At 40.2% G+C, this 224037-nt stretch overlaps 8 protein-coding genes across 11 annotated transcripts; 3 read left to right on the plus strand and 5 right to left on the minus strand.

The window, feature by feature from the left end:
• Positions 1–29553: 29553 nt before the first annotated feature.
• EGF (epidermal growth factor) lies at positions 29554–87344 on the minus strand. Its single transcript, XM_036381966.1, is given in 26 exon segments — positions 29554–32287; positions 33731–33833; positions 36755–36857; positions 39638–39814; positions 42406–42556; positions 44692–44811; positions 46955–47012; positions 47014–47081; positions 48095–48211; positions 48845–48991; positions 49448–49597; positions 50328–50495; positions 54221–54444; positions 56154–56258; positions 57871–58019; positions 59902–60038; positions 60990–61115; positions 62257–62379; positions 64601–64723; positions 65734–65859; positions 69844–70046; positions 71607–71837; positions 72825–73006; positions 73942–74141; positions 77583–77714; positions 86729–87344. Coding segments are annotated over 26 exon segments (3774 nt in total). The 5' UTR covers positions 86856–87344; the 3' UTR covers positions 29554–32063.
• Positions 87345–101861: 14517 nt separating this feature from the next.
• LRIT3 (leucine rich repeat, Ig-like and transmembrane domains 3) lies at positions 101862–116788 on the minus strand. The gene is made up of 4 exons (XM_036382447.1): positions 116535–116788; positions 114794–115272; positions 107002–107307; positions 101862–105999 (listed from the first exon to the last, which is right to left on the minus strand). Exons 1-4 carry the CDS (start codon positions 116648–116650, stop codon positions 104936–104938), a joined length of 1965 nt encoding a protein of 654 aa, XP_036238340.1. The 5' UTR covers positions 116651–116788; the 3' UTR covers positions 101862–104935.
• On the minus strand, positions 116781–128109 carry RRH (retinal pigment epithelium-derived rhodopsin homolog). The gene is made up of 7 exons (XM_036382444.1): positions 127859–128109; positions 124294–124484; positions 122609–122708; positions 121791–121944; positions 121267–121435; positions 119088–119266; positions 116781–118196 (listed from the first exon to the last, which is right to left on the minus strand). Exons 1-7 carry the CDS (start codon positions 127962–127964, stop codon positions 118067–118069), a joined length of 1029 nt encoding a protein of 342 aa, XP_036238337.1. The 5' UTR covers positions 127965–128109; the 3' UTR covers positions 116781–118066.
• A 5423-nt stretch (positions 128110–133532) lies between these two features.
• GAR1 (GAR1 ribonucleoprotein) lies at positions 133533–138648 on the minus strand. 2 transcript variants are annotated; one of them, XM_036382446.2, is made up of 7 exons: positions 138476–138582; positions 137054–137262; positions 136816–136970; positions 135892–135951; positions 135347–135482; positions 134527–134640; positions 133533–134144 (listed from the first exon to the last, which is right to left on the minus strand). In XM_036382446.2, exons 2-7 carry the CDS (start codon positions 137247–137249, stop codon positions 134131–134133), a joined length of 675 nt encoding a protein of 224 aa, XP_036238339.1. In that variant the 5' UTR covers positions 137250–137262; positions 138476–138582; the 3' UTR covers positions 133533–134130. The 2 variants fall into 2 exon arrangements, with proteins under 2 accessions (XP_036238339.1, XP_036238338.1); XM_036382445.2 differs by lacking the exon at positions 133533–134144 and having other exon boundaries at positions 134612–135482; positions 138476–138648.
• Positions 138611–153073, plus strand: CFI (complement factor I). 3 transcript variants are annotated; one of them, XM_036382442.2, is made up of 13 exons: positions 138611–139114; positions 139387–139390; positions 140750–141064; positions 141645–141789; positions 143122–143300; positions 144307–144417; positions 145989–146105; positions 147248–147286; positions 147766–147869; positions 148449–148564; positions 149267–149544; positions 150669–150770; positions 152630–153073. In XM_036382442.2, the coding sequence occupies exons 1-13, from the start codon at positions 139055–139057 to the stop codon at positions 152845–152847; spliced, it is 1788 nt and encodes a 595-aa protein (XP_036238335.1). In that variant the 5' UTR covers positions 138611–139054; the 3' UTR covers positions 152848–153073. The 3 variants fall into 3 exon arrangements, with proteins under 3 accessions (XP_036238335.1, XP_036238336.1, XP_036238333.1); XM_036382443.2 differs by lacking the exon at positions 139387–139390 and adding an exon at positions 139451–139454; XM_036382440.2 differs by lacking the exon at positions 139387–139390 and having other exon boundaries at positions 140785–141064.
• Positions 153074–155278: 2205 nt separating this feature from the next.
• On the plus strand, positions 155279–161221 carry PLA2G12A (phospholipase A2 group XIIA). Its single transcript, XM_036382932.2, has 4 exons — positions 155279–155584; positions 157218–157294; positions 158577–158742; positions 159783–161221. Exons 1-4 carry the CDS (start codon positions 155365–155367, stop codon positions 159899–159901), a joined length of 582 nt encoding a protein of 193 aa, XP_036238825.1. The 5' UTR covers positions 155279–155364; the 3' UTR covers positions 159902–161221.
• A 3312-nt stretch (positions 161222–164533) lies between these two features.
• On the plus strand, positions 164534–174658 carry CASP6 (caspase 6). The gene is given in 9 exon segments (XM_036382270.1): positions 164534–164617; positions 166330–166371; positions 167121–167163; positions 168874–169023; positions 169460–169536; positions 169971–170146; positions 172234–172345; positions 172348–172386; positions 172994–174658. Coding segments are annotated over 9 exon segments (909 nt in total). The 5' UTR covers positions 164534–164586; the 3' UTR covers positions 173233–174658.
• Positions 174659–175048: 390 nt separating this feature from the next.
• On the minus strand, positions 175049–219747 carry MCUB (mitochondrial calcium uniporter dominant negative subunit beta). The gene is made up of 8 exons (XM_036382269.2): positions 219429–219747; positions 182557–182632; positions 182126–182296; positions 178955–179059; positions 178585–178745; positions 177687–177890; positions 176214–176330; positions 175049–175250 (listed from the first exon to the last, which is right to left on the minus strand). Exons 1-8 carry the CDS (start codon positions 219525–219527, stop codon positions 175173–175175), a joined length of 1011 nt encoding a protein of 336 aa, XP_036238162.1. The 5' UTR covers positions 219528–219747; the 3' UTR covers positions 175049–175172.
• Positions 219748–224037: the final 4290 nt, after the last annotated feature.

Raw genomic sequence — 224037 nt, forward strand, 5'->3', positions numbered from 1 at the left:
GAGAATACAGTTTTGTTCCTGAGTGTGCCTTCAAAAAGGACTTGTATAACTCCGTGTGCAGCATGCACTTGCCAGTCCTTCATGAATTTATTCTTCAGTGGGAAAGTTCTCAGCAGTCAAAACCCCACAGTGCTGGTCAGCTGCCTGCAGAGTGAAAAGTGTATATCAGACACCAGCAAGTTGGTAATTCTGCAGCTGACACTTTTTAATTTTGAAATTAAGCAATAATGCTTAAAGGAAATTGTTTTTTACTTGTACTGATAAGCTTAATCCTTCAGTATGGCAGACACTCTGGGTTTAAGATCTGTAATGTATTTTTGTGGACCCTTTTTTTTCTGTAAATTGCTACCTGTTGTAATTCTACTCACAGCTGCTTGTTCCTGAGTCATCCCCTTCTGAGTTGGAGTGAAGCACACAGATCACCTCTGGCTTTGTGTCCCTACTCTGAGCAAATCCTTCTCCTTGTACAGCTCCTCTCTAATACACTGGCAAGCCTAAAAGAGGAGAAAAGAGGGAAAGAGCATGAATTATTTTTCCAGAATGATGCCTGGTGAAACAGTGAAAGAGTCACTTTAAGTCACCACATGTCTGAGGAGACACTCACAGCCACTTTGTTGCTACCAGGACTGCCAAAAGCTCAGGATGTCTGGGCACTTGGGTCCTCTCTGCTGCAAGAGTTAGAAAATGTGAGTCTCAGGTGTGCCCCCAAACAAACCACAGAAATGGAAGTGCTAAGAATGACAACAAGGAAAGGCTTTGCACATGCAGCAGCCCACAGAGTTGTGACTGTGGTATTGTGATGTACTGAACCAGTTCATTTACCAAACTCTCCATGTAGGGTTGTTTCTATCCATTGCTTAATGACTGTCTGCTTGGTGAGATGCCTGCAAGTGCTTGGGGCTGGTCAGTTGTGAACCTGTTGTTAGCCACAATATGTTTGTTGATGAATTCTTTTCTTTCTATTTCTCCCCCTGATAACACTGGGCTTAAGTGCAACTCTCAACATTGATGGTCCTGTTTTGTACTGAACCCAGTCTTTACCCTCTAAATCTGTGTTAATTAGACAGGTAAAACTTCTACTTTTTACTTATTTTAAGATTGCCTGGATAAGACAGACACCATCTGGGTAAGGCAGTAGTAGTCATTCTACATGTCTCCAGAATTTAAGCTACTTATTTAACTTCCTCAAAGTTCTTGTCAGGTCTACAAGATATTTCTTTATTTCATCATTTGTTACTCTTTCTTTTTTTTTTGGCATGCTCCAATTAGATGCCTTTCTCTGGTTCCAAAAAGTAAGATAATATTATCCACCACCTTTCAAAATCCTTCACAAGAGCAGCAAACGTGAAACTTCCAGAAAAGAAACTTGCTTGCTATTTGGTTGAGCTGTTCCATAGCAATAGTCATAAATTGTGCAAGAGGAATACAAATAGTTCTTCTTGCATTCACAAAGACTATTTATGCTCTTGAGCAATATATACCTTACAGGGATTACAGCTCAGTAGAGGGTGGAATAGTTAGAATAAAAAATCAAGTTAAACTATAGACCTTTAACTTTAGAAAGTAGCATCCAGTAAAGAATGACTCATCAGTTCTTTCTTTATATCCACATTTACAGTTTGAGCTGAATACTGCTATAATTAAATGGGAAAGCTTCCAAAACAAACATAAAGAAAGATCCAGACAAACATACTTTTATATTTTAGCTGAAGCAAATCTCCTCATTGGTCATGTCAATGGTAGAATGGGAGCCAATGTTTTTCTTAAAAATAGATATTTCACCAGCAGGACTGTCATGAATTCTATGCTTTTGGGTAATTATTGCAGCAGGACCCTTGAACCTTAAAAACATTTTCAAAGACAAAATTACAAAATTAAAATCTTGATGTCATAATTAGAGGGCAGGGGATTTGTGTGACCTACTCTCTAGGCATGAACCATCTTTTAACAAAATTCTTGGCACTCATTACTTTACTCTTGTTTCACATGGATACAAATGCCCTCACTTAGCGTGACAGCTCTCCATTTGGAGAGGAGTTAGAAGATGTGCACAAAAAATGCCAGACCTCTCCTGATTGATGAGAGGCTGTGCTGGTGTTTCCAGTCTCTGCTCTGCAGTACAAAACTACCACAAAACTACCTCTGTCCATCTGCAGACCCTCTACTGCTCTGCCTTTCTCTGTTTCTTCCAGTCCTCCCAAAGATGGGATTTGAGGACCAAAGACACTGTGCCTATTGCAGCCTGCCTGTTCACATGCTTAGCCAAGAGGGCAGTGGGTGCTGTGATCCTGCATTTGGATTGCACCTGGCTGACCAGTGACTGCTGCTCTTCACAAGTTCCTTCTCTCCAGAGATGGTGTTTTAAGGGATGAGGGATTATTTACCTTCCTTCTACCAGCTGGACCTGGAAAAAAAAAAAAAGATTTTTTTTTACCTTAAAAATTTCTGGAATCTGCCATATCAGGAAAAATACTTCCCAGCTTTCATCACAAGCTCGGAGCCTAAGCTAGTAGGTTTTCAACTTTCTCAGCTTGAACTTTACAAGAAGCTGACTTTTCTTCTTGTGGTAACTCTTCTTCTCCTTCCTCTGGCACCAGGATTTAAAGGAAACTTTGAAAAAATTATCTTTGTTTGAAATTCAAGGAAAAACTGTCTCTACTCCTGCCTGGAACAAACTTTATTCCCATGAAGGAAGCCATCAAGTAGCTCCTGGGGTTTCCTTGCCAAAAGAGAGCGTGACTGGGTGATCAGCTAACCAGAGGGGTGACAGATCTGTAGACAAAGGACTCACTTCAAACACAAAGTATGTGGAAGAAGTTGGCCTCCAAGATTTTTTTTCCCTGAGTTGCTTTCCAACTGAGAAATACCATGCCCTTCCCAGCTTCAGCTTCCTTTTTGGCACACAGCATGGAGGTGAAAGCTCTGTGCCAGCCTTCCATCAGCTGTTGGCAGCACATGGATTGTGCTGACCTGGATGAGCAGGTCAACATGAGTGTGTGCCTTGGTGATTGGAGAGCTTTGCCTCCTGGTGCACTGCCTGCAAGCAGAGCCTGTGCCACCCAGTCCCTGGGCAGGGAGGGCAGGAGCAGCAGCATCTGGGCTCTTCACAGCTGTGAGGGTCACCATGGGCTGGAAAAATTGGTTTGATCAGCCATACTTCTTCTCCCTAGAAATACATTTTGCTACTGAACTCCAGGCTAAGAGCAGAGAGCACCGACCCTAAAAATCACAATGTGCCTGGGCTTTTGCTGTTGCAGCTCAGGAGGAGAGGGAGTGGGTGCCCCAGCTGAGCCCTGGAGGTAGTTACTGTGGAGGACCAGGAGCCCAGGGTTTGCAGACAGAGAGGGAACTGGAGTAGCTTGGGCAGGCCAGCCTGCAAGGGGAGACAAGCAAGCCCGCGCAGAAGCCTCTGGAGTAGGCATCAAATGGGCTTTTAGTTTGCCTGCCCTGATGTAATTCCTTACTCTGTCTCATCATACTCAGTCACAGATGGAGGAAAGAAGACTTCCTCAGGATCTGGAAAGGGATTGTCCCATGTTTGCATTTGTACAAACTTTCAAGTGTGTAAAGGGATTTCCATGTGAAAAGTCAGCCCTGATGGAAGAAAATATGGATACTCCAGGGAGTACAGCAGGGAAGAAGGAGTGTTTTCTCTCTTATGCTCCTTTTCTTCCTTCACACGTAAGCCTACCTGAGGTTTTCTGGATAGAATCTGAAGGAAAGGAAAAGAAATGAGTTTCCACCAGGACTGGGTTTTGATGAAGCTGTCCTGAGAGGGAGTGGGTGAGATGCAATTCTGAGCACGTGTCCACTGTGCAGCCATGGCTCTCTGTGACCCTTGAGCAAAGCTCACTGAAAGGCATATGCAAAAGCTGGGAGAGAAAATGACTGGCAGGGTACCTGACTGCTTAATGCTGCATAGCTTCCAGGGGAAAATACCTGTTTGACAACCCTCTCAGTCACTCTAATAAGGGGAAAAACCTCCTATTCCCAAAAACTCCTGCTTTCTAAACAAGAGAGCTGAGATCAGGCAGGAGCTAGGAAGTGACTGCAAAGGAGTGAACAACAAATATCTGTGACAAGACATGTATCATGGGAAGAAAGTGAATGTCTCTGGGGCTTTCTTTAATCATCCACATAGGAAGCCCTCAAGAGGAGCTCAGGGGACATTACAAGAGAGAAGGAATCTTTATTTTACCCTGCCATGGCAATTAAAAGTGAAAACGAGTGGATGGTGTACGCTGCAGTTCTGGACTCCTGCCTTGCACAGCCTGGTGACCACCTGAAGGCTCTCCCCAGGAAAGGTGGGAAGCCCCCTCTGAGCTGCAGTGCAGCCACAGCCCTGCTCTGTTACAGCAGCACTGTCAGTCATGCCAGTCTGACCTGTCTGAAATGCAAAAGAAAGCCCAAAAATAATTTGGATACTCCATGGGACACCAGCCTGAGTGTAGAGACCCTGCTAAAAGTAATGTGGGCCTGAAAAGTGACAGCTGCTCTGTTGTTGTTTTCCACAAGTGCATGGCTCCTGAGTTTGCTAATCAGGCTGCTTCACTACCTAGTAAAACATCAGTCCCTTGAATAGAAATTTACAGACTTAAAATTAAAGAAAAAGTCATGTTACTCCTCCTGTCTGCAGACTTCTCTTAACAGAGTTTTCAGATGTTCTGCTGGAAGAAAATGGCTAACTAAACTGATTCCCTCTCTAAATCCTCATGTAACAGTACAAGGTGACAAGTGCTGAACATGAAAAATTCAGAGAACAGAACCAGGTAAGGGCTGGCTCAGTGCCACTTGTCCCACAGTTTCCCTAAGCTCTTTTGATTTCCATTCTTTTACACACATTAACTAGCTGCTTCCTGCTGGATAGTTTAATTTGCTTCTAGGAAAACCAGAGAGAATTTGCAATGGAGAGGTTCACTCAGTAGCCTGGTGTATCTGGTTTTCCTGTGTAAATGGCCATAGTTCACATTCCTGCTCCCATAAAATATTTTGTATATAAAAGGGAATGCAGCAGCTGTGAAGAAAAGCTGCTCTGTTCACTTTCTCTTCAATTAGTGGACCTTGTCTGATTGATGAGCAGATGGTAAGAGATGCCTTCCCTTATCAATCCTGATATAAATCAAGGAGAGCAGGGTGTGGAAGCAGCCTTTCCCACACCTTTGGGAAAGCCCCACCCAGCAGCCAGGCTCTCACCTGCCCAATCACACCAAAGCCCTGTGCTGCCTTCCTTTGACAGATGGGCCACACAGCTGGGAGTACCAGCAATTCCTCCCTGCTGGTGCCCCTGAGGAGCTGGATCACTGGCAGAGCTCTGGCATGGAGAGCACCCCTGGTGCCACCCCTGGTGCCACCCCAGCCAGCGTCCTTGGCCCATCCAGGAGAAGGGCAGTAGGACATGGAAAAACGTGGCCTGCTTGCCCATAAGGGGACTGATAAAACCATCGTCCAGAGATAAGCATGGCTTTGTAATTTATTTGGCTGCATTCAGAGCACCAGAGGGACAAACAACTGCAAGCCAAACTAACGTGTGTCAGCTTAGAGCTGGCAGCATGGTGAAACACTCTCAGGTGTGTCAGACAGGTCCCTCCATGACTCCTACTAAATCTGTGCATTTCAGATGCACATTCTCACTCCCACCTGCTGTCCCTTTCCTCCTTGCTCCCTTCTCACTCCTCCTACCCCTTGGCCCAGGCAAGCAGAGCAGGGGATGATTGCACATCGATGGTAGATGGGTCAACCCAGCAGTTCTCTTCTTTCATCAGATGCATGAAACAACATTTCAGATATCACTCATGCTTTTGAGTTAATCTTCCAAACCTACAAACTAGCTAAGCCTGGGAGGTAGCCCCAGGGTTTTCTCTACATTAAATGTGGTGCTTATGTGATTTGGGGGAATGTTTGACAGAGTAGGAGGTGTTCACATAAATAATACAGGCCAGCCAGAAAGTCAGTGGGGAACTACTTGCCCAATGGCAAAGATGGCAGCATCCCCTTGAGAAGAGTCAGAAAATTAAATTGAGGCAAAAAGCTCATCTTGTTTCCATTCACTAGGACTAAGTACTCCAGTGTCACTTTCTTTCTTAAGAAAAATTTAAAGACTTCTTGGTATTTCATCAATCAATGTTACACACAGCTGTTAATAAGGCCTTGAGAAGGTTTGTCCTTGAAGGAGCCACCCAGAAAGTCAGCAGCCCAAAGGGACAGAGCAGCCCTTAGGAAACGGTGAAGGCAGAAGTGGTCTAATCCTCTGGGACTGTAATCCTGCACAGACAGTGGGAAGATGGATGCACTGAGGCTGGAACAAATGTGGGGATGGGCAGTGAGAGGAGCAAACAGAGGCTCTGACTGGGACTTGGCCTCCAAGTGAGCATGAGTTCATCTCACAGGAGGAAACCAACCAGCACAAATAGCTGTCCCGTGTTTCCAATCGCTTTCCATAGCAGAGGTGAGCAGTTATGCAATGATGTAAGGAATTTTCTCAGGATTAAGTAATTTTTTTCTGAATTGAGAGAGTGATCTTTGATCTTTCCCTCTGCAGAAAGGATCTGTACAAGCATGGTGAGCACGTGGCTAACAGGAATGGCTTGCATTGCTGTTAGCCAATACATCAGCCAGGAGACCAACCTCCTGAGAAGTTAAACACTTAATTTCTGCAGGTCTATGCTTTGCCACAAGAAGAAATGTCAGTATCAATATTTTTTGCTTCAACTCAAAAAGCCAGGAGACCTTTCAGTATTTTCTTTCCTTCTCATTTTCCTTCTTCTCCTTTCTGAGGAGTCTTTGTTTGTCTCACACTTCTTGCAATGTTGTTAAGGCCAGAACAAAGTAGAGCAAATCAATCATTTCTTCATCTTTAATGAGGTGATCAAGGAAAGAATGACCATACACAATCAAAGCAAAGTGGATGCTCAGAGCTTTCAACAAGACAGACTCTTGTTTGGGAATAGAAACCCCTCTTTTCCTTTCTTATGATGTAGTTACTTATTTTACAGGAATCTGACATAAAGTATATTGAAGCAAATATATCTTTCCTAACAGCCTGACTACCACAGGGATTTTCAGCAGCTGCACTAAAAAAACAAAGCACGATATTATTGATCCAAAAAAAATTTGCTTTAAATGGCAATGCTAAAAACTGTCAAAAGAATCCTTTTTCTATGACAATTCACTCAATTGCAGTTTATATTGTAAGAATCTTGCCAACAGAGAAAGATCAAAGAGCATTACTAGAATTAAATTCACAGCATTAACTGGAGTATCTAGGTGTAAAACACAGCAAATTAGATGGTTTGTTATCCTTTTATTTTTAATCCAGAAAGAAACAGTGAAAAAGAGGCAGAGATCTGCCTCCTAGGCCTATCCACTCCCTTGCCATTTCTCCTAGCAGGTGGGTATTGCTGTGGGAGTTTGGTGGGTCTTCTGGGGCAGTGGTAAGGGGGGCTTCAATTTTAATCCAGCCAGGCAGCACCCAGCAACACCACCCTGCAGGGCTGCACCAGCTCAGCCAGGCTCTGGGCATGTATTCCTCTATTCTTCCTCTGCCAGGGCCTTTGCTCTCAGTGCCAGGCTGCGGGGGTTTGGTCAGAAGGGACCTTCTGGCCCTAGGCACACTTGAGATGCTGAAGATGCCTCGTGCCTGCACTGAGGTAGCATTTGCAAGCCTCAGCTAAGATGTAGGGCTGGTTGGGCTTTGCTACAAGGTGGTCAGGTCTTCAGTTGCCCAAATGTAGGCTGTCTGGTTTTGTGTAAAACTTTGAGGGGAGGCCATTCTCACAGTTGCATCCTTTCAACACATTTTTTTTTTCCCCTTGTCAGCACACCAAGAAATAACACAGCCTGAGCTCTTCTCTTGATTCACTGTATAATTTTCCCCTTAGAGTATCAAACCACAGAAACAGCTTATAGGAAATCTTGGCAAAGCTATTCCCATTTGTCCAAAGGCAGTCACTACTCAGTGTGATAAAGAGCAAACAAGGATCAGTGGTTTGCTGCTCTCCCTAGGTTACAGATTAACTCTGAAATATTAACTATTTATGTATCAGATGAGATTAGATTTTTTTTTTTTTATAGTGATCCACTTCCTTTAATTCTTTACAAACTTGTTCTGGGGATAGGCAGAAATTTTCAGGGGCAGCAATAACTTGTAATATTCCAGTGTCTTTCAATCAAAATGACTGGACACAGCAGAACATCTTGTTCCATTTTGACACATAATTTCAAAACTTTGTGAAATATCCCTCACAGAGCTTTTTCTGAAGCATGCAAACCACAGAACATCTCCTTCTCTGGGTGAAACTAATTCTGGTTTTAGACACAAACATGCACAAATATGCAAGTTGCCATTTGGCTCTTCATGTCATGGCATGTACAAAGGCTTTTGTGGGGGGGGGCATTTTTCTCCACTCATAAGCTAAAATGAAATCATGTTTCTTGATCCTGATTCCTGATTCACTCCTGATTCTTCATAAATCAGAAAGCCCCACAGTTTCAGTGATGCTGATTTGCAAATCCACCATTTTGAGGAAGGTCAGTCAGAAAGTTTTGTTCTAGAACAGATGTGTGGCTTGACTTTTGGGGCTCATCTATAACATTTCAAAGCATCCACAGACTGAGTGAAGGATTTACAGCTCACACTGTCTCAAGGTGAGACAAAGGGTAGTGGGAAGAGGAGATGAGTACTGCAGTGTGTACTGCAGGCAAGGAGTCTGTGGTGTAGTGTAGCCTCCACCCCTGGAAGTATTGAAGAATGTATATAGTAAGATACAATAAGATGACAGAATAAATATTTTTATAAAGGTAGTTGTTCTTATCCTGGAGCAGAAAGAATCAAGCAAGCTACTGAATTTCTTTTCAGCCCTGTTTGGCTATGATTTTTATTGCAACCCTCAATGGGGTTTCCTCAATTATTTTTTCCAAGCAAAGTATTTGCTAAGAAACATAAAACTCACAATTACCAAGTTGTATGGTCAGTAGTAAAGCTGTAAGAGTTCACTTTCTAAACAGGAACAGATGGGCTTTATTCCAGAGGATTATGCATGACCAAGAAAGTGTAGTTAACTTGCAGAAAAAGGCCAAAAGAAGTCCTCAAGCAGCTACTAGGCAAAATGGCATTAAAAGCATAATCAATCTTTCTGCCATATACAGCAAATTATAGAAAAACTGTAACTCTCTAAAAATCAACTTGTATTTTTCCAGTGGTCATCCTTGGCCAGTGATGGTGGCAGAATTTACATGGATTCTCCATAGCAAGGATTGGGGCTTAGGGGTCAAAAATGAAGCCATAAGCTTCACTTATTCACTGAGGCCCTGCTTGCATAAATAACCAATTTTTATTTCATGGGGTTTTAATTTTCCATGTGTAGGAATCTAACTTAACTATCAAGCAAGACATGTCAGAGCCACAAATAGAGCTTTTGCTTTGTTATAAAAGGGTCAATCAATTCTATCAATTTTAGGTGCTGCATGAATGTAATTCTAAAACATTTTGAGGTTTTATATAATTACTTTTTCCAAGATCATATCACTGCTCTTACTTTTCATCAGTGTGAGCATATTTTATAGCAATTTTTGAAGCATCCTATGACTGGGAAGGTGAAGTGACGACAGGGGAATATTTTGGTAACAGACGTAACAGTATTGCACCAGATGAGTGGTCCAGGCACAAATAAAAATGGGAAACGTCTCCTGCACGGCAAATCTAATGCTCAAACCCACGGGTGTGTTTCCATAGGAGGTGCTGTAAGTGGATTCTGCTCAGGCTGCTGTTTCCCGCTGCTGTTTCCTGCTGCGGAGCGCTCGCCCGGGCGCGCAGGGAGCTGCCCACGCCGGGCCGCCTCTGCTCTGTGCGAAAGCCCCCTCTGCTGGGCCAGCCCGACATGGAAACAACGCAACATCGAACCAGCTGATCATCCCGCCTCCGCCCCAAAAATGGACAGGGCAGCAAAGCAGCTCTCCATCCGCCGTCCCTCCTGCAGGGAGCCCTTTCCCGGACTGATGCCATGGGAGTCACAGGAGTGGTTTTCTAAAACACAGCGTGCTTGGATGAACACACACCTTACCTGTCCCACGTGTGGGGTGCACACAAGGCCTTTGGTCCCAAATGTGGAGGACTCCTGAGCTTCAGGCTGTTTCCTGATATCCTGTTAAGGCAGTTCTTACCTGGTTGAGGGCAATGCCATTCCCCAGGAGATGTTTTGTGCTGCCAATCCTTTCATCTTTACGGAGAGGATCCTCTTAATACTGAGGAACGTCTAAACTGGAAGAGATGTCAGAAGGTCGAAGAGTGAAACAAAACCAAAGGGTCCCAGTGAGGTGAGCAGTCTACTCTGATATCTTGAAGTCACTCAGCATCAGAGAAGTCCTGGAGCAAAAGTAAAGATTGTTATTTTCCTTGACATGGTGTTAAAGAGTTATTTACTCTGAACAGAGAGAGCAACAAAGAAATGAATGTGTCGTACTCTGCTCTAATTTAGGTGACTGTTGTCTATGTCCCCTTCACTCAAGAGGCACTGGAGACAAAGGAACTCCAAGGCTGCTTTTGATATATTCTCATTACTATCTGATTCTTTAGACCAGCACCATCATCATGAGCTGTCCATTTTCAGCTGGATCTTGACTCCAACAAAAGCTTCCCAACTGCCCCTTCTCCTTACTATTGCCACACCCAATATCTGAGCTGCACCCAGGGATGACCCTGTCCGGGGTCAATAATGCATCAGTCAATATGGCTTTTGTCAATGAGCTGCTGCCTACTGCAGGAGTGCCTTTTAACATGCAGGAGGGTGAAGAGCTGTGGGTGTTTGCTGGACAAAAGTCAAAAGACCAAAAAAGGCCAAAACTAACTTCACAGGTGTTGCAAAAGCAGGGGAAAAAATAAGGGAGGAAGACACAACTTGGAGGGGAAGATATGAGGGACATGGCATGGATATTGACAAAAAACAAACAAACAAAAAAAAAACCTTTGGTGAAGGGAAAGCCATGAAAAAGCATGGCATACCATCAAGTGCAGGGACATAACCAAAGCTTGCCCAAATTGATCCCCGTTGAAGGCCAAAACAGAAAAGAAGGACTTAGGAACACTCTGGAATGGAGATAGCACCAAGGGAAATAAAATTGAAGGAAAAAAAATTGGGAAATTAAGTGACTACAAGAAAATGGACAGGGATTAACATCAGGTGCAGTGCAAAGGACCAAAAGAGGCCAAAAGTAACTTCACAGATGTTGCAAAAGCAGGGGGAAAATCAAGGAGGAAGACACAACTTGGAAGATGCTGTTACTTCCTGACTTCATAATAAACCAAGTTATGCTGTTTTGTCAGTGTGAATTCTCCTGCCAGGCACTTCTGCTTAAGCAGGTAACAATGGCACAAATCTGTGGGTTCAGCATCTAGCCTGGCTATAACAAAGTCATTTATACAACCTGTGTGGGGTTCCTCCTGGCATCTGGTGACAGGGGTTTCAGGTTTCAGAACTAACAAAATGGATTATCTTCACCATGCAGTGTTTTATAACACATGCTGAAAATGACATTTAACACAAGCTTGTAAGTGAGAGGCAGTGATGCAGCCACTCACTCTGCCTTGATGGAGACTAAACATGACAGCAACTCAAATAAACACAGGGACTATCATTAGTTTGCAATGAATCTCTCTCACACATGGCTTGCTGGAGCTGTGTGACAGCTTCTCACAAAGACAAAAGAGAAAGTACCCCCAGTGAGCAGAGGGAAGAACTGGAGGGGAAGGGTCCACAAACCACTGAGAGGTGAGAGTAAAAAGCAGCTGAAACACATGACTGAGGAGAAAGGAGCCCTGTAATTTTGTGATGACTCAAGTGAAAAGCATGTGAGCCAAGATACTCAAGGAAAGGCTCACAATTAAATTTTTGCAAATGGAGTAATTAGTAGAGCTTCAAATGTAACCAACATTTTCAGTGCAGATAAAAATGGCAGAGAGGCATTAAGAGGTGGTAGAAGAGAAACATAAGTGTGGAAGAGGTGGCATAGATTCATGGAAGAGTATCACAGGGTTGGAGAAGGAGCAGTCCATGAAGCTGTCCAAACTACTCACTGTGAATCAGCACACCTGGAAAGCAATGAAAATAAATAATGCTCATTTCTTTTGGAAAACACATTTTAAATCATTATTTAATCTGAGCCCCCAAATTTAGACTCATTTTCTGGAACATGTGTTCCATATGTGCAAACTGTGAGGTAATGACACCTTTCTGCCTCAAACATGCTTCTGTCATAGCACATCCTCTTCCTGGTTCCACCACCTGAAAAATGAGAATAGTAGTTCCTATCCTGCTCTATCAGACCTTCTCAAAGATAAATGCTCTGGTATTGTGAGGGCTCAGGTACAGTGGTGTCCTGAAGGAGAATAACACAGAGCAGACTTAGCCTTCTGCTCCAAACATGAATATCCTACCCCTCTGAGCCAAATAAGGGGCAGTGTTTGCTGATTTGCTGTTGTAGTCACAGTCTGGTCCTGGTGGCCAATCTTTGAACTCATGTGGAAATCAAACAGATCGGTAAAACCCACTTCAAAGTTTACTGTTAAAGTTCACCAAATTTTTGACAAAAACACCCCCACAAATCTTGGTCAGCAGTGTTAGCTAACACAATATTTCCAAAGTTTCCTCTTTCAATCTCTTGAAACAGGAGACAATAGAAATACCTGGCAGAAGAGGGTATGACCAAAGCTTTCACAATGCATCTCCTTGACATCCAGAGGTTTTGCTAAGGTCTGAAACAGTGCCGTTAACTTTACCCTTTTGTCTTCTCCTTCTCTCTATGCACTCCACAAATTTTGCTCTTTCAAGCCCTCCAAGCAATTTCTTGCTTGGACCAAGGTTGTGTCAAAGGGATCTCATCTCTAGTCATCATCTCAATTCAGCCATGTGGAAACAGCTCTTTTTCATTTCTGAGCTTCCACTTACTTGAAGTTTAAACCTCATAGTTACAGCTCTGTAACAGCTCTGTAATTTTTGATCAGTTTAAATTTTCTCTTTCATCCACAACTGGAGCTGGAAAAACTGATTCTCAACAAATAATACATCCCATGACCTATGACTCTCTTTCCGTCTGCAGAATATCTGAGAACAATTGTTATTTTCTCAAATGTATTTTGTTTTCTACAACTGCCAAAAGAATTTTTTTGTTCTGTAAAACTCTGGTTGCAAACACCCTTCTGCAAACATCTATGCAACTGTTTAATTTACCAATTAGTTCAATAAGTAAATTCATAATTATCTACTAAGTCAGAGTGCAAAGAAATACTTAATGTTCCAGGCTGAGGTTTGCTCAGCTGTTACTTGTCGTGTTTGGGACTGCTTCCAGCCCTTGGCTGAGAGAGCAAAAATAACTGTGTAGCTTATATGTATTTCTGTTTCACTGAACACTTGAATTTAGAGTTTGAATGCAACTCCTCTCAGATATTCCAGATAAAGTTTTGTAACAGAGAACAGACAAAACCAGACATAAAGTAGCTGCCAAAATTCACTCAAATGTTAATTCATAGCAAACATATTTTTGCAATACTGACTTTCAAGCACACTCCTATACACCCTCAGTGAGCAACAAGGAGTCTCACAGACAGTGCTAAGGTCAAAAGCTTTCTGATTAAATTACAGTGTTTATGGCCCCCTCCTTCAGAGAGAATAGGAAAGCTTGTTAATAGGTTCATAAATCCAGGTGTAAAGACTAACCCAGTCATCCAGGCCTATTTGTCATTACTGAATGTATATGTCTTTGGAAATTGGTGAATAACAACATTAGTGTTTACTGTTATGTGCTGAATGCAAATTGGAGTCATCTTTTCCCTTTATATTACAGGATATATAATAAATCCTGAAAAGCCATCAGCATTCTTCTACAGTGTGCTTCAAAAGAGCTTTTATTCTTCTGGGTCAGGTTGAACAGTTCCTGGATTCCTGATTATACTGAGTGGTGAGCAAAACTAACACAAGATGAAACCAGCTCTCTGTGTTAGCTTGCTGCAGAACTTGCCTTCACACTTATCTGAAGTGGCAGCCCCTCTGGGTATGCACTCCTTACTGCCCTTCATTTAAATGCTACAACTTCTTTTTTTAAATGCACTTCTTTTGAACAGAAGACTAAACAACTCTTATATCCTAATTTAATCCATGTGAAACCTCACATCTAAAAGGGTTGGACAATAAAATGAAGGAAGATGTTAACACTGAGTACAAATGCCCATAACCAGACTCCAGCACACAATTATCTTACAAATAAAAACTACATGACAAGCCTCCAATGTAGTTTAGAGCCTTGTTCCTGATTTTTCTGCAAGATACTCTGAAAACCAGACACACTGAACCCCTTGGCAATTTAAAGCTTGTTTTATCAGAGTTACAGTTAACTTCTGGTTATTCATGGACAGATTACCCAGGTTGCAGCTCAGTGGGCTCCTGCTTTCCCAAAAAAGTTTTTTGGCTACCACACAGAGCCCAGCACAAATCTTCAACTTTTCCTCCAGGAAAAAGAACCTCTTTCTAAATCAAACTCTCCAAATCCCTTTTTTCTTTTCCCAGTTACATATTTCTGTACAGAAATCAAATTCATTCTTTACTCTTTACCTTCATGTTTGCCATATTAAAACAATAGTTCTCATTTCTATTCCTTAAATGCATATTTTGTGAAACTTCTTCCCAATTTATAGTCTGGGGAGAATATAAAGCAAAGCAATGTAGATATTTTCTTTCCCAAAAAGGGAAAAAATGGCACAAATTCCCTAATATAATCAATGCTGTTGCTATGCGTTTTCTCTAATATATAGTCATTATTGTCAAATTCTCCCAACATGTCCCCAGAAAGGTTTGATATGAGCTTTAGAAGAAACACCAAACAGGTTTTTAACTACATACAAATTAGTTCACATCTTTGTTTGGTGGCACTGTCGGGCAGCAATACAGGTTGGACTTTTAATAACATCTTATTTTACAGCTCCAAAGGAAACGTCAGCTCCTTGGGCTGTCGACTTGCACTTGTGCATTTTGATAAGATCATTGCCAATACCAGGAGCTGGGAAAGTGAAAGTGAAAATAAAGGACAAAACAATGTGTAGTGCAAAGCCAGTGGGGAGCTCACCTGAGATGCCCCAGCTTTTATGATGCTCCATCCATCTGCTGCCTTGGCACAATGTTTCTCATGCTCAAGCTGTCTACCAGGAGCTAGAAAACAAATAGACATCATCTCAATAACAGCAGTTTACAAATTATTTTCCTTCTGATTCCCCACATGGAAAACCACCTGCTGGAAGAGAGCCTGTACCATTCCTTTGCCCAACAGTTCCCACAGGCTGTGATCCTGCCCCAGGCAGCTCCTTCGTACGCTTTGAGAAGTTGAAATGAGTCGGAGACCAGGTGGGCTCCATTTGGATTCAGGGAGCTGCTGCTGAACTCTGACTCTGCTCATGCTCTGGTACATGTGCCCCTGGCATGGTCCAGGATCATGTTGTCCTGGTGATTCGTGCAGGGACCTGGTGGAGGCTGTCACAGCTCCTTTCTCTCCTGCGCTTTGAGGTTTCCATCGCTTGGAAAAGAGGTGCCAGCAGAAGCAAGTGTCACTGGGTGATGGTGACACATTTGGCCAAGGCAAGCAGGTGACCTGGGAATTGATCCCAGTTTAGACACAAATCCTGGTATCTTGAGTTATTTTTTTCCACCGTGTCAATTTGTGGCAGCTCCCGCACAACCAGAAAATACTGAAAGCAATGAAAAGTGCACCAGGAGGTCTGCAGAAACAGCCAGACCTTTGAAAGTGTTTGGCATTTTTGCTTTAGGTGGAGGACACTGAGGACAAGGAGAGAGGGATAGAGGAGGGCTGATGCTGGCACTGTCCACGAGCGTGCTACTGAGCCCCAAGTGTCAGAATCCACCCAGCCTTGGTAAATGCAGCCACAGAGAAGAGCAGGTTGCACAGGTGGACCTAAGTGCCTTTCTGCACTCACAAAAATGACTCACTCTCCAAATGCCTCAGGTTTCCTGTTCAAAAATACAAATAATGTTTCTCTCCAGCCAGGATTCATTAAGATCAGTGAAACACTTAGGGGTTTGGATGGAAGTTTTTTCTCAATAAATATGGCCAATGATGTTACACACTGAGCTATTATTCCTCTAAGAAACACAACTAAAATAGATTTAGTATTGTAGAAGGCTGTCTGGATGATCTGTATACTTCCAGGAACTTCAGAATGGCTCAGAGAGCAAAGGCTATGAGATGGCTCTGCTCCATTAATGTAAGTCCTGCCCTTTAATTTTTGGTCTCACTTTTGTTGGTCAATTATATAATTTTTCCATGACAGCACTGGACAACCCAAGATTTTACTTTCTGGATTTTAAAAATAACAGTCCCATTTGCCAGAAGCCCCTTTATTATTGCATAGTATAGAAAACAGCAACCAGTAAATTTAAAAGGGTTCTTAGACACCTCATAGTAATAATTAGCATTTTACATCTCTTCTTATATTCAAAGCAACTTGCACAAGTTACCCAATTAATCCCATCTCCTTGGGATTCTCTTGCCCCACTGCACTGGCCAGCTCCATGCCTGCCTGCATGGCTCAGCAGCCCCTGCCAGGAGGAGGATGGATGGTACAGCCCTGGGTGTGCTTCCCAGCTGCCTCCAGCCCACCTGGCCACCCATGGTGTTCCACAGACCACCTTTCCTAGCAGGCTTCTCCAAGCATGGCCATTTGCCAGAAGCTGCCCCTCTCTGGGCTGCAAAGCAGCTCTGTAGCAAAACTCAACAGCAGTCTGCAGGACCCAGAGAAAGGGCACACCCTTGTCCAAGCATCAAATTCAGCAAATAGGGCAGGATGGGGTCATGGTGCCATAACCCCAGATTGTAGGTGAGGATGCCCCTGACAGCCAGCATTGAAGGTGTCTCCATGTGCTCAAAGCACTGGAGGAACTCCTGGCTCCCTCCAAGAGGCCCAGGACCTCGCTGTGGGATGAACCTGCAGTAAGACATGATTCGAAAGTCGGACCCTCTGAGACCACCCACAGTCTCCCCAAAGCTTTTGCCACTCTCCCCTACCACTAAACACAAAGTTTCTTTTCCTAATGCAAAACACTGTGATAAAGAGGTTAAGCCAAACAAAGCTCAAGTGTCCCTCCTGTCCTCTGTGGAGAGGGCACAAGTTTCTCCCTTCTTTCATCAAACAGACACCTTTGGACAGCTAAGTGGGTTAATGCACATGGCTGAACCACAGGACTGTCCACGTGGGAAAAGTGAAAGAAAAAGCCTTTAGCATAAACCTTGGCAAAGGAGGTTTTTTCCTGCCAGTGAAAACTTTGAATGTGTCCTACTGTCTTTCCTCAGTCCTCCATTTCACTGCCAAATCAGCATCAGTTTGAAGCACTGCTTCAAAATACTGGTAAAGTCACTGATCTCTGGTTGCATCTCTGCATTAAATACACACGAGAGCTACAGAATTTTTAAAATACAAATTATTTCAATAACTGAATTGATAGCCCATTAAGGCCTAAATTATCTTTGATATTAACAGGATCATGGCTTCATGATATGATGATATGTGTTAATCTGTGATAAAGGTGCATGTTTTAATGACAGAGATCAGCTAAAGTAGTGGCAGCTTATCTCTGCTCTCTAAAGATTCCTTAAATATGGGTCCCTAGATCCCTATTTTATGTGTTCTCACATAAAGAGCACTGTGCTATTTCACCTCCCTCTGCTTTAATCTTCTGACAGTCAGTGTAGTGTAGTACTGTGAGATTTTGGGGTGAAGGGGTTGTCAATGTTTGGACTTTTAAATTAAATCTAAATAAACTTTTAATGTATTTCAATCTAGGAATGTCTAAAAAGTTATTTAAATATCCTTGTTCATAAACAACTCAAGCTGCACTAAATTCAGACCCTCAGATTAAATCCTGGAATATTCCAGGGAGAGTTTCAGTTCTGAGTGGCTCTGTGACCTGTCCTGCAGAGCAGATCCCAAACTCAGAGGTACAGGCTCTGTGTGCCCCAGTACACCAGCTGGAAGCAGCACCCCAAATACCCTGCAGACAATATTTCAGAGGTGAGCCAAATCCTAATGTAGGTTTGATGACATGGTGCCTCAATCACAGAAAGACTGAACTGCGTCCCTTGGTCCACCTCCAGAAGAAATGACCTTAGGTGCATTACAACAACTGCTCTTGGACAGACAGACTGAAGATAAATGTGCACACTGTTGAAATATTTTAAATAATTTTTATTCTTTTACTTACTAAAAATTTCTTTCTAAGTTAGTGCTTATGCAAACAGTTTTAAATTCCCTTCTCTTTTAGTTTTTCTCCAAACCAGCAGGAAAGAACTTGATTTGAAACACAAGATTTCATTTTCTCTTGCTTATGGCAGACTTACATTGTTTTAGTCTCCTTCCAATTCACTCTTCAAATTTTCATTTCTTGAGAGTGATTTTTTCTGAAGGTACAAATATATCTGTTTGGAGAAACAAAATCATAGAATCATAGAATACACTGAGTTGGAATCAGTTGTTTGCCTTTCTCTCTCTTTTTCCCATTCTTTCTTCTCAATAGGCCAACCCAAACCCCTCAGCTTAGGGCTCTGAACCTGCCTGCAGCACCAGTGAAGAAGCTGCTGGCAGCACACAGAGCTGGACACCCACCTCTGCAAGGCTCAGCCCTCTCCAGCTCCTGGTGTTCCTCAGTCCAGTCTGGCCCTGTAGTGATGGATGGGGGCTGCCAGCAGCACAGCCCAGTCCCTCTCCTGGGGCTGAGCCCTCTTTCAGCAGGATGCTCAGCACTGCTGTGCCCAGCCCCTTGGAGAGCTGTTGCTGCCAGCCTGGAGTCTCCCAGCTGAACCAGGCTTGGTTTTTAACAGGGCCTCACGTGTAACCCTAGAAAGTGCTTGTCAGCCCTCTCCTTGCTCACAGCATTTCGTGCCTCACACTTTCCTTCAGGGTGTTTCCAACTCCTTGTCACTGGTGGGAGGTGCAGCTGCATCACTTCAGGGGGCTGTTTACCAAACACCACGGGGCACTCTAGAGGAAAATCATGAAAATTTGATTTTTATAGCTCAAGAGAAGGTCTGTCCAACTAAAGCCTGATGGTAAGAGAGGACAAGGACGTGCAAATGTACATTCAATGTGACATGGGGTTTACCTCCTGTACTCCTTTTAGTTGCCACGGATCTTTGCAAAGCAGAAAGGAGATGGATCAGGCCTGAAGGTACCATCCTGGTGTAACAGGTCCAATCTGGTTAACAGGAATTACCCACTTACAGCAGGTCTACACCAGCACAAGGATATTCAGCCTGCTTCTGCCTGTATTTCATATGATTTATAGATACACATTATATGCAGTTAATCGTGCTTACAAGAGCTTCATATTCATTACTCAGTGATATACAAAATATATGTCTTCATCTATTAAATCTTCCCTATCTGGAATTATTCCCCAGGGTACAATAGATAGTGAGTCAGCAGGCACAGATTTAATTATCAGTTTTTACTGTAAAATGATGATGTTTATTGATATCACTATCAGACAAATGAAGCAGATGCTAATCTGAGGTTAAGCTCCAGGAGGCGCCTAGCAGTCTGACCAAAGGGACTGATGTTCATCAGATAATAAAAGAGGAGACCTCCCTCCCTCCCTCCTCCCTCCAGAAGCCTGCACAGAGCTCACAGATATACAGTCTCCTGCAAATTCCTCCTAGCACAATTTCCAACCTCCTCTAACAAGCACTTGCCCCTCATTGCAAAGCTTTCAGCCAGCTCTAGCAGACAGTTTAGCCCAGCATCTTATTTTGCTTGCACAAGACCTTTGTGGCTGGATTTGGTTTATTTTTTCCCCAGTATATCCTAAAGGGTGATGCCAGAGAAGTTGGAAACAGAAGTGAAGTGGTGACAAATCTGCTGTGACATCACAGTTGTGAGCAGAGTCTGTCACTGATGCCCATCACACCAATGTCTGCCTTAAGTAAATCCATAGCAAGGTAAAACAGAGCTCCCAAGTTCAAATAGTACAATGTAATGGAAAAGAACCTTCTGTGGGGAAGGACAGGCTGACAAACAGCAGCTTTCCATGGGTCTCAGAATGCCATCACTTTCTAGCATTGAGTGCAATAATGTGACAGCCTATAAACTAATGAAAAATATGCTGGCAGCTGACACTCCCCAAAATATATTGATTTTTATTACTGGAACTTGCAAAGTGACTGGTGAGCTGGTGCAAATGATCATTTTATAGGTATTTCAGTGGTACACTTCTTTCCTAGCAAGAACATATCTGTCAACTTCAGCGAGAGATAACAAACCTCACATGATATCTTTTCTACACAGACATTCGTGCTGCATCCTACAGCAACCCCATAATTTTTATTTTTACCATTTTTGGATCAGCAAGGGAATTATTAGGCCATACCCTAATGGCCTAATTGCATTCAGATCTTTCTGTTTTGCTTTCAGATCCTACCCTGTTGCATTCAGATCTTTCTGTTCTGCTTTCAGCCCAGAAAAGGCATGGTCCAGCCTCATGCCCTGCCTGCCACAGCAGCTGGGTGATCTCCCTCTGGCCCTGGCTTTGGCTGACATGGACAAGTCTCTGGGCACAGGACTGCAGGCTTTGCAGGCTTTGCACCAGAGCTGATTATCTTGAGAGGTACAAACAAGAGACTCAGAAATAAAACACCTCATTGACCAACATCAAAGAGCAGTTAAGTGGTGAAGCTGGAACCAGAACAGAGAGTTGCTAGATCACATTGATTCATGCAGTCCCTTAGGTCATTTTTGCACTGTTAAAGTCAGAAAGAGTTTGACAGAATGTGAAGATCCTCTCCTTGAGGTCCTGCTCTTAACACCATCCCAGCTTGATCCCTGGTTGCAGGACCCTCAAAAAGTTGACAGTGGTATATGTTTAAGTGGATGTAAAAGGGTTGCTTTAAATTACTAGGAAGAGAGACTTAATACCCTAGAGACTAGCAGAGTTTATGAGATGGGGGAGCAATGATACTTTTTTTCAATTAAAAAGATAAAAAAAGGAGAGAGACCAACCTCTGGAATTTCAACATATGAGAAAAGATCATTTGCAAAAGAGTCACACTCAATCTCTGTGCCTAGCTGAAAGGAATTTGTGGTTTCATTTCAGGCCCTTTTGGACTGTTTTTCATGTCAAAATTACATGTTTGCTGTACTTTTTCATTCTTCCAAGACTTACTGCAACAAAGGAAACATTTGAATGAGATTTGAGACAACTTCTTTCTCACCTGTCAGAAAGGTAATCCCCAACCTTCAGATAAATGTGGGCATGTGCTTTCCAGTATTCTCACTCCATATGTCTTCACAAACACCAAATAGATCTAGAGTAAAAGGACAGGTTTTTCCCCCCGCAGATCAAAAGGTTAAAGTGATGGACCTCGCCCAGGATGATCCAGACTTTCTTCCAAATAATGCCTTCATTTTCACTCCCTATGGAAATACAGAGTCCCTGGCACAGAAATTAGGAGAAAGATTGAAGGCACCAACCCATCCCAGCACTACTGACCTCAGCCATATCAGCAATTACTGGAACAAAAGCATTATGCCCAATTTAGGAATTGATCCCTACAGGTGAACCACTGCAATATTTTGACCACTGTAACTCTGAAAGGAGGTAGATACTAAATTGTTGTTGTTTTGTCCTGACTCTCATCCCTAAAGAAAAATGGTGCTTAATGTTTTGTGTCAGCTCTCTTCCTCCAGCATTTTGCAGTAAGGACTATACACTAAACACTATAGCTCTAACATCTCCTGCTCACATGAAACCTTGTGGGTTTGAAATCTGCCTTCATGTGCTCATGTTCCCACTGGATTTGGGGAAATATCCATGAAAGCAGAGGGACGGGCTCTAGCAAAAAGCAAAAAGAAAAGGTGGACATAGAAAGCCATGCTTGCACCACGCCACACCTCCATCCCCAGTTAAAGGGAAGCTTAGTCTTCACTCCTGGAATTTTTGCTTGTAGAGCTGTTACAGTCACAAATCACATCTCTTGGCACTCTGGCCACTGTTTATACAGTAGGTCCAGCCCTTGCCTTACCCCAGAGGCCAAAATTTCCTGTGCTATAAAATATAACACAGGGTTAAAACTTAGTGACAAGCTCAGGCAGCCTGGATGCAACCAAAGCCTCCTTGTTTCCAGTGTGAGCTCTTGGCTCTGGCACTGGCATGGAAGGGCCATGCAGGGAAAGCAGCAGCTGGATTGACAGCTGCCCAGCTGGCTCCACCACTCACTGGCTGGGAGTGCATCCCTCAATACCTTTGCTTTTATTGCTACATGGCTGCACAGGCTGCCAGAACAAAAAATAGTGGGAGAAAAAAAAGGGGGAAAAAATGCTTTACATGGGATTTTTTCATTGGAGAAAGATGTGGATGTGCAACTAGTTCTTTCCAAGAAGGCAAACACTGAGCTGGACAAGACTTTATTTGAAACCCCATTAAAACACCAATACAACATTGAGCCTGCAATACAGGAAAGGCTGTATGACACACTGTGGTGTTTCTTTCTGACATGAATGGACAGAAATTATACATAATGCAAATCCCTAAATGCTGACAGACATTTGCAAGAATGTTTACATTTATTTTTCATAGGCCAAAGAAATCAATCTCTTAGGATATCCCATGAGAGACTGCATTTGGCCCTGAAATACTGTCCTGGGAGAGTGATTTCTGTCTTCCATCTGACACATTTTACAGAGGGTATCAGCCTAGGGATTTGCACCTCAGCCGTGTCATGAGCAAAGAACTGCAATTGTTTCAATATGCTACACTGGGACATTTAAACATTGATATTGTGAGGCTCTACAATTCCCATTAGATTTGGTGTAAAGCACACATTTATGAAACAAAATATTTCTGTACTCACCCATAAAACTCTATGTTATAACAGTATTGAACATCTGGTTTGAATCAGAAGTCAGGAAATTCACTGTTCTAGCTGGAACTCCATCCTTTCTTAAACTCATTGTGCTCAACTTCTGCAATTCAGATGTGAACAGGTTCTTTAAAAGTCTCACTGCCCCTACTGAAAGATAAGCACTGCAGGCATAAGGGTTTGGAATTAAATGACATTATCAGGGTCATTTCTGCTTTCTGGGTCTTTCTGAAGGAGCAGCTTGAACAGTGCTAGTAAAGCAGAACAAAAAGACCACACAGAACATCATTGCTAACAGTCTACACAGCGTGTTTTTGTTGTGGATCAGGCACATTTGAAGTCAACTTTCAAATCGAAACTCTATCTGAAAATGGTTTATTACTTTTAAAGATTCTGCTTAAATTAATTTAATGCTTCCTTTCTCTGAAATCTCATTAGGGAGTTTGCCAATAAAATACAATTGGGATTGAGAACAAAAATAATCTTTTTTTAATGAAAATATATTCTAAATCATTTTGTTCATGAGTGAATCAAAAATCCATAGATGGAAAGGAAATAAATGAGACCAATGCCCATAAATGAAGTGATGGAAATAATGTTGGACAAAGAGTTTTGACTGCACCATTTAATAATTTTCAATTGATCAGCTTTTCTAGTGAATAAATGAATTTTCATTTATGGGGTTTTTGTAAGTGTTCTGCAATATATCTGGTATTCTCTCATTCATTTCAGTCCTTGTTCTTGAGGTTTTCTCTTCTCCTACAACTAAGTCGTGATGTCAGCTACAAGTTTGGTTAAAAATTGGGCCCCAAAACCCTTCCTAAGAAAATAAATGGAGCATCTAAGTGTAGTTGAACCTTCAAAGGTTCCTTTCAGCTGTGATGCTACACATTCACATAACTCTTCTCTGAAGCTTAGCCAAACTCTTGTGATCTGCAAAGTTCTGCGAGAAAAAACTTTTCAAAAAAGCCTGAAGGGGCCAAAAAAAACCCTGCAAATCCCCCCTGAACATCTTGGAAGCTGCAGGACTGGAGCTGTGACTGGAAATCTTGCAGAGAATTAGCCAGCCTCTCCATTTTTTTGATTATAGATATTTATCAAGAGGGAGATGCTACCTCAAGCTCTCTATCACTTCTCAATCCAGCAGCCATAAAGGCAAATCGTACACTCACAATTATATTTACTTCTTAGAGTTTTAAAGAAATATGTATCATGCTGCTCAGAGCACTGGTGGTTGGATGCTGCTTTCACCTAACATCTGAAACACTGAGGCAATTCACTGCTGTGCCCCTTTCATCTGATAGGACAGAAAATAGTAAGGTACACATTTAAACTAACTCACAGTGTGGTAATGTAAAGATGGGAACATACAGAAGAGCCTCAAAACATTGTACTAGAAATGGTAGTTTCACAAATGGAGATAACAGGAAAGACCTGTAAAGAAAAGTTTACATTAATTTATGTCATGTTAGATATGATCTAGGTTTGCCTCAGGAAAGGCTGTTCTGATTAACCACTGCCTTTAACTACTGTTTCTTCATCCCCTCTGTCTCTTCAAGAGCATTTACAGAATAAAAAAGACTCCTATTAATTTTTATGATGAGGAGATTCAAAACCTGCCCGCCATTGTTATTTGTTTCCAGTCCTTGTGGGCATTTATTTGGCTTTTATGTTTTTGGAGAAGCAGACTGTGGACTCCTGTTATCTTTGCACAGCATGCAGGATAAATGCAAATACTTAGTGCTGTACCAAATATGACCCTTTGATTTTGCAGATGGGAAGCAGAGGAATACTACCCAAGTTACTAAGCTATCTAAATGTAAGGCTGAGTGACCTGTAACAGAACAATAGGTGGTGAAAAAAAAAGTAACAAAAACCAAACCAGAAGAAAAAATACACATTAAACTGGAAAAAGGTGAAATGTGAAATCTATCCCTTTTCTATAAACACATGTGGAAAGAATAACACCTAGCCGTTTTTATTCTTGGCTTCCCCCCGCCACCTCCTTTACATTCCAAGAGAAGATCTGCCAACTTTTGGCCATATCCCTTTCTGTGCTGTTGTTTGCCAGTATTAGTGCACTCTAGCACACATTCTTTCCTAAGACTTCAAACTGGAGCCATTTGTTAGGTCCAACTGTTTGAAGGACCCAGCCTTCCTTCCCTCCTGTGCCTGGAGCAGGCTGGGTGATTCCCAGGCATGCACATCCCCCCTTTCCCAAGGCTGACAAGCCTGGGTTTGGCTGGGACCTCGACTGAAAGGGCTCCTGGACCAGACTCCACAGAGTGTTGCTGGAGACCAGAAATGCCTTGTGTCACTGGAGATCAGAAAACCTCTCCCCAACACATCCAAGTGCTCCTAATGCTCCCTTTGTCCCAAAGGATACACTGAGGCAAGCATACCTGTGCTCTGCTTATTGAAGCTGCTCGTGCAGGCCTCCAGGAGTTCTGCTCTGTAAAGCATTTGGAAAATCTTAGATCTGGGTCTGCTTAGCATTACATAAATAAACAGAGGGTGGATTCACCTCTGCACTACAGTTAAGCACAGTTTTAAGATTTGAGTTGGACTCTAAGGCTCTAAACAAAGGGCTGAGTTTTTACCAAGAGAGATTAATTAACATAATTTAAAATAAAATATTGAGTAGTTAGGGTGTACAGTACTCTCTCTTTGCACATAATAATGTGAGAAAGGGGTAAGACTCAAATCCCATGTAAAATTGTGCCAACACAAGATTTCCAAAGCTGCACCCACTTCAAACAGGTTTTAGTGTGTCCATGGAGAAGAAGGAAATATAAATCTCAATCAGCTTGATTCCAAGCACACTGATTTGAATGTTAGCTTTGTTTATAAGAGTAGCCCTTCTGTTGGAATTTCTTTAAAGGATAAAAAACCCAAAACAGCTATCATACCAAGAGCTATTACAATATAGGCAATAATTCTTGTGTCCTGCTTTCTCTCCCTCCCTCCCCCATCCCTCCCCTCTCTTTCTTCCTCTCTTTCTCTCCCTCTCCTCTCACAATTTTTTTTCTTCTAGTGGAGAGGAAGCTTGCAAGGACCTGCTGAGTTGTTTGCCTGCTGTCATCCCTTGAGCAGTGGAGCGAGGAACAGATCCAAGAGCTCCTGAGTGCCCACAACCACTCTCTAAGGTAGCAGCATCCTCAGCCACACAGCCCTGGATTTGCATTTTGAGGGAACATTATATGGGATGCAGAAGAAGAGTAGTGAAACACTGGCTGGACAAAGACTTTACGTCTGATTTATTTTTACATTCAGCCACAAGGCAAGATGCAGTTCCAGCTGCCTCAGCATTTCGTAGTGTTCGGCTCTAGGGTCAAGGTTGCCTCTCCATTATGAAAGTGGGCCCAGGGTGTGTTTTGATGTACTTCCTACAATTCCTACAGATTATTAGGTATGAGAAAAGAGAAAAGAACTATTGTTATTACAACATATAACAAGAAGTAGGGGGTGTTTTGTTATATATCTCTGTCTGCTGAAGGTGGTGTTTAGCACATTTCTGTGTTTAGGCCAACAAAACTCTCTTGAGGTAAAAAACCATTGTATAGTGATTAAAGACATTGACAACTGCCAAAAAAATGGACAGTTAATACCATGTTTAGGTTCTCATTTAAGAGATTTTGCAGAGAAGAGTGTTACTTAAAACTAACTGCTGTTGACCATTCGAGAAATGAGGAAAGATACTATAATCTTATGCAATCCCAGTTTTGGTCTGTTCCCTTGACCTGGATTAACCTTTTTCCTTTTATCTGTATTTTAATTCCAAACACCTCACTTAAATGCAACTGTATACAGGTCTCAGCTAAAAGCTTTAATGAGCAACACTAGGGTCAGCGGAAATGTTTGAACTTTATTATTATTTCATACAAATGCTGTAGGGATCCCTGAATCTCCCACAGTTATTAGTTATTTTGGTCTCCAGTGAGATGTTCAGCATCTGGCTGCATTAGTTTATTGATTTCTTTTTTTAAATGGTTGTCTTTCAAGAGCCGTTTAAAATATATGTTTCTTTTTAACATACTTACACTGAACAAAGGCTGCATGGAACCGGGTCCAACTTTCTTTTGTAAAGAGGAAGTAAACAGCAAAATGGTCTCTATAATCTTAATGTAAATATTTCTATTTCTTTCTTTAGTGAAGAAATTATAAATTTATACATAGCACACTTCCACTACTTTTACTACATTATGGTTAACTGCTCTTAATAGACTCATGAAATATCAACTTGCATTCTTTCAATTTATTACATCACAATCAAATGTGTTATTTTGTGCAATCAATATTAACAAAGATCATGTCCATTTGAGTGTGCACTCTGTTTTGTAGACTGAATGTAACACATAAATCTTGTTGTCTTTAGTCAATAGAGATCCAGAGCAGCTAATTGTTTTATAAATTATTAAGGATTCTTTTCATTTTCTGCATCTTACTAATACCCAGGGAATTTATTACTGGACCAGCACTCCAGCTGTTCTGTGTCCAGTGTCTGCTCATATAAAAGTGAGTAATTCCCTTACATGGTGTCTTTTGACTTTCTTTTATAATCAATCCAAATTGGTTTGGATAAAGACCACATGGGTGAGGTCAATATTGCAACGTGGATTGAAAACTGGCTGTCAGACAGGATCCCAAAAACCACAGTGAGCATACAGTGAGGATCAGGCTGGTAGGGACAGATTAGGGACAACAAGGACAAGACTATCTGTGAACTGAAGCTCCAGCAATGTGTGTGGTATAAAACTGGGCACTTGGAAAGGTAACAGTGTATGCAGCAGTGAGTGCGAGCAGAAACAGTTCTAGGACTCAGATGTTCTTAAAACTACTCTTGGAGATGATATCCCAACTTCTTACCTGGAAAAAAGACAGCTGCCAGACTACAGGATCTTGATCTATGAAGTCTAGATATTCCTTTCAGTCTTTGGGCTAGCTTCAGCTTGAACCTAAAATAATGGAAGAGCCACAACCATCCTCTCCAAAGACAAAGTGGGCAAGGAGAAGATATTTTGGTTGTAGCACCTACAAGTGTTAACCTTGAGGAGGAAGAGTTGACAGTGGCCACAGACCCCACTATAAAAGGATCCACTACTTCTGCATCTTTATACATGATTATTGCAGCAGTTGCCTCAAAAGTCAGGTTCCAAAGTCTTGGAGTTGCAGGGTGTAAAGGATGCCTAGGTCTGGTTAGGAGGGATTAAGACTTTCCACGGGTCTGAACCTAGTCCACCTTGGTACTGAGGAGTGTCTGAAAGTTAATCCCATGATGAATGGTCTTCAAAAGTTAGCTGGTTCTGGTCCACATCAAAATTGGCATTAAACAGCAGTCTCAATAAAAGATCAGAGAAACATAAGCCAAATTAGGCTATCATCCTTGCAGATTGTGTTTGGGGTGCATTCCTGGCCTCTGGGGGAGGCTTCTAATGCCACTAACTTCTTTCCTTTTCACATGCACAGAGATAAAGATGGCCAGTTATCAGAGAGTGAAGCAATAACACCAAGCGTGTCCTGAAGACTAATGGAACACTGTAGGCATTACCCTGAAGTAACATGAGATAAAATTACTCTCAATATGACAAAAACACGATATGTATTGAGAAGGAATAGGCTTCCCCTAAGTAATCCCATTCTGAATAACTTTTCACTTTTTCCATAGTTTTGGGTTTTTTTTTTTGGTGGGGGGTGGTGGGGAGGTGACAGGGGGAGGTTTTCATTCTGGAAGAGATCAGCAAGATGAAAAAATTTTGCCTGAACAGATAAACCTCTGCAAAGCTGCAAGGAACTGAAAAAGGGATGTAAAAGTAGATGTGTCATGCAGTTGTATGGCTAGGAACCTCTGTGTCCCTTATGAATGAGCATGAATCATTCCTCACTTGCTTACAGTGAAAATATAGCTTTAGAGGATTGAAATGCTAATTTCAATAAGGTCAAAATTTACTGAACGAAACAAAGTCACTTTACTCTTTAAAATGACCTATGGTTTTCTCACTTTGTATTTGTCAAGCTTTTCACCCAATGTGTTTCTGAATTCCTCTTCTACAGCTTAATATAACACAGGGTAATTTAATTTTAAAAAGTCAGAGTACACCAGTAGGATTTAAGATCAATGCTAAGTTTGTTAGGTACACAGAAATTCTAATAATTTTAAAAAGCATTTTTGACAACAGAAGTTTAACCAAAAAAACTGAGCAACCTCCAGGATTCAACTATTTTACTTCAACCAATAAGCATGTAAATCCTGAACAGAACATCTTGGCAACAAATTAAAAAACATATTCTGAAGCCATGGATAATATTTCCAGATTAATAAGTAGCAACATTCCTAAGAGTAATTTAGATGTGAACAAAAAGTATTACATGGATTTTACTGGTTTATGGGAAGATATAAATAAAATATAAATGAAAACTTACCATATTCAAGGTGGAATAAAGGTGTGATCTGCAGCAGATAATCCTCATTAGCATAGATTCTCTGGCTGGAGAACAAGAAACCCATGATACCTGCACTTGCTGCACCAGCACATTATAGACTGTGGCTGTATGAAACCAGAGGAGCTTTCAGCTTACCTGATGGGAGTCAGCTGAAACCAGAATTGTGCACTCTCATCTCTTAAAACAAGAGGGACACCAAGGATTTTTGTCTGGTATTTTTTAAAATTTTATTTTATAAATCAATAACTTTATAAACATACAAATAAACCAAATATATTATATTTGTGTTGAAATATCATTTCAAGTTTTTACACTAAAGATTATTTTGAGTTTAGAGCTGAGTTTAGGAAACATTTAAAACTCCAAACACTCTAATTACAAAACCATATCAGCTTGGTTTCCCTATCTTATTCTATAAAGAATACTATCAAATTTAACCTTAGATCCTTGGAAGGAAAGCAAAATAAAAAAAAATACCCAGGATAGAATAGCAAACTAATTTTTAAGGAGTCTGAAACGTCTTTATTCAGGCAAGATTCAAAGTTACAAATCTTTATTTCTTTTGACTGGGGAAACTTCCAATGAAAAGTTGACTGTCACTCGACACAACACTTGCATTTTAAGCACACAATCATACTTCACCAGAGAAACTCAAAGTGCAAGGATCAAAGTCTTTTTACTAGGAAGCTCTCATGGGAACAAAATGCTTTTTTGGACTGGGGCCTTTAGACCTGGACTCTCTTCACATTAAAATACAAAAGATCAGTAACTGAAAGACCAGGGAATCCAAACTAGATGCTTTGAACAATGTTAGTGAAATTAAACAATACCAAACTTAAAATCAAATCTATCAAATCCTAATGATTCAACACAGTTGCTGCCTGCTCCTGAACACGGTTTAGTATGCCAACACCTCTCAACTATTTCTCTTTCTGTGGAAGTACCCTTGATACCATTCACACAAGAGAATGAGTCTTCACTGCTAGTAGTTCCTACTAAGCTTTGGAAATGAGTATTTTACAAGTTTGTTCTGAATCCAGAGTTGGTGTGGTTAGAAAACAGACTCAACAATTCAAAACCCTTTAGAAGTTAAATAAGTGACAACCCTCTACAAAACCAGGACTCAGTGTCATTACTGTTTCAACAACATAAAACAAAACTGACTTCACAAAGTTACTCCAGTGTGTAACTATTTTGGATAAGAGGTAAAAGCCTTTCATTACTCTTTTTCTTATTGGCCTACAGAGCTGGTAAAAAAAAAAATTACAACATTCCCTACCTTTCTGGCAGGATTCAAAAAGAACCCAGAAAAGCAGAATAGTAAACACAGAAATTAGTAATATTTGCCACTATTATCCATCTTATGAATTACAAGGAGCATTAGTGGTGGGCACCATAGCAGAGTTTAAAGGTTACAACAGCAGGCTTCAAAAATGGAGGACTGAGAGATCCCCCACAAATAATAAAATCATTATTAGTAATTCAGCTGATGTTCAGGCATCTTCCAAAACATTATGAAAACAGCCTTAGGAAGTCAGGACAAGTTGGTGAAAGTCACTTGATATCACAGAATGCTCTGAGTTGGAAGGGACCCACAGGGATCATCAAGTCCAACTCTGAAGTGAAAGGCCCATACAGGGATTGAACCCTCAGCCTTGGTGCTACCAGCACCAGGCTCTCACCTACCGACCTCATCTCTGCATACTACAGAGCTTTGCAAGAAGCAAATGACCTGATAGGCGTTAGAAATCCAGTTATGAGAAAAAATGGTTCTGTTTTCCAATTGTTCCCTCAGATTCCACAGGCAGCACAAATCAGTTGAGTGGAAGTCAGTCCAAACTGAGGTGACTTTTTTGTGTTTTTGTCCCACTCCTCCTGGTCTTTTGGAACAGCAACTGGACTTCTCACACTGAGTCCATATAATGGACCAGGTTTTGGTGCCAGGCATACCTTGTAAGACAAGGACAGCTCCAGCACATGCCTCTCCACAGGGCTGAAATCAGGCACAAACCCACTTCCTCAGCCCAGAAATAAACCTGTTATGCTCTGAAGGACCAGTGTAGGCTGGGAAAAAAATGGAGGAATCACCTTTCCCCTCAAATGCTGCCCATGATTAATAATATATGCCTGCAAACCATCCTCCAGTACACAAAATCTGAGAAATTCAAGATCCTATTTGGTGCTTGCTAGACACAAGAACATCTCAGGTGGAATCCAAGAAGTTGCACTGGTCTTTCAGCAGCCCTGGGGAGAGGCATATAGTGTCTATAAAAATCTTTTAATAGTAAGATCATTTTGAACTAATTTTTCTGCTATATCCTCCATTCCTGTTTCTCTGCAGCTGTCCTTGTGTTCCATTTTCTAGGCAGTTTCTAAACTCTGTGTGTGTAAAGATCACTATTTGCAACAAGCTCCCTTAGAAAATACTTATCACTGATAAATCACCCACTTGATTCTCTTCCTCCCAGTGACCTTTTAGCAGGCAGTTAGTTGGCAGTGAGTACTCTATAAGTGATACTTATAGAGTACTCACTGCTAACACGTTCCTCACAGTAATTCCTCCAAGCAGAGATGACAGGGAAGGAGTGGCAAATACTCTGTTTTCTTCTGAATAACGGTGGGTTCTTTATAAAGCAGGAAAAAAAAAAGAATGTTGTTTCAGTGTTTGTGAGTTCCCATCCTTTGCTGACTTCTTCCTTTTCCCATTCAAACACAGACTGCTTCTAGTCTGGCTGCATCAGCAAGCTGGCTGGGGCAAGGTTGCAAGGCTCCCTTTCTGGCAGGGGATTGGGATGGATGTTCCAGGGAGCCTGGGGAGGGCCCTTCGCCGCTGCCGTGGACTGGCGCGATTTCTCACCAACAGGACCCTCTTCTCGGTGGCCTTGCTCTTTCTCCTCTTCTGCCAAAGGCTCTGCTGCTTTGTCACATGTTACAGGCTGCTCTTCCTCTGGAGAAAACAGATATGTGTTACTGAAAGCCAAGTGAAAAGATTCACATTCATTTCCTGAAAGAAATGTAGTGGCAACCTTGAGAGAAGAAAGCTGTGAAACAATGCACAGAATCAGGTTCAATACCTGACAGAAGAACAAAAAACCAGGCAAAGTCAAGAACTTGTATCAGATTTTAAGAAATTACTTGTCTTAGGCTAGATTCATGGTTTTCTCTTTTAATACATAACAGAGAAAGGCATGCCAAGACTACCTGCCTGGCAAAATTAAAATCTCTGCTTTAAAGACAAAAGATCATAGAATTATTTACTGACATGGCATAAGAACTTCCTTTAGCATGCTAAAAAAATACCAGATTATTTACCCATCTTGTTGTCCAAGAGAGTGGAATCACTTCTGCTAAAATTTTAATGAAAAAATCAGACACCTGTCATGGGAAATTTCTGTTCCATACCTGCATCTGATAAAGCTGTAAATGAAAATAGAGTCTCCTAATGGGAAACATTAGTGTTCCTTTGCTACACAGTAAGGTTCTACACATGTTCTCAATATTAGTGCATCTAAGTAAATGTGAGGCACATTTTCTACTGATGAATAAAGTGACTACTCACTGTATGCCTAAGGACAGGACTGGATATTCTGAAAATATCGCAAGATGCCTGGATGTTTGTATCCTCAAACATTTGTATTTGCATATTTCTAAGTGGCTGAGACAAACTGACTTCTCTAGTAACTTCTGCAATTAGGAAGTATATATGGTAAATAAAAAAAAGTCTTAGGGTATTAGTCTTCTCCATCAGTTTTCACCATCTGAGCAATTAACAGATCCAGTTGCCACCTAGAAGGCAGTAGTTCCTAAAATTCAGAGTGGTTCAGCTGGTAATTTGAGGGCCATGGAGGGCCATTCTGTGCTTCTGTGCCACTTGCTGCCTCTAGACCAGTGATGAGAGGTGCATCTCCTCCATTCATCTCGTCTTTATTTAAGAACCAAACACTGCCCAAGCAGCCAAACACCTAGTTTAACACAAAAAGCAGAGCTGCAGTTGCTGCCACGGGGTGAAACCTGGACTCCTTACACCTTTCCAGTTTTCCTGCCTGAAGGAATAAGGGCTGTCAAAGTGTGCTGTTCAACAGACATCCACTCTCCAACAGTGTGATGGGCATAACTTCACCTGCAAATCTCTGAAGGTCTATATATTAATGCAAACATCTAATATCACTCTATCATAAGAATCCTCTGGCTTGTTCTGTGTGAAAGCACTGTTGTAGTGTAGTTTTGCATGATTAATCTGCAAAATGTAGGACTGAGTGGTCTGTTCACATCAATACAAACATAGGCTCTGCCAGAAATAAAATCTGGGTTTTTCTGTCTCCTCTACCAGTCACTGCTACTGCTGGTACAAGGTGAGGAGAGATCTAATAAGGAAGGACATCCTACTCACCAGATTCTGAAGGACAGGCAGGATGAGGATCTGCTGTCTCACACTCAATTAGATCAACTGCTTTAGTCTCCAGAGAACTGTTACCCTCCTTAAAAACCGCAAACTGCAAATACATACAATATGCACAAAATATGCAGAGCCCAAATTAATAAAAAACAAATTGGCTTTCTGAAACCCAAGAGGCAAACTAAAGGGGCCACACACACCAACCACAGAAGAGGGAAAAAGGTCATCCTGGCTTCTGGGATGACCCCTCCCCCTGCAGGTAATTAAACATTTGAGTTGATGACAGCCCCAGTCTTTCTTTGGAAAGCACACAGTCTCAGTCTAGCTAAGAACTGCTGTCTTGCTTGCAAATCAACATTTCCAATGGCAAGGACAAAAGTTCATGAAAATCAACTCTCTCCATAGTACTGAGGGCCATTTTAAAAGTATTAAAGATATCTGCAGGAATCTAGACATCAGGAAACTCTGTCAAACACAGGGAAGGAAGCAAGTCTCATTTCCTGGCTCTCAGCATCTCCTGCAGGATGTGGCTCCATCATGCCACAGTGACACTGGAAGTCAGAAGATGAGACCCTCTGGGGGAACATGCTGAAAGAACCAGGGGTAAAATTGAAAAAAATGGGGTAGAGGAAAACAACGTGAAGCGCTATGATAAAATTGTACAGAGGGAAAGATGAAAAACCCTTAAAGGGGGAGGTTTAAAGAGCAGAGACAGGGAAGAAAACATCTGTAAATAAGATGTACCAACCAAAGGACTGACAGATTCAGGGGTCCAGGTGAATAACTGGTGGATTTATGTGGATAGAATACACATGTAGCAGGTGCACCTATTTAGGCACCAGTTAATTTCTGTAAAATCAGTACTCTTACATCTGCTAACCCACATGTGACCAACCCCTGGCAGAGATACACACAGTTCTGCAAAATATATTTGACTGTGCAAAGCAAAACGGTTGGTGGATGAAAAGTCTCAGAATAGCATCAAAATCCAGGCACATGGAGAAGTTTACCAAGGCTTACATATCAGCAGGAGTAACCCAGCCTGGCTTATGGAACTCTAATATGAATGAATAAAAATATGCAGGCATACCCTCAGCTAATTGCACCCTCACCTGGCAGAAAAGATGTAAAGGGAAAAGTGAATGATGCTTTGTCAATTTGTAGGTATAGTTTCAGTATCATGATACCTAACTTTTGATGTGTGGGATAGCATAAAATCTTGTTATCCTCTGCATCAACCCTGACAGGCAAAAGCAAGCAAGTCTTTGCACTCTCTCTCAGCAGCCTCACAGATGAGCAGCAGCAGTGAGGACCACCAAATGAGTGGAATCCATGAGCTCCTTACAGTTACTGCATACACCAGACACAGTCCCAATATGAAGTCCTTTGTTAAGATCATTAACATTGTGTAGCTCAATAGTACCCAAAAACCCTAAAAGTTGAGCAGCTCTAAAAGTTTTCTGTCCCTGATGTAGTATAACCTTTTTTTTTTTTACATAAAGCTCTGCAATAACCTCCTTGAAGGTAATTGCACAAATGGACAAGTTCCTGCAGCTTTTTGGCAGCTCTAGATGTTCTTACCCGCATGCATGCATGCATGAAGCCCTTCTGAACTTAACAATCAATGGCTACATCGGCACAGAGAAAATCACAGGCATGAAAGCACAGCAATCGTTACTGAGTAAGCACCAGCAATTAGCAAAGGGTCAGTGATTTCCTCTTCCAGTGTGCAACAAGCCATTGCAATAAATTACTTTATTAATGTATTCCATGTCTCCTGGTGCATAGTGAAATGTAACACAAATGTATAATAGATGTAAGAGCTTGATTTGTTTTTGTTGATTCAGTCCATTGCTTAGCTGTTTAGTTACTTTATACTCAAGCAAAAGTGTCACTGGTGACCAGCATTAACTGCAGGGTCAGCAGAAGGTGGGGACAGAGCTGATGGGCTGCAGGCTTCATAGAGCACTGCTCCCTGGCCGTGAATTGTTCTCAGTCCTAAAAAATGTTTCTGCTTTTCTCAACTTCAGGTATTTTACAAGCTATGGATTTTACTTCTGCTGTGCACAAATTATGGCATTGCCATGACTCAGCTCATTTGCTGTCCAATACCTGAAGGAAATGTGCTGATAATAAAATGTGCATAAGAGTATGCAGTTGACCAGCTAAGGAACAATATGCCACAACCAGGGTCAAGTCGACTCAGTATTACCAACACGTGTTTGACAATGTGCTTCAGTGCCTACCCACTCACAAGTCCTGCCAGACACTCTTACTAAATCACTTGCAAGGCCATTCTAAGAGTCTCAGACTGAGCACAGAAGCAGCCACAGATGCCAATTATGTCACTTGACAACTTCAAGTTCCAACTGCGATCACCCAGCAGTGTAATGTTATTCTAATGCCAGTCAGAACCAGATCCTTAAAACAGATTTTATAGGGCTAAAAACAGCTTCAAAAACGACAAGAGCCACAGGCCCGTACAACCAGACCGTGTCGACATTCTTACCTACACCAGTGCAAAATTGGAACTTTATATATCCTACCAAGCTGCCTGATAAAATCCTGGTTATTTTTCTTTACAAGGCAGCAGCTTCTAATACAAAACATTTAATTTCATCAAGCCTCAAAATAGAGTTCAACATCTCATGTAGCACACACAATACTTGGCTTCCAAGAAGGCTTTTTTACAGAGGGCATACTTTCCTGTGAAAATAACTGTGTGATATGCCATGTCATCACATTGCCATTTCCTTAATTTAGAACACAGTTCCCCAACTGTTGTGTTCAAAGCTAACAATAACACTGGCTAATGGTTGCAATACATCCAGGCAGCTGTGAACTTTGAGGGATAACAATGAGGTAAGATGAACTAGGGTTCACAGCAAAGCGCTCGATGACTCTAGCAGTTATTTAATGTATTTAAGATGTGAATTATTTGATGGATAATCTCAAGTGGATCCCTAACACTCTTTGATCCCCCCTGATTCCCTCTCCACTCCACATTAATATGGTTACCAGAGAGTTGTTGCCAGTAGGTGTTACGCTCTCATTGTCAGCGCGGCTGCTGGCAGCTCTTATCGCTTCTGCACAGAGATTCTTCTTATACAAATTCTGACTTCTGCAACAGAACAAAAGCTGAAGCCAATTATTTTGCTTTTAGAGGAACAGATGTTTTTTTCACACATTATTCTATCAGCATTCACAGAAGTACATATATTTTGTTTTCTCTCACTGGTTTGTGTATTGTATCCCTTACCACACAGTGGTTAAAACAAACAGCTTGTCAGAAAAAGAAGTCAGTAAGAAGTGCACAAATGCTTGTTCCAATGTGCCATCTGTAAAGGGTCATTCATTGGAATGAACAATAGGCCTCATAATTTTAACTAGAACCTTCTATTTTCTTACATTACTCTATTTATAATACATTTATCTTACAAAGATTTGTTTCAGCCAATGCAATGAAAAGTGTTTGTGGGCGAAACTCAGAAATAAAAAGCTGACTGTACTTTTGTACACTGTTGGTAGCTACAATTATGAAAGTCACTTTTGTATTCATCTGCATCATTTATGCAAAGCAACAGTTTCAGAAGTTACTATGAAATAAACAAAGTGAAAGCCTCAAAAATTTGGAAATAAGCTCTTCCAGGAAAAATTCATGACCCACAGAAATGGCTTTAGGGGAAAAAGCTATGAGTACAATCTGTAGCCAGAAAAGGTATGAATAATCAGCTCTAAGAGGCTACTTCCATAAATTCAAAGACTATTATTTTTGTAGTTAAACAGTAATCACTTATAAGGCAGTATTAAAAGCCCATATAGGCCCAAAGAAAAAAAATTATTTTACTTCTCTTGAGATCCAAATCAGTATATCTTTATTCACTTTACAAACACATTTTTGCCCTTCTAAGCATCAGCTAAAAAAATTAATGTTATAGTCTTCAAATTCTGGAAGTCTGAGTATATAACATCCTTTTGCTTGATCTATTTTAACTAAAATTTAGTAGATATTTACCAACAAAAATAGCAATTTTCCTTTTACTTAGGAACTTTCCTTTTATATCTACATAGCTTTTATATACTAACTGAGAAAGTTCACATGGCACAATTATCATATATTGCTCCCTTCATGAAAATACAATGTAAATAAATTTTGCTTTGTGTGGCCTTTGCCAACTGAGGTGGAGAAATTGTAAGTGTTGAATCTATGCTTCAGATTTGGCTCTTTTTTTTCTTTTTTTTTTTCTTTTTTTTTTTTTTTTTTTTTTTTGTGGAAAAGCGTTATTTCTTTTCTTTCCAAGAAAGATAAGAAATTTGGCATATTATACAGTCAGACTGCATAAACCTAACATTAAGAATCACCCAGTGCTCTTCAGCAGACAACAGTGATTGAACAAACCAACACAATTCTGCAGCATACTTGGCCTTCAGTTCCCACATTTTCAAATTGGCAGGTGTAGACCTCCAGCTTCATTTCCTTCAATTAAAAGGAGATTGGCATCTCCTTTTTGCAGGGGAAGAAACAGGACTATCAAAGACTTAATCGGTACATTTTGAAATACAGCAGATTATCTGAAAAAGTGGTATAGCAATTTCAACCCAAATACTGGTTCCCAGACTCCACTTAAATAGGGATTTTAGATCTGCAGTTTAATTTTGATCTGGTTATACTAGTAATTGCTGCAGTTCAAACTCAGTCAAGTGTGTAATTGAAAACCTGTTGTTGTGGTAAATAGTTATATTGATCAAAAGCATTTGGCAAGAAAGAAACATAAATCTGGGAGAAATTACAAAAGAGAGAGGAAGGGAAGAAATTTAATACTTTCATACATTTAAACAAATCATATTCTATTTTTCATAAGACAATATATGAAATATATAAGAAATATAAGAATCTCACAATTTTTCTGTTCTTTTTATATCCACTGATTGAAATCTGAACCCCAGGTTATGAGAAAAAAACAGGCTGCACTTAGCTTTAATTCTGGACCCCTATTACTAATTAATAGAAAATAAGAAATTTTGCTTCTTTCCTACTCTTGTGGACTAAATATGCCAAGAAGCATTACATAAGAATGAAAAACACTAGCTTGCATAGTTAACTTCTTTTGTAGCTAAACTTTTTATGTCTAGGAGAATCTAATTTTAAAATTGACCTAAACCACAAACGAAAATCCTGCATTTAAATCAGCCTCTGAGAACAGCTGTCTGCCAAGGTCATGGCCAAAAGACTGTAGCTTAAATGCTTAATACTTTCCAGTCTAAGGGACACCGATGACATTTAATTTCACATCAGACTGGGTTCTTAAATAGTGACCGTTGGAATTCTTTTTGCCACAGGAAGAATCCCAAATCTGTGCAATTCATTACAGCCATGGAAAATGCCAGGGAGTACTTTTACAGCAGATGTGCTTAGACTCACTCCCCTGATTTTACTCTCTCTGCTGCCAGGAAAACTGTTTCCATGTTCACTGCTGGAAGCATCACTCTGTAAGTTTGCCTTGGGAAGGTTAGTAGGCAAAGAAATTTTCAGGTGGAATTCTACGCTCAACGGGAAACAAAAGCCAGCTCATTGAATAGCTGGCAGAGAAGAGCCAGCCCATACCATGAGAGTTTCAGACACCTAGAGCTGTGAAGGGAAAGGCAGGAAGAAGTAAACGACATGTTCCTGAGCTCTAGCAAGGTCTGTTCCCCTTCCCTCTAGACACATTTGCTCACTAACACCAAGGTGAGTTCTGCGGGCAAGGGACATGCCAGAACTCTCTGCATGATTCCCAGAGCCAGTGACTGAAAAAGAACAGACCAGGAGCTCCCCTCAGCTGAGGAGCAGCTCCCGTTCCGAGCCCCCGGCACCCGGTGAGGGCAGCAGCAGGAGGAGCAGGCCCGTGTGGGCAGCAGTACCTGCGGCGGAGGGCGGCCAGCGCGGCCAGCAGCAGCAGCAGCAGCAGCAGCGCCAGCCCGGCGGCCGCGCCCGCGGTGATGGCGATGCTCCGCACCTTCGCCCGCCCGGCGCGATGCTGCTCCCACCACTCCAGGTCGCTGAACTGGCAGCGCTCGCCCACGTAGCCCGTCACACAGCTGCCAAGGAAAGAGGGACACGAGGGACACTCTGAGCGGCGGCAGGGCACGGCCCCAGACCGTGCCATCCACCACCTTGCATCGATTCACCGCTGGTCACCACTACACAAACATCTGGCTCACTTTAGCATGGGGAAGACAAAATCATTTTAAGGGTATGTGGTTGAAACCTGTAGAAACCAGTATTAAAAGTCTTGTTATTTTTCTTGTTTTTCTCTTTTTTTTTTTTTTTCTGTACTGTTATTTTTTACTGGTCTTGAATTGCCTACAGAATTGTACAGAGAGGTTGTTATTACCAGATTCCTATGGGATAAAAAGTAGGAAAAAAAGTTTCTTAAATCCTGTAAATCCTGCTGTGTGATTAGTGTTTCCCTAGGATTTTCCATTAAACTTCTTTCAGCAGCAACCTTCCCTTTAAAGTAGGCAGGACAAGACCAACTTGTATTTTCAGAGAGACTTGATTAAGAGAATCAAATTTTAATCTCAATCTTTACTGTAAAATTAAAGATAAATGAAAGTGTTTAAAAAACCCATGCATAAGAAATATCTTCATTTAGAAATATCTTCAAAATTTGAATATAAACTTTGAATATAAGCTTTTTCTGTACACAGTTTGTTTATTTGATTGGTTTTACCATTGTAAAACCCAACACAGAAATATCCTATTGATGCATGAAACCCTCAAATCAAAATTACTAGAAAGTGAGAAATACATCCAAAAAATCATCTCAGCCTAGTTTTACTACACAAGGCAAGACATAAATAATAAATGGAAAAAAAGGAAAAGTCTATTCAGTTCATAACAATCCCTCAGCAATGTAGGCTCAACTCATCGCAATTCTAATTTGTCTAATTTTACTCAAGTCCAAGAGCTAGTCAGATGAGAAAAAGAAGCAGGATTTGACCTGCAGCAGCTTTTACCTAATGTCATGAAAACGTTATATCAGCATTCATTATTAAGTCAGGCACAAGCACTCTCACTCTGTTAAAATTTAGAATGTGTGTGCACTGGAAGGCAGAAAAAATGCTAATTTTTTAATGTTAAATTACAATGAATTTCAAACATGCTGGCAGATCTACTTTCTAGTGTATGATCATTTATTAATTAAAATACAAATCATATTTGGTATGAGGTTTTTGCTGGATAACACTTTTCCATTCCTTCTCCCCTGTAGTTAATAAATCGGAGTCTACATGAATGAATGCTGCCATCTAGTGAGGATTCAGCGGGGACAGAATCCAGCATCACCCACGCACATATCCCAACACCATGGCTAAGCAAGGTTGCTCTTAAATTTTTTTACTGCTTCCACTTCCAAAACTGAAAAATATGTACATTTCAATTCTCATTATGCACTAACACCTAACAAATAAAAGAAAAATAAATGTGATCCAATTTGAAAGTTCTGCAGGTTTAGACTCTTCTAAAGAAGAAACTTCCAAGGTGAAAATAGATACTTTACTATGCCTCTAAAAGTTACACTAAAAATTCAAACCCAGAGATAGGTAGTTCAGAAAGTACCAGAGATGACCCTGAGTCTGTCTCCAGTAATGTCTTTGCCCAAGGGCTTTGCTGAGCTCAAGAGATCCACAGCACAAAGCATTGACTTCATTCCCACATATGCACACAAGACACGTTCTTTCATATTCCTGCTGGTACAGAGGTCTGTAGGCAGGGGAGACCACTCATCCTTCAAAATAGGAAAGCCTGAGACACAGAGAGAGATTTGCCTACCCTGGAACAGCATCCAGCCCCTGTACAGGTCCTCACTTACCACCTGTGACCCCAGGGGAGGAGGCAGGCATTGGATTTGTCCCATTGCAAAGATTTTATGCTTGATTTTGAAGAAAGATTCTGAGTACAGCTTCAAATATAATCAGGTTACACACTTAAATGCCAGCACTAAAAGTTTTGAAGAAATGATTACCCCATGGAACTAGGTTGTCACATTGACTAAGCCAAGGCTGACTTCTGAGGAGATGAGATTCTCCTTGATTTATAAGTACCTGCTTTTGGGGAACCCAGAATTAGGCTTCACAAAAATATTGACAGGGTTAAAAATATCGACAGGGGAAGTGGGTTTCAAATTTGAGGTCTCATTGTAACTCTTCCTGTTTTTAAGAGGGCAATTATATCCTATCCATTTCTGCCTGTCTGTAATGGAAGATGCTGACACCAGAAGATTGCTCCCTGGCCCCAGTCAGAGAAGGCAAGACAGAGGTGTACTGTTCCATCCCAGTGAATGCTACACATGAACAGCAAGGCCAGCAGGGAGGTGCAGTCAGGAGGACTGTACAGGAGAGAGAGAAGGCATGTCTTTCAAGTCATTTAACAACTTACCACCCATTTCCAAAGTAAAGAATCAAGTGCTCAGGGAACAAATCCAATCCTACCATGAATTGCAATGGAGTGGCCATGCACTGAAAATTACACTGATGACTTACAGGAAAGAGGAGATTCAATTGCTAATGAGTGACATGAGGGATGAGCAGATCATTCATGGACAAACTCTTCACTGCCTGCAGTAAACTGAGGGTAGCATTCCAAGGGTGCCATTGTTCAGCAGAGAAAATACAAATTCTGTACTTACTTGCAAGCATAGTCTTGCAGGTCAGAAACATAATTGCACACTCCACCGTGGAGGCAGTATGACTCGTACGAAGGAGGACATCCTACAACATCACCTTGCACAGCCTTTGTAGTGTACTCACTGCTGACAGCAGCTGGGGGAACAGTAGATTCTGAAACAGAGAGTTTCAAAAGGACATCTCAAACTTTTGGCCTCATTGGTAACATAATCTTATGAAGAGTCCCAGAACTTCAAGGTACTAAACTAGGCAAAAATATCCAATTTCTATTAATTACTTGTTTTTTCCTATCTTTTTATGCTGTTATCAGACTTAGGCAAGCATAAATATAGATAAAATTATTAAGTATGTTATATTGATATGGAAATATTATTTATAAATATATAAATTATAGATTATATTTATAATTATTCTTGTTTCTATATTATATATAATTTATTTTTATAAATATATATATATTAATATATTAATAGTGTTATTAGTATGATACAGTAATATCTTAATATATTAATATAGTATACAAATATATAAATATTTTAGATTTACAGTGAAAGACCCACAGTGATTGACTGAGTTCTGTGTGTTTACTTGTATGAGCCCAGCCCTGAAGAAAAATGGGACCAACTGTCTAGGTACTTACTCTGAAATGATTTTTGCAACTTATGCAGCTTTGACATATGGTAAATCTCTACTATGTATAAATCACCAGAGTGAGAGGCAGAGGTGAAGGGTGACTGTATTTCATGCACTTGGATCTCAGAAGCTTTTACAAGAAACTTGTCATTCTTATGCAAATTGTTTCTACTCTGCTGCCATTCAGTTAATTGCACCTATGTGTGACAGCAGATCATATTTTTTACTGTTTCAGGCTAGTTCAGGTGCAGATAAGAGCATCACTGGGGGAGCAGGGAGCCCCATGGTTCTGCCAAAGTGGACTGCAGCCTGCTCTGAATCACACTTGCTGCCACCTACACACCTATCCAAACCAGCTGGTTTTAAAGGTAGCACTAATATCTCTGCACAGCATGACCACAGTGCAGACATGCCCTTACAGAAAAGGAGTGCTTTCATGCCTACTTGGCTGCTACAACAAACCTGTAGGTCAGAACAAAACAGCTGCATGGCAAAGAGTTTCTGGCAGCATGGATTGGCAGAGACACACCTGATCATTCTCATACGATTATGGGGTCAGTTCTATGACTCACACCAGTTTTATTGCAACATGACCTTCAATGACATTTGGGCTTTAAAATTTCATTTGCAGGAGAACTGCCATGGCAGAGAGCCTGAATAGAAAGGGATGAGTGATTATAGTGAACCCCAGGTGTGCATGCATTCAGCAAAGAAAATTTCATCTTGCTAAAAGAGCTTATTAGGCAAAGAGCTAAAACAGTGTGTTAACGTCTACAAAGACATGGGATCAGACTGACACATGAGGGACCTAGGAAACATTATTTCCAAGTCATGCATCATTTAAAATCATCATTTCCTGAGTGACACCTGAAACTACTGAAAGATTAAGTGACTGAAATGGGAGTGGAAATCCTGATAGGTGCTCTATTTAAGAAAACCGTAATTTCCTTGTTTTTCTGAAGAAACAGCTCTGTGTCAATGTCCCTCCATCATCAGAAAGCCACTCAATCTGGAGTAAAATTCACTCTGACCAAGTGGGTTGACACAGAGTAAAAGAATGAGTCACTCTCAATTTCAGAGAATGCTGCTACCTCACTGAGGCACCAAAATGAAGGTCAGATAGTCACTAGTGCTGAACTTTTAGCAGTTCCCTTCAGTAAATTGATAATCAGATTTTCTAAGGAATTTCAGAGCCCTTTTGAACAATTAGTGACTGGAACTGAAAGACAAGCTTATACTGCAGAATCAAATGGCACTTAAATCATGTGCATTTCCTCTGCTAGCCTTCTGAAAAGTAACAGAAGGCATGGGGAGTTTGAAAAATGGCACTGACTGAAATTACCCTCAAAAAAATGTTCCAAGGAGTATTTACTTCTGCTGTAGATTGTAAATGACATTTGATAGATTTGTTGGTACATTTAGACAGTAAAAAATTTACATTGAACCTCAATGTAGATATTTCCTTATTAAACTTGGATCTGTTCTCCTTAGCTCACCACAGAACAGCCTCCTAAAGGCAATGCTAAATGGATCCACAATCTGGTCAGGATGTTACTATACAGGGGTGCCTTAGTTTCCAGGTATAACAATTTATCTAAGGACACAGCTCTTAATTTAGGGCCACTTTGTTGTATTTGCTCTCTCCATTTACTCACTGCAACCGTCGCCAGTTCCGGAAGCATGATCAGCACACGAGCAAGTGAAGTTTCCTTCTGTATTTGTGCAGGTCATGTTCTCTCCACAGGTGTGGGACCCCGTCTTGCACTCATCAATATCTGTCACCCAAACAGTCTGCAGTTAGAAGAATGAAATGCCTCAGAGCATCGGCTAAAAGGGCAGCAGTAGCAGCACTGCTCTCCCCAGGCAGTGGAGGAAAACTCCAGAGACCTCTCCCTATGCAAATATGCCTCCATGGAAAGCCTAATGGAAAAGCAACCAGCCTACTTCCTATAGCAAGAGCATGCTGTGCTGCTGTAGACACTCTCCACAGGGAGAAGGAGGAAAAGGCTTCCCCAAGAAATGTAACAAGTACAGCAGAGTTGAAGAGGAGACTTATTTGTACCAGATGCATTCTCCTGGCATTGCTAGTCCTAGCTTGCAGCCTGCATCTATATGTTGGCATTCTTGCAGAAGGGTTTGGGAGTGGGGAGCTGCCAGCCCCTGTACCACCCACCTAGTTCAGCCTAACAAGAGTTTAGGCAGAAGAAAAGTGTCTAGAAACCTACAGGTCTATTCAGTTTGTGTAAACACTTCAATAAGTGAGGTTCTGAGTGACTGTGAAGAGGCTCTCTGACTACAAGAGTTTCCAGGCTCAGAGGCCATGTTAGGTTCATACACATCTCTCACCCCCATTCTGCTGCACACCCTCGTCCTGCCCCCACACCTTCTCTCCAAAGCCCATGGCAGCAGCTCCTGCCAGGCTGGCCACCTGCACCTTGCTAAGTGATGAAGCACCCCCCTCAAAGGTGAAACCTTTGGTTCACACAGCAGAGTTTGGGAGCTTTTGATTCATTTTATGACTGTCAGCAGAATAAATGTGCCAGGTCTACTTCAGGGAATCACAGATCTGCTTCCCGAATTTTTGTGAAATGATTGCTTAAACTGCTTGGAATTTTTTTACAGTAAAATTAACACGATCTAGCTCAAAACAGAAAATTCAGAGCACTTAAAAGAAAGGGGGGGAGGAGGGGAATACAACTGCTGCAGCATATTTCATAAAATGTGATTTCACCAACACCATATGAACTCATTGTGTGTTATCACTGAGCATACCATCACATTCCTGGACACTGTGCATGCATGCAGGCACTTACAACTGAAGCACAAAGTCACTTACCAGTTTCTGGCTTTCATAGTACATTTCAAGTCATCGAACACAAAATTAGTTTCAGTTATGTTTACATCTTAGTAATACTACATCTTTTATCAGCTGAGAATCTATTTTCTGGACTTAAAAGACTTCAGGAAAATAATAGACTGGTTTTCAGTGACAGTGGAAGGTACTACATCCTGAACAACTATTCCACAGTGCAGTGGTAAGTAAGACAGTAAAGCCCAGGGCTGCTTGAGGATTTGCCTTCTAGGTTGTGCTGGGTCAGCAAGAGGATCTTGTAACTTCTGTGTGCACTTCCATCTGCACTTCCAAACACCCTCAAAGACATGAGCTCTTCCTCTGACCCCTGCAGGCAAAAGGCCTTCTTGATGCTTCTGCCTCTGATACATTCCACATTCTACACATAATAATGATATTGTTTTTAATTTTTCAGTCATCCTAATCAGTGTTAAAGAACCAAGACCAGTAAAGATTATGTAAGAATTGGTTAAAACTTATTGGGCTTTGAGTTAGGCTATAAAGGAAAAAAGTAAAAGAAAAGGACAGAAGAGAAGGCAAGACTCTCATAAAGCTCTGAACAAACTGTGTGCTAGTCAAATACTGGAGAGAAAAAGCTTCCTGTTCATATTTACCACTAAAATGGATTAAGAATTTAAGAGACGTAGGGAATGAACTAAAGACCTGGCATTAGAGCTGGATGGGAAAATCAGTGGGTCTGATTATTAACAAGACTCTAAATGTACTCAAGTTGTCAGTGTCACACCTTGAACCTCATGCCTATTAAACAGACCTGGAATTATTTGATGAGTATTATGACACACTCAATACCTGCTTTCGTTTATATTCATGGCAACGATTTCCAATAAAGCTCTACTGCTTCACCTCCACTTCCCTCCTCCTCTCTCTCTTTCTATAGCCACCAAGAAGAGTGCAAACACTGAGAGGAGATATTCACTGACAAGTACAAGCTTTGCATATTGATCAATTGCTGATGTTACCACGCTTCAAACAGGGAGGAAGGCACCTACAGGGGCAGAAATGCCTCAGCCTTCCAGACAGGGCAGAGCCCTCACACGTGCCCCTACCATGGCAATGGACTCCATCTCCCGTGTAGCCGCCCAGGCACTGGCAGACGTAGCCGCCCCTCCGTGTTGATGCAGTGGGACACGCTCCGGTTGCAGCCGTCCGTGCGTGCCGCGCACTCGTCCACGTCTGTGGGACACAGCAAGGGACAGGACACTGGGTCAGGAACCAGCACATCAGTCAGTACATTGGGACATCTGCACCACAGAGCTCCCTCACACTCTGCTGTCACTTGGCAGTTGTGCACGTGAAGCAAATGGGAAGAGAAGGACTTTGTGGTCTTTTTTGGTATGAAGTTTGACGGGGGTGTTCTAAAATCCAAGAGAGTCAACAAAATGATATCACAAATATCATTTGCTTAAAGAAAAACTGTTCAGAGGAAATGATCTGATTCAAAACCAGCTTTATGTTATACAATCATATAATCTATTAAATTAGAAAAGATCTCTAAGAGCATTTAGCAACTTTGTTTTATAAAAGGATGCATAGGCTTAAAAAAAGAAAAAGTACTACAGTGGAAAAAATGTATGCTCATTGCAGCTTACAATTTTTTCCCTTTCCATAGCAACACAGATTCTTCTGAGTCTTCACACTTAGCCACCAAGTGGCATTTTTTTTTCTGTTTCTAACACCTTCCTCTCTTGACCTTTGTGAGAGCAAAACAGTTATTTCATTTATGTTGCAAATAAGTCCAGAAACTTAAAGATCACCCTGGGCAATGTTTTGCATGGCTATTAGAGTCTTTTTCTAGTGCTAGAAAGAAACTACTTTTTTATACAAATATTACATCAGGAATACTAATTTTGAAGAGATTTCTTATGTCTAAATTATACATTAACTGTAACGTCTATGGACTGAGCTTTTATAATTAGTCAATTTTTACAAATAAATACATTATACTTCTATTATCTGTGTTATTGCTTGTTAATATTAATAGGATTAACACTCATGGCTCAAGGGGAAAAAAGGCATGTGATAATTAGCCATTTCATCTCACATGCTTTCTGCTCATCATCCCTTTTATACTATTGACCTTTCTCTGATGCCTCACACAGCCGAGCTGCCAGTGTGAAAGGAGATAGATTTTCTTCCTCCCCCCCAGTCTACAATTTTTCAAAAGTTATAATAATGTTTTTAATTACCATAGCATGATTTCCCCTTCCTGGTAAATCCTTTCAAACACTGGCACATAGCACCATCTTCCAGCAAAACACACTCTGCATTGACATAACATTCTAGGGCAGTGCAGTCATCTTCATCTACAGCATAAGCAAAACAAAAGAAAAACCACTAGATGTATTTGGAAATATCAAAGGAGGTAGTGTATATCTATATTACAGAAAAAAAAAACTGAGAAAACCACAACATACAGTCAAAGTTTGAAACTTAGCTCTCCAGGATTAATAATGGCAAGCCAATGCAATCACTGCAGCTGTTCTCTTTGTCTAGATAGAGTTGACATGTCACTTAATATCAGGATTTCTGAATATTTTATTCAAAACATATTGCAAATGTTAATGATCTAGTGTCATCAAAGATTTGTAGAATTCAATGGGCTTAATTTTAACTTTTTTTAAAGGAATGCAATATACTTAAAAACCTAAGGGAGAAACTTTCTCAAGTGTTCCTAATTAAAAATGTTTGTTCTCTAGACTAGGATAATATTATCAATTTTTGTTGATATAGCCAAGGAATAAAGACACAAACAAAAAAAAGCAGTCCTACCTGGAATAATTGCACAGACCCAAGTTTTTGTTAGAAGCTTAAGAGCATGAATACCATCAGTCTCAACAATGAACCTTTTTTTCTTTAAGGTCTATTACTTCTTTCTGCTCTATAAACCTGTTCAGAGCCTCAGAGTAAGCATAAGGAAGATAACCATCAGACTATACCTGATACCATGATTTCAGCAGTAAAAAAAATTATTTTCTGCTTTTCCCCATTGTCTGCATCCTTAAAAATCCCAGTGCTCCGTGTGCTCTGGAGCACAGTCTCTGGTGGTGGCATTGGCATTACCTCCTTGTGCACAGAGACACTTCCTGAAAAAGACAAGAAAAAAATGACATAGAGTATTTAAATCTACTGAAATAGCCATCTGATTTTCAAATACTTCTGTATTTTCCAATAATCATGGTGGTTTCCTTCTAATATAAGCATCAGTATCCTCCCAGACTAACCTGTTTCTGACATCAAATTATTCCTAAAAGCACTCACTGGTGAGTTTTCTCAAATACAAAAGAGAAGAAATGTGATTCATTGCTCACAATAATTGTCAGCATTGCACACACTTTTTTCACTGCTAAAATGCCAAGGGAAGAATTACAGTGGTCAGACAACATATGTTGCCTTGCTGTCCCAAGGACAGCATTCCAGCATTTTCATTCTTCAGAGAAACCATCATTCCTTATTTTAGAGCAAGGTGAATTTTTCCAGTGCTCCCTGTCAGGATCGTCAAGTGTTTGAGGGGGGGCTTTTTGGGAGCTGGAGGACTGTACCTGCTGTTGAGTTGGAAGAATCCAGAGCACGACAGGATTTTCTGCCTTGAGTTTTCACAAATCCTGGATAGCACTTGCAGTGGACAATTCCAAAACTGTTTTCACAGATCTGATCACAGCCTCCATTCTCATAAAGGCAAGGATTTGCCCCTAATGAGGAAAAACAGGAAAATTAACAAGCTGCTTCTTCAGTAAACATCTCTGTTTAGATATGCAGAGTTGAAGCAGCTAGAATAAGGACAAAAACTAGGATTTAATTTTTTTTTTTATATAACAACAAATGCACATAGTAAAGCGTAGATATTATCACCTAGCCCCTGTCAGAAAAAAGAGATTCATGTACTCTGTATCTAATGCATGTACCACATTTTTAAATTTTATTTCCTTTATTGTTTCTCCTTTGATATTTAGAGTCCTAATATTTCAAGGACATAAGGAACCTGTGATTACCTTCTCTCAATCCTGACCTATTGAATTACTCGTTTCTGCTTACAGGGGGATTGTTCCCAACAGAAAATCAAATTATTTGATCAAAAACTAATAAATCTCACAAAATCTTTCCCCATGTCATTTTTTATTACTGGTGTGTGGGGGGGGGGGGGGGGGGTGCTAATAGACTAGGATAAATAGGAATTAGAAGACTGTGGTAGCCTCATGGCAATTGATCAGCATCTATTCTTGGTCATGAACATAAATCTGTCAGCATTCCTGGGAGACATGCCCAGATGATGCTTTCAATGAATGCCAGTCTGACTATGCAAGGCTTTTTAAAGAGCCTATTTCTGAGAAGATAATCCTCTAGCCAGGGACATCTATTTTACTGGTATCAGTGAACAAGAGGAGGCTGGAAGGGAATGACTGCTCGATTTTTGCAGTGTACCTGGTTTCGCCAAAGGATGAGCTACAACCACTGATGAGGGTCTCAGCATGCTGCCTCGCAGACGTACCCTGTTTTGGCCGGTCTTCTTGTCCACCCTCACCAGTGACGGCCTAGCCCAGTCAGAAAACCACAGGTGGTCCTCAAACACAGCTACAGCAAAAGGGTGCCCTACAAAGACATTAGGTTTGTCATTTCCACATCTGTAGAACACACACAAGAAACCCTGTAAAGGAAAGCATTGTCTGCATATAGATCAACGTCTAACACAGGGACTTAGCCATAGCCTGTGCTCCCTTTGATTTCCCATGGGGAGGGATAAGTGTTCATGCACTGTCACTGACATGTTTTCTGAAAAATCCCTTCACCAGAATTTCTTCTCCTGGGAAGCTGAGAAGCCTCAGAGAAAAAGAAAAACAATATTATCTCCTTTGCTCCTCCTGTGTTTTGCTGCTTTGGAGTGCGGTTGGAGATTGTTTATCCAAAAGGTGAATTGCTTTTACTTAATGACCGATCACCATCCAGCTGTGTTGGGACTCTGGAGAGAGTCACAGGTTTTTCATTAGTATCTTGTTAAGTCTTCTGTAAGTATCCTTTCTCTATTCTTTAGTATCGTTTTAGTATAGTATTCTTTAATATAAGTACGTAAAATAATAAATCAGCCTTCTGAGAACATGGAGTCAGATTCTCAATTTCTCTTTTGTCCTGGGGACTCAGAAGATACCACAATGAGCAATGGACCACAGGCACAGGTTACTTGCGCTCTTAGCAAGGGAGGCTGGGACACTTTCCTGGCTCAGTTCACACTTTATACTTCTTATGGCTTCCAACCAGACCTAGTTCACAAGATGCTTCTACCTCACACATCATCATTCCTTGAGGCAGCTTTGGGACCAGCCTTTCAGAACTAGAGTACCTCCCTCCTCTGCCACGACGTGGGCTGGCAGAGAGCTGCTGAGGTGCACAGCCCCTTCTGCAGCCTTCCCAGTGCAAGCAGGAAAGGAGCTCATGGCATATGTCATCCTGCACAAGCATCCTGTGCCAGGGCAGCCTGGGAGCTGCAGACACTGCAGCCACTGACTCCAAAGCCAGTGTGTGGCCTCTGCAAGTGCCAAAAGTACACACAAGTGCAATGCACAGGGGCATACAGCCAGCTAAATAAACCACAGGAGGCAATAGGTCATCCAGGTAACTTCCTCTCTTTTCACTGATGACAACAGGATCCTAGACATCAGCTTCAACCAGGCACCTAACAATTATAGGACTAACTGTAGTTGCAAGAAATTCCACCCCAAGTTCAGAGCACAGGAACTTTTCCTTGGTAGCACAATATGATCTGCACTAGGAAAACTCAGATCCCTAGTTTGACTTCCAGAGATAAGCTCAGCAATTCAGAATCCTAAGAGTAATTTCATATAAATAATGGCAGACATAAAGATCTTTGCAAAATGATTCTGACTCTTTTTAATCTCTCATGATAGAAAATTGTCATTAGTTCACCTGGGACTATGCATTTTTTCTATACACTCAGAAATCTCCTGCTTTCAAGGTAGTCTTTGGGCAAGCTTTTTGCAATGGAAGGTAAGAACACATGCTATTCTTCCATGGGTGTACACCTGGCTTCAGAGTGGACGCTTCCTGGCTGAAGCAGGTTTGCTTTGTTGTGGTCCTGAGAGCCTCAGTGGCACTGCACTCTCCCACTGCAGTCTGAGCCCCTCTGAAAGGTATGTTTTTTAAGCATATGATTTTTATGGTCTTTTTTGCTTCTTGATGTAGACCCCAACTAGGTAGTGTTTCATTTCAGTAATGAAACTGGGATCCCAACATGTATTAACTTAAAAAAAAATCAAAGGCAAGCAAACAAGAAAACAACACAATAGATAACCAATACAGATAACCATTAGAACCTTGGGAAAGAAGTATGTGTTGGTATATCTTAAATTCAACTCACAAATAAACTGAAAAAAAAACCCAGTCCTTTACAAAAAAAATTTCTAAGACACTGTGTAAATGTTCTTTAGTGTTATTTGAAGAGTGTATTATTGGCATCTAACTACCTCCACTGACCCATGCTTAGTCACTGATCTTGGTTTTTACCTTTTCTTCCCATTAAATTTGAACAACTAGAGCAAGATCTAGATACTGTCCCCAAACACCCAAACATTTCCTCACAGTTTTAGGATCTGTAGTTTGCACTATTCACAAACAGCACCCTGCTTTGTCCAGCATTTTATTAACCTCTTATTTTGCAAATACATTAAGGATTATAGTCAGAAGTGTAGCGTCAGTCAGTGGAGACAGCAGGAACAGTGCAAATGCGGCCCACTGCATAAACAAAAGTTATGGTTGTATTCTTCATTGCCTCGGGCAGGTTATTATGGGCTGTTGTACTTACAGCTGAAATGGGGTTAGGTGGAAGAGCAGAAATAATTTAACCTGTTTTGCATGCAGCTCGACTGAATGAGCTCTCAGTACAGGGGCACTAGAGGGAGCTGCTGTAATAAAAATTCATGTTACAGCAGAACATCTATGAAGAGGTGCCACCTTCCGTCCTCCAGTGTACAGCTGTTTTCTGAATTCCAGTCTTCACTAGCAGCATTAGCAAATGATCAGGACATGCTTCTCTAAATTCATACCCCTACAGGCCTTCATCTCTTTTCACTTCCTTGCATACAGATGTTCGTGTCCTTTTCTCTCACCTCGTAACAGCTGTATCGCTGCTCCTTTAACATAATCCATGTTTCTATAGTGCTCCTAGCTCTCCTTCTCTTTTTGCTCCCTGTAAGACACTGTCCCACTCCTTGTGGAGAAACAAAATGAAACTTGGATCAGATTTCAAGGTCCTCCTTTGCGGATCTGCCCCATTCCTGGAGGAGGCAGTTGCCGTGGGAGCAAAGGGAAGAGAGAAGAAGGCTGGAAATTACTAGGAAATTACTTCCTGAGCCTTTTGATGTCTTATAAACTGGAGAACACTTATTCCTCCAGGATCTCACTTTGGTCACCTCCAAAAGACTGGGAGGGTATCTGGCTTTGGTGATGAACACAAGTCTTCCCAGAGCACAGGCTAGAACAGAGGCTGCTCGACAAAGTAACCGTAAGGTTACCCACAGCAGTCATGGCATTGAGCTATGAGTCCTCACTCTGCCCATGTTTTGTATGCACACCTACAAAATGGTCCCCAGAGAGATCCCATGATCAAAAGAAATCGTCCTCTCTAGAAACTAACTTGCCAAGTACAAGATTCTTAAACACATGGTTTACTTTAGACGTGGTACAACATCAGTTCCTTGTTGCCAACACCTCTGTTCTTTTGCTTCAGAACAGCACAGTTATGTGTCAAGCAGCAGAAATCTTAGCCATAAAAACTACCACCCCATTGTAAAATCATTTTTCATTTGGTATCTATTGTGTGTTTAGAATCCTTCCAGTGCTCAATGCTGCAGATACAGGTTTGCTGCTCAAGGACCTTAACGACCAAGATTAATTCCCTTTCTTCTTTTGTCAATACAACTCACTGATGCAATAAACACAGCAAAACCTGAATTAAACTAAGCAGCCATGCATGGGAAAAGCAAACCACATTTTTTATTCTTTTATTCTTTTATTCTTTTCATTTTTCTATGAAGGCAGAAAGAAGGCATCGCACAAACCTCTCTGTGCAATGCAAAGTGACTGGTTAATAAAAGCAGAGAGTGTTAGAAAGAAATGCTTTTGCTAAAATTAATAAAAGTCAGCTGGGTAACAAAATGAAGAACTCAAATGCTGTCATTAACCTCAACATAGCATGGGATAAATAGCACAGCAGCTGGCCAGTAGTTTTCATGCACATATGCAGACACACACACACACACACACGGACAACCAGCAGTAGGTAATTATCAACCCCAAAGCCTCACCTACATCATTCTGTGCAAGAATTCGACGACCAGAACCATCCAGGTTTGCGCTCTCAACCACGGCCTGCTTAGCATCACACCAGTACACCTTGTCAGCCAAGTAGTCCAGAGCTATTCCACTGGGCCACAGCAGGCCAGTGCTGGCTATGACCCGGCGATCGAAGCCTTCTAACGAAGAGCTGCCAATCCGCGGGTTGACCCCCATGTCAGTCCAGAATAATCTCCTTCAGAAAACAAAATGAATACAGGGAGTCAGTAAGTAAATGTTTGTCCTCCTCTCCGTGGAGTTCTTTCAAAGCAGAAAGGTCAGATCAGAGCAATGCAGCCCTGACTCACAGGAGAAAAAGTGCACACATCAAGTAAACATATTAGCTGCTCATCTTTCCACGCTTGCCATGAGACCCCAGGTGATTGCACTGAGACTTATGCAGAATCCTCACTCTGTTCACTGGCATGAAACCTTAGGAAAACAACTCCTCACTATGTTAACCAGCCACAGCTCTTCATATCTGCTTTTTGATTTTCCATGTGACAGCTGATGGTGTTTTAGCAAACCCAGACAACAGAAAATTATGTATTAGCCAGACCCTTGTCTAAAGAGGGGTCCAACAATAAACAAATGAAACTAAAATTAGCCATTACCCATGAAAAACAAGCCAAAGTAGGAAGGTTGTTTAAAAAATATACACCAATATCAGGTTCAGAATCTTCTTCCTTTAATAAAATCATGATTCTCAGGGTCTCCCTCTAGATTCCTGTGTGTTACTCACTGGGTGTTTAGCAGTTTTCAATGAACAGACAATGCTAGAAGGCAACTCAATATGGGGATAGCTATAATTGCAAATAATATCTGAAGTTTGGGCTCATCTTCCCAGGTGCCAGTTGCTTCTGTCAGGTTTACTTAAATAACTCAGAGATTCACTTAGCTTTAGTTACACAAGCAGTTTTGCTCTAACTAATGCAAGGATCAGTATTTTCAAGAATTTTAATTGTGTTTCATATTCTCTTTAATATTTCAACTATGGACATTGCCATAATGTCTGTTCATCCTTTCACCATTAACTTTCTAAAAAGTTAGGTTTTGATGATGTTTCCTCCTCCCTTTCCCCTTGCATGCTTTGCCTCTACCAATAATTCTAGAAAACAATCTGGCAGAACCTACCTTTCTTCAAAGTTTTCCTGCAAAATGTTTCTATAGTATTTGACCTCTACTGAAAGGTTCTTTCAGGTCTTTTATGGGCAGAGGCAAGCTGGCAAAACACCCTCCCCAAACCTGCTTCTTTCTGATTCATCAGTTATAGCAGGATGTGAGCATCAAAACAAAATTTAAAGGACCAGATTTAAAATGTTCCTACTATAAGCATACTGACTAAAAATCCATGGGACTTCGCCATTGATTGAAACAGCCAGAATTTCATCAAGCATGTAAACACATGGGATCATTTCAACACTAGTTAAGAAGAGAGAAGGTGCATTTAAAACAACAAATCTCCTGAACAGTAAATTAGATTTAGTTTCCTCTGAAACTGAAACATGGACCAAAAAAAAGGTCCATGTTTCATTTTTGTAAGCACAGCTCATTAAAAGTGATTACCTTCTTTACTCTACTAGATATGGAGCCATCAGAGTTTGTAGTGAGGCACCTACAGCTGTCAGTGACCTCAGTTGCTCATGCTTATCTTTAGCTTAAACTGCATGTAGTATCGTTAATGCTCCAACTTTCTTCTAAAATCTATATGAGAAATGAACATGTCCCAGCTCATGAAAGAAACCCTGCAATAAAACATTACAGTTCACACAGCTCTGTGAGGCAATGACTAATCCAGCACGAGAGCAATGCATATTTTGACTGCCAAAAGGGCAAAGCTTGCACACTCATTTTTAAAAATCATCCACAAGCATTACATGATTTACTGTGTTTATCACTCCTTACTTAGCAAACGGGTGAATGGCAATCCCTCGGGGCTGGGAGAGATCCTCCCAGATGATCATTTTTCTTTGCATTCCATTCAGATTGCTCCTCTCAATGCAAACCTTCCTGCAACACAGAGAGCACTGTTAGGTCCTCCCTGCCATCTTTTTAATTGCCTTCTTGGGCTGAATGCACTAAGATTTTGCACTGCTTTAGTTTAGCTGTAATAAATCATTTCACAGCGACAGGAAGTAATCCTGCTGATGTGGGATGTCTAGCTGCTTTATCAACAAGTAATTCATGTTACAGCTTCATTATCTGGTCCAGGGCATGATGATAAAATACCTGCTGGTCTGCAGAAGACATGAAGTTCTCCTTCTTTGGGTGAATAATGAATTGCAAGTATGATCACTAATAGATAAATGCTAGCTTTAAAAGGAGTCATGGGGAAAACCAGCTCCTAACTGAATACCATTACCAAATGTATAGAGAATTTTTTAAAATAGAACTTTTACATAGCATTTTTCATCCAGAAATCAGTGGTCATTTTACATATTACATCTATTTTGCAGGAAATGATGAGGCTAAGGTTCTTAAGATTACTCATAAAATCTGTGGCCAAGTCAAGTATAGAATCTACATTGCCAATCTTTCAATTCACCTTTTTTCCAGAAAACTGATTTTATTGCTGCAATATTCATCTTGCCAAACAAATATCAGCCTCTACCTGCAAGCAAACCTACAGCCTTCCATGCCTTTTTGAACCTTCAAAGAAAGGCCCCACAGAGATGGAAGGAGAATACATCCTGCAAATGTGGAATACAAACGGGTAAATGCAGTGGGTGAGAAGGAAGTTCCAGGTTCAAATTCTCATATTCTCCCTGAATATGTTCTGTCTTGTGGAGAGAAGCACCATAATCTCCCATTCCACAAGAAACACTGGCATATTTCTACAGCAGCTCAATCATATGACAATATTGTTCCTAAAAGCGAGGAAGTGGACTAGCAGAATATTTAAAATGGAGAATGAGGGTGGTCTAAACACTCAAAATTACTTTTTATTGACTAACGAATTATGGATCATGTTGAAAGCTCATGACCACTCTTCAAGGCGTCTTCATTATCTGTTGTGATTTGAAACTGCCTTTTCATCAAAAGTCATTTTTGTTTCCCTCTGCATATAAGGTTAGGTATCAGCTGAAAGGTGGGCACATTGTCTGGCAGCAGTCATTCCTCTTTTATCAGAGATAATTGACAAAGACTCTCCAATAACATGATTCTAGCTGCCAACAATGCTGACTTCTGCCCAAGATGTACTGAATACCATAATAATCTTTTTTATCTTTTATTCTTTTTCATAATATGTATGTATATACAAAGATACACCTATACACACCCACTCACATGCAGATTATGTAAGTAAAGAACAGTGTAAGGAAACATATTCACGTGCACATATGTATGCATGCAGTGCATGCTTTAGATTCCTTGCAACTGAGTCCAAATCCTTGCTTCTTGGAAAGACAAAGATAAAAACACAATACAGACTGCAAGGGAACTTCCAGCATTTTAGTTTTACAGAACCTTCCAACTGTATATACTTGGGACTAAAACTACCCAATCAGAATGGGAAGCACTACTGAACTAGAGGGATATCTCAGCTATTTCTGCATCACCAATCATTTATTCCAAATATTTAATGGCATGCTTCAGCATAAATGCCCTGTGTAGCATGTACCCTCTGTCTGTCCAGTACAATTTACGGTTAATCCAGTCCACAGCAAGGCCTTCAGGTGTATCCATAGCTCCATGAATAACCTTTTCACGATCTGAGCCATCCAGATTAGCTCGTTCTATCCATTTCAAGGCAGTGTGGGCAAAGTAAATCTGTGAATAAATAAGAGACAAGGTGTCATTAGTTCTCATCTCACTTTCTACTCTACCTCCTCTGTCTAGTAACTCCATTTCTAAAACACCTTTTTCGTCTGGAAAATTCCCTAAACTGCTTATTCACAAAAGGCTGCACAGGTAACCTGTGATCCCTGATCAAATAAAAAGACACTTATCCTTCAACCAGGATGACTTCTGCAGGCAGATTGTGCTTAGCTGTAAATCCTGGTTGCCCTATATACAGCCCTCTGAATATCCTGCAGTTTTGTTTCAGCCAGCAGCTACTTCACATGAAGCACAGCTGAGGAAGCCAAAGTAGGAACAGGCAGAAAGAAGCATGTTGTCATTTCACTGGCTGCTCATGTTGAAAAGTGACAAGTGTGGAGAAGATAGCAGCACCCTATGTATATCAAGGAGCTGGGAAGGGGAAAAGGAGGTATAAAATTTACTTGTATTTTTTTCCACTTTTCTATCCTGCAGCTATCTTAATTTTTTGCTAGGTGTCTATTCTGTAAGGTTCCAACATTTCCAGAAGAGGTTTCTTAGTTTGAGGTCAAAAGTAAAGTTCTTTGCTGGTAGGGAAACCAGGTTTGCATTTTCCAAGGATGTGTAAATTTTATCTTGTATCCAAATACCAGAGGAGGCAAACATTGCATGGCACAACCATATCAAAAGTAGTGCTGAGGCTTTCTTTGGAAATGGTAACAGCAAAACAAATAACTTTGCTTTGATGCTGGCCATGAGGTCAAACAAAACAAGAGGGAGCCTCTAGCCTTAGCCCAGCTAATTCAACACCCTGGGAGCACAAAGCGGTGCTGCCTTGCCCCTCAGCTGACACAACCAGGCTCCTGCAGCCTGGCTGGCCCCTGCATGTCCCCCCACCTCTGTTCTGCCACCCAGCACCACAGGAGGGGATCCCTGGTGCACACCAGAGTCCCTGGCACAGCTGATCCACACTTGGCACAGCACAGGGCAACTGCTGCCTCTCCAGAAGGGCCCTATTTTGGGAGTAAGTGGAGATGTTCCAGGAGTGCCTGAAGTGCTCCTCCTGTAAATGCAGATCTGGTAACATTCACATTTGTTTAGCTGTGTCCATCTGGGCCTTGAGGTGCTTCCAACAACTTAACTGAGCTACTCATCAGCTTTCACTGTACCATCCAGTATTTCTTTGCAACGCTTTTACAGTAGAAATAAGGCTCTCCATGGGAAAATATAACTGTCTGCCACAGAAGATTTAGCAAAGCACAGCTGAACTCCTATTCTTCCCAACTCTGCAGGCAAGGAGTAGGGCATTAGGATGTAGCCACAGAAAAATAGGTCTTTATAGAGAGAAGATTCCTCTTTCCAACAGCACTGTCTAGTATGTGAGGAGTGCATTTTGGAAGAGCAATAGACTCTGTGAGCATTCAGTAGTTTTGCTCAATAATATCAGGACATGGGAAATAATTCTTATTAAGATTACTCCAACACTTACTAGGGATCATACAGATTTAGCTGGATAGAATAAAAGATACTTTTGCTTGTACCACTACACAGTGAAGAAACTCGGCAATATATTTCCAGAAAACAGCACTGCAGTCTTAATGGAGAAAACTCACACAAAAGTTCTTTAAAACTGAAATCATGCCTGAAGTGAATTTAGACATCGAAATTCTCTGCAAAGTATCATCTTCAATGTACAAAAAGGAAATAAAAAAAGGATGAAACTCTTCAACTAATGTTTGGGACCCTGTACCAGTTGTGCTCCTGACAGGCAACAGAACAAGGAGCAGCATAATGCGTAATCCAGATCACTGACAGAGGAAAGGTTAAGGCACATGAAAGCTCAATCCTTTTGTCCTTGCAACACTCCAGAATCCTCTCATTTTTAATGCCTTACCTTATTTTCCACCGGGTCAGAGTCCAGTGCTAAGACTACTCCCATCTGCCAGTCAAGTAAACTTGTGTAATCTGTTCCATCAAAACTGATCTGGCGGATATCTTGGCCATTTGCAAATAACAAAAATGGCTTAGGACCTGCCAATTAAAATTTGCCAGTGTGTTAATTGCACTAAGTTCAAAGTGATCTCTAACTTGCATTACTACCTAAGTAGTGTTGCAAGTAAGTAACAGTAAAAGACAAAATGGGGAACAGAAGCAAAAAGAAATTACAGCAATTTTCCTACACTCCACTTGCCTAAGAAATAAAAGAGAAATGTGAATATAAGTTTACAGCATCAGTCTCAACATTTCTGACTGAAGGAGTCACTAGTCCTGCTGCATTTCACACTGAGTGCCTTAGCCTCGAGGCAATCATCTCTCTACATTTCACAGTATCATCATAAATGCCAGAATAACTTGAATTTGCATATGGAGAAGTCTTTTGTAGTAAAAGCAAGAAAGATACCATTCTCAAAAACAAAAACAAAACATACAAATCAAAAGCTTTCTTTTCCTAGTCTCTTTTGCAATTGCTTATACCTTGCTGATCACCAGAGTCTGCCCTTTTAGAAAGGGCAGAAGGGTCTGGAATCCAAAAGTGCACATCAAACACTCAGCTTCCTGGGGCCAGAGGGGGAGAAATATCCTTATCTGGAAAGTCCTTTGCAGACTATTCCCTATCCTATTCACAAAGTAGAGAGACTTCAGCCCCAGGTCTGTAACACTGGGCAGGAACTATGCCCATATTTATGTGAAGGCACAAACCCATGTACTGCAGGACAGGCCTCCACAGTATGGGAGCCCAGAGTGAAATGGTGAAGATGGATCACAGATTGAACTTTCTGTGAAGGAGACAGAACCATGTACTGGTGCTTGTTCTGGTTTATTTCCAAAATAGTTTGTCTTTCCTAACAACTAATACTTCCCAAATTTCACAAAATAACCTAAAAACAGTGCAAAAAAGGGATCCCAGTTGATCCACCCTAAAGAACTCAAAAAGGATTTACTTTTATTGGCAGAAATATGCAGGCATACCAAGACACCCACCTATAGCAGTGCAGTGCTTTCTGTCTTGCTGAAGCTTATATCCCGGAAAACAAGCACACTCCCAGGAGGATGGGCTTAAGGAAGAGCATATCTGACTGCAGCCACCATTATCTGGAGATGTACAACCTTAAACAGAGCATTTGTAAAATTTTACTGTGCCGTTCTAAAAGAAAAATAAAATACAACAAAATCAGAGGTATAAGAGAATGGTTCACTCTGCTCAGGATTTCTACAGTGCAAATCATCTCAGTGACTGGTAGATTTACCAAAAGGCCTCCTGCTGAAAGCAGAAGACTAGAGAAGTGAAAACAAATTAGTAGCAACTTGTTCCAGAGTTTTGCTGAAAACTCAGAACACAGGATGTTGTGTTGTAACACAAAGTGGGAGGGTAGGATATGTAAAGAGAGAGGGAAACTCTTCTCCCATGCAAATCTCATCCCATCTACAAAAAAGTAATAAATTTTGTCGGACTTTGCACTTTATTCATAGAAACAGCAAATTAATGCAATTGTCTCCCCAGAAGTTAATTAGGCTAGGATGACAAATTGATACTTTCTAAGAAAACAAACCAAGATTTCATATAAAAAGAAACCATTCTTTTGTTATTTTTTTCTGTTATACTGTCAATACCTACATAAGCTAGCAAAACAGAAATAATGACTGAATCTATGTATAAAGTACAGTCCACGATATGAAAGGGATTAAAAGGGAAAGAGGATTTTTCACAGCATAAGGCTGTCAGTAATGGAGCTATCTTGACCCCTAAGACTGAAAAGATGCAGTTGAGAAGTTACAGTCCCTTGAATTTGGAAAATTGCTGAAGTGGGGAATGACGGATTGAGTGTAGCAGCTTCAAGTATTCTGACTGCACAAACTCCATTTGTGGCTAAGTTGGAGTGACTCTGAACATGGGGTGCATGACATCAATAAAATTATCACCCGAGCCTTAATGTTGTATGTATATGTCCTCTCAAGTATAAATTTTAGATGTCTCCCACAGCAAAAATCTGAGACATGCCTTGATCTGTGCTGACAACAAAAGAACTTGGCCAGCAAATATTGGATGTTGCTGCTACTAAAAATCTATTAAAAAATGAAGATGAATGCTGCTCATGTCAGCACTCAAATCACCTTACATTCTATTATCTTGTACAATCATTTAGAGCTGTTCAAAATGAGTGTAAAACGCCTTCATTCAATTCTGGCTCTTGGTGCCAAGAATAAACAGAGCCTGGCAGTGACTTCAGCTAAGAAAAATGTTCCTTACCTGTGCATGTTTTGCCATCCACTTTGAGCACAGATCCTTCTGGGCAATAGCAAACAGGGCCTTTAGATGTCTGAAGGCAGCCGTGACTACATCCAGTGTCATTAGTTGTACAGGTAATAAGCTCTACAGTAATTTAAGGGGAAAAAAAAATCCTAAATGATGATAAAAATTTTTACTAAGCCCCCAGTAAGAGATTTCAACACCTTCTTGAATAGCAAAAGAAGAAGAAGAAGAAGAAAAAGTAGGGAAATTAAATATATAAATAAATATAATTGTGATGTTTAGAGTACAACACTTCTGCAATCTTTCTGTGGTTTGTTATGCTGTGTTTCTGTTTTGCTTTTCCAAATTTTTTCCACATGTCCTCCTAATTACAGTCCAGGAGAAAGCCAAAATTGCTGAGTCCTGAAGCCATTGTACTTATCAGGCTTTAATTTTTCCAAAATACTCTGAGATCTGTTAGCAAAATAGAAGTTCATTTTGAAAAATCTCTTTCTTGTACTTCATCAAAAATAGATCAGGTTCTAAAAACTACAAAGAATCTATACTGAAAGAATAAGTATAAAAGACCAAGAGAATGAAGAAGAACTAATTTCCTACTAATCCAAGTATAAAAGAGCTAAGATCAATCAAAACAGGAGATGAACCTTCCAGAAACAAAACTATGTTCCTTAGTGTCAATTTTAGAAGTCATAAGGGCAAAATCACCTGAGGGCTTGGCAAGAGCTTTCCTTTACTTGCTATTAGAAATATTGCAGTGCCAACGTTTTTTTTTTTTAGTCTTTCTTTAATGCAATTTCACAAGATGTGCTCCTTCCACCTTCTGCACTGCAGTACTCCATCTCTTTGTCCCAAGTCTAGTGCCATATGACTGGAACCGATGCAAGATTTCCACAGCTGCTTCTATGAATCAGCAGCACACTCTGGCCTAAATGGTGCATAGCTCCTGCAAATATTGCTTCTGCAGGAGAACTGCATTCTGGATTGGAGTGTGCCAGCTACTTCAGCACAGAGAATAGGGTCCAGAAAATTCCTTCTGACCAGAGCTTCTGGCTTTAGATGAAGAGCTTCATAAAGGACTTGGAGGACAAAGCATCAAAATCTCTGGCCAGCACTTGGGCTTCTCATGTTGTGTGTGTCTCTCTCCCAGACTGCACAGTTGGTGAACATCTGCCTTGTGCTGCAGGTCACATTGTCCATCCTGCGTCCCTAGCCTGTGCTAGAAAAACTTTGTTTTCGATCTCATTTGAGCCACCCAAAATGCAGGCATACAGTTCAAGCTGGTCATCCAAAGCAGGATTGAGTTTCACAGCGTCTCAATGTTGTTTTGGATGCAAAATGATATCCCATCTCCCAGTAACCTCTGGCTGCAGCCCTCCCATAGTTCTTCTGCTGCAGTTGGCTGCCCTCTGCAGCTGTCACACACACCCTGGACCCCCACATTGGGTCACTGAATCTTGTTCCTGACTCCCTCTTAATAAAGAGGAAGAAGTGGCTCTTACAGAATCACAGAATATCCTGAGCTGGAAGGGATCCATGGAGATCATCGAGTCCAACTCCTGGCCCTGCCCAGAGCTCTTGGAGTCTAAAATAGACTGACTGCTAGACTCTGTTAGATTCTGTGGCTATATTTACTCTCCAGTAGTGATATTTAATATACCCTAGATCCTTATCCTGCCACGATCCACACAGAACTCATTGGTGTGCACTGGCACTCCTGCTTAGGCCTCATACCAATGTTTTATTTCAAATAAACAAAGTAGAGGGACCTTTTTCTATGCATAAGCTTCACTTCAAAAGTGACTGACAATATTCCAAGACCTCAAAACTTGGAAGCTTTTCACATTTTATGCTCTAGACTTACTTCAGAAAGGCTTAATTCATTTGTAGGCTGAGCATACACATTTAATTCCACTAATGTCATACATATTAGCAATGCTGTCAGCTCTGATCTGAAAATAAAATACATGATGCTGCGAGCTGCTCTTTCAGACTGGGCAAATCCTTAGAGAGTGGGCCAAATTCAGAGACGACATTTAAAAATACATAACTGCTGATCCACCTGGAATGTGTCACTGGGCCTAATCTGAGAAGAGGTCTCTCTGGAGACATGACTTGTTTCTTTTTTCCTCCTCTGAAGAAGTGCACACAGTTTCTCACGTGTAACTTCTGCTTCCTTGAACACGACACCTGAAATCAGTTTGCTCACTTTAAGCCGATCCTGCTTACATAACATGGGATTGGAAGCAGCAATGCAATACACAAAACTTTCAGCAGTTCCAGTGTGAAATGAGGACTCTCTCCAACAGGATACTCCAAGTGTTTGTGTATTACAGCTCCTTACCATGGCATGTTTTCCTGTCAGGCAGCAGAACAAAGCCTCTCGGGCAGGTGCAGTAATAGGAGCCAGGGATGTTCACACAGCCTAAAGTGCAGCCGTGATTCCAGAAGCCACATTCATTAATGTCTGCAAAAAAAAAAAAAAAAAAAGATAATTTGTTGTGTCAGAAAAACCTCATCAGCCAATTTTAGGAAATAGATTAATGAAACAAAGTAATAGTCTGAAAAAGTACATCCCTTTTTTTTCATTCGTTTCACAAAAATGTGTTTCTTCTAATGAACCATAAGAAAACAAGTTTGCAGACCTCGTTCAAATCAGTGTTAAAAACCTTCTAGCAAAATATACTCGTGCTCTGTGTGTCCAGCATAGGTGCCTAGAGGACTACCAAAAGATGCCTTTTCATACAGATTCCAGTGCCATTTAAATCCTGTGCACATCCAAAACATGTACATTAGACACAGTCTTAAAGCAAAACCTCTTTTTAAAAATTTGGGATCAACATTACCTAAGTAAAAGCCTCAAAACAGAAGTGTATTAAAAGCTGAAATTCAGAAATCAAACCTGAGAATTTCCTGAGAACTGGAAGGCTGATGCTCAAGCAAGTTTGTAAATCCTGTAAGCTAGGAATTCTGATGCCATTATGTCTTATAAAATCTAGTCATGTAGTGAAAGAGATGCTTTAAAAAGCATTTTGTTATGTATTATTAATAGAAATTTAAAATTTATAATAAAACAATCCAGATAATATTTAGAAGCATGTTAAGTATTTCTGTCTTTTTTGAAATTATACCTCAGACAGACTTCTTGTTGCTGGATTATTCCATGTTTCACCTTTGGTGGTACATCCAGTTTCATACTTCTTTTAAAATTAAATTAGCACACATCAGCATTTCTACTTGTCTGAAGCTCCTTTACCTACTCAGGCTAAGACCAAAGTTTCTCACAAGAATAGCATCTGTGACTCTTTCATAGGTCTTGTTTTAAACTATTTCAGACTTGGAAGGACACAAAACTGAAATGTCACACTGAAATTTTTAAAAGCTCATAGTAATTTTTCAAACTCAAGATACTAAGTAAAAGAATAGAAGAATTTTTTTATGTAATAGAATAAAGTGGATGAGAAATTCATGTATTACCTTCACAAAACTGTTTATTTCGACTTAAAATAAAGCCACTCGAACATTTACACCGATGAGTCCTTAAGTCTGGCCTGCAGATTCTTCTTCTGCACTTTTCTCTGTTCCAATCACAGATTCCTTTTTCTGAAAGAACAATTACAGGGTAAGTAGACTGGAGTTCTTATCATATTAACCCTCCAGTAGAAAGATGATAGGAGATGTATTTTCTTGTCAACATCTGCTTGCTCAACCAAGCTGAGGAACTTCTTAGTAATGCAAAATAACTTCATTTTTTTCCATTGGTAAAATCAGGTAAAAAACAGTCACTGTAAAAAAGAAAGTACTTGGAGCACTAGAAGTAGGTGTGTCCAAATGATCATTTTGAGCTCTATGTCAGCACAAGCAGATTTAGAGAGAACATGAACTAAGGGATGGTTTGGTTTGGGTCCATACCTAGAGTGACTATGAAAGGGAAAATTCAAGTTTCCTATACCCCCAGTCCTGCAAGTATTATATATTACTTTGTAAAACACTCAGAAATAAGAACAACAGAGAGGGAGCACACATGCAAAAAGGAGAGAAAAGAGAGATTTTTAAGACACAGCATACAAAGACTGTTGTTGTTATTGTTGTTATTGGAGTATCATTACCACATTACTACTCATATTATTTAACAAAAAAGATAATGGGAGATTTTAATGACCATGTGTTTCATTTGGGCAAAAGGTCCATTTGGCCCATTTCAGAGAATCTTTGTATTAGTGTGGCTCTATGAGAAATACAAGAATTATAAATGTTGAGTTCAAATTTCAGACTCAGAACCTTTCTTCAAAGGAAGAAGATATGCAGCACTCATTATTTTATTTTTGTCTCCAAAATGGTAATTTTTGTTTGAACTGATGCTGCTGAATGTGGGTGTGCAGCCACACAAAATGCTGTCTTTGCCCTGGGCTGTGTGAGTAAGACGTCACGGGCTCATACAGGCAAAGAAATGAGTATGTGACCAACTTTCTTCTGCTGCTTCCCATTCACAATCTAAACTCCAAAAGATGGAAAACTGCATAATATTTAAGCTCCAAGTTTATTCTTCTGCCAGCCACAACAGAGAAAACATTGGCCCCTTGGTGGAAAGACAGATCACGTCTATAAAATAATACATAATTTCCCAGACAGCTTGGCTACAGGCACAGACACCTTGCACATATTTGGTTAACTGGTTAAGTCTTCTCTAGCAAAGGTCATACCATTAAATTCAAAATTATGAATGGATGACTAGGTAGATATTATCTATGTTATTTAGCATGTTATCTTTCAAGAGGCTAGAATTTTGTGTGTTTTAGGTGAGCCTCTTGTTTTGTAGAATTAATTTTAAATTGGACACAGTCTTTTTCTACTGCAACTGAATTGGGAACATAAAGTAATAGAGAGTCTAATCTTCAAATAAAGAACTCATTAGAAAAAACAAAAGTGTAAGTGCATGCAACCACAAAGAAACAGAATCCATAAACAAGACCACGTTCAAGGCTGCATCATATGCTTATCATTGTTTCTGATTTTTCTCCCCATGGTTGTACCATTATTGATCTAAGTGGTCTAAAAAGACCTAAGACACCTTGGAGTTACATAATAAATAATAGAAGCTATAGTTTTGCCATTTGGACAATCTCTGGAAGATAATAATTCTTAACTAATATTAGAACTCTATGTAGCCATAACGATACAGAAAAACCCAATCACATTTCAAAGCTTAAAGAGAATGGGGACTAAATTATGAATCACAAAGTCTATAATGTAATATTTTCTGGAAGAACAGCATTACAAACCACTCTTACTAACTTATTTGTGTTTTGCAGGGTTTTTTCCCCTCCCATCACCTGTCTTACATGGAAATACATATACTCAGATATTAACCTGATGCCTGTATTTTCTGTATTTCTGTAACGAAATACAACACAATTTCTCAAAAAAAAATTACAAGAGTACTGAATATCATTAATCTGTTAGGAAAGATATATTTTATGAGCCATTATTAAAAGTGACACACCAAAGTTGTTCTGTGGGCTTACAGCAAACCCGCAGATGAATTAATGCTCTTCCCTCTACTAATTGGCCCTGACCAATCCCAGGAAGTCATTTGAAAGAGAAAGGGAAGAGGGAACCTGAGGAATTTAAGTAGCAAAGTAAATAATTCAAATGACAGTAAAAAAATCAAATCATATCAGTTGCACACTTCTCCTAAGTTCCCTTTTCATCTGAAGGAACTCACTAGTTATCTGCTTTAAAGAAGGCTTGATAATTCACAGCTGACACTACATTGCGATGTACATTTTCTTAGCTTGTACAGAGCATCCAATTAGTCTAGGTATGCTTTTATCTCCAGGTTTCTCTGTTGTAAGATCAGCTATAAATCTCATTTGAACTCCAGGCTCATTAGTCCTCCTTTCATCCCTGTTCTTGCATTGGATAAGCCAAGCAATGCACATACAAAGTCCAAAAGGTTCATCTGGATTCAGCTTCTTAGGCTTCTTTCTTTCTACTCCACCACTTCCCAGACATTTTACAAGAAGTTATTTGGAATTTTTTTTAAAAAGCCTACTGCTGACAACACTTCCTATAGTATAAAAATTTACGAAACATGCTGGAAATTTACATCCATTTGAAAACATTGGTAGGTCATATATTAATAAAACCAGAGAAAGCCCTTTTCCATGGAAAGAGAAATGCCAGAAAGCGGAATGCTCTGGTGGAAGAAGTGGAGTAAATCTGAGAGAAGAATAAAGGCTAAGTGCCCACAGTCACTGAAATTAAGGTGCACATTCTTGCCCTAGTTCCTCTATGCGAGAGCACCAAATGTGTCAGTAGGAAAAAGTGCTTCCATTTGCCAGAACAACCATTTTCCCCAAAGTAAGGACAGATCAAGTATTGTCTCTGAATAGACACTCCCTGTGCTTACAAGGGTAAGCTTGATTTCCAGGAGCACTATCTTCTGCATCTCAACACGTCTTGGCACGGCAAACAAAGCAAGTGAGGGGGAAAGTGCCTTTGAAGGTTTTGATTTTCCCACTCAGACCAGTCTTCAGAAGGCACAGACTGCATGGTACAGCTGTTGGCTGGCGTGAAGAAAGACAAAGCCTATTTTATAGTAGCTATTTAGGAATAGTTCAAAGATACATTTACAGTTTGATTTTCGTTCATATGAACTAAAACAAACACTATATTCTCCCCATGTTTTTTATACCTCTCTGAATCCATGACTGTCTTCCCTTGGGAGCTGTGCAACCATTGCTTGACACGCAAATGCCTCCACACTCTTTGCTTCATTACTCTTACCCAAGCAAAACTGGTGACAAAAGCTATTTCCACTAAAGCAAGAATGCTCTGCTCCCCAGAGACTAGGGGACATGACATTATTTCCCTGGACATCCCCCACTTCCTACTGCCTCAGCAGGAATCCCCAAGGAAGGTGAACTATTGATAGCCAATTACCTTCATTTTTGGATTCACAGTGAAAGGCAGCGAGATGACCAACTCACACTGTGGGCTGCAGTCAGTATCACTTAAAGAGGCAGGAGTCTCTTATCCTATAGTTGTTATGGCAGCTTCAAGACTGTCTAAGATCTGCTGAATTTTAATTGAATCATTTCACTGTGATGAGTGAGCAAAGCTGAGACATCCATTTGTAGAACATAGTGTGTGCTTAAAATCCTTCGCTGCCATAATAGTCAAAGTTGTTTAGATGTGCTTTAGACTAAAACTTCCAGAATGAAGCAGACATTTGGTGAGGATAATGTAGACAGAGGGTTAAAAATCTGTATGCTTTGTGCATTTAGCAGGAAAGCATAAAAATGTCTTTGTGTAAAGAAAGGCAAGAGAATGAGAAAGTCACATTTATCTGCATGTGTGTATACATGAATGAAACAAGCAGTTCATGCTTGGCATGCTTCTACCCTGATACTCAGCTGGAGCTGCACACACCAAGTGGAACTGTGGACCACTGAAGTGGAAAAAAAAAACCTTTTTCCTTCATTTCACTGAGGCCTGGAATTTTGCCAAAGACAGTTCTTACTGCAGAGAATCAGAATGTATGACATTATTATTCTCACGCATAGCAGCATTACATTTACTTACCCAAATCCTGAGAAGCAATCCTTGCACCTGGCTGCTTAAATGGATGTACTATTTTTATCTCCACTGGTGGGAAAAATGATGGTTTCAGGCTAATTGTGACTACAACATTTCCAGTATATTTGTTGGCTCTCCATATCATGCCAGACTTCAAGTCTGAGTAGTACAGGTGCTCAGCAAAGAGAGACATACCAAGCAATTGATGTCTACAAGAGAAGAGAGCAAAGTGGCACATTACATGATTCCTATATATTTACTCAGTCAAACATTTCCTGAGTGCCTAGTTCAGTCAGGTTCACTGAAAATTACCTTTTTTTAAATATTATATATGTATACACACACTGTAGTATCTTCTATATATGAGAATCAGAGAATCAGAAGAGGTGCAGAGACATTCCCAAAATAATTCAGCACTCATAATCCTGCTAATTTGCAAGAAATAGACACAAAATGGATAACCTGCATTTCTCACAGGTTTAATGATCTATTGGTCGGGACTGACTTAAATGGGAGAGAAATTCTAGGTGTGACCCTGCTTCTGGTGAATCCAGCAACCAAAATGGAAACTTGGTCTGTTCAAGGATGTAGGTCAGATAAGTTCCACTGTTTCCCAATATCCAGTGCCTGCTCTGACAATTCTGTCTGAGGATATCAGGGTGGAGATGGAGTGGTAGAAGTAAGGCACTCCTAAAACCCATCTTCTGCTGCTTCCCATATCTCAGGAATGTAGTTTCCATTCTCTGATCAGTTGTAGCAGCTAGCAGAAATCACAAAAGGGCCAAGTTTTAAATAAGAGAGAAATCAGAAAAACACTGGAAAAGGTATTTTTGTCTTCTGCTTTCCAGGAAAACATATTCCAGGTGGAAAAGAGAATCCAGATCCAGAATCCAGATCATCCAGGCTAAATTAATACTCCAGTGAACAACAACCAACACAAGGGAGAAAGGGGAAAAAAGTAAGGAAAAATCCAAACTGACTGCTGGCATTGCTGGGAGAAGCCAGCTTTGTGTTCATCACATGAAAATGATGGACCACATATTTAAACAAGCAGACCAGCAAAACTGACTTTTTCTCTACTGTCGGAACTCCCTTTTACACACATGGAGACCCAAGCATACTGAAAGACTCTGTGGTGACAGCCTTTTCCTGATCCCCTCACTGACCCCGTGGCCACCACTGGCACCTGAACCCCTGCACAGCATGAAGACCAGAAGGACATGGGTCTGAGAGCCCCCTCACTGCGCTCAGCACTGGCACTGGGGCAGGACAATTCTCTTGCACAGCACAGTTTTCACCACATCTGCTGATGCTTCTGGAGAGCCTGAGCACAGGGCCAAGCCTCCCCAGGCAGCAGCAAAGGAGGACAACAGGCTTAGATGAGGATGGAATTCAGTCTCCTGAGCACAGCTCAGACACCTGAGATCACCCACTGTGACCTTGGATAAATCATTTAATCTCTCCTTTCAGCTCCTCTCTCTGCAGAAAAAGGCCACTAATAAATACTCAGAGAGGATTTCTAAGGATTAATTAGTTATCATTTGCTGAAAGCTTGGAAGATGGAGAGTGCTGAGTGGCAATTATTATCCTTATAACAGCGACATTTTTCCATTTTCCTATCATTAATGTTACATTTGCAGTCACAGGCCGTTTGCATTACACTTTATACTCCTCATGTTGTGAACTGACCCAATAAAAGGGAGGATGAGGAAGCTTAATTGCATCCCTGAAATAAATGTTTTATTTCTGACAAGCTGAGGAAAACTCACCGGACAGAATTTCTGAGGAAACGAACAGCTCCACCTTCATAGTCACATGATCCAATTTGGGAAATCTCTTTTCCGTGGTCATGTTGGATCCAGTAGAGCCTTGTGTCAACCAAATCTAGTGAGATGGCCTTTATTTTTTCTGTAGTTTTCAAAATATTTATCATATCACTTCCACTGAGGGACGCTCGGTGTATGCTGGAAACTGTACCATCTGAAGACAAGAATAACAGCCTGCAGGCAAGAGAGGCATGTTCAAAAAACAAAACAAAACAAAACACCCCACAACAAACAAACCCTACATTTTCAAAATAAATCACATCACAGCTACACACTCTTTATTAAATTATTTACTTACTCCCATATACAGAGTTTCTCAGTGTGGTACTAGAGCTACGAGTACTGCTGGAGGTACTAGAAACTAGTATTACTAGAGGTAGTAGCAATTTCCCTCAAGTAGGTCAAGCAGGAATCAGCCCAGCTTAACCACAAGGCACTATTGTCTGTCTCTCTACTTTGTTCAGACATGCAGTCAATTTCCAGTCAAGGAAACTGGAATTACTTCTCAAATCTATAGGGTGCTCCTGCAAATTTGAGGAAAGGCAGGTCTGATGTCCAGGCCCTAAATCCCACAGAGATGGCAAGATTCCAAAGAGTATTAGCAATGCTACTATCATCAGAAAATTGGTTTATGTACAAGCAGCAGCAGTGGACTCAGAACCAATATTTGGAGATGCTAATAAAAAAGGGAAACAGCAGCAAACTGTCAGTTTTGACTTTTTTTTTTTTTTTCAGAAAATATATCAATTTTTGTTCTAAGTGTGCTGGGTCTGGAGCACAAGTGACTCTCAGCATTTGCAGGCATCATTCCCTTTGCTTCTCCAATACTGCTTTCCTACCCAGAAACTTTGCTGAAAGAGGGTAGATTGAGATTGGATATTAGGAAGAAATTCTTTACTGTGAGGGTGGTGAGGCACAGGAATAGGTTGCCCAGAGAAGTTGTAGATGCCCCCCACCCCTGGATCTGTTCAAGGCAGGTCAGATGGGACTTTGTGCGACCTGGTCTAGTAGAAGGTGTCCCTGTCCCTGCTGATTGGGTTGGAACTAGATGACCTTTAATGCCTCTTCTAACCCATTTCTATGATTCCATGAAACCACAATCGTAGTACTTTGCATATTTGGAGTCCATTTCAATGAAATTACTGACGCCTTTAAAATTACCTTTGCTCAGCATCAATGGTAATCCTTGTGGGACGACCAACAGCTCTCAGAAGAACTCGGCGTTTCTTCCCATTCATGTCGGTTGCTTCTATGGTTCCTTTTTGTCTGTTGGCCCAGAGAATGTCTTGATTTATCCAGTCAATAGCAAATCCTGAAATGCCTTTGTCTATGTAACACAGTCTCTGTAAACAAGAAAAAATGAGTTGACAAGAGGAATCCTAATGACTACTCTAAACTTGGCTTTTGTTACAGGGAATAGAAGACCCAGCTGAAACTTTCCCATTCATTCCTTTGCCTGCTTCATTTTCTTTCAGACCTGTAGCTATTTCTCTTTCTTTTTCTTTCATGACTTTCATTTAATCTTTGTGCTTACACGTACCCCCTCTGAACTGAGTGGCTCCCTGCAAAAGGAGAAACTGTTCTGCACAGGAAATTATCTGGATTAATATTTAGCTACAACTTTTCGATTTGGCACACTATGAAGCATCCAGGCCTGTACTGTTACAGATGGAAGTTTCCTAACACAGTGCTGCTGGACCTAGATGCCTTAAAATCAGTGAAAATGTATAAGTGAAAACTCCACAGAGGTAAATGATACTGGCAATCTCTCTCAAACAAAAGAAAACTCTCACAGCAATGAAGTTCAGCCTGTCTGCCCTTCCTAATCAGCCAGACGCAATGAACTACACTGTTTTTTTCTGAACGAAGAATAAAGTGCTAACAGCATTTATGCAACCATAGAAACCAATAAAAGGTTTGAGAAAAAATGAGTAGGAATTCAAGCACATTCTTCTCATAGCATTTGTGTCAGCTTGTGTTACAATAATCTTGAAGACAACGTTGTAATGCCAGAGAATAATCTATAACTGATAGAAGCATTAAAGTCTACAAAGCCTTAATTTGTTTGAATTCCCTCTCCTGCATTCACCTGATCCTGTATGTACTGAATGTGAATGCCAGTAAAACAGCCTGGGCTCAGGGTCAGAACCATTACATGAACAAAAGCAAAGTGCTAAGTGATGAACAGTAAAGGCAGAACTGTACCCAAGGAGCAGGGGGTTTCCACAGAGGGGTTTACACATTAACTGTGAGAATTCCAAAGAACTGATTACTTTACCTCTCGTTTTGTGCCATTTAGATTAATTCTTTGAAGTAGTCGCCTTTCAGAGTCTACCCAATACACTTTCTCTTCTATATAATGAAAATCCATAAGTGTTGATGGACCAGTATCAGAAACCAATCTTTCATGATTTGTCCCTTCAGTGTCAATTCTAAAGATGGCATTTCCATGGCTAAAAAGCAGGAATGGTGCTGGGTCTGGTGTGGAGAAAACAAAATGAGACCAATTAATTGATAATCATTGTAATTTTGCTGCATTAAATTCTCATCAGTTGCATACTAGTCAAAGAGAAAGTTCAAGATTTAGAAGTCTCATTTCTTAATAGCAACTTTCTAGGTGTATCACAGAAAACCAGTTATATATAAATGGAATGGTCCTTTCACATTTGATGCTGAAAATTATGGCAAAAATCTGAGTTAGGAAACTGAAATGACAGTGGTTGTTACCACATATCCCAAACCACTACAGCCCAGTCAGAGGTCAGAACAACTGCTGCATGCTTGCCAACTGAGGTTGAAAGAAGTTTGCCATGGATGTGTCTCCAAGCTGAAGATGACTTCAAATTATTGTGCTATAGCAAGAATTTATCACAGAGAGGTAGCCTGGAACCTTCCTTTAACTATCAAAAAAGGGAAATTGAAGATCCCAAGACAGGAAAAATGAAGATACCGGAGACTGAGGAGGGTTCTTGTGCTGTAGAAGGCTGAAGGAAAACAAAAGACCTGTACTTAAAACTCTGACAGCTCAAAAGCAACAACTTCTTCCAGACAAAATCTCTATTTGTAACGGGCAAAGGGTAAGAATATAACAGTAACTTTACATAAAATATGTTAAAATGAAAGGTGCTCCTATTGTGCCCCATACTCCAGAAAACTAATTAAGGCTGAAAGTGATGAGCAGCTAGGATGATCCCAGTTTAAGGTTGCCTTGATGCAACCTTAAAACAAGGTATGGAAGTACAACTAGTATGGCAAAATAATTTGGGTTGATCCAGTTTTATTAAGTCCTCTTTGTTATTTTTAGTGTGTCACTGTAGAGTACAATTAAGATTGTACAAGGAACCTTGACTACAATTAGGAACCCTATTGTTCAAGGAACCCTAACTACCTTTCCAAACCACAAGGGTTTTCATTTAGGCTGTCTGTCAAGTGCATATAGGAAAGCAGTTCTTCTGTAACCAACATAATTTAACTTTCATTTTGAAAATAAACATGGGTATGTTGTTTGCTTTTTGGTTTGTTTATATATAATAACTTATTTGTGGGCATCGAGTCTATTCTTTAATTTAATTTTAAACTAAAAAAACCGTACAGAACATAAATCCCACAGTGTTAGTAAGGTTGGAATTTTAGAACATGGTTGCCTGAAACAACAGATCCTGGCATACAAGTGATCCTCAAACCAACTGACTTTGAAATGTAATTTTTTATATAGATCCAACAGGATGACAGCTTTCAAGCCTGTGTAATCAATTGCTGAATTATTCTACAATGAAGAAGCAACTTTCCATTCATTGGGAATAGATGCCATCAAAGATGCACTACCACCAGTTTTCTTACACATATACCTTTGAAAATTAAACTGGTTTTATTGACAAGGTTCACTTCTTTTTTTAACTAAATATCTTTACTATAAGAATGAAAACCGAGACTTTAATCTCAACAAAAAGCTCTTCTACAAAATTGAGACAGATGCTTCACCTTCATAGTTGCAAGGTTAATTCTCCTTTCAAAGCAGAGGAATGAGTCAAATTTTGATTTCTCCAAGTGAAGAAAGTTCTGATGAGCACCCAAGATGTAATTTTGTCTTGTTCACATGGAAGATGGTCAGTACACTCTTTCTATGTTAGTAGAATATTTTGTATCTCAAATTTTAAAGCTATCACCTAATTATAACAGCTGCTTACAGGATTTTAATTACTCCCTTTTCCTGCTGCTACTTGAACTGCGCAACCCCATACAACAATGAACTTGCTTCATGTGAGTGCTAAATGAACATTGAAGAGCGGCCAGGCTGATTTATCTAAGGGATTTGACAGCTACTGCCTTCAGTCTTGCCAATTAGTTGACCAAGAAAACTTTGGTTTTCTCCTTTCCACTCTCTGAATTCCCTACCAGGTACCTGTGAATGAGGGCTCTAAATGGAACAAGAACTGAACAAAGCCAACTTTTGCTACAGAGGCACCAGTCAGATTTATAACTCAATTTTATCAGAGGTTTAATTACCAGGTAAACCATATCTGCACCAAAGATCTTCCTGCCTTTATAACATGAGGGTATTTCACCTCGTGTATCCCCCACAGAAGGGTTTATACCTGACTTAAGGGTTCCTTATCCATCACAGGAGCTCTATCTGTCACTTTCTGCAGTTACTATAAATGTTAGTAATAAAATGTTAAAAAGTTTAAGTATTCCAATATGAAGGAAAGATTATTCTTTGAAGGATACCTGTGAACAAATATCACTGGGAAACAACACGTTGGTTTTCACTTCAGTTCAGGAGTGGAGAGTTTGCAGAGGAACTATGGATGTTTAGGCAGGACCACAAAAAATCCAGTTTGGGTCTTTGTGAGTTACATGTTGCTGATAACTCTGATGATTCTAGGGCCTCTATTCTAAAATAATTGTGTTAATGACAGTTTGGGAGATCTACAGAATAATTTTGGTTATGTTCATGGTCCCAAAATCTACACACATAGGGACTCAAGTACAGCTCCCACTTCTTAGGTCAGAAACGTGCCTTGTCACATCCCATCTCTGCATTAGCAAGATAAATACTAGCCAAAAAATCCTAGCCAAAAAATAGAAAACTTGAGGTCCTGGATCAGAAGGGAGATATGGTGTATCCCAGGCAGGAACCAAAGCCAAGCATTCAGGAAGTCAAAGTGGAGAGGTAAGAGATGAACTTCAGAGCACTCCCACCTCAACCTCTAGATGCAATATAGGATTAAGCTAATCAATAAAATCCAACTCTTTTATTTTTTCCCTGGGTAGCATCAGTTGAGGACAAAATGAGGTTTAATCAAAGGCTGTAACTGCGAATATTTTACTCTTAGAAGAGCTAAAAACTTCTAAATTTAAATGCGTCTCCTGCATTTAAAAATCAATTTATACACTCATGTCAGAGGAAAGGAGAGAAATAACTCACAGTGGCACTTGTGTTTTAATGGATGAAAACCAATGGATGAAAGCAAAAATAAGGGCATCCTGCTTCTGATCTTACAGCACTGTCCCTAGAACCTAAACATACTGGGAACAAACCAAGGCCAGCAGACTGAAAGCAGCCAAGGTAGCAGAATCTTGTGCACTGCCATGTCTTCTTGGAAGTAAGGATGGGATAAGAGAGTTTACAGTTTTAAACTGGCAGAGAGGGCAAATAGGAAGTAATTTTTAAGTTTACTGGGTTTTTTTCATATGTTCATTCATCTTTCTACCACCATAGTTTACATTCTTCACCATCATTCTCCTGTGGCACCCATTTTTGGCCTTGCCTCTTACCCACATAGTAGCAGATTTTTTGTCAGCAAACCAGAGAACCCCAGTCACTGACCAGTGGGGACCAGCAGGCCTGGTTCACTTTGAAAAGGAATGCTAACTGAATCTCTAAAGCCCTTTTTCAGTCATCAGAAATGTCCTTACCATTCACATAGCAAGACTGCTTGTCAATATCCAAGGAGTAGCCAGGCAAACAGGAGCAGATGTACGACCCTGGAATATTGATACAGGTTTGGCCACAGGTTCCCAAACCACCTTCAAGGCACTCATCAATATCTGAAATAGGTATTTGAAAAAGATCAGGAAAATTCAGCTAGCAATAGCAGCAAATAACAAGGAGAATGAATACCTTTGACAAACTTATCTAATAATAAATTGTCACAAAATTTAATATCTCATCATTAAAAAATTAAATGAGGATGGCTATGTATTCCTTCATGCATTGGTTTCAGAGTTATGGGGGGTGGGGATAATTTGTCATTGTCACATTAACAGTGATTTTGCAGGGTGTTGGGTTTTTAGTTTGGGTTTTTTGATTGCCAAGGGAAATTACCCCTTTCCCTCATGTCTGGGCACTGGTCTCTAATTGCTCAAACACAGGGAACAGACTTGTCTTGATTTGTGTTATTATTTGCTATGCAAATGCAGCTTGCAGCTGCTTGCTTCTGTCTTTATCCCTTTTCCAACAGTAATAATTTTGCCAACAAATTAACAGATTTTGCAAAACAGCAAAGCAGAAAACAGATTGTCACAGCACCGAGGTCAACACTGAGCTCATTTTTGTTTGAGTCAAATCTCAAACAGACACACAAAGCACTAAAATTCCCACTGTATTCTGACAGAAACAAGCCCAAACCAAGGCACTGAGCAAATTAATTAGAAACTAGGCTTTTAACTGGTAAGTTAGGCTAGAAGGTTTAGGAATTGAAAGACATTTGAAGTATTTATGGTGTTTTGTCAGGGCTTGAGGAAGTGACTATTAATTAAGTCCCAAACAAAGGAATCTGCTTAAAAAAATAAGTCTACCACTGAGGACTGTAGTTTATACTAAGGGGGAAAGAAATTTGCAGTACCATGGATAATTGTCCCACAAAATTGAGATAAATTTTAGTTCCTGCTGAAAACAAAAACATCTGATATTAACTTCCCAAGGTACTTGACATCACACAGTACCATATGCTGGTATATTTCTTGTATATTTTCCTTCTTCAACTACTGTGTGATGGTTGCTCTAAGGAGTAGCTTTTTTCTTGCCCATGAGACTCAGCACATGCAGGAATGAAGGAATCAACACATTTTGTTTTAAAGAGATACATTTGAATAAGTCACTAAGGGATGTGGATTCACAACAAACTAGGTCTGTGTGTGTGTTATGTGAGAATTCCCTTAGTTTAAAGAACAACACCTTGACTACAAGGGACAGCAATTTAACCAACTCACTAAAGACTTTGAAAGAAACTTTCTCAGCAACTCAGGGAGACCTAAGCAAGCATGTGGTTCTGCAAACCAGTCTCCTTCACTGCTTTAAGAAACTATGCTTAGAAAGAAGAGTTCCAAGGGGTTTCAAAGTACCAAAGATGTTCAAAAAGAATGTCAATGCTTTTCAGCACCTAATGTGTCTGTACCAACTAGGGAAGGCTTCCATATTGTTTACAGAGTTTTCCCACAAGTTCATGCTCCAAATAGTAGCTGAAGTAACTTGACAATGTATGAAATGTATCAGAGCACATGCAATTGATTCTTGTTTGATTAGAAAGATAAAGCAGAAGCATTTTCAGCAATGTAATTCCATAAAGTACTCTAATTCCACCCCACAATTTTCTCCAAACAATCAGCTTTCAGGAGCATATTTTCCCACAAGTACTAGGATTGTACATTCCATTCTCCACAGCATTAAAAGAGAAACTCTTCCAAATCCCCTCTAGGAAGGTTTGATGGGCTTAGAAGTGTGTTAATGTGCTACAGACACCATGGGCTCCAGGTCACCTCTAAAACAAGATACTCCTGGCAAACACTGCCTGGATGCCACTGACACTAAAGGGCTCTTTGATGGCCCAAGGGGAAGGGCTGTGATGACCTCAGCTCCTTGTCCAGCTGCTGTCAGAGTTAGACATAAACACTGTTTGCCACTCCCTCCCTGATGCACTGGTTATTAAATCAAGTAATTGGCTGACTAAGCTGGACACTTGACCTGATCCAGCCACCAGCACCACAGCAGGTGTGAGAATGTGTTGATAATGTAGTTTAGGTCTGTCAATATACTTTTATGACAGTAATAGCTTGCTAAATGAGCCTGAAGTTATTTCTCTGTGGAAATCACAAGTATGGGTGAAAAACACAACTGTGTAGATACAGGATTACTAAAGAGAGAGGTTTTTTGACTAAGCAACGCAAAGCACTGATGAGCTATTATACAATCACAATAAAGAGCACATTAACTAAGAGTAAAAAAAATTAGGCCTGGCCTATAGATTGCATCTGAAAGACTGCTTTCTCTGAGAAGGATTTGTGTTCATACTGGACAGAAAGCTGACTTCTTAGCATGTTACTGGGCAAGAAAATTCAAATCACAACACAAATAAACACGGGAGAAATTAATGACTATGAGCACAACAAATGCTTTTCTATATGGCAATGGTCAGACTATATTGGCATGCTGTTTGTATTTCTCAGATAAAGGTTGTTAAAGGATCGTGAAAAATTAGAAAGTGTATACAACAAGGATAGAAAGCCTGATTTGAAGGTAAAGAAAAGTGCCTTTCTATGAGAAATTCAAGAGCTCAGAATGCTTAAATTATCAGAAAGAAGCTTGGAAGAAGGATTAAGCACCACAAATTAATACCTTCACAAAGAAAATGTAGTAGATTTTCTAAAAGACACTATAATCTTTTTCAGGAACAATTTAACAAGCAGTAATAGCTGAGAACTAAAGCCAGGGAATTCAAATTCAGATATTAAATTCACATTTTAACAGGAAGGGTGAATCACTAAGGGAACTAGTTACCAGGGAAATCCCTGAAGGCAGTGAATATTCAAAAGTCAAGGTCAGACTGGGAAGACATGCTTTTCCAAATACAGGTTACTGAGCAACAGACGAAGGTTAAAGGACAATGACCCTTTATTTCCAGGGGGGATTCTCCAGGTTTATATGAGTATACAAAACTGACTGTCCAAGAATGAGAACACTGGTTGGTCAGGCTGCAGGAATTTACACTCTTTTCTCAGTAAAAGGACTTTAAGAGAAGATTTCAGGGTTATCAGCCTGTCCATTTTCACCACCACCAAAATTCACGCAGTAAAAGCAAATCCCATACATACTGAATACTGAAAAGCAAGCCATGGCTCCAGCTGCAGACTGGCTCTCGAGGAAGGAGAGCTGCCCAATAACAGAGCAGGGGCCCAGGGGCAGGGGCAGCTCATCCACTGGACAGTGGCCTTCCAGTGGTGAGCAGGAAGAGCCAAGAGACACAGTGTTATTGTGAAACAGGCCACAACACTGTGAATGTCTGGCTTTTATGGCTTTAACAATGGAAGAGGATCCTATGCTTATCACCCTCTTTTCATCGTTTAAAGTACAAAAAAAAAAATCCAGGCATAAAACCCAAATCGAACCAACCAATCAAGCAATCAAACCACCAAGCCCAAAGTAAAATAAACCAAAAAAGGCTGGTTTTTAAGGTTTAGGAAAACTCAGTCAGAAAACCATCCATCAGGTGTAACTAGCAGTGCCTTCATCTGCACTCTTAGTGCCAAAGGAAAGCATGGATTTGCATCCTGTTGAAGCTGTTTTACGTGTCCTGGCAACCACATCCCCCAGTGGGAACTTTACCCTGTGAAAGAAATCGGCTTAGTGAACACAAAAGCTGTCTGCAGTGCCCTGACAGCCAGCCCTGAAAGGAAGAATGAGGTTCTGCTTAGTTCTCAAAGACTTCTTTATGCAAAAAATGCCTTAAGAATCAGCAAAAACGATGAATCATGTCATCACGATGTTGGCAGCTCTCAAAGACTTTGCATACAAATATACTACTTTATTGAGAGTCCTGAGAAAGGCTCTGCTTGCAGAAGGTTGAAGCATTAGTATGCCTGGCAAGGACACAGAGAAACCACAGTGAGCCAGAACTTGAATTTGATTATGGCCCCAAATTCATACATTATATACATAAAGTATACGTGCAGATGCATACACTCAAATAACCTCATGCAAATCTAGTTCCTGGTGAGTTGGACTCGTGATTAATTCAATCAGCTGCGTCCAACCACCACCATAATCTTTTCAACAAGGCTTAACATGAAATTTCATCTGGGTGACAAAGAAAGGAACCCATCATTTTTATCTATTGTGTTTAAAGCATCCAGCTCAAAGAACAGAAAACAGCTAGATATGGAAGAAGACACTCCAGCTATCAGCAGCTCAAAATGAAACAGATGATGCACAGTTCAGTATATTTTATCTCCAATTTTAAATGAGGCCTAAAATACAACCTGATCACTCACAAATTTTGAGAGAGTAGAGGTTGTGAAATGCTCATGTACGGTGGTTAGAAATACAACATGAACACATTGAGGGCATTACAACTCCTGGTGTCTTCCAGGCCAGAGATGATCATGTCACAGATATGACACCAAGTGAGAACATATGATTTATCAAGTATAAAATCAAATCAAATTTAGAATTTAAATACAATTTAGAAAAGAGTTGCAGACATCTTGTAGAGAAAGGACAAAAAGATCCCCAGGAACAACAGCAACTCTTTTTTTCCCCTTTCTGTACTCCAATCTCAAGTGTTTGCTCACTAGAATGGAAAAAAAATTCTACCCTTGAAATCAATTTTATGTGAAATAAAGTCTATGTGTAAATTAGTAGCTACAAAGCAGACCTCTACTTCCAGGATCATGCAACTTCCAACATATTATTGCTGGCTTGCCTTTCAAAGTTGGAGGCCATGAGGCATCATCAAATACTGTCCTCCAGCTCCCTTTACAATCAGATTTCAGATTAGGTACTAAAAAGTAGTCAGGGGTTTTTTTAGAACAGAATACAAAATTAGTAACTGCTATTTTACAATGAGTTTTTTAATATTATTTACTGGCTCAGGAGTCTGCCCCTTAGCCCTCTTTAGTATTGGGCATCATGTGAGGGGTGATGCCATTTCTGTCTTTTCTTGTAACATATTTGCCTCCTTCCTATTTTGATCCAAGTTTTCATAGCTGAGGATAGTATTTCTCCACATTCAGCTGCATCCAGCTGAATGTGAATCTTCTCATGAATTGGTCTGTGGTTCAGACCCATGTTCAAGAATTCCTGACTACTATTTGGTAAAAATATTTACAAGCTCCTTTTTCCACACCAGTATAATAAGAAGTAAGCTAGCTGGAAAACAGCTACTGAAAACAAGGAAAAAAATACAAATCCACTGCAGCTCTTCTGAAATACAGAGGAAAGTACAGGCATCTTATTAGGTTTATTCCTGTCATGACAGGGGTAGGGAGTGGTTGCCCATTTCATTGGCTCTTACTGCTCCTTATGAGATGCTTGCAAAGAAAGAAAGGAGAGTTTAAAAGGTTTTGGCATTTCATATTTCTCAGAATATACACAAGAAGTTTTAACAGTATGTCTTTAGAAATATGGAGTAAAGTGAAGACAGGATTTAGATAATTAAGGGGAATTTAAAGATGTAAATCAAAGACTAATAACTTTATGTTCCTCATCTCAGTGGTAGGAGAGAGGTGAACAGGAAGAAAGAAAAGAGTAAAGCTTGACACACAGAAGGAAGCATGTGACCAAAAGAGCTGACCTACATAGCTGCAGTTGTCACCTTCTAATTGCAGGCTGTAGCTCTGTAGGGATGAGCAGCATGTTAGCCCCGTAGAAGAGACAAGGGCTCAGCAGTTAATGTCAGAAATGTCTTAAACTCAGATGTGCTGAGTTTAAGAACCTATGATCAGTCAAAACTTCAATAATATGGGTCTTGTTTTGCCTTCTTCCAAGACTTTTTTACAATACTGTTTGGTATCTTAAAAATTATTATCTTTCTTCATTTTTCAAACTTACATAGTATTTAAAGTCAGCCCTGAAACCAAAGTACACTTCCAGTCTTGCAGTATCCAGAAGATAATATATTTACCTAGGGTAGCCCAAGACTAACAGACATTAATATCTACTCTAGAATTGATAATTCAAGAGGCTGCTCTAGGCACTTCTTCAGACAAACATGGAAAACTTTTTCAGTCTTGAGTAGGGAAAGCATCTATGCACCATGAGAGAATAAAAAATACTGTTGTTAATGTGGTGTTTCAGGAGGGCACAAGGCAACTGATTCCAGCAGGTGTAGGCCCATCCTCTGGTACACGGTGTTAACCTTACATTGTCAAATATGTTACAAATCAAAGCCCTCCTGGGACCAACTATGCATGTGGTTTTTTCTTTGTAGCAATAATAGCTCCTCTGTAGGCCAGACTATTTTTTTTCAGAGGTAGAAGGTTCTATGTTTCCACTGGGGTCTACAAAACAGGAGTTATTGAAGGCGACTGATCCTCATAGCATGTTAAAATAAGCTATTAATTCAAGATGGCATGTCAAAAATTGCAGAAGTGCTTCCAATTCTACCATAACTTGTCAATATATTGATGCATTCATTCATCAGACTAGTTTAGCTCTGACCTTGTGATCTCTTCTCCCATACCTTTTTTCCTATAAGCCTTGCTGTTTTGGGACTAACAGTGCCTCAGAAAGGTCCCTTCTCTCTTGTCATTACAAGTCAGGATTCAAATAATCTCTCTTAAAATAACTCCAAAATTATGTGAGACATTTGGCGTTAGATTTCATTATACTTCCACAGGATGAGGAGGTCTTTGATCTTTGAATATCTATAGAAATTAAAGGAACTAATTAAGGAGTGAGCTATTTAGCAATGTAAGAAGATGACCTGGGCCTTCGTCTTAAGCCGCAGTGTGGAAACCAGATCTAGAAAAGCCTACACACATTCCAGCATGTATCACTTGTAGCAGCTCACTAACAAAGAGCAGACACCTTCTCAATTCAGGGGAATCCTTATGGCTGGCAGGTTGCCACCACAGCCTCAGATGATGAAGAACATTTTGCAGTCGGTGTATCTATTACAGCTCGCCAAGAATGGTGGCCAAGCCACGATTCAGCTTGCTGTCATTGTTCACAGTGCAGTGGTATGGTCACATCTCCCACTCACCATTTTTATCCCCAGTATTACCTTCAAAGCCTGCCTCCAGCTTCCTGCCACTTGCTTCCACTGCACCCTCTGTCTCACATCATTACTGAACTAGAACATCTCGCGTCCGGTCTTCTGCCCAGAGCACCAGTTGTCCAGGACACAGAGGAAAGAGAAAGGGAAATCCCTTACACCAAAGCATCCTGAAGTCTTACATTTCATGTCAAAATTTCACCTTTGCTTAATCCCCTGTAATCCAGTGGCCTGTAAGTGAAAAATTACCATAATGCTTCTCATTTTTCACTTACTCTGTGTCACATGGAACTGCTCAGAGTATGTCACAGTAACACCAACTCTTATGCAGGAGATTTCTTCTGCTGATATTTCTTGAAGAATTTGCTGAGCTACCAGCCAATCTGTTTTAGTGCTTTATCTAGAGTTCTTCATTCATACAGCAGCTAATTTTCAACAGAAGAGACTTTATGCAGAGCTGGTTATGTCTTCATTAATGGAAGAGCATTATGCATCGATGTGCAAAATATGTCCACTGGGAAAAAAAAAAGCCTTTGCAGCCTTTTGCATATTAATATTTAGAGTCGTGTTTTTAACTCATTGAACAGTAGCCAAGCAATTCCCTTCATCTCAGTAGGATTCTCCCATTATACACAAGCTCTTAACTGGGAAACCTGGTAATGCAGAAGCCATAGCTAATGGACATCCTAAAGGGCTCTTGGAAGCTAAGTACATGCTAGCAAATGGTATGGATCTATAGGAAAGGCTGTGTAAACAGCAACAGCTGCTAAGGATATGGCACACCCACTGCATGTATCTCAGCCTGAACTTACAGAGACCCAGGCCGAGGCTGGTCCCATGGACCAAATGGCCACTAATAGCAAAAAGAGGGAAGATGATCCCTACAGGGACACCCTCTGGTTCAAGTTTGCCTAAAGGGAGTCCAGTCTGTGCACTTTGAGAGTGCTTTTCAACATGAAGCAAATGTAGTAAGAGGTGGCAATATGGAGCTTAATTTCAGAAGCGTACTTTTCCTTTGAACTGAAGCATCAGGGTAGGAGCACTCTAGGTGTGTTTGGCTCTTAGATAAACCTTCAGTCAGGTTTACAATTTGTACACAAAAAATGTCCAGCTCCCCCCCCCCTCAATTTGACAGCATTTAACATGCAGGCTTCTATTTTGTGCTTACGAGATGATATTTCTTGGCAGAAAGCACAGAGGAAGCACCTGTTACTGGATCACTAGAATCATGACAAGAACTGAGTCAAAGCCCCTGAAGCCCAAGGAATCTAAGGCAAAAGCATTAACTCCAAGTATCAGGAGCTGCTTGAATCCTTTCAGAGCATTTCCTCATCTCCTAACTGCAAAGCTCACAACTTCATTGGTTCTGGATTTCTTGAAAAAATTGGACCTCAGGGTAGCAGGGGAGGGAGAAGGGTTCTGTCATCCTTTGTCTTACACTTTGTAAAGAATTGGAACCTGCATTTTACGTGCTCCAAATCACTGGAGATGATTACAGGAATGTTGGAGTTGCACATTTCTCCCAGAGCTCTCTACCACAGTATTAAGCAACCTGCTATTCATGTATTGTATGAGATGCATTATTAGCATGAGCATACAGACCTATATGTAATAATAAGCATAGAAAAAATAGCTTTTTAAGTTATCTAGCCCACATCTAAATGCATACTAATACATAATCATTAAAACACTCTTCATATATGTATACAGAAATAAAAAATACACCTATACCCAAACTTTTCATATATTGAAGCATGAATACATGCATGCTCATGTACTGAAACTATGGAGACACTAAAGCTATGGTAGAGAACAGTTCATATCTCTTAATGATCATATGAAAACCTATTCTGCTTTCTGATAGTTAAACCAACAGACAAGTGCTGATTTCTGAAAGAAAAAAAAAAAAGAGTTCTATTCATTTTGAAATGCAACAGATATTGAGAAACTGATTTTTCAGTTCTGCCAGTACAATTCACAAGCAATCTGTAAAAAAACTTTTCAAAAATTATAAAGCAAAATTAAGAGAATATAAATGCAGTTTTCTTCATCTGGGAATGTTCAGCAACTTACCTACACAAGCAGAGTTTTCAGGCTTTAATCTGTATCCATTAGGACAGTTCCAGTGCTGCAGAGCTGAGAGGCTGACAAAACCAATTTTAAAAACCACTGGCAAAAAAGCAACAAGGAAGAGAAACATAATCTTGAGGGGTTTTTTGAGCTGTCACTAGAGAAAAACTAGCTTGTATTCAGTCATATCCAGGACAAGATGAGCATGTGTAATTCCAAAAGTTTTCTGCAATCTGTCACTTTAGACTCAGACATCTTATCACAATTTCAAGTTTTATCTTTGCCTTGCTTTTCTTGTCACTTTAGACCTTACTGTGTCTGACTACAACCTTGAAGAAATTCCTGGGAGATTTCTTCCCCACACACATCAGGGCTTTTTTCTCTCGCTCTTTCGTTTCTTTTTTTTTCTCTTTTGGAAGCCAAGTATGAAATGCCTGACACTCTTGCCACAAATTTAACACAGCTCAAAAGCCATGCTCGCAAGGATCACTTCAAATTTCCTTGCAACAAGGCTGCTGTTTAAATCTTTAAAGCAGAGAATTCAGAAAGCTCTTCAGCACAGGTCTCAGTGGAGTGCAGGGAGCGAAATCTCCAGGTACCGTCCTTCTCTGACACGCAGTTGTTTTTTACATCCAGACTTGGATGGACTCCTCTTTTCTTTTTAAAGCGCTGCTTGCCCCACCTCTTCTCTTTTTAGTACCACTTGAGTGAACCCTGTGTTTGCACATAGTAATGTGGTCAGTTCCTTACTACAGGGAACTGAGCCAGCATGCAGATATCCAGCCACCCATAATAAATACAGTCTCTTTAGAAAAGCAACGCCTCCTGCTTGAGAAGTACCTGCAGCTTGCCAGCTAAGTTTTTTCCACAGAGGTTGTAGGCAAATTTATTCAATTCCTGTTCATTCTCAATTAGTTGCATTCCTCTTAATATCATCCTGTGTTTTACCACCAGAAACAAATTTTGTCATCAGAACATTTAATGCAAAAATCAGGGGGAAAAAAATCCCTCTGGTTTCTCTGATATAGTTTTACTGGAAATCCAAATCAGCTTAAGGTCAAGATCCAGGGTATGTGTTTGTTAGTTTGGACTGAAACTCTCTCTATCAGGTCTGAATTTGGCCCTTATGCATTTCCAGAAGAATACCTGTTGTCAGAGACTGGGGTAATGTGTTCTGAGCCTGTATCACCCACAGATGTTGCAGACATTTATATGTACCCTGATGCTGCACAAGGCTGCTGTCAGGGCGCAATGCTCTTTTACACCTGTTCCACTGAGGTATAAAAATTAGACAAATTCCGGATGCTCATAATTCTTCAGTATTGAAAAAAAATCTCCTTTTTCCCAGTCCATCAGCCTAGACCAGCAAAGCTCTAAAACACAAGCATAAGTTTGTGCTTCTAAGATTTACTTTCAACAAAAGTGCTGAGATTTAAGCATGTGTTTAAATGGTTGACTGTGCCAGGCTTTGTTGAGCTAACTACTGTGAGGCAATCTGGTTCTGTCACTTTTTTTTTTTCCTTTGATTTTATAAAATTTTATTTCTGGAGTGCTGTGCTGGAATGAATACTAACACAACAGCTGGATACAGCAGCAGCATCAGAAGGTACCTACAACTGCATGAGTTCTGCCTCTCTCCTCTCCGCTCCTCTCCTCTCCTCAAATTTCTCTGAATCACTAAGAGTCCAGACTTGTACTGTCAGAAAACAGGATTAAAACCTTATTATGAATTGAGCACTCCATTAAAAGTAATGTTTCTTGGTGTTTCTGTCTGTGTGAAGGCACATTCTGGTCTCTCAATCTTCACTGCTACAGCCACGGCAATTAAATCCAGACTGACAAATGGAGCCACATTTCCATATACTCTGTTCAGAACCCAGTCTTTATCCCACATGCTATGCTATAAAATACAATAACAGTAATGTAAATTATGCAGGGCCAGACTCATGCCAAAGAGCATTTGCTTCTCCAAATAGTCCCTTGGAATACAAAAGGGCAAACAATGTGAAACCACAGTATAAAGCCATCCCATCTAGGATTACAGGATCCTGCTCAGGAACTGTGGTATGTTCCACATGAACCTCTTTTACTAATTCTGCATTCATCAGTTCCTCCTCACACAATTTTCTTCGCTGTTCAAGCTGTGAGCAAGCAACCCTGACAGTTTAAAAGGAATGTGTCACTTCTTTGTGAGCAGCCACCAGCAGAATGTTTGCCAGACCATGAGGGTGGCCATCCCAGCACATCCCTGACCTCTTCCAGGGCAGACTCAGACAAACTTATTGAAGGAGACAGAGTGAATAAGCTCTCCCTTTCCTTTTAAAACCCAGAAACAATTTCTGTCTCACTTTCTTTTCATCTCTCATTTACACACATTGTATTTTCTGAACACCTCCCTCAATCTTCCCCCACTGCTCCATTTCCATATTTGCCTTTACACAAAACACAGTCAAAGGTACATCCCAGAATTTCATTTTTTTCCCTCTAAATTAAATATAAGTATAGAACTTTCTGACATGCCAATACCCCGACAACCTTTTCTGAAGGAACAATTCACTTTAGCCAAGTAGAGACCAGTTAATAAATTTGTTAATTTTACCATCCTAGAAGTACAGGAATGGCTTAAAAACAGGAAGAAAAACTCTTTAATATTGGATTTTTTTAATTGTTTTTATTTTTTTACTCTTAAACCCCAAATTTAACTTGGACCAGAGCTAGCTACCAAACCCACAGTATGATATGATGTGATCTAGGCCAAAGAAGGTAACTACCCATTTGGAAGTGGATAGAATCAACCACCTCCCCCTACAACGAACCAGAAGGTGCTCAATAAAGTATTAAATTCATCAGGCTGTGCCACACCTATGCTTTTAAAACATATGGTTTTTCACCAAGTGGTTCAGCATACTGCTCACAATAATTCCTTCACACCTGAAGTCATGAAGCATTTCAGAGGTTGTTCAAATAAGTTTCTAAAAAACAAACAATTGTGCTCACCTTCAGGCATTAAGTACAGCAATATACTTTAGTCTGGCACTCATATGATAAATTAGACCAAATTAGCTCTACAGTCTAATTTGCAGGGGCCACTGCAGAATCAGTCCCAATGATCTTAAAATCATCCCAGTTCATCAAATGTGAAGAATTTAGTTGAATTTGACCTGCTGACTCAAAAAATTTATGAACTAACAGCAAATAAAAATTTTATCCCTTTCTCTTGGAGTTCTCACTACCTTTGTTGGCTTTGGAAGGCTTTTTTTACCAAAGTTGGGAAAGATCATCTAGCAATTCAAGTACTGGGGGGCTTCTTGGCAAAGAGCTGCTGTAGTTCAAGGACAGTATATTCTGATTGTTTCTAAACTGCTGAGGAAACAGCCCTCCCTCAGCTTCCCATTATCTACATTGTATTAATAAACACACTGTTTAAGTCATATATTGGCTTTTATTCTTGCTCACTACACATTGCACTAGCTTGTCAGCAATTGGACTTCTTTTTCTCTTAGCCTCTGAAAGGCTAATTCTGGCCTTAGGCATATTCTAATGTGGTTAAAGTTATATTTTTAGTCAACATAACCCAAATTACCACCAACACAGGTAAATTATTAAATGTGAATTCAGTGATGTAGCATAGGTAATGTGTTGCAGCTATCTCCAGAACAAATAGCACAGAGCAGTGAGGAACATTCAGATCCCACAAAACAGATTCCAGAACCTCTCCAACAGGCCCCAGAAAATATGCCAGCCCCTGGGACAAGATGCTCATGTATGTGTCATTCTGTCACAAAAGGTATTGCCACCAGAGAATCAGCTGATTGACACAAGCAACTTTTGTGATGCTACCGGGGATTTCTCGTAGTCCTCAGAAAAAACCACTCAACAATTGCCTAAGCCTGCCTTACACCTCCTTGCTGCAGCCTGACCTCAGGGTCAGGCTGGGGCTGGCTGACTGATCTCTGTATTTCCTCTGACATGACAGTGCTTGATTCAGTACTGTTCGTGCCATTTCAGCAGGTTCAGCCTGCATCATCTATAATTCTGACAAAAGGGACATTATGCAATGTCCCTTATTATGCCTGTCAGAGCAGAGAGAGGCCCAGCATGAGAGACTGGCATATTGCAGTGCTCTCTAAAAGCAAGAATGCCTGAAATCTCCTCCTGAGGTATGATGGCCATTCTGGCTTTGTCCTCAAGCATGTCACTCATCACTTCAACAGTTTGGAGATTATATTTGGCTGGCAGGATGTTTTAATTTAATTTACTAATAAAATTAATTAAATAGTGGGGCTTTAAATCATGAAAGTTTTTTGAAAACCAAGTGTTATTGTAAGTAATCTCTTTCCAGTTGTCTGTTGCACAGCAGCAATTATGACAAACATCTACTGGATTTTTTTGGGAGTTTGAGTACCATAATTTTTCTGCTGTGATTACATTTTTTTCCTACTAGAAACTGATTCTAAGCAAAAGAAAAAGTTTAAATAATCTGTGTTTAAAACATTCTGTTAACTATAGCCAATATTATCTTTTTTAAAGCATTTTTACATTTAACATTTTAACAGGCACCTTTCCCCAGCTGCTATACAGTAAATTCTTATTTCATCAGCTAGACCACACTGGAATCCACTGAAGGATCCAGAAAGAAAGTTAAATATACTTTCTCTCCTATCCTGACAGCCAGAACAAGAGTGAAACATTCTGGGGAAGCCACATAGCACATTACTGACTTATGACATTTATCAATGTTAGATGACTACTTCAGGCCTCCATGTTAACAGACATGAAGGAGTAGTTAAAATAGCATGTTGAAACAGTCAGTTGGCTCTCTGAGGTGGAAACAAAGCTGAAGATAAAGCAAGTCATTTTTTACCATGAATAACATCTTTGCAGCTTGCTATGTGAGAACATTTAACAAAGGCTGTTAGTAACAGGTATGGCATAAGTTCACTATCAGAGTTAAAAAATGTATCCTCTCTGTGTGTTTTGCTGTTTCCCTCCCAAGGATAGCTCTGTTTCCATCACAGCAAAATGATTTCCAGTACACATACTAGAAGAGCTGCTCTAACAGATCTCTCAGACCAAAGGCACTGGCTGAAATCTAATTTCACTGATTTTTAGAGTTCCTGAGCACTCACCATTTACACTAATACCAGTAAGAGATTAGGAATTTATCTGTCAGTCCATATGCTCTTATTTCAAGTCCATCTATCACAGATACTGTTACTTTTACTTTTTTTATCTTGTAAGTTCTGGCCTGGGGAGGTGAACAATTAAATTTAGTTTTTTATCAACTTTTTCTACCTCATTACAGACATTTTCAGATGGTTTATTCTTCTTATGACCATAGAGAATAAAGAGCAAGGAACATTTTGTAGTTTTGTTTCATAGTTGCCTTGCTGGCTATGTGGAACAGAATCACTGCACTTACCAATCCAGTTCACTTTGTCCAATTAACTCCATTTTACCTGGTGCATCTGTAGCACCAGTTTGGCACATCTACACAAACCCACACCTGCATAAACTTACATCTGTCTAGCACGCCTCAAAGACAGAACCAAACAGGATGGACAATAAATAGGAGTAGAAGCATAAACAGGCATTGTTATAGTCAGCTTTCCACAGAAAAATGAAATTGTCTTGGATTCAAGACAATTCCAGTCTTGAATTGGAATTCAAGAGAGAATTGAGACCTTGCCAGGGCCCAGTACTGAGCTCCTGCAAGCAGGTTTCAGGATACTCCCACGTGCTGTCACACTCAAACACTCTGCAGGAAGCAATGACATCCTGAGCATGTTGCAAGCCACATCCTCTTTGTGGAAGGTCATTATTTTCCTACAAATGCCCATGCTGCTGGTGTCAGAAGGATTCTCTGGTGAATTGGTGGGCAACCAAGAGCAGGTATAGTAAAACACACTTCTGGCTGCAGGGAATGTTCAGTTTTCCTACAATTCACAGAACAGGTTCAAGAGCTCTCTGGAAGCAACTTTTTCCTGATTAGTCGATCTTTGAGCATTGAGCATTTCCTGAAATATTTGCTCAGAGCCTGCTGAAAGTAAACTTGCACTTGGACGTACAAGTTTTTGATGTAATGGCATTTCTTGTGTGAGACGACTTTATGGGTTCAATATAGAAGAAAAGCAAAATAATAAAGAGGGTCAGACCCTACCCAGAGGGGCCAGAATGGATTTCTTATACCAAATTGGGAAGCAGTTGGCACAGAGTGATCAGCAAGGGCTCTGCCACAGCAGGAGGCAGCGTGACCTGACAGCACCTCAGGGAGCTGCAGGCAGGGCAGTGCCAGAGCCTCTCACAGACCAAATGCCTCTGTGAGCGTGATATCCCAGGACTTGGCATCCAAATCCTGCAGCTACCAAACACACCCTGCTCGAGGCCACAGCTGCCAGCTCTCCATCTAAACAGGGACAAGGAGAGAAGAGCAATGGGGAAAAAGGCTGGGGCATTAAGCACAAGCAATAACCCACATTATATTTAGCTTTTAGATAATGGTTCTGTACTTCAAAGCTTTGAACAGATTCCATGTCGCTGGTTGGAGTGTGAATATGGAAGCTCCAGGTCAGACTCCACTGAGAGTGGTGATTTTAGAAAGGGAGAAACCATTCCTTGCAGTTGTCATTTTCCCTCTGGAGTCCTGTAAAACACTACTGCACTACAGGAATCCCCTGAGACTGCCTGCAGGAGTCAGGAATTGTATTATTTCTACAGTAGTTTTGAAGAAATTGAAATGACCTAACAAAGGCTTGGTCTCAGGGAGTGACCAGGCAAATACTAAGAACTGTGCTAAGCATTAGGGATGGGAGAAAATCGCTTTGCAACAGAGCAGCATAAAATAATTGTGTAAGGAACAAACAAACAGCATGCAAAGTGCTCACTAACATTCACACACATTCTCACAGAATGTCTGCTTAGCTGCACACAACAAGCAATGTCTGTCCAACTGAAGGGCGAATGAACAGATTCCTGGAAGCTACAGCTGCCTCCTTTACAATTGCCAGTGTGTGCTGGCTGGCATAGCCTTTACCTTACCAGGCTAGGAAAAGCAGCAGTGAAATCAATCACAGTTAGGCTTTGCAAAATAAATGTCTATGGATGCATGGAGATGTGGATATGTGCTGTAACCATATGCAGAGCATATTAAAAGGTTCCTTCATTTCACCTACATCCCTGCCACAGGCTTGAATGGGTCAGGTAGTACTGAGTGATCCTGGCATACTGTGCAAATGGTCCAATACTTCCTTTTACATGAAGAAATTTTATTTAACATATTTAATAATATTTAATAATTAAATAATTATTTATTTAATTTAACAGCTGTTATAAAGTACACTGAGACTCTTGCCTGTAAGGTAGTACTCAAAATTGCAAAGTAGTTGTTCATTTATTCCTGCTAAGATCACATAGAGAGAACAAACTAGGCCATAAAATACAAGGTAAAGGAGAAAATTAATGTGGATTTGTATATGAGTTGTATCAGAAATACAGTGGTGTTGGAAAGCACTGAAAACTTCTGAATATCACTTGCTATTCTCAGAATGCAATATATGTTTATTTCTATATGGAAAAGCACAGTAAAATACATTTCCTTCAAAGGAGGTATATTAATGTTTGTAGTGCTCTTGCACCAAAAATCATTGCAGTGTATAATAGAAACTTATCTTTTTCAAAGTGCAAGCTAGATTTATTATAATAAAATTCCTATTAGTGCTATGAGAGCATTTTTGAGGGCCATTGCCCCACACACTATATAAAACAAATGCTCCACACTCTCAAGTCACTTCACAAACTACCAAACTAAAATTACTATAATAATGAACACAGTATCTAACCCATGATCACCATCTATAAGATGCAACCTGAACCTATTACAGCATCTTTATCAAATAATAGAGTATTTCAAGGCCATTCTGTATAATATTACAAGTGGGCATTAGGAAAATACTCTAAAAAGGAGCCCCCATGCAAATTCTCCTCAGCAAAGTGCACGGAGAAGGTTCCTGTACCTCTTGGGCAGTGCTTTGCAATTTAGCCATAGGTGCCCAGTTTTCCAAAATGAAATAAGACTCCAGTAAGGGGAGAGGGGCACAGGAAATCTATTCTGGGAGCCTGCGCTCTCAATGGTGAAGAGGCTTCTCCATTTGTGCATTTGCATTTGGCTGCCTTATTTAGAGCTGGGCTGGCAGGCAAGGCAGAACGTGTCAGAAGAAACCCCACCACACCAAAATATCTGGGGCAAACACCAAAATTCTGTTGCAATCTATGTATTGAGAGGGAGACTTATGGAAATGCCTACCTTATGTGTGCTGGCACAGAAGCCAAAGACACTCATCCCTGCTTACATTCCCAATGCTCACAGCCGCTCACAGCTGCAAAATGTACTGACTAAGGGCAGGGGCTCTCCTCCAATGTTGCTGGATCACAAGCTTACCTTCACATTCCAGGATGAAATACCCAGAGTGACAGCTCTTCACTTTCAGACATGAAGGAGAAACTGATCCTGAGCTCACTGATACCGAATTCCCACTGATTACATAAAAAACACTGGACCAGACCTACCTTATGGAAATGACAGGTTCTTGTCTTGACACAGCTTAAAGAAGTACATTTCTATTTTATCCCTCAGAAATCAAAAGTGTTTAAGTCCTTTAGTAAGAGAATATCACTATCATATGCTCTCCAAGGCCCACCTAAGTATTATTTTTTTTAAAACAGGTATGGTTTAAATCAGACCTGACATTAAGAAATAAGAAAAAAAATTGGAAAATATTTCTAATATATTAGAAAATAGTAGCAAGCATAACAGTAAAAAAAAGAGGACAGTCTGATTAAGGCCTTGGGATATAGTTTTCATGTCATGCCCTTTTACACCTGTCCCAAACAACCAGGTGCTACTGCAGGAGAATAGGATATGGACATTTCTTTTCCCAATCCTAAGTCTACAGGAGGTTCCACCAGCAAACACTCACTAGCAACTGGCATCAGTATTCCTTTTCCTCTACTGCCTAAAGCAGGCACCTCTTCACTTATATCAACAAAGAAATAACACCTTCAAAAATTATCAGTTAATAAAGATTATTCAAGGTATGGTGTTCTGTGGATCAAGCATGCAGCTTCTACTAATGCTTTTATAATAAGATGAAGAACAATCTATTAAGTGCACAAGCCTTCAAGAGAGGGAAGTCCTATAAGCAGTTAATGCTCAGTGGTTTGCCTGTACTGATATTTGGCTATTGAGAACTCTTGCTACTGCTGCACCCAAATGAATAAATGACAACATTTATCTTTCACATCCCTCTGGTTTTACCAGGACTCATCAGACTAAACATATTGTGGAGATTAATGTACAAAGAGGAAAATACTGCCATATCTTAGCTTCATGTGTTTAACACAGACAGATTTACCATGCAAACTTACCTCTGAAATTGCCAGGATTTCTCCTCACTAACCAACTGAACTTTTCATAGAAGTAACGTAGTGCCTATTCAGTATCTGAATAAGTAAATCTTTTTGATGCAGCAAAGTTCTTGGCAGTCAGTGCTCGGGCAATGTTGTTAGGGCTTGAAATAATGCTCTGGAGATTGGAGTGCTGGGCTCAAAGCAGTTTGCTGTGCTGGATTGCAGACTTACTGAGAAGCAGCATTTCCACAACTAGAATTCAGCCTACACTAAAGAAGGACTTGGTGTGCTAAATTGTGAGTGACAGTCACTTTTCCTTTCTGCAGCATCATTTCTTACACAGTGGACGTGCTAAATTCTGTGAGTAGCAACTTAATGGCAGCTGGAAGCCCTGTTTCTCATAAACTGCTGAACTTTCAGGATGGTGGAACTGCTATGAAACACCTCCACATAAACAAAAAAAGCACTCTTGCAGAAATGTGCTGGGCAGAGCAGAGGTTGCTGATGGCTAGTAAGGCCAATTCAAAAAATCATGGAGAATTTTCATTTGTTTGCAGTCAGCAGTGATTATTTATCCACACCAGGTTCATACAGTGACCATTCAGTTGCACCTCCATGAGCCCATTACCCTGCTCAAAATCTCAGTCATCTGTAGTCTCCTTAATAAACAATTAGTCAGCCTCAGAGGCTTTTTTGGTACAGCGTTTTTTGGGATAGGTTTAAAATACATTAATAAGGGACATTTTATCTATTACTTTTTTATCAATACTGCAAGAGGCTTTCCCTCTACCTGACACATTGCTGAAGTGACCAAGATGTGGAAGCATATTCTGAACCTCTCACACATCCCAAGCTCTCACCAGACACTTCTGCTATTTATGCCTGCTTATTCTTGGTGTCTGAGCACCGCCAGAAACAACGTGGGACAGTATTCATCTCACTGTAACTGGAGCACCGCCCCCCTAAATCTTGCACCACTGGCATTTGCTGAAATGGCTGTGGGCTCAGAAACATTGTCAAATGTCAGTTCCCAGGATGTTGTCAATAAATCATTTAGAGCATCTTTTCAGAACCTATTCCTATGTTTTCTCCCCAGCCCACACAAGGCTGGCATCATACAGTTCACAAAGAACGTGGCCTTTTTACTCCAAGCATTCATCAGAGGAAGAAATCTCATCATTTCAGCTATATTTTTAGGTGGTGACATTTGATTTCAACTTCCTCCAGGCCTGTCCCCCTGCCCTTTTGATGAATCACAAGCTATTTGTACTGTAATGGGCTTCCTATTGTTAAAAAGTTTTGTTAATTCATTCTGCCCAGAAATATAACTGGAAGGATCAGAAAGACATGCAAGGTGTGTTTTGAATGTAACATATCTAATAAAAGTACATCACTTACATAGCTTATTTCTCTCTTCAGTTTCAGTATTCTACACAGTGAGACTGACAATCATTCAGGCAGCACTATCCAAGTTCATTCCAACTACCTTTCTAGCTGCCAGCTGTTATCAAACACTGGTCTAGCTTTTCCCACTCAACATGTGGCCCATCAAATTTTTACAGTTCATTTAGATTCCATTGATGACAAAGGTGTCAATCTTGCACCTCCTTTCCTATGCAGACTCTTCTTCTTTCCTTCAGTCTAGGTTTTCCCTATCCACAGGTCTTGTTGCAAAGCAGCTACCTCAGCTTCTGAATTGATATCAAATATAGTGGAAAAAATCACATACAACAATAGAGTCTTTTATCCCCCAGGTCAGATTTCTCTAAATTCTACTGAAGATCTTTCCTTTATCCATTACTGGAACTGGTGAATTGTTATGATTCTTTCTCCTCTCAGTTCTTGCCCATAAGTCAAACAATTGAAGGATGAGATCCTTCCACTCAGGGAACTGCATACTGTTCAGCAGAATGTTTTTATTCTTTACTTAATCTTACTTGTGTGTTTTCTGTAGGAATCTCTCTTGCTTCTCATGCATTCCCCTCCACCACAGCCTTTTTGTTAGTTTAGAATCTGTGTTTGATCAGGTGCCAATTTAGTACTCAACTTCAAGGCAGACTTGCACATAGATAGTTACAATAAAAATTCTTGTTTCCTATTCCAGCCACAAAACTATCATTTATGTGTTCTGCTTATACTGAGCACCTTTCTAAATGTTAATCCACCAATTCTGGGCTTTTCCAGGATCTTATTTCAAAAAGAGCAATTGTTTAATATTATTCCTTTTTTTGGTACAACTTCTGGCTGATCACCCCTTAAAAGAATTTTCAGGACCATTCTTCTAGTTTCTTTATACAGGTCAATGAGCTTTTTTCTCTCACATCATTTGATTCAGATTTCATTTCTAAATCTCTGAATCTTCATTAGTGAGAAACCAAAAACTTAATCACCTTGTGACCAGCCAAACTCTTGTCTCTGCCAGCCCACATTCAAGCATTCTCTAGTGTTAAATTATTATCAACGACACAAGAAAATGTCACTTTACATCAATGAACAAGGGACTTTATTACTTACCTCTCCTCATGAACTCCTGTTACAGTTTGAAAGAAATATTTCATATAGCTACTGGATACAATGTCTATTCAATCATTTTTCCTGACCAGAACAAAGACCATTCTTTTTCTGCCTTGTGAAAAATGCTTCTTTCCTTGTTTTTGCTGCTGATTACTCTATCCAAAGGGAATGTCTGCTCCTCTGTCAAAGAGTAAAGAATGCTCAAGCAAGGAACAAATAAACAGCACTTTTGTGTATGAAAATATGCCTCCACCATTCTAGAGAGTTCCTTTCCTCATGTTGAGGAGTAATTTAGCACAATCTTCTACTGAAAAATGCTATGCTCAGATTTTAGGCTGAACCCTGAATGATTGACACAGAACTCCAGGAACTGAGTGCTTTGGAGATATTGATCCAGACACAACAGCAAACAGTACAATTGCAACGTGCTGTGCCTAAGTTCATGTGGAAGTTAAATCACAGAGGAAGAAAGGGACAAGATAAGAGTACAGTAAGCAGCCAGCTACAGAGAATGGCAAATTAAATTTAGGATAGTATTACATTCTCTAATCCTCAGCTATGAAGCATGATGCTCAGAACAAACAGGAGTGTCACGATTCCTGTTTTCAAATTCATGCTTCAGCAGGAGGAAATCCCTCCACCATGTCACTTCTGTGCCAGAGAACAAGAAACACCAAGCATATTCTTTTTTGGAGAATCAGTGAGAAACCAGAACAGGTCACTCAAGACCTGAGAGCATGCTCTGGAAAAACACCCACAGATAATGTCATTCCTGTGCAATCAGAAACAAGCAATGCACTGCAGGATTAGCTTAACATTGAAGAGGCTTCTATGCAAAGAGAAAAATAACATTAAAAGATAGTAACGTTATTCTGACTTTAGTTTGCCATGCCATTTAGCTGCCTGTTTACTGTATGCTTATATTGCCTTCTTTCTCTCTCTGTCATTTAACTTCCACATGATCTTAAACACAAGGGACTGGGCTATAAAACAAAAAAATATAATTGATCCAAGTTATTTTTGGAGTCTCAAGCAATTGGCCAAATACTAGCAGGAAAAAATTCAAGACACATGACTCAGTAGTCCATCCAATCAGTCCATGGCACTAGATTTCATCATCATTAATTAAATCAGGTTCTTACAAAAACCAGTACTTATGAGTATTGAATTTATTTTCCTTTTTCTTCAACAAAGGTGTGACTGTTTTAGAGACTGGAAAATACTACAAAGTAGACTAAACATAGTGTTTTGTTCCTCTTTTCCAAAACAATACTAAACTAGAAAGAATAAATGAGAGTCAAGCAAGAACCTGATCTAGAGATTTGTTAATGAATTTACTTTTTTGAGGATGCTAGAGGTTTTCTTCAATTGTATGTCTAAAGGAAGAAAAATACTAAAAAAAAGATAAAAACAACAAAGTATTCATTTACTTGACCAAACAAGTAACGTATTGAATTTAAACTAGAGTTGCACCAAATATACTAGTAATTGTCATTTTGGATTGTTCTTACTTTCCATCTAGTCCAGTAGCATTCTCAAGTGCCAGCAGCCTATACCAGAGGTCTTAGAAGAAACTGCTTGAACTTTTCAAAGATCATAACAAAAAACAAAACAAACCCCCCCCCCAAAAAAAAAAAAAAACAAAAAACAAAACAAAACAAAAAAAAAAAAAAAAAAAAAAACAAAACCCAAGAAACCACAAATTCCTTTGCCTCCTTTGCCTCCTCCTTAAAAAAGAAGATATTTCAGTAAAATATTTGATAGCTCATCACGCTTTAGAATAAAGTATTTTCTTGTCAGAGTCTCTTCTGCAAAATGTAAACATTCATACACTGTCAGTAAACTGGTATTCCATTATTATGAGAGGTTAGTTGTAGTTGTTTGCACAGTCAGCTCCTTTCATAGTACTCTTAAGCCAATCAAGGGTCTTTCAGAAATACCAGACATGAAGTTAGAACAAATATACTTAAAATATATACCTGGCAGGTGCTATTGATCTTGCTGCAGCAATTTTACATTCTTTTTTAAAACACTAGGTTAGGATGTTATTTCATAAAAAATAGAAAATGGAGAAAAGTGCAGTTACTTCTATATTGGAAAATATTATATCCTTCTGTTCATAGCTGCTTTCTGCCTTTTTGACTGAAATTATTCCCATCTTGAACACCTATGAAAAATACAGCTTTGTTAAAATAAAAAAAGTCTTCATACAGGCTGTTTCAGACTGATATTTCAGCTTGATTTTCCTCTGTTTAGCAAGGGAGTCTTTCAGATATATAAAAATGACACATTATTTGTGCCTCCATTCTGAAGAGAACTCTGACCTCTTGAAATTCAGAATAAAAAAATTCAGTTATTTGTAAATAAAAAAGAAAGCATCTGTTCTATGGAGAACTTCTCATTTTCAACAAGGAATGTGACAATGCTGACCTGGAGCTTTTGTGGCTTCCTATAACACCTAGAACAATGCAATGAATTCTGTGAGAGAAGGCATCCAGGTCAGCAGGCTTCCAATCTACACACAGTTAGACATTTTTTTTTAAAAGTTCATTTTGAAATTTCATCTGTTGTCATGAAGAAGATTCAAGTTTGGGTTTACCTCCCAGCCACAAATCTAACAAACTGGTTGTTTTTAAAACAAAGTCATAGATGAAGATGGATGATTGTAGTATATTATATCTTGGTTTCTGAGTCTCTCCAGAACTGCTGCTGATGCATGCCCATCTTTTTTGCAATAGACTCATAAGCTGCCTGCTCATCCCTTTTCAGATTAAAAGCAGTGCTCTCCAAAAACTTCTCACAACTTTCACTGGGGCACAGGCAGACTCCAAGACCAGCTTCAAGTGCATTCTTCAAATTCCCCCAGTGCCATTGTCCCACACTGCAATTTTATAGCTGCCCCCACCTTGTCACGATTGGGCATGTGTAGAGCTCCAATCATTGCAATAATCCAGCAGTATCTTCAGGCATCATTTTATAGCTACCTGTCTGCAGATGCCCCAGCACCCCTGCCACTCAAATGCAGAATTGCAAGTAAAGGACATTGTGGCACACGGTCACAGAATTCTCTAGGACACCACCGTTCCGTGGTTTCTCAGCCTTTCTGTACTTTCTCTGAAAATTCATTTCTTTTCAGACTTCCTTTTGTCCATACAGTTACACTCATCACATGTTGTCTAAAGCTATAAACAAAGATGAAAGGGTCAGGCATACACACTGCCTTGTACAAAAACAATTTTTTATTTTCACATGAAAATAACTTCTGGTTTACTTACTTCTTTGAAAAGGTATTGAGTTTGAAATGTCCTTTGTTTAGCCCCCTAGACATAGTCCAAGTGTGAATGCTTTTGCTATTACAGACATTCTCATGTTACACATTAAAGAGTTTTCTCTCTTAATTGCCTCCCTGAGAAAAGTATGAGACTCTGATGATGGTGCAAGGAATATAAAGCCTACTGTGAGCAATGGCAAGGACTAAAATAGATGCACAGACACCTTAAGTTTGGCTTAGTAAGTGCACATTGAAGCCAAGATTGTGGTTTAATATGATAAAGTACTAAAAAGTATTATGATAAGTACTATGCTCACTAAAACACTAAGTAAAAATGAGGTTTACTTAGAATTCAGCTCACATTACTCAGTTATTTCATTAGTCATCCAGTTTTGACACATCCGTTGTAGGTAATGTATAAAAAGATGTCCAACCTTTTTGGGAAAAGCAGGATGAACTCAGAAAACAAGTGCAAAATATATGAAAGGCGACACATAAACACAGGCTAAAATCTCTCTGCATTTTCCTACACAGATTATATTCCTCACTGTTCATACCAATGCTTGATCCAGTGCTGCATTTCAGAAGACATTATACAAATGATCATGGGTGACAAAATCTATCTCACAATGGTTCCATCATTAACAGCTGACAATATAAAAAATTACATCTGCTAGCAAAGTATTTCTTCAGCATTTTAATCAAACCTGTTCTGGGTGATATAGTGCAAATGTCTTTATTGTGTGATTTGCCCTTTGTGTCAAATTCCTGCCAAAATTCCCCAGCACATTTGGTGTTTTGACATGGGTTACAGAAGCATGTTTGGATTATGTAACTCTTTTGTCACAAGAACCATGGAAAAAATAAGGTATAACATGTTTTCTTGAAAGAACATGCTCTTGATAGTAAATTTCATCTTTGATAGCCCATGTGGCCAGAGATTAATTTCTAACTTTATGGCATGCTAATTCCACAAGGATCAGTCAAACCCAAAGGTTTAACATTCACAAGTGAGCTCTCTCCAATGAACTGTGCACCACCTCAGTTTGATATATTGATGTATCACCTGCAAGTCAGGTGATATCACTTTTGAACTCCAGAATTAGATTTAGAGCTTTGAAACCTGGAATCAAATGATCTCCAGGAAAAAAAGGAAAGTTAAAACAATTGTTCTCATTAACAAAAAAACATGGTATTTTTAATTGGAAACACCTTCAACAACTACCAACTATACTGTCTATCAGGAAAATAGAAGGCAAATATTGGAACACTTCAGGTCCTGCACAAACCTGCTTTGTCATTAACGCGTCAGATGAACCTTGGTTTTGACACACAGAGAATCTCTTTTCCCGAAAAAAACCCTAAATTAAAAAAAAAAAACCTGCCAAAGTAAAATAGCTTAGAAAGATAAAACCATTTTCATTGCAATCAAAATTATTCATGGAAAAAGAAGAAAGACTGATTTTTAACCACACATACCTGTAACACAGAAAGGAACACCTAGGATAATTCTGAGCAGGCAAGCTAATTTTGCACTTTTGAACATCCCACCTGCTGCTTTATTAGAGATCCCATAGTCTCAAATACTCATTCTACTAATCCTGGTCACTGGGCACCATGGTGTAGGTGCTATAGAGATTTTTTCAGTGTGTTCATTTCCTGCCATGATTTTGTGTCAGAGGCTTTTTGACACCTCTCACCAAGCTATGCCTTACAAGACAAGCTCATCAGCATTCCAGCAGGCAAAACTTCATCCTACATTAGTGACAATGAGAAATGCTACTGTTTTGAAGCTGACAAACATAGCTTTGGTTTGTAGCTTAGAGTAATATTTCTCCCTCTGGAAAATGTCAATTCCCAGTTTCCTAACAAAACAAACAGTTCCTCTAGGCATAGAATGGTCCAAGAAAACAACACAGCTGTAATTTTCAGGAAAAACTGTGGCTCACAATTCATACATACTTCTAAATATAATATCTGAACCTAGAACAACAAAAGTTCTCTTCTTTATTTTAGGCGTTAAAAAAAAGCAGCCTCAGAATAGACTATTAATTATTATCATTAACAGGCAATTCTCAATTCACTGTTACTATTAATTTCTGATTTTTAAACATGGGGAAGCACATTCACAATTAACTTTCACTATGCTCATTAAACTTCACATCCAACATGCCCCAAGGACAAAAACTCCTCTTACTGTATTTCAAAAGGTATTATATTACTGCAGTGTAGTACACAATACTGTGCAATATCTGTGTAATATATTTACATCTAAGAGTGTGTGTTGTATTACACAGTAACACAGAATTTTCTGTACAGAGGTTTCTGAAATTGAGGTATATAGACAGACATATCCAAGTAAATTCTAAGGCTGAGATTTTGCAATAAGATCACCTGATGTAAGTTTACATAATTATCTAGTGTCTCTCAGTTACTTCAGGACACTAAAGAAGCTTCTTTGCCCTTTGCAATAACATCTGCAAAATGACAATAAGATGTGCATTGTACCTCTCAAGAGCCCATAAACTGTGACTTCTGTCTTGACTGGACTGAGAATTCTTCAACCCACGATACAAGAAAACTTTTATATTCAAATAAAGTTTTGATCACAATAGAAGTAGTTAAAACTGTTTTCCTATTATGTTGAAGGACATCACTTCCAAGAAGATTGTGATTCATGTTTGATACATAGCACATCATGTGGTAAAATGAGAGAAGAGAAAACAGAATGTTTTAATAAACCAAAAAATATCTTTAACCATAGAGCCACTTCATGCTGTATTTTTCTTTGGAAGAACATCACTCCTTCACATCCAAAATCACAAACATAAAAAATAAGAAAATATACAGGCAACATTTTTCTTCTATTCCCCCTCCTACCCACCACCACCCAGTAAGACTCTATTATACCAGATAACATATTCTGACCACCATCTAGCATCAACTTGCTTCCCGACACAGCATCACCAGTTTGAGTTAATTTTACCTATTATTTATTTCATCTCCACCCTCACCCATGTTCAGCACAGATACTCAGACCTGGAGCCCTCACTTTTGAAGGTCATTTGAGAATCCATGCTTGACCTAGAGCAAAGGAGAAGTCTTTCTGACTCATCCGTGTACCTTCGTGCCCAGAGCTGGTCTCCTGCACCCAGTGTTCGAGGCTTCAGCGACAGTGTCTCAAATTGCACATAAGTCTCTTTTGCAAGTTCAGCTTCCTTTGCAGATTTTGGTTTCAAATGAAGTTTTAAAACTTTGTAGAGTAAGAAAAATATCAAAGGTAAAACAACCACACATGCTGCACTGCTGGCCACTATCAGAATGGAAAACTCAGAGCTGCTTTCATCATTTAACCCATCAGTGGAGAAAACAACACACTGCTCTTTTGTAGGTGGCACGCCTTTGGGTGAGACACATGCCATATATTGAGTACTAGGTTGCAAACCATCGATTGTGACTTTGTTTTTGTTAGAATCTGTGCTGAGAGGCAACATATCTTTCTCACCATACTTGGAGTATAACACAGTCACAGCAGAATTGCCTGTGGCATTGACAGTTTTCCAAGTTAAGGTCACTCTTTCATCAGATTCACTGATCACTCTTAGGTTCTTCACAGTAACATTTTGCTCAGCCATACCTGCTGTGCTCAATGAAGTATCCTCACCTTTCTTGCTTAACTCTCCAATCTGCTTTCTGTTTCCATTTGTCACTGCCTTTGAAACTTTCTTTCCATCTAGCATGAGCCTGGATTGCTTTCTTTCAGTAAATGTCATGCTGGTTGATCTTTCAGTGCTCACCAGAGCTGTGGTGGTCGATGTGATGGGAAAAGGTCTGGTTGTCCTCTCGGGTTCCTGCTTGGATTCCTCCTGAGTTGTATTCTGCCTCTCAGCCTCTGGCTTCCTCCCAAACTTCTGTGGTGACACAGTTGTAGTAACTACACCAACCACTGTGACAGTCACAGCAGCTTCTGACATTCCTGCCAAGTTCTTGGCTTTACATCTGTATTCTCCTGCGTCCTTGTATGAAATTCCTGTCAAGCTCATTATGGACCACCTGACACCCTCTCCAGGAGTTTCTTGAATTACTATGGGAAAATGCAAAGAGTAAAACATAATGAATTGGAAGTAAAGAGGAAGTAAACATTGTTAGAATACTTCTTACCTTTCTGCCAGAAGGAATTACATGTATGAAAATTTTAAAAATTAAACACAAGCAGTCAAAAAAACACAACAACAAACCAAAACCAAACCAAATTTCCAAAATAAACTATGGAATTCCCAGCCATACTCTATTATTAAATAAAAGTGCTCAGCTTGGGTCAAAATGGAAATAAATGTCTAGAGTAATTAGAATACAGTTTGCAATTTCACTAAGAAAAACAAAACCACATAAAGTGAAATCAAATGTCTTAAGCCTGCTATTGACTCTTAAATACAAGACCCACTGACTTCTTGTGACACTTATCATGCGACCCATTTAAAATTCTGTTGGAAATTTCCTTTGTCCTAAGATATTTCAGTTCTCTTACCTTCATCAGACCTATGATAACGGCTGACAACTTGGCATTAGCAAGTAGCATTTTTTACATTTAAGTTACTGCATAAGTATCTGTCATAGCAGCTAGAATGTCAGACAATGATGCCTTGCATCATTTGCACACAGAAAACATGAATTTGGAAAATTCTATGTTTATAATGCTGAGTTTTAAGTTGCTCAGTTATGACCTCACTGGCTTTTTTAACATGAACATTTTCAAACAGAAGTTCCAGCAAAAAATTCTCCTTTCTAGCTTCTGAGTTAGGGTCCAACTAACCCAAACTCCATTTCCCTTTATCCTTCCCCCACTTCATCCATTTCTCCCTTCCACACACATTGCTCTTGTAACAGACCAGATCCACAACCAAAACAGTCTGCTGGACATGGTAAGACGCAGAACTAGACAGAGAATTTCATAACAGCTGTTGCACAGATACGATTGCCAGTTTGACACAACACATGGTCTGTTGTTACTCATTACAATGATCTCAAAGCACAAGCAACCCAACAATTTTTGGTTCTCCCATTTCCTATAAAAGAGCAGTTATACCTGTGTAGTTGACTGGAATATTGTCTGACCTATTCCAAGTGAGCTGTGGTGTTGGGTACCCCGTGGCGTCACAGCGTAGCAGGACGTTGCTGCCCAGTGGGGAGGTGATTTTTGTTGCTGAGGTCATCACCGATGGTTTAAGACACTGCTCTAACTCAGCTCTCTGGAACAAGATTCCTGCCAGGCTCTCAGGTCCACTACATGAAACCAATGGATCAAGAAGTACAATGGAGGTGTCCACAATTTTGGAAAATTCAATTAGCTTTGAAATGCGACAGTCACAGAACCACGGATTGTCCTGAAAACCTGAGGCAAGAAGGGGAGTGGGGAAAGAAAAAAAAAGTTGTCAGTCAATATATGGATATTGTGACTACAGTATGACACATGACTATCACCAAATACAATCAAGAACAACCCTGGAACTATTATGAGCTAATCTTTTCTCTTTCGACTTGTTTTTTGTTCAGCTGATTGGTGGGAGAATATTCTCAGAGGTTAGGGAGAACAGTATGAGTGTTTTTGTTAAGCTAAAAAACTTCACAGAAGTCTACGGGAGCTTAGTGATGTGCTGGCATTACCTGTGCTTAACTTTGCTATTTATCTACTACATTTAAGACCACTTTGAAAAGATGTCTTAAGACTGATGATACATTTTCACCTGCCTGTGCCTCCTGGAAAGACAGCTTCTCTTTGCTTCGTGTCACTCTCCTCTCCTCTTAGTCCTTCTTTAGGCTCTTGCAGCTTGACCTTCCCTGACTCTTTTTTCAATGCTTGAGGAGAATACAATGATTTATGGGTTTAGAGCTTACACCAACATCTCTGCCCCTTGAGAAACAGGGATAAAGGCTAAGGAGAAAAAGTTTTAGGCCAACAAAATTTTTATCTGGCTCTGAACCACACCATTATTGTTAGAAGCTGGCTTCACTACAGCCTCTGAAATATATTCAAGAAGAATAACAGAAGAGTAGAAAATAGGAAGGACCACAAAACACCATAATGACTACAATATTTTTATGATGGCACACAAGAACCCTCTCTCTTCGGTCAGAGCCAATAACATTTGTTTCTTGCTTCCAGTATATTAATTAGAAGCTTTTCCCTCTTTGCGAATTTATGACGTTGGAAGAGAATAACCATTTCTGAGGAATGTCAGTCTAAATCCTCAGCTGGTATTGATTGCCTCACTATGTTGACTTTCATAGAGTAACAGTGACTTCACCAGGTAAAATACGACACAGCATATCACTAAGGAGTTCAAGTATTTTCCTGTTGGACTCATACTTTTGAATATGCCTTTCTCATCTTCTCCAAGTACTACTAATAAACAAATCTTATGGTCTGAAATAAGGGATGCAAGGACTCCTCACTACTGAGTTTACTGATCAGTACAATAAACAAGTCATATAAGTCAAACCAGTGTTAAAAGAAAAAAGAGCCCTGAACACCTGCAAACATTTTTCAGAGTGCAATTTTAAGAATCATCAAAACAGCTCTTGGAAAAATGATGGGTTGTTCTGGAAAAACCTGCAGATGAAAGAATACATGAATATTTAACTACTTCTTCCTTTTATGACCAGACCAAGATTAGGTTATTTTAAGCACAATGGTAGTGATTGGTTAAAACTATGGTAAACCCCAATTAATCCCTGCTCTTTAAAACAACACCTGACCTGAAGAGATTCCATGACTTTGACATCACAATCCAATTTCACCCCTTCCAGACAGAAGAGATTTTACATCTATTCACTACTTATTTTTTGTGGTGAGCAGAGAAGGAGAAGTCAAAGGAAAGTGAGGAAAGCAGCAGCCGCTTTTCCTCAAAAAAATCTCCAAAACATAAAAATTTTGCCTGTGAACTTCACACACATATTCATAAGGAGAAAAGATACTATCCAAGTGTTTTCTATATCTAGGTACATCAACTGCTTGTGCTCATAGAAATTCTGCTCAATCAGGCACATGCATGTAACTATTTGTGCTCATCTTTTCAATTAGGGAAGCTCTGTAGTCAGAGACAATACTCCGGTAATTTTCTTTTTCTTCTCACTTTCTTGCAATTTTCCTCACTATGTTAAGAAATTTACTGCAGGAAAGGAAGGGGTTTATTCCTTTTTTTAACCTACTTGAAGCACTCAAAGCCTTTGAAATAGAACCAAAGAATGGTTACATTAGAAAAGACCTTTAAGACCATTAAGTCCAACTGCTAACCCAGCACTGCCAAGTCCAGTACTAAACCATGACCCTGAGGGCCACATTTACATGTCTTTTAAGTACCTCCAGGAATGGTGACTCCACCAGTTCCCTGAGCTCCCTTTCAGTGAGGAACTTTTCCTAATATATATACCTACACAGCTTTCATATTCTCCCAGTGTCCTGAAGAAAAGCCCGAGTCATTATGATAGGTATCAGAAACTGACAAAATGAAAGGAATGATGAAGCAACAATGAACAGTCCTTAGATTGGATGGCTGTTAAGTCCAGCCTGGACACAGGTTTGACATCTGATTGTAGGGCAGAAGAAGAGTTATGTCAGTCAGCCACTTCATCTTCCCCATCCATCATGCTTCCTGATGAAACTGCCTAAAGAAGCAGGATTTACACAAATGTATATAATAGATACAGATATATTAGTTCCTTCCTTGCCCCCACAGCACAGCCCCTCAGTTTGTCTTGCCATCAATATCTGACAGTATTCACATTATTTCTAGCTATTGTAAATCATCAAGTTATGTGAATTCTCAAAATGAAAAGATGAAAGAACTATTGAGTTGGAAGCAAGATAAAACACTGAACTTCATTATACTTCAGTTAGTGTTGAAGAGAACAGAAATATGAATGTAAACCTAGTTTCCAAGCTACAAGGGGCATTTTGAACTTCATTCAACAGTTTGTGCTGACAAGATGTTAGAAGTGAAAGCAAACACGTGAAATAATAAAGAAAAGGTTAAAAAGGGGGGCAGAATTGGAAAATTGAAAATATTAGGGAGCTTTAATAAAAGAAATAATTTCTTAAGAAGCAAAAATTAAAATAATGATAAATCTCTGATGGTACATGTATCTGAGGAAAGAGAGTATCTTTTTAAACCCTGGATTCTTTTGTAGAAATATCAAGGCAGCTTGTTGATCTGAGAAAGAAATACTAGCCAAGGTAAAACAAACATTGATAAATATTTATGCACCGTGATATACCAATGCAGTACTATTTTAATATTAATTATTAATTATAAATTGCTCTAAAACCCTTTACTCTAGATTTACTATATTTTATATTTACTCTCACACATTCATATGTATGCTTGCACATACAATGGCAAACTTATGTATATGCGTGTCTGTGCATGCACATTTTTGTAGTCTCCTCAGTAAGCAGGGTTTCTCTGGGCTGTGTCAATATGGACTTTAGCTATGAGCAAAATTTCCTTTGTTAATCAGTAACCAGACGCAGACCAATACTTGTGTAACACACTGATTTTTAGTTGCTGCAAAATAGCAAGATGTAAACTATTCAAGTTTTGGACTGACAGAAATACTCACCACAGCTTGGGCCAGCCTACCCCAGGCTCTTTCCAACTGAACCTACGCATTTTGACCCATGGTTCAAAACAGTGAATTCCATATCCAACACTGTCACAGCATTTTCCCCACATGGAAATTGCTAAGGGAGTAGTTTCAGGAAAAGCAGTATCTACCCAGTGGCTCAGCTTAACAGGTGGGAGCCTGATGGACCTGCAGTATTCCAAATTTTTGGCACTTCTGCATGCAACAGAGGCAAGATCTCACACAACTGCCACTCTGTCAAATACTGGACTATTCTGTTCCTCTCAATGACTCACTAGAGTCCACCATACGGAAAAAGCTACTGCCATCATTCCTGCCAGAAATGTAAATCTCTGTACAGCAGCCAGTGCTGAAATTTAGTTGTGATTTGGATCAAAGTATCAGGCTATGGGGCTCCAGAGGTAACCAAGAGGGCCAGAGGAATTCACACACTGGTCCTCCAGTCATTTGCACTGTTTAATTTTCAGCTCACTCCACAGCTCTGTTCTGAGCTGTTCCAAAGGGCACTTTCCAAGACAAAGCCAGACATGGGTCCAGGGACAGTTGGCACTCTAGGGGTTGCTCACTGAAAGGCTTGTGGATGAGACCACAGCAAGGATGGCTCTCTCTATCCTGTTGCTCCTCCCAAAGCAAGTGCAGTTGGTTTTGCACCTCCAAACTATTCTGCATGTCTGTCAGGCCTTCAGGCATACAACATACCCCTGCTATTTCATATTCCAAAAGCACAGATGAATGATTTCCAATGCAATTCTCACATAACTTCAGGCAGGTTAGACTGAAGAAAAAAAAACCCCATTCCCAGAATCACATTTGAGAGTCACTGCAGAGCCCACAGAAAACCAAGGGCTAAGTCTTACAAAATGTGGGACAGACAGCCAGCTTTAAAGAGAGCTGCCCCTAAACTGTGTGGGTAAGAGCCAGAGGGAGCCACTTGGCCAAAGGGCCAAGAATCATTCCCAAGCCTCTTTCATTTAGCATAGGGCACACACAGAGGAACATCATACAGTGGGAAGCAGTTAAAAAACCCAAACCTCTCAGTACAGAGATGATGAACTGGAATAAAGAGATGTTAACATGCCAGTCCTCTGTCAAAAGTAGCCTTTGGCTGCTCCAAGAGTCCTTGAAGTAAACATGGGGAACCTGAACTTTCTCATACAAGCAACTGTCTTGATGCTCAGTCAAGACATTGAAGATAAAATTGCCTCCCGGTATTAAAAAATACATTTGCACAAACATATGAGTTTAGGGCCTTGCTGGTTTTGATCTTGTTAATTACATGCACATGACAATCTTGTTTTACCAGAACCAGGAGAGAAGACAGCTCAAGTCAGAATTGATTATACTCATTAGAATCCAACTGCTGTGTTCCTGACTAGACAAAAACAGCATTTATTTACTCTGGTAAATGGGATTCAGCTTCCAGCAGAGTTCTGGCTGCAGTGATCATTCCATGTAGGTACACAGGTCAGGCTGAATGCTCCCCCAGAGAGTGGCTGGAGCGCATAGGACACTCTTGAGCATCAAAGTATGCAACTGCTGAGCATCTCATTTTAAGAGAAATATTTTTTAAACATAAAGGTGTCCAAAATGAACCAGTAACTATGGTAGAAAATGAAAGGAAAATAAAAACACCACATACAGAAAAAAAAAAAAAAAAAAAAAAAAGCCAAATCAAACAAATGAAAAAACCCAACAAAACCAAACCAAACAAAAAAACCCCAACTCAAACAAAAACAACAAAAACCAACCAACCAACCAACCAAAAAAACCCACAAAAACTTCCACATTATATTAGAAGCTGGTGAAAGAAATTGTGTGGTTTGTTAGCATGGCAAACAGGGAAGGAAAACCTATGAAAGCTTGCTATAAGAGATGGTGATTAGATTTTTCTGTATGCCCATGCCCTGTAGGGACAAGAGGTAATCAGCTTAGTTTGCAGTAAGGGAGATTGAGGTTAGATATTAGGAGAAACTTTCTCACTACCCTGACAGACAGATAAGCACTGGAGGAGATGCCCATGGAAGGCTCTGGGGTGGTCTGGCCACAGCTTTAAAAACAGCACTGACTTTACCAGAATGGCTCAGTTCCTCTGGACCTGTATTCCTGTAGGCTTGGTCCTTCCTGACCACATATCTCTGTGATCCCTATCTGTAGCTCAGAGGAGGAGGAGGATATCTGTGGGATGCACTTCTTTCTCAGGCTCCAGCAAGCCCAGTGGAGAAAGGACGGCCATCAGAAAGGATGCACTAATACCAAATGGAGTCTAAATAAATTTGTCAGAATAACCCATGACATAAAGAGCACTGCACTTTCTAAGCTCCAGAGAAAGGGGATGTTTTCTTATTCACTATAAAGTTTCTTATGTAGCAAGCACTGTCTGTCTGCACTGGGATAAACTCATAGGAAAACTATTATGTCCATGAAAAAAAAAGAATTCAGCTAATTGATTCACAGCTTACCCAAGGTAAATTTACTCAATATAACACAAGGAAAGTACTGCCTGGCATTTTGTATTCTCAGGTGCAAATCGATAATGGCTGCAAAGAGCCTCCCTTAGCACCTAACAGGAAAAAAAAAAAAAAGGAGAAGCAAGGTTCTGTCTAAACCCAGTGTGTGTAACTCTCTGGAGGCCTGTGTTAAAACCCAGCTGTAGTTCATAATGAAAATGGTCCAAAGGTCACATCCAAAGCCTTCAAAGAACTCAATGCTGGCACCAGAGGGTTTGCCAGGACTACAGGAGGCTGGAAAAGTGCCTGCACCAAGGAAGCCTGCAGATGATTCCCAGAGTTAATGGGAGAGAAGAGTGTGTGTGATGGTTTAAGATTTTTTTGGTGGTTTTGTATTGGGGGTTATTTTATTTTCTCAGTTCCTTTAGTTTTGCCTGAAGTGGTGAGGGCTGTGTAAGATAAGGAAACCAATTAATCTCTGGGACTCCCACATGAGATCATGAAGATTAGATCTATCACAATCAGCTCCCACTTTACAGCCTCCTGTAGTCTTCATTGTGGGGACATGGAAAGGAGTACTGAGATGGACTTACTTTTACAGCTTTTAGTATTTTATTTTTTAAAGCCTGAATAAACCAAAACCCTTTATCATGCAAGCCTACAGTTACCATATTTATGAAGCCATGCAGCCTACTTGCATCTATTAAATTACTTATATAAAATATGATCTGAATGAGAGTTTCAAGCTGCAGCTTCTGCTGTGAAACAAAGCAGCTAAACAAATGGACACTGAATACTGGGAGATTTAGATCAAGAAATTGGAAATATTGGGCAGTACAATGCAGATCAGATCTTTACCAGTGCTTATAGAATTACTGCAGTAGATACAGCCAGCTGGTTTTCCTCCCTTCCACCTGCTGCACTACAAACACATCAAATATGCACTTCTATGTAAACAGTGATAGAGAAGAACAGTATTGATAGAATTGTTCCAGCTTGAGACTGAAGAAGAGAAAGGGGTTACCCTGGCAAGACCTGGAATTGGAGATGAAGTGTCAGATAAAGCACAATGCCACAAACAGAACTGATGCAACTGCATGCCAGAGAAGGGGATCAAATTATGAAAAAAAACATTCTGACCAAATTATTCTTAAATACTTACCTTAGATACTAAAAAATAAAGTACCATGAACAAATAGGGATCATACTCCTATTTTCTCTCATATTCAATATGTAAATTGCAAAAACTTGAGGATAATCAGTCAGCTTTAGAGTAATGCAAGGTCAGCAGAGGTCCCAGGGAGACCAGAGCTGCTCTCTTCTAAGCCACCAACACTATCTGCAGCATTGTGTCACAGGACAGGCTTTATAAGAGCATCAGCTCTAGCTGCATGCTTGGCTTGGGAGCCTCTGGAAAAAAGCAGTTGCAAATGGACAGGCTTACAGTTGCAAACACAAAGAAAGATGAGGGAAATGTCATCAGAAACACAATATAAGTCCTCTATTTATATACCTACTGAATGGCCTGTATTCCTGCAATCTGCATTCTCATAGCTTTTACTTCAGTTTTATAGCTTTGAAGTAACAACACACATGGAGGTCACCATCTTCATTTTATGTTTTTTTGTTACCAGTAGAAAATAAATAAATTACCACAGAGCAAACCACAAGAGCAACCTGGGTAAAACCCCCTTTCCTGAATCCTAGGCTGATCCCCCAACTGTTCTCACTTGGAAGTTAACGTTCAGGTATATTTTGGTAGGGAATGAGATGGGCTGCTCAACATACCCAAGATTACTCTCTGTGTCACCAGAATGTCTGTGTTCTTGGACACGATAGCTCCTGAGAAGGGGGGCCAAATGTCCATGAGGTCTGATGGCAAGGTGGTCAGCTTGTTGCTGGATAGGTCCAGGTAGGTGAGGTTTCTCAGGAAGCGGCCAGCATCAGCGGGAATGCTGGTCAGCTTGTTGTTGTGGAGATCAAGAGTCCGTAAATTGGGCATCTCGGCCAGGGATTCCCAAGGGAAAGTTGAGAGCAGATTACCATCCAGCCTCAGCTCATGCAGCTGTTTCAAGTTATAGAAGCTGCTGATATCAATGTTGGCTACACAGTTGTAAGTGACCCACAGGTACTTGAGATCTACCAGGTAGTAAAAGGCTTCAGTCGGAATCCTTCGTATGACAGTTTTCTCTATACGAAGCTTTACAGTATCCACAGGAACATTCACAGGGATCTCATACATGTCAGGGTCATTACAGAGCACAGACCTAGCAACAGGGAAGGAAAAATAAAGAAAAAAAAGGAGAGGGAGAGACATATTTGCATTAATTTAGCAGAAATTTGAATTTCAGATTCAAAGATACAGAAAGCTGTAGCTTTCTGCAACACTACTACCAGAACAAAGAACACAGAAATCAAGAACAGTCCTCTGCATTGAAAAGCTGAACAAACTCCACAAACATGGAGTCTCTAAAGACCAAAAGAATACAAACCAGAACTGATCCTTTCACATAAAACCTAGATTTGCTTTATTCTAAAGTAGATAAGCACCACCCTCTATCCACCCCTCACTCTACTGACAACTGAAAGACAAAAGCCATTGTACAAGGAATAATACATGCGTGCGTCTCAAGTGGGAAATGCATGCCCCTAATTAAAAATACTAAAATTCAAAATTAAGATTACTAATCTCTAATTTTTCTGTATGATGAGGAGGCAAAGCATTTTCCATACTTACCTTTTGGAATAAACTGAAAATTTAAAATATACCAAAGAAAATTCAGTAAAGAAGAGCTTTCTGGCCCTCTTGTTGATGTCTGTGTACAAATTACTTGCTTTATAGAGATGAAAACAACTTTCTGCTCACAATGATTTCAGTGAAATGGGATTTCTCAGCATTTTCAGTTATTTGATTTCAGGAAACAATTTCTTTGGGGTATATTGTTTGCACATACTAGCTTGAAGGATCCCTTGCCTTCAATAAGTCTATCCTTAATTTTCTCCCTCTTTTCTCTAGATTATTCCTCTATTTTACTTTTTCCTCAGGCAGCTTTATTCCAGATAGCCGGTGACAATAAATAGCAATGACAAAGAGCATCTCCTAAAATTGACATGACAATACCAGGTCACCACATTTCAAATTAACCTCCTTACTATCAAAAATTACATAATTTACTGCAGATTTAAAAAAAATAAGAAACTACTGTATTTATTTAACCAGAATTCCTCTTACACTAGTTAACTAGTTTGTAGAAATAGAAAGGACATTGGAATAGTAGGAATGTCATGGAGCAGAAAGAAATTGCCTCCTGCAGAAAATGAAGATTTAGAGTAGCTATTTGCTAAGTACAAAGCCATAATCACCATCTGCTCCTGTTCAGGAATGCTGTTAGCCATTGAGTGCTAATGTAAAATATGCTTCATTGCAACTATGCTAGAAATAATTTCCAATGTCTGAGAATGTTATCTCCAATTTCTTCAACCCTTTTCCTTATAAATGTCCCTATTTAACAAATAATAAAATATATACCTTGTTCCAGTGCCATCACTTCTGCCATGGTAAACACAAGTGCATTGTGAAGGGCAAAAGCCATGAACTTCTTCAAAAAAACTCATTAGGAGGTAGAAGCAAATAAACAGATACATGGCTTCCTCCCAGAAGAACTGACATGAAGAAATGTGAAGGCTTTACTCCTAGGCATTCATGTGCAGTGTGCTACAAATGTGAATGCAGCCATCCATTTAGTAACAGCAGATTACAACAGATTAGCCCAGATCTGTGGTTGCTTAACCTTCAAATGTATCCTGAATGCCATCAGTTAAACCAGCTCACTCTTTACTCTGTCAGAACACACTGCTTCAAATCACATCCAGCCATGTTCCAAGGTTGTTTTAATGTGTAGATTGTAAAGTTAGTGTGTAAAAAAATATCTCTTTTCCTCTCCTAAGAGGCAGTGCCTATATTATACTGTCTATGAAGTGTTCCAAGGTTCCTGAAGGAAATCTAGTACACCATGAGGATATTGCAGGGCATTTTCTTTAATACTGAAAATGGTAAATTAATAGGAGGCCTAGATTCCAGAGCTTTTAAAAAATCCCGTAAAAACAGGGTTTTGCCAAAAATACATATATGGTTTAAGTTTTCCACTGCAAAGCCAAACTGCATGTGCACACACACGTAATAGTTGAAGCTCAACCTATACAGTCATTTTTTTCACCCTGAACAAATCCATTACTCATACTGACAAAGGTATTTCTTGAAAATCAAACATCAGACCTACATAAACATAAGACTGACTTAAAAGTCATGAGAAATTACCATAAATATTTACTCAGTTTTATGCACCACCCAAGTGAGAAGTTCTAGGGTACATTTTGTCATACTTTCAGGATTTGCTGTGCAGTCAAAAGCACTAGAAACACGCTACTCACAAAACAAAAGCTGTCTTTACTACAAATTAATTTAATTAAACCAAATTTAATTTGGTTCTACCAGTCAAATTTTTAAAAATATTTTAAATATGCTGAAATTCCTTCAAAACCCTAAAACCTAATAAATGATTCTATGGGGTCAGTGTAGATATTTTGACAACATATTCACAGAAACAGAACTTTGCAAAGCATATCAACATGGACACTTGGTATGGACATATACCAAGTCATATAGCCATAGGGAGAATTCAGAATATTTGAAATCTGAAAAACTTTCAAGGGAACCTGGCAGAAAGTACCTCATGAAAGGAATTAATACATAAGAAAAATTTGGGGTTATTGAACCTAAGAACTTTGCAGTTCCGTCTTTCCTGGCCCCTCTGTCACCTTGTCTAGCTCTGTAAAAGTCACAGTGGCCACTTTGCTACCCTTTTTTTTGGGACAGACATACTGGACCAATAAACCTCACCCTCAAAAACTAAAGTCTTGGCAGGTTTTGTCTCCTTATCTTCTCTAAAAAGATTACTGTGACTAACACAAACCAGCTAGCTGGGAAAGATTATTATTCAAAAAGAAATTGTCCAAAAGATGAATTAACTTGAACCCAGATTTCACTTCTTTCCATGCAACTTATGCAGGCAAATGACTGGAGTTCTGCGATGTCAGTGCACTTTGAGACACACTCATGGGCAAAGCATTGTTTATGGTTATCTCTTGCCTTGTCTGACATCGCACCATTGCCAGGATCGCCCTCCGAAACCTGCCAAGGGCAAAAAAGGGGAAACAGAAAGATCATTAGCTGGACAACCAAAGAGAAGGGAAAAATTGGGTAAGATAGTCTCAACTATTACAATAGTTCTCAATTTTAGTAGAATGGACTTAATAAAAAACATGTATTTGAAATTCAAAAGGACCTGGGTCTTTTACACTTCCAGGTACAGGAGTGTAAAGCTAATTTCATTTCTTAAATAGGGATCACAGCAGCTTTTGTTTATCCCAGGAGAGTGTACAGCCATAACAAAGATGAACTCACAGAATGGGAAAAAAACACAGATGTTTTTCCATTGACTCAGCAGGTATGTTCACCTAGGCAGAGATCATAGGCTCTGCTTGAAAGTTGGTAGCAGAGATGGGAAGAATGCCTCTCTGCAAAACACAGGCCTCAGTCAGAGGCACTGGCTTGATTAGAGCATTTGTTATGCTTGCTCAGATCAGAATAGGCTTAACCTATTTACTTTCATGAAAAAGGTCAATCCATCCTAATCCATTGGAATATGATACATCCCAAATCAAACACAAAAATCTACACCAGTTACATGTCACTAAGACCATACACTTTGGCCACAGTCAATAAAACCAGTTTACTACTGATGCAACCTAAATTCTGTACTGAATCCCCTTGAGAAAACACAAATGGGATTTTCAAAAGCTATGTTAGTGCACTCTCAAAAATATGTATCAATTCAGGATGTTGTGATGATGATGATGATAACAATTTACTTTAGGCTTTCCTGTCCAAAAGGTCATCTTCAGAAAATTAACAGCGCCGTACCATTTCCTCTTCACTAATCAGTTTGCCATGTTTTACAGGTGATCCTTCTACACTCAGATGATAGGCTAAAATCATGAAATAGACAAATTTCAGACTTACTTTTTGTTTGCAATGACATAAATGCAGGGATTATAGAATGTGGAAGATTTTGCAAAGAGAGGAGCTATGATGGCCATTGCAGGAGAAATTTTCTTTGGGTCTCCAAAGGAAGACCACAAACACACAATAGAATATGGAGACCATGCCACCAAGAACATTATAATCATCACAACAGACATCTGTAAAACAAGAGGAACAGATACATAACCAATATTATCTCAAGATGAAGAGCACACAGCAAAACCTCATAACAAAAGCACATACACCTAGGTGAAAACAGAGATATCCTGAATTAAATAATATATAAACAAGCACACCTGACACATTCTAACAGTTAACGGTGAAATCTGACTTTGGGGATTTAATAGCACACCTCACTGCATGGTGTCACTTCATTACATACAATATTCCTTCAAAATCAGCACTACTCATTATGTTAAATCTGCCCATCAGGAGTTTAAATTACCAGAGAGGACTTCACACATGAATTACAACCTCCATAACAAGTCACTCTGGGATGCTATTACAAACAATAAATATGAGCAGAGATAAAAATTTAAGCCAAATATTTAATTCAGCTGTTAATAAAAATGTTTCATAAGGCTTAATTAAATAAAAGAAAGCAAATGTTCTAGGACATATAGTTGAGGAACCCAGAAGTCTCTGCTTGGTTTAATGAAGCATTATAGACATGTTCAAGAATAATACACAGGAGGTATCTGAGCTGTCGTGTCTTCTCTGCCTGCAGAAAGAACAACCTGGGCAGCTTGGGGCCCACGGCCCAGGACACCTGGACAGTGACAAACTTGGGGTAGTAGAGGGTAGGAGAGGTAATCAGCTGAGACAGACTTTTCTGGATTTTGTCAGGGACATGAATCAGCAGTGGAAACTGGAATGGAAATCTCAAATGAATCAAGAGGACAAAACAAACCACTAGAAAACCAACCAAATCTGCAGGGCTGCATACACACAGGATTCCCTAGTGCTGCTCACCTACATCACTAGTTAATCTTTCAGAGATGACCAAAATGAGAAACAAGAAATAAACAGCTACTTTGTATGAGCTGCTCTAGAGGACAATCAATACACAAGCAGTGACTCTCACAGAAGATCCCTATTTAAATGTAAACACAATACCAAAATGTAAGAAAGAACCCTTTCATTTAAAAGTTTGGTGCATACAAAACTTAGAGGAGGCTAATTTTCAAAAAGCACATACTAGTCCAGTTCTAGACAAGGATATTGCTTAACTCCAAAGTATTTTTTTCTCTTTTTTTTATTATAACTTAGTGTCTTCAACTGCAAAAAAGGAAAAATGCATTTTCTTCACAAACATGAGTCTAAATTTTTAACTGAATCCTCAGTTTCAATTATTCTGAAAGTTCTTCACAAAAGTAAAACACAAATGACTCCTTTTAGGTAAAAATACTATTCCTCAGAACGTAGCAATGAGAAAGTTTTCCAAGGAATGCTGTTTGCACTGATAAGTAATTCAAAAACATAGGTACATACTCTTCTGTCCAATCCTCTCTCACTTTTTCATCATGCCCAACCATAAATCACATCTTTACACAAAATCAAAGGAGCTGGTGAACTTCAAGATTTCTCAAGGACTTTTATACATTAAAAGAATGTCAACCTTCAAGGCAGGATATATCATTTCATGCCATAACTCACATTTGCTACTGCTTACATAAGAGATAAGCTCAACAGACTGAAAAGAACAAGGGACTGGAATTACACAGCTTGGGAGCTGGAAATGCACTCTCATTCCTAGGCCACGAGTTCAAGTGAGAGTTGACCAATCCATTTCAGACCAGACACATGTGTGAACCAAGCAGGAAGCCTAAGGACTCTGCAGACACAGAGTCAAAGTTCTCCTAAGGCACCTTGGAGGTACATTTCTAGGTAATGACAGAGGAGAGTGGCAAGGAAAATTCACAGTGTTCCCAGCCTTCAAAGCAGCTATTCATCTGGAGAGGGTATTAGACCAAAAATAAAGAATTTAGTGTGGTAAGTCAAACTACGAGTTTTCACCAAGGCTTAGTATCAGCTAATATTTAGTATAAAAGAAAAGGGGGAATGTAGGAAACTGAAATACTTAAAGGACTGCATCATCCCTTTGCAACTAGGTCTTTAACACAAAGAACATGCTTAAACAAAACATGCACTCATTTACCTTTGTCACATCTACTTGGTCAGACCAATCTATGTTAATGCTCTCCAGGCAGTTACTGCTGGCATATTGTTTCATTGTCCGGGAAACATTGTAATAACAGTAAAACATGACTGTTAAGGGCACAACAAAATTAACAGCAATTACACTCATTGTGTAGGAAATAAAGGACCTGATAAGACAGAAAAACAAAACAGAGTAACTTACAAATAGCCATCCAGGAAAAGTTACCAAAGAATTTGGTATTTTGATTTGATTTTGACATTTTGTAACAAGCTCTAAATAAAAAGGAAAATTTTCTTTAGCTATTTTTTTAATTAGAAAGTACAAGTATTGAAGTTTTGAAGCATAACTCCTACAGGGTGTTTTGCTAGACTTGCACTATGTTATTTTTATTGCTTTAAATTTTTGTTAAAAATTTTACTTCATACTTCAGAAAGAAGTTATGCTCCTACAGCAATGAATTAAACAATTTTAGACTCCAGTGAGCAAGCAAAGTTAAAAGAAAGCGTGAGGGGGAATCTTACGCATCATTTTTCCTCCAATTTACTGTGCACGTTGCTCCGGTGGGATCGGGAGCGTAGCTGGCCCAGCCTGCAGTAGGCATGGAAGACCAGAAGACTGCATTTATCCAAGCAGCAAGGATGAGAGTGGCATAGCTACGGGTGGTCATTCTTCTTCCTGCAGCCAAGCACAGACACAATTCTCATCTGCTGCTTCTTTCCAGTGTCAAACTAGAGTAACAGGTGGCTTCCAACAAGCACATAAAGAGTTTATATAGACCCTTTCCAGGCCCAAACACTGTTTCATTCTGCTGCCTGACATTTCAGTCCTTTCAGCCTTTAAAGCCACTTGAACACCATCACCCATTCCAACTCAGCATACAGGCAATACCTGATCCCAACCCCACGCCAAAAGCTTATTATGCAACACTGCATTCAAGTACATCCTTGGAAGATTGCAGGGGAGGAATTAACTGTTACAACACAGCTGCAACAGAGGAGAGAAAAACACCCAGGGGATGCTAATAGAGGGACACACCTGCTTGACAGAGGTCAAAACCTCACACAGCCAGAGGCTTTTTTTGTGCTTCACTGTATGGATGCGGCCCTCTAAAGACCGAATATGGCCATAAAAACACAATTTATAAAGAGAGTAACAGCCTAATGATTAATTTTTTACTTTAATGAGCAGTATGCCAACTAGATAACTTACTTAACCAGGTACTGTAGGTTCAAGTTCTGCCCAGCGCTGTAACTATGGAGTCATTAATGAGAAAACAATACAATCAAATCAGAATTTTATTCCTCCCAACAGTGCCTGAGTTTTGACCCTAAATCATTACCTATATCAGGCCTGCAAATGGTCAGGTAACGATCAACAGCAACAACAGTCAGCAAACCAATACTCGCCATCCCAAAAAAGATATTTAAGGCAGCATAGATCTGAAATTAAAACAAACAGGCAAGAAAACAATTTCTGAGAAATCTCTCAAAGATGCAAGCACAAAGCCGTGTACTGAATCAACACAATTCAGCCACAGTTCTCTTCTGTAAGCAAGGTCTTAAAGGTCTTATTTCAATGCAGAACATTTGAAATTTGAAGGTGGCTCATTAGAAAGTAAACATTTCAAAAGCACCTGCTTGTGTGCACATTAGAAATCCTAAAGACAGCAGTCTCAAAATCAAAGAAACACTGTCCTTCAATAAGTAAATTTTGAGATTCAAAATTTGGAGGGATTTATTTCATGTTATCAATTTATGTTAAGGAAACCTGAGGAACATTTGGTCCATCAGAAAGAGTTACAGCTTTAGCAAACATGAGGTTCTGATTTATCACTCTTTCACCTGTTGTGATGATTTCACAGATGTGGCCCACTGATTTACCCCCTCAGGCTCCATTTTTAAGTGTGTCAGATCTTTTGCACAGAACAACACATGCTGCAACCCCAGCATGCTCCAAATGCATCTGCCTGGTCATCCCATAGGAAGCCTGACCAGGAAGGATGACTGGGAGGGCTGTGTTACCACTGGCACTCCAGTAATACAGAGCCCTGAGCCAGAGCACATGGCACCAGCAGTTATAACAGATGGCATTCAGCCATCTCAGATCACAGGAATCATTTGGTTTAGGTTTAGGTAGACATGAGCTGTGCTTCAAGTGGTCTTAACTCTCAAATCAGTGAGATCTCATCAACCTGAACACACCACAAGCCAATCCAGATCCAAAGATGTTAAAAGTGAGGCTTCCTGCCAAACAATGACTGAATTTTGACTGTGAAGGTAGTGTCTACTGAGGCAAGTGATGTCAGATTGTGATGAGCATCTGTTAGATAAATGTCCAAAATATTTGCCTTATGACACATTTTCAGTATATGCCTTCACATTACTACTCATATTCATGGGCAATTAAGACCAACAGTCTATCAACTTTGTAAATTAAAATCACAATACACAGTGAGCAAAGGCCACCATCTCTCTGCTATGGAAGTATGTGTTTTTCAGTCAGTCTACTCTTAAAAATAGGCAGCTCTTAGAAGTAGGCTAAATCTTTAATGGAGACCAAAAACCTTAGAGGCCTTCACTTTGGATATCCTATTAGTCCCATCCAAAAAAGGACATGAATTTGCCAAGCAGAACTCACCAAGATCTGTCAAGCTCACCATCAAAACAGAAGTCACTATCAAAGTTTTTTAGCTCTCAGCAAAATCATCAAACATGCCTGTGTTACTACAACCATCTTCATTTCAGGACTTGATTTTGTAACCCTTCTTAAAGCTATTTTAAAATGCCTAGTCGGTAGACATAAGGTTACACTTAAATGTTTCAGATTGTAAATATAAGCTTAAAGTGAAATTCACACAAAATACCATCTCCAGAAATTGCTGACATCACAGAACATCAGCTTCAGGTCCAGAGTCACATTCTGCATCTCTGCCTTATCTCTTAAAATAACACGAGGCAGAGCCATTACTTATTTCTCAGTTTGCTTTCAAGTGCTGAAACTTTCTCTCTAACTGAATTGCAATACCTGGCATCCAGTATATCCAAATTTCCAGCTTCCATGCAGGTCTGAGGCTGCAGACATGGGATAACCAATGCCACTAACACCAATATCAGTAAAAGCCAAGTTGATAATAATTGCGTTGGTTGCTGTCCGAAGCTCTTTGTACTTAACAAAGATGCCTAACACAACAATGTTACTGAAAATGCTTATCACTCCTGTAAAAACAGAAAAAGGAAAACTTTACAAAAGGTACACACCAGCCAGCAATACACGTGCAGAAGAAAATGCAGCCTATTGTAATATGTAAGTCCCAAAAGAGATTTATTTTTAGTCAAGTACAAGTTTGCAAAGAGGACAGACACCTGAAAAAGAGAAAAAAGCTTTTCCAGTTAGGCAACCTTCACATGGATTCAGCCAATGAGACCTTTGATGCAATGACAACAAGCAGAGCAGAAATTCAAATGCATCTAGGATTACACTTCAAACACTCTGGCCACCAAGTACAGTGCTGACCTCCATGGTAAAGAAGAATCCAGGTTGGTGACTGGTAAATAAAAGAGTTTTAAAAAAAATTTATGCACCTGATCTAGAAGAAGGTCCCTGCCAACCCCTGAGATTCAGTAATTTTAAAATCAAATGAGGCAAAATCATAATTACCCCTCAGCTATCTCTCTTTTAACACCACCAAGGATGTTTGTTCTCAGGTGCAGGTCTGCTGTTGGAGGTCCAACATCTTTTGGCCCCACAGATGCCATCATCTATCATATTCATAACTCACACATTTCAGGAATGACACTGATCCTATGTGCTCCAAAAATTTAAATAAACGAGGAGCTGAGATCTGATCTGAAATGAACACTACAGTAAAAAAACCACATGCAGTGCTAGTTCTGTCAGCTCTCCTGTTGACAGATAGCATTTCATCTCTTAGGAGAAAGCAAAGGAGAATTACAAGTTTAATAATGCAGACTTCTTATGAAACAAGTTTTAACAGATATTACAGCTACCAATAATGAAATCAGACATACAACAGGACTGTAAACTCGTATCCTCAGGGTGAAGAAAAGATCCTTCTAGACACACTTAAATTTAATAATTCAGAGTCCAGCCTTAAAAGTAAGGGGGGGAGAGGGGAGGCAGTGAAAAACAGGGAAGAAAAAGTGGAACCTGTATTAATTAAAAATGTTATTATCACTAAAGTAAAATAATAATAGAGCAAAAAAAGAATTTTGTTTTGAAGAACAAAATATAAGACAAAAGACGGATTCCATCTTGAACAAAGTGAGAAAAAACATGTAGATACAAGAAATTATCTCTGTTTCTGAGGAACAGGTCAAGCAAATGAATGAAGTTTCTCCAGGTAGCAGTTAAGCAGTGCCCATTAAAAGAGCATTGAAGCTGGTCAAAGCGCTGAAGCACAAATCTTGTGAGGAGCAGCTGAGGGAGCTGGGGTTGTTCAGCCTGGAGAAAAGGAGGGTCAAGGCAACCTTATTGTTCTCTACAACCACCTGAAAGGAAGTGAAGCCAGGTGGTGGTCAGCCTCTTCTCCCAGGAAACAAGTGACAGGATGAGAAGAAATGGCCTTAAGTTGCACCAGAGAAGAGTACTTTTGGATATTAGGAAAAATTTCTTCACTGAAAGGATATCAAGTACTGGAACAGGTACCCATGAAAGTGGTTGAGTTGCCATCCCTTGGAATGTGTAGATATGGTGCTTAGGGACAGTTTAGGGTGGGACATGTCAATGTTGGGTACTAGCATCAAAGTAAAAAAAAACAGGTACATCTATAACATGGAATTTACCTGTCCAGCTAGCATTTTAAAATTATACCAGAGCATTCACCACTACAAGCAGAGAGACATCCATGAGGCAGCAGAGCTTGCTGCAGCCTGAGTATCCCTGCTGTCATTACAAAAATGAATACACTGACCAGTGTAATGGTTAACAATTAATTCCTTCCCAGAAAACAAGAGAGAAACACTTAAATCTTTTAAAAAGCAGCATAATGATGAACACTGCACCCAGACTTCATTCTAATTTTTACATTTCTGCTTATTAACAAGGCTTAAATCTTCCAGATGTGAAATTTGCTGTGGTAAGGCTGGTGCAAAGCAATCAATCATACTTTCAAAAATTTTATGGACTTCATTGCCAAAAACATTTCTCATTAAGAAATTAAAGATTTAATTTCTCATTAAGAAAGTAAAGATTTATCAGACTCCCCAACTATAATTAAAAATAAAAAATTGAAAAAACCTAAAACTGCAAAGTAATCCAACTTTTTTTTCCCATGACATTTAATTTCCATGCAAGATTAAGAAAGAAGAGCTGGCTTGATTCTGGCTAATTCCATTGATACCCTGTGATCACCAATGATAGCTTTGATCCCAAACCGTTTGACCAGCTGGCCAAAACTATCTGAACATATCATCTTGTTACATACTACATAATCAATTTTAATAAAAATATAAGAGGTATATCTAGGCTTCCAACACTTGGCAATTATTTATCTCTACAGCTTCTTAAGAAACCTACTGCTCTGTGTAGCTGTTCTATTAATTTCTCCAAAGACCTTAAATAAATTATTGTCTTTGCATCCAAAAATACCCACTTTTCCAGCACAGCAATTTGATACTCACCACTTCAGACATATATGCTAAATAAACTGCAACCATCAGCAATACTATTTCATATAAATGTGAAATACATTAATATTTTACAGTATTTTAAAATCTAACTACAACTTGGAAAAATTTGTGGTACAGTCAATTAATAAAGACTAAACTGTTTTGATTTTCAATAATAAAGGTATAGAAGGCCTGTTTTTAAACACAGTAGGTTTCGGTTTTGGTTAGCTGGATATTTCATTACTATGGCAGTCACTGCTTCAGAAAAGCACTACTGAAGAAGCTGTGGTTATATAATGAATAAGTTTTTAAGGGGAGAATAAGAATAATTTTATAATCATTCAAGTTTAGCCAAAGACCACTGCAGTCACAGGGATAAAACACGATGTAAAGCTTCACAGCGTGCTTTTCTAACACGTGTCATTGGTGAAAAATACAGCTGCAACTGGAATCTGCTCTTCTCTGATTAATGACCAGCTCCCTCCCTCTAAGTCACATTCCAACCCTTCCCCTTACATCCCCCTAACAGACACCCGCTCACATGCTCAGACTACACATATATTACTACAAACATGTGGCCCAGGACAAATCTCAAGATAGCTTCGAGCACATCACAGAAAAATGCAAGATGTGACAGCTATGCCCTATTTTTAGCTATTTTGCAAGCTGGCAGAAACTAATTCTCACTCTCTTCTATAATTACATATCAACAAAATGTATTTTTTGAGACACAATGCTGCCTTCAAATATAGAGCAGAAAACTTAGATTCTGCACACTTCAAATGTTTCTGCACATTTCAGTCAGGCAGCTGATTGCTAACTTGTCAGTAAATATGAAGAAAAGCCATCAGACAGCTGTCTAACACAAAAAGAAATACCATCACTATTACTGTACAAAATGAGCATTCAGATCTACAAGTTCTATTTTAAAAACTTATGCAACAATTTGCCAATGCCCATACCTGCTGTTATTAAGTAAGCTGCAACTATGTTGTGCTCAGTCTGTGTGAAGGCTGAATGAGCTTCATTGTCACTTTCTGAGGAATTGGATGAGTCATTCCAATGCATTGTCGCCTATCCTCTGAAATAATTCATCAAGAAGACGAACCACTACAAAACCTGTCAGGCAACTTCTTCCATTATTCAACAGACTCACTGAACAATTAAAAGAAGGGGGGTAGGGAGGAGTTCCCCCCACCACTGACAGCTTCCAAGCATGATTTAATTGGACTAAAGTGGAAAGAAGTTTATGCTCCCAATCTATGCAAGAGATTGTTAATTAAAACAAAGAGCAGCACAGAACTGAGTAAATTTTGAACAGTGTGCTTAAACGTCATTCTTGCTGCTAATGAGATTAACTGTCACATGCCCCCAAACTTTTTCCCCTCAAACCTCTTGTGCAATGCTTTGGAAACCTCAACAAAAGTTGACTCAGTTCAATCAACCATCAGCCTGGTTGGAACTAATTCCCATCATCACGCAAAGCACAAAAACCTGCAGTACAGCATGAAGAGACAAATGTCAGTTTCCTTAAAAACAGAATACATTTACTCTAAAGCCCATCCCTTCAAATCTTTAAAGACTTACTTCTTCAAGGTTTTTTGATTTAAACTCTGACAAAGACACAAGAAAAATACATTCCAGTATTTTCCTAAGTGAAGCATGACTTCCAAAAAACTCAAGCTGCTACATCTCTAATATAGCCTGGTCTATAGAAAACAGTTGTTGAATATGCCTCCCTCTCCTAAACACAATACATGTGAGCTTACTTTGGACAAATTTTTCAAAGCATCTAACTGGACATTCTTCAAAGATCTGAGCAGCAAAAGCTCTCTTTTCTTCCCTCCAATGATAAGGTACCAGCCACCAAAGCAAAGACTCTTTTGAAAACCCTGCATAAATAATAGCCACCATAAGTCCTTGCCCAAAGGACTCACACAGAGCATCAGAAAGCAACTGTTCCCCCTCAGTCATACAGTGTTTGCCTTCAGTCAGTATTCATACTGGGTGTCAAAGTGACAAAGATGAGCACCAGTGGTTCTTCAGTTGTATGTGATAGGTGAAGCAGGTCCCAGGCTAGGGCTGTGCCTTCTGAGCAGCAATAAGGGTGCAGTGACACAGGAATACAGTCGTGCCATGGAAGGTATACCTGAAGAGCTCTCTCTTCTTTAACCTGTGAAATACTCACAGAGCATTCCCTCCCACTCCTCAGTTCTCCAAAACAAACATCCTGCATCTTTCTTTTGAATAGAAAGGTAAGAAAATTTTTACATAAACTTGAGCAGTCACAGCATTTAGTCATCATTACCACACACAATCTCACGTCACAATCCTGCGAGCACATATTTCCTTTAATGCCCCACATCTACACTCACAGCTCTCAGGGTGTTTGTCTTATTACAGTATTTTTCCTGTCAGAAGAGGATTAGGCAGGAACAGGGTGGGAGGGCTCTGAAAGGAAAGATGATCTGTTTGGCAATGAAGCCACTTTCCTCATGCAACACTGTTGTACCCTGAAAGATTTGGCAGGGCAATAGTTTGATATCTTCGCTTTCCTCCTCTGACACTGGCAAGATTTTCAAAAGCACCTCAGATCTTGGAGCTTCCACAGAAGTCAGAGCTTGCAATGTTGAATGTCTCAAAAAAGCAAACCATTACTATTTTTACTCAGATAGGATTCCAGATGTACAGTAGCAATTAAAAAAAGAAATTTTATATTTGTTGATTTAAATACAACTTTCTAATACATGCAGTCCCTCCTATGTACCAATTGTTTCTGTCTCTTCTCAAATTTGACTAATTTTACAGCAACTAGAATTGACAGAGAAAAGTCAAAACTAAGGGCAGACATCATCAAAAGTATTCTTTTTCTGCAACACTGTAGTTCATAAAATAAAGCCAAAAAGATAAAACAGGAAATTAAATATTGAAGTAGAAAAATAATTTACAGCTTCTAAGCCAGATAAAATATGTCTTGTCACATTGCTTATTACTTCTAGTATAAGAAGACAAAATCCAAAACCTCAGGATGTTTTTATCTTTCAACAACATAGCATTACAGGTGTCAGAGGGGCACCTTATAAAGTGATGCTTTTCCTTCCTACCAGTCCCATATCAGTAGCAAAATTTAACTTCTATTAAAATCCATTCTTCAATTTGCAGGTCTCTCTATATATATGTGGGGCAATGCAATGAGAGGTTTAGCAAGCTGCTTTCAGTTATGTGTAAAATATGTATCAATGCATGAACGATGTGAGAAACGTACCTTTTGCATTAAAAATAAATAAATTGGAAACGAAAACCAACCCCAAACCTCTTCCTGTTTCCAGTAACCCTGCTATAAATCCATCCCAAACCCTCCCATGTTCACTATGCCCTCCACTATTGGAGGGCCCTCTAAGGCAAAACCTTTAACCTTTTCCAAAACTGATGCAAATTGTTCAAACCCCAAGGAAAACAAATGAATACTTCTTTCTTCTCATTCTCAAAGACTTTTACTAGACTTAAACTGTTGGTTAGAAAATTTTTGCTCCATAGAGATTTTCAGCTGACAGCCCTGAAAGATGCATGACCCCACTAAGATTTTTACTTGCCATACATCACACAATAGCTATTCTTTTTTTTAAAACAATGCTCTTCCTTGCCAAGACAATGCTTTATACAACTGCAAATTAATTTGCACCAGTCTATGTGCAACAGTCCAGCATTTCTTCAGGCAAACATCCACGTGTACAAGTCAGTGCCAGAGAAAATCCTTCCCGTTCTACAACTGCCAGTGGTGCAGACTTACATGAAAATATCCCAATTATTTTCTGCACTTCATCAAATTTCTGTAAATAATATAGCAAATCTCTGAACTACATTGAGCCATCCTATACCAGCATCTGCAGAAAACACAAGGAAAATAAACAACTCCACAAGGAATGAAGGGCCACTAAAGCCATTCTCATTAGGTAACAATTTAAGCCTTATAATACACCACCATGTATTACCCTCTGTTTAAGGAGGATTTGGATCCCAAAAAGAAAAAAAAAAAAAGACTCCAAAATTTTGGTGTGGCAGGGACAAAAGGCTCCAGGTCTTCTAAATACTTACAGTCAATCTGATCCTGGTGATGCACCTGGTGTCAGTTTCAAAATCAGCTCAAAGTCAGAGCCTACACCTGGGTCAAACACTGCCATGGGAGTGGAGGAGGACACAGGTAGGTGACACCACTACTGCTGTGTACTGAGCTGCTCTGAAGCCCACCTGAGCTTCAAAGGAATTTCCAGGACAGCAACCTGTCTTGTGCTGCTGGAGCAGGTGGCAGATGAGGAGCTATTTACATGGTTCAGCTATGTGCTTCAAGGGCTACCAGAAAGGGGAATATAAGTACAGGGAACAACAAACTGTCATCCAGAGCCTACAGTAACACCTTACCCCCACTCCCCTCACTTCAGATTGCACTCTGACTTTTCTTCCCCAGACACTGCAACTACTTGAAATTTGCCATTTCTGCCAGCACACCTCTTTTTGTCACAGTACCTGTGAGCCCCTCTCCTATTCTCTGCAGCAGCAGAGTATCTGTAATTATGCACATAAATAAATCCAGAACATTTCACTTACTAAGATCAGGAGCACTGTGACAGACTCACAGATAGAATCTGAATTAGAAGTTCAAGACTGAGAGAAAGGTGTCATTAAATTAGAGAACTTCTTAGTTCATTACAGCGTTACACTGCAGACAAGACATCTTCATTTTTTGATACTGAATTTTAATCTGTTACTCTTAGCACCTTACTTATATTAGGAGGGCAGGGTCACACCATGGCACAGAGAAGACAACACAGAACAGGGACTTAATGTGCCTTGCAAATCCCCCTTTCCCCAGAATGGAGAATGAAAAAAAGGCGTCATCATATGGCAAACACATCCAGACAGATTCTTCATATGTTATGTTCTTCCATCCTAAGAACATCCTACAACCTCCGTGGAGATCTAAGACTTCTCTGGAGATTTGCATAAAATCCAAACAGCATTGTTTGTATGCATAGGCCATGCCATAATGCTCCCTTCCCTATATCCAAAAGGGCAATCTTTCCTCCAGAGCTGCAATGGATATTGCTGTTTAGCCCCTCTGCACACAGAGGTCAGAGCCTTTGCTTTGCCCTTGCAGCGCCTGAGGCTGACTCACTGCTCCATCTGCTGAGAGACTCGGCACACTCCCTGCTCCTGGCTGCCGGGCCACACTGCTGCAGCCAAACACTGCCTGTCACACCCTGCACTCCACAGGCCATGGCAGGAGCCTTCTGACACCCTGGCAAAAAGCATGTCCCTAAAGAATAGCAAAGAGCAGCACTGATTTGGGTGTAACAGTGAGGACTGTGTTATCTTAGTCTTTCAAAGTCAGAACAGTAAGGAAAGAGTATCTGAGCCAGCTGCCACTATTGAAGCATCAGTGAGGAAACCCAGCACAGCAGAGGAACCAGCTACAAACATGACAGAAGTACTGACACTGCAGGTGCACTTGGTTTGTGTCGTTCAGCTGCAATGTGGAATGCCCAAAATGCAATTACTTGCAAAGAATTTAGATAAAAGGCAATTTTACAAAGCCTCAAATCAAAGCCCTGAGGCACTTAGGCCTAGCACTGCACAGCAACAGAAGCCTAATGATTCTCAGTTCTGGATTTAACTGACCTGGCTAAAGCCAGGCTTGTAGCAATACCAGGGGAAAAAAAAACCATGGAATCCCTCATTTCCTGGGGTTAAAAGTAGAGTCAGGTTCTTCTCACAAAAGCAGACCTAGCAGAAATAAAATGCTCTGTGCTTTGTTTTTTTAAGCTGAAAAACATTTTTATCTATTATCCTTTGCAGCATCTATTCACATTTAAATGAATTCTTTACTATCTGTTTTTCCACTCTTTCAAGTTTTGTTTGACATTTTTAGAAGTAATGATCACATTTGTTAAAACATGCAGCAACTGTCCAATCCTGGTACTGAAAGATTACCTGCTGCCTTTGTTAAGCAGGAAGCTAACTAAACTGCCTGTTACTGCATTCATCAACTAAAAAGCATAAGAGTGCAATCAACTCTGAAAGGAACTTTTTTCACGCTGAACAAGATGTTCAAAATACTTGCACATACATTATTCTACAGACCCCTTTTGAAAACTGCTTGGTAGGAGAGTCTGTGAAGAGACTCCTGGCTCCAGCTGAAAGAAATCCAGGAAGTTCTATTTTCACCTATTTTAATTCCAAAGTTCCAGGGCAGAGGCACCCTTGTCTCCTCCATCCTTAGGAAGACACAGTCCCTATCTTTCCAACAACCCTCATTATGCATCCATTTAAAGAGACCAGACCCATGCAGACTTTGTCCTGCCTTTCTAAGCAATACATAACTGAAAGCATTGTGTGCAGAGGAGCCCTATGATGAACTATTTAATCTCAGCTTTACACAAACCCAGAGCACCACAGAGGTGCAGTACCAGGACATCAAAACCTCAAGAGAAACAGGCTAATGGGGAGATGCAGGGCCAATAAAAAACCCTTAGCATTTTAGTATCAGTGTAATTAGATACCATTAGATGACTGAAGTATAGTATTAATCTTGTCTTGTTCACTAGACAGCATCTTCTAAGAGGACCACATCTTAAAGCCTTTGGTTTTCATTAATATTTATACAGAAAAATTCACAAAATATACTCTACTCTCTTCTCTCTTATGCATTATTATGCATTAAAAAATTATCAACACAAAAGTTTGAAATTTAATTTATAAAAAAAGGTTCACAAAGGTTGTTTAAACAGCGTGTCCATTTAGAGCAGCCCAGATTCAATATAAAAGGAGGATGAGAACCAAGGATCAGTCATGCACAAGTTCACACTGAAGTATGTGCATGCAGTGAACCTGTAGGGTCTTTTGAAAACCCATTTCAACTGATTGTTTACTCCCAACTCCAACATGGAGTTAAGCACTGACTGCACTGCTTGTCAGAAACAAACAGTTTAAGAATAACATCAAATCGTGGCTCAGTTAGAAAAGTTTACACATATTCTGAGCAATCTTCAGGTCTTCACCTGGGGCTACACTCTCCTCATGCGTCCATCAACAGTCATGAAGTGTAAAAATAATTGTCATTTGTAGCTTCAAGTTCTTTATAAAAAGATTTTCAAGGTCCTTTACATAAATTTTGCATGGTTCTTTGCTTCTGCAGATGACATGATAAGACAATGAGGAGATACTCATGGCTCCATTTTTAATGTCCTCTTCCTATTTTAAGAGAAAAGAAAAATACATCAAACAATTCTTATCTTAGTTGTGTTTAAAGCAAATTCTATACATAACGTTGAATTAATTGATAGAACAAAGTGCAAAAACCTAATGTGATTTTACACATGCATCAACAAATGCAGAGTACTGTGCTTCAGTTTAAACTACCAGGATGCACAGAAATGTCTTGCATAGAACTATAAACATCTATAAGACATTAAAAAAAACTATAAGACTAAAAACTCTAAGACATTAAAAAGCACAACATTCTGTTAATATTTACAAGCTTTAAATTATTTTAATAGTTACAAGCTTTTTAATATTTACAAGCTTTTTTTTTTTAAGAGCTATTCTTATGGAAAGGTAAAAACCCCACACTCACCCCGAAAGCCTCCTCCACCACCTCTTCCTCCTCTAAATCCTCCTCCTCCTCCTCCGCCTCTTCCTCCTCTGAATCCTCCTCCTCTTCCTCCACCTCTGCCTCCTCCAAATCCTCCTAAACAAAAGAAAGAAATTACCCTTTGAGGAGCATGTAAATTCTTGGTTATGTACAACAATTCATTCATAGACAGCTTATGAAATGAAATGAACAACAACAAAAAACCAGAAACTGTCAATTGCTGGACAGTTACCAGGTCAATTACTAGTAGCCTGCTTCTTCTTGGGACCATCTGGAGCGTTTTAGGTATTGCTTAATATCTGATGTACCATGTCCAAAATACTAAAGAGACTGCAAAAAATTACATACATTAACCAGTAATTCATTACAACCATTAGTAATTATTATCTATTAATTGCAACTCAACGTTAAACCAAACAAACCAAACCACTTTGAAACACTTGTGCCTTGCTGTAAAGGGGCAGGGTATGGAAAAGAGGCAAGAAACTATGATGAAAGAAGAGATAAACTTCAGCTTTAACTGAGGTGTTCAAAAAGCTTTCTGTTGTTATAAATCAGCATTCCCTCCTCCCTATGCTTTGGAGTTGTTATTTAGCCAGTCTCACCACCTGAAAGGTATCTCTGCCTTTTCTGTAAAGTCAAGCAGAAACATTTTTATTTGCAATACAGCTGTTGATATTCAAGTACTCACCAGCAGCTTTAGAAAACAAAACACAAATACTCCACAGAACAAATGACCAAAGCAACCCATGGCATCTCAAGTAACTCCAACATCCTGCAGCTTTCATTCTTGTGATCTTACCTCTACCACCGCCTCTTCCTCCCCCACGTCCACCACCACGTCCTCCTCTACCACCTCCTCTGGGAGCACCTTTTTCTCCAGGGGGCCTTGGCAAAAACCTCTGAAGAGGCAGCAGCTTTGCTGGATCAATGTAAAACTGCAGGAAGAGAATTCCATTAAGCTTTCAAAATTCCAAGACTAAAAAGCACATTAATACCTCCCTTTACAAATATCCACAATTTCGTCTTATCCCATTATGTCAAACTGTCCTCTGCAAAAAGCCAAAGAGAGAAAGCACAGAAGAAGTAAACCCCAGAATTAAAAAGCTGCCAAAATATAGGTGATATTTGTGTGATTTTGTTGCATCTTTTCTCATGGGGCAAAGAAAAGGAGTAATGTGGCAAACACAGAACTGGAAAGGACAAGGAACTTAATTCCTATGTTTACATACGATAATCTGCTTTTAAAGTTATGAAAAACTTAATAAAGCTTTTATTACCTGCTGACAAATTAGACTTAGCTAACTGATGATATTCAGTAAAATTTTGTTATTGAGATTGACTTACCTTTTGCATTTTTTTAAATGAAGAGGCTTTCATGTTCTCAGACAGTTTCACTGAAAAATACTGTTGGTTTCCTTAAGGAGCATTGCAGTAATAAAATATGCAAAACTGTGATTTTGATCAGTCCATGGAAGGAACATTCAGACATTTTCTAAGTTAGTATTTTATAAATTCAGCTAAATTTCATCACAATTGTAATTAAAGGTGATTTAAACCTGCACATTTTACTTCACATTTTAAGTGGGAGAGGAAATTGCGCGTAGCTAGGGACTGGTGCTCAACCAACCAACACAGGCTGAGTCTTAGCTGGGTTATTCCCTCAGCTATCCTGCTTTTGTCATGGATTCTGTCCATCTGGCAGTGACAACAAAATGTACCCAGTGTCTCTGTGTCAAGCTGGCTCTGCCAGAGATGTCCTGGCACATCCCACTTTTATGGCAGGAAAAGTAATAAACGGGACAATGAGCCACAGGACATCTTAGTATAAACTCACTTTATAATTAAATAATGTGCTGGAGCATGAGCAAGGTCCCCTAACACACAAAAAAACCCCAAAAGCTCTTAATCCACCTATGTTATGGCTTAGTAACCTATAGCAGAAAATTTGGTCAGTTAACCAGAACCTTTAGCAGAAAATTTGGTCAGTTAGCCAGAAAAAGCAACAAGCTGAACCACTATGGATCCAAAACTCATCATCAGTACTGCTAAAGAGTGAAAATCCCTGACTGACTTCATGTATTCTGTCATACCAAAAAAGCTCTAAGACAGGCCCTTAATGTGAATGAAGCACCTACAGCTGCAGCAAGACTCACATATAACTGGTAGCCAAACCCTGAACTATTTTAAAATCCTAGGGAAATCCCATTTCATATAAAATCAATTTTTAAAAAACAAATATTGTAAATCACACATTTTTTGGAAGGATACAAAGTCTCTCAGCTGTCCAAATATTTCATCCACTTTGCCAATCTGCTCCTTATTATCCAGGTACACTGGGGCATTGAAATAAGGCACCTTGTTTTCTTCTGTTTTACATTTACAAACTATGTCATCTTCACAGGGATGCATGAACTCTCCCAGCACTGAAATAAAGAACAAACAAGCTAAAGGGCTGGAGCAGACAATCTAAGCAAAATAATAAATGAAGTTTCTCCATGTAACTTACAAACTACCCTTTCTGGAGGGCCCTGGTCATATCCTCCTCTGTTGAAGCCTCCTCTTCCACCTCCCCGTCCAAAGCCACCTCGCCCGCCGCGGTTGAAGCCGCCTCTGTCACCACCACCTCCTCCTCGGTTAAAGCCACCTCCTCTTCCTCCTCCACCTCCTCTTCCTCCTCCACCTCCTCTTCCACGAAAAGACATTCTCTAATGTTTCCTGAATTATGAACAAAAAAAAAATCACTTGTTTAAGATATAAAAGGTACGTGCCATTTGATTTGCTGTACAAATTGCAGTCTCCTGTCAGCCTGGTTTGTTAATTTAATGGTTTGTCCTTTTCAATCCTCACTAAAAACATGCTGGCCTATGAAAAATCAAGTTTGCACCTAGGATGTCATGCACTGCAACATCCAACTGCAAAAAGTGACTAGCAGTGATCAGCTAGTCATCTTTCACTCGTCTGTATAAAGATGCCACATCTGATGGCAGTCCCCAGCCCGACAAGTGGCACAAAGTCAGAATATCATAGAATGGTTTGGGTTGGAAGGGATCCTAAAGGTCAAACCCTCTGTGTGCAGGGACACCTTCCACAGGCTGCTCAGGGCCCCATCCAGCCTGGCCTTGGGATGGGGAATCCACAGTTTCCCTGGGCAACCTGTTCCACTGCCTCACCCCTCTCACAGTAAAGAACTTCTTTCTCATATCCTATCTGAACCCGCCCTCTTTCAGTTTAAAACTGTCTTCCCTTATTCTACCACTATGTGCCCTTGTGAAAAGTCCCTCTAGAGTTCTGCTGTAGCCTCCTTCAGGCACTAAAATCTTCCCAAGCCTTCTCTTCTCCAGGCTGAACAATCCCCACTCTCAGCCTGACTGCAGAGGAGAGGTGCTCCAGCCCTGTGACCACCTTTGTGGCCTCCTCTGGGTCTGCTCCAAAAACTCCTTTCTTTTCTGTGCTGGGCACCCCAGAGCTGACGCAGCCCTGCAGGTGGGTTCCCACTAGAGCAGAGCAGAGCAGAGCAGAGCAGAGAGCAGAATCCCCTCTCTGCCCTGCTGCCCACACTGCTCTGGATGCAGCCCAGGACAGGTTTGGCTCTCTGATCTGTGAGTGCCCATGGCTGGGTCAGGTCCATCCTGTCACCCACCTGTACCCCAAGCCCTTCTGGGCAGGGCTGCACTCCCTCTGTCCATCCCCCCCCCAGCCCGTGTTGGTACCACGGGTCGTCCCGACCCTTCCTCTCGGCCCCGTTAAACCTCGGGAGGTTCCCTCGGGAGGCCGAACTGCTCGGGCTCGGCCGCACTGGGCGCGCACCCGCAGCGCCTCACAGGGCCCTGGGACGCGGCCTGCAGCCAGGGCGGGGGGACCCCAGCTCCCGGGGCCATTCCCTGAGGGATGACGGACGGACAGACAGACACGGCAGCGCGAGACGTACCTGCACGTGCGCGCCGCGCCCGCCCGGAAACACCCGCGCTGCCGCAAACCGGGCTGCCTGCCGTAAGTGAAAGGGCGCCTGCCGGCCGACAGTGTCGCAAAGGGCTCTCCATTCCCGGTAACGGCGGCGCGCCGGGAGCGAGCGTGCCGCGCTCCCGAGGGCTGGGCGGGACAGCCACGGAGGGCTCGGCATAGATACACGCCCCGGGTGTAACAGCGCTGATCCTAACAAAACAGCAACTCGGCACTCATCAACGCCTACAGCCAGGGGAGCCGGGGCCAGGCATCGATTGGACTCCTCTGCGCTAAATGCAATCCCGACAAGCGCTTCCTTTTAATCATTTACTTCAAGGGCTTTGATTTTGTTATCTCGCCATCCACTTCCAATAAAACCAGTTAAAGCAGGCTCTTTTGGAGAGATCAGATTTATCGGTTAATAGTTGAGGATCCTGTACTTTATTTCTAAATACACTTGAAAATGTTTTTCTAACGGTTAAAAATTAAACCCAGATCTAACAGCTGACATTCAAAAGAATCCCAGCCAGAGGAATTTGTCTAGGAAGAGAAATAAAATTTCATCATGCGAATGCTCCCCATTTGCTTGGTTTTCTTGTGTCTCTTTTGTCTTTGTGGATCAGAGGTAAGATATGTTTTATTGTGCTAGCAGTAATTTTTTAAAACGTTTAATAAACAGTTTATTATTATAAAAGCAAAGCAAATTGATTTTTTTTAAAAGTTCCTTTCATAGTATTTGTGCTTCATACATTTGTTTTAGCCCAGCCTGAATGTTTGAAGTTTGCTATTTCTCTTTAATGCTTTGATTCTATCTGGGGCTTATGCTAACAGGTTTGTGGAAAAGATTTTAATCAGGATCCTATCCTAAACCGAATTTGCAAGTATAGCTGACCACAGAAAGGTGCTGCAATTTTCCACACCTTTTTTTGAGAAATGGGATTGCAGTCTTGTAATATGGCAGCATGGTATTCTCCTGCTGCCAGAAGGTTTCCTGAGGATTTTGTCTGGGCAGAAGTGTCCAGGAAAGCCAATCTGGGCTGGGCATTCAGCACAACCCAAGTCTTTCAGAGAAGTTCTGAGATAAAAATCAGCACCTGCTGTTCCCCTTGAGGAGGAACACCTAGCACAACATGGGAGTTGTGCCAAGGCGGATCTGGCTCACAGTTTGGATCCTACTGACCCAAGAACAGCGGGAAGAATTTAGTAAGATTATACAGCCATGAAAAGGACAGGTATTGGATTGAATTCTGCCCCAGCTACATCCTCCCTGACTTTACTGTGGGCAGGATTTCTTCATGAGAACTTTAAACTTCAGCTCTATTGATCCAGTTGACACAGTCAAAGCTGATAAATCACATTTGAGGACTAATGTTTTTCTCCCATTTTTACACAGAGGCCATCCATATATATTTTCCATGTTCAAAGATTCATCCTACCCACAGATCTTAGTAAGCAAAAGCACTCAGCCAGCACTGAAGTCAGCAGAGAGCTGCACAAACACAGGTGCCACTCACCCAGAGGCCATCAGAGGGAGGGTCACAGTCTGTACCTGCAGTCCAGTGATGACCAGCAGCCACCCTGCAAACCCACTGCTGTGCAAGACACAGGAAAAACGCTGATGAGGATAAGCACTTAATTTTCAAATTGCTTTTGGATACTTGTTAAGGTACTTGAGGTACTTGTTACTTGAGCAGTCACATGGACTCTGGAAAACAAATAATTAATTTAATTATAGATTCATTTGCTAGTAAGTAATTAATAAATATTTACACATGATATTGAAATCCAAAGTCAACCAGGCCAATAAAACAAATCTTAGGAATAAAAAAAACCAAATTGCTATTTTTCTCTTTCTCTGGTGCTTAAATTCCTTTATGTTTTAATCTGCTTACCATCCCGTTGCTGGGATGTGTTATAAACCAGTGCCTTTAGAAATGTTTATAGTCTGCTGTGCACTTCAGCTGATGTTTGAAAAGTAAAGGGTATAAAGTTTGTGGGAGATCAGTAAGATTGAAGATCACACCAGGTAAATAATCCAAAAAGAAAAAAGGAGTTCAGAAAAAGTGAGAGAGGCGAGGTGGCCAAAGACAAGGGAATAAACTCTATAAATGTTATTTAGGAAGTTCTGATTAGATAGGAAAAGGCTTATAAATGGACACTTTGCTGAGGTCAATGAAGGGATCTGCAAAACTCTTGGTACAGTCCCTAATCTTGCTTTCATTTAAAATATTTTTTGTAGCAGCATTTATTATTTTTTCAGCACCGTCTAATGCTGAAGAAAACCATTTTCCACAGGTTAAACCTGCCCAGCCAGCTGAGCAAGACAACTACCTCATAGAAGAATGCTTGGGCAACAAATACACCCACAAGTCCTGTAAGAAAGTTTTTTGTCACCCATGGGAAAGATGTGTGGAGGGAAAGTGCCTGTGCAAGCTTCCCTACCAGTGCCCAAAGAACGGCTCTGCAGTTTGTTCTAACAGTGGGAAGAACTTCCGTACCTACTGTCAGCTGAAGAGCTATGAGTGCCAGCAGCCCAAAGCAAAGTTTCTGCACAGGGGAACGTGCAAGCCCGAAGGTATTCACACCTCCTTTTCCAAAATCTATCCATCAGGGGTGGCTGAGGAGATGCTTACACTATCTACAGAAAGTCTGTTAGTTTTCTTGCACTAGTGACAGCATGAAACAGAAAATGAAAAGTCACACACCCAGGTCACCCTGCTGCTGGTTTTGCTACACAGACTGCTGCAGGCATTTTGCAACATAGGTAATAGAAGTAGGATGTGGCCCTCTCACTCCAAGTATTACTGGTTGGTTATCAAAAATTCCCTAAAGAAGGTCATTATACTAAAATGCAACCTGTTCTTGGTAGATCTTCAAGTACTCTTTATGGACCCATTACCCTCATTTGTCCTTAAACTGTCATATTCTGAGAAATTAGCAGGCTCAAAGACACAAAGTCAACCCTCAGAACTAATTCAGGAATAATTCCTGAAGCCTCTGATTCCCAGTCTTCTGTTCTTTCCATATGAACTTCGGCAGTAAATACAAAATTAATCCTGATTTGCTTTTGTGCTGTCTTTCCACTAGATACATCTATATAATATGATTTTGTTTGGGGATTTTTTTTTTCATTTCTCTCTTTTTTATTTTTTAAGAAACATTTTCAGTCTCTCTGGGTCATGGAAATTCAAGTTTGCTTCAAGTAAAACCCGTGAATCACAAAGAGGACAGTTTTGTGTGTGCTAGTGAATGGACTATGAATGAAGCAAATGTGGCTTGCAGGCACCTTGGCTTTGAATTGTAAGTTTGGGAAATTTATCTCTGGATAACTGCAGGGGATCTGAAAAAATAGTGATGTTTACAGAAGTGTCAGTGACAGCCAACAGTTAAGACAGAAAACTCATGAACGATGTATTGGCTACAATATTCTGATAAAACTTCCTAAACTGACACCTAAGAGTGAAAGCCAAAACACAGATTTCTGTGTTCTGTTACAGGCTACAACTATACAAACCATAACTGTTTTGCTTTAAAATAAAGATGAAGACCAATGTGGAGGGGTTCTCTCAGGCCTGTGTTGGGGAAAATGCATGGATGGACCACTCCCAAGTAGCTGTGAGCAATGATCTGTGTGCAGAGAAAGGTTTCTCAGGACAGATGACAAGAGGGTACAGCTCTGTTTTGCCACTTGCATTAGCCAGACTAACAAGGAGCAGAACATGGGGTTTTTCCTTCACCCCTGCTGCCACTGCTTGCTCTGGCTCCAGGGATGGCTGAAGTCACACAAAGCCATCTTTGTTCTTTTTCCTATGACCACAATCATAACCCAAGTTGCGTATTCAGCTCCTTATAGAGTCACCTCTGTATCCTGTACATAATAATTTACACCTGTAATGTAACATAACTTAGGTAGCGTTGCCTTCCCAACCTTACCAGAAAAAAAAAACAAAACACAAACCATAAAAAAAAGTCCCCAGAAAACTAAAGCTGCTATTGCAGTGCCTCTCTAGGTGAGAAGCAAGTGTTTCCTAGTCCTGATCAGTGTATCTTCAGATAGCAGAGAGGGGTTTGCCCTGGACAGAGCATTCAGCCATGGAGTCTCATTGAAAGCCTCCCTAGTTACTTATTTACTTGAGCCATATTTCTTTAAAGTAGGGGATCATACACTGTTAGGAGAATACTGCTCAGGTAAAACCAAGAAAGATCAAATTTATCAATCCCAGCCTTGCAGTGGCTTGAGCTTGCTCAGTATTCTGTGGTTTGGATGGGACCAAGGATAGCTGACCCCATGCAGGATGGTTCCCAAGCTATGGCTCACCCATGTCCACACAGAGACAGAGGTCTGAGCTTACAGGTTCTGCTACATAAGGAGACTTTTCTATCCATCGTGATACACAGTGACTTTCATAGACCTACATATGCATTTGGGGACAGCTGCCTGCAAAAATTAGCACTTCTTCCAAAGTAAACATCTCCTGTTTACGCCTAGACAACTCCAGTTGCTAGTCTGCTCTTTTTCTTAGCCATGACCAAAATTCTTTGACACTGAGGAAAATTGTGTAACTTCTAAATAATAAAAGCAGTGGACAATCCATTGTGAAATTAAATAATTTGTTGTTATTATCTTCACAGAGGTGCTGAATATTACCAAGTCACTTCCAGCATCACAGAATCTGCCTTAAATTCATTAAACTGTCTGCAAATAAGTTGCAGGGGCCTAGAGACAAGTCTTGCTGAATGTCACATAGAGATGAAATCAAGAGATAGTAATGAGGGACTGGTTAGCCTGCAGTGCCATGAAAATCTCAGAGGTTAGTAGATCTTTTTAGTTTAATATCTATTTGGTGTTTTTACATTTTAAGTATATTTTAAATAATGAGGACCGAGTTTGCTGAACTCTCAGCCACAGAAAACCCACACTGAAACCTTTTGATCACTTTAAATCATCATTTTGTAGACTTTAAGACAGTTGAGGCAATCTGGAGTCAAGACGGTCTTGAATTTTCAAGTTTGAAAAATCACTGCTGTCCCCAAAGTATTTTTACAGATATAAAGGAAATTTATTTCATCCATGGTTCTGTTTGTTCCACTATCCCTTCCAAGGGTATCAAGGTATATTGTATCCCATGACTCTTACCTCTCCTGGCTTAACTGGTGAGGAGACAGGTGACAATGTGGTGCTCACTGTTTGAGAAATTAGCACACCACTAGCACCGCAGCCAGACAAACATGACTACAGTGGGAAACTGCTGGTGTCTTCTGTGGGGGTTTCAGGACTCCTCAGTTTCTTACTGTAAAAGGGGAATCAAAGCCTTGTTTAGAATTCTAACAGCTTTTCACTCCCTGTAGGGAGCTTTCTTTGGCACTGGTGAGCATAGCCTGAGATGCTGCTGACTGGAGGAAGTGCTATGAATCATCTCATTTTTTCTTACAAAAGCAGTTAATCACAGACTCTTGATGAGTTCTTTCTAGAGGAGGAACCTCCATCATCCTAATCCCTTGAATCATTTATAGTGGGTTTGAATTGATCATTTCTGATTTAGTCCTCACCAGTCCTTTCATTAGAAGAAATTAAATTCCCTTTTGCCAGGCTACTGGCAAATTTGGAGGAAGAAAATGAGTGGTCATGCTGAAACCCTGGTGAAAAGCAACCAAAGCAATAAAAAATTCTTCCTATTTACCTGACTGGGCCCCAGCATACCTACTGCTGATGGGTTAACTGCTGACAGAATCCAACATGCAGGCAGGGCATTTCCCTGGGCAATTATGAACCTACAGTCAACTCCACACTAACTTCATTTTCATCTTGATGCACAGTTTGTTCAGATGGGGAGTTTCACTGTGTCAACAAGAAGTGCATTTCTCTGAATAAAACCTGTGATGGGATCAATGACTGTGGAGACCTGAGTGATGAGCTGTGCTGTAGAGGTAACAATTTCCTCTGGCAGGTGTTTCAAAATAATTTCAGCAGAAATCCCCCACAAAGAATTTTTACAGTGATGTAACAGCTAAATTCTCTTTTCCATTAAGTCACTACATTAAACAAATCTGACCATAATTTACACATAGGCAAGTGCAAAAAAGCAGGCATGAAATACCATTTTGAAGCAGACAAGTGATCTCTTGAGAATCTGGATTTCTTCAGAGAATGAGAAAATACAATGAGATCATTTAGGAGGCTGTTAAACATTGATACAAAAAATTAGTCCTGATAGCATGAAAATGTACTTTTACTTGGAAAAAACCAATAGTTATTAAACAAAGACACTGGTTTTCCAATGAACTATCTTTAAACCAAAGTAAGATCTCCCTTAAATGTATTACTAATGCAAGATCATCCATGGAACATCTGTGATGATTTCCTGGCACACTGCTTGTTCATGAGCAGTCACTCCTTTAGCATCTGCAATTCCAGCTGTAAAAATTCTGATTAGAAATGAGGAATGGATCTAGCATGACTTGAATGCAGGAGAACACTTTCAAAATTTGTGTTTCAGCATTTTAGCCAAATGCTAATGTGGGTGACAAATCCCATCATTATCCCTCCATAACCTTAATTTTGTAGTGTTGCAATTGTAAGTAATTTTAATGAGATAATTGTGGAAACACGGTCACAGTAATTTTAGAACAAAAATAATAAATACCTGTGATTTCATATATTTAGTGGACATGTATTTGGACTCCACATGGCAAAAATAGTGCTGTTTCAGCTGAATGGGCTGAAAACAGTGCTTCCTGAAATCAAAATAAGTATTTCAACTGAGTTCAGTGGTCTTTGAATCATTTGGGATATCTGGATACTTTTAGAGAACTACCTTATTTTCTATTAAAGACAAATACCTTAAATAGAAGATTGACATAAGATTTTAAATTAGCTCAAAAGACCCTGCCATGAATTCATGCGCTGCTTTGCTTCTGATTACATTCAAAGGGATCACAAAATTTAAAAGGAAGGGGGTTCTCAAGTTCATAATACTTTTTCATATAACCAAGAATTTTAGAAGAGGTACGTTATTTCATCCAGCGTTTTCCTGTCAGGACTCTTGATTCCTAACCCTGCATTTAGGCATTTAGCTCATTCAACCAAAAATCAGCTTGATCTCTGATTTGGAGGGTGGGATTTGGCACAAGCATCATCAGTTCCTCATTTGAGGTGATCAGTAATGCTGGCAAAATTGGAGATCTTTTGGCTGAGGTTGAGTGTGGACGTTTTTATGGATGAAACTGGTATGGTGTGACACCAAGTCTAGCAGTGCTGCAGTGGTAACAGAGATATACATTTTTCAAATCTTACAGTTCCAAGATTTTAAAGTGAGGAAAGCCAAGTATTCATTTTGTTTAGATGCACAGAGCCTGCTTTTGTAATCTCTTTATGAACAAGCAGGTCCCCTGTAACATGGATATACATTTGGTTTAGATTGTAAAAAGCTCTCTGACAGTGTGAGGTTGCTGAACCAAATCATCCTGTGATTTGCATTTGTAATTCTCCTGTGTTACAGAGTGCAGAGAAAACAGTTTCCACTGCCGGTCAAACATCTGTATTCCAAATAAGAGTGTCTGCAACAAAGAAATTGACTGCCTCACAGGAGAGGATGAAGCTGGAGCTATCTGTGCAGGTCTTCTGAAAGATGTTTTTGTTTCTTTCATTCAGCTCAATTTTAACTAGAGGCTACACAATACATATTACTATTTTATTTATTATGCAAGAACCAGTCTTCCTAATATTATGTTACGCATAATAGGAAGAAAAGGTCATAGAATTTTCTCTCCTTTCTTTCTGGAAAGACCTGACAAGAAAACAAAAGGAAGGAAGAAACAGATGATGTTTTGGGAAGCTTAAGGCAGATTATGTCTTTTCTTTATGTGGCCAGCTATCATACTGGTATCCCCTAAGAAAGTGTAAGAAACAGGAATACTTTCCTCACAAATGAGGAATTCAACAAGCTTGTCAATATAATAATTCTTCTGTGCTTTTCCCCTCTCTGTTGAAAAGATTATGTTTTGTTTGAAAATTAGAATGTTTTCCTTGTTCTCAAGAGAGACAAAGTCTAAGGCCAAAAAAATAAAAACTACTGGTAAATGGCAGGTAAACTGAACTCTAAATGTAAACATTACTGTCAGTGACATGAGAACAGATACAATGCTCAGTCCCCATACAAGGACTGAATTCAATGGGCACTTTGTTTGAATAAAAGCTGACAAACCAGATTCAGCAAGCATTTAATTTACCTCTCATGCTGAATATTCTCCCTTACCCTATTAAAGGAGGAACACAGTACCCATCATCATAATCTAAATTGGGGGGAAAAGACCAAATAAAAACCTGTTACTTAATGCTCCTTTGAGTTTTAGAAAGTTTCAATAGGTCACCGGGGCAGGAGGAGAAATTTTAGTTGTTTCTGGTGGAGGAGAATGGGACATCTCCCCAGAGATCACAAATAAAAAAGGGCAGTTTCTCAGGGTTCCCTGGCAGAAGGGGTCCCTAGGCTTGGAGAGTGAGTAGATGTTGTGTAGTTATGAATGAGTATCTGCTGGCTGCTGGTCATTTCTAGGCTGGGGCAGCCAAACAGTGCCCTGGCAGGAAGGGAAAGGGGAAAAGGAGGAGGAAAGGAAAGAGCAGGCACCAGGCTGGAGAGTATTGCTCTCCATGAGAACAGTATGCCCTTATGCATTTAAAATGTGTTCCATCATCACGGCACACGCACATATATTCAAGTAAATGTTTGCTGATAATTTAAATATTTTGTTAATACTACAGGCAAAGAAGAAGGTGCTGAAAATAACAGTATGGATAAAGGTAAGTGTAATTAGCCCTCCATAATCACCAGTATACCCTCTTATTAGTGACTTTCTAGCTACCAGCCAGCTGCTCAGATCTAGAACACTCAGATATTCTGACTTTGTAATTTACTAATATATACTCTGGGACTTACTGTTTGGCTCACTTTTCACTGACTTCAGGAATGCCATAATAATTCATCCTAGCTGAGGACATACATCTGCGTGTTTTGGCAACTGGTAAACTCTCAGCTGAGGTAAACTCTCAGCAAACCTAGGGGAACATCCTTAAATTATTTGCCTGAATGCACACAGCATCGAAAAATGGAGAGAAGTGATGTGATGCTCAGGCACAAGCAATTTTGAAAGCAAAACCAGATGCCAATATTTTTGGTCTTTGTTTTCCTGCTATTTCAGCTACTGGCATATTCACAGCACTCAAATTTTAGCAAGAATGTATACCTGAATTCTGAAATACATTTTTCCTTTTTGTTAAAGAAAGAAAAATGATAAAGACACTTCTTCCCCAAGTGCACTGTGGTATTAGGAATCACACACTAACTCGACGGAAAAGAATTGTAGGTGGAGAGATTGCTGGAAAGGTAAAAAAACCAACTTTACCAGATATGAGTTCATTCAGCATTGATTTAAATGGGCATTATTTTCCTTCTGTTAAAGTTATGGAAATAACAAAACCAGCTACAATGCTTATGTCATGTTTTGCAGCAGTAGTGGCACTGCACTGAATGTAAGTAAAGTGAAGCATAGTTTATAAAGTAAAATATGGACTTACAAAATTAAGCATTGAAGTACAAATAGACACTGACAATTACTCAGAGAAATGATTAATACTACAGCCAAAAATAACAATTCTGGCATAATGGAGTTAAACTTTGTGGCTTTGAAACAGAATATAACAAAAATGTATTCAAACCACGTGAGGTCCTCCATCTGTTTTTCTGACTACAAGGGGTTTCATGACTAAAAGCTGGAGGTAAAGATATATTGCACAAAGTCAGAATATTGAATAAAATTACTGAATTTTTGTATATATATCCTTTGTATCTGATGTAACTTCTGGATAGCACATCTTTTATTAAAATCAGATTTTTTTCCCTTTATGCCCTAAAAGTTGTACAATCGTAATGATTTCTCATTATTTGTGTTTGTTGATTGAATAGGGTGAATTTCCTTGGCAAGTGGCAATTAAAGACACCAGCAATGAAGGTTCCACAGTGTACTGTGGAGGGGTTTATATTGGTGGCTGTTGGGTTCTGACTGCTGCTCACTGTGTCAGGTAAAAAGAATTCATTCTGAAATTCTTTCTGCAAGGCAGAAAAATTGATTTGGATACTGCTGCCCTTCTCAGCTACGTGTTTGTTAATTTCCATTTGTCTGTTGAATAGATCAGTTTAAAACACTGACTCACCCACATTAAGGATGAGGAAGATTCAGAGCAAACAGAGCGTTTTGGCAGTGAATAGAAAGATAAAAAGTTAACTATGAGTTTGAAGAGACATGGCATACTTCAGTCAGATAGCAGCAGGCAGGAAAGGTTCATTGTAACCACTCTGCTTGAAGTTAAATACAACAGATCTCTTCTCCATCTCTACCTTGTGGAAGTCCAGGATCTGTTCCCAGAGAATGTCCCTGGGGTTATATATTCCCCAGAACAAGCCAAGAGCAGACGTGCACCATTTGCCATTCCCATCCACATCTGCTCACTCTTTTATCAGAGGAGCAAAAATACCTGCTTTATGTTTGTCACAACACTAATCAGAGCCCAGTTTTAACATATTTTTTTGTATTAGTTGCAGTACTCACCGTGTGTCATCTGCCTTGAATTGCTACACTTCAGAAAAACCTGGGCATTAAGTCCAGAAAGAAAATATATGCATCTAATATGGATTTTAATTCTATAAAAACTTCACTAAAATGCAACACTTAACAGCTTTAAACCAAATGTAAGGCTTGTGTTTATTTCACTGCTTTTTTCCAGGGCAAATCGGGTCCATCTCTACCTTGTCTGGGTTGGAATGTTGAACACAATAGCCTATGACAAAGAGACAAATACTTTCAAACTAAACCAAGTGATAATTCATGAAAATTACAATGCAACAACATATGAAAATGACATTGCTCTGCTGGAGCTGAAAGGTTCTGGGCTTGGAGAATGCTCCCTGGAAGAGAACAGCATACCTGCCTGTGTCCCCTGGTCAGAGTACATGTTTAAGACTGGTGACAGATGCAAGATTTCTGGATGGGGACTAGAGAAAGGTATTTGCTTTAGTGCTCACTTCAGGAATGTATTATTTGTATAACTAATTTCCTAATTGGGGTGAGCTTTCGTTTTGAAAAGGCTGAAAAACAGTTGTGCACAAAGTACTCAGAAGAGGCTGAGTACAGAAAATGTAGGTTGTGGTTTGGCACTCAGGTATCACTGTTAGGTTCTCTTTTCTGTACTGCTTCTTCTGCTGTTTCAGCTACTTTGTAGATTGATATGGAAGACACACCTGGATGAAAAATACCCTGGAAGTAAGAAATTTACCTTTTGTCCATCTAATAGTTCTGTCAGCTGAGGAGACCTGTCAAGGACATGTAACAGATGTTGTTTGGTAGCTCAAAGGGGCCCAGAGTCACAGCCTGTCCTCTGTCCCCTTCCCAACAGGATCTGAGCTGCAGCCAGCAGTCATGAAACTCAGCACATCCCGTCTCTGCCATGCTTGGGTTCAGCCCAGAGAAGCTTGCACAGAGACAAATATAATCATACTTTCAAAGATTTGGGAAGCATTTGTTTTGTATCACAGTGTTACAGCGTGGTGTTGGAGCTACCACATACTGGTTGGGAGGTTTCTCCTCTCCATACTCAGTAGCATCCACCCAGCAAGTGCAAAGTTGGGAATTGCTAGCAAACGGACAGAGAACAAAACAGAGCATCTCTTTAGACTTGTGGATACATACCTCGCTCGTATCTTCAGTAACTGCTCCATAAAGATAGAGCAGAGTTGGAAAAAAGGTAATAAGGATGAATCACAGCCACATCTCCAATTGTTTTTTGTTCACAAAAAACAATGTACCCATTTCCAAGGTCCTGGAAACCTTCATATGGAAAACACAGGAAAAAAGCTCCGTGGAACACAAGGAAATGGAAAGGGTGAAAATGTCACAAAATGAAAGCACTGTAGTTTACACTGCAATTAAACCACTCTGTTTTTATTTTGAAATATATGCCCAATGCACTGTAATTCATATGGGGTAAATATTAGTGGCAGTTTAAGGCTTCTGGTTTATAAGACTGAAGATAATATTCTGTAAATAAGTAAATAACTAACTTTCAAATTATTACATTAAATGTCTCTAATGTGTACTTGTCATTTTAAATTTTGAATTTTTTTTTCTAGGTTACACAAAACAATTTATCCTCAAGTGGGGAAATGTTAATTTATTTCACAATTGTTCTGAATTGTATCCAGGACGATTTTTTAAAAAAATGGCATGTGCAGGTAAGCATCAATTTTCTTATTACAATTTCTCTACTATCAAGCTCTCCGTTTAGGCCAGACCTACTGGCTGGGAATCTTCTAGACTTAAGAAAGACAATAAATGAACTACCACAATATCACTGTTGGCTGCATTCCAGCCACTGGAGCCTGTGGCATCCACCATTGTACACTTATTTGTAAACAGAGTTCAGATGACAGCATGACAAGTTTCTGTAATTATTTGGGCAAATTTCTGCATGTAATTTGAGTTATGTTTTCTAAATACAAAAGCACTTTACAGCCTACTGAATGTCCAACCTTTAATGTATTTGATTCTGATTCAGCAATATATTTAAGCAAATGCCTGTCCTAGAACACACAGTCCTGTTGAGTAGAATTCATCTGCTTAGACATTTGCCTCTACCACACTGCATGCCAGGAAAATACAACTAACTTTTCAAACTTAGATTAGCCTGTCCAGGAAAGTGGTTGTCACTCCTAGTATTAAAATGAGGATTTTTGAATACACATTTATTGCTTCTCAAGTGACAAAAAGTATTGCCAAATACATGACAAAAAGAGCAGTGAGTATTCAACTCACAGGGCAGATGGTTTCAACTGTTTATTAAATCAAAAAGTGAAGACAATATTTAAGCAAACTACTCAACAAACTACTCAACAAGAAAATTAAAACCAGATATAAAAGCAAAATAATTTTTGATAAATTCAGGATGTCATCTGTAAGATGCTGGGTTTATTTACTGCACCAGTTCTAAAACTTATCTCCCTTTTCTTCAATATATTTCAAGTCATCATACTTTACCATGAGGGGACAATGACAGTACCACATCAGAAAGGGGATGCAAATAAAAACTTTAAAATAAAGGTCTGGTATTCACACTAGTTAGTAATACAAGCAAGTATTAATTAAACTGATTAAAGGCAATAAATTCTTCTTTCATAGGATTAGTAATCCTAACTCTGAACAATTTACATAACTCTTTCTCAGTAAGGTACAGATTCAAGAAAGAGCTTTTTAAAAGCTTAGGGACTTGTGCTTTGTCTTTGTGCTTCCTTCATACTAGGACAGTCAGTCAAGCAGGAAAGTGTAGCAAGGGTGTTAGAAATTAATTAACTTTTACTGAGTATATAGGTAAAAACCATAAATCATATTCTAGCTCTGTAGCAACATTTCTGCTTATATCACAAGCATCTTGATTCTTTTTTTTTTAATGAACACTGGGTTTGCTGACCTGCAAATAAGTAGGTTTGTGAACACTGAAGCACAAAGGGCACTGGATCCTGCACACCTGTGCCTCAGGGCTGCTACCTGGTGTTGCTAAAGGTCCTCACTGAGACCAACCATGCAGTGGGGGCACTTGGAGACAGCTGCTCTCCCTCCCATCCCAGGATTCATCTGCCCACCTGTTTTCTTAAAGCTGGTAAAGAGAATAATTGAACAGATGACTCTGGACAATGGATTACTGGGTAGAGAGGATACCAAAGGCAGACACAGAGGTGTACACACATTATGGTATCTTCACTTCCAAAGGAATCAGTGCACAAATCTTTATACCTCGTTCCATTTCTATGGGCTACTTTTTACAGTAGGCAATGTGGCTGAATTCCTCTCTATTGCACTGCATAAAACAAGACTGATGAAAAAGCAAATGGGAATGTGGGCTAGCCACAAGTATAAAGAGAAGCCCTGCACTTGAAATGAGAAGTAACAGACTTGAAGAGGTTCAGAATCTTCTTTACTGGTGACCATTAGGCAAACACCTGTCAGGAAGCGACACAGACCTGAAAAATCCCCTGAGCTCTGCCTTGTGTGCCAGCTTGTACCTTCACTTACTTTTGCTTTTTATTTGCCTCTTCAGGTACTTACGATGGCTCCACAGACAGCTGTAAAGGCGATTCAGGAGGCCCCCTGGTGTGCTTTGACGCAGAAGACGTGGCCTACGTGTGGGGCATTGTGAGCTGGGGTGAGAACTGTGGCGAGCCTGGTCACCCTGGTGTGTACACACAAGTTGCCAGCTATTTCGACTGGATTAGCCACCATGTATCAAGGGGTCTCATTTCACGGTACAATATCTGAAGCTCAGAAAATTCAATGCTTCCTTCATATCACCTATGCAAAAATAGTCCTTTTCCATAATCAGCTGTCACATAACTTAGCAACAATCAGTACAAATCTTCAAGGAATGTATTTTGAAAATTCTTAACACTCTCTGAATATCACATTTTTGCAGAGCCTATGGGAAGAGAATTTTACAGGCACAAGCCCACTGCAAAGGTCTCTAATAAAAGCAGATATTAAAATATTTTTTTCTTGTAATATTGGTTTTTTTTCCACTTTTCACATTGCATTTCAGTTGCTGTTGTTTATTTAGCTAAAAGGGATAATGATACTGGAAGCAGTAGTTGGAAAATGCACTGGCAATATGTGAACGTCACAGAAAGGACAGCAGCCAGTCTGCTTTAAAGAACTTACATCATCTCAAGGTCTAAGTCACCAGAAACCCTCAGCAGGCTGCCTGGCCTGGCACTTGATTCCTTAGGCTTATTGCAGAAGAAGACTTCAGCCCATCTATTAATCAACAGATTGGCTATGACCATGAGATTTGTTGTAATGCAACAATTACTCAAATAATAAATCTCCTTGGTAGTTTTTCCATCTACAAACTCAGACAATTAATATCTAGTCAATATATATCATATGATCATCTAGCCTGGGGCAATTTTTGTAGCTCTTAAGTTTTATTAATGTAACAGCAGTTGGTCACAAACAACAAAGGAATTTTGAAACTTAAATCTTCAACTTAAATCAAAAGCATCTTTACATCTTAAGATCTCTGTGTATGTATTTATATTTCAGGTATCCAACAAACTCTCAACACCAAGCAGAGTTTGACTCTACACACTATCACACACTCTATGTGCATCTGTATTCTTATACATTTTTATATAGCAATATAAATATGTAAAAAGACAATACCTTATACACATAGATTTAATTCTACAAAACCATGTAGCAGATACAAAGTTAGACTTCTTGCTGTCATAAAAAAAACTCCAGGCTATTATACACAATACCTTCCCATTCAGCAAGAGCTGCTCACAAAAAGTGTGCACAAATTCTTTTTGAAGCAGTAGAATTTGATTTGTGGATTGGTACCCTCAACACAAAGCTCACATAGCTCCAGCCAGTTGTATGAAAATGATCAGTAGCTTTAGAACATTTTTCACTGTATTCTAATGACAAATACTTTCAATATCTATTTCACTTTTTCTCTAAATTAACCTGCTGAATAAATTGCATATGTTCACACAACACAGTTGTTGTGGTGCTATTTCTTCTATAATTCAGCACAGTCTGACAACAACAATTTTTACATTTTCATTGACTTTTCTTCATCTTCCAGACTTGTAAAAACCCCACATCAGCACGACTCTGTCATGTAAAGATCAGTCACCAAAATAACTAAAGTAAGGGCATGAATTCCTTCTCTTAAGAAACACACACACCCTCAAAAAAATTTGCTATTTAGGAAAGCATTTTAGTACATTCCTACACAGAAATTATTTTGCTGAATCAGGGTCTTGGTAAAGAAAGCCTATAAAGGAAAACGCTGGACAGATATACAGAGAGCTCCCTCTTTTGTTTGACTTAATTTTTGTGTGAAGAACTTTTCCCATTAATTTCATTAGGTAAGTACGCATTACATTAAATGCTGAGGTTTGAGAAAAAAAAAAACACACACAAAAACAAAAAGTAGAATATGTATCCTTATGCCCTGTCTGTTCTGTCTCTTTTCATTTCTGGTTCTTCTTTACATTTAACTTTAGCCCTGAAGCCAAATATTACTGTTTTCTGAGGGATTTCACACAACATCACACAGAGTTTTCATTACAAAAATTAAAACAATTTTCACATGGTTTCAATTCAGTTAATCTGCGAAGCTTCTATCATTTAGATATAAATTTTTCTTAAAATTCTGAAAACCAAACACGGTTCTTAGTAAGCAAGTTCATTCTGGTCTGATTTTTCTTTTGAACAAATCAAGACTGGACTTTTACCGTTTAACAGATACACTTTCATTTCGCTCCGCTTCACAGCCCCGCCTTGCACTTTTGGCGATGTCATGAGAGCCACTCATGTACAAACACGGCCGGGTCAGTTTCCTTCCCACCCAACATTGTCACAAAATTCGGTACCTCCGGGGGCAGCGCCGGAGCTGCCAGGTACCAGGGCAGGTCCCGCTTGTCGCTGCCCCGGTTCGGAGGGCCGCGCACGGCACAGGGGACAGGGCTGAGGGGACACGGCAGAGGGGACAGGGCTGAGGGGCACAGAGGACAGGGCACAGAGGACACGGCACAGGGTACAGGGCACAGGGGACAGGGCACAGAGGACACGGCACAGGGTACGGGGCTGAGGGCACACAGCAGAGGGCTCACGGAGCGCTCCGCGGCGCTGCCCTGAGGCCCCTCCCCGCGGGCGGGCGCACGGGCGGGGCCGCGGGGACCATGGCGGCCCTGGTGGTGGTGGCGGCGGTGGCAGCGGGCCGGGCCGGGCGGGCGGCGGAGGAGAAGGCGGCGGCTTAGCGGGCTCGGCATGGCCCCGGCCCGGCTGTCGCTGCTGCCCCCGCTGCTGCTGCTGGTGGCGGCCTGCGCCTGGCGGCCGGCGCGGGGCCAGGAGGCGCCGCAGACCCCGGACTGGAGGATGACGCTGAAGACGATCCGCAATGGCGTGCACAAGATCGACATGTACCTGAACGCGGCCCTGGACCTGCTGGGCGGCGAGGACGGGCTCTGCCAGTACAAGTGCAGCGACGGTGAGCGGGGCTGGGGCGCGACCCTTGTCCCGGGCAGGGCGGCCCAGCGCCGCTCCCGGGCAAACCCCGCTGAGTTCTCCCGGCGTGCTTTCCTGTAAATAAATACGTGTATGAACCGCGGCGAGCGAGCTCCTGCACGTGTATGTGTGTTTAAATACGTGTGTAACGTGTACGGAGCATGTGTACACGTAAGCTGTTCTCTTAAGGCGACTTTTAAGTAGCTCCTTTTAACCGAATCCAAGACTTTTCCCTTGGGGAAAGGCTTATTACTGTCAAATATGTAGCCGATGTGTCCAGGGAAAAACCCTGGAGTGAGAAGAGTTACTCTCTCCCGGTTGGTTATTTATGAGCACTCCTGAGCATTTCGGTTTGGGACAGAAAAGCTTATTAACTCTGAGCTATGGAATATGTTGTTTCGAAGTGACGCTTGCACAGCAGGTTTTAATGGCAGCCGCGTTTGCCAGAGGAAGAAATGCATCCTGCTGTAAGTGTCCTGCTGCTACCAGCAGAGGACATCTGTGATCTGCGCTTCTTCCCTGCGCTTCAGCTGCCTGATTTACCTGAACTATAATTGAGGCAGCTCAAGGTGGCATGACCTGGTAGATGACGATGGTTATTATTATTATTATCATAATCAGCATTGTTATTATTATATTAGACTGTTATTATTAGGATGAGCCTGCTCGAGCAGGGCATTTGGACCAGATGACTCACTGTGGTGCCTTCCAGCCTGGCCCATTCTGTGATTGCCTCCCATGCTGTGCCCATCCCCAGTGCCAGGCAGGCGATGCTCCAGAAATGGGATTTCTTTCCAGGCTTTTCACTGGCGCCTCAAGAGCACCCCAGAATGGGAGGCTGGCATAGCCTGTCGTGCTGGGATCACATCACTCCAGTTTACTGTGTCAGGTTATTTGTTAAGTCAGGAAATGAGTCTGATGGTGACACCCTGGCTGGCTCTACAAGAGTGGCCAGGACACTGTGACATTTACACTCTGTGCTGAAGTATCCATCTTTCAAATGGGTTTTTTCCCTATTACATTTAACTGTGGCTTCAGATTGTTTCCACTACTGAAATGAACGGGAGGGTCATTTTTCAAATTAACTACACAGTCTTTCTTAACTTGGGATGCAGAATTCCTTGGTTTGCTGCACTAGTGAGTGTTCAGGGAGATGTGAGTTTAGCAGTCTCTACTAATTCAAATTCTATTAATGTTAAAGCTGTAGAAATAAAAATGATGTTTCATCCCAGTTAAGATAAAAAAATCAGAGAACTACTGTTGGTTGCATATAGAGCATAGAAGTATTAATGAATTTACACTAAAGTACTCTGTTAATACACTCCTATATATTGCATACTTAACCAACACATGGATTCCAGTAATTTTTTTTAACATAGGAAGCAAACATTGACACTTGCTCAGGTGCCTTGTTCCCCTTACTAAGAAAAATTGCTTAATACCCCTAAGTTGTAATTTGGAAAGAATTGTTGATATGCAGGTGCCTGAATATATGTTTAAGTTAAAAATACAACTGATACTGTCTTGAGCCAAACAAATGTCTGTGGTGAGTTTTAAAACTACTAAAACCCTGTGCAAAAAAATCTATTTGAGACATGACAAATTCCCTTTTTCAGGATCAAGGCCCGTTCCTCGCTACGGATATAAACCATCACCACCAAATGGCTGTGGATCCCCTCTGTTTGGAGTTCAGGTAAGTATTTCCATTTTGGGGCTTCTCTGTGTGTCTTCATACATCAGCTTTCCTCAATATAATGACTTTTTCCATTCCCCCCTCTGAGACAGCATCCATATACAAGGTCCTTGTTCTTATCAGCTCCTAACACATGCTCTGATAACAACATAGGGGAAGTGTTAGTATTGTAAACGAACCTAGCATAAACATTGTCGAAGATTACAAGCATAAAATGTAACAATGATAAACTTCTTGGGTTTTGAGTGTTTGGTTTAGTGTTTTGTTTGCACAGTCTTGGAAGCATTGCATAACTGCAGCTGTAGCCGTGTGAGAGTGGAGGGTTTGGCTATGACTCTTGCTGTTCTGACTGACACTAACCCTTTTTCCTTAATGCTACAAAGAAAATAGGAGTCAGCTTCTTATCCTCCAGCTTTGGGACTTTCTTTTTGCCCCCAACTCTGCCCATCCAGCACCCCAAGAGTGTAGGCTGGGGCTGGGCAAGAGGCTGGGTGGGGACACAGCTGGGCAGCAGACTACACTGAACAGAGGGGTGTTCCATACTGTATAGTGGTGCCCAGCAATAAAAACTGGAGCACTGGGAGAAGGTGGGGAGAGGGGTCATTGCAGAGCTGCGTGTGACTTCCAGGTGGCTGTTGCTCAGAGACGGGCTTGGTATCCCCTCTGCTTTGAAATGTGCTGAATGCTTTTTGCACTGCTTATTTTGGGATATTTTTTTAATTCATCTACTGTGTACAGTAGTACACAAGTACACATTATATTAAATGCTGAGGCTGCAAATAAAAAAAACCCCAAAACCCAGTAGAATATGCATCTTTATGCTCTGTCTGTTTTGAAAGTCTTTCGGTTCTCTTTCCATTTCCAGTTCTTCTTTACATTTAACTTTGACCCTGAAGCCAAATATTACCATTTTCTGAGGAATTCCACACAACATCAATCAGAGTTTTCATTACAAAAATTAAAACAATTTTCACATGGTTCCAGTTCAGTTCATCAGTGAAGCATCTAGCATTTAGATATAATTTTTTTTAATTTTGAATTTAAAACTGTTTAATGAAACAATTAAACTAATTTTAATCTAAAAAATAAATTTAAACGAATTTAAAACAAATTTAAATTCTAAAATTGTGTACTGTGTACTACTTCTTTGATTCATCTACTAAACTGTCTTTATCTCAACCCATCCCATTAGTTTTTATTTTTAACTGTTAGAGTCTGTCCATAGGCTGTATTTTCCTTACGCTGGAATACCAATGGAGGTGTGTGTGTGTTTTCTTCACAGTTTGACATCGGTATCCCTTCAATGACAAAGTGCTGCAATCACCATGACAGATGCTATGATACTTGTGGCAATAAAAAAAATGATTGTGATGAGCAGTTTCAGACCTGCCTCTCAAAAATTTGCAGAGATGTGCAGAAAACGCTTGGAATCTCAGAGAGTGTCCAGGGTAAGTGTGAAAAAGCCTTTATTTTTTTTTCAAGTTTGACCTGAGCTTAACTTGGCAAAGAATCTTTGTGCAGTGCAGCAAGGCCACATTTCCATAAGCTGATGGAAGATGCTTTGTTCTGTCCTTCTGCTGTGCAGCCCAGATGCTTGTACAACAGAGCAGTGACACAGCACACAGGGTTAAAACTAACTTCGAATTAAGGTTAGTTTTAACTTTAGGGGAAAAATAATGCTGCCCATTTGGGAGTATGAATATTGGAATAGAACTTGATCAAAGTGCATGTATAATTCTTGCATTTACTGTAACAGCTGTAGGATGACTGTTCTGCTGGGTGATTTCTAAACTTCTATGTCTGATTGCTAGTAAACTGTAGGAAAATACAGAATCTTTCCCTGTATGAAATAAGGTATTAAAATAATAAACAGTCATAGTGGAAGTAGTTAATGCTGTCCCCTGGTGAATAAATGTTAGGTTTCTCAGAACAGACCATATGATACTTCTTCAGGTTATTGGCCTGCATCTGATGGATACATGACATAACCACTTTTTAACTTGGAGAATGTCACTTTCACAGTAAATACTCCCACTGAGAGCAGTAAGTTTTTAGAACAATCTTGTGTTTGAACTTCTCAAATTTATCTAACTGTAAATAAATCATCATGTCAGTCTTCAGTGTCAGAACTGGTCAATATTTGTTCAATTCTGTTGAGCTGATGGTAAAGATAGCAATCTCTGCATAAACTGGGATGCAGAGAGTGAGAAGGTAAACCAGCTCTTTCATCTTCCAAGATTCAGTATGTTTCCAACACAGAAAACATTCCATATGCAATGAATTTTCATTTTGTTTGGCATATAAAAAATCTTTACTCAAAACTTAAATCACTCTGTGTTGGTTCAGTCTTTCATTTGACAATCTGTTTGCTTTGCCCAGAGAAAATTGCTTCTTTCTTAGAGTCATTCTCAGTTTGACAGAGTTTTCTCCTGTAAGTTTTATATTCCACTCAAAGAATACTTTTAACTGAACTCTTCTTTGCTTGCAGCTTGTGAATCAACTGTTCAGCTGCTGTTTGATGCAGTTATACATTTAGGATGCAAACCATACCTGGACAGCCAGAGAGCTGCTTGTATGTGTCATTACGAGGGTAAGACAGATCTCTGAGAGAAGACACCGAGATCTCGTGGTGTAGAACAAAACTGAAGATCCAGCCAAAAGGAAGCAAGGCTTTGGTTACAAACTTCCTGCTTTTCAGACAATGATACATTAAACACTGACATGAATTTACTGATTTGAAGATCACTACAGTATTCTCATTCATGTAAAAAAGAAACAAGTCATCCTTCTCTCCATTTTATGCCAGAAGCTTGGGAACTGAAATTGCTTTCCTTTGGTGTATGTTCACCTAGGGCGTGCCGTTATAAAATGCTGGTGCCATTTTAATGTTCCCAAGAAGACTCCATAGTGGGGACATCACAGGCACCAAAGAGTTATATTGAATTCTCAGGTGATCTTTAATACAGGTCAGATTTTAGGTTTGCTAGCAGTTGAAGCATCTGATGGGTTCAACAGGAGAGTGTGTTGTGTGTACCAATATGAAACATCTTGCATAACCTGTACCTGCGTGTTTCTGCTGCAACTGCCTTAAAACCAGGAAAACGCCCCAAGCCAGTGTACATGCACTACATATTTCTACCTGATTCTATATCAATGCCTTACTTCTGCAGCACTTTTCAGATCAAATACATTGATCCTTTTAAGGGCTGTCCAGTAAAACGAACAGTTTACAGCCTAAGGATATACTTTTGATTTGACAGAATGGTGAAATGTAGTTTCTATGTTATTTTTAAAAAATTCATCAAATGTCTGTTTTTGAATAAAACATTTTGTGTTGTGTATTATATGCACGGAAAGGATATATGTTGATTTATATTTCTGTTGTGGCACAACTTGGCTACTGTATTCATCTTTGCTTTCATTTAGTCTGTTCTGATGAAAACTAAAACTAAGTTCCACAGTTAAGATCAGTGTGCCCAAAAAACTTATTTAAGATTCCCTCTGTGAGGCTGATGGATATATGAGCCTGTACTTCTGTCACTTGTTCCCTCTATGACTTCTCTAGCTAAAATCACCTGATGTCTGAATTATTTGGGGTTTGCTCTCTGTACTTATTGCTTATCTACAGGTGTCAGTCCTTAGTTCTAAGTTCTGCATTAGGTCCTCTGTTAGAAAGATAATGATTTGTTTTCATTAAAAAGCAATTTGCTTTAAATATTCACAGGAGAAGAATGAAAATTAAAATATTGCATCTGTGAACAGGCAATAGAAATTAAATGCATAATATTCACTGGACTATAGACTATAATGTGATATAATTTTGTGTGTTTTTTCTTTACCAGTTGTGGTTTTGGTTTGTTTGTCACTAGAGCTTAGTGTACATGACAGTGAATGTAAGGGCTTCATAAACAAAAAGTTTCTGTTAAAGTTCTTTGGTCGTACCTCAAGGTTTCTTTTCTTATTTGTGGATATGAAATAGCACTAAAAGAGAAGTATTACTGTAGAGCTTTGCAAAACTTTGCTAGATGAACTTGTACTTCTCCTAACTTTGGTGAGAGAAGTATTACTGTAAAGCTTTATGAAACTTTGCTAGATGAACTTGTACTTCCCCTAACTTTGGTGACATTCATTTTCTACCACAGAATTGAAACAATTCTGTGTTAGCCGGGAATTCCATGGTTGTAGCCCTAAAAATCTTTTCAACATTAAAGCAGGGAATGTTAATGGCATTGTTTGTTTCAAATGACAGAAGTACCACAATGAGTTCAAACCACTAATTCAAGTAGATGACTTGCTGAGTTCTGTACAGATGGGCTTAAACTAGGTGCTTAAATTAATGCATATCCTGGGTTTGGATGGGATGGTTATTTTTCTTCCTAGTTGCTGATGCAGTGCTGTGTTTTGGATACAGTGTGAGAATAATGGTGGTAACACTTTGATGATTTAGTTCTTGCTGAGCAGTGCTTACCTTAAATCCAGGACTTCCCAGTTTACCATACTCCATCAGCGAGGAGGTGCACAAGAAGCTGGAAGGAAGCATGGCCAGGACAGCTGACCCAAACTGCCCAAAGGTATATTTCACACCATAGAGCATCACCTCCAGTATATAAAAAGGGGGGAGTTTATATCCTGATCAGCCAGATCTGCTGCTTGGGGACTGGACAGCAACTGGGGACTGGACAGTTGGTGAGCAACTGAATAGTGTGTCACTTGTCTGTCGTGGGGTCTATACATCTTTCTCTTTATCCTTTCCATTTTTATTATTATTTTTGTTTACTTTATTTCAGTTACTGAAGTGTTCTTACCTAAACCCATGAGTTTCACTTTTTCTGATTCTCCTCGCCATCCCATGTGTGTGTTTGTGTGTGTCTGTGTGTGCACACACATATATACTTAGTCACTGGCTGGGGTTAAACCACGAACAACACAGAAAATTTTCACTGTGGGAAAGAGCTGGCTTTTGTTCCCTCCTGTGCTGACCTGTAATTATACCATGAAAGCCTCCTGGAGTTTCTTTCAAACCATGTAAAACACTAAAAGAGCTTTAATACTTCTGGATAGCACTTTGATAGTTCTGCTTGCAAACCACAGGAGGCATTTCACTTCTTCCAGGTAGTCTTTACTTTGCACAAGCTTTTCCTGTAGCAGAAATCCTTGATAGAGTTGCCTGCAAGTTATACAAAATGCATTTTGCAGACCATAGCCCTAAGATAAAGGCTAGTTATCACCCCTAGGATCAATCATACCATTTAAGAACTTACATATTTATAAATATATGCAAAAATGTAATGCTTGTCCTGGTTGTGGCAGTTCATGTTTTCCTTAGCAGCTGATACAATGCTGTGTTTTGTTTTGAGGATGAGAGGAATGTTGTTAAAGCACAGCTTCTCCTGCTGCCCTGCCAGCAAGGAGGCTGATGTGCACAAGGATTTTGGGAGTAGACCCCAGCTGACTCAAGGAATATCCCATATGGAATCATGCTGAACAATAAAACTGGGGGGAGTTGGCCAGGGAAGGGCACTGATCACTCCTTGACTGGCTGGGCATCGATCAGTGGGCAGTGAGCAACTGTACTGTGTGTCACTCACCTTGTATATCCTTTTGTTACTATCCCCCCCCCTTTTCTGTCCCGTTAAACTGTCTTTACCTTTTTTTCTGATTTTCTCCCTCATCCCACTGGAGGAAGTGAGTGAACAGCTCCATGCTAGATTAAAGCATAACAATACTATAGATAGCAGCTCATTTAACTCAATACTGCATGTTTTTGTGTAGTCAGTAATGCTGTACAGCAGTGTGTCCACAATCAAACTTCCTTCTTCAGACTGCAGTTCTGATCTATCCATAATGCTTTTTCCAAAAAATACCCACCTACAATCTGGAAGTGTTTCTAAACCTATAGGCACATCTCACAATAAAACTTTCATACATTACAATGAGCTGGAAACGCACACCAGCCCAGTGCTACCTCGGGCTGCACGCTGTGATCAAGTCACTGGTGACCCAACACAGTGGCTGAGCCTGCTCTCAGCCTCCAGCAAAACAGAGCAGAAGAAAACTCTGTCTTACAAGGATCTAAGCAAACTGTTGGACTGAGGAACATCGCTGACAGAGTCCTGGATTTCGGTTCTGCAAATGCAGAACTTCACACGGGAGTCTGGCTGCCAGTGGGTTTCAGGGGCAGCTCTAGCATGAGCTGTGAGAGCTGGGATCTGCAGTTGCCAAAAAATGAATCTGTTTGGTAGAAGTCTAAATGTTACCCAATATAAGATGCAAACTTTGTGATAGTGTCATGTTCTAACTAAAGTTTGCACAAAGACAATTGAAACAAAGTTCTATCTTGATCTAGCTGCCTACTGGCAGTCTGAGGGTAACAGGTCTGAACAAGACAAAAACAAGGAAAGGCAGTTAAAAATACCCCATGGCTCTTTTAATCAAAGGGAGACATCTTGTCTGAAATTTTTACCCATGCAAGAAGCCAGAGTAAAACTAGACTGGATAAAAACTATTAATTCCACTCTAAATCTGCTTCTTTTTTTGTGCTTGTAGCAGCCCTCCCCTGAGTGCACATTCATATCTGAGTTTCATATCTAAAAGTAGGCTAGATAAAAAAAATCAGATCCCTCTAGGATATAATCTGTAAAGCTCTTATACAGAAGAATGGGGTTTGTCACTGGCTTTGGTTTAGAAACTTGTTTGTTATGCAATCGATCAGTGAGCGGTAAGTGCCACATAATTCCCGGTCGGGAATACTCGTTAAGACACCTGGGCACTCTCGTCAATACCTTGTCCCTCGCCTCACAGTTCCGAAATCATCAAAGAGAACTGAAGGGAGAACAGAGCAAAGCTGCAGAATGATCCACACATCCAAACCTCCCAAAGGTTGCGTGTGGGTGCCCGAATGGAAAAGGACTTTGAGGAACAGGAGCCGTACAGGAAAGAAAACACGATGGACCTGAAATGGGAATTTGAGTAGAATTTTGAAAAATTCACACTAAGTGAATACGGGAGGCTCTCACCATATTTCAGGACGCTGGTTTTGTACAAGCCGGTGCAGTTACTCGACCACGGTCTCTGAGTACCAGCCCAGGAGCACAGGAAACAGAAAACTTTAACACAGCACCCTTGGGCTTTCCTGGCTTTTCCGCAGGAACAGAAGGCGAGGGGGCGGGGCGAGCAGGGGGAGGCTAGGAAGAGAAAGGGAGGGGAAGGCTTGGCAGAGGAAGAGAAGGCAAGGCTTGCCTGCGCTCGGTTCGGTCCGTGTCGGTGTGCAGCCGGTGCCTCGGTTCACGGCGATGTCGGGCTCGGAGCGGCAGCCGCCGGCGGGTGCGTGTGCGGAGGGGACGCGGTGGGGAAGGGCCGGGAAGGGCCGGGCCGCGCCGCTCGGGGTTCCTGCCGGAGGCAGAGGGAGCGGGAGCGGGACGGGGAATGTCTCTGAGGGGCCGGGGGCAGCCGGGCTGCCCGGCCGGGGCGCCTGAGCTTCCCACAGAGGGGGAGCACTGCACCGAGGGCGCTGCCGGCGCTCACGGAGAGCCGGAGCTTTGCTTCTGTCCTCCTTTCGGTGAAAAACACGTTCACTCTCCGTGAAAATGAAAAAAATTAATAAAGGACAATAGGAAACAAGGACCATAGAGCAAAGGTTATTACAGCCGGGTGCATCTTCGCCCTCAGGCAAGACCACACTTATCTTCGGGGATGCTCCCTATATCAGCCATTGCCTCTATTGCATCAGCCTGTAACAGATTCAATGCAATTACGGAATTCAATTCAGTTATGCATGGTAAACTTTCCTTTATGCATAGTAAAGTTTCCTTTTTAGTTTACATATTCCAAGAACTATTTAATTTGGGTCTGCCTTTTTAGAGCATGCGGATTCCTTGGCTGTGGTTTTAATCCATTCTTAACACCTCCAGTTTTTGGGCCTGGGTCCACACTGTCTTCAGATGGTGAATGCCGATTGTTGGCATGTAGCAGGTGTCTTCTTCATATGTTCATTGGATGTTATCCCATCCAAGCAGGCATTTTAACACAAGCATACTTATATCAGCTATTTCACTAAGTTTAATTAACAACAGAAATAAAAACTATGTAACAAAGTTACTTTAACACTACTTATCTAAAATCCATTTTAATATTTGTGAAAAGCCAATATTATAATGTGTATCTATAACATTTCCTTCTGGAGGAGGAGGAAAGGAACGTTCGGGAAGGTGGGAGGTGAAGGATGGCCAACAAGGAAATGGATTTGCAATAAATCCAGGGCACGCCACGCAAGGGGAAAACCCCTCTGGCTTCCCGGCACAGCCTCGGGACAGGGAAAGTGGGGAAGGTTCCCGGCTTGTAACTGGAGGGCAGGAGAAGTCAAGGCAGTAAAACTTGGGCTGGGTCCCCAGAGATGCAGCCAGGCTTAAAAGGGCTTCTTTTTTGTTGTTTGGTTGTTTCTAAGGGCCTTGCCCTTTGTAGTCTTGATGGTAGATCTGTTGAGATGGAAACGCATCCAGGGATAGACTCTGTGAGATTCCAGTGTAACCTAGTGCATACCTGATTTTTGATTCCTTTAAAGCAATCAGTGTTCATGAAATTAATGACAAGTAGTCCTGTTGGTCTCAATTAGATTTTAGAACAAACTTGTTCCTGTGTGAGACAAACAGAAAACTTTTCATCAATCACAATAATTCATATAGTGTTTATGTGAATGAAGCTGCGATACGAGAGGGACAATGAAAAACCAAAGACTAGGAAGTTACTAAACAGGATTAAATTAACAGGATTTTTTTTTTCCTAGTTTCCTGTAGCCCAGGAATTCTAGTCCTCCTGTGTCTACATTTTCTGTCTTAAAGTTTGATGACTATAAAATTTTATTATCTGTTTCATGGGGAGGGGGGATCACAAGAACTTTTGTCCTCTATCAAGATATAGCTATGTTAGTTTTGCAAAAGGCATTAATAACATTTGAAAAATAGATGTGAAAAGCTAGTATTGTATGTGCAAAGTAGTTTGCAAAATACATGTACATGTGACTCTTCTTATAATTGCAGGCCATGTCCAGCTGGATAGCAGACCTATATTACCCACCACAGGTACAGTGTCATATACAGTTCTCATAACGTGGTAGTTAGTCTGTACCAGTAGTAGTATTGATTTAGTACACCACTGAGATTTAAGTAAGAGGAACAAGGACTTTAGCCTAACCATCTGCAAGTCTGTAGTTCTGCACACTCCTGAGACGTGCACGTTCTTTGTTGTTCCCACACTGTTACTTTTATGTCCCTTCTGTACTGGAGGTACTTAAAGTCTCTATAGTTCAGCAGAAGAAAAGGTTTAAGTCTTGCATTTTTTCAGTTGTCAATAGCTGTTACACTATCTACTGTGGCTCGTGCTGCATCCAACCTCAAAGAGAATGCTCAGCTTTGTATAAGCAGCATGACTGAAAGAAAAGAAACACCAATGTATTTTTAAGTTATGTAAAATTTTTACTAGTGAGTTAGAGTCTCGTTAAAAAAATACACCAAGCTAGTTATATAAAATCATCATCTCTGACTATGTTTATATAGGTACAGATATACAGACAGATAGAAAATATTAATGTCTTGACCACCTGAAATTCAGACTGCTGGAGTCAGAACTTCCAGAACAGCCTCCAAAAGCTGTGGGTACAGACAAACACTAATGAGGCTGTTTACCTGCATGCCTGCTTACCTGATGTGTGAATGAGCTTTTGGTTCACATGAACAGCGAAACTTTAAGGCTGGATGCATAATTTCAAATTGGTTTTGTTTGTTTTTAATGAATGAGTTTGTGGCTAAATAAATTTTGATTTCTCTAACAGATGGAAATGAGAACATCACAGAAGTAGATGCACTCAGTATAAGGTAAAGTCTGGTGGCAGTGACAGATGTCCCAAGGGACTTGGGAGGCCAGAGCAGGGTTTTCTGATTTTTGTTAAGAATTGGATAGAATTATTTGATTCAACTCCACCCACTTACAAAACATGTTTGTAGTTTTAGCTATACCAGCTGCAGATCTGAAGGAATGTGGAAGGGACTATGAGGAGTGTTCTCTTTTTATTGTAGGCAATGTGCAAGTACCATCACATTCTAAGGAGCCACTGGACAGACTAAGTGTTAGATTGTAGCACAGGAACTTGTTCCTCTGGAAGGATGGGAAATGGACCATGGAACAGTGATTCCATAAAAGCCCTGAAAACAGTAAACCACCTGCCTGATAACTTTGCCTTATCCATACAGCTGAGTAGAGAAAGAACTATTTAGAGAATTATCCCAAATGGTCATTCACAGGATCCAATGACCAAACTGTCCAAAATCCCTACTAGCCATGCACCTAGCCAAATCCTAAGGAAGAGAAATTGACAAAATCTGAAAAAATTCTGGTACAGGTGAAATTGTTCATAATTACAAGGCTAAAATTTATAATCTTTGCATTTTATCATGTTTGGTACTCAGAAGGGGAACAATGTTATAAAGCACCCAACTTCTCTTATTGGTTATCCAGCCAACATTGTAGAACCTCCCTGACTTTGAACAGTCATCCTAAATTCCTGTTCTCTGTCTGAATTCTTGTGTATATGTTACAAAAACATGTTTCATTAAGGGGATTCTCATAACAAAGTGGAAAAGCAGATACAGTCTACGGGTAATGATGTTAATTTTGCTGTGAAACAAAAGCATTTGCCAGTGAAACTCTGATCTTCAACATCTGCAGACAAATATTCTAAACAACTTTCTCCTGTAATTGCACCAAACCTGAATATTCCATATCATGAAAGAAAGTATTAACATGGCAAAAATGACAGCTCTGACCAGAGCCAGTCCTAGGGCAGCATGACCTGGACTGTCATTCCATGTACCTCAAACTCCGGACCTGTCTGTTGCCAGCATTGTTGCTAGAAGTGTTTCAGTTTCTGTTTTCTGCACCAGTAACTACAAAAGCAGAAAAATTGTCTGCTTCATCCTTCTAATTACAGCCATGTCAACACTTAGGATCTTTTGGGTCCAAGTGTTGGCATGACTGTGGCTCCACAGCAAGGTCCAGAGTGTGCTGTCACACATCCTATGCTGTGTTTTGCTCATAAACTAATAAAATTGCAGAATGCTACTCCCAAACACACAGGTATTCTATGTGTTTGCTGCCATGATAAAGTCCTGGTCGGTCATTTATTCTGTCCTTAAAAAACCACTGTCCTTCAGGAGTTTGTGGGCTGGTTGCAGGAAACTTAGATGAATTTGTCAACTTAAACTTGTCATATTAAATTGTCATAGCTTTCATTTCATTAGGGTAAATAACAAACATTTGTTCTCCTTTTACAAGATACATTACACTTAGCACCTCATCCCCAGTTTATAGTCTATTGATTACCATGCAGCACTTGATTTACTTAGAAAAACTTGATGTGAATCACAGACAGCTACAATTCCAAGTAAGTGCATGTGTCCTGTGCAATTATGTTAGAATTTATCTAAATATGTAACATGGAAAATTTGAGCCATGTCTGAAATGCACCATTATGTGCCTTAACTAATGAAACAGTCTCATTTACCAAGAATGTTTTCCATCTGTGGCAGCAGACAATCACGTGATCTTGAAGAGCAGTACAAAATGGACCATAAAAGAAGAGGAGTTGCATTAATCTTCAATCATGAGCACTTTTTTTGGCAATTAAAGCTGCCCGACAGACGTGGGACTATGGTAGACAGAAATAATCTGAATCGCACGTAAGAAACTTGGTTGCTCCACTAACCCTTAAAAAAATCTGAATTTTAGAAATTGTGGTCAAATTAAGAAGTTATCTAAATCTCGTGTTTAAGTAAAGACCCAAAGATTTTGCAGACATAGCACCAATGCAACTTGAGTGAAGAAAGCTCTAATTAAAAAGCTTCAAGGCACATTTTTTTTAGGTCACAGAAACTGCTGGCACGAGAAGTCCTGTGAGTTGAGTGAGTCCAGAGTTTTCTTTGGACAAACTCTTTGAAGTAACTTTAGGTGTTAGACCTCTACTTGACACCAGTTTGAATTCAAAATCAACTTTAGTAGTTTTGTTCATAAATAATGCATAAGAAAATTCCCCCACAGGGAAAGAAACTGAGTTGGTAGCAATTGATATATAATTTGAGCAAGATTTTTACTAATACTGATCTATTCTAACAATAGTTTGACAGACCTTGGGTTTGAAGTCAGAGTTTTTGATGACCTGAAAGCAAAAGATGTGCAGAATAGAATTGATGAAGGTAAGAGACTGTGTGTTAGTTATGTCTATTGCAGCAGAATTCCCAGATACCTTTTTTCCAATCTCTCCATCTTACTTAAAATAAATTGTTGTACACAAGGAATTTAACATTAGAAGGATTTAAAGGTTAGACTGAAAATCATTTTATTGCAATGTATGTGAAGCTTCAGTGAGAGAACTAATTAAGTCACAAAAAGCTGAAAGATGGTATGTGGAGCTGGGAGAAGATAATTATATTCTTCTTTTTATGGTTAGTGCCCCTTCAGCCAGGCTGAATCAATGCACCTTGAAATCCCTACAGTATGGCTTTTCCTGAAAATGGTATCCATTTGAAAAAGGACTGACTGGGGATTCAATGATATGATACAAATGTACGATGTTTTTTAGACCTGAATAAGAGTGTTTCATCATTTAAACACCACTTGACTATTTCAGCCTCTAAGGAGGACCACAGCAATGCTGACTGCTTTGTGTGTGTGTTCCTGAGCCACGGTGAGGATGAACACATTTATGCCTATGATGACAAAATCAAAATTCAGACAATGACAGACATGTTCAGAGGAGACAAGTGCCAGAGTTTGGTAGGAAAACCAAAGATATTTATCATTCAGGTAAGATGTCTGTTTCTGAATTCAGTGAAGTTAACACTGACTTGTGTCTTCCTGCAATAGATGTCAGTTTTCCTGATGCAGTCTTTCCACAAGGCATTTAAGACAAGGATTCTTCTCTTTTTATTAGAAACCCCAATGTATACTACTGTTAATATTATTACAGCTGTATTTAATAAGTAATTTTACAAAAAGAAACACAAATTAAACCCATGTCAGATCTACTGTCAGTGTTTTTTACAGCCTCAGCTCAGTTCCTATTGGTCACACATCACAGCCCAAGGCTAAGCTGATAAGCTATCTACCCTTTGTATCTTCATTACTTCCTTCCAGGCAAGTCCCTTTACTTGATCCTCAGTGAAGCTGGGATTTGTGTTTGGCTTTTTTGTCCGTTTTCTTTTTTTTTGTGGGGCTTTTTGGTTGGTTGGTTTTTGTGGTGGTAGTGATTTTCAGTTGTTGTTGTTGTTGGTTGGTTGTTTTTTTTTGTCTATGACCTATACTCGGCATCTCTGTAGAATCCAAAGAATCAAATTAAGGCTTTATTGTCTCAGAAACACTGTTTGTGCTAAGTGGTCAGACAAAGACCATATGTAACCTCCTGTTCCTTCCCTTGGTTCATGGGAGAGTGAAAGTTGGGAGGTACCTCAGGAGGGCTCTGGTCCACCCTCCTGTTCAAAGCAGAGTTATGGGGTCAGGCCAGGTCATGCAGGGCTTTATCCCATCTTTATCCAGATTACAATAGCAAACTCATATATGAACCCTGGACTTCAGCAGACTGTAATTGTAGCAGTTTACAGAATAATTCTAAGTATTACCTTTTTTTTTCCCAAATGCAAGCTTCCTCAGGGTTGCTGCAAGAAGCAGTATATTGTTAATTCACCTTCATTAGGACTCATTCAGATTTCCTTTTTTTTTTTAACCTGGTGCCAAAGATAGAAAAAATATTTTCGTATTTCAATTTTAAGGTCAAAGTAATACTTGGAAACACTTATATACTCATCAAAAAGCTAATTAACTTAGTTCATCAGCTGAGTTATTTTCCAGCACAACTGGCATAGCAATTACCTCTGGAAACCAGAAACATCAAGATGAAACTTTATCACTGTAAAGAAGATTCTTTGTGTTTTCTCTTTTTAGTGGTAGTTCTGAAATAATGCTCCTTTGTATCTTTGGAGTGTGTTCTCACCTTGTTATTCTCCATGTGTAGCCTTTCTGCTCCACTGACAATAGTGGGATCACTACTGACTTCTCACAAAAAACCTTTCCTCAACAAACACACTTGAGGCTGCACTAAGCAGAAGTATAACAGCATGTAATGATGGCTGTGCTTCAGAGCAGTAATTCAGCACTGCCTTGCCGCCAAGGGAGGCAATTCTTCCTCTCTACTCAGCAGTGGTGAGGCTGCCTCTGAAGTATTGTGTCCAGTCCTGAGTTCCCCAGTTCAAGACAAATACAGACTTACTGGAGTGAGTCCTGCAAAGGGCCACAGAGATCATTAGGGGACTCTGGAGCATGTTTGATATGAGGAGAGGCTAAGAGAGCTGGACTGTTCAGCTTGGAGGAGATGGCTCAGGGGAATCTTAGCAATGTTCTGAACAGCTGGTGGGAGGGAATAAGAGGGAGACAGGCTCTTTTCAGTGGTACCCAAATGACAGGTTAAGAGGCAACTGGAACAAATTAAAACACAAAATTTCACCTCAACACAAGAAAACACTTTTTTTACTGTGAGATTGGTCACCCTGGAAAAGGTCACCCATACAGACTGTGGAGTCTCCACTTATGGAGATCCTCAAAAGCTGACTGGACATAGTCCTGGACAACATGCTGTAGCTAACACTGCTTGAGTCAGGAGGTTGGACTAGATGATCTCAAGAGATCCCTTCCAGTCTTAGTGATTCTGAGATCATCTTCAAGCTTTCAATGGACTTTGTCCCCAACATTTTAAGTGACAGAGAAATAAATGTGTCTTTCTGAAGGCAGAGCCATGGTAATGGGGCACACCTAGCTGAATGGAAGTGCCTCTGGTTAGTGTCAGAATTAAACAGTGAGCTTGGCAGGGGTGCAAACATAACACCACTTCTCACCAACAGGCCTGTCGAGGTAATCAACATGATGATGCAGTCATTGCTCATGATGCAATAGACAGCGGGGAATCCCCTGACAATAAGACTGAAGTGGATGCAGCTACTGTCTTTACTCTGCCTGCGGTGCAGACTTTATCATGTGCTACTCTGTGGCGCAAGGTGAGTTCCAGTATTTTACATCCAGTGTCTGATACTTCACTCTAACAACCCTGAACATGTCTCCATTTTGCAGTCCAAAAAATGAGAACAGTTCCATGTAAATCTGATTCATATGTCTGATAAGTAGCAACTTGTCTGGGAAAGAATGGTATGTGCTAGAGAAGAAATGAAAGTAAATTATCAAGGTGCGTTAAATTTGCCAAACAAAAGCATTGTCATCAGTCTTGAGGCTGAGCTACCTCCTGACAGCCAACATCCATCTCTTTTCCAGGATTCTGCTGGCTTATAAATTTCCCTGCACTACATGGCTGTTCTCTCCAGTCCCCCATGTATGTTGTCCTCAGTCCCATCTGCTCTCTTAGGAAGTAGAGGTGCAGTCCTGTAAGCTACCAGTCCCTGAATCATGTTCCTCTTAGCTGAGCACCACAAGTGGTACCAAAGCCATTTCCCATCTACAATTTGCAGTGTAACTGGCAAAGTAAGATTTACACCCATTAGTAATTCCTTATAGATGGTAGCTAGCAAACAGTGACTCTCATAAATATTTTTCCAAGAGGTTATCAGTACTTACATTTGGATCTAATTTTATGTTCCTTTTCTACTCTAGGCTACTATTCTCATCGTGACATTGTAAATGGCTCCTGGTACATCCAAGATTTGTGTGAGACCCTTAGGAAGCATGGATCTTCCGGGGAGTTCACAGAACTTCTTACTGTTGTTAACAGGAAAGTATCACATCGCAGAGTGGGTATGTGCAGAGACATTAATGCTATAGGGAAAAAACAGATTCCTTCTTTTGCCTCAATGTTAACTAAAAAATTGTATTTTCATCCAAAATCTAAGTAGATTATTTAGCAGTGATGTCCATTACTATTACCTGCTGCAGAGCAAAGAATACCATCTTTGTTGAGGAGATGTAATATTCTACAAGATTGTCTGTAAAATCACTAGGATCAAACATTACAATCTGCATGCCTAATAGTTTCTAAAATCTTGAAGCAGTCTTAAAACTAGAATTATACCAGGCCATTCATCTCAGGGAATATGGGAAAAGTTGACTGGGGCCAAACTATTAGAAGGTACTCAGATTTTATTGAAATTGTTGCTTGGAATTGAAATCAATTGAAATTGATTTTTTTCCTAGAAGTGTCTTGCTTGATTGCCATCTAACTATGGCACATTTTACTCCTTCCAAAACATTTTTAGTGTTCTGTTAGATTAACTTGTCTTGCTCCTAGAGCACAGTTTACAGGGACCATGGTTTTTAGGGCATCTTTATAAATTTGTGGACAGCAGAATCCACAACTTATGTAGCTTTATATGGCTTTTTAGACATTGTTTAATTTTTTTTTGCCACACTAAAAAGGAACTTAATTCCTTGGGTACAACTATAGCATTAATATAGGATTAATCAAATATGGTTGATTAATAAAAAGTTTCCGTTTACTTGAATATAACTTATACTTGAGGCACAATTACAGTTTTCTGGTGCTTTACATCCTCAGGAGAAAAACAGCAGTAATGAGAAGAGACCACGTACAGTTTGCTCAGGGTGAGCTTGCCTTGTCTGTATCTCTAGAGCTAATGCTGCTGAACATCTCTAGGCAGCTCTACAAAATATAACATATGCAAACCTTCATACTTCAGGCCTTTGAGTTGCATCAGGCCTCCTCTTGGCCCTGGAGAAGATCAGCCATACCTCTGACCATGGCGCCAAAAGTGATGGTGCATGGTCACCACAGGATTGTTACTGCTGCAGTAGTTGTGGTGCTGACTTGAACCAAATATTTCTTTTTTTTTTTAAGGTTATTAATTGTTCCTCTGAGGGACAACAGAGAACTCAATCTGAGCAAAGTGTCTTATTCCACTTTCCTGGGGGAAAAAATAATTGGTTTACTGGTTCTGCTTTAGTTAAGTCTTTCCATATACAATGTTCTAAGTCATAAATGCTGTATCTTACTACACCTGCTTTTAAACAGGTGTATAAATCATGTATGTTTGAATGTTTTGATAAATTCTTTCAGTACAATGCAACAGTGAAACAAATGATTTTGTAGCAAGTTTGAGATGCCTTACTTTTCTAGCACTAATCCACTTTCCTGGGGAAAAAATAATTGGTTTACTGGTTCTGCTTCTGTTAAGTCTTTCCATATACCATGTTCTGTCATAAATGATGTATCTTACTACATCTGCTTTTAAATGTTGTATGAATCATGCACGTTTGAATGTTTTGATAAATTCTTTCAATAAAATGCAACAGTGAAACAAATGATTTTATAGCAAGTTTGAGATACCTTACTTTTCCAGCACTATTTACTAAGAAAGCTTAATCGTCATGCTGATCTAAACTTGACCTATGGTGTCACAAGCAGTCAATGCACAGACCAGGGAAAAAGAAACAGTAACTTTAGGAAAAGAATCTTTACTGCTCCATACAGAAGTTAATTATCCTATGAGCTACTGTTGTGTTACAGTAAATGGTACTAAAAGGGCTGTCCTTGTTTGTTCTGTTATTTTACCAACAGTAAGAATGCCCCCATTGTACTAATGAGATTTGACAAATATTTAGAAGAACTTTGCTTTAGCAGTTTCTTCATAGAAAAAAGAAAAAAACCCAAACAAGCAAAACAAGCCCAAACCAAAGTAACATCAAGTAACCAAATATTTTTTAAAGCTATTTATTGCAACTTTTAAAACTTCAGTGGTAAAAATACCCAGGTGCTATGGAGTAACTGAATGTTCATATCAGCTTTGAAAGGGCATCTCCAATATACACAAAACCAAAGTCAGTCCTTGTCAGTGATTTCCTGGATGGGAAGCTTCAGGTGCAGAGGTTGGCGCAGACGCCTTAGGGATTCTTCTGCCTGCCAATGAAAGAGAGAGGGAGAGTTCACCCTTCTGCAGCCTCTGTTTTCTCCTCTTTCACACATGCACTGTCTTTCTTTTCTCAGAAGGCACTGGTCTTAGGCAAGGAACCAAACCAATCAAACGGAGGATGCTGAACACTGACAGACCTGCTCAACTCATGCAGTCTCCAGAGAGGAGCATGAACCCTGCCCATCAACCCACTCACCCACACCCCAAAGTACTGTTTTCCTGAAATGACAATTTAAAAATCCATACCCCCAGGCCACCGAAAAAGCATCAAACACTATCATTGTGTCAATTATGGCACATGAAATTACACCCTGAACTACGGGTTTTGAGCTAAAGTTAGAGGTAATTTCTATTTTCTTTCATGAGACATTGAACACAGGGCTGTCAAGATGGGATGGAGGAATAATAATTGAGGAGTGAGAGATCTGCTACAACTATTTCGAGAAGGCCACCGAATTTCTCCTAGGTGTACATACCACCTTTTCCATCCAGTCACCCATATTCTGTAAATCTTAAGTCTTTTACCTATAGAACAAAGGCTATGATGTCAAATGCCAAACACTCTGCAAGGCAATCTCCTTCCAAGGAAGGGAGGAGATTGGCCTAACACTGCAGTGCGGCAAACATACTGTGCCCAAAATAAATGCAGCTGTTGTATTAAATGGCCAAAAATGCAACATTAATTAGAGTATGCAAAAAATAGATGTCATGCTGATAAACTGATTTGTTTTAAATTAAATTCATGAAGGTCTCCCTTTCTGATGACCTACAGAAGTAGTTTATACATCAAAGGCAAATATTGTATGATTAGCTGAACAGCTGAAACTGGCCAATAAGCAATACAGAGTTTTGATAGTAAGCCTTGAGGTCAATTTTCTGTTAGCCGAGAGTTTACTGAAGAAGTCTTAAGCCAGAAGCTGCATCATTATTGAAGGACTGCACTTAAATACCTCTGCTAGGTCGTCTTTGAGCTTGTTGTATCGTTCCACATTAAACCGCTGCTTTTTGGATTTGCGGTAGAAGTAGTGGAGGAACTGCCTGTCCTTAGCATGAGGATAAATGTAGTCCTGGGGAAGGAAGGAGGACATGGATTTGTGGTTAGCAAGGAAACTGAGTAGAGGTCAGCAGATTAGAAACTCAGCCTCTTTCAGGAAGAGTTACCTTGTCCAGCACCTATGTATGTTTTGTAAAGAGGCTACATATGAAATTCTGCTCTTAGGGGGGACCATAAGGGCTTTTTAAACACATAGGAGGAGTCACTTTTATCATGTCGGAAGGGATTTTCAGTTATAATAAAGACACGGTGTGATCTTCGTGACTGGAGCCACCTCAGCCGATGGAGTCTACTTCCAAGGAGTAAGAGAAAATTCAGGAACTACTTCTTAAGGACTTATCTGAAAGTCTTAAGCAATGGCACAGGCAGATGTTCAAAAAAGCCAAGTAGTAATCTCTTTAGCTACTCACAAAAAGTAGGAATGGCTTAGCTCTTCTTAAAAACCAGTCAGAGGAGTAAAACTCACATTCTGAGCCAGCTCTTCATAAAAACAGATACATCGCCCCCTTTCACTGAAGGAATCTAATGTCCCACATGGTCTATAGATCTACTGGTATAATAGAAGAAAGTCCTGGTTACTCTTCCACATACTTCAAAAAAGAGTTTTGCATCATAGAAAGTTGAACATCAAGATGTCCACTTTGAGAGTAAAGTACAGAGCTAAAACAGGAAAAAGAAACATTTCTCAAAGTCTTAACGGGATTTTAGAACAAGTCTGTATTGTGAAGCTAAGTTAAGATCTGAGTAAACCTTTTGCTTCTACACAATGCCTGCCTCATTTCAGCTGTCCTACATTTACCTCTATTCATTCTAAGTCACGGAAAAGCAGACTGGAGCAATAATATTTTTTCAGGCACTATATATATTTCAGTAATACAACTGCCAGAGTTCCAAACAGTTTGGTACCCTGCACTGTATATATATATATATATATATATATGTATATATACAAACTTCAGCAAATAAAAACTACTGTTGGAGTGATTTGCAGCATTCACAAACTGGCGAAGCACTATCAGTTGCTCTTCCATTACTGCAGTGAGCAAGGTGCCATTTACTATGCAAAGTGATCTACAAACATTTTAAAGGAGAGACTTCTTTCCTCACCTTTCATTCCCTAGGTTATGAACTCTTACCAACAGTAGTTATGCTCAGTAGCTGGCCTGCAGTTCATGTGCAGCAGTACCTGCTTGATTCTGCTTGATGTAATGTTTGTATCCAGCTGCATTAGGGATCAAACAAGTCCCTGTCTGATGGCAAGGTCACTTAATGAGTTCTGTTTTCATCAGAGCTCAAACACTGTGATTCACAGACTCAGCTTTCCTCCTTTTCCATAATCCAGACATTTAGAGGACCAGGACTCACTCACCTGCTTGGTAAGAACGAAGTAGGCGTAGAAAGCCATGGCACTGCCATAGGTGATGAAGTACGTGACAGGCTCCATGATGTCCCACGAGTACACCCACCACGTGAGCCACGCCAGCGCTCCCCCCTGAGTTGACATCAGGGCTAGGCCGACCCATAAAAGCCTGGAGGTTTTTGCATCTGCACTGTCCATGATTCTGGCTTTCATCTGAAGAAAAGAAATGCAGAAACCTGTTCAAATAAACCTGAGTGCTCCTCTGATGAACAGCTCCTGAACTATGTTTTCACCCTCTGGGCCAAATCCTTTCTCAGGATCCTTTACCAACACCTCTTACTGACTTACCCTGTTGAGAAAATAAAAGCAATGAAGTCCAAGGGCAACCAGATCTTCTTACCATTGTGCACCACGAATTCCTGCTATTAATCTCCCCTTTGCTCTACTAGGGATCTATGTCTGTTTGATTTCCATTTACCATTCCAGGCAGTTCTGGGTAACACTGAGGCTGGCCCTCATAATGCAGGAGTCCTCTTGTCCCCTATCCTAAGCCATGGATGGCAACCCTACTACTGTGGTTTTTTGCTGTCATGGGTATTCAGAACTCATAAAGCAACAGGTGACTTTCAATGACATTTCAACAAATGGCCTTTCAATCTCAATACTAGCCATGTTGATGAGAGTTTTTTCTGGGTGTTGTGGTTTCTACCCGATTAAGGTCCACAACAAGAAAAAAAAGAACTGAATTGAAAATAAGTTGCATTCTACCTGAGTTGGCTTCATTTGCATAAGAAACAGAACAGACACACCCTAGCCATTCATGCTGATTTTCTTCTGTCACAGGACTTACTTCTGATGAAAGGAAAAACTTTTGAGTTTAAAAAAAAGTTCCCCCCCACTTTCCAACCTGTTCAAGAGGAAGTAGCTCTCCTTTCAGATGGTCCAGTTTCTGTAGCAATTCTCTCTCTTTCCTGATCTGGTGATCTTCTAAATGTAGAGCCACAAACAGTCTGTGAACCAAGGATTTGATATCTTCCATTTCAGTAGCATGCTCACTACTCAGCTTATCTGAAAAGAAAATATTTGTCATATAAACCATTTCAAGAATACACCCTTCTTCATTCTCTCCCCACCTCCAACCCCAAAAGCAGGACCATCCAAAGGTACAAAGACAAAGCCAAAGAGAAACACCTTTCTCCCAGGTCCCAGTTTTCTGAGACTTCCCATGCCCTTCACTAAATGAAGTGAGATGATCAGTTATTAAGGATTGCTCTTACCTTTTACAGGAGGTGACACACTGTATGCTGTGTTGTTGATAACAAGCTTAAAGTCATTCATCAATAAGACCTCCATTAAGGTTGCATGAGAGACCTTGCTGCCATCTGCAGAAGAAAGATTTCAGTTCTAGATCACTTATCATAAGGAGCTTTAAACATTAGCAGATAACCCTGCAGAAAAGTGCTGGGTTTCTTCACTAATAATGTTTGGAAGCAACTCTACTTTTAGAACTAGTAGCAAATACTAAACAGTCAGGAGGAACAGAGGGTGTGATTCTTGGGGCTGTCCTGTGCAGGGAATGGAGTTGAACTTTAATGCCCTGGAGAACCCTTTTCTACTTTTTTTTTTTTTTTTTTTTAATGCAGAAATTTACATTAATGGTACCTCACAAATTTGACATGCAGTTTTACAGCTCCTACCAAAAAGGAGCTCTGGATTAGTTAGCAGGAACTACTACTCATGTAACTGTGGCTGCCAGAAGCAGCTTTACTCCCAAGATGAATAACCAAACAGGCTACAAAATGCCAAGATTTTTGTATGTAGATATTTGTCACAGTGCTACTGCCTTAGCTCCTCCACCTGTCCTCACACATCCACTACAGAAAGGCTCCCCAGCCAACCCCACACCTGCAATTATTTGTCCACCAGAACCCTCTCCTCAGGCCCCATCTGATGACACTTAGACTACTGAACTCTGCAGGCAAACGCCCCAGCTGGCTCACCTGCCCACTCTGTGTGGGTAGCAAAGCAAACCCAGAAGCTGATCACTTGCAATCCAAAATTGTGATGTGCCTATCCACTCGTTCCTTTTTTCTTTTCCAGTGTAATAAAACATCAAGGCTCATTTGCACGCACATTATTAAGGTGATATTTATAATTCTTTCTATAACATTTAAGGGAAAAATGCTCTTCAAAAGAAGTGTCAAGGCAGGCTCTTTGTTCTAGATCTTCTGAATACACCAGTGATTTATTAACCTGTGCAATCTTATATTAACTGAAAAGAAGTTTTGAGGAAAGGGAGGTATTTTATTTTACAAAATTCTCTCAGGCTTTAAGGAAAGGCTACTTTGTAGCCTTCTGTATCTAAACACGAGTGTTCCAATGTGGACAAAGGGTCTTTTTTTTTGTCTACAAAAGGTTTGCAGGATGAAAATCAAATCCACAGATAATGAAAACGAGTCATCATACACAGCACTGATGACTTCAGTTAAGATTAGGTTTCATTTAACAGTTAAATGACACAGAAGTGTGTCTACACTAAATCAAGGCTCATAATTTTTCCTTAATAATTAATGTTTAAGTTCAACTCTCAGTACTTGACCAATAGTTTCTCTTTACAGTATCAGTTTCCTAATAAATTAAACATCTCAGCTGTTCTATAACATTACAATTGTCTGGCACTTGACAAATACAGAGCAGAGAATTATTCTGAGTCAGTGTTCTAATCTAAGTATTCCCAAATCAGAGGGGATGGGGGTGTGTTTAAACAAAACAGATGAGGTAAAACCAACTCAAATTCATCTCCACTTTGGAATCCACTGCCTGTCCATGCCAAAAATGCCAGACTTGTAGGTTTCTTACAGGAATTACCTCATGCTTCACAAGGGACCCATGTTTGCACTGAAGCAGGAATAGTTAGCTTTTGCTGACATAGCAGAGAGGAAAGCAATCCAGCAGTGAATCCCAAACACTCCTGTCCTGGATGTCTGCACAACAGCAGTACCCAAAGGTTAACTGCTGCCAGCACAAGTTCTGCCCCACTCCACTAAGAAATCCTTCGTAGGGAAAAAAATTCTGTGTTAAGGGGAAGGCCAGCTGCTTACAACACCACTTCTTACAGTGGCTTCTGAAGATAAAGAGTCTTTTAGGAAATTATCTTCAAGAGGATTTTCTATTTTTGCTCCCTAGCAGACACTGTCAAAACAAAGCAAAACAGGACCAAAAAAACCCAACCCCAAAGCTCGGGTGTACACGAAGCTCCTGAAGCTCAAGTCCACACTGGGATCCACACAGGTCACATCTCCATTGCTCCAGAGGATATCAATAAATTGTTCTGTGGAGTATTTTACTGTTTTACTAAATGTGCCCACAGAGGAAAGCAAAGCAGCTTCTCTTAGGTCTGTGGCTTCCTGATCTTCTGGGAACATCCATCTATTTTCAGTTTCTTTAAAAGCCCCTGCAGCCCTCTGTAAGTATCAACCAGAAAGAAAAGAATGTTATGAATCCACCCAGCTATGAAACCAGACCAGCTTCCATTGACACCATCCTTTACTCTGCTTATGTGTTACCCGCTGTTAAATAAAATTTTCTGTAGAAATGTAGGTATCCTTATTTTTCTTTCTTTTGAGGGGTGTGAGTGGGCGAAGGGGAGGAAGAGATGCTTTTAATTAGCCAAATTCAAGTGCCTATTCTACCAGATTCAGACAAAAAAACCCTACAATTCTACTTTTAAGATTGAATCCTTCTCTAGTACCAGGGGAGGGGTTGCAAGAACACTGCCAAAATACAGACCAAGTTTTCTTGGAGGTAAAATGGAGAATAGGGTTAATTCAATATTAGTTTTATCAATGGGCAAACCAAAGAGACAAAATAGAAGAGAACAGTGAGCAAAGCTTGAGAAAATTATCTGAAGACCTGGCACAATGGGATAAACAGGGTATCACAAGGAGGAAAGACCACACCAATGCTAAAATACCAGTTATCCTTTGACCTTAGCAATCAGTTTCCTTTCAACCCAAGGGCCCTGAAATAGTGTACTCTAGCTGATACATGAAATCTCCTCAATGTCTTAAAAATATGTCCTTTACTATTGCACACATAATCTGGTTGCTTAGCTCTTGAGCTTTTCATACACAAGTTTGTATTGTAGTATGGCAAATGGATTCTTTTAGCTCCTGGTAACACTAAAGAACTGGCAGGCATCACATTCAATAGCCTGACACGTTGTCTTTTAAGAATGATCATGGAGGACATGGAAAGAAAGATTGAAAAAGGTAACAGAGGACACTACTGGGATAAAAGAAGAGTTCCAGTAATAGATCCAATTCTGTATTTTTAATCAGCAACAGTGCTAAACCTGATGGAGGACTGAACTTATGCTCCAGAAGAGAAGTACAGTCCATTTGAAAAGGAATGCATTTACTTCAGGGAATAACAGAAATACAAGATACCTGTTGCAAAGACTTCAGCTCTCCCAATTCCTTTATCTTCTCTTTGCACATCCTGCAGGAATGCTCCTACAGTGGTCACTACTGGCTTGACAGTGAACTGACAGCGTTCATTTCTTGTGGGCAGCATAAGAGTTATCACAGGAAGACCATGTCTGTAATTAATAGTTACTTCTAGGGGGCGAAAAAAGAAAACTAAGTGAAAAAGTTGCATTGTAGATTCTAGTTTAATATAAAGCTGCTTTTAAAACACAGGATAAACAAGAAAAATTACACAAAACATTTCCAGATTTTAAAAAATGAATATAGTATTTCTATTTCTGGAAGATATATATAAAACCATGCACATAATGTGACCTCACAGACTCTCATAAAATAAATACAAAGCTTGTTGACACCGACGGGAAGGGGGAAAAGTTGCAGTGAAAGCTTACCATCAGATGGCACCAGCGTGCTGTAAGGTGCTCCTTCCCGGCCCCTCCAGCCTCCGGGGCGCCTCCAGAGCCCCACCTGCAGCACGGACACAAGGGAACTTGCCTTAGAATAGTCAGGATGCAAAGCGTACCTGGTTAAAGGCAGCACCCAGCCTGTTGACGGTGATCTGCTGCCGTGTGATCTGACATCAGAGGTGTCTGCCTGAAGAAAAACTCCTCAGTCAAGGCAATTCTATGAAAAAGGTGAAACCATCCTTATAGAAAGCATGATTTATGCTAAAGGTATTATGGTATTATTGGTATGGATAGAAAAACTTTTTGTCTATTGTGGTTTGGTTAACTCAAGGAAAAAAGAGTAGGGGAATAAAGAAAGGAAAAAATTTGTAGCGTTTCTGAAGCGCTTCATGCAACTCTTGCAACAAAACCTCTCCTCTCCCCACAGAACAGTCTCTTGAAAAACCTCTACCTCGTGGCGCCTAAAGGCAGAATTCCACAGTGTAACTTCCAACAGAGGGCATGGCTTCAGAGAAACTCGCTGCTGAGTCATGAACAACAATCACAAATAAAACAATAAGGGCCTGAGATCACTGCCTCTGCCCTGGGACAGCAATGACAGCGGGCTTTTGAACCTGCAGGGTTACATGCCAAAGCTCACCCCTCCCAGAGCTACTGGGGAGAACCATCAGTCCACTTCAACACAGTCCCATCAAAACACAGACAACAAACTGCTCTGATTAGACCCAGTACTTAAAGCTGTCCACCCAGGCTGTGGAAGGTGCAATGCCCTTTGCACCCACAGCTAATCCCCCGGCACAAGGAGAGGGACAGTTTTATTGCAGCGATTCCACAGAGCAGATGTTATTGCTATAAACTAAGAGTAACAGGTAAAAGAAGGGAAATCACATCCCTGACCAAGCCCGTTACAAAAACCACACATGGGCTGGACCAAGGTCTGGGATTTGAAATATGAGAGCTGGGGAAGGTGGAAAACAATGTGGAGGGAGATGATAACGATCAATTTTCCTCCAGTGAGCTTTATAGCTCATCCTTCTGAAGGCCAAAACATTTCAGAGCCTGCAAGATAATGTTCTTTGACAAGGCAGGAAAACAAAACTGTAAATGCACAAGGCTCTGGCTATTCAATATGCCAAACACTGCTCACCACATTCACATGATTTATTTGTTTTTAAAGAAAGACAGCCTTGGCGGTCTGGATAGGGATATGCTATTAGGTTAAATAAAAAAAGTCATCTATAAATGAATCTGTGTTTTCAAAGATGCTGACAATGCCCTAACTTTTTACCTAGAACAAACACTTTTCAGCATTTAAAGAAAGTAAGTAATTCTGAGTGTTTTCAACACTGACAAATTTGTGTGTTGTAATGATCAGTGATCAAAGACAGTCAGAAACCTAGACCAAACAGCAGGATATCTTAAACACAGAAGTACTGCTCAAAGAAAGGCAGAGAGCAGGAGCACGGGGATGCTGCCAGCCCCCCAGAGCTAAGGATGCATCTGTTTCTTGAGCAGAGCAAGAGACCTTCACGGGAGCAGGGCAGGACACAGCCCAGCTCACCAGGTCTCATCCCATTTGCAGGGGGCACCTGCACCCACAAAACATTTAGGAACACACAGCCTGGAGCAGGGAGACAGCCCTCAGAACAGGATCTGCTTTGGAACAGCACACAGGAAAACTCAACAGCTTTGAACACAACAGCAACTCGTTTCTTCATGGGGATATAAAGGGATAATAAGGAACTAATTTTATTACAGACACTTAATGTGTAACTTTGCAATCAGTATCTAGATACTGATCATCCAACATGCCCCAGGCAATGAACTGCACCCTGCCTGTATTTGAAGTTATCCAAATTCCCAAAAAAAGGAATTAATATATACTTTATTTATAGAAGAAACAATTCAACAATTAATGCAAATTAAATATATTAATATATCAATTTAAAATACTTATTAAATCACATGTATTGAAATAAGATCTTTACAGTAGTTCATTCTATTATTCTTTAGATTTGACATTACTATTCATCATCCACTGAAAGAATCTCTATATACTGGAGCTGTTTTGGTTTTTTTTTAAATTGTGTCTAAATGCAGAGTATCCCTTAAAATCACATGCAAAGAATAAGAAAAGTAAAAGCCATAGAGCCATGGAGTTGAACTAATTTCCAAATAATTAATTCTTTCATATTAGCTCTAGGTTGATGAATTGGGAAGCATGAAGGGCTGGGTTAACTTTCTCCCTCTGTTTCCAGATTTAAATCTCCGCTTTGAGTGAAGTTATTAAACCATTAGCTTGTGCCCTACAGCCAAATCATTGTGCTCCTTTAGAGATGCTTGGAATGACCCCTATCCTACCTCTGGAAAAGAAATGTTAGTCAGCCAGCATAGCAGCTACAAGACTTGAACTATGGGACCAAAACAGAGAGACTGCCCTCACAACAACATCAGTGAGAGCTGAAACAGGAATGTGTGCCCTGAATTAACTTCATCACAAGCCCTGAGATACTGTAAGGAGCACAGCCTACTACTGGCAACTCTTCCAAATGCCAGTGTGTGCCTCTGGGCTAATTCCTCTAACCTCACAAAGGCTAAGCAAGCTACTCTACAGCTTTCTGCAACTTGCACACACATGCAGCAGGACACCTGGCTAAAACACCTCTGACACAACCACAATTATGTTCAGGAGTCTAAGGCTGATGAACAGCATTTAACTGCAAAACACCTCTTCTCCCTCAGCTAAACCTGCAAATTGATATATAATGCAAAATACATGGGAGCAGCAGCTGGCCTCATCACTTAACTCCGTTCAAGGCATGGACTCTCCTGGGAGTGAAAACTCTTAAGAATTTAAGGCATAGAGTGTTAATTATGATAAAAATAATCCAACATATTCTGTTAAAAATACCGGTTGGTATAAACCAGAAAATATACATACAATGTAAAGACATACTTCCTCTGTTAAGGGCACCTCTGGTCTCTAACAGCAGAGAATTTGCCACTGTTAAAAGTCAAGAGTGGAAATTTCAACATTTTTCTGGTGGTTTACAGCAAAGTTTTAGGGACTTATGCAGTATCATAACTGAGCTGGAAAACCAGGCAGCCAGACATGACAAGTGGGAGAGACTGGAATAGAAATACTGTATTTGTCACTTTTGAGAGTGGCAAATGACTGAACCTCCCTACACTGCAGTTTCTGGAGCTAGCAGTTCCAAATAATCTACCTCTTATGATTTTGAGTGATTGTTCCCACAAAATTAAAACTCAAATTCACTTGTGACAAGTTATGTCTAAAAAAATTGGTCTCATTACCAGTATATGAGGCGACATGAAAGCCTCTGATCTTGCTCAGCACTACATATGCAAATAGTAACCTCATCAGGAACCATAACTTCTGCTCTGTAGAACATTATAATGTGGCTGGGAAGAGAGAGAGAATAGAAATAAAATATTTTTCACACAAGAAAGTCATCTTGAATATGGAATTCTACAAGAAGATGTTATAAGGACACTTTCTGAGAACACTTACTTAATTTTGACCTACCATACCAGAATATTGTAATAAATCTTTTTTATTGTATTGTTCAAATTATATTGAATCAAAATGCAGTTAGCCAGGAATAATATTTTTGAAATTTTTGTCTTTGCTTATATGCATCTTGGAAGAGATGGTAGTTTTTGTTTGTTATTTCAACAGCAAAAAAAATGTAATGCTTCTTCAACATTCAAGTCCCCAATAATTTCCACTTATTAGAAAAAGCAACCAAAAAAGAATCAGCTCAACTCTGTCTGCCCTCTTCCTGAAGGGACATGCAATACTACAAAGTGAAATACTATATTCCTTCAATGTGAGATCCTTTTGAGACTGCCTCAAGTCAAACTCATGGGTAGTCCTCATAAAAAATAATGCAGACTGTTATGTGAATGGTCTCCCACATTTAATTTCCTTCTCTCTGAGGCAATGATAAGAATCTGATATGGAAAAGCACAATAATAAAGTGCCCTACTCCACAAACACAAGCATTTTACTCTTAATTACACTGCAGCAAAACACATTCTAATGAAAACATATCTTGCAGTGTGCTTTTCCATAGTGATGTAGTGCTACATACAGAAGAGGAGAGCTCAGTTATCTCCTGGAGTCCTTGTCCAACACCTGGTACAGCTCCCTCACACAGCTACTGAACAGAATTGCAGGAAAGGAACAGGAAGAGACAATTCATGGGGAAAACTAGTAGTTGCAATGCCTAAGAATGAATTTTAGGGCCTTTTTTCCCCCTGAGTGTCACCAGACAAGCCAACATTCTCAGTATCCATCGCTGTCCTCGCGTGCTGATCTCACCCAGTTTGTGAAGCAGAGTGCAGGACAAGTCACCTCCCTGGATGCTGCCTGCTTGCAAGGGCAGGAGAAACATGAGGGCAGGCAGGTATGTGTTAGCCACCATTCAGTGAAGGCATGTGCTATAAATAGCTATGTATATTTTCCATAGTGACTTGCATGTTTTTCTGACAAACACACTTAAAATGAGGGATGAATGATGAATGATGTCGGCTCCCGTCTGATTCTTTGAGGGAAACCGAGATTAATTAATTAGGGACTAACAATCTGTAGTTTCAGAATAATCTACAGACATTTCAGAATGGCTTAAAACCAAGGGAAAGGAGGAAAAAAAGCAAGTGCAGCCACAGTCTACTGAGCTTGCAGATCATGCACAGCCAAGCTAACCAAAAATGAATCATTGTTCCGATCAAGTTTACAAGAAGCACACATAAGGTATTTCCCTTTTTAAAATGAGTCATTAAGGCTATTTTGGAGATATCTGCCATTAGATTTCTGTGCTGATTTTGTAAGCAATCCTATATGATCAGGAAAATAAGACATATGGAGCCCTAACAACCGCCTACAATCATGTTACAAGTGCCCATTTGAGATACAGACGATTTCTCTCTTACTAACTTTTCATTTGTCTCTTCTTACACCTAAAGGGTTGTCATTGTTTCTTTGCTGGTCCCAAAACTGATTCACATGACCATGCAACAACAGCCTCAATGAAAACAGCAGCTTCAGAGCACATCACTCAGATTTAGCCATCGCTCAGATTTCTGGAAGCCCAGCTTAAATTAAACAAACAAAATCCTTGCAACTGACACATCACTCATTCTGTCAAAACACCCCTATACCAATACACCAGTTTCAGCCAGGGAAGATACTTCTGACACCTGGGAGTGTTCAAGACAAATTTCTCTTTCCTAAATAAAAAAAAAAAAATTATTTTTCCTGAGAGACAGCTTTCCTGTCTGAAATGGGCCATGCAGTGAATAATACCTTTTCCCAGCTGTTCCACAAGGCACTGTAGAAACTACACTGCATCATTTATATTTCAATCCTTTCAATGTAGTTAATTCAAAATCTGCAATATTTTTAACCCCTTCCTCAGTGCAAATCACCTTTAAAGAAGTAGCCAGCAGGTCTCTTCCAGCAAAGCAGCAGAGCAGTAGCTTCAACATGAGTAGGTACGTTCCAGTGATCTTGAAGAAGCAAGAGCAATAAAGGATTCATATGGCTTTTCCTTAAAACTCACTTGCCTTACAGCATTGTTAAAACCCAATAAAAGAGCCCAAGACATCAAAATTTTGGTTTCATGTGCCTGTTATTTTTTGTGCCTTTATCATCCCCGCTGATCTTTCATTTCCTGCTTCTGCTCAGATTCCAAGAACAGCTGCCACCAGTTTTAATCAGCCAAACATTACCAATGACCAAATGACAGCTATGATAAGAAGTAGTACATTGAGGCAACTGGCCACCAAGAACTTCTTTTATGAAGGTCCAGCAGGTCAAACCCACCACTGGAGACTCTCCCACTGGGCAGGTGTGCATCCTCCAGCTGCATTGTGCTCCCTCACTTCTCTCCTTTATGCTCTCTCACCCACTCCCTGCTCAAACTCTCCCTGCCCTCATGCTCACCCCAATCCACTGGGTGCATGCACACTGGGGAGAGAATCCATTGTCCAACAGGGGCAGAGGTCCCTCTTCTTGAGATGTATCTCACCGAGGTCATCTGACTCTGGTACCCCAGGCACCTGTGGATGCAGAGCTCTAGGGAAGCACCAGGATTTGCATCCACATCTGTTGTACAAGCCACAAAAACAGATGCTGATAAAACTGACATTTAAACCAGGCTGAAATTAAGCCTCACCCTCCTTTAACCAAAAGTATGATTTCAGTAACTCCTCACTGCAAGGAAGCAACATCAGAAGTGCTGAGATGAGAAGGATGAACATCAGCTGACAGCATCTGCCTGCAGTGTCTTCTGGGGACTACTCTGAAGGTACAGACATTCCCCCTTTTCAAAACAAGCTGATCTCCAAACCAGTGTAAAAACAGACCTAAAACCAAGACAGCCGTGCAGGCCAAGTGCATTTTTAGAAGCAACACCGCTGTGTCTTATTATTTTATCAAACCTTTTTCTTCTCTTTCTACAAAGAAAAGCAAATCTTCAATCTCTTCTGAGTCTAAAGTTTTACATTATTGGAAATATTGCATCTTCATCCAGTTTCAATGAAGTCTGCTTGTCTGAAGCTGCTGTTCTTCCCAATCTACTTCATTTTCAGAGGGAAAGATAGGATGCAACACTTAAAAGGTAGTTTGCAAATCAGACAGGGCTAAGAATTTGAGAGGGAGGGATTATAGAATGAAAATGTATTTGTGCTTTATCAAAAGCAAAAACAAGCCTACATCCAAGAGCTGTACCATCTGTTCCCCAAAACAGTCTAGGTCAAAATATTAATGTGTCAGCACAGACAGGATTTTTAATTTGTCCCACAGAACAGATCTTTGCTCTTGTGTTGTGCCTTTTGGGAAGGCATGCTGATCTGTGAAATGCTGGAAAACTTTGAGAGTAACAAGAGTGACTCTGTTTTCAGAAATACACTTTTATTAAATAGGAAAATGGGCTTGCTGCACATTTTCTTACAGAGGTCTTAGAAAGACTGTATCTTAATGTACACAGCTGCTTTCATGTTTCTTAAAAGGAAAAAAAAAATTGCTCAAACTCTTCTCTAGGAATAACATTAATTGTTCAAATTGCCAGACAAGAAAAACCTTGTTTAAATTTCAGCTGAAATGGGATAACAAGAGACACAAGGATGCAAAGCCAGATGAATACACTTACATGTTTATCAAAGTCACAGCCAAGTCTTCCTTTTCTCCCACAGAACTTTTCAGATTGAAAGCATTGAGCAGGAAAAAGATGATGTAACTCAGAAAATGGAACTGCTTGTCAACATTTTCATTTATAATGGACATTTCTATTTACAACATAAATAACCCTGTTCCTCCTCCCCACAACTCAAAAGAACTGGGTTTTCATATACGTACAAGGATGTACTTCTCTTTCAGGGGCATTCTTTCCCCAGGCTTTTCTTTACTCAACTGCAGATTTCAAAAGCCTTAAGGCATTTATGGTTTGGCTAATAAAGAAGAGACTGCTTGGAAAGTTTGAAGTTTGACTGACTCAAGGCTTAGAATTAGTATCTGATAGATGTGAGTGAAAAGTCAGTGAGAATTACCAGCAGTGACATATTTCCCCCAGATTTTCAGCAAGCTTTCTAGCAGGTAACACACTCCAGAATTGCTCCACTAAACAGATCTTGGAAAGGGAACCAGCTGAGCAGCTGCTGAAACCCTCCAGGCAAGAAAAGATCTCCCTCTGTTCAACTGTATCACCTCTTTTCTTCCACTCCCTGAAAACTTAACTGCACTATTCTGTAAAATAGCAGAGAAACTTTGCTCTCTTGAAGAGCATTTCCCTATAGCTAGCAATTTCTCCTGCCCAAACACCATCACTCCAAAGGTAGAACTTTTTCTGGCAATGCAGACTGTTAATTATTATTTGGAGGGGGAGGAAAATGTTAGGGATCAAATCTAAGACAATGGAGGACAGTAACAGTCCACGTCTAGCTTAGTCACACCTAGATTTGCTTTAAATTATACTGGGACTATCTGTTGTTGCGCTATTCGAGAGGTTTCTCCTTTTTCTCCTGCCACAACGATTCCAGAAACGTGCTGTCTATATCATTATTCTAAAATAGCACATCATATACTGATGGTTTTAGAAACCATCATGTTTTTTTTTCTCTAAAGGTCTGCAATAAGACTAGTCCAAACACTTAAGAACCTATGATTTTTGCAGGCAGCTGTAAACAGGTACCTATCCAAAGGGAAAACACATATTTCTTCTGATTTCTTATCTAAAAAACAACAAAAAAGTAGGAGCAGAACAACAAAACAACTGACAGACTAGATCAAATTAAATGTTCTTTCTCTCTTAGTAGCTGGCATTAGGATGTATATATAGTGATCTGTATCCTTTATAACAGAGAGTTATGAAGCAATTCCAAAATGGAACTTAGTTTATATTCCAGCTTTATATGCTGCTGCACTCCTGTGGATGCTCAAATTACTTGCAGGGAGTAGAGAACACACTTTTTACCCTTGTTAGAAAGCAACCCAAGAAAACAAAGGCACAAGAACTGAAGTAAACAGAGAATCATAATACTTCCCCTTTTGATAGTTTCTAATGAATAATGTTTTTTAAAAGTGTCTAGGGCAGACACTGTAAGAACAACCACAGTGAGCAACCAACTGCAAACTTAACATCATAACTTCATAGAAACTTTAACAGGTGGTGTCAGAAACCACAGAGCCTAACAGCAGAAACATAAATTAAAAAATCAGACAAAACCAAAGGAAGTAAACATTTCTAAGGAATAAGATCAAAGGGACAACTACAAACTCACCAGTTTCAAGAGCTTCCAGCCTTCATACACACTTTGCAGAGAAGTTACAACAAACTGGGTTTAGCAAGACCAACACCTTGCAGAAGACAACAACTTCATTCAAAGTCCTTATCAGAAATCCCCATTAACAGTTTTAAAACCACAAAACTCATCTAGCCGACAAGCTTAAAACCATCTATTTGTTTTCTTGAAAGAGAGCTCTGCTGGGAGAAGTAGCTTCAAGAGCACTCCTGACAGAAAAGTTGCCACAGCAGAGGTACCTACAAGATCCAACCACTGTGGCATGAAACACAAACATGCTGCCAGGACTGCAAAGGCCTCACTAGCCCAACAGTTCAGCAAAGGTCCCAATGAGCATATATGGTCCTGGCACTTCATGACTTGTGTCTAAGGACCCATCACTCCCAAATACTTGCGGACAGAGGTCTCAACATTGCCATTCCCAAAGAGACACACCAAAATGCTGTCAGATGTCAAAAAGGAAACATTTTTGCTTTATTTTTTAATTTTCTTTAATTATTTTTTTAATTTTCTCTAATTTTGGAAATATATGTTCTCCCACTACCATTCAAGAAGTTTTTTAATCTAAAACTGTCATATGGCTGTGGCTTTGGCGATACTCCCGTTTTTCAGCTGTTTGCATCAATGTTTTAAAACCATAATTTAGCTGAACCAGTGACTGAGTGAACTCATTTGCAACACCAAATCCATCATAAACATATTTTTACCTTCTTCCTGCAGGAGTAAAAGCGTAAAGCATACAGACAGCAATGAAATTTTGAAATCAACAACCAATACTGGTTGCGATACCCTGAGCTATTGTTCTGACCTTCAGTTTTACTGTGTAGAACATGCTTGCATATTTATCCCTTTCTACAGAGCAGGCAGAGCAAATAAAAAATGAAGTTTTCCTGTAGAGGTTTCTAGTGCTTTTTTCTAAAGCTTACTATCACAAGAAAAACAATCACAAGCAGTACAGGAAGATGAAAGGCTCTGTGTGCCCTGGATGGACCAGAGCCTGTGTTCCGATGAGCCCGCTGTGCCTCCCAGAGGGGAAGTGAGCAAAACTGCATGGGAGCTGCTCCCTTTTCACCCAGAGCCTTTGAACTCCAGCCAATTAAGAGCTGTTCTATTTCCTCTTCCTCTATTAATGCACTCAGGACATGTATCTGAAAGATTGATGCAATAGACAGGGCAAGAATCTGAATCTTCTGAATGCAAGGTTTACCATGTGTTTTTAGGATTTTATCACTACAGCAAACAAGAATTCAATGCCACACAGAGCAAGCAGGTAGTGGCCCAAAGCTGTTGCTCTTTTTCTCCTCAACCCTATACTAACACCAATATATATATTGGATCCAGTTATCTTGTCTTCCAACACAAGCAGATTGTAAGGCAGAACCTTTTACCCAGCTGTAACAATCTGATTGTAAGGCAGAACCTCTTACCCAGCTCCATCTTTGGGATACATTTAAATGCAGGTGCTGTCTGTGAATCAGACTGCTGCAGAGAGCAGAATCTCTGGCCTGCAGCACTGACAGAAGTCATGGTGGCAGGTTTCCTCTAAGGTATCTCCAATAAATCCTCTCAGGCTGTTAGTCAATAAAGTTAAAGCAGAGTTTTGTCCCTAGTCTTGCTCCTAATTGAGTGGAAGCATCTTATTCAGGGAAATTATTACTAGAGGAAAACTCTAATATAAGATAAATAAATCCCACAGAATACTCTACATCAGGTTGAAATGTAGCCTGTACTCCAGAACAAGCCACAATACTGTCCCAGAAAATGAATTACATGAATTATTATAAATGGTCACTCTGTTTATCTTCACCTCCCTCCCAACATACACCCAAACTCACACAGGAATTCTATGTAAAGTCCAATTTCAAATAACTTAGAATTGTGGGTTTTGACATACACATCATTAATACTTTACTACTCAGAGCAAGCAATACTACATACTTGCATTCCAAGGACCTGAAAACTGCTCAGTTCTTAATCTTGGAATTTTAACACAGGATCACTGGAAAATTAAAGTTATTCCTTCCCTCTGTTACACAAATGTGTAAATGCAAAGAGATTTCCTAACAGGAAAATATTCTGCCACTATATTTTGACATTAAGCACCAAAGAATATCAAGTTCATCTTATTTTGTAAAGCATTATATATATCCAGTTTATGAAGGAAAAAAAAAAAAGTTTGGGGAAGCCAACAGGTGTTCTAACATGTTGCATCAAATTTCTCTTGAAATAGCAGAGAAATTCATCCCTAAAACACTAACACAGAGGGACAATGTGTACTTTTGATACATCAACCAAACCACTTAGTGGAAAGCTATTAATTGTAAATTGAGAAAAAAAAAGTATATAAAATAGAATTCAAAATTACACTTAGTCCTTAAAAATTATGGATCCTGTTTCTCCCTTGCATCAGCTTTGATTTGAAGGAAGATGCAGAGTACAGGTTTGTATCAGAAGCTGTAAGAACTCCTTGTTCTGAAGAAATCTAAAGTGTCTTCACAGCACTAACAGCTTTTAAATCCCATTAGCAAGGCAGCTCTGTGTTACCTATCTCATTAACTGGAACTTCTGAATTTCCAAGTGACCTAGTATTGTCCAGGTGAAGTTTCTCAGTTCATCAGGGGCAACTCAAAGCCTTACTCTGGCAAAAGAAGAATAGGAAAAAGCCCCTATAATTAATGTCCCACCTGAAGGTAGGAGTATGATGCAGAGTTATCAATGACCTGGTTTGGTTTTGGGCTTTTTTTGGTAGTGTGGTTTCCTAGATTAAGGAGAAACACAAACACACCACATGTTTGTCTACCAAAGTCAGTTTCCAGTAAGATTCACGATCATTTAATTATGCAGTTTACCAGCCACTCAGTCAGAAACAGTTAACAAGTGCTCAAAGATCCATCAGCCTGCATTGCCTCTACTGGGACATACGATACTTTAGCACATTAGGGATGTTAATTTTAAATTAAATATGATTAGAGAGGCTACTCAAAAGTGACATTTAATATCTGCTCACTCCTGACAGCACACTTGTCACCCTGCACCACTAAAACAAGAAGGAGCAATGCTCTCCAGGAGCAAGGCTGAGCTATTCCACCTTGGTGTGTTTACCCAGTACCTTCTAACAACAATTAATTTGTACGTAAAATAGTTTTAACTAGTTTTTCTGTGCATGTTGAAAAAGTACCCCCAACCAAACAAAAAAATATTTTCCACCCTATCAATGAGGGAAGACTCATCTCCCACAGAGGTCAGCAGGTCAGCAGCAGGGTGGCCTGCACCACGGGCACTGGAGCACTGCAGATATTGCTGTGAGGAGTTCCTGCTCTCCCACAAAGCCTGAGAGCTGGCAGGGTAAGGGCACTGTGGGCACCATATTCAAAGACAAGCCTTTCTTGGAATAATCAAGTTATAACAAAGCTGTTGTCAGAAACATGGAAAAGATGTGCAACCTACACTGAGAAACCATTCTTGTGTAGGAAAATGGCTTAATAAACTGCCTAATACATTTTTTGTCTTTCCTGCACTTTTCAGGCTTTTTTTCCCAGAGTCCTTTTACAATCTCTTCCCAGTCTAATCTGCCTGTGGACAAGAACAGCACAGACTGTTCCAAGAGTCTATTATAGGAGTATATCTTTCATACCTCAGCAAAGGTACCAACTGTAACATCCATAAGAGTGAAAGAACCATGCTAACATATTCTTTACCATTTCATAGTACAGCAATTATCTTCCTGCTGCCAATGCAAGGAGGTGAGCTGGAAGTCAGACCAAGTGGTAATTCTGGTTTGTCTCACTGTCTAGACTTGGCAAAGGCATTCACATCCAAGTTTTAAGGTAGAGCAGTACCCTCAAGGTGTTTCACACTTGAGATGTTTAAGCCTGGCATCAAGCACCCTAAAGTTACCGCACACGTCAACCTCAGTCTCACATGCCTTCCAACTGAGCACTCCAAATCTGCATGCACATCATAAAATGTTGGGGTTTTCAGTTTTTAAACTTTACCTTCACACTGAAATACAGCTGTAAGACTTCCAGCAGACCACATAGGCAGCCATAACTTCCCATAATCTGTAACACATATCACTGAATGGTTGGACAAGATGATCTTGGACGTCTTTTCCAACTTGAACGCTTCTGTGAGGATGAGATTTAACAAGTTCTGTCTCATGGGTTTTGGCTTAGGACAGAGCAGGCTGTAGCACACAGAACTAGAGATTCCCATATGGACCCTTACAGGAATTTGTACAACATTCATTACCTAAAATGCTTCTCTTTCCTTGGGGCCTGCAGCACTCATGGGACAAAGAGATTCGACTGGAAGTGTACAATGGTGCATCATATTTTCATATCAGTGAGAGGTACATAGAGTACTTTATGCACAGCTAATGCCTAGCTGAGGGGAACTGCAGGATGAAAAACAATGAAAGGTCTAGCTGCAAATGCCTATCACAAACAATGCTGGTGACTTCAGAGGATACACCAGAGAGCAGAGGACAAATGGAATGCAGATGTACTGGTACTCCTCAGTATGACTGAGAGTGCCACAACACCACTAGCAATATCTGAATTCATTCTTCCTCTTTTTTTGCCCCACATTTAAAATGCCATGAATAAAACTTACTCTTTTAGTTAAGGCTGAAACCTCAATAGCCGACAGGGACACAAATTAATTTGTTCCAGTAGTGCCCGAAAAAACCCCAACCAATGTCTTTGCAGTAATAAAAACTGAATGCAATCAAATATCTGATTTGATCAGCTAAACAACACACCAGAACAGCAAAGAACTCTGGCTGTTGTCAGTTTTTATCTTCCCCCATTTTTATAAGAAAAAGAATTGTGAATAAGTCTCACAACACATTAATAACATTTCTATATTTCCAGTACACAACTGCAGCCAAGACTACTTAGGACAAAACCTTATTTAAACTGCATTTACACTATTTCAGCTTAGGGTTCTCAAAAGCAACCAAAGCAAGCACAGAAAGGCAGGTACACTTATTTCCACAAAAATATACTAGTTGGAGAGGAAGAACCTTTTTGTTTGGTATTGGGACATTTTGCTCTCCTGGTCAGCTATTAAATATAGCTCAGCAATCAAAACAGCAGCACAGATCAGCAAACACACCCCAAGGTATTAAGGCCAGAACAGACCAGAGAGGTTGATCTTATCTGATGTGCTGCACATGTACAGCATGGCAATTTCTTCACAAAGGTCAGCCTAAGCTGGAATTCCATTTTGTTCCCCAGAAAGCATTTTTGCCTTGATTTAAAGATTTTAATAGAGGGATGTTGTGGATTCTCCATAAATCAGAGATGACAATAATGTACTAGCATAATCAAAACAGGCCAGGTGCTATATTTTTCTTCTATGAATTGAGCCAGTTGATCTGTAGAGTTTAACCTGCTTAGATTAACAACTCTCTAGCCTCAGAAATGTCTCCTGTTTTTAGGTATCTGCAGATTACAAGAAGCTACTTAGACTGATAATCTTCAGGGTTTTGTTGTAAAGTATCTTTTTATTCACTCTCGAAACAATTCTTGCAGCTTCTTTAAAGAACGCTCAAAACTTTCCAGTTTTCCAGCATTCCAAATTCCAGACTCACTAATGCTACACTGGGAGACTAATACTCCTAACTCACAGTACCCTCCCCATACTCACCTGCCCCAAAATCTTTTGAATACAACCCTACAATGGGGTTCAAATACAGCCATCACTATCCTCATGCCTCTTTCACAACAGCCACTTTATGGGACATACCTATCATTTATGTTCTCTGTTTCCAGATGGTGGAACTTAATTTTTACATCCTATAATTTTCTTTTACTTTTTTTTCAAACTGTATTGAAACAACACTACTGGGTTTGGTAGCTTACTGGAAAACCTTGGACATGTTACTGCACTTCAAAGATGGAAATAAGGACACTTAACCTAACTTCTGCTCACCTTTACATATTATACAGGATACAAAGGAATCAATTCCAGCAAGGACACAGAGTTTCCTATCAATGACCTCTCCATTAATCAGCAAAGCAACAGGTAAAACACATTGTTTGGGTAATCTGTATATTTTACCAGTAATAGTATTTTGCTCTAGACACTGAGGATACTAAACCATAAACATTGGCAGTGTAAGAGCTCTTACACAGTCACACCAAACATGCGGCAGCACTGCATTCAGTTTTTGTGCCATGCTGTTTACAAATTCAAGACATACATTTTAGGAGTTTACAGTTTAAAAAAGTTAGTAATTGGTATGCTGGGAGCCCAGTTAGGCCTTACTTGCTCCCACCTCCAGTTTGTCAGACTTCAGAATTTGAAATGAATTATTGCACCTTTCACAGCGTCAGAGATACTCCTTCACAAAAAGGAGGAAGACAGCTTTCAAGTCAATATTACAAGGACAATTGGCTTCAAGGATATAAATTAAAGATGAAATGCAACAGACACAACAGCAAAAGGTTTCACACCATGCAAACATAATGACTGCTCAAGAATCCCTTGCAATCAGAAAGAAAACACTTCTTTCTTACGGTCAAGCTGACCTACCATCTCATACCTCTGTTACGTTATGTGTGATTACCCATTTTCTTACAAAACTGTCCAGCAGTCAGAGCTCAGCTTTTGTCAAACAGTGAATAGCTGAACTTCTTTCTGTTTTCAAATACCAAGCTGTCAGCTACAGGCAATTTCCAAGCTAATCAGTAAAATGTCTTTAGCACCATAATTTAAAAAAACCCCTCACTTTTGTTTCATAATTAACGTCCTACAAGTAAAAGCAGTGCAATCACCTGTACATGAAAAGAATCAGAAGTAAACCATTTACTCTCTTCAAAGAACTTAACGACCCAATTATTTTTCAAAGACAAGGCAGGCAAAGTCTAAAGCTCACTGTTATCTCTAGAAGATTAAAGTAACAAATCAAAGAATACTTATTCTTTATCATTCTTTATAATCATTATCCAGAGCTTCATGTTCATTGTTAAAGGTAAATGACAGGCCACGTTGTAGAGACTCACACTCCTGTTCTGCCTAGAGCCAAGATAGGCCAATCCAAACCCTGAGCTATGGGAAAATGATATCAGAGGCACTTCTACAGCTATTTCATACCTATATATAGAGAGAGATCTACATCTATCTCTATATAAATAAACATATATATATATATATATATATATAGTCTTCCCATCCATATCTTAAATTAGAAAAGCCTGAAAACCAGGTGCATTTTGGTCAGTGAACTCCCCAGTTCACTTCAGATTTCTCTTCCAGTAAGGAACAAAAATATTTTGGCCTGATTCAACTTGATCTATTTCTGTTTTGCTGCTAAACCATGCTCGTTATTTTCAGAACATTAACATTTGCATTGCATCCTCACTATCTGGAATCTGTAACTCCTGGAAATGTGGCATCCAGTTTTCCAAAAGTAGCACAGCATTATTCTTACCAACCAGGAATACATACACAGACATTAAGGCTACATTCATGGATCTCCCAAAGGGCTTTAGTACCCTAAAGATTATGTTTTTTCTTTAAAGGAAGTCTCTTACACACTCATCAGGGTGCTGAACAACTGCATATTGGGAGACATTCATCACATATCCCACCACTCATCCAAATCCATCTGACCATGGTCATCAAAACACTCAACTGACAAAAGGAAGAAAACAATCTCAACCCTTGGAGCTCCTGAACCTGCACACAAATTTCCACTCAGTCTTGAGAGATGGCAGGCACACAGGCAGTCCTTGCATTACCAACTGGGGCCCCACTGACACTTCCCACCCCCAGCTCAACATGGCATATCCTGTGGGCATGGGTGACTAGGGGAGTACCTGCAGAGAAATATAGCCTTGTTAGGTCTGTGAGCCATCCAACTTGGATGGCTTGTCCTGTGCAACTTATAATCACATCATTACAGGCTACCTGAATAGAAACATCAAGAAAAGCTGTTAAGGGATCTTTTAGCTCTGTATCAGTTTTGCACATACCTTAAATTTACACAGGACAGAGAGTTCCCACCAGGCAAGACTCACATTTTCTGGTGTTCCAGAGCAATTCAGCCCAAAAAAAGCGACACTTCAGTGAGGGCATGGTAGACAGAAAAGGGAAGGGAGTTGCTGTAGCTATAAAATGGCTCAAGCCTTCACAACATATTACAGATCTAAAGGTACAAAATTGAGGTACATTGCTCCAGCAATGGTGTTTGGATTTTCTGTACTGTTTAAGTCTATCACAGGGAGTTCAGCAGGGCAAATGTGACCAGCATCACAACACCAACCTACAGCACCACAGCTTGCTGCTTTTCTTTCCACAGCCCCTTCTGTACCTTAGCCTTGCCTCCACACCATTCCTGTAGTGACATCTCCCTCTCACTCTCAATTTGCATTTTAATAAGCCAGAGAGCCCACCTATATTTTGCTATCACCTAAATTATACAGGTACTCTGTACAGCCTGGATTTACTCTAACAGAGCCTGGGATGTCAATAAAAATAAACTGCAAATTGTGGGGTTAGTTTCTTTGTTTCTAGACTTAACATTTGACTCTTAAGAGCAATCCAAGGTGAGCAGACCCTCTGAAATAAGGGTAAGCAACCTTTCTGCTGGAGCTCTGCAGGGCAGGATGGACAGATGCCTGGGGCAGGAAAAGAAAGGCTTCAAGGAAGCTGTTGGGAGCACTGCTGCCAATCTTCAGTAGTCCTGTAACTCTCCGTTCACCTGGTGGTGCTCACAAACATACTTCCATCTCTCCACACTCTCTCAGAATACTTTTATCCCAGATGAGACCATTTCCACATCATGTTCCTATTATCAGGATCATGAAAGCCAAGCAGGTAAGTACAATAGCACCACTTCCCTTCACTTTCTTAATCTAAAAAGTAGACCCATGTTTAAGAAATCAGATAGGAAACAGCTGACCTCAACTGCTGTGTTTCCAGTTGTTGGTACTTACTCAATTTTATTATTAACATGACAATCTCTTTTGAAAAATTTAAAAAATGAGATTCAACCTGCAGACCACAGGGTCAGGCAGTTAAGCTATAGCAATTCACCCACCACCATGTATTTTTTATAATACATGTTGTAAGTAGTTAGTCTACTTACTTTTTCTTTTTCTTTCTCCAAAGAAAAATACCATGAAAAGCAATAGCCAGATGAGAGATTTGGACATATCAAAATTCTTTAAAAACCACAAATTCATTTTGCATATAATGCATTTCTCAGAAATGATACAAAATGCAAATGATACTGAAATTTCTTAAGTGAAATGCTTCAGCCCAGAAGCTGCCTGCCACTTCTCTGATAGCTATTTCTTTGTCGTTATCAGGTAAGTTGTTTTGACAGTTTCACTTCTGTGTTGACTATAAATCTGTGAACATTTCATGGATGACTGAACTGGAACAACTATCAACAATATCCATCAGCTTGGAGCATGAAAATTTAGCCATGGTCCAATAGCTAACTGCAAACCTGTATGAGTCAAAGTGCTGAAAACCTGTATTTATTTTACACTGTGTAATTCATTTGGATTTTATAAAGTAACTGTAAACTACCTGACTAAATTAACAATGTATTTCATGAGCTGCATTTAAACAAAAAGGAAACAGCTCAAATGTAGAAAAGAGGAAGGAAGAGCTTTCTGAAAATTAAACTGGAACAAGAGCAAAAACTCTTACAGGTCTCCATGGAGTGCTGCTTCCTTACACCAAACCATTAGCTTTAGTTCATGTTGCTGTTTAGTTCCTGCCATGGAAAAAGTCACACTCCTGTCTCAGTACAGGCGATGCCTGAGGAGCAGCTGCTCTGGTAGCTCCTGCACTTCCAGCCTGTGACAGAGAGCAGCTGATTGACACCTGCCAAGGAATGATAAAGGAGTGCCCTTAGACAACCCTCTGCAGCTCCTCACTCCACATTCTCTGAAAGATGCCTCTGCTTGAACAGCCTGACCCTACGTGGCAATCACAGCTGGCATCTGAAATATGAGATGGAACGAGCACCTGGCATCTTGGTCCTTTCCACGGCTTTATTTGCAACTGCTGGGTGTTCAGGCACAGACAGCAAAGAGCACCTCTGCACAGGACATAACAGCTGCCAGTATCTGCAGCTCAACAACACAGCAGTGAGCCTGCCAAAAGATGTTTTAGAAAAAACTGCTTTGCAGAACAGGGGAAGGTTGGAGGCAGGAAATATATTCTTATCTTTAGAGAACTTCCAGCTAATTTGATTATATGTCTCTGTTTCACAGTATAATTGACTATCTCTGAATCTCAGACAAGTGCTGCAGGCAGGGAAGAACAATTAACTTCTTTATGAGCTTTGAAAAACCAACACAGTTTAAATAATTTAAGCTACTTAAAAATTAACTGCAAAGGATGAGAAGAGAGTGAGGAGTTTGTCAGGTTTACGTATCAGCATTTGTCTGTAGGACCTAAGACAGCACAGTTAACTCTAGATGAACACTAGATTCAAGTAACGCTGACAGCTCATGTGACTAACGTCATGGGATGAAGCCAGGCTCAACAGATACCTCTAATCACCCTAAAAAGACAAGATATTCATTGCTACATATTTACTAGATATCCATCTAGGAAGTCACACACAGGATACTCCCAAGTTTCCTTTTCAGACATAGCCCCAACTACATGCAGAGTTCTTTTTTTTGGTGTTGGTGCTTATACCTCTCATGCTTGTTAGATTTATGAACCCCAACAGCCACTGCTTAGGCAAGTTATACATATTTAATTCTTACATTTTTCCTCATAAATTAATCTATACAGCTTCTACCAATTTACTGCTTCAGAGTTCTCTTCAAAGACCACTGTCTTTATGACATGAACACTAATATAGTATTTCAACTCCTGTAGTACCAACACTCTCTCTTGCTCCTGAAACAATTCCTCCTACACATGCAATACAACTATACTATTTCCTACCACCCTAGCATATTCACAGGGATTCCTCACTTAAAACCTTTATTCAGGAGTGCCAAAATTCAGTGGGTTTCCTCACAAGGAGATGGGGAAGAGCATGGCAAAGGTTTTACATTCCTCTTTTTCTTTTGACCAGCAATTTTTTGTCTAGTGCTGAGATAATGCCAAGTGAAATGGAGTATCAAGTGACTTCAAGTTTAATTTATTACAACAAAAATTACAAAATAAACCCTATGTTAATCTCAATAAATAATCTCACATTTTAGGTGTCTTTCAGATTCTCTCTCAACTTCTATGCCATGTGATTTCAGTGGGACACAAAAGGAATTTACAGTTATTAATCTCTTTTATCAAATGGCTCTGTTTTCAGCACCAGTGAGACTGCACAGCCTGGAAAAAAACCAAAACCAGCGGCCACTTCAGAAATCATCTTGTGTTCTGCCTATGCAAAACATAAGGTACACATAAGCACAGTCTCTCTATTCAGCAGCAGCTGCAGGGTGATGTTGGCAGCTGCGTTAAGGCAAAGCAAGTGTTGCTCCACTGCTGCTGCTCTTCCCCTTCCATGTAACACAGATTCTGGTCCTCTGCAGGCACATTAAGGACTGCAGTCCAGAGGGAAAAGCCAGTGACCATAAGGGGGGCTGGGAAGGAGGACAACATCAAATGAAGCCATCAAACTCAGGACCATACCTGCAAAAGTCATGTATGACACAGAGAGAGGCCTTAAGTGATCAACACAAATTCAAAACTTGGCCCTATACCAGCCACTGTGAAGAAAATTATCTCTACCCCACATGAAACCAGCTGTGCTACACCAACTCTATAGCTCAAGCAGAAACTTGTTTTCTGGTGATTCTCAATAAATACTCAATGTATTCTAGTTTCTTTCTTAAAGGAACTGGACATAAAGTGTCCTTGCTCAAGAAGCAGGACACTTTGCAGCCACTTCCCTGGGAACCTATGATCCATGCATGGTTTATTACCTCATTACAGCGATGGCTGAAGAAAAATGAGACTCTAAGAGCTGTCTGCTGCTGGTAAATATTTAACTACCAGAGCCACACCAACAGACTTCTCAGCTTGATTCTCCTTTAATTTACTTCAGAATCATGCTTTCCTCATCCCTTATGGCCTGAAGCAGAGAGTGTATCATATTTAGCACCTTTCTCCCCAAGGATGTGAACAAAGCCTACTAATATATTACGATAGCACTTACTCTGAAATGAACTTCAGTCACTCCTATATCTCCAGATAAAGAATCATCTGAATGTTTGCTCTACACTTGTTGCTTTATGAGCTTCAGCTTCACAGATTAGAAAAACTTTTCCCAACTATTAACAGAGGGAGAGAACCATGCTTAGCCTCAGAAATTGTTTGAAGGAGACAGAGGGGTGGCATTTCACAGTTATGGATGAAGTGTTGTCCAGCTGGGCATAGACCAGGGTGAGGAAGGGCAGATGTGGAAAAAGTCATCAGGCAATGCCAGGGCCCAGTAGCTAGAGGAAAGACAAGTATCCAGCGCAGAGCAGCCGCAACCTTTCCACCATTCTGAGGATGCAAGACAAGTCCTGGCCACTCTCTGTTCCAGCTTCCAGGCCCACAGCTCCTCCACACAGCAAGAACTGCAGGAACAAGGCACCTCCTTCTCTAAGGAGTTTGAATGATAGTGGCTGTCATTCCAACTATCACTTCTCCCTCTCTCTCTCTTTTTATCTCTTCAGCCTGTTAGAATTACACTTAGCATATCCAGATGTCCTTAGGAAAAAGAGTCAGTTGAATCCTCTAAAGCTCTGGTACTCAGGTCAGCATTCAAAACTGAAAGGAAATCACTGAAGCAGCTCACAGAAAAAAACAGCCAGTAAAAAAACCCTAAAGCTGGAGTCACAGCGTCCTAACTAATATGTAAATCTATTTGTTAAGAAAATTGACTACATTCATAAGGATTAGAATGCTACACAGGCATCAGATCCAAAGGGCCAATAGGAAATACACTTCTGGACACATCTGTGAGTCCAAACAACATTGCAATTTCTTTTTATGCCTTTTATGTGCCACTGCAAAGATAGTGTTAGCGTTCAGAAACACAATCACAAGAGCGATTATATGTTGGTGCTTTTATTAAGAGCTCTGGGTGTCAGGGGTATTCAACCCAAATCTGACTCTGACCATACATTCGGGATGAACATCTTTTATATTCTATTGTTATGTAACTTTCATGTTAATTATTAAACTTATATTGTTCTATTGTATACACAGATTTCAGCCAAGCATGGCTTCTCATGGCTCCCCCTTAAATTTCTAACATAGTTTCTCATTATTCTTCTTATGATTATACAATTATATTTAATTACTAAACAATCATCACATCTAACAATTATATCATTTATCATACTGCTTACACAGGTGCAATGATCTGGCAAAACACAAAGCCTAACATTTTCAGAGTCTATCTTTAACATTTTCCAGGGCTCCACTATCAATAGGACAAAGCAGATATCTTTCATAGCTCTGATTTTCAGCAAAAAGCTCTAGTTAGACTGTTTTCAGCAGAGAAAAGTTGATAGCTTTAGTTTTTTTAATGAGGATTTCAAAGATCATTTATTTCTCTAATTCCAGCTCAACTGTCACCAGCACCATTATAAGAAGAGTAATGCCAGGACTGCACTCCCAAATATACCTTCAGATCTATGGCCAGCAGCAGGTCTCATTATTATACCAGCTGCTTTATTTCTGTATTCCACTAAAAATATGAGACTCACACAGCAGGCATTTTATGAGCATGAGTTAAATTTGCTTTAGCATTACTAACAACAAAACAAACGATTATGTTGCATTTGGCAGTGGACAAGGAAAAATAGCTTCCAGTTTGACCTCTGTCCCTTCTACAAAGTAGACATCAGCATCCCATGGTGCTGGTGCAAACAGAAGTGCTATGGCTAGGGCTGCAGGCCATGCTGGCAGGCTGGCACTGAGTCCCCATCAGCCCCCAGCTCCTCACTCACACAGCTCTGCACTGAACAGAAACTGAGAGCCACTACCGCATGTAGGGGCAAGATATTGCCAATTAACTGGCTGGCAGCATCTTTCTTCTTTGAGAGACAGCACCTCTGGCTTCCACTAAGCACCCATCAGAATTCTTAACCTCTGCCTTAGAAAAGAAAAAGACAATTTGACTTGCCAAAAGAAAACCTGACATGCTATTCTTGACAAGCTGCTCACCTGGATTCACAGCATCGCTGAATAGATGTGGTTAGTGTCCAAGTGGCTGAACAGTGCATTTAGCTCTTGCCTCTGTAATTAAGAACTTAAAGATGCAGTTATGTATTTTTAAAATATTTTCACATTAGCTCTGCTAAGGCACTGTAAGCATTAAAAAGCACTTACTGATATAGCTATCATCAGGAAACATATCTGCAAAGACAAAGGGTATATTTCTGTGTGAGTGTCTTAGCTATTACTGCTGGCTCAAAAGTATCTAATTAAAAAAATCCACTAAACTTTTTTTCCCCATTAATTAAAGTCATTAGCTGCAATACAGAAAATGATAAATGAATAGACATGGAATACGTTTCCCAGAGAAGTTATGGATGCCCCATCCCTGGAAGTGTTCAAGGCCAGGCTGGAAGGGGCTCTGAGCAACCTGGTCTAGTGGAAGGTGTCACTGTCCATGTCACAGGAGTCAGAACTAGATGATCCTTGAGGTCCCTTCCAACCCAAACCATTATATGAATCTATGATGATAATATGCTATTCTAAGTAATTTAAGCGTAGAACTTTCAAAGTAAACAAATAATGTCTCCTGCTTGTCAAAGTGGCCACAAAAAAGATTTGTAGTATAGTTATAGCAGCAAAGCCTCTTAGCAAAGCAATAGTTCATATGTACAAAACAGGTAAATAATTACACTGATTGTTTTTCCTTCAAACTAAGATTAACACCAGTTCCTTGGCTTTTTTCCAAATCTAGGACTTTGAGTGTTTGTTACATGTTTCAAAAGGTATAAATTTCACATTTTTTATTTATAATAAATCATGCTAGTACAATTTATTGACTTCTGTTACGCAGGAGAGGCTGAACACTAAAATTGAAAGTATTATTAATTTTTGAATGAGACCAAAAATACTTTGACAGAAAATACCTGAAAAAATACCAAAGCAATAATCAAACTTCCTTTGTTGTAAAATCCATTTGATGCTGAAACCCATTCCCTTCTGAAAAAACACCATTCACATTCAGCCAAGTCAATCTTTAACTTAGGTCACTACTGCTGACCAAGTTAAAAAAATCAAATTAAAAAAGTCCAATCCCAAAGAGTAAAATATATCCATTGGCAAGTCATTGACACACACACACACTCCAAATCTATTTATGTCAGCCCTTCTGTCATTGCTTGTTTACAGGACAAGGATCTCAGTTTTTATAAAAGAATGTATTATCCTTTGATTGTGAAAGAGCTTGGAAAAAACCCCACTACTCAAATTGACCTCAAAGGATCAAATCTCAGTGGAAGGCCAGTACAAAGAACCACAGTATCTTATTTAGCAGATAAGTGCCTAAAGTTTCTGAGAAGCTATGACATTAAAGAAAAATACGCACACACAAAATATTCAAGGAGCTGTTTGCCATCAAGTGACTGAAAGCGGACACAGACAACATCCATCGGCAGAAATACAGAGAGGAAAAAGGTTTCTGTACCTTATAACCTGCTTTGGTTTAAGAAATTTTTATTTTTTGTTTCTGTTACCTTGGAAATTTGTCACTTGGACAAAAAGCTGCATCCTGAGGCAAGAGCCTCAGACAAGCTCTGGCTCACTGCTCTCTTCCCAGCCAGTGACTAGGTGCACATACATGCCCCCCACACAACACAGAAGGGTTTCTGGTCCAGGTGCACCATCACACTGAGAGGCTGCACACTGCTTCCAGGTTCACAGCTAGCCTCTCCATATGGACAGCTTTTTCTGGATACTGCAGCCCACTCAGAACAAGACACAATGAAAAGCATAATCATGCCCACAGAGCCCAATCTGCATATCCAAGACCATCTGCAATACAAAAGCAGATACCCAGGACTATTCCATCTCACCATCCTTCTCAGCAAAATGGAGAAAATGGCATTAGCCAGGCTCTCACACTGTCTTGTTGCTTTGTTGTCAGGAAGAAAGACAGTGGGAGCTGACCTGAGTTCCCCACAGCCACACAGTAAAAGGATCCTCGTAAATCTTTCTCACATTATAAAACTTCTTGAGAAGAATGCAGTCTGCAGAAGCTACAGCAACCTATTGAGTCCTAAAGGCCTTTATTATGAGCCTTTTCCCAGAGTAAAAAATATTGTCTGGATGGCTTATTAAAAGTCTACAAAATTAGAAAAAATACCTGATCAACAAAAAGTAAGGAATAGAGACTCATAACCACCTTGGCAACATGTCACCTTGGAAGAAAGTACAAGGGAAAATCAAAGTCTCTTTGATACCACAGAATTTCAGTGGGATACAGTTTCTCAGTGTTCCAGTTCCAAGAAAGAGGATTTGATATGGATAAATAAACATTATAAAAAAACTCTTTCCTCACCTGAGACTGATAAGTATCTGTAGGTTGTTTCCTCCTTATGTTTATTTTCTTTTACTCTCTGAATGAGTGAAACTCAGTTTAAGCCCTATTGCCATGTTTACCTGTTGCTGCTGCAGGCTCTGAGGCAACATGCAAACACTACTGAAATTTAAACAAAAGTATTAAGTAACACTATCAAAAATAACTTAAACAAGAAGGGATAGTCTGAATAGTTAGTTCTGCACTGGTCAGGGGTTATAAATACCACAAAGTGCATGTTACAGTAGACAGAGCATACTACAACCAACCAGCAAAAACGTAGGTGAACTGCTCAGTAAATATTGATAGTCTGGGCTAAACATAAGAGTCCATTAATTCTGTGTTTTTACAACTGCCTTGGAGTAAGCGTTGTTCCACATTTCTCTCTCTCTGAATATGTGCTGTTTGGCTTCAAACATATTTCCCTCAAGTCACACACACACTGGATTTTTCTGCTTCCATCAGTGCAGGGCAGACAGGGAGAGGAGTATGAAAGCAGGGAACAAAACCAAAGTTCCTCCAACTGCAGCTTCCCCCTGAAGAGGATCCCTTGAGAAGACCAAAAAGCACATCATGACCCCAGCACAGGCTGAGCAAGCAGCACTGCAGGGGTGTGACCTCACCCCTGAGCAAGGCTCTGAGCTGCCCTGGAGTGAAAGAGCAGTGAGGTGCCTGGAGCAGGAGCTGGAGGCACACTGAGGGCCAGCTGCAGTGGGCTGGGCTGTTTCTGTGGGCAGCAATGCTAAGTGTGATAAACTGGCATAGGGATTTTTTTTAATTTTAAATGACACACACTTTAACTTCTACAACAGCAAGGGAGGCCCTATGACACCAGCAGACAACTGATTTAAATAGAATATGTGACCTGCCAGCCTAGTTTTGAGTCTGGCTGCAGATAAAATAAAAAAACAGCAGATAAGGTGGATCCCCTGTTGGCTCCAGGCCTAGGAATAGCTGCTGGCTGACTCCCAGAACTTTGCATTGCTTGTGCATATGGAGTATTTCAAATTTGTGCCATGGAAATACATTATTATTATTATTGTCTTGCACACTTGCAGGTAAGATTAACTTGTGCCATGGCAGCATGCACTGACCTATGAACCAGCACATTGCTCCCAGTTCCTTCTAGTGGGTCTTGCTGGTCTGACTGCTGCCACAGGGTGCTGTGGAATTTTCTTAAGAGTTCAAGTCCTTGAGCTGGGGAATTACTCACCCAAAATCTAGAATCAGAGGCACCACAAAGGTCAAAAGCAGTATCTTGGGGACATTTGAATTCTAAATGTCATATGACATTCAAAGCTTTTAGCAGTATATCAATACTCTACATGGGCTTTTTTTTTAACCTGTTAATAGCTTTTCATAGCTTCTACCTTAATATGTACCTTTATGCAGTTACTTCTTTTATTAGCTATGAGTATTCCTAAGTTCCACAAAATCTTTTTTATCACACATCAAGAAAAGAATTAACAACTGAGAGTTAATGCCAAGTGAGACAAGAAGAGCTGTAATTGTTAGCAGTAGAGAATCCGGTTACAAGGTCTTTCTTCCCAACAACCCAGAGCTGTATTTGTATTAGAATGCCAGTGAGATCACAGTTTTCATCTGCTGCCTCAGTGGGATCCCCCAAAACAGTCGCATCCCTGTTCATGAGAAAAGCTGACATGGCTATTCCAGAAGGAGAAGTAACCAGGAACTCACAAGGAAACAAGCTACAGATTGTGCAGCATTATGAAATGCTGAAGAATGGCACCACTGTGAGGGTTTGCACAGATTAGAGTTGGATCAGGGTCTGATCTATAGCAAAATAGATGCACTTTACACTTCCACTGCCATGCAGAACAGCTTGGGGTCAGTACTTCAAGGAGCATGCATGGTTTAATAGGTATAACTCAGTTTTAGGGCCTGGGTTATTTGACATCTCTTTAAATTACTCCAGCTCAGTTGTATTTCCAGTGTGCTTAAAGCCACAGGGCACTGCACGACCAAGCCTGAAACATCAGCCTTCAAACTGCAATCTTCTAAGTATGCCTGATTTCATTTTACCAGAAAGGCTACAAACACTGAGTACACACCTTCAGCTTCTGACAGAAGCACACAGATATAAGTATAATTATATTTTCATATCCTTTAGCCTATCAAACTCTATGGCATCAGATAAATAATGTTACTGAAAATTGCTATAATAAAAAACACTGAAGAATGATCTCACACCCAAGAGATTAAAATGGAAAAAAAGACAGACAATTCAGTTCAGAAAATTTCAGTCCCTGCAAATGAAATTTGGACTAGCCTCAGCTCTGCAAAAAATAATAGTGTTACCTGCCTCACAAAAAAACCCCTTTTGACTGAAATCCACTGCAGCTACCTGAGAAAGTGTACCAGTCAGAACTGACTGCAAAAGATGCTGCTGTGGTACCAATGCCTGGGAACATATTCTGGAAGAATCTTGTCTCAAAATTTTTATTATAACTTTCTTTGTTTAAGTGAATTTCAACTCATCCTACAGCAGGTCATTTCCCAAGTCAACCGAGGGCAAAATCCCCAGGAACCTCCCCATTTTCAGCCCTCACTGCCTCTGTGTGGGGCACCTTTAGCAAGGCTTAAGCCTTGCAATATTATAGTAAACAGATTATGGCTTTAAAACACTTTTCAAAACCAACCTTTGGCAAACTGCCAAAAGGTGTGCCACAAACACATGTAACCTGATGCCTTAATAGTTCAGGACCCATCTGGAAGCAGTTTTTGGGAAAGCACTTGTAGGAACCCAGGATACTGCCAGCAGCACCTAAGATTAAAAGAGAATGCGTGAACTAAAAGCAAAGTCCCATCTAACAGTCCCATCTAAAATGATTCAACCCTACACTGTATTTGGTTACTGAGCACAAAAGCTCCTCACCAAAGAGCTCCAAGGACTTGATTCAGTTTTCCTGTTTCAACACAGCTGTGGCCGTCCAGCAGACAAATGAAAATGGGAAGGCAGGAAAGACCTACTCACCCTCTGGCTGCAGAAAAAAGTGATTGTTCAAGATCACTATTTGCTGTGTCTGCATTCCCTCCCTTCCCAAATTTAAGAGACTTCCTGCCTTTGGTTAAAAATACTAGCATGTGTATTGCTCTGGAAAAGTATTTACAGAGCTGCGGGAAGTCCTGATCTCAGCATGAACTTTAAAAACTGAGTCTTTTAAGAAACTGGCAGCTTCCTGGTAGTTTTATCTGGAATTTTCAAATTCTGAAAAGCTGGATTGAGAGGAGGAGAGGGGCCAATAAATTGAAATGTATCCACTGAGAAGCAAAGATCAGCTCCTCACTTTGCCATTTCATAAATATCTCTTCTACCTAAAGCACATCAGCTATTCAGATACACAGCTCTTACAATACAACTGTGAAAAGCAGCTGCCTTTAAGTTCCAACTGTTTTATCTATGTTAAAAGTGTCATGTATTTACCTGAGCCACTGATCAAGATCCTTGACTTCCAACATTAGGCTGGCTCAGTATCACCTGCCTTAGGTCCAGCATTCAGGTCAGCAAGACCACTAACTTCAACTTCTCACATAGCATTTCTTTATTACAGATATATAGCTTCTATTTGGTTTATATTTTTGTATTGTAAAGAATTCTTTAAGCTTATTTCCTTGTCTAGGGAAGGGCAGAGACAGTATCTGTAGGAAACAAAGCTGAACTACTTTGTGGTTATGCACTGGGCTTGCCACCTTCTCAAAACACTTTTAGACAGTCCAGCCCATCTTTACTGCAATTAACCTGTTAAAATCACATACCTCAGGCTAGCCAAAACCTGTGCCCCACTCCCAGATGAATCACCACCTCAGTTCCCAGCCTCTGCCTAGCTCAGCCTGGAGATTATCCCACAGCCACAGCCACCCTCCCTCCATCCCTGTCAGTGCATCAGGGGCCACAGCTACAAACCCACCCCCGTGCTAGGTCTGCCCCTGGATCAGGAACCCTGTGCTGGCCATGTCCTCCCTGAGGGACTCCAGCCTACAGGGGCTGGCTGGGGAGCACCTCAGGCCACAAAGGCCCCTAGAAGAGTGAAAATGCTTCTGTGCCTCAGGGGCCTGGCACCTTTATGCCTCTATTTAGAGCAAACACATAAAGGTGTTTTACAAAAGCATTCCTACCACAGATAGCACAGTGGAAAATGCTCACAGCTGTGCAGTCACAGGCAGAGAGCAGCTGGTTCAAACAGCAAGTACAGAGTATAAATAACAAACAGTTTTCATGAGAAGGTGCAGAGAGGGTCAGGTCAGGCCCTAGAAAAGAGAAACCTCGAACAAACCCATAGGAATGTTGTTCTGTGAACAGGATGGCACAAGCACTTCAAGCACAACCAGTGACCACACTGCACAAATAACACTCATCTTGGAGCAGAAGACTGGAACAGGTTGCCCACAGAGGCTATGGACTCTCCCTCACTGGAGACATTCAAGAACCATCTGGATGCAATTCTGAGCCATGTGCTCAAGAATGTCCCTTGTTGAGCAAGGAGGCTGGACCAGATGACCCCCTGTGGTACCTTCCAACCTTTAACATTCTGGGATCTTTTCCTCACCACAGCACTCTGGCCAAAGTGATATCCTCGTGATATATGGAGTTTGATTTGCCAGGAAGAAAAGCAATATAATTTTTCTTCCACTCTGGCAAACATACAATACACTTAAGGATGCTTCTGTGATCTCTAAATCAATTTGTAGTCTCTTTAGTTTTAGGTAACAATGGAAGATGCTGGGAAGCTGAAATTGCTGTCTACTTTGCAGATAAACAAAATACTTCTTAAAAGAAGACAGTTTATTTCTCTCCATCTGACAGGAATGTGAGGACTGAAGTAATTTTGATCAAAAATGATGAGATAGTAAATGTGAAAACAACTGCTTCAAAACTGTTTTCAAGTTGTTCTAAATCTGAAGGAAAAAAGTAAATTATATCTTGCCTGTGTATAACATACTCAATTTTTCTGTCCCTTTGAAGATGCACTGCCTGTGCTCATGATGATAAATTCAACTTTGCTAAAGGTATAAATGCCACATTTATAGAGTAAACATCTTTCTTCCATTTCCATTTGAAGAAGTACTGAGTATTTCCTGATCACTAAGGGGAGGTTGTGCTTGCCAGTCCTCATCACACAGGCACAAAGCCTTTTGTTTATCCATGCCCTGACTGCTGACAGCTGACAGTGGCCTGCCTACACCCAGCCTCACTTGAACAAAGGAGAATTAGTTCATCCTTAGTAGGCAGGCAGCCAAACAATGTTCATTTTAACTTCTCTTCTTCAGCTGCTGTGCTACAGAGTCATTCTGACATAAGGGATTTATTTCCCTAGCAATGGACCTGATCTTCAGAGTACAGATCCATGCTTTCCCAACATCTGGATGGCAGGAATTTCTAAGGACCCAGGACTCAGGCATGAGCTGAGAATGGAACATGTTACAACAAATAACCTGCAGGCCTGAAAATTGTCCTCCTCCCAGCCTCCCTATGCAAGTTCACAGAACAAACAGTTAACTTCAGTTTTTGCTGGGCTGCTTAGATCTGCTCTGAGATACAGAAACAACAAAGGGAGTCATCATATGAATGGCAGAAATGACCTTATAAAAAGCCACCTCTTTCCTATGCAAACCTAATGACCAGGTTATTATTCAGTATCCTGAGAACAAGACAGAGAATGAGACAGAAACACAGAGAACCTGCCTCTCCCTTTCATCTTTCTCGAAAAGAGCAAAAGAGATAAGAAACCAACCCAGAGCAAGAGCTGCTGATACATGCCCTTAACAGACACTTAGTTAACATCATATTATAAAAAGCACAGGAGTGACCATGAAACATCTCAGAAGAGTTTAGTGCCTTCTCAGATGTAGGGACTTCCCCACCATGAGCCACCCAATGAGAAATTCACCTTTGATGCTGTTTTCTAAGAACGTCTACAGGATGAAGATGATCCTAAAGAGAGCAAGCCCAACTCAAGCACAGCTACTCCACTCATTTTTCTTCAATCATTCTGCCTCAGTGGCAAGGGGGAACTGAAAATTTTGCTGTTTAACTAGATATTGAGAACAGGTGTGCTGTTTGCTTCCTCTCTGATGCCAAAAGTCTCACAGTGTAAGGAGGACTTCCAGAGGAGAAAGCCTCAGTACAAAAAAAGCAAAAACCAAAACACAAACAAACATCTCTATTTCACTTTCCCTCTTCTCCTATCCCTTCAGAAATTAAGATATTATAAACTCTAGGACAAGGTCTACATTTTTGCCCTATAAGCTTTCAAACACCAAAATGTAAAAAAAAAAAAAAATAAAAAAAACAAACATCGAAAGTGCCTCATAGTCTCATATTCAACTTTGTTGACAAACAAGGTTTGTCAACAGCCTTAAGTGCTCAGCACTTCAGTGATTTGTGGTAAATCTTCAGAGCATCTCAGACACTTGCAAAGCAATTTTCTCAGACATCCTCTAGAGGTTTAGTATTATTTTTTTTGCAGGTATAAAGATTGTGGGTGAAGTCTTTTAGCACACTTGCTAAGAGCACTCAAAGGAACAGCGCCAGACTTAGCTTCATCTCATGAGCAACAAAAAACTTATAATTACAGCATTGTTTGTAAGATCACAGCATCCACTGCAAATGAAATCACAGCATCATTTTCTGTCATCTATTTTACTAATCATGGAGCACCCAATACAGGTGGGTCACATGACTATTTCTATCCCCATTCTAAATTAAATATTTTTTTTAAAGTCACTATCAACAGGAAGTCATATAAATTTTCATTTTCCTTTATAACAAACCTATTGAATATATTTGAAGTAATGCACTTCTCAAACTTTGGGAAGCACAGTCTGTACTCTACACTCCTATATCATGTATGAGAAAGCTCTTGAAGAAATCTGTTTAAAAATTACACAGATTTTGCTATGGACAATAATGTTAGACCAGCATTTCAGTTTTCTTTACATTTCCTGCAGTACCACACAGCCTTGACTTAGCACACAAAAGTTCTAACTTCCTTAGCCTTGTGATGCTGAAGAAAATGACAACATTCTTTCCAGCCTTCCCAGAGCTGGTTTTCATTTCCTTTCCTTAGGAACTGCCATATTCACACAACCACCAAAGACACACATCTGCTGACACTCAGATTAGGCAAAAAAAGCAACACTGTGCAAGAAAAGCTGATTTGATCTACACATTTCAATTAGCTGCTTTTATGTCAATTGCCCCACTGGAAAACAACACCAAGAATTTGAAGTCTCACTGTTGATGTGTGTTTTAAACCCTGAGTGAGGCTGGTTTTTAGAAATTTCCCAAACCTCTAAGGGAATGAGTGTCTTGCAGGTAATTGTATGTGCACATACAAGAGTATCTCACAGCCCACTATTGTAACTACAGCATCTGGACTGGGGAGAGAAGGCACAGCAAAACAGTTCATGCGAGTATCTGCAGAAGTACAAAGAGAGATTAATTTCTGTGCTATATATCCCATCTCTCCCCAAAAGTGTATTTATCAGGGAAAATAGAGCCATCTCCCAGCTGCCAGGCGAGAAGAGACAACAGCAAATGTCTAGCAGCCATTCCCAATGCCACCCTGTTATTCTGGCACAGACATAGCAGCAAAGTCAAAAAAATGAACTTGCTGAGACGGGAAAATTTTTTGCAGCAGAAGCACCAGAGATCTTCTAAATAGGTTTTTCTAAGACATTCAGAAATTAGTATTTGAAAGAGTGAACAGTGCTCCCATAAAGAAACAATTCAGCAGTTTTTCTTTTTGTTGATATATGCCAGTATGAGCAGGAGGTTTTTGTTTAGGAAAGACGATTTGGATCAACAAGCTAACTTTTGTTGCACCAGGCTTTCAAAGCAGAGGAAAGACAAGGGAAAACACGCCCAGTGGCCATAAATTACTCCCAGTTCTTGGCTCCAATTAGATATCAATTGCTGAAAATAAAAAGTAGGGACTCAAACCACATTTCTGTGAAATATTTGGCTGCACAAGACATTCAATGACAATCTGCTCCTCTGTACTTGCCTGGGATGTCCTGGGGTTGCTGTTTGTCAGAATATCTTAGAAATCCCAGCAGTAGGTCATATGCAAAAGAGAAGGAGGCAAAATTAAAAACCTCCATGGAAATATCCTGTGGCTATTAAGGACCCATTCAGATCCTTGCTTATAAGACTGTATAAAACTGACGGACAAACTGGACAGGTGTAATGCTAGGAGAATTATGGTGATTTGAGAGTAAGAATTACTATAAAAACTAACAGGAAGGAGAGGAAAAAAGTTCAAGCTAGTCTGAGGAACTGGGTAGTCAAAAACTTACCAGCTGAAAGCACTGAAAAAAAAAATTTTTGACAGATATGGATGACGTTGGGAACTGACCAAAAAAGCACCCCAAAACAAAACCCTCACTACTCTGCTTTTTGCAGATAAACCCAATGACTCTCCTACTGGCTGCAGTTTGCAGCTAGGAAGAAAATTCCCCTCAGCAACAAGCATATGCAATATCCCAATCAAGGAAGAAAATAAATCCATAATGTTTTTCACAGAAACCTTTGCAATTTGCTCTTGCCAGCTTACACACAATCTTTCCCCTTGCCAATATATTCCAGAGGCACAGTTTTAAGAGAATTTTGCACATAGAAATGGAATGCATTCTGAATTAATGATGCTAAATAAAGGTACATTTTTAAAACAATTCATGTTTTGCCATTTTACTTCCCTCACTAATACTTGCTCAAAGCAAGCCCTGCCTTTTGCAGAGGAAATGTCACAATTCCAGCACCTTCACACAGGACAGAAGCAGTTTTAGCACAACACAGGGCTATGTGACTGCAAAGAAACCTGGTTTTAAGCTAAGAAAAACCCTGTAACCCAGACTTCTTCATTTTCCATGGTTGCCACCCATCCTGAGCGATGCAGGCATGCTGGTAAAGATCTCCATAGCACAGACTAAACTAGAAATTTCACTTACGTGAATGGCCATAAAAAGAAACACAATTTTAGACCAGAAGGATTCAGCACTATAGAGAAACTAACTAGGAACATCTGAAACAAAAAAATTAAATTAAGTCCAGTCCCTTCAATGTTTCCTGGCTTAGAAGGTTTATGAATTAAAAAAAAAAAAACAAAAAAAAAAAAACGCCAACAAACTCCCCAGCAATTAAAAGCCCTGATTCTGTATTAACAAATGCATTCTCCACTGAGATATGGTGAGGGGAGATGTTCCTCACAGAGAGCAGTGCAAGCAGGGCATTTCTTTCAGCGTGAGCTGCAGGAGTTAAAACACGCAAGTCAAGAGGAAGCAAAAGAGTTGGCAACCTTTAGGCTTTACCACATGCAAAATAACTGCAGAATTACAAATCTGGGACTCTAGCAAAATGAACTGCAGCCTTTGGGGAACAAAATTATGTGTAATAAGAATGCCTGGCCAAAGAATACAGTATAATATGCTTCAATTATTTTGAAAAACTGCCTATGCTGGTAAGCCTTTTTCTCTTTTGCACATAGCCTGCTGTCCAGATTTCTCACACATTCTTGTCAAAGCACCAATCCCAGGACCTCTCAGGCAGCTAGAGCCTGTCTAACAACTAACCACTTTAAATACAGAAAGACCCACCTAACAAAAACTTCAATTTTACAACGTTCAGAATTTGTATAAGCATCCCTCTGAAAGGCAAAGCAGCTAATGACAGCTTTAGGAAGAGCTGTAGTTCTCATTTAAAAGTGGAGCTGAGAAGCTAATGATTAAGGATACAGCTCCTTAGGACAGCAATCCCTGCTGTAATCTTGTAAACCTGAAAAAATTACATTGAATTAGCAATAATGGCTTGTTTATCTCCACAGCTGTGTATTTATTAGCCAAAAACACAGCACACAAACACACTGTGCATTCACACACCTGCCCATCAACACCTGAGTACTTGCAGTATGTGATGACCAAGTGCACATCCTACAACCTGGGGTAGTTACTGAAATACCACCTCCAGCTTTAGGAGTGGAAACTCCAGTCAAGGCCCCAAAAGGCACATGAGCGGACTGATTCCCATCACAAAACACAGCATGAAGCAAGCTGCAGAGACCATAAAAAGTATTGTATATTAATTTGTTCCAAACATTTTCACTTATTAAATAAACCAAATCTTGTATTAAATACTTCTCCCAATTAGATTTTTCCTTAACATTACAACATCTCTCTGCTTCACCTATTTGATGCAAGAATTTAATTCCCAATGCATGTCACTGTCGTCCCATCCCACAAAGTAACAGACACGATCATTTTTTGCTCTTTCTTATTATGACAGTGGTGCCAAAGTAAGAGCTTTTCCTCCTCCACCTCCTCCTTCTCCTCTCATTTTTGGTGTCTCTTCTTAAAGCTTTATCAGCTTTCAGTCTCGATTTAGAGCCTGAGAAAAGCACGAAGCTTGTCTGCCAAGCAGTACCCTGGAGAAGTCAGAGGTGGCAAGCTGAATAGTTAGTGTCAGTGTGAGCTGAATGACAGTGTAAACGCTCTCAGCCATGTAAAAGGTGTTTTCAGCACCCCCTGCTAAGACCTCAGACGATTAAGGAGGCTAAGTCAATATTTATCTTAAATTCCCTACTTAGATGTCCTCGTATACAGCCATGAGAAAGCAAAGAAGGGCTATTCGCATTAAGTGATGTGGGGCAAATTAATGCAATGGAATTTTTTAATAGGCTTTTCGAATAGTTTGAGAAAGAAAAATATTGGGGAAAAGTAGAAAGTTCATTTCGTACAACTCCACTCCAACCACTGCCGCAGGTTTTGAGACACGGGTTGTGGAAGCTGCTCAGTAAGAAGCGCCAGCTCGCCCTGGACTTCCTTCTGTCACACACACCCACACCCCAGCAACTTCCTTGCTATGGGAGGGCCCCGGACACAGGGACGGCTTCTGTCCTGTTCCATCACAGCAGTACTTCCAGACATACACACGGCATATCTACTGTCAAGAACTTTAAAAAAGGATTGAACTGCCTCCTCTCCCAGCAATTAGGAGTCGCTCAGGACTCTTAATATCACACCACGCGCCAGCAGATCTTTAAATCCATCGTGCGTCTGTTTGCCTTTATTGTTCCTAATCACAGAACCTCTGGGACTTCTGAAAGCCCGGAGAAGCTCAAGGCAGGAGGACTTCAGCACTTCACCTACAGGGCAGCAGCACCGCGACAGCCCGCAAGCGAAACTTTTTTTGCACTGGCGTTTTACTCCTCGCTGTTTACAGAGCAGCCCGTGAGTCACCCGGGGCAGAGCCCCCGGCTCCTGCCGCCCGTGAGTCACCGCGCCCCGCCGGGCACGGCCCGGGGCGAGCGAGGGGAGCGGCCGGAGCCGCGCAGCCAGGGGGGCCCCAGCCCGCCCGGGGGGACACCTGCCCCAAGTCCCCAGGTTCCGTCCCCCTGCGCCCCCGCCGCACCCCGGGGCAGAGGCGGGCGAGGCGCCAGCAGCCGTGAGGGGCAATTCCGCCTCTTCCCGCCTCTGTTCCGCGGGGATCCTCGCCCGCTCCCCGTCTTACCTGAGGCGCCGAGGGCGGCGGGCAGCCATCCCGCCTGCCCAGCAGCCCCGGGAGCTGCCGCCTGCCGCTGCGCAGCGCCCTGCCCAGCCCCGCCAGCATGGTCCCGCACCTCCGCCTGCTCCTGCCCCGGCGGGCTCCGGCCCCTGCGGCCTGAGCCTCGGGCCGGGCAGCGCCGCTGCCGCGCTGGGCGTGGGCGAACCCGAGCGCAGGGAGGGAGGGCGGCTCCGCTGGCGGCCGGGGCGGTGTGTGCGCCTTCCCTCGGCCCCTTCCCGCCCGCCGCCGGAGGGGCCGGGCCGGGCTGTGCCGCTCCCGCCGTCCCGCGGCTCGGGCGGTCCCCGGCGGCGGCGATGCGCTGCTGCCCGCGGGAGCTGCCCGCCGCCGTGCCCAACGCACCGCCCTTTGCTTACAGGTGCTGGCACCCCTCCTCCGCGTCGTTCTTCTTATAACTGAAACAGGTTTGCTATTAAAAAATACTGAAATGGGCATTAATGCCTGTCTTACCAGAACATATGGCTCTTCTGTCGCCGAGTATTGCCTTTTTTTATTTTTTTCGAGGAACGGGACTATCGCTGCTCCTGGGTCTCAGTGAAATAAACGCATTCAGGTGCCACAGAAACGAACAGCAAAGCAACGGAGCACGCTCTCGTAGTTAGTTTCTGTCAGAGTTTTGTTTACAGCAGTAGAGCAATTAGCAAGGCTCAGTGTTTTCCTATCAGTCATTTGTTGCTATCACCTCCATGCCCGCAAGCACAGGTTTTCGTGTTCAGTACAAACTGCTGAAGCACATCGGACCCTCGGCACTGCATCAGGCAAACGTACCGGGAAGCTTTGTTGTATTCCTCTGCTTTCTCCACCCTTGATGGTGTTCCTCCAAAGCAATGCTGCCCAAAACAAAACCTTCCCTGAGGATGAGGAAAGGATCTTAGAAAATGGGCTGCGGTAGAGCTGAAAGTGTCACCGTCGTGGAAAAACTCTGCAACTGCACCCTTGATGGCTCAAGGGGACTAAATAAGTCCCCACTTGCGTTCATCTTCTGAGCTCTGGAACAGAAACTTCCAACAGCTCAGACCTGAGGTCACGTAGACATTCACTCACATTTCAGGTCCACTGTGATCTATTAAAATGAATGTGATCCCAGGAAACAGTAGAAGAGCAGCTGTGCTCTTAGCAGGCAGTGACTCCCAAAGGCATCAATTTGTAATACAATCATTGGTATTTACTGTAGCAAAAATTCAGTTTTTTTTTTTTTTTAGTAATTTCCCTTAACGAAACTAAGAGTTAATTTCTCAACCTTATGTACCTTATTACATAATTTATATTAGGATCCATAAAGTTCCCAAAGGTGAAATAAGGATTAAATGGTTAGCTATATTAATTCAAGATGTAATATTTATGGTTTTATCAAGCAAAGGTAATTAGGCCGTGGCAACTGGCTTTCTTTTTTTTTATTTTTTAATACTTCTACCACATAATGATGGGTTTATCAAAGTTATCTTCTTTGGAGAGGAAAAATAATGTCAGTACTAGAAAACATAATTTAATTTTGGTTATTGTTCAATGCTGTATTTATTTTTTGTACTTTTGTTTAAAATGTTGATAAGGAACAAAGAAGCACTGATGCTCACAGCAACTTGTGGATGTTAACTTATGGAGCGGACTGGGAACCAAGGCTTATGTTTTTATATACAGGCAGGAGAATTAAGAGAATATTAGTTTTAAATAAGACTTTGATGCTTTGAAAAGCCTATCCTAAATTTACCTTTCACACCTGTGCAAGTGTCTCATGAGGCAACTCCTGCTTTTCTGGCTAAGCAACATGTTTTGTGTCTTACAGTTTCCACTGTAAATACTCCCTGTTCACTGTAACTTACTTGAGTTTTTTAAAACTATATCTCAAAATGCATTTTCTTGTAGTTCAGGTCTAAATTAATGTCATATACAACCAACACTTGACAAAGAAAACTCTACATAAAATTATCATTGTATTTATCTGTTCATAGCCACTGAATACCATACAAATAAAAATTGCTGTGAAACATCACTGTGGGCACAGACACCATTAAAATCCCTATACAATGGAGTGAAAGGCAATGTTTCTTGAGTGTAACTGCTAAAACAGGGCCTCAACCTGGAGTGTGTTCAAGTGGGATAACTTTTAGAATGACTTGCTAGTTCCCAAATTTTTGCCTGTTCCCCTCTCCCCGGATGCTTACAGTAGTTGGTAACAAGAAGTTAAATTATATTAACCTGCAACTATCTTTAAAGGAGTTTTCTTGTTCTGTGAGGTGCAGATTCAGCTCTTCTCTTCTGGTATCTATGTGCTCTGCCTATAAGAAGCAGCACTTCAAGGAAGTGACTTAGGCATGCACAGCATCAGGGTTCTCTTCATACCACGCAGAGCACATAACTGACCTCAGATCCAATAAGAAAATTACCAGGAAAGCAAGCAGATTATTACAGACTTAAGACTTATGTTTCAAGTTATATTCTCAGGGATATTTTTTAAAGGCAAAGCTATTAACTAAAAGCCAGAGGGAGTTCTAGGGAAGCCTGAAGCTAAGGGGGAATAAGAGGGACGCTGGTGCTTCCAAGTGGAGAGGAGTCTGTCTTGTAAGTTTCATAAATTTCAAAATAAACTATAAGATACGACAGAAGGACACAAATAACCTTCTGAATTAAAAAAAAGTTTTTCGTGTGCCAAATAGCAAGCCAAGAAGAGAGTCCTAACATGCCTCACCAACTGGATTGTCAGAAACACATGCCTGCAAGAGCAGAGATCTCCACCCTCACCACAGGGAGGAACGTGACTGAAGGTGATGTGCATTGTATTTCAAATATATACAGAAAGAAAAGGCACACAGACTAATTACAGGGCGATCTCCTTCGTTAGCCAGCTACAGAAGTCCAATGACAAATTGGATCAGGACCCCAATTACAGGATGATGTTCCCACCACTCACTGAAACAAATATGATCAGATATAACTTCAGCCATGATTACAGGGAAGCCAGAGCCCTTTTCCTTATCCTCTGGCTTGTTTTGTTCATCACAGTTCTTAAAATGCTTCTGTTTTTTGTTCATGGGTACTTTTCCAGAGCTGGTGGGTAAGGGAGAGATAGCAGAAAAAAATCTGATGACAAGACTTAAAAGTCCCCCAGCAATACCAAACTCACAGCAGAAAGTTTGAAGCTCTCCCTCTAAGGCAGTTCTATTCTATTCTATTCTATTCTATTCTATTCTATTCTATTCTATTCTATTCTATTCTATTCTATTCTATTCTATTCTATTCTATTCCATTCCATTCCATTCCATTCCATTCTATTCTATTCTATTCTCCTTCAGTGAGCAGGATTCAGCATACTCCCAGGACAAAATTTTCCAATGCCTCTAACTTGAAAACCAACAGCTACAGGTTTTTCTTTTCAACTCTGGCACAATACAGTTCAAAACAGAACATGTAGTGACATAGAATAAAATCCTGAGATACCATCCAAAAAACATGTCTACACTCAGATTTATCCTGCATAAAGTTGCTGCAAAATCTTTCCTCTTCAGCAGCAAATATGAGGTAAGATCTCAAGCCTTGCTTGCAGAACTCCATGTAAGGTCTTTACAAGTCATTAGTAAACAGCCTGAATTTCCCCAAAAGTCTCAAGACTGAAACCCAAACTCCTATATTTTCATGAAGAGGGGAGCACTTCTGGACATGGTATCACCAATGTGCCATTCAGTGTGAAGAAAAGACTTTTTCACCAGGGGAAAATTATGTTCTCTCCCATGGCACAGAGCAAAGAATCTCTCTTCAAGGTATAAAAGAAGAGTTCATTGCAAAACATTGCTGCGGCCAGTATTAATATACTAGTCCTCCTGCTCTATTAAGAAGAGTGAGATGAGACCTATCACTGCCCAGCATAGAACACAAACAAAAGGTCTGTATTTTTTATAGAGCAGGGGATCATGCCAGTAAGATTTCCTAAATAAACTGCTGGAAGGTGATATCACATGGGAAAATACCTGGGCTCCAGTTACAGAGAGAAATTCTTACTCAAGGCAGAAGTGCTTAGAGGTGAAGGCTCATAAAATACACTTTTATTACAGAGTTGCCAGGCTGTCTAAATAGTACTGGAGACCCAAGTCACAATTAAAGGGAGATGGCATCATTTGCAATCATAGCTTTTTCCTCCCTCTTCTGAGTATTTTTACTGTTTGTCCCCTTTTATTTAGACTTTCTGATATGCTTCCTCTGGCTTGTAAATATATCTTTGAAGTGGTTGCATGGCTGTGGATGGAGGGAGCTGGTGGGATAGTGGGGAGATAGGGCAGAACGTCCCCTTTGGCTGCCACTGCACAGGGAAATCAGCCTAATCTGCCTCAGGAGCCACAGCTCCAGGAAGAAACACACAACAAACATGCCAGAAAGATATGGGTGGAGATCTCCCATTTCGAGTTTCAGCTCTGGAGCCATTCCAGGCCCAGCTTGTGCTCAAGGCATCTGTCATCAGACAGCAGCAGCACGACGGAAAAGTTCAGCTGTTTCCTTTTCCCTGGCTAAACCGCAAAGCAGAGCTTTGGCTGTTTCCAGGCCCGGCTCCTTCTGCACCAGTGCCACA

Source organism: Molothrus ater, chromosome 4 (genome assembly GCF_012460135.2).
Source record: "Molothrus ater isolate BHLD 08-10-18 breed brown headed cowbird chromosome 4, BPBGC_Mater_1.1, whole genome shotgun sequence".
In the NCBI taxonomy this organism is placed as follows: domain Eukaryota; kingdom Metazoa; phylum Chordata; class Aves; order Passeriformes; family Icteridae; genus Molothrus; species Molothrus ater.

Excerpts from the sequence above, each read along its gene's own strand:
- LRIT3 (XM_036382447.1), bottom strand. The coding sequence starts at position 116,650 with ATGTATCTGTTTATTTGCTTCTACCTCCTAATGAGTTTTTTTGAAGAA. Across the intron at positions 107,308-114,793 it reads GACACAGAGAGTAATCTTGG|GTTTTCAGGACAATCCGTGG; the intron begins GTATGTTGAGCA and ends TTCTTGCCTCAG. Across the intron at positions 106,000-107,001 it reads TATTCCAGTCAACTACACAG|TAATTCAAGAAACTCCTGGA; the intron begins GTATAACTGCTC and ends ATTTTCCCATAG.
- RRH (XM_036382444.1), bottom strand. The coding sequence starts at position 127,964 with ATGCATTGGAATGACTCATCCAATTCCTCAGAAAGTGACAATGAAGCT. Across the intron at positions 121,436-121,790 it reads AATTGGAGGAAAAATGATGC|GTCCTTTATTTCCTACACAA; the intron begins GTAAGATTCCCC and ends CTGTCTTATCAG. Across the intron at positions 119,267-121,266 it reads ACCAAGTAGATGTGACAAAG|ATGTCTGTTGTGATGATTAT; the intron begins GTAAATGAGTGC and ends CTTGTTTTACAG.
- GAR1 (XM_036382445.2), bottom strand. The coding sequence starts at position 137,249 with ATGTCTTTTCGTGGAAGAGGAGGTGGAGGAGGAAGAGGAGGTGGAGGA. Across the intron at positions 135,952-136,815 it reads TTGGACAGCTGAGAGACTTT|TATTTTTCAGTGAAACTGTC; the intron begins GTATCCTTCCAA and ends GGAAACCAACAG. Across the intron at positions 135,483-135,891 it reads CATTTAAAAAAATGCAAAAG|TTTTACATTGATCCAGCAAA; the intron begins GTAAGTCAATCT and ends CTCTTCCTGCAG.
- CFI (XM_036382442.2), top strand. The coding sequence starts at position 139,055 with ATGCGAATGCTCCCCATTTGCTTGGTTTTCTTGTGTCTCTTTTGTCTT. Across the intron at positions 141,790-143,121 it reads AGGCACCTTGGCTTTGAATT|AGGTGCTGAATATTACCAAG; the intron begins GTAAGTTTGGGA and ends TTATCTTCACAG. Across the intron at positions 146,106-147,247 it reads AGCTGGAGCTATCTGTGCAG|GCAAAGAAGAAGGTGCTGAA; the intron begins GTCTTCTGAAAG and ends TTAATACTACAG.
- PLA2G12A (XM_036382932.2), top strand. The coding sequence starts at position 155,365 with ATGGCCCCGGCCCGGCTGTCGCTGCTGCCCCCGCTGCTGCTGCTGGTG. Across the intron at positions 155,585-157,217 it reads CCAGTACAAGTGCAGCGACG|GATCAAGGCCCGTTCCTCGC; the intron begins GTGAGCGGGGCT and ends TCCCTTTTTCAG. Across the intron at positions 157,295-158,576 it reads CCCCTCTGTTTGGAGTTCAG|TTTGACATCGGTATCCCTTC; the intron begins GTAAGTATTTCC and ends TTTTCTTCACAG.
- MCUB (XM_036382269.2), bottom strand. The coding sequence starts at position 219,527 with ATGCTGGCGGGGCTGGGCAGGGCGCTGCGCAGCGGCAGGCGGCAGCTC. Across the intron at positions 182,633-219,428 it reads CGCCGCCCTCGGCGCCTCAG|GTGGGGCTCTGGAGGCGCCC; the intron begins GTAAGACGGGGA and ends TCCGTGCTGCAG. Across the intron at positions 178,746-178,954 it reads TGTGTCACCTCCTGTAAAAG|ATAAGCTGAGTAGTGAGCAT; the intron begins GTAAGAGCAATC and ends TTTTCTTTTCAG.